A 285,352-nucleotide genomic window follows, 5' to 3' on the forward strand; every position below is an offset into this window, starting at 1 on the left:
AAAATGATGCCTAACGGTTGTAAATGCTCCCCTGAAAGGTTTGGCGATAGAAACAGAAGGCTTTTTATCACAGGACAAGAAATCAGACCTCGAGAACTTAACCGGCAGAAAAATATTTTTTTGAAAAAATCCCTAAGGTCCGGGGTCACAATTTCAGAAAAAATATGACTTTAGGCAATTAACTCAAAAATGGTTCCAAACGGTTGCAAATGCTCCCCTGAAAGGTTTGGTGATCGAAACAGAAGGCTTTTTATCATAGGACAGAAATCAGACCTCGACAACTTAACCTGCGGAAAAATATTTTTTTGAAAAAATCCCTAAGCCACGTGGTCACAATTTCAGAAAAAATCTGACTTTCAGCAATTCACTCAAAAATGATGCCTAACGGTTGCAAATGCTCCCCTGAATGGTTTGGCGATCGAAAAAGGAGGCTTTTTATCATAGGACAAGAAATCAGACCTCGACAACTTAACCGGCAGAAAAATATTTTTTTGAAAAATTCCCTAAGCCCCGGGGTCACAATTTCAGAAAAAATGTGACCTTCAGCAATTCACTCAAAAAATGGTTCCAAACGGTTGCAAATGCTCCCCTGAAAGGTTTGGCGTTCGAAACAGAAGGCTGTTTATCACAGGACAAGAAATCAGACCTCGACAACTTAACCGGCAGAAAAATATTTTTTTGAAAAAATCCCTAAGGTCTGGGGTCACAATTTCAGAAAAAATATGACTTTCGGCAATTAACTCAAAAATGGTTCCAAACGGTTGCAAATGCTCCCCTGAAAGGTTTGGCGGTCGAAAAAGGAGGGTTTTTATCACACAACAAGAAATCAGACCTCGACAACTTAACCGGCAGAAAAATATTTTTTTGAAAAATTCCCTAAGCCCGGGGTCACAATTTCAGAAAAAAATCTGATTTTCGGCAATTCAATCAAAAATGATGCCTAACGGTTGCAAATGCTCCCCTAAAAGGTTTGGCAGTCGAAAAAGGAGGCTTTTTATCACAGGACAAGAAATCAGAGCTTGACAACTTAACCGGTGGAAAAATATTTTTTTGAAAAAATCCCTAAGCCACGTGGTCACAATTTCAGAAAAAATCTGATTTTCGGCAATTCACTCAAAAATGATGCCTAACGGTTGCAAATGCTCCCCTGAAAGTTTGGTGATCGAAACAGAAGGCTTTTTATCATAGGACAGAAATCAGACCTCGACAACTTAACCGGCGGAAAAATATTTTTTTCAAAAAAATCCCTAAGCCCCGGGGTCACAATTTCAGAAATAATGTGACCTTTGGCAGCTCAACCAAAAATGATGCCTAACGGTTGCAAATGCTCCCCTGAAAGGTTTGGCGGTCGAAAAAGGAGGCTTTTTATCACAGGACAAGAAATCAGACCTCGACAACTTAACCGGCGGAAAAATATTTTTTTGAAAAAATCCCTAAGCCCCGGGGTCACGATTTCAGAAAAAATGTGACTTTCGGCAATTCACTCAAAAATTGGTTCCAAACGGCTGCAAATGCTCCCCTGAAAGGTTTGGCGGTCGAAAAAGGAGGCTTTTTATCACAGGACAAGAAATGAGACCTCGACAACTTAACCGGCAGAAAAATATTTTTTTGAAAAAATCCCTAAGCCCCGGGGTCACAATTTCAGAAAAAATCTGATTTTCGGCAATTAAATCAAAAATGATGCCTAACGGTTGCAAATGCTCCCCTGAAAGGTTTGGCAGTCCAAAAAGGAGGCTTTTTATCACAGGACAAGAAATCAGAGCTTGACAACTTAACCGGTGGAAAAATATTTTTTTGAAAAAATCCCTAAGCCACGTGGTCACAATTTCAGAAAAAAATTGATTTTCGGCAATTAACAAAAAAATGGTTCCAAACGGTTGCAAATGCTCCCCTGAAAGGTTTGGCAGTCGAAAAAGGAGGCTTTTTATCACACAACAAGAAATCAGACCTCGAGAACTTAACCGGCAGAAAAATATTTTTTTGAAAAAATCCCTAAGGTCCGGGGTCACAATTTCAGAAAAAATATGACTTTAGGCAATTAACTCAAAAATGGTTCCAAACGGTTGCAAATGCTCCCCTGAAAGGTTTGGTGATCGAAACAGAAGGCTTTTTATCATAGGACAAGAAATCAGACCTCGACAACTTAACCGGCAGAAAAATATTTTTTTGAAAAATTCCCTAAGCCCCGGGGTCACAATTTCAGAAAAAATGTGACCTTCAGCAATTCACTCAAAAAATGGTTCCAAACGGTTGCAAATGCTCCCCTGAAAGGTTTGGCGTTCGAAACAGAAGGCTGTTTATCACAGGACAAGAAATCAGACCTCGACAACTTAACCGGCAGAAAAATATTTTTTTGAAAAAATCCCTAAGGTCCGGGGTCACAATTTCAGAAAAAATATGACTTTCGGCAATTAACTCAAAAATGGTTCCAAACGGTTGCAAATGCTCCCCTGAAAGGTTTGGCGGTCGAAAAAGGAGGGTTTTTATCACACAACAAGAAATCAGACCTCGACAACTTAACCGGCAGAAAAATATTTTTTTGAAAAATTCCCTAAGCCTGGGGTCACAATTTCAGAAAAAAATCTGATTTTCGGCAATTCAATCAAAAATGATGCCTAACGGTTGCAAATGCTCCCCTAAAAGGTTTGGCAGTCGAAAAAGGAGGCTTTTTATCACAGGACAAGAAATCAGAGCTTGACAACTTAACCGGTGGAAAAATATTTTTTTGAAAAAATCCCTAAGCCACGTGGTCACAATTTCAGAAAAAATCTGATTTTCGGCAATTCACTCAAAAATGATGCCTAACGGTTGCAAATGCTCCCCTGAAAGTTTGGTGATCGAAACAGAAGGCTTTTTATCATAGGACAGAAATCAGAACTCGACAACTTAACCGGCGGAAAAATATTTTTTTGAAAAAATCCCTAAGCCCCGGGGTCACAATTTCAGAAATAATGTGACCTTTGGCAGCACAACCAAAAATGATGCCTAACGGTTGCAAATGCTCCCCTGAAAGGTTTGGCGGTCGAAAAAGGAGGCTTTTTATCAAAGGACAAGAAATCAGACCTCGACAACTTAACCGGCAGAAAAATATTTTTTTGAAAAAATCCCTAAGCCCCGGGGTCACGATTTCAGAAAAAATGTGACTTTCGGCAATTCACTCAAAAATTGGTTCCAAACGGTTGCAAATGCTCCCCTGAAAGGTTTGGCGGTCGAAAAAGGAGGCTTTTTATCACAGGACAAGAAATGAGACCTCGACAACTTAACCGGCAGAAAAATATTTTTTTGAAAAAATCCCTAAGCCCCGGGGTCACAATTTTAGAAAAAATCTGATTTTCGGCAATTCAATCAAAAATGATGCCTAACGGTTGCAAATGCTCCCCTGAAAGGTTTGGCACTCGAAAAAGGAGGCTTTTTATCACAGGACAAGAAATCAGAACTAAACAACTTAACCGGTGGAAAAATATTTTTTTGAAAAAAATCCCTAAGCCACGTGGTTACAATTTCAGAAAAAAATCTGATTTTCGGCAATTAACAAAAAAAATGGTTCCAAACGGTTGCAAATGCTCCCCTGAAAGGTTTGGCGGTCGAAAAAGGAGGCTTTTTATCACACAACAAGAAATCAGACCTCGACAACTTAACCGGCGGAAAAATATTTTTTTGAAAAAATCCCTAAGCCCCGGGGTCACAATTTCAGAAAAAATCTGATTTTCGGCAATTCAATCAAAAATGATGCCTAACGGTTGCAAATGCTCCCCTGAAAGGTTTGGCGGTCGAAAAAGGAGGCTTTTTATCACAGGACAAGAAATCAGAGCTTGACAACTTAACCGGCAGAAATTTTTTTTTTGAAAAAGTCCCTAAGCCCCGGGGTCACAATTTCAGAAATAATGTGACCTTTGGCAGTTCAACCAAAAATGATGCCTAACGGTTGCAAATGCTCCCCTGAAAGGTTTGGCGATCGAAACAGAAGGCTTTTTATCACAGGACAAGAAATCAGACCTTGACAACTTAACCGGCAGAAAAATGTTTTTTTGAAAAAATCCCTAAGGTCCGGGGTCACAATTTCAGAAAAAATATGACTTTCGGCAATTAACTCAAAAATGGTTCCAAACGGTTGCAAATGCTCTCCTGAAAGGTTTGGCGGTCGAAAAAGGAGGGTTTTTATCACACAACAAGAAATCAGACCTCGACAACTTAACCGGCAGAAAAATATTTTTTTGAAAAATTCCCTAAGCCCGGGGTCACAATTTCAGAAAAAAATCTGATTTTCGGCAATTCAATCAAAAATGATGCCTAACGGTTGCAAATGCTCTCCTGAAAGGTTTGGCAGTCGAAAAAGGAGGCTTTTTATCACAGGACAAGAAATCAGAGCTTGACAACTTAACCGGTGGAAAAATATTTTTTTGAAAAAATCCCTAAGGTCCGGGGTCACAATTTCAGAAAAAATATGACTTTCGGCAATTAACTCAAAAATGGTTCCAAACGGTTGCAAATGCTCCCCTGAAAGGTTTGGCGGTCGAAAAAGGAGGGTTTTTATCACACAACAAGAAATCAGACCTCGACAACTTAACCGGCAGAAAAATATTTTTTTGAAAAATTCCCTAAGCCTGGGGTCACAATTTCAGAAAAAAATCTGATTTTCGGCAATTCAATCAAAAATGATGCCTAACGGTTGCAAATGCTCCCCTAAAAGGTTTGGCAGTCGAAAAAGGAGGCTTTTTATCACAGGACAAGAAATGAGACCTCGACAACTTAACCGGCAGAAAAATATTTTTTTGAAAAAATCCCTAAGCCCCGTGGTCACAATTTCAGAAAAAATCTGATTTTCGGCAATTCACTCAAAAATGATGCCTAACGGTTGCAAATGCTCCCCTGAAAGTTTGGTGATCGAAACAGAAGGCTTTTTATCATAGGACAGAAATCAGAACTCGACAACTTAACCGGCGGAAAAATATTTTTTTGAAAAAAATCCCTAAGCCACGTGGTTACAATTTCAGAAAAAAATCTGATTTTCGGCAATTAACAAAAAAAATGGTTCCAAACGGTTGCAAATGCTCCCCTGAAAGGTTTGGCGGTCGAAAAAGGAGGCTTTTTATCACACAACAAGAAATCAGACCTCGACAACTTAACCGGCGGAAAAATATTTTTTTGAAAAAATCCCTAAGCCCCGGGGTCACAATTTCAGAAAAAATCTGATTTTCGGCAATTCAATCAAAAATGATGCCTAACGGTTGCAAATGCTCCCCTGAAAGGTTTGGCGGTCGAAAAAGGAGGCTTTTTATCACAGGACAAGAAATCAGAGCTTGACAACTTAACCGGCAGAAATTTTTTTTTTGAAAAAGTCCCTAAGCCCCGGGGTCACAATTTCAGAAATAACGTGACCTTTGGCAGTTCAACCAAAAATGATGCCTAACGGTTGCAAATGCTCCCCTGAAAGGTTTGGCGATCGAAACAGAAGGCTTTTTATCACAGGACAAGAAATCAGACCTTGACAACTTAACCGGCAGAAAAATATTTTTTTGAAAAAATCCCTAAGGTCCGGGGTCACAATTTCAGAAAAAATATGACTTTCGGCAATTACCTCAAAAATGGTTCCAAACGGTTGCAAATGCTCTCCTGAAAGGTTTGGCGGTCGAAAAAGGAGGGTTTTTATCACACAACAAGAAATCAGACCTCGACAACTTAACCGGCAGAAAAATATTTTTTTGAAAAATTCCCTAAGCCCGGGGTCACAATTTCAGAAAAAAATCTGATTTTCGGCAATTCAATCAAAAATGATGCCTAACGGTTGCAAATGCTCTCCTGAAAGGTTTGGCAGTCGAAAAAGGAGGCTTTTTATCACAGGACAAGAAATCAGAGCTTGACAACTTAACCGGTGGAAAAATATTTTTTTGAAAAAATCCCTAAGCCACGTGGTCACAATTTCAGAAAAAATCTGATTTTCGGCAATTCACTCAAAAATTATGTCTAACGGTTGCAAATGCTCCCCTGAAAGGTTTGGCGGTCGAAAAAGGAGGCTTTTTATCAGACAACAAGAAATCAGACCTCAACAACTTTACCGGCAGAAAAATATTTTTTTGAAAAAATCCCTAAGCCCCGGGGTCACAATTTCAGAAAAAATCTGATTTTCGGCAATTCACTCAAAAATGATGCCTAACGGTTGCAAATGCTCCCCTGAAAGGTTTGGTGATCGAAACAGAAGGCTTTTTATCATAGGACAGAAATCAGACCTCGACAACTTAACCTGCGGAAAAATATTTTTTTGAAAAAATCCCTAAGCCACGTGGTCACAATTTCAGAAAAAAACTGACTTTCAGCAATTCAATCAAAAATGATTTTTAACGGTTGCAAATGCTCCCCTGAAACGTTTGGCGATCGAAAAAGGAGGCTTTTTATCATAGGACAATTAATCAGACCTCGACAACTTAACCGGCAGAAAAATATTTTTTTGAAAAAATCCCTAAGGTCCGGGGTCACAATTTCAGAAAAAATATGACTTTCGGCAATTAACTCAAAAAATGGTTCCAAACGGTTGCAAATGCAATCCTGAAAGGTTTGGCGGTCGAAAAAGGAGGGTTTTTATCACACAACAAGAAATCAGACCTCGACAACTTAACCGGCAGAAAAATATTTTTTTGAAAAAATCCCTAAGCCCCGGGGTCACAATTTCAGAAAAAATCTGATTTTTGGCAATTAACTCAAAAATGGTTCCAAACGGTTGCAAATGCTCCCCTGAAAGGTTTGGTGATCGAAACAGAAATCTTTTTATCACAGGACAAGGAATCAGACCTCGACAACTTAACCTGCGGAAAAATATTTTTTTGAAAAAATCCCTAAGCCACGTGGTCACAATTTCAGAAAAAATCTGACTTTCAGCAATTCACTCAAAAATGATGCCTAACGGTTGCAAATGCTCCCCTGAAAGGTTTGGCGATCGAAAAAGGAGGCTTTTTATCATAGGACAAGAAATCAGACCTCGACAACTTAACCGGCAGAAAAATATTTTTTTGAAAAATTCCCTAAGCCCCGGGGTCACAATTTCAGAAAAAATGTGACCTTCAGCAATTCACTCAAAAAATGGTTCCAAACGGTTGCAAATGCTCCCCTGAAAGGTTTGGCGTTCGAAACAGAAGGCTGTTTATCACAGGACAAGAAATCAGACCTCGACAACTTAACCGGCAGAAAAATATTTTTTTGAAAAAATCCCTAAGGTCCGGGGTCACAATTTCAGAAAAAATATGACTTTCGGCAATTAACTCAAAAATGGTTCCAAACGGTTGCAAATGCTCCCCTGAAAGGTTTGGCGGTCGAAAAAGGAGGGTTTTTATCACACAACAAGAAATCAGACCTCGACAACTTAACCGGCAGAAAAATATTTTTTTGAAAAATTCCCTAAGCCCGGGGTCACAATTTCAGAAAAAAATCTGATTTTCGGCAATTCAATCAAAAATGATGCCTAACGGTTGCAAATGCTCCCCTAAAAGGTTTGGCAGTCGAAAAAGGAGGCTTTTTATCACAGGACAAGAAATCAGAGCTTGACAACTTAACCGGTGGAAAAATATTTTTTTGAAAAAATCCCTAAGCCACGTGGTCACAATTTCAGAAAAAATCTGATTTTCGGCAATTCACTCAAAAATGATGCCTAACGGTTGCAAATGCTCCCCTGAAAGTTTGGTGATCGAAACAGAAGGCTTTTTATTATAGGACAGAAATCAGACCTCGACAACTTAACCGGCAGAAAAATATTTTTTTGAAAAAATCCCTAAGCCCCGGGGTCACAATTTCAGAAATAATGTGACCTTTGGCAGTTCAACCAAAAATGATGCCTAACGGTTGCAAATGCTCCCCTGAAAGGTTTGGCGATCGAAAAAGGAGGCTTTTTATCATAGGACAATTAATCAGACCTCGACAACTTAACCGGCAGAACAATATTTTTTTGAAAAATTCCCTAAGCCACGGGCTCACAATTTCAGAAAAAATGTGACCTTCAGCAATTCACTCAAAAAATGGTTCCAAACGGTTGCAAATGCTCCCCTGAAAGGTTTGGCGATAGAAACAGAAGGCTTTTTATCACAGGACAAGAAATCAGACCTCGACAACTTAACCGGCGGAAAAATATTTTTTTGAAAAAATCCCTAAGCCCCGGGGTCACAATTTCAGAAAAAATCTGATTTTCGGCAATTAACTCAAAAATGGTTCCAAACGGTTGCAAATGCTCCCCTGAAAGGTTTGGTGATCGAAACAGAAGGCTTTTTATCATAGGACAGAAATCAGACCTCGACAACTTAACCGGCAGAAAAATATTTTTTTGAAAAATTCCCTAAGCCCCGGGGTCACAATTTCAGAAAAAATGTGACCTACAGCAATTCACTCAAAAAATGGTTCCAAACGCTTGCAAATGCTCCCCTGAAAAGTTTGGCGATCGAAACAGAAGGCTTTTTATCACAGGACAAGAAATCAGACCTCGACAACTTAACCGGCGGAAAAATATTTTTTTGAAAAAATCCCTAAGGTCCGGGGTCACAATTTCAGAAAAAATCTGATTTTCGGCAATTAACTCAAAAATGGTTCCAAACGGTTACAAATGCTCCCCTGAAAGGTTTGGTGATCGAAACAGAAGGCTTTTTATCATAGGACAGAAATCAGACCTCGACAACTTAACCGGCAGAAAAATATTTTTTTGAAAAATTCCCTAAGCCCCGGGGTCACAATTTCAGAAAAAATGTGACCTTCAGCAATTCACTCAAAAAATGGTTCCAAACGGTTGCAAATGCTCCCCTGAAAGGTTTGGCGTTCGAAACAGAAGGCTGTTTATCACAGGACAAGAAATCAGACCTCGACAACTTAACCGGCAGAAAAATATTTTTTTGAAAAAATCCCTAAGGTCCGGGGTCACAATTTCAGAAAAAATATGACTTTCGGCAATTAACTCAAAAATGGTTCCAAACGGTTGCAAATGCTCCCCTGAAAGGTTTGGCGGTCGAAAAAGGAGGGTTTTTATCACACAACAAGAAATCAGACCTCGACAACTTAACCGGCAGAAAAATATTTTTTTGAAAAATTCCCTAAGCCCGGGGTCACAATTTCAGAAAAAAATCTGATTTTCGGCAATTCAATCAAAAATGATGCCTAACGGTTGCAAATGCTCCCCTAAAAGGTTTGGCAGTCGAAAAAGGAGGCTTTTTATCACAGGACAAGAAATCAGAGCTTGACAACTTAACCGGTGGAAAAATATTTTTTTGAAAAAATCCCTAAGCCACGTGGTCACAATTTCAGAAAAAATCTGATTTTCGGCAATTCACTCAAAAATGATGCCTAACGGTTGCAAATGCTCCCCTGAAAGTTTGGTGATCGAAACAGAAGGCTTTTTATCATAGGACAGAAATCAGACCTCGACAACTTAACCGGCAGAAAAATATTTTTTTGAAAAAATCCCTAAGCCCCGGGGTCACAATTTCAGAAATAATGTGACCTTTGGCAGTTCAACCAAAAATGATGCCTAACGGTTGCAAATGCTCCCCTGAAAGGTTTGGCGGTCGAAAAAGGAGGCTTTTTATCACAGGACAAGAAATGAGACCTCAACAACTTAACCGGCGGAAAAATATTTTTTTGAAAAAATCCCTAAGCCCCGGGGTCACGATTTCAGAAAAAATGTGACTTTCGGCAATTCAATCAAAAATGATGCCTAACGGTTGCAAATGCTCCCCTGAAAGGTTTGGCAGTCGAAAAAGGAGGCTTTTTATCACAGGACAAGAAATCAGAGCTTGACAACTTAACCGGTGGAAAAATATTTTTTTGAAAAAATCCCTAAGCCACGTGGTCACAATTTCAGAAAAAAATTGATTTTCGGCAATTAACAAAAAAATGGTTCCAAACGGTTGCAAATGCTCCCCTGAAAGGTTTGGCGGTCGAAAAAGGAGGCTTTTTATCACACAACAAGAAATCAGACCTCGAGAACTTAACCGGCAGAAAAATATTTTTTTGAAAAAATCCCTAAGGTCCGGGGTCACAATTTTAGAAAAAATATGACTTTAGGCAATTAACTCAAAAATGGTTCCAAACGGTTGCAAATGCTCCCCTGAAAGGTTTGGTGATCGAAACAGAAGGCTTTTTATCATAGGACAGAAATCAGACCTCGACAACTTAACCTGCGGAAAAATATTTTTTTGAAAAAATCCCTAAGCCACGTGGTCACAATTTCAGAAAAAAACTGACTTTCTGCAATTCACTCAAAAATGATTTTTAACGGTTGCAAATGATCCCCTGAAAGGTTTGGCGTTCGAAACAGAAGGCTTTTTATCACAGGACAAGAAATCAGACCTCGACAACTTAACCGGCGGAAAAATATTTTTTTGAAAAAATCCCTAAGCCCCGGGGTCACAATTTCAGAAAAAATCTGATTTTCGGCAATTCAATCAAAAATGATGCCTAACGGTTGCAAATGCTCCCCTGAAAGGTTTGGCGGTCGAAAAAGGAGGCTTTTTATCACAGGACAAGAAATCAGAGCTTGACAACTTAACCGGCAGAAAAATATTTTTTTGAAAAAATCCCTAAGCCCCGGGGTCACAATTTCAGAAAAAATATGACTTTCGGCATTTAACTCAAAAATGGTTCCAAACGGTTGCAAAGCTCCCCTGAAAGTTTTGGCGGTCGAAAAAGGAGGCTTTTTATCACAGGACAAGAAATCAGACCTCGACAACTTAACCGGCGGAAAAATATTTTTTTGAAAAAATCCCTAAGCCCCGGGGTCAAGATTTCAGAAAAAATGTGACTTTCGGCAATTCACTCAAAAATTGGTTCCAAACGGTTGCAAATGCTACCCTGAAAGGTTTGGCGGTCGAAAAAGGAGGCTTTTTATCACACAACAAGAAATCAGACCTCTACAACTTATCCGGCAGAAAAATATTTTTTTGAAAAATTCCCTAAGCCCCGGGGTCACAATTTCAGAAAAAATCTGATTTTCGGCAATTCAATCAAAAATGATGCCTAACGGTTGCAAATGCTCCCCTGAAAGGTTTGGCGGTCGAAAAAGGAGGCTTTTTATCACAGGACAAGAAATCAGAGCTTGACAACTTAACCGGTGGAAAAATATTTTTTTGAAAAAATCCCTAAGCCACTTGGTCACGATTTCAGAAAAAATCTGATTTTCGGCAATTCACTCAAAAATGGTGCCCAACGGTGACAAATGCTCCCCAGGAAGGTTTGGCGGTCGAAAAAGGAGGCTTTTTATCACACAACAAGAAATCAGACCTCGACAACTTAACCGGCGGAAAAATATTTTTTTGAAAAAATCCCTAAGCCCCGGGGTCACAATTTCAGAAATAATGTGACCTTTGGCAATGCAACCAAAAATGATGCCTAACGGTTGCAAATGCTCCCCTGAAAGGTTTGGCAATCGAAACAGAAGGCTTTTTATCACAGGACAAGATTGATTGGTTTATTACGGCCATTGGCCCATATCTAAAAACAATACATCCAAATTTATCCATAAACAATACAATTTAAACAGTTCCAAGTTAAAACACCCCTATAAAACCAATTTTACTTCAATTAAGTAAACTATACACAATAAGCTCCCTCTATGTCGACCGCAATTCAAATCCCTCAGATTTTGGGGGATATGCGTCTTAGTTCTGGCACTTATCGATGGTTCTTAAGTTTGGCTAAGCTGTCAGAGTCATACAGTGATCCATTTCTCCTCTTATGAAATAAGACATCAATCAGGTATCTAGCGACTGCAAGGGATCTACTTGAGTCTTCGTCGTTTAATAAGTATATTATTTGGGCTTCCTGAGGTCTGTCAGCTATTCTTGATAAATATGGGGCCAGAAACTTGGACCGTGAAGCCGAATGTATAGGACAACAGAAGATTATATGATATAACGATTCTGTAGATCCACTTTTACAGTCACAGAGGAGTGAGATCTGTCCGTTGGAGAGTCTGTTACCCAACACATTTGATGGGAAAACATTGAATCTAGCCTTTATAAAGGCGTACCTGTGCATCACCACAGATAAGGTAGTTAAATAAGATGGAAGCTTCGTTGGTGGTGTTAAGCCAAGGTTTATCGGCGAACAGGTGCCACCACCTGTCGCAATATTAAATTGTAAATCCATCTCCTCTAATTTGTGAGTTATAATTCTCTTGGCAGAAATTAAATCCAATTTTAGTAGTTCAGATGGAGATAGCCCTAAGGACACAAGTTTCCCATGTATTATTTTTGCCCAAGGGCTAGGGAAGTCGTCTCTCCAGAGACACTGTATCAAGTGGAGATTTGGAAGTTTATGCCATAATGCCAACCAGTAACAGAGGATGCATTTCCATAATGAGGTTTCTAGAGATGTAACATTTAGTTCGAGACGTATAGCAGTATTGCCAACACACCTGGGTAATTTTAGCAACCTTCTTAGCAGCTGGTTTTGGATTACCTCCAATTGGGTTAGATTAACAAAGGACCCCCATATTGGGATTGCATATGCTATTGTTGCAATCACCTTTGCCTTGAAAACTTTTAACACTGATGGAATATGGAAAGCCCCATCTGAAAAGAAAAAACGCAGTAGTGCAAAGGAAAGGGCTTTAGCTCTATTTAATACATATGCCAGATGGATCTTCCAGCCCATGTTGTGTTGGAGAAGGACTCCCAAGTATTGAAATTTAAAGACTTGGTCGATGGCTTTTCCGTCTATTCTCCAATTATAGGTTTTTCGACTCTTGGTGAAAATTAAAACTTTGGACTTGGCATGATTAATTGTAAGAAAATTTGATTTGCAGTAAGCATCAAAAATTTTCAGTGCCCTCCTAAGGCCTACTCTTGAGAAAGATAGGATCACTGCGTCGTCTGCGTAGAGTAGAAGGGGGCAACGATATTGGGCAAGGCGAGGGGCATGGATCGTTTCTTGAGAATCTATCAGAGGCGCCCTCATATCACTTATAAATAGATTTAAAAGGGTCGGAGCAAGGATACATCCTTGACGGACACCTCTATTGATGGTTACTGAATTTGAGAGGTCACCGGCCGGAGTGACTCTCACCCTTGCGGCTGATCCGTCATGCAATTTAGTCATTAGCCACAAAAGTCTTTTGTCTATTCCCCATCGTGCTAATTTTCCCCAAAGTAATCCCCTGGGGATGCTGTCAAAAGCGGCCTTTAAATCAATAAAGGCTGCACAAAGTTGGCCTCTATTTGGGGCGGAATATTTCCGGGCAAGGTGGTATAAAACTAAGACATGCTCAACCGCTGACTGATTCGGTCTAAAACCAGCCTGTTCAGGCCCAATCAGGTTGTTCTCTTCGGCCCACTTAGTAAGCTTAGTTAACAAGAACCGTGCATATATTTTCCCAATTATTGACAATAAGCTGATATTCCTGTAATTTCCCGGGTCATCTGTTGAGCCCTTTTTATGGATTGGAATAATAATCGCATCCTTCCATATTCTTGGAACCTTCCCACTGTTGTTTACGGCATCAAAAGTAACGGCCAGGATTTTCGCCCACCAGTGTGCATGAAGTTTTATAGCTTCCGCCGGGACTAGGTCGGGACCGGGGGCTTTTCCAACTTTGAGATTGGAAATGAGTCCGTGGATTTCTTCCGGGTCAGTGGGTGGCCAAAGAGGGAGCTGCTCATAGAATCCATCAATTGTATTAATATTAAGGTCTGGTAAGGCAAAATAGTTCCTTAGAAATGATTCCCAAACTGGGGCAGGGATAACTGTTAGTGGGTAACTTTTAGATTTTCTGTTAACCAACAGCCAGAATTTTCGGGAATTACCGGTATTTGAGGCAGCTATAAGTGCATGCCAGCGGTTCAGTTGCCATTCCTGTTTGGCCTTTTTTTGCACATATTTGTAAGCTGATTTTGCCTGATAGTACTCCTTGGGAAGCATAGTCGCCCCTGAGGATTTGTAATCATTATAAATAGCACAAAGATGTTGTTTGGCTTGTTTGCAATTACGGTTAAACCACAGTGCACCTGTTTTGGAGTGGGCCCGATTTACCTGGTGGGTTGGGACAGTAAAGAATGACGTAAGGTCATTCAACAGATTGGCAAATAGATTAATAGTTTGATCATGTTCATATGAGGTTATGTCAAGGGCTGAATACGTTTGTATGATCTCCTGCTGAAAAAATTGAGAATATTTTTGAGCCTGCGTTACAGACCATTTTATACCCTTCACTCGTAATGGCACAGGACAAGAAATCAGACCTTGACAACTTAACCGGCAGAAAAATATTTTTTTGAAAAAATCCCTAAGGTCCGGGGCCACAATTTCAGAAAAAATCTGACTTTCGGCAATTAACTCAAAAATGGTTCCAAACGGTTGCAAATGCTCCCCTGAAAGGTTTGGCGGTCGAAAAAGGAGGCTTTTTATCACAGGACAAGAAATCAGACCTCGACAACTTAACCGGCGGGAAAATATTTTTTTGAAAAAATCCCTAAGCCCCAGGGTCACGATTTCAGAAAAAAATGTGACTTTCGGCAATTCACTCAAAAATGATGCCTAACGGTTGCAAATGCTCCCCTGAAAGGTTTGGTGATCGAAACAGAAGGCTTTTTATCATAGGACAGAAATCAGACCTCGACAACTTAACCTGCGGAAAAATATTTTTTTGAAAAAATCCCTAAGCCCCGGGGTCACAATTTCAGAAAAAATCTGACTTTCAGCAATTCACTCAAAAATGATGCCTAACGGTTGCAAATGCTCCCCTGAAAGGTTTGGCGATCGAAAAAGGAGGCTTTTTATCATGGGACAAGAAATCAGACCTCGACAACTTAACTGGAGGAAAAATTTTTTTTTGAAAAAATCCCTAAGCCCCGGGGTCACAATTTCAGAAAAAAATCTGATTTTCGGCAATTCACTCAAAAATGGTTCCGAAACAGAAGGCTTTTTATCACAGGACAAGAAATGAGACCTCGAAAACTTAACTGGCGGAAAAATATTTTTTTGAGAAAATCCGTCAGCCCCGGGGACACAATTTCAGAAAAAAATCTGATTTTAGGCAATTCACCCAAAAATGATGCCTAACGGTTAAAATTCTTCCCTGAAAGATTAAGAAGTCAAAACAGAAGGCTTTTTATCACAGGACAAGAAATCAGATCTTGACAACTTAACTGGCGGAAAAATATTTTTTTGAGACAATCCCTAAGCCCCGGGGTCACAATTTCAGAAAAAATGTGACCTTCGGCAATTCACCCAAAAATGGTGCCGAACGGTTGCAAATGCTCCCCTGAAAGATTTGGCAATTGAAACAGAAGGCTTTATATCACAGGACAAGAAATCAGACCTCGACAACTTAACCGGCGGAAAAATATTTTTTTGAAAAAATCCCTAAGTTCCAGGGTCACAATTTCAGAAAATATATGACTTTCGGCAATCCACTCAAAAATGGTGCCTATTGGTTGCAAATGCTCCCCTGAAAGGTTTGGCGATCGAAACAGAAGGCTTTTTATCACAGGACAAGAAATCAGACCTCGACAACTTAACCGGCGGGAAAATATTTTTTTGAAAAAATCCCAAAGCCCCGGGGTCACAATTTCAGAAAAAATCTGATTTCCGGCAATTCACTCAAAAATGATGCCTAACGGTTGCAAATGCTCCCCTGAAAGGTTTGGCGATCGAAAAAGGAGGCTTTTTATCATAGGACAAGAAATCAGACCTCGACAACTTAACATGAGGAAAAATATTTTTTTGAAAAAATCCCTAAGCCCCGGGGTCACAATTTCAGAAAAAAATCTGATTTTCGGCAATTCACTCAAAAATGGTTCCGAAACAGAAGGCTTTTTATCACAGGACAAGAAATCAGACCTCAACAACTTAACCGGTGGGAAAATATTTTTTTGAAAAAATCCCTAAGCCCCGGGGTCACAATTTCAGAAAAAATCTGATTTTGGGCAATTCACTCAAAAATGGTTCCGAACGGTTCCAAATGCTCCCCTGAAAGGTTTGGCGATCGAAACAGAAGGCTTTTTATCACAGGACAAGAAATCAGACCTCGACAACTTAACCGGCGGGAAAATATTTTTTTGAAAAAATCCCAAAGCCCCGGGGTCACAATTTCAGAAAAAATCTGATTTCCGGCAATTCACTCAAAAATGATGCCTAACGGTTGCAAATGCGCCCCTGAAAGGTTTGGCGATCGAAAAAGGAGGCTTTTTATCATAGGACAAGAAATCAGACCTCGACAACTTAACATGAGGAAAAATATTTTTTTGAAAAAATCCCTAAGCCCCGGGGTCACAATTTCAGAAAAAAATCTGATTTTCGGCAATTCACTCAAAAATGGTTCCGAAACAGAAGGCTTTTTATCACAGGACAAGAAATCAGACCTCAACAACTTAACCGGTGGGAAAATATTTTTTTGAAAAAATCCCTAAGCCCCGGGGTCACAATTTCAGAAAAAATCTGATTTTGGGCAATTCACTCAAAAATGGTTCCGAACGGTTCCAAATGCTCCCCTGAAAGGTTTGGCGATCGAAACAGAAGGCTTTTTATCACAGGACAAGAAATCAGACCTCGACAACTTAACCGGCGGGAAAATATTTTTTTGAAAAAATCCCAAAGCCCCGGGGTCACAATTTCAGAAAAAATCTGATTTCCGGCAATTCACTCAAAAATGATGCCTAACGGTTGCAAATGCGCCCCTGAAAGGTTTGGCGATCGAAAAAGGAGGCTTTTTATCATAGGACAAGAAATCAGACCTCGACAACTTAACATGAGGAAAAATATTTTTTTGAAAAAATCCCTAAGCCCCGGGGTCACAATATCAGAAAAAAATCTGATTTTCGGCAATTCACTCAAAAATGGTTCCGAAACAGAAGGCTTTTTATCACAGGACAAGAAATCAGACCTCAACAACTTAACCGGTGGGAAAATATTTTTTTGAAAAAATCCCTAAGCCCCGGGGTCACAATTTCAGAAAAAATCTGATTTTGGGCAATTCACTCAAAAATGGTTCCAAACGGTTGCAAATGCTCCCCTGAAAGGTTTGGCGATCGAAAAAGGAGGCTTTTTATCATAGGACAAGAAATCAGACCTCGACAACTTAACATGAGGAAAAATATTTTTTTGAAAAAATCCCTAAGCCCCGGGGTCCCAATTTCAGAAAAAAATCTGATTTTCGGCAATTCACTCAAAAATGGTTCCGAAACAGAAGGCTTTTTATCACAGGACAAGAAATCAGACCTCAACAACTTAACCGGTGGGAAAATATTTTTTTGAAAAAATCCCTAAGCCCCGGGGTCACAATTTCAGAAAAAATCTGATTTTGGGCAATTCACTCAAAAATGGTTCCAAACGGTTGCAAATGCTCCCCTGAAAGGTTTGGCGATCGAAAAAGGAGGCTTTTTATCATAGGACAAGAAATCAGACCTCGACAACTTAACATGAGGAAAAATATTTTTTTGAAAAAATCCCTAAGCCCCGGGGTCACAATTTCAGAAAAAAATCTGATTTTCGGCAATTCACTCAAAAATGGTTCCGAAACAGAAGGCTTTTTATCACAGGACAAGAAATCAGACCTCAACAACTTAACCGGTGGGAAAATATTTTTTTGAAAAAATCCCTAAGCCCCGGGGTCACAATTTCAGAAAAAATCTGATTTTGGGCAATTCACTCAAAAATGGTTCCGAACGGTTCCAAATGCTCCCCTGAAAGGTTTGGCGATTGAAACAGAAGACTTTTTATCACAGGACAAGATATCAGACCTCGAGAACTTAACCGGCGGAAAAATATTTTTTTGAAAAAATCCGTAAGCCCCGGGGTCACAGTTTCAGAAAAAATCTGATTTTCGGCAATTAACTAAAAAATGGTTCCAAACGGTTGCAAATGCTCCCCTAAAAGGTTTGGCAGTCGAAACAGAAGGCTTTTTATCACACAACAAGAAATCAGACCTCAACAACTTTACCGGAAGAAAAATATTTTTTTGAAAAAATCCCTAAGCCCCAGGGTCACAATTTCAGAAAAAATCTGATTTTCGGCAATTCACTCAAAAATGGTTCCGAACGGTTGCAAATGCTCCCCTGAAAAGTTTGGCGATCGAAACAGAAGGCTTTTTATCACAGGACAAGAAATCAGACCTTGACAACTTAACTGGCGGAAAAATATCTTTTTGAAAAAATCGCTGAACTCCGGGATCACACTTTCAGAAAAAATCTGACTTTCGGCAATTCACTCAAAAGTGGTGCCCAATGGTTGCAAATGCTCCCCTGAAAGGTTTGGCAGTCGAAACAGACGGCTTTTTATCACAGGACAAGAAATCAGACCTCAACAACTTAACCGGTGGGAAAATATTTTTTTGAAAAAATCCCTAAGCCCCGGGGTCACAATTTCAGAAAAAATCTGATTTTGGGCAATTCACTCAAAAATGGTTCCGAACGGTTCCAAATGCTCCCCTGAAAGGTTTGGCGATCGAAACAGAAGGCTTTTTATCACAGGACAAGAAATCAGACCTCGACAACTTAACCGGCGGGAAAATATTTTTTTGAAAAAATCCCAAAGCCCCGGGGTCACAATTTCAGAAAAAATCTGATTTCCGGCAATTCACTCAAAAATGATGCCTAACGGTTGCAAATGCGCCCCTGAAAGGTTTGGCGATCGAAAAAGGAGGCTTTTTATCATAGGACAAGAAATCAGACCTCGACAACTTAACATGAGGAAAAATATTTTTTTGAAAAAATCCCTAAGCCCCGGGGTCACAATTTCAGAAAAAAATCTGATTTTCGGCAATTCACTCAAAAATGGTTCCGAAACAGAAGGCTTTTTATCACAGGACAAGAAATCAGACCTCAACAACTTAACCGGTGGGAAAATATTTTTTTGAAAAAATCCCTAAGCCCCGGGGTCACAATTTCAGAAAAAATCTGATTTTGGGCAATTCACTCAAAAATGGTTCCGAACGGTTCCAAATGCTCCCCTGAAAGGTTTGGCGATCGAAACAGAAGGCTTTTTATCACAGGACAAGAAATCAGACCTCGACAACTTAACCGGCGGGAAAATATTTTTTTGAAAAAATCCCAAAGCCCCGGGGTCACAATTTCAGAAAAAATCTGATTTCCGGCAATTCACTCAAAAATGATGCCTAACGGTTGCAAATGCGCCCCTGAAAGGTTTGGCGATCGAAAAAGGAGGCTTTTTATCATAGGACAAGAAATCAGACCTCGACAACTTAACATGAGGAAAAATATTTTTTTGAAAAAATCCCTAAGCCCCGGGGTCACAATATCAGAAAAAAATCTGATTTTCGGCAATTCACTCAAAAATGGTTCCGAAACAGAAGGCTTTTTATCACAGGACAAGAAATCAGACCTCAACAACTTAACCGGTGGGAAAATATTTTTTTGAAAAAATCCCTAAGCCCCGGGGTCACAATTTCAGAAAAAATCTGATTTTGGGCAATTCACTCAAAAATGGTTCCAAACGGTTGCAAATGCTCCCCTGAAAGGTTTGGCGATCGAAAAAGGAGGCTTTTTATCATAGGACAAGAAATCAGACCTCGACAACTTAACATGAGGAAAAATATTTTTTTGAAAAAATCCCTAAGCCCCGGGGTCCCAATTTCAGAAAAAAATCTGATTTTCGGCAATTCACTCAAAAATGGTTCCGAAACAGAAGGCTTTTTATCACAGGACAAGAAATCAGACCTCAACAACTTAACCGGTGGGAAAATATTTTTTTGAAAAAATCCCTAAGCCCCGGGGTCACAATTTCAGAAAAAATCTGATTTTGGGCAATTCACTCAAAAATGGTTCCAAACGGTTGCAAATGCTCCCCTGAAAGGTTTGGCGATCGAAAAAGGAGGCTTTTTATCATAGGACAAGAAATCAGACCTCGACAACTTAACATGAGGAAAAATATTTTTTTGAAAAAATCCCTAAGCCCCGGGGTCACAATTTCAGAAAAAAATCTCATTTTCGGCAATTCACTCAAAAATGGTTCCGAAACAGAAGGCTTTTTATCACAGGACAAGAAATCAGACCTCAACAACTTAACCGGTGGGAAAATATTTTTTTGAAAAAATCCCTAAGCCCCGGGGTCACAATTTCAGAAAAAATCTGATTTTGGGCAATTCACTCAAAAATGGTTCCGAACGGTTCCAAATGCTCCCCTGAAAGGTTTGGCGATTGAAACAGAAGACTTTTTATCACAGGACAAGATATCAGACCTCGAGAACTTAACCGGCGGAAAAATATTTTTTTGAAAAAATCCGTAAGCCCCGGGGTCACAGTTTCAGAAAAAATCTGATTTTCGGCAATTAACTAAAAAATGGTTCCAAACGGTTGCAAATGCTCCCCTAAAAGGTTTGGCAGTCGAAACAGAAGGCTTTTTATCACACAACAAGAAATCAGACCTCAACAACTTTACCGGAAGAAAAATATTTTTTTGAAAAAATCCCTAAGCCCCAGGGTCACAATTTCAGAAAAAATCTGATTTTCGGCAATTCACTCAAAAATGGTTCCGAACGGTTGCAAATGCTCCCCTGAAAAGTTTGGCGATCGAAACAGAAGGCTTTTTATCACAGGACAAGAAATCAGACCTTGACAACTTAACTGGCGGAAAAATATCTTTTTGAAAAAATCGCTGAACTCCGGGATCACACTTTCAGAAAAAATCTGACTTTCGGCAATTCACTCAAAAGTGGTGCCCAATGGTTGCAAATGCTCCCCTGAAAGGTTTGGCAGTCGAAACAGACGGCTTTTTATCACAGGACAAGAAATCAGACCTTGACAACTTAACTGGCGGAAAAATATTTTTTTGAAAAGATCCCTAAGGTCCGGGGTCACAATTTCAGAAAAAATCTGACTTTCGGCAATTCACTCAAAAATGGTGCCTAAGGGTTGCAAATGCTCCCCTGAAAGGTTTGGCGGTCGGAAAAGGCGGCTTTTTATCACAGGACAAGAAATCAGACCTCGACAACTTAACCGGTGGAAAAATATTTTTTTGAAAAAATCCCTAAGCTCTGGGGTCACAGTTTCAGAAAAAAATCTGATTTTCGGCAATTAACTAAAAAATGGTTCCAAACGGTTGCAAATGCTCCCCTAAAAGGTTTGGCAGTCGAAACAGAAGGCTTTTTATCACACAACAAGAAATCAGACTTCAACAACTTTACCGGCAGAAAAATATTTTTTTGAAAAAATCCCTAAGCCCCGGGGTCACAATTTCAGAAAAAATCTGATTTTCGGCAATTCACTCAAAAATGGTTCCGAATGGTTGCAAATGCTCCCCTGAAAGGTTTGGCGATCGAAACAGAAGGCTTTTTATCACAGGACAAGAAATCAGACCTCTACAACTTAACCGGTGGAAAAATATCTTTTTGAAAAAATCGCTGAACTCCGGGATCACACTTTCAGAAAAAATCTGACTTTCGGCAATTCACTCAAAAGTGGTGCCCAATGGTTGCAAATGCTCCCCTGAAAGGTTTGGCAGTCGAAACAGACGGCTTTTTATCACAGGACAAGAAATCAGACCTTGACAACTTAACCGGCGGAAAAATATTTTTTTGAAAAAATCCCTAAGGTCCGGGGTCACAATTTCAGAAAAAATCTGACTTTCGGCAATTCACTCAAAAATGGTGCCTAACGGTTGCAAATGCTCCCCTGAAAGGTTTGGCGGTCGGAAAAGGAGGCTTTTTATCACAGGACAAGAAATCAGACCTCGACAACTTAACCGGTGGAAAAATATTTTTTTGAAAAAATCCCTAAGGTCCGGGGTCACAATTTCAGAAAAAATCTGACTTTCGGCAATTCACTCAAAAATGGTGCCTAACGGTTGCAAATGCTCCCCTGAAAGGTTTGGCGGTCGGAAAAGGAGGCTTTTTATCACAGGACAAGAAATCAGACCTCGACAACTTAACCGGTGGAAAAATATTTTTTTGAAAAAATCCCTAAGCTCTGGGGTCAGAATTTCACAAAAAATCTGACATTCTGCAATTCACTCAAAAATGGTGCTAAACTGTTGCAAATGTTCCCCGGAAAGGTTTGGCGGTGAAAACAGAATGGTTTTTATCCTAGGTTAAGAAATCAGGCCTCGGCGCTTTAGGATGAGGAAAATCTTTTTTTGAAAAAATCTTTATCCAACGGGGTCAGAATTTCACAATTCTCATTCTCCACCCCCATCATTCAGCCCGGACACTGAGGTCCAGCTCCCAAGGTCTTCTGGCAGTTCCTTCCCTGCGAGAAGCAAAGCTACAGTGAACCAGGCAGAGGGCCTTCTCGGTAGTTGCCCCCACCCTGTTGAACACCCTCCCATCAGATGTCAGTGGTGCCTCGCAAGATGAAATTAATCCGTTCCGCGAGTCTCTTCGCCTTGTGGTTTTTTCGTCTTGTGAAGCACGGCTATTAACGGCTTAGCGGCTTTAAGAAAAAGGAAACAAACTCGCAATAACTCGCAAGACGTTTCGTCTTGCGAAGCAAGCCCATAGGGAAATTCGTCTTGCGGAACGACTCAAAAAACTGAAAACTCTTTCGTCTTGCGAGGCATTCGTCTTGCGAGGTACCACTGTACCTGACTTTTAGAAGACATCTGAAGGCAGCCCTGTTTAGGGAAGTTTTTAATGTTTGATGTTTGATCATGGTTTTAATATTCTGTTGGGAGCCGTCCAGAGTGGCTGGTTAAACCCAGCCAGATGGGCAGGGTATTATTATTATTATTATTATTATTATTATTATTATTATTATTATTATTATTATAATATCTGCTTCTCCTATCAGGCTTCTCTCCCCCCACACCACCACCAATGGAACAAAACCTTCTTCACAGTCTATTTAATCCCTCTGGGTTTTTTAAACAGGGTGGGAAATAGAGCCAGTCTGGGGATTTTTCTCTTCTGAGGGGCGTAAGAATCTGATTCTTCTCCTGTCTATAAGCGAGGCTCAGGGCTCTCTCCGTTGTGGGCTTATCGCCTGGAACTCAGCACTGCGCGATAAGAGCTTGAGCGAGGTGCGGGGGAGGAGGGGGCGGAGAGGGGAGAAAAAAAAGATATAAAACTCTTAAAGAATCAAAGGATTAAAATCTTAAAGGGTTCACGTGCCTGGCACTCTTCAGTCGGCTCTGCCAGAATCCTCAGAGAGACACAACGTGCATCTTTTTATTACCGGTGACTGGGAGATGGGTTGTGGGAAGTGGGGACGAAGTATCTTTATTACAAAGGCTCAGTAATGGAATTGTGAGGCTGCAGGGGTAGGCAGACAGCTTTGGCAGATCTCTCCTTTTTAAAAACCCTCCATTTCACCTTGCAATTGCCGCTCCAGCACTGGTGAAATGCCAGGCATTCCACGCCCTATCTGCCTGGGCACAATAGCCCTGCCACTATGCTTTTCGGAGGCCTAACCCATCCCACCAGTTGGTTTAATCTGACCCTTGTGGCAGTTTATTTCCTAGGAGTAAAATCCTAAAAAACAACTCCAATCTTTAAAAAGCTCAACTACTTCAATCCAATAAAAAGCTCAACAACTTTGGTCGGCCCTCATGCATGTACACTTCATCAAATCTAGCCCTCTTTGAAAAAAGTTTAGACACCCCTGTTGTAAACCTATAGGTAGGAACACCTGTTTTAAAAAAGAGAAAACTTCTCCCCTGTTTCCCAACCTTTAATTAAAGTCCCAGGGAAGATGATGTCATGGGTTAAGTCCTCCCATAGCACTGTTTACCCCCAGATCGGCTGCTGGGAAGCTGCAGAGCCACAGGGCTGGAGCAGAGGTCACCTGTACGGACTTACAGTACAGACTTGTTTTATTCTTAACAGATGCCATTCCAAAGCACCCAACTCGCATCTTTTGACGAAGGATTCATAGGACAGTTTGCTAGGTTTCCATAGGATTCCAGGGGTTCCAGGCACTTACCCAGGGTTCATGTTTCCTTTTAGAAATGAGACACAGCAAAGCCTTTGGTGCCTTTAGGAGATCTTCTTCTTTGGAGATCACTTGTTGCCAAGTAAGATTGTCTTCCATGAACACGGTTTTAACAGTGAGGCTGTAAGTGACCATGGAGGCCAATTCCGGATCCACACGTTCTTCCACAGTGGGGACATAGGTTTCCGGGCAGAAGTTGATCATGGTGAGAGTTTGCCAAGCGTGCCTTCCTCTTAGCATGTTTCTGCCTTTCATCCTGAGTTCAAGCGTCTTCAAAGCCCATGACACCTTTGGTCAAGGCTGTTCTCCAACTGGAGCACTCGCAGGCCAGTGTTTCCCAGTTGTCGGTGTTTATACTACATTTTTAAAAAAGATTTGCCTTGAGAGAGTCTTTAAACCTCTTTTGTTGACCACCAGCATTATGCTTTCCATTTTTAAGTTGGGAATAGAGTAGTTGCTTTGGAAGACGATAATCAGGCATCCACACAACATGACCAGTCCAAAGAAGCTGATGTTGAAGAATCATTGCTTCAACACTGGCGATCTTTGCTTCTTAGGATATATGGTTTATTTGTACATATATGCAACCTGCAGTGGAGGGATTCACAGCATTAACACCTCAAAAGGGTCTTGTTTCTCCCATCGCTGCAGCCTTGGATTCAAACAGAAATCAAACATTGCTCTCAAGCATTGCTCTGACTCTCTCCAGCTTACTGCTTTGCTTCTAGGACACATCTCTCCCCTTTCAACTCTAAACTCAGTCTCTGCCCTCAACCCATTTGCTGTCCTGCATGCACAGCCCTTTCCTTTGTTCTTTTAATGAACTGTCACGCAGGTGATCATCTCAACACTGGAAGTTAGCCTGACTTATATCGGAACTCTTGCTGGATCCAGGGGTTAGGAATATCTCACATGCTGCCTACTTCCTCCCCGCTAAACTCATAACAACATCTATTTCTCTCAACTGTCAAAGATAATGCTGAAGTGTGTATTCTTTGTTGTGCATCTTTCTCTGTCTGTGTTGATGTATTTGACACATCAGTGGTAGCTTTAATCTTCCATGGCTGATATGCAAACAGACCACAACAGGAGTGGGGAGAGCCAATTCAACCAAGAAAGCAGACGAGATGTTACTGCTAAGAAAGGCTGGACTCACTGGGTTCAGCAAACTTTTTCAGCAGGGGGCTGGTCCACTATCCCTCAGACCTTGTGGGGGGCCTGACTATATTTTTTTGGGGGGGGGGATGAACAAATTCCTATGCCCCACAAATAACCCAGAGATGCATTTTAAATAAAACCACACATGCATTTTAAACAAAACCCAGAGATGCATTTTAAATAAAACCACCCCACAAATAACCCAGAGATGCATTTTAAATAAAACCACACATTTAAATAAAAACACCAGGCAGGCCCCACAAATAACCCAGAGATGCATTTTAAATAAAATGACACATTCTACTCATGTAAAAACACGCTGATTCCCAGACCGTCAGCAGGCCGGATTTAGAAGGCAATTGGGCCGGATCCAGTCCCAGGGCCTTAGTTTGCCTTCCCATGGGCTGGAGAATGCTTATTGATAACATCTCAGGAATGGCAAAACAGTTCAGCAACTCATAGAACTCTTGTTAACTTTGTGGTGTCAATGAGAGAGGACAGTCCCGTCCTTTGCGTAGGGATGTCAGAGGATTCTGGCAGAAAAGGAAGTAGAAATTGCTGCAGTTCATTCGCCTTTGGTCAAGCGAGTATGGCCAGTATCTATTCACATCATCGTTGCTGGTTTCACAAAGTCCACAAATGATATGTAATTGATGGCTTTTCGAAAACATGCTTTTGGCATTTCCTTTACATTGAAATGAATGCAAGTGGTGTAATTTGTGTAAATACGGTAGTTATGTCAAGCTCCGTAACTTAAATAGTAGAGAGTGCGACAAATAATGTAGTGTTTGGTGCAAACCGAACTGCAGCGGAACAGAAATGGGAATTGTGATGAATATAGATCAGAATGGAAATCCCTGCCCTCCTGCATCCCTACATCCCTGAGAGCCAGTGTGGTGTAGTGGTTAAGAGCGATAGACTCGTAATCTGGGGAACCGGGTTCGTGTCTCCACTCCTCCACATGCAGCTGCTGGGTGGCCTTGGGCTAGTCACACTTCTCTGAAGTCTCTCAGCCCCACTCACCTCACAGAGTGTTTGTTGTGGGGAAGGAAGGGAAAGGAGAATGTTAACCGCTTCGAGACTCCTTCAGGTAGTGATAAAGCGGGATATCAAATCCAAACTCCTCCTCCTCCTCTTCTATGGTGGTAATCTTGCAGATCTCTCTCTCTCTCTCTCACCCCGCTGCCCTGTTCTGGTTTTATTGGGAATGTCCCCATGCAATTTTCCGTGTCAGTCATTAACGTCATAGGGAAAGGTACAAAATGTGGGTTATTTTCCTTCTGTGGAGACTATGGAACATTTTGTCTGTCCACCTTGGCAGGCACAGTGACAGGGCAGGAGAGCGCGTGAGTTTGGAAATGAAACGATTTATTGCAGCCACGGCTCCTTGATTGCTGTAGAGGAGGTAAATGAAAGTACACTTTGGTTTATTAGGAACACACCACAGTAAATATTCAAATTGGTGCCAGCTTCTGGCTTGGCAGATGGTCAGGCAAAGCACCAGAGTGGAATTTTAATGGGTCTGTTTTGCTCAGAGTACATTATCCTGCCAATGTCTGGATGGCGACCAGTCGCACAAGGACTGAGGACACCTGACTTTGAAACCCTTTGAAACCTCTTGCGGAAAAGCAGCAAAGGGTTTTAAGGCACTTCAAGACAAGAGTCCTGGAGCACCTTGAGGATTGTGAGGTGTATTCAAATAAGTTATGCTCAAAGTAGACCCATTAAAAATGAACCTGTTAGTCAGGTTGTTAAGCATCAGTGTGTCTGTTCTGAGTAGGAATAGCTTTGGATGCAATTCTAACCTTCATAGGGACTGTGGACAGGACCTCCAGTAGGACATATTCAAGCAAAGGGCTGTCGAACCCGTGTCTCTCCAGCTCCCATCAGCCCCAGTAAGCATGGCCAATGGTCAGGGATGATGACAGAGTTGGGGACTGTTATGTACTGAAGTTCTCACCCTGGGCCAGCAGGGGGATACTGTAGATAGTTCAGGTCCACATATGCAGATAAGGGATCCAAAGTGACGTTCAGTGATTGGATAGTTACAGAAAGTTGTTACAGTTACGTTGTACTGGAGCTCTATATAAGCAGGCTGGCTGAACCCTTCAGTTCAGTTCTGATCTGGCCTGTGAATAAACAAGAGCTGTTTGAAGAATCGCTGTGTCGTCTGATATGTTCACCCACAACTTAACAGGGGCAAACAACATCTGGAGGGCCAAAGGCTCCAGGAAAGCTCAGAGGTTCACCACCTTCCTTTAGAATGGGCTTAGCCAGTGGCATAGCGTGAGGTGTGTGGCCCCAGGCACAAATTTCTGAGGGGGCACAGCCAGGCACCCCCATGTCTGGCTCCCTTACTGAGGCCAGAGCTGCAGGGAGGCAAGCTGTGCCCAAGCTGGGACTTTGGGGCTGAGGTGGTGACGACAGCGCCTCCTTCTCTTTGTGACTGGCAAAGGGATGCCCCATGATCCACACTCCTGGGCCAGCTGAGAGGGAGGGAGGGGGAGGGCTCTGCCACCACCCACCAAGGAGGGAGGGAGGGAGGAAGAGAAAGATGGAGAGGGGCAGCCAGCAAAGGGATGGACTGCCGCCAGGGGGGCGCAAAACCTGCCCCACCCCAGTCCGGGCGCCAGCAACCCACGTTATGCCCCTGGTCTCAGTCACTTGCAAAATGAACCAGCAGAGAGAGAAAGAGAGGCCGAGAGAGGAACACATAAAAAGGGGAACTGCCACCACTCAGACTAGTGGGAAGCAGTTATTTGGTCTGACATCCTTAGGAACGTAGGAAATATGTGGTATTATTAAATCAGACCACTGGCAACAGCTCTCCAGGGTTTCAGACAGGGGGTCTGTCTCAGCCCTGCCTGGAGAGGTTGAAACTGGGACCTTCTGCATGTCAAGCAGGTGCTCCACCACTGAACAACCACCCTACCCTGAAGACAATGAGAAGGCAGGAAGCTGCCTTCTGCTGAGCCAGGCTCATTGCTCCATCTAGCTCAGTGTAGTCCACACTGACTGGCAGCACCACTCCAGAGTTTCGGGCAGGGGGCATTCCCAGTCCTACCTGAAGATGCCAGAGATTCAGAGCTCTCCCTAGTCCAACATCCTATCCACTGCACCACTCCTGCTCATCATAGCTGTCAACTTACAGATTTGAAAATAAGGGACCAGCAGCCTTGAAAATAAGGGTCCAGCGGCCAAAATAAGGGATTTTAGTCAACCAGTTAAAAGGGACCAGATAATTTTGGAGAGCAGCGCCGTTTTTTAGCCCTTCATTTCCAGAGGTTGCTGCTCAAGACACCAGCCGATGAAACACTGCAATTAAATAACTACAAGCAGCCACCACTTTTCGTGCAAAACGAAGTCCAAGCTACGAAGATGCTGCTGCAGTTCTGTATCTTTTCTCTCGTGCTCCATCTGCAGCTCTCAATTCCATCAGGTGGGGCAGGAGGAAGGGGGAGGAATAGCGGCCGAAGTAAACCCACAGATCAGACCATCTATGCTAGTCTACCACTACAAATCTATGGGAGAAGAGCTTCTGGTCCTTCCCTTGTAGCCCTTGGAACACCTGCCCGCGCCTCCGCCTCCTCCTCTTCCTCCTCTCTCTGAACTGCTTTCTCTATGGTTGCCCTCGCTCTTCTCTCAAGGCTCCTCATCAACTCATAGACCATACCAGGCTGCCCATCTCATTCGGGTCCTTCGGCGGCACAGCCGCAGTATGGCCCAGCGGGAGCGGGAGCGGCGGTGACAGGCAGAGGGGAGGCCCCAGGCAGAGGCGCTCAGTTTGGCAGCTGCGAGGAGGATGGTAGCAGAAGGGCCCAAGGCTCCCACCAGTCCCGGCAGGGAGGGGTTCCCGGGGGCCGAGGCTGGTGAGAGGAGGCCGGAGGGGGGCGGGCTAGGCAGCCAAGCAACACAGTTGGAGCCTCCCTCCTCCCTGGCTGGCAGGGAGGGAGGGAGAGGAGCTGCTTCCTTTGAAACCCGGGAAATTTAAGGGACATCCATCAATAAGGGACAGCAGCGGGACATGGCACTGGGATAAGGGACTGTCCCTCCAAATAAGAGACACTTGACAGCTATGCTGCTCATGCTACTATGGTGACATGTTCCCGCTTCAGGTTTACAGGGTTGGCTGGTGTCGCCATGGCTGGCAAAACGTCCTCCCTCGCACACCTTTTGTGTGTGCGCACACATGCGCACCTGCCTCTCGAACAGTCAGAACGCCGTAATTGCAATGCCATGGTGCACCTGGAGACAATTTTATCACCCTCGGTAAAATGTGTAAATACCATTAAGTTAGACAGATTTTCTCATTAATTTTCTCTCCCACCGACAGGCCAGGAATTAACACCATTGATTTCCCAGGCCCTGCTCATTATCAATCATCCTGGAACTTAGTCACATTTCATCTGTTCCACCTGCTCCCCGGCATCCATTTGAAGCCCTTAACATATATTAAACTAATAAAGCACAATGGGTACCGCAACCCTCAGTGTTCGGAAAGCCGGGGAAAGAATAAACGAGTTAATTCCCAAGCCTCTGCGCTTCTAGGCTCCAGCGTACGTGGCCTTTACAAAGAGAAAATGGGCACCAGGGCTGGGAATTGCTACGCCAGGCCCGATTTTTTTGCTGGTCTTTTCCCAGACACAGTCAGGTAAATAAGTCTCAGGGAATATACAGCATCCCGCTAGAACCAGAGAGTATAAAGGGACATTAAGCATCACCATGCAGTGCAGGAATCACACACAAAGCATTCCTGATAGACAGGCTTAAAATCTAGTTATACAAAATGGGGAGAGGAGCCGTGCTGCTGCTGTTGTTTTTGGGGGGCAGAGTGATGGATAAGGGAGGTTAAAGAACTTAGAGTGAGGTACCACCCGAGGTACCACTGTAGTTCATTTTGACCGTCTTGTTTTAGTTATCCCTTCACTTACCGTATGTTCTTATACATGCCCCCAGTTTCTAGTACAGTGGTACCTCGGGTTACATATGCTTCAGGTTACATACGTTTCAGGTTGCACACTCCACTATCCCACTATACACTATCTCCACTATACCTTTGCTTCAGGATGAGAACAGAAATCATGCTCTGGTGGCATGGCAGCAGCAGGAGGCCCCATTAGCTAATGTGGTGCTTCAGGTTAAGAACAGACCTCCAGAACGAATTAAGTTCTTAACCTGAGGTACCACTGCATTATAAGAGAGGGAGGAGGAAAACAACCACCCCTCATTTGATCCGCTGCATAATCTTATTGTGGCCCTTCTTCACAGCAAACCCCCAAAAAACCCTTAAAAGCCAAGGAGTAATAATGATATACCCCCCCCAACAAGGGATTCTCTCCAGCTCCTTGATCGTTTCAGTCCCCCTTTCCTGCAACTTTTCTCCAGCTCAACAATCCTCCCTTGCCTTTCTTTTTCAAGGACAGGCGAGGAATGACAGCCTGCCTGACTTTCTGTCCCTGCACTTAAATCCAGAGCGCATCTGGGGGGCTTTGTTTACCAGAAGCACCGTGAGGCTGAACAAAGCAGCACTTACAATTTGCATGACAATTCGGAGCTGATGTATGCAAAGGCGCTGATAATCCCAAACTCGTTGTCTCCGAAGGGAGGTGGGCAGCAGACAATGATGGGGGGGGCGGGAGAACCCTCACAGGTAATTTGGCCCACAAATGAGCCGAGGAGAAGGGAATTGGCGGGGGGTCTCACCTGTCATACATTTCAATCCCCCCCCCTTTCCCTGAATCACCTGCTTTGCAATCCAGCCTCAATTGCATGGAACTCTACTAATTGGACGCCCTTCCTCATTCCCATCCCAGAAAACCACGCTGCTGTCTCAACCCTACAGGGATTAGGTGTCCAATTAATGGGGAGAAGCAGCCACTAGATTGCAGATTTCTCTCTCCCACACCCACCCACTCACTCACTCGCTCACGCACACACACACACCCCTCCCTGCCTCTTAATATTCCTCGCCTGTCCCCATCGCCCAGCACTGAAAGTTTCAAAAGTCACCTCATAAAAACAGATTAGGCTCCCCTCTTAAATGGCTTTCATAAAGATTATCATTATGTAGTGATAATTCCGGTTTAGGTGGCCCGTCTGGAATATGGAGAAGATCCTACACGGAGGTACGAAGCTGTCTTATGCTGAGTCACAGCCACAGTCCACATCTAGTTTGATATTTCCTACACTGGCCAGCAGCAGCCATTCAGGGTTTCAGAGAAGGGGCATTTGCAGCCCTACCTCAAGATTGAACCTGGGACCTTCTGTCTGTGATGCACGTACTCTGCTAATGAGTTATAGGTAAAGGTAAAAGGACCCCTGACCATTAGGTCCAGTTGTGACCGACTCTGGGGTTGCGGTGCTCATCCCGCTTTATTGGCCGAGGGAGCCGGCGTACAGCTTGCGGGTCATGTGGCCAGCATGACTAAGCTGCTTCTGGCGAACCAGAGCAGCACACGGAAATGCCGTTTACCTTCCCACCGGAGTGGTACCTATTTATCTACTTGCACTTTGACATGCTTTCGAACTGCTAGGTTGGCAGGAGCTGGGACCGAGCAACAGGAGCTCACCCCGTTGCAGGGATTCGAACCACCGACCTTCTGATCGGCAAGTCCTAGGCTCTGTGGTTTAACCCACAGCGCCACCCGCGTCCCCCTAGCTCCACCTATCTGGCTTCAATGAATGTTTGGGCTCCCTGCCTTCCTCCCACTCGTCCCATTGCTCACCTGTCACTGCTGGATAAAATGTGATCGAAGACAGGAAATATTATAATTTAATGACCCAATATTAACACCATTTAAAGTCATCTCTGACCACTGGCCATGCTTGATGGGGCTGACAAGAGTTGGAACATTTGAAGCCCACAGCCTATCTGGCCATCCTAGTCTGCTAACTTAAGAACCTTTCCTCCAATGGCTGCAATTATTCAGTAGTGAGAGAAAGGCACTTTGCACATGCTCACAGGTGCTCATTTTCCTCCCTACATGCTTACTGCCTGGACCCAATGAACAGCCTCCCTTTTTTTAAAAAAAAAAAAAGACTCCTGGGCAATTCAGTATTTCAACCCTCCATACCAGTCGCATGCTACTCGTTCCCCCCACCTTAACACCATATTTCACCCTCTTCCCATGGAATATGACTATGCTCTTCCTCCATGTTCAGAGGCAGTAATGCTTCTGAATTCTAGATGCTGGGGATTGCAGGAGGGGAGAGCAGCTCTCACACTCAGGTCCTGCTTGTGGGATTCTTATCGGGGCGTCTGGCTGACGGCTGCAAGACGAGGGTGCCGGAATAGATGGGTCGCTGACCTGATGCAGTTTCAGGGCTCCTTTTATGCTCTTGCCAGTGACATGTTTCCCTGCTTTGGCGTGCTTGGATTGGCAGCTGAGATTATATCCACGAGGCCGGCACCGAGCCAAGGGGATCTCTCTTTGCTGTCACACATTTGGCAGGGAGTAGAGCAATTTATAGCAGATTGAAGTGGAGAGGCTGGACAAGCCAAGGCAAAAAAGAGAGAGCGAAAACCTCATTCATTGCCATCCGTACTTCCACCTGCAAAACATGCTTTTGAGAGGGAAAGGGCACTGGAAATGAGCCTGAACGTACATTGAGATCTGGCAGATTTTTTTTTTAAAAGATATTTATTAAAGTTTCAAAAATTATATAAAAACAAAACAACAATACAAACAGACGCAAACAAAAACAAGTATAATTTCAATCTCTTATTTTCTTATAACTTACTTCCCCGACCTCCTCATACCTCCCCTTTCTGTATTCTAATTTCTAATTATTAATTCAGCAAATCCTCTCCCTTATTTTCCATTTAATTTTTAGCCTTTCTTTTCTTTTTACTTAATCATTACAGCTGAAAACCACTTAATTTCTAAACCAACGTCATTCTAACATTCATTAATTTTGCAATGTTTCCTAAGATAGTCCTTAAATTTCTTCCAATCTTCTTCCGCCGTCTCTCTTCCCTGGTCTCGGATTCTGCCAGTCATTTCTGCCAGTCCCATATAGTCTATCACCTTCATCTGCCATTCTTCCAAGGTGGGTAGATCTTGTGTCTTCCAATACTTTGCGATGAGTATTCTTGCTGCTGTTGTAGCCTACATAAAGAATGTTCTATCCTTCTTTGGCACCAATTGGCCGACCATACCCAGGAGAAAGGCCTCTGGTTTCTTCAGGAAGGTATATTTAAATGCCTTTTTCATTTCATTATATATCATTTCCCAGAAAGCCTTAATCTTTGGGCGTGTCCACCAGAGGTGAAAGAATGTACCTTCAGTCTCTTTACATTTCCAACATTTATTATCAGGCAAGTGGTAAATTTTTGCAAACTTGACTGGGGTCATGTACCACCTATAAATCATTTTCATAATATTTTCTTTTAAGGCATTACATGCCGTAAATTTCATACCGGTGGTCCACAACTGTTCCCAGTCAACAAACATAATGTTATGACCAATATCTTGTGCCCACTTGATCATAGCTGATTTAACCGTTTCATCCTGCGTACTCCATTTCAACAGCAAGTTATACATTTTTGACAAATTCTTAGTTTTGGGTTCTGTTTCCAATTTTGATTTTTCCACCTGGAAGCCAATTTTCCTGTCCAACTTGTATGCCTCCATTATTTGATAATAGTGAAGCCAGTCTCGCACTTTATCTTTTAATTTCTCAAAACTCTGCAATTTCAGTTTGTCCCCTGAGATCTGGCAGATTTTATGTGTGTGTGTATATATATGCGCACATGTCAGTGAGCGCACACACAGGACACAATGGAGTTTGCCTCCAAGGGTGAAGTCAAACCACGGGAGAATCACAGCGCCTGCTGTGGCTGCAGTAACTGGTAACTCACAACTGCTGCCTCCTACGTTATTTTTGCTGCATTAGCAGCACCCAATTATCTTTCCCGGGTTGCAAGATTGGGCAGTGTGTATGGAGGTCCTGGGCTGTCCAGATGCCCACACCCCCCTCTAAGCTTCGCTGATGTGGTCCGATGGAAAGCAGAGCAATATGTTGATAAGACAGTGTGGCATAATGGTTAGAGTGTTGGGCTATGACCTGGGAGATCAGGGTTCGAATCCCCACTCAGCCATGAAGCTCACTGGGTGACCTTGGGCCGGTCACCATCTTTTAGCCTAACCTACCTCACAGGGTTGTTGTGAGGATGAAATGGGGGGGGGCAATGTACACCACCTTGAGCTGCTTGGAAGATACAGGGGATATAAAGGTAAAGGGTAAAGAGACTCCTGACCATTAGGTCCAGTCATGACCGACTCTGGGGTTGCAGCGCTCATCTCGCTTTATTGGCTGAGGGAGCCGGAGTACAGCTTCCGGGTCATGTGGCCAGCATGACTAAGCCGCTTCTGGCGAACCAGAGCAGTGCATGGAAATGCTGTTTACCTTCCTGCTGGAGTGGTACCTATTTATCTACTTGCACTTTGACGTGCTTTCGAACGGAAAGGTTGGCAGGAGAAGGGACCGAACAACGGGAGCTCACCCCATTGCGGGGATTCGAACCACCAACCTTCTGATCAGCAAGTCCTAGGCTCTGTGGTTTAACCCACAGCGCCACCCGCATCCCATAAAGGGGGTATATAAATAACTATTTGGCACCAGCTTAGCTGCAGGAGTGGCAGGAAGGAGGCGTACAAGGCACCATCCAAACATCTTAGGGACTTCACTCCAGATTTGTGTGGGGTTTACTTGGAAGTTTCACTGCATGACATAAAAACGTGCACACCGTTCTCTTGGAACCTTGCATTTTCAGTGCTCCTAAATGCTTAGCTTTGAAGGATACGGAACAGCTCGTTTCCTGCATGCCTTCTCCAGAGTGATTGGGTGACTTTAGGATGCAGCAGACAGGAACCCTGCTGCAGAAATAGCAGTGGGTCTTTTGCAAGGTACAAAGAGGCCCGCACCTCTCGGAACTGGAGGAACTGTTCCTCCTTGCTGGTGTTCCTTTTCAAGCCCATTTCTCTGCAAAACAAAAAAACAAAACCACCAACTCAATGATTTCCTCCACTGGTTCATTCATCTCTGCAAGTTATTGACTACACCGGCTGATTAACTACCAGGGAATCTCCCTCCTATAGATCTGTGGGCGGCAACCACCTCGCTGCACAAAGGATTGCAAAATTAGGGCTGGGTTGGAAGGCGGCTGCTTTTTGATTAATCATCTATTTTTTCATCAATTAATCAGCTCATTGATTGTGTCTAAATACGTTTCTGTATTACCCAAACTTTTAGCCTGCTTTTAGGATGAGGAGAGAGGAAACCGCAAAGAAGGGCAGGTAAAAGCTGAGTTCCAAGTGTTTTTAAAACACTTGGATAGCCAATTGTCGGGGATTCTTGGTTTCTGCATTGCACGAGGTTGGAGTAGATGATTCTACCATTCTATGATGATGCAAAGCACCATTTTTCAGGGCTCACCTTTACTCAGGTGGAAGTGGATGGATCTGTTTTAGGAACACAAGAAGCTGCCTTGCGTGGCAAGTCCCCCTCCCCCCTTGTGAAATAAAGACAACGGACACGTAATTTAAGGTTAATGGGCGTAAAAGGCCACAACTTTATTGATTGCAGGAATTGAGTGGTATTGGCTTAGGCATTGGTTCCTATCAACTAACCGGCTTCTGCCTGATTGCATGAAAACCGGTAAGGGTTAACCACCAATGGGGGGAGTCCTGTTGAAGTAGGTCAACTAGGATCCCCACGGGGTCACCGCTCGGGGGCGTGCCTTAGACCCACACCTCCATAGGCTTCGGACAGGGCAACACCCCCCAGAATCCTTTACCGGACTACCCTTTTACCTTGGGGGAAGGTGATGGCGCTTCCTTCCCCCCTTCATTTGCATAACAATACCCCTGCCAATGCCTAACTGCCAATACCAGGAAAGTTGTAACGTTTGCTACGAGCTAGGCAAAAAAACCAAATGGCTGGTGCCAATTTGCCAAGTGTTAAAATTCCTACCAGGCCCCTTGACGGCGACCAACTGTAGTCCATAGCAAGGTCAAAGGACTAATCCTAAGGGAGGGCGGGGTGGGAAACCGGAGCAGCTGGCACGGTAAACAGAGGAAAGTCCTCGGGCGTGCTAGCCTTAAATGGCCAAGGCCATGCCTCCCCAGCCAGCCGATTGGTGACGTGCCCGAGGATTCCCTTACTCTCCCAGCCTATCGGGCTCAGAACTGACTGGCAGAAGCTGTCCAGGATTTCAGGCAGAAGTCTTTGACCCAGTCCTACTGAGAGATGCTCTGCCACTAAGTGCCTTATATGAAATCAGAGCATTGGTCCCTCGAGCCTGTTAACATTGGCACTTATTGGCAGTGGTTCTCCAAGGGTTCATGCAGGGGATATTCCCAGGCCTACCTGAAGATCCTGGGGAGTGAACCTGGACCCTTCGGCATGAAAAGCAAATGCTCCACTACTGAGCGATGGCCCTTCCCTGTCAACTTCTCTCCCATTGCTACACACACACACACATACTTTAAAGGGAAAACTCATTGCTCAGCGGTGGAGCACAGGCATTGCAGGTTCAAATTCTGGCATCTCCAGGTGGGGCTGGGAAAGAATCATGTCTGAAATCTTTGGGGAATGCTCTCAGGCATCGTAGACACTGATGATCTAGTTGGACCAAACAGAAGTTGGATGCGGTCATCTGTCATGGATGCTGGAGTTGCAAGGTTGCTGCACTGAGAAGGAAGGGGGCTGGGATGGAGGACCTCTAAGGACCCGCTGTACAAATAACATTGGTATTACAACCAGGCTGTTTCAGGCAAACCTTTGGTACTCCAGATATTTGCCGAACTACAGCTCCCATCAGCCGCAGCCAGTCTGGCCAATGGACAAGGATAACGGGAGCTCACCAAAATCTAGAGGGCCAATTGCCCTCCCAAACCTGGGCTATTGGAAGAGGGAATGAATTCAACAGGTGCAGCAGTAGCTTCAGCCAGGATTTAAGCTTAGTTTAGGGTCCTGTCAGCTCCCAAGCTGTGGGGGTGGGTGGGTGGGTGGGTGTGAGTCCGACTTACCGTACTTTTCACTCTATAAGACGCACCTGGCCACAAGACGCACCTAGTTTTTGGAGGAGGAAAACAAGAAAAAAAAATATTCTGAATCTCAGAAGCCAGAACAGCAAGAGGGGTCTCTGCTTTCACTGCGTAGCAATCCCTCTTGCTGTTCTGGCTTCTGGGATAGCTTAGCAGCCTGTATTCGCTCCATCAGACGCACACACATTTCCCCTTACTTTTTAGGAGGGAAAAAGTGAGTCTTATAGAGCAAAAAATACGGTAATTCTTGCAGAAGCCTTGACTCTCCTTGTTTCCACCCACTTCCTTCCTACACACCCACATACACAGAAGGCCCTGGATGCTTTGTTGTGTTTAGTTTTCTGCGCCAAGGGTGATTGACTCCAGCGCAGAAACTGGGACAGGTGGCCACATGTGCGGCAGTTTCCAAGGCAACAGATGCAGCCAGCTTGTGGTGCTCATGATGCTTTCTGCTGTTCAACAAGGCCTCTGGGCGCCTGGCAGAGTCCTTCTCACAAGGAACTTCCTGCAGTCTCTGAAGCGGAGAAAGGGAAGAAAAGAGGGAGATGAAAGACCGCATCTCTGTTGGCAGAGCAACTGCTCTGCATGCAGAAGGCCCTGGGTTCCGTCTCCAACGGCATCTTCCAGGTGGGGCTGTGAGTGACTCGTGCCTGCCAGTCAGTGCAGGCAGTATGGAGCTAGATGGACCCAATGGTCTGACTCTGTATAAGGCAGATCTCTACATTCCTATCGAAAACCTGGGCACTTCTATATGCAGGGCATGTGTCCACATTTCCTGGCCCTGCTGAAAACATGGGTGGGCCACTTCACTCCAGCAATTGGATTTATTCCTTGGCTTGTCCTCCCCCTGTGGAAATGATAGCAAAATGTTTCCCTATGACTAGAATGCCCCAAGCACACAGAGTGCAATGAGATCAATTATTATTATTATTATTAATATTATTATTTATTTATACCCCGCCCATCTGGCTCGGCTTCCCCAGCCACTCTGGGTGGTTTCCAAAAAATATTTAAATACTGTAATACATTAAACATTAAAAGCTTCCCTAAACAGGGCTGCCTTCAGATGTCTTCTAAAAGTCTGGTAGTTGTTCTCTTTGGCATCTGGTGGGAGGGCGTTCCACAGGGAGGGCGCCACTACCGAGAAGGCCCTCTGCATGGTTCCCTGTAACTTGGCTTCTCGCAGTGAGGGAACCGCCAGAAGGCCCTCGGTGCTGGACCTCAGTGTCCGGGTAGAACGATGGGAGTGGAGACGCTCTTTCAGATATACTGGACCAAGGCCGTTTAGGGCTTTAAAGGTCAGCACCAACACTTTGAATTGTGCTCGGAAACGTACTGGGAGCCAATGTAGGTCTTTCAAGACCGGTGTTATGTGGTCTCGGCTGCTCCCAGTCACCAGTCTAGCTGCCGCATTCTGGATTAGTTGTAGTTTCCGGGTCACCTTCAAAGGTAGCCCCACATAGAGCACGTTGCAGTAGTCCAAGTGGGAGATAACTAGAGCATGCACCACTCTGGCGAGACAGTCCGCGGGCAGGGAGGGTCTCAGCCTGCATACCAGATGGAGCTGGTAAACAGATTGTTTGGGGGGGGCAAGGCTTGGTTAATTTCATTGTACACAGGTTGTATTGACAATAAAGGTATTATATTACTGTTGTTGTTGTTGTTGTCATTTTGAAGGTCTCAGTGCCAGAAACCCTGCAGAGGTCCTGCTAACCCGTGCTAGATGTGCCATAGCTCTCCTTTGTTCCTACGATGGAATGGAAGTTTGATGGGCGTTGGAAGATTCGGGACAGATAAAAGAAAGTCCACACGGCACCTGCTGAACCTATGGAACTCCCTGCCACATGAGGCATTGGTGGACACCAACTAAGAGGATTAGACGAATTCATGGAAGAGGATTAGACAAATCCATAGAAGAGAAGACTGCTGATAGCTAAAAGCCATGATGGCCGACTACACTCTGCCTCCACTGTTGAGAGGCAGCAATGCTTCTGAATAACAATTGCCGGAAACCACACAAGGGGAGAGGGCTCTTGAGGTCAAATCCTGCTTGCTGGTTTCCCACAGGATGCCCAAGCAGAGAAGCCATTGGCCAGTTCCTGCCTGCTCTTCTTACCATCCTACGAGACAGAGGAAGAGATTTCTCCTCTTCCTCAAATTATAAGTTGGAGGCACCAAAATGTCCTCTTTTCAAAACGGTGGTGGGTTGCCCAAGACTTCAAGAAGAAGCTTGGCTGTTCCTGCTTCTCCATTCTCCACACACACTCCATCCCGTCCCCAGCCCTGCTGCTGCAATAACACAGAGTTTTATTAAGCCTTATGAATTTTTTAGCAGTGCTGGGAGCTATAGATTTTTTAACTCAGGCAGATATTTCGCTCCACCTTAAAGTGAAAAACAGCCTCCTGAAAACTAGAGTAGCAATTCACCACTTAAGGAGGAAATCCCAACAGAGAGAGGGCAGAGACAAAGAAAAAGACCTCTCCAGGCAAAGCCAGAGAAGGCCACTTACTGTCAAATGCTTTGGGGGAAGATTCAGTGAGCAGGACAGTTTGGGTCCAAGTGGGACCAATAGTTCTGTTTTGTTATCACCAAGGCCTACATGAGAGGGGTTTGTTGTCTGTGGATGGCCTGTCCCAAACCTATCTCCTCTGCCCAGCCACTGGCTGAGCTTCCGTGATGTCATGGAATGTTCAGAAACACACAGGAATGGCCCGTCTCAAATATTTTTTTTTTTAAAAGTCAACAGGTCCTGTAACCATGCGAGAAATAATAGATGTTACCCAGTAGAAATAACAATTCAATATATAGTGAAAATAATGGATTATAAAACAGTTGTGCACTAGACTAATATTAGAACACATTGTGGTACATAGAATCAGATATGAGAGAGATGAATATGGTAGGCAACATAAAAATAAAAGCATTGAATGAGCTAAGAAAAATTCCATTGGAAGGTGGATATCGGACAAGTATGTTGGGTTGTTGGTGACATCTCAGATTCTATCTCGTTTTTTTCATCCAAGCCAATTTAGAAGTACTGTAATGGAAGTTGCAGATTCCTGACAACTCTGGTTTGTTTTCTTCTTTTGCCTCCCTTCTTTTTCTTTCTAAAAAGAAGAAGCTACTAGTCCTCATTGAAATAAAACTGAAAATGTGGTAATGAGGTCGACAAAGGTTTTAGAGGATGAGGTCCCAGAGTCCTCATAGCCCATCTGCATGGAGGAAGTGCTGGAGAGAGAGGTTTGGAAAAGAGAGTTCTACTCTCGATAGCAGAGTTAAGTACAATAGTGGTTGCTCCAAGCACATTAAAATTTGGTTAGATTTACATCAGCCCTCACCCACCCTTAAACAAATGTTCCCCACAAAAATACTTAGGCTAGAATAAATCACAGACACTTAGCTTTGCAGGTAAGAGAATATTTTACTCACAAAGTTTCCAGAAGATACAACAAACAAATCTCCATCTCCTGGCAGTGAAACGAAGAAGAAAGTTTCCAAACGACTTTAAAAGTACTTAGTTTCCTTACAAAAATGATAATGCAATCTTTGGAATAGCAGGCTGCAAAATCTCCCTTTTGGAGAGATTCAGTTCCTTTGGTTTTTCTTGTAGCTGGAAGCCATTGGCCGCATGGCTCCATTTTTCCTTCTTCCACCAAGCATAAAGAGAAAAAGATTGAGAAGTGGGGAAGCAGAGCCTGCTAAGCCACACTCACTTGCAAAGTTAACCCTTTCATACACACAAGTGTGCTTCAGTAACTTTATATTACAACAGTAAGGTGGCCTTCTCCTAGGGAATTCTGGGTTCTGATCCTGCTTGGGACCCAACAAAACAGACCAGTCCTTCCTCCAGATCCTCCTTCCCCCACCCGTCCCAACTTTGAAAATTAAGGTGTGGGTGCCTAGTTTGTTTCCCTCAAGCCGTCTTCATTTATTTTATTTATTATATTTATCTCACTTTGCTTCTCCTCATCCTGAACCCCATTTCACCCTCAAAACACCCCTGATAGGTGGAGACACTGGCTCACGGTCATTATGGCTTTATGGCCAAGTCAGGATATGAACCCAGGTCTCCCAGGTTTCTTCATCCCAACCACTACGCCAAACTGCCTTTCTGCATCTTTCTGTGCGCTCCTAAACCTCCGTCCTCTCTCTTTCCCAGGCGAGAAGGCCTGGAATGAGGGCAGCAAAGCAGCCAAGCCGGGGCTTTTTATCTTCTCGAGCCACCGGTCCTCCTCATTACACTAATGTCATTAAGGCTTTTCAATTACATGCAATTTCCCCAACCATTATTTCCGAGAGAAGAAGTCTCCCTGGTGCACTGTACAGCTGAGATGTTCCACACATTTGCTCGCCCCGGATAAATTAGCTCTTTAAGGAAAGACTTGACAAGAGGGGGAGGGCAGCGGAGTGAGATAAGAGAGGACTCCAGTACAAACCAGATGAAACCAGGCTCCAGTACAAACCAGATGAATCATCTTCCATGACCTTGCTCAAAACACTGGCCTGAACCAGCAGACCCATTCGAAATGGATTCATATTTTTGCTACACTCATGATTTGGGGGGTGGGGGCACATAGAATAATAAAATCATAGAACTGTCAAGTTGAAAAAGACCCCAAGGGTCATCTAGCTCAGGTATAGGCAAACACGGCCCTACAAATGTTTTGGGACCACAATTCCCATCATCCGTGACCACTGGTTCTGCTAGCTAGGGATCATGGGAGTTGTAGGCCAAAAACATCTGGAGGGCCGAGTTTGCCTATGCCTAGTCTAGCTCTAGGGACACGGGCGGCGCTGTGGGTTAAACCACAGAGCCTAGGACTTGCTGATCAGAAGGTCGGCGGTTCGAATCCCTGCAACGGGGTGAGTTCCCGTTGCTCAGTCCCTGCTCCTGCCAACCTAGCAGTTCAAAAGCATGTCAAAGTGCAAGTAGATAAATAGGTACTGCTCCGGCGGGAAGGTAAACGCCGTTTCCGTGCGCTGCTCTGGTTCACCAGAAGCGGCTTAGGCATGCTGGCCACATGACCCAGAAGCTATACGCCGGATCCCTCAGCCAATAAAGCGAGATGAGAGTCGTAACCCCAGAGTCGGCCATGACTGGACCTAATGGTCAGGGGTCCCTTTCCCTTTAGTCTAGCTCAACCCCCTGAATTTCAGGTGTCGCAAGCAAAGAATTCCTGACACATGGCCATCCAACTTCTGTTTAAAAAACCTCCAGTGAAGGAGCTGATTGACAGCAGAACAGGCTTCCTCACATGGTGACCTCGCCTTCATTGGAGGTTTTGAAACAGACATTGGATGGCTATCTGTCCAGGTTCCTTTAGCTCTGATATCTGCATTGCAGCTGGTTGGGCCAGATGCCCCACTCAGTATTGTCTCCACTGACCAGCCGTAACTCTCAGTGGTTTCAAGCAAGGGTCTTGCCCAGCCTTAGCCAGAGATGCCACAGACTGAACCTGCTGCACAGAGCAGTGAGTCTCCCCGAGATACTGAATTGCAATCTGAAAAAACCAACTAAGTCTCAGATAAGTGGTGAAATGCTACCACCTGCAGGATACCCAGAGGCATAGCCGAGTGTCCCTGAAAATTTTTACACATCACCCGGGAAGACAGGCAAACTAATGCCCGTTTACTGGAAGAAGCAAAGATTGCCAGTGTCAAAGCGATGATTCTTCAACATCAACTTCGTTGGACTGGTCATGTTGTGCGAATGCCTGATTATCGTCTTCCAAAGCAACTACTCTATTCCCAACTTTAAAATGGAAAGCGTAATACTGGTGGTCAACAAGAGAGGTTTAAAGACTCTCTCCAGGCAAATCTTAAAAAGTGTAGAATAAACACTGACAACTGGGAAACCCTGGCCTGCGAGCGCTCTAGTTGGAGAACAGCCTTTACCAAAGGTGTCATGGGCTTTGAAGACGCTCAAACTCAGGACGAAAGGGAGAAACGTGCTAAGAGGAAGGCACGCTTGGCAAACCCTCACCATGATCAACTCCCACCCGGAAACCTATGTCCCCACTGTGGAAGGACGTGTGGATCCAGAAATGGCCTCCACCATGGTCACTTATGGACTCACGGTTAAAACCATGTTTGTGGAAGACAATCTTACTTGGCTATGAGGGATCACCAAAGAAGGCGAGTAGTCAGGCTTTGCTCATCACTTCTTCCCATAATGCAGTGTTTCTCAACCTGTGGGTCCCCAGATGTTGTTGGACTACAACTCCCATCATTCCTAGCCAGCATGACCAGTGGCCGGGGATGATGGGAGTTGTAGTCCAACAACATCTGGGGACCCACAGGTTGAGAACTGCTGCTATAGTGTGATCAAAAATTCACCACAGGCAGCGGAACATGGATAGTAGTATCCTAGAGTTGTAGGGTTGTAAGGTACCCCCAGGGCCATCTAGTCCAACCCCCAACAACGTAGAAACCACAGCTAAAGAATCCCTGATAAATGGCCACCCAACCTTTGCTTAGATACCTCCAGTGAAGGCGAGTCCACCACCTTCCAAGTGAGTTTGTTCTGCTGTCGAACAGCTCTTAATACCAGGAGGTGCTTTCTGATGTTTGGTCGGAATCTCCTTTCTGGTCATTTGAACCCTGCATTGCAGGGGGTTGGACTAGATGACCCTTGGAGTCCCTTCCAACTCTACAATTCTATGACTTCATTGGTCCAAGCGCTATCAGAGGCGCCGTCTTCTCTAGTTGATGGAGGGGGCCCGACACAACATCCTGAAGTTGCACACACGGCATCACAAGGAGTCAGGGGGGAGGAAACGCACTCTTTGAACACTGAAGGGACCCGGGGAGGGGGCTCAAAAAAAATACATGGGGGGAGGGCAAAACTGCCTGAGAACAAGAGCGTTTTCCCCTCCTGCAGTTTCTTAAGCAACTGGTATTCAGAAGCATTGCTGCCTCCAAGTGCATTCTCTACTCCCTTCTTATAACCATCCCAGTTAGTGGCCATCACTAAATCCTGTGGCAGTGAGTTCCATAGTTTAGCCATGCTCTCTGTGTAAAGAAGTCCTTCCTTTTGTGTATCCTGAATCCAGCCTTGCTGGATGCCTATGGGTTCTGATGTTACGAAAGAGTGAAAGGTACCTCTCTGGCTTTCTCACCCTGACACCCCACATGCACAGATGCCTCACTCACCTGGTTCAGCCCAAGAGTCACCTTTAATAGTCCTCCTACTTGTGCTGTCAGAACACCCTCTAAGCCTGCCTTAATCTGATTTAATAGCCGGCAACATTTATATAGCGAGGGCTTCCTAAAAGTTGTGCAAGTGGCGTTCTTTCACATAACATTAGCTGAACATTGGATGACTCAGGACAGATAAAAACGAACTATTTCTTCATGCAGTACATGGTGGAAGTTTGAAACTTGATCCCCCAGGAGGCAGGGATGGCCGCCAACCTAGATGGCTTTAAAAGGATCAGACAAATTCATGCAGGAGAGGGCTATTGATGGCAGTGATACTTCTGAATACCATTTCCAGGAAACGGCAGGAGGGGGAAGTGTTCTTGTGCTCAGATCCTGTTTGTGTGTTTTCCACAGATATCTGGCTGGCCACTGTGGAAGAAGGCTCTTCTTATGTTCTTCCGAACTTAGGCCCATTAATTCCAATGGGGGTCAACACTCTTGATGATACTGTTAACGGAAAAATCCGAGGGCTCCCTTGGACAAAAACAAAGACACCAACCAGGATTACTTGGAGCAAAACAGCAGCTTGTAGGCTTGGCCTTTATTGAACTGTTGCAACAGGGTGCTCCCCTCGCTTGCAGGAGAGAGGAGGGACCCAGAAAAATGGTGTGCAAGGCCTTATAAAGACTTTTGAAATTGCCACCCGAGATCACCCCCAGAAACATCATACATACATCACAGAAGGGGTGTAACCTAAGAGCACCCCTCAGATACATCACACCTTCATCACAGAAAGGGGGGGTTGAGGGAGGAGTTGCGGTGGTAACCTGAGTGTCCTGTCACCTGGCTGGTTCCCCCTTTCCCCCTCCCCATGAGTACTTTCCAGGTGACAGAGGGGAGTTTGCAGTTTCCTTCCCCCAGAAGGAAGAGCTGATTATTGTCCTTTGTCCAGTCCGTGCTGAATCCACTCCCATATGCAAGTTCTTTGTGATCTTGAAGGTCTTCTGTCTGGGACCATCAGGGTTGGCATAGCAACTGGGCAGGGCTCCTGTGTATGTGCTGGTATGCTCAAGGGATTATGGCTGCCCTGTATCAAACCTTCCCCATTTTGTAGTCCTCCCTTCATGGAGTAAAATAAAAGTGGAACAGTGCAAATCCGATGTATGGTTGATTTTCTATGAATTTATAACAGAAGCGTAGCGCATGTAGTGTGTGAGTGTGTGTGACGTTTGTACAAACTGAATGATTTGGGGGGGGGGGTCCTGCGACACTTCTAGTATTCAACTTCCACTAGGAAGGCTAGCAAATTGAATCCCTCATCAAGGGGCAAGGCTTGGGTGCTTTGGAACGCCATCTCTTGGAAACTTAAGCACTATGAAGCTGGTGGTGTGGCCTTTGAGGGTGTGAGAAAACCAAGGATTGAATGCCCAGAACCTAACAGGATTGAACTCACCCTGCACCAGCTGGTGGGAGGATTTGATGGGTAGGGTTTGGGCTCATGCAAGAGTTCCATGCGCAGGAAACACTCGCGCACCTGGGCCAGAGAGGATTGAACTCCCTGGGCATCAGCTCTTGGCATGTCTGCGTGCTCCTCAGAGGATGTTGCCTATTGTAAGGTAAAGGACCCTGTCACGGTGTCCTGTTGTGCCAGAAGTAGTTTAGTCCTGCTGGCCACATGACCCGGAAAGCTGTCTGTGGACAAACGCTGGCTCCCTCGGTCTGAAGAGTGCCGCAACCCCATAGTTGCCTTTGACTGAGCATAACCATCCAGGGGGACGCGGGTGGTGCTGTGGGTTAAACCACAGAGCCTAGGACTTGCCGATCAGAAGGTTGGCGGTTCGAATCCCTGCGACGGGGTGAGCTCCCGTACCTCGGTCCCTGCTCCTGCCAACCTAGCAGTTCGAAAGCACATCAAAAGTGCAAGTAAATAAATAGGTACCGCTCCGGTGGGAAGGTAAACGGCATTTCCGTGAGCTGCTCTGGTTCGCCAGAAGTGGCTTAGTCATGCTGGCCACATGACCTGGAAGCTGCTCCCTCGGCCAATAAAGCGAGATGAGCACCGCAACCCCAGAGTCAGTCACAACTGGACCTAATGGTCAGGGGTCCCTTTACCTTTACCCATCCAGGTGTCCTTTCCCTTTACATTATGGAGTGCTGCAGTGGGCAGCCTTATTCCCAGTGCTACTTAATATCTGCATGAAGCAGCTGGGAGTGGCCATTGGCAGTTTCAGGGCAAAATGTCAACAGTATGCTGATGACACTCAGCTCTATTTCTCCATAGGATCTGAAATCAGGAGAGGCTTTGCAGTCCCAAATCCACCGCCTGAACGCAGTGGTGAAATGGACGAGGGAAAACAAGCTGAACTTGAATCTTGGAGGCACTCATGTGTCGGAGAAATTGATCAGCTGTGTACCTTGGATGGAGTTGCACTGGCCTTGAAGGAGGAGGTTTGCAGTCTGGGGGGTGTTTCTCTGTCACCAGAGGCTCAGTGGCTGGAAGTGCCCTTTAGCAACTGAGACGGGTTCAACTGCAAGCACTTTGCACTTTGCCATTATTTCTATGCAGTTTCAGCCCACGCTTTGTTTACCAAGCAAAACTAAATTACACTGACTTAACCAAAATACCTTTTGAATTCCCAAGTCATGCTACGACATTTTAGCACAAATGTGGAATTCAAAAGCTGAAAAATTCAATGTGCCCCAGTATGAGCTCGGCACCGGAAGAGCTGTAGAAAACACCCAGGAAGAAAATATCCCATGCAGTCGGCCCATAAAGCAGAGGCGTAAATAATTCCTCTGCTTCATACACGTAATTTGTGTTGACACAGGAAGTGTGGAAACCCCAGCCATTATGGCACTCATTACAGCGGGGTTAACTGAGCTGGTTTGCTGCAAAACCAGCAGGCCTGGTTAGAGCTCCCTTCTGGTTACGACAACCAAACCGCAGAGGCTTCCAGGCAGCTAACAGCTTCCCCGCATGGAGTCACCATCCCTCTTGCCAAGGGTGAGGCAGGCTCAATTTGTGACATACCTGCCCTCCTGCTCTGGAACAAGAGCGAGTCAGCGGGACCCAGTGGGAGGACGACTTGACTCAGCTTGCCCAACCCTGAATCCGTGGGATGGGAACCCAAGGCTGGAGCCGAAAGTGATCGCTGATGAAATTGGGCAACGTAAGCAAGGAGCAGGGAAAGGAAAGGAGGGACAGCCTTCAGCAGGAAGAGATGGAAGGAGAAAGCCCTCGACATATCGGGCCACAGCATGGTTCTGCAACAAACCACCCTAAACACCAGGACTTTTTTTTCAGCTGGAACTCAATTCCAGCACTTCTCAGGTGGGTGCCACTGCCACTATAAGAGAATGAGGGAGGTGTTCATGGTGAGTTCTGGCACCTCTTTTTCTAGAAAAATACAATTGCAAAACACCACCCACAATCTGCTTCTGGTAGCTGTTAAGGTGAACACATTACCAGGGAAAAGCTGTCAGTAGGCAGAGACACCAGTGGCTTTCCAAACATACATGGAAGATCACCTACTAACCGCTCCCGAAATTTCCTAATAATGCAAATTTGTCATTTCAGGCTGCCAGCGGCCCCTCACCATCCCTTGTCAGCTGACATATTTTGGGAGTCTGCAGGCATGAACAATCCACGTGCAGCTTTTTCAGCTTTTTCCTTTCAGCTACCTCCTTTCAGGCAGGGGATGGGAGATTTGGTGGGACTACAAGTCCTGCTATCCGTGACCATTGGGGCTGATGGGAATTGGGAGTCCCAACAAGTCCGGATAGACTACAGGTGAGCCATCCCTGCTTTAATCAGTAATTAAAAAACAAACAAACTGAGCAGCCACTCATACAGAGGCACAACAGGGAGTTTTCTTTGGTGTTCCCAGCTCCCAGGGGCCTTTAGTCCAGGGATGAGAAATGGGTGGCCCTCCAGATGTTGCACCCATCGTACCTGATCTGGCTGGGGCTTACGGGAGATGTAGTCAAAAAACTTCTGGAAGGGGTTGCAAGGTTCACTAGGCCTTTCCTTTAGGGAGTGCTGTAAAAAGGATTGGGTGCGGGGAGAGAACTCAGCTGCTGTTAAAACTGAAGCTCTAACAAGCACCATTAGGAAGCATAACACTCCAGAAATTTTTGCAGCCTGGTTTTTAAGGGGCAGTTTCTCCACCAGAGAGCACGAAAGAAAAAGGGAACCTGGTTCTCTTTTTTTAGGACAGTTTGTGATCCACCCTCAATACAAAACCGGTTGCCGTTTCAAGCCTCATCACCTGGATACACGGCAAAGCGACCAGATTTGCCCTTTTTGCTCACCTTTCAAGCTTTCTGGCAAATGTTTTTCTTAGGCCACAGGACGCCCAGTCTATGGCTTTCAAGTAAGATAAAAGTTTTGCTTTATTTTTCAAGAACAAACTCTTCCCAGGAAACAAACAGGAAAGAGGGGAGGAAGATCTTTCGGGGACCCTATCCCCAAGAGAGCCAATCTACTGACCGCCCCCACCAACCTCAATAGGCTCAGCACATCACTAAAATTAGAAACAGCAGGTTGTCCAACCGTCAACACCTGGGCTTCCAAGCACCACTGTCACCACCACTGGTCCCTTGAGCTTTTTGGCAGTGGTTAAAGTGGGGTACCTGTTAAATAAGGAGGGTGCCTATTATAGAACTATATGGAGGATTTAATAATCATCGTCCAGATCCAAAGGGTAGATCCGTCTTGGCACCCACCACTCTGGAGAGGAGAGAAAATGAACCAAGGATTTCTGTGTCATGGCATCTTGTCAGTCCTCTCGAATTCATTCCGATGAGAGGTTTGGCGGAGTTCCACCTACAGGAGGATGTCAAGAGATGGGGAAGACACTTCTTTCTTGTTTCAGGCTGTGCATTTAAACATTGGTTTTCTATGCCATTATATGCTTAATTGGCCTTCCCCAAACAGTTCTGAATCCAAACTGTTACTGAATTCCAACTAGGGCTGGGCAATATATTGATATATCATACAAAACCAGTTTGAAGTCCATATCGTGCGATCCGTTTCATAAATTTTGACCTGGCAATATATCGCAAATTATGATGCGTGTGTGCTATGTAAAAATCAGAGCGTGGGGAAAACTGTGAAGCCAGCCAATGCCTTTACACAGCTCCATCTTTATTTCAGACATTGTGATATATCAATATATCGCAAGGTTTAGCTGGTGATATGATGCTGGAAAACAGATATCGCCAAAAATAATTTGGAGTAAACATGATATGCAGCCGAAAAGAAAATTTAGGGGACCAGGGGTGGGGGGAGAGGGAAGTCACGGAATTCGGAGAATCCCATTTTATGGATTTGATATTGTTTTTGTGAATATTTTTCTTTGTATTTCTTATTGTATTTGTTATTGTGCGGGGGTTTTTTGTTATTTTTGTTGAAAATTATGTGTGTGTGTGTGTGTGTGTGTGTGTGTGTGAGAGAGAGAGAGAGAGAGAGAGAGAGAGAGAGAGAGAGAGAGAGAGAGAGAGAGAGAGAGAGAGAGCCAGATAGCACCCAGCCCTAATTCCAACTTGCTGGGCTGAGTTGGGAGTCCAACAGTTTTTGGACTGTCACTTGCCCTTACTGCCCCCTAGCTACCTCCTGACGTGTCTCTACCACGCCCAGATACCTCCGTCATAACTCAGCGTTCTTTTAATGCAGCAATGGGCAACCTGTTGATGACCTGATGCTGATGGACTCCCATCATCAATTGGACCACACTGGCTGGGGCTGATGAGAGTTGCAGTTCAGCAACATCTGGAGGGCACCTGCTTGGCAAAGGCTGCCTATCCTTCAGGGTTCCTTGAATTCCTTGCTCAGCTTACTTTCAATTTCAACTAGCTCTGCAAAGTATGGCACATCCTTCCCTAGAAAGCTGGACAGTTTCTTTAAACATTTATTTTCCAACTTTTGGGGAGTGGTGGGAGAACAAACGAAACATTGGGGGTTAAGCTTTAATATCTCTTACCACCCCCACCCCACTTAAAAGAAAACACTTTGCAGCATCTTTACAGAGGGATCCCATTAGCAGGACTGCTGCAACTCCAGGTCGCGGCCTGGCCACCTAAACCATTAAGACAAAAAAAAATTAAAAAGCTCAATTGAGAGACCTCTTATTCTTGTTCTCTGAGAAAAATAACCCCACAAGCACTGCCCAGGCAGCAGAGGCTGGTGCCCACCGATACAGGTGTGGCAGAAGGCAGAGAGGCCCCCAAGAAGGTGGGGCCAGAGAGAACGACAGGTAGAACCAGCCAATCCCAGCTTTGCCCCCATCCTCCTCCTTTTCCTCCATACTGAGTTCTATAATGGCAATACTGAGACTAAGGAGGAGGAGGAAGCCGACAGCCAGGACCACCACTTTGGACTGGATGCAAGCCGGAGTTGGTGGGGCAGTGGCTCCTCTCGCCTTGACCTCCACTGCACCCAGTTCTCAAGGGAGAACCCGGAGTTTCCAGCCACGGTCGCCTCCACAGAACTCCCCCCCCCCACTAGAGCTTCGGAAGGGCCCCCGGGGGCGCCGAGAGGATGGCGAAGACGTAGAAGAGTCCCAGCAAGAGGTTGAGCTTGGCTGTCCTTTGGGGGAGCTTGGCGAAGCTCTGGCTGCGGAACTGCCTCTCCAGGGAGAAGGCCATGGGGATTGTGAGGAGCGGGAGGGCCATCGTGATGGTGTAGCGGGTAGCCAGGACGCAGAAGACCAGGTAGGGCAGGAAGAGGAGGGCGTTGTACAGGAAGTAGGAGAACGTCGGCCCAATGAGGATGGCCAGGGTGACGATGCCGGCCTGCCGGTCCGACTCCATGTCCCGGGTGTTGTTGCTGTGCAGGATGGCCTCGGTGCTCAGGGCCAGAGGGACGGCGTAGAGCAAGGGCGAGACCGACAGGTAGCCCACCTGCACGGCATAGGCGAACATCACGGCCAGCGGCCCAAAGGTGATGAGGATCACCACGTCGCCCAGTGCCACGTACTTGAAGCCAATGCCTGCAGTCACAACAGAACAGAATGACAGAGGAGGCAGCGAAGCTGTAGCGGTTAGAGCGGCAGGCCGGGACCAGGGTTCCAATCCCCTCCCTTCTCCCCTCCCCATGCCATTAAGCTCTTTGGGTGATTAAATGAGAAGAACCTCGTGACCACCTTGAGCTCCTTTGGGGGGGGGGGAGGAAAGGGATATAAATGCAATAAATAATACTATCATAATGAGAGCCTGACAGGATCAGGGCGAAAGCCACCTGATCTCATGGTGGCCAATCAGGTGTTCCCATCATGGGAACGCCACAACCCAGACCCATGTGCAACCGTGCTCTCCCTGCTGCTGATTCCCAGAAACTGTTGCTCGCAGGCCTGTGGCCTTCAATAGTGGAAGCAGAGAATAGCCATTGTGGCTAGTGGGCACCGACAGTCTTATCACCCATGAACTGAAGACCAGGAGGGTGGAAGTCTTAAGCCTACAAAAGACCTTCTGCGGCTCAGAGACCCCAGATATTAAAAGAGTCGATTAACTCTTATGTAACAAACATACAAACAAACAAAAACACCACCCCACAATTACCATATATAAATGTTCCTTAGCAGCAAACCAGTTTGATATTCAATTATGAATGGAGGAATGGAAAAAAGAATTGGGGATCTCAACCACAACCAAGCAATTGTGTTAAGTTCTGTAACAAGGGTGTCTTTGGACCTCAAATTAAGACTCATAGAATGAAAAATAATTTTTAGAACTCTATTGCACTCATTTATGAAAGGATTATCTAAGACATCCAGCTGCTGGGGATGTAACAGGGATAATGCTTCTCTAAAACATGTTTGCAAAATGCCCTATATTGATAATTTTTTGGCAAAAGGCAACATGGATGATCAACACAGCAAAAATCACAATGCAGGGAAAACTGTGAAGCCTATGCCTCTGCGTAATTCCATGCTTATTTCAGTCACAGTACTATATTGGTATCACATCATGTTTAGTTGGTGATATATCGCAATGTTGAAAACCAGTTATCACTCAGCCCTATGCCTAAATTGCAGAATTCTGGCGCAGAACCCCTGTCGCCTCAGCTACTGAACCTGGCTAGGGCTGGACGATATAGTGATATATTGTCCAAAACCAGTTTGAAGTCCATATTGTGAAATCGGTTTCATAACTTTTTACCTGGCAATATATCACGAATTGTGGGTGGGTGTGCTATGCAAAAATCACAATGTGAGGAAAACTGTGAAGCCAGCCAATGCTTCTTTCAATTTCTGCAGCTACTGTTAACTCTGCCAGCTCAGCTCTCCCCTGCCTCATGCATGGAAAAACCATGAAGCCAGCCAATGCTCCATCCTTATTTCAGACATTGTGATATATCGGTATATCACCATGTTTAGCTTGTGATATATAACGATGTTGAAAACCAGATATTGCCCAGCTCTTCTTAAAGAGCCTACACCTTATGTTTGGTACCCTTCAAAAGCATCTCGCATCCCAGGGATTTGGGAGCCCCACACACCTGGAGGGCCCCAGGTTGGGGAAAGATGCTCTGCAACAAGAAAAGGTCTGCATGTGTTGGTGAGGATTCCTTACCTCCAGTATAGAGAAAGGAGCTGGAGAGCCCTCCGAAGTAGATCAGGGCTAGATGCTCCAGCTTGAGGGTAGAGAGGCAATAGAGGCAGGCCGCAGATATGCAGCCGAGGGTGTACAAGAAGACCCCGAATCTGACCACATCCTGGGGCTCCAATATCCGGTCCACCAGGGTCCGGTCGTCGCTCTTCTTGTGATCGATCCCCTTGGAGAAGTCGTAGTAGGTGTTCACGAGGTTCCCGGCCCCGTGGACGGCCAAGACGGTCACTGCGCTGCCGACCAGGAGCCCAGGGTCCAAAGTCCCCAGGGAGCGGTAGGCGAGAGCGCTGCCTAGGGCCACCGGGGTGAGGGAAGCGCTGAAGCTCCAGGGGCGGAGGGCCAGGACATAAGAGGCGCACTTGTGCTGCCAGGTGCTGGGCAGGCTCTTCGGGGTGCCCAGCAGCGCCGCCCCTTGATCTTCCGGCTCGCTCTCCTGGTTGTTTTCGCTGACAATATTGATCTTTTCCATCTCATCTTCTGCCTCCATTGTTCAAACAGGTGCTGCAACGCCAGGTGTCAGAAGTGAACCTGAAAAGGGGAAAGGAAGAAGAGAGATTTGTGTGGTGGTCCATTAAATCTGAGGAAAACCTGTACCTTACCCCTTTCTCAACAGCCCTTTCCTCCTCTTTAGAGGAGTTACCCGTATTTTTCGCTCTATAAGACGCACCAGACCACAAGACGCACCTAGTTTTTGGAGGAGGAAATGAAGAAAAAAATATTCTGAATCCCAGAAGCCAGATCAGCAAGAGGGATAGCTGCGCAGCGAAAGCAGCAATCCCTCTTGCTGTTCTGGCTTCTGTGATCGCTGCGCAGCCTGCATTCGCTCCATAAGACGCACACACATTTCACCTTACTTTTTAGGAGGGAAAAAGTGAGTCTTATAGAGCAAAAAATACGGTATTTCCTTGACGGAGAGAAGTGGGCACCCCTCTAGAACTGCGTAACACATGGGTGGGGAGACCTCAGGACCCAGGGAACTAATTTGTCCACTCCTCTCTGGCCCTCGGGGCTCTCTCCCCATCCCCAACATTTCCCGTTTAAAAAAAATGTAGCTAAGTTGGGGAAAGAGATCCGGCTTGAGATTTTGCAGAATGATCCAGCAACAGGCTGACTCACGATGCTGAATCAGGTCTTTATATTCCTTTTATGGGACTCCTATGACTTAGTTCAGCCATCTGATGCCCTTCAGATGCTTTTGGTTACTGACTGGGATTATTGTTATTTATTACCATATTTTTCGCTCTATAGGACGCACCAGACCACAAGACGCACCTAGTTTTTGGAGGAGGAAAACAAGAAAAAAAAATTCTGAATCTCAGAAGCCAGAACAGCAAGAGGGATCGCTGCGCAGTGAAAGCAGCAATCCCTCTTGCTGTTCTGGCTTCTGGGATAGCTGTGCAGCCTGCATTCACTCCATAAGACGCACACACATTTCCCCTTACTTTTTAGGAGGGAAAAAGTGAGTCTTATAGAGCAAAAAAAATGGTAAATCTATACACCGCCCTTCATCCGAAGACCACAGAGCGGTTCACAACACAAAATGGGACTGGTGGGAGTTGTAGTCAAAATATCTGGAGGGTTGCAGGTTTATCTAATAAAATTTCAACAGGTGCAGCCCCCCATACCCTGTCAATGACATTGAATTACAGAATAATAGGACTGTAAAGTTGAAAAGGCCCCAAAGGGGCATGGACTCCAATCCCATGCAACTCAGGGGCCATCTAACTTCTGTTTAAAAACCTCCAATGAAGGAGAGCCTGACACTTTCGAAGGTTTCAGGTTTGATTTAGTTTACTAATTAAAAGATTTTTCACAACAGCCATTGCTTAAATCACCTTCCAGCCATTTAAAAAAAATAATAATCCACGTTTTCCACTGTGCTCCAAGCGATTCAGAGAAGGCAAATGTTCTGCAATAGCACAGGGCACTGGAATAGCACAGGGCACACTGGTCTCGCATAGGACATGCCATAATAGAACATAAATATAGTCAAAAACACCCAAATTGAAACCAAGAAATAAAGCCTCCCTTCCCTTCACCAGCGTGGTGTAGCCAAAAACATTCAGAGGACATAAGGCTAATGAAACTTGCCTTTAAAATGAGCACTGAATTAAAGCACGGGGATTAATCAGAACGGACTGAAATAAAACAATGTGTGATGGGCATTTGAAGCATTCCTTGCCCAACTTCCACCTGTCACCCTGTTGTTTTCCTCGAAAGTCTGACTTAAGCCTTTACATGCCAAAGAAGGCCGTGTGATCTGTAGGAGAGTTTCTGAGGTCTCTAAAATGTCAGAAGCCCACACTAATTCACAGCAGGGCTTTCAGCAATAAGTTTTAAAGCAACACTTTTTAATGACCTCTCTTTAGTTGTTTTGTATTGTTTTTAAACTTATTTTAAGTTATTTTAAAATGCATGATTGTAGAACTTAATTTATTTATCTAATATTATTTATCTAATATTTTTACATATCCCAGTCTCCCAAGTGGTTTACAAAATAACGAACAGGATATGTACTAGACAGATAAGTAATGAAAGCATCAACCAGCACTTCAGTCAAGTTTGATCCGGAACTGGTAGCATGCAGTTCAACATTCAAACCATATATTTATTAAAGATGACTAACAGAACAGACATTTTACACCCTTATGGCAATATGGAAGCCAGAACAGTTTGCCTGTTCAACATTCCTGTTTCGTTAACCCCTGTAATAAATACAAAAGCAAACCAAAAACAAGCAAACCAAAAACTGGATAAACACAATGTACTATAAGAGACTTCTTCTTCTTTTTTTTGCTATTCTAAAGCTGTTTTAAACAGCTTTCAGTATTGAACTCCGATGTTAATGCTGGGTGCTAATAATAGCAATAACAATAATTATGCCAGTGTGGTTGCAGATTCAGAGTATGACTTGGGTTCGAATCCCTGTAATGGAGCTCACTAATGGAGACCGTGGGCCAGTAGTTACGTCTCTCGGCCTAACCTACCTCACAGGGTTGTTGTGAGGATAAAATGGGAGGGGGGGAGATAGGTGGCACATAAATGTAATTGTTTTTAGTGTCTACCTGCCTCAAGAGACAATAGGGTGCGAGTCGGTGGAGGGTGGGGAGTTAAGTCAAACCCCTGTGTGAAGTGATCTCCCCAGCAGACCCATAGCTACCTCTCTGTGTGTATGTGTGTGTTAGCCAGGGTTTTTTTGCCCCAAATGAAGCCTCCAGCGGGGCACCATTGAGGTGGGGGTACGCAAATGTGTGTGTGTGTGTGTGTGTGTGTGTGTGTCAAACTGGGTCTTTGAATATGGTTCTGTCCCTGCTCTCCAGACAGAAAAATCTAAATATACAATCTGTTACTACATTGGGAAACAAAAGACGAGCTTCTCAAAGCCTCTATGACACACTGGGCAATAGATAAAGGACATAATATAGATTTAATCTCGGGGAAAAGCTTTGGAAGAGCGATCTGAAGTTTACAGTTTGTTATTCCTTGGAGCAGAACTACCTGAAAATGATTCACAGATGGTATATAACTCCGAGTGGGCTTGCTAAGATGTATAAGACTGAATTAGATACCGTATTTTTCGCACGATTGGACGCACCGGACCATAGGACGCACCTAGTTTTCAGGGGGGGAAATCAAGGAAAAAATATAATTCCCCCCCCCCCCGCAGCTCTGGGAGCAGTGGACAGGTTGCACGCAGCCTGTGCGCTACTCCAAGACCTTCTCCCTGCTTTTGCGGGAGGTGGCGGAATTCCCCCACCTCCCGCAAAAGCCCACAGGAGCCCCGCTTGACTCCTGCGGGCTTTTCGACCAGGAGGGAGAAGGGACTGAAACGGCCAGTCAGTCCCTTCTCCCTCCTTGGGCAAAAGCCCCAAAGAGCTGCGCGCTCTTTAAAGGCTGCGCGGCTCTTGCAGGCTTTTCTGCGAGGTGGGGGAATTCCCCCACCTCCTGGAAAAGCCAGCAAAGCCGTGCAGCCCCTTTAAAGAGCGCACGGCTTTTGCCTGCTTTTGCGGGAGGTGGGGGAATTCCCCCATCTCCCGCAAAAGCCCGCAGGAGGGAGAAGGGACTGACTCGGCCAGTCAGTCCCTTCTCCGTCCTTGGGGAAAAGCCCCCAAGAGCCGCGCGCTCTTTAAAGGGTGCGCGGCTCCTGCGGGCTTTTCTAGGAGGTGGGGGAATTCCCCCACCTCCTAGAAAAGCCTGCAGAAGCCACGGAGCCTCTTTAAAGAGCGCACGGCTTTTGCCTGCTTTTGCGGGAGGTGGGGGAATTCCCCCATCTCCCGCAAAAGCCCGCAGGAGGGAGAAGGGACTGACTCAGCCAGTCAGTCCCTTCTCCGTCCTTGGGGAAAAGCCCCCAAGAGCCGCACGCTCTTTAAAGGCTGCACGGCTCTTGCAGGCTTTTCTGCGAGGTGGGGGAATTCCCCCACCTCCTGGAAAAGCCAGCAAAGCCGTGCAGCCCCTTTAAAGAGCGCACGGCTTTTGCCTGCTTTTGCGGGAGGTGGGGGAATTCCCCCATCTCCCGCAAAAGCCCGCAGGAGGGAGAAGGGACTGACTCGGTCAGTCAGTCCCTTCTCCGTCCTTGGGGAAAAGCCCCCAAGAGCCGCACGCTCTTTAAAGGCTGCACGGCTCTTGCAGGCTTTTCTGCGAGGTGGGGGAATTCCCCCACCTCCTGGAAAAGCCAGCAAAGCCGTGCAGCCCCTTTAAAGAGCGCACGGCTTTTGCCTGCTTTTGCGGGAGGTGGGGGAATTCCCCCATCTCCCGCAAAAGCCCGCAGGAGGGAGAAGGGACTGACTCGGTCAGTCAGTCCCTTCTCCGTCCTTGGGGAAAAGCCCCCAAGAGCCGCGCGCTCTTTAAAGGGTGCGCGGCTCCTGCGGGCTTTTCTAGGAGGTGGGGGAATTCCCCCACCTCCTAGAAAAGCCTGCAGAAGCCACGGAGCCTCTTTAAAGAGCGCACGGCTTTTGCCTGCTTTTGCGGGAGGTGGGGGAATTCCCCCATCTCCCGCAAAAGCCCGCAGGAGGGAGAAGGGACTGACTCGGCCAGTCAGTCCCTTCTCCGTCCTTGGGGAAAAGCCCCCAAGAGCCGCACGCTCTTTAAAGGCTGCACGGCTCTTGCAGGCTTTTCTGCGAGGTGGGGGAATTCCCCCACCTCCTGGAAAAGCCAGCAAAGCCGTGCAGCCCCTTTAAAGAGCGCACGGCTTTTGCCTGCTTTTGCGGGAGGTGGGGGAATTCCCCCATCTCCCGCAAAAGCCCGCAGGAGGGAGAAGGGACTGACTCGGTCAGTCAGTCCCTTCTCCGTCCTTGGGGAAAAGCCCCCAAGAGCCGCGCGCTCTTTAAAGGGTGCGCGGCTCCTGCGGGCTTTTCTAGGAGGTGGGGGAATTCCCCCACCTCCTAGAAAAGCCTGCAGAAGCCACGGAGCCTCTTTAAAGAGCACACGGCTTTTGCCTGCTTTTGCGGGAGGTGGGGGAATTCCCCCGTCTCCCGCAAAAGCCCACAGGAGGGTTGGAGAGTAGCGGGAAGGCGTCGCGCGCCTTCCTGCTGCCCCCATCCTCTGGGGCTGGCGATGGGGGAAGCGCTGCTTTCCCCCCCCCCGCCAGCCTCAAAGCCGGGTTGGAGAGTAGCGGGAAGGCGTCGCGCGCCTTCCTGCTGCCCCCCATCCTCTGGGGCTGGCGATGGGGGAAGCGCTGCTTTCCCCACCGCCAGCCTCAAAGAGCAGACTCTCCTGGCTTCAGCGGAAGCAACGCGAAGCCTCTGTAGCGCAGGCTTCGGAGGCTTTGCCTTGCTATCGCTGAAGCCAGGGAGCCTGCATTCGCTCCATAGGACGCACACACATTTCCCCTTCATTTTTGGAGGGGGAAAAGTGCGTCCTATAGAGCGAAAAATACGGTAAGTGCTGGAGGTGCAATGAGACTGAGGGTATGTTCTATCATATATGATGGATCTGTAAAAGGGTAAAAGAGTATTGGGAAATAATTTATAATGAATTGAAAAAAAATGTTTAAACGTACTTCCCCCCAAAAACCCAGAGTCCTTTCTGTTGGGGATAATTCTGACGGAAATTCCCAGGTGTCAAACAAGGTTATTTATGTATGCCACTACGGTAGCCCAAAAATGGAAAACGAGCAAAGTCCCAACTAAAGAAGAATGGCAACTTAAACTGATGGAATATGCGCAGCTTGCGGACCTAACATATAGAATAAGAGAACAAGAACAACATACGTTTAAAAAAGACTGGAAAATGTTAATTGAATATATGGGGGGAAATGGTGTACATTGAAAATGTGGGCAGTATTAAGATAAATTCAACAGTGTAAATAAGTTTTGATGGATGTAATAATGGAATATTGAATGGTTTGGTTTATATGAAATATGCAGGGATTTATGATATGCAAAATGTACCACACAAAGAGAAGGGGGGAAGTCACTGATATTTTAAGGTTGTTTAAATGAATATTCTAAAACACAAAACATAACATTTAATAGAAAATATGTGAAAAAAATCAAAATCAAAATATAGGATATATAAAAGTAACATATACAGGGGTACCTCGGGTTAAGTACTTAATTCGTTCCAGAGGTCTGTAGTTAACCTGAAACTGTTCTTAACCTGAAGCACCACTTTAGCTAATAGGGCCTCCCGTTGCTGCTGCGCCGCCGGAGGCCAATTTCTGTTCTCATCTTGAAGCAAAGTTCTTAACCCGAGGTACTATTTCTGGGTTAGCGGAGTCTGTAACCTGAAGCGTCTGTAACCTGAAGCATCTGTAACCCAAGGTACCACTGTATAGCCAAACTGGGTCATTGAGCCCGGTTCCACCCCTGCTAACCAGAGAGAAAAATCAAAATACTGTGCAGGATGTATAAAAGTAACATATACAGGGGTACCTCGGGTTAAGTACTTAATTCGTTCCAGAGGTCTGTACTTAACCTGAAACTGTTCTTAACCTGAAGCACCACTTTAGCTAATAGGGCCTCCTGCTGCTGCTGCGCCGCCGGAGGCCGATTTCTGTTCTCATCCTGAAGCAAAGTTCTTAACCCGAGGTACTATTTCTGGGTTAGCGGAGTCTGTAACCTGAAGCGTCTGTAACCTGAAGCATCTGTAACCCAAGGTATCACTGTATAGCCAAACTGGGTCACTGAGCCCGGTTCCACCCCTGCTAACCAGAGAGAAAAATCAAAATACTGTACAGGATATATAAAAGTAACATATGTAGCCAAACTGGGTCATTGAGTCTGGTTCCGCCCCTGCTCTCCAGAGAGAAAAATCAAAATACTGCACAGGATATATAAAAGTAACATATGTAGCCAAACTGGATCACTGAGTCTGGTTCTGCCCCTGCTCTCCAGAGAGAAAAATCAAAATACTGTACAGGATATATAAAAGTAACATATATAGCCAAAGTGGGTCATTGAGTCTAGTTCCGCCCCTGCTCTCCAGAGAGAAAAATCAAAATACTGTACAGGATATATAAAAGTAACATATATAGCCAAAGTGGGTCATTGAGTCTGGTTCCGCCCCTGCTCTCCTGACACAAAAAAATCAAAATATAGGATATATAAAAGTAACATATGTAGTCAAACTGGGTCTTTTGAGCCCCTGCTCTCCAGATAGATAAGTCAAAATGTAGGATATATAAAAGTAACATATACATTACAACCAAGGGAATGAATTCCATACCGGTCACGCGAGCCCTACCCCGCCTTGTCCCCTTCTGCCGTCCGAGGAGGTGGAGAGACGCCCAAGCCCCGCTTGCCCGCCGCCTCCTCCTCCCGCGAGCATTGAGGAAGCCGGGCCACTTCGAGCCCAGAAGAAAGGCGAGGCCCTCGGCCCGCCCCACCCCAGTCTCCTGCCTCCGCGGGGCGGCAGCCTCCGCAGCAGCGTCCCACCCTGCAGGGGTGGCGGGGCGCAGGCGAAGTCCGGGCGGGAGGAAGCTGGAAGGGGGGAACCTCTCCCCGCTCAGGACTCACCCTGCGCCCAGAGAAGGCGGCTCCCGAGCAGCCCCAGCTCCGCCGACGCCGGCTCCGGCTCGCCTCTGCCATCGGCGGGTCCGCTCCCTTCTCCTCGCCCCCGCCGACGGGCGCCCGAAGCGCGTGCGCCTCCGAAAGCGGTCCGGCCGGAAACAGAACTCCCTCGGAGTCAAAGGTTCCGACCCAGGGAGGCCGGCGAGCTGAACGCCCGCGTATCGTGTGTCTGCTTGCTTGCTTATTTGGTTTTCCGGGCGGGTTATTCACGCCAGATTCTTCCTGGAACCTGGCCTTTCATTCATATATATATATATATATATATATATATGTGTGTGTGTGTGTGTGTGTGTGTGTATACACACATATACATACACACACATTCACTATATATACATTCACTATATTCACACACACATATATAGTGTATATATACATACATACTATATATGCTTTCGTAGATTTTCACGGGTACAGGAATGCAGGTTTTGGTGTCCTCGGGTGTCTTCCCGTGTAAAAGTTGGGGTGTCTAGGCGACGTTTCGACGAGGTCGAAGCCGAAAGCACCAGCCTGAAGATGACGAGTGAGACCTCGTCGAAACGTCGCCTAGACACCCCAACTTTTACACGGGAAGACACCCGAGGACACCAAAACCTGCACATACTATATATTTATATATATACACGCACACGTCCTATATATATACACACACATAGTATATACATGCACTACACACAGACACACACAAACACACTATACACACTATATATCATAGCTGTCAACTTTTTCCTTTTTTAAAGGGAAATTCCCTTATTCCGAATAGGATTCTTTGCAAGAAAAGGGGAAAGTTGACAGCTATGCTATATATATATATACAGTCATACCTCAGGTTACAGACGCTTAAGGTTGTGTTTTTTGGGGTTACAGACCCGCCGAAACCTGCAAATACCGGAACGGGTTACTTCTGGGTTTCGGCTGTCGCGCATGCGCAGAAGCACTAAATCGTGCTTTGCGCATGCGCAGAAGCGCTGAACGTGCAAACGTGCCTCCCGCACGGATCACGTTCGCGACCCGAGGTCTGAAACACCAAACTGGGTGTGTCATCCTGGCTTCAGATTGTGTTTTCATTGACGACTGTGTGGCATTTGTAGTGGGGAGACACTGCACCCCCCTCGCTTGTTCATACGTTGCAATGGCAAGGTGGTACAGCCCTGCCACAAGGGACTGTACCAGTTCAGTTGAAACTTAGGAGTCATTAAAAAAAATTATTAAAAATTTCTGAGTTTGCAAAAATACTTGCATCGTCTCTTTTTTAAAGATGTGTTTTCTACAGATCAGTTTCATTCATTGTGAGACATTGGCGTTGCATACAGTGTTAGGTTAGGAAGAAAAGAAAGGAAAAGAAGGGGAGGGGGGACTTAGGAGTCATTTATTGGAAAGCACATATTTATGGGCTATACCTCCCATACATGGAAAATCACACGCCCACAAAAAAAACCAACAGGCTGGAAAGAAGGCTTGGGATCATCCTTTTCACAGAGAGTGCAATTTGCCGACAATTCTCTTCCCACCCCCAAAAAGGAGGCAGTGTACTTTTATTCATTCGTGTTATTTATTAGTTTACAGTGTTTATGGGCCAGACTGCATAGCAGAGAGATCTCCAGGACTGGGTCGCCTCACTTATGGTCTCTCTTCCACGAATATCTCTTGCAATAGTCAGGTGAAAAGTCTCTGCAAGGCAAGTATGCTGAACTTGCGGCACTGCAGAGATTGCTCCCATCTCATCCATGGACTTTGGCTGTGCTGGTTGGGACTGACGGGCGTTGTACACCAGCAGGATCTGGAGGGCGACAGATGTTCCTCTGACTTGAGAGATGTCAAAAAGAAGTCATATAGGGATCCTGATGCTATCCTTGGCACATGTGACAATAAATGTCAACTGTGTAAAACGGGTCAACAAACTTTTTCAGCAGGGGGCCGGTCCACTGTCCCTCAAACTTTGGGGGGGGGGCAGACTATAATTTGGAAAGAAAAAAAAATGAACAAATTCCTATGCCCCACAAATAACCCAGAGATGCATTTTAAATAAAAGCACATATTCTACTCATGTAAAAACACGCTGATTCCCAGACCATCCGTGGGCCGGATTTAGAAGGCGATCTGGCCCCCAGGCCTTAGTTTACTTACCCATGGTGTAAAACAATCCTTGATCATTGGTCACACTGGTGTCCAACAACCACTTTGTTGTTTAGTTGTTTAGTCGTGTCCGACTCTTCGTGACCCCATGAACCAGAGCATGCCAGGCACTCCTGTCTTCCACTGCCTCCCGCAGTTTGGTCAAACTCATGCTGGTAGCTTCGAGAACACTATCCAACCATCTCGTCCTCTGTCATCCCCTTCTCCTTGTGCCCTCAATCTTTCCCAACATCAGGGTCTTTTCCAGGGAGTCTTCTCTTCTTGTGAGGTGGCCAAAGTATTGGAGTGAGTCTCAGCTTCAGGATCTGTCCTTCCAGTGAGCACTCAGGGCTGATTTCCTTCCAACAACCACTAAAAAGGTAAAGGTAAAGGTACCCCTGCCCGTACAGGCCAGTCGTGTTCGACTCTAGGGTTGTGCACTCATCTCACTTAAGAGGCCGGGAGCCAGCGCTGTCCGAAGACACTTCCGGGTCACGTGGCCAGCGTGAGGAAGCTCCTCTGGTGAGCCAGCACCAGCGCAGCACACGGAAACGCCGTTTACCTTCCCACTATAAAGCGGTACCTATTTATCTACTTGCACTTAGGGGTGCTTTCGAACTGCTAGGTGGGCAGGAGCTGGGACCGAAAGACGGTAGCTCACCCCGCCATGGGGATTTGAACCAGGGACCATACAATCGGCAAGTCCTCGGCACTGAGGTTTTACCCACAGCGCCACCCGTGTCCCAACCACTAGAGGGGGCAATTCCCCAATCCTGTTGTATCTGGGATGAGGCACACAGTAATGCGGCAGTAGAGAGATGCTCGCTCTCTGCCTCCAGGGGTCGCTGTCCCCATTGGCCGCTTCCATGCAGGTGAAGGTAAAGGGACCCTTCACCATTAGGTCCAGTCGCGGACGACTCTGGGGTTGCGGCACTCATCTCACTTTATTGGCCGAGGGAGCTAGCGTACAGCTTCTGGGTCATGTGGCCAGCATGACTAAGCCACTTCTGGCAAACCAGAGCAGTGCACGGAAACACCATTTACCTTCCCGCCTTTGACGTATTTTCAAACTGCTAGGTTGGCAGGAGCAATGGGACCGAGCAATGGGAGCTCACCCCGTCATGGGGATGTGAACCGCGGACCTTCTGATCAGCAAGTCCTAGGCTTTGTTGTTTTACCCACAGTGCCACCCACGTCCCATATATAAAATAGATGTTCATAAATGTACCAAGCAAACACATACAAACCACATGTCTGAAACCCACAGAAAAGTCCTGAAACCATTTTCTCTCTCCCAAAATGACCTCAAATATTCCTCTGCAAGGTCGAAGGAAATAGGAAATCTCCCCATTGTCTCTTTCACAAATCCTCTCTTAAAGGCACATTTAAAGGGTGTGAGCCTGTGCCCTGGATTCAGGAACTGAGTAACAAAAGAGTGGCCAGGATTCCCAAGTAATCCAATCAAGCAACCTAGCAGACAAGAGGGGGAAAAACAACGCACTCAGATTTCTGTTGTAGTCCGCCCCTTCTGTGATGTACGTATGATGTTTCTGGAAGTGGTCTTGAGCTCCAGGGTGGGCAATTTCAAAGTCTATATAAGGGCTTGAACACCTTTGTCCTCGGTCCATCTCCTCTCTCCTGCGTGTGGGGGGGAACACCCTGTTGCAACAGCTTTAATAAAGACCAGGCATATAGCCGCTTTGCTTTTGTATATCCTGGTCTGCTCTCTGTTCATTTCCCGACCGGTTTGAGCCTTAAAAGGTACGCTCTCTCCGAAGGTCCAGTCTTCCTTAAGAAGCTGACCCCCTTGAAGGGACCCCATTTTTATTCTTATTTCATCAAACATCCTTGAAGAGAGGAGGAAAGAGAGTTAATGGAAGGCCAGCAGCACCGTTACTTGGAAGCAAGCCCCACTGACTTCCGTGAGACTTATTAGAGAGTAAATGGAAGGCGGCTCAGCGCAGGGAATCATTTGAAAGCTTGCAATGGAGAACTTTAAATGTGCAGTGCTATGCAGCTGGTCCCATCACCTCCTGGCAAACAGAAGGGGAAGAAATGGAGGCAGTGAGAGATTTTACTTTCTTGGGCTCCATGATCACTGCAGATGGTGACAGCAGTCACGAAATTAAAAGACGCCTGCTTCTTGGGAGGAAAGCAATGACAAACCTAGATAGCATATTAAAAAGCAGAGACATCACCTTGCCAACAAAGGTCCATATAGCTAAAGCTATGGTTTTCCCAGTAGTGATGTATGGAAGTGAGAGCTGGACCATAAAGAAGGCTGATCGCCGAAGAATTGATGCTTTTGAATTATGGTGCTGGAGGAGACTCTTGAGAGTCCCATGGACTGCAAGAAGATCAAACCTATCCATTCTTAAGGAAATCAGCCCTGAGTGCTCACTGGAAGGACAGATCCTGAAGCTGAGGCTCCAATACTTTGGCCGCCCCATAAGAAGAGAAGACTCCCTGGAAAAGACCCTGATGTTGGGAAAGATGGAGGGCGCAAGGAGAAGGGGACGACAGAGGACGAGATGGTTGGATAGTGTTCTCGAAGCTACCAGCATGAGATTGACTAAACTGCAGGAAGCAGTGGGAGACAGGAGTGCCTGGCGTGCTCTGGTCCATGGGGTCACGAAGAGTTGGACACAACTAAACGACTAAACAAACATACAGTTGTGCTGGACCCAACACAGTCCTTCTCAGAGTTGATCCACCGAAATTATTTAACCCAAGTTACTCTTGTCCACAAATGTCAATGGGCCTACTCTGAGTAGGACTTGCATCGCAGACAGCCCATTGCCTACTACTCAGAAGTAAGCCCCGACGATTTCAGTCTGAGTTACTCTTGGGTAAGCAAACCCAGGATACCCCCCAGAAAATGATTAAGAGGATAAAGAGCAAAGCCACAGCAGCTGTGCATAAGGCCCTCTAAATTCTATGCAAATGAGCCTTGCCCAGGATTTCTATAAAGGGAGGGGCTATGGGAGGAGGAGGGGGACACGCCCAACTTCCATCTTGCTCCTCCCCTTCCTGCTGGTTGCTCAGCGGGGCAGAGACTCGACTTCAATTTGGAGCCTACACGGTTTTGTTTCCTGCACCCTTCCCAAGTCAGTATTATTTATTTTGTTTTATTGCCTTTAAATCCCACCTTTTTCTCCAAGAAGCTCAAGGTGTTGTACATGGCTCTTCCCCCTCCTCACTGAATCTCTACAACAACCCTGTGAGGTAGGTTTGGCTGAGAGGTAGTGAGTCACCCAGTGAGCTTCATGGCTAATTGGGATATTTGAACCCTGGTTTCTCAAGGCCCTAGTCCGACACTCTAACCATCGCACCACACTGCCCCTAGAAGTTTTTAGGCAAACAAGGAGCCTCTTAGCTTTGGGCTGTTAACAGAGAAATCTGTCCCTTGGACAAAAAACAAGGACACCAGCCAGGAATACCAGAGCAAAACAGCAGCCAGTAGGCTTGGTCTTTATTGAAGACTTTCGCGACAGGACTCCCACCTGCCACAAGGTGGAACAAGATGGAAGCCCCGAACAAAAAAGCCCCCAAACTTTTATTAGCTGCTTATCCCCATGTTACACCCCGCCCAAACTACATCACTAATACATCATGCTTACATCATGAAAGGTGAGTTCTGGAGGCAGTAATCTGAGCATCCTAGACCCTGCCCCATGGTTCTCCTTGCCCTCCACCAAACACCCATCAAGTGTAACAAAATAGATATTTACATTTCCCTGTTTCCCAGCCAAGTTAATCACACCCTTTTGTCTTCATCTGGGTTTGTTATTTCTGGAATGGCTACCTGTCTGGCACTCGGGTATCAGGACTCCAGGAATCACTCAGGCAGAGGGGGCTGCTGAGTAGCTGAGCTCACATGTCTATATGAATTTCTGGTGTTTTCCCTGTGAGCCAGTACATAGATAAATTTATCAGTGAATTGTTACATTTGGCATCATGCAGCAAAGGCCCTTTGAACAGACAGGAAGAAACTGCGATGAAGTGTTTTGTGGGGATAAATCACAAAAGTCACAAAAGTGATTGCGCTGATTTTGGTAGTGGGCTGCATGTGCATGATATCTGCTGGAGGGGCAACCCCCTCCCCCCAACCTATACATAAATTCCTGCAACTGGACGGGACCCAAAGAATGAGAGAATTGAGCAGTTAAGCATCTTTAAGTCTCTCTAGCTAGTTTCCAACTCAGAGTAGACCCAGTGGAGTTAACGGACATAACTAGCAGGTTCATTCATTGCTATGGGCCCGCTCCTGAGAATAATTTAGCTGGCTACAACCCTTGGAATGAGTGGTTTTGCAAACTCCTCTCCCTCTTGGTGGTTCAGGGTGCCTTGGTGCATGTCAAGAGAGCTGGTGGAGTGGACCAGCCCCATCCCTGTTACCAGTGTGCTCCCACTCACCCCCCAAAAACTCCTGTGTGGTGTGAATAATGGGAGAAAGTTACTCTTTACCCCCACCCTGCCTCAATGAATTCTATATATGAATTCTACACCTCTGTGGGGATCACACAGGGTCTTCGGACGTTTGACGGTCTATTGATCCCTGTGCCACAACTATGATCACCAACCCGTTTCTCTCGTGTACACACAGAGTCCAGACAGTTGTTAACATTAAAACAAATCAAGTTTATTTTATAAGCATTAACAAGGTTATGGTTTCAGATAATTTTTCTTGTCAGTTTTTTTATCCTTAGTTTCTATACTGGCCTATAGCTTCCTAATAACGTCTAACTGATTATCCCACCTGTCTATCCGAATCACTCACTCTCACATCAAAACTAGACCAATCCACAGACTTATATCCTCCCTCTTCCTTCTCCAACTCCCAAATGACTTTTACACAACTCCAACTCTAACTCCTTCCCTTGGGTTCCCAATGGCCAATCACTTCACACTCATTTAACCCTTTCCTTATGACCCACCTAAGAGGGCAAACACCACAACCTCACAATCTACGGTATTTTAACCCCCATCGAGAAAATAAAAGGCAGTTGGTTCCCCAGCCTTCTAAAAATGCAGCTGCAGAGTTCAGGAATTTTATACACAACGGACCAGGAATGGAATTTAGAGTTGTCCGGCCTGTCCACTTAATTTTAAAGGATGGGTCCAGCCTACAAGGTGTGATATCATGGTTAAGAGTGCCAGAGTAAGACTTGGGTTCAAATCTCACACTGGGTTTTGAAGCTCACCGGGTGTGATCTTGGGCTAGTCACTGCCTCTCAGCAAAATGCACCTTGCAGGGTTGTTGTGGGGGGTTAAATGGTGAGGGGGCAGAGCCGGGGTGCACCACCTTGAGCTTATGGAGAAAGGCGGGATATATCATCACCAACGTTATCTGTTTATTTGTATGCCACTTGCCCACAAAATTGTGCCCAAAGCGGCTCACAACATCTCATGTGATCAATTAAGTACGACGGTTCAAAAAAAATGCATGTTAGAAACAATTAGAAATAAAAATATCCACCAATTAATAGATTTAAATAATCATGCGCATTTTATTTGAATGTGTAATAATCACAACGAAGGTCTATTGACTTCAGTGGATAGAAATCTCTGCCCCATGAACCTTAGCCAGCCCCTGCCTGCCTGCTTTTTTTTTTTACAACCACCCTCAGGGATTAGTATTGATTGATGGCACCTTCCTCCTTAAGACTGCAGAACTCAGCAGAGATGAAACCAGACTTAGTTGGCTCTGTTTGTCATTGGCGCCCCCTACTGCTGGTCTCCCTGCATTCCAGCCTATGGGCAGCCTCCCTCACTGGGTGGCCCTGACACAGCAACATTGTGTTGCAAGGGCCTTCCTTGGCGTTGTCTATTTCCATGCATGCAGGTGGTATCCCAGGTCAAGTCCCTGTCATCACTAGGTAAGGCTGGGGGACAGCTTTGTCTGAAATCCTGCAAGACTTCTGCCAGTCGGTGCAGACAATACTGAACTAGATAGATCAATGGTTTGACTTAGTGCAAGGCAGTTTCTGGTGTCTCTGCTATTTATGAGAACATCAGAGGAGACCTGTTGCATTGGGCCAAACGTCCATTTGTCCAGCATTCTGTTCACTCAGGCCCCTGAGGGGGAATCCCACAAGCAGGACATGAGCCATCCATGCTGGTGCTTCAAATGGGAGAGCGTTCCACAGTTTAACTCTGCATTGCATGAAGAAGTATTTTCTGTTATATGTCCTGAATCTTCCTATAATAATAATTGTACTCCATCCATCTGACTGAGTTGCCCTTGCCTCTCTGGGTGGCTTCCAACGTATAGAAAAACATATTAAAATATAACATGTTTAAAACTTCCCTTTACAGGGCTAGGGACGCGGGTGGCACTGTAGTCTAAACCACTGAGCCTCTTGGGCTTACTGACTGGAAGGTTAGTGGTTCAAATCCCTGTGACAGAATGAGCTCCTGTTGCTCTGTCCCAGCTCCTGCTAACCTAGCAGTTTGAAAGCACACCAGTGCAAGTAGATAAATAGGTACTGCTGAGGAGGGAAGGTAAACAGCATTTCCATGCGCTCTGGTTTCTGCCACGGTGTTTCTGTTGTGCCAGAAGCAGTTTAGTCCTGCTGGCCACATGACCCAGAAAGCTGTCTGTGGACAAATGCTGGCTCCCTTGGTCTGAAAAGCGAGATGAGCACCGCAACCCCATAGTCACCTTTGACTGGACTTAGCCGTCCAGGGGTCCTTTACCTTTACATACAGGGCTGCTTTCAGATGTCTTCTAAAGGTTATAGAGTTACTTGTCTCCTTGACATCTGATGGGAGGGCTTTCCACAGGGTGGGTGCCACTACCGAGAAGTCCCTCTGCCTGGTTTAGTTTCAGTGGATTTAGTTTCAATGGATGCCCACTTCACTGGATGTCCCCAAGTTCCAATGTTGGGGGAGGGAATCAAACTGATTCTAAGCCAAAGGCCAGGCGGAACAACTCTATCTTATAGGTGCTGCGGAAAGAAATCAGATCCTGCAGGGCCCTGGTCTTATGAGACAGAGTGTTCCACCAGGCCGGAGCCAGTGTTGAGAAGGCCCTGGCTCTGGTTGAGGCTAATCTAACTTCCTTAGGGCCCGGGACCTCTAGGGCAGTGTTTCCCAACCAGTGTTCCGCGGCACACTAGTGTGCCGCGAGACGTTGCCTGGTGTGCCGTGGGAGGGAGGCAGGCGAATCGGGCGGCGGGAGCGCAAGGCTTGCGGGCGGCAGCCGGCAGCACGGAGCACGGGGCGCCCTTCGGAGGCCGCCCCGTGCTCCGCGCTGGTGTTGGCCAGCCTTGCGCACCCGGGGGATCTCCCCCCAGGAGCGCAAGGCTTGCGGGCAGCAGCTGGCAGCGCGGAGCACGGGGCACCCTTCGGAGGACGCCCCGTGCTCCGCGCTGGTGTTGGCCAGCCTTGCGCACCCGGGGGATCTCCCCCCAGGAGCGCAAGGCTTGCGGGCAGCAGCTGGCAGCGCGGAGCACGGGGCACCCTTCGGAGGACGCCCCGTGCTCCGCGCTGGTGTTGGCCAGCCTTGCGCACCCGGGGGATCTCCCCCCAGGAGCGCAAGGCTTGCGGGCGGCAGCTGGCAGCGCGGAGCACGAGGCGCCCTTCGGAGGACGCCCCGTGCTCCGCGCTCGTGTTGGCAAGCCTTGCGCACCGGGGGCGCGTGGGGCGCCCTGAAACAGAGGGTTCCCCATGCTGTGGACTGTAGCCTGCCGCCCGACGCGCGGGGCGCCCTGAAGCAGAGCGCCCCTCGCGCCAGGCAGACATGGGCCAGCCCCACAAGCTCGGGGGACAGCGGGGAGGCGCAGCACCGCCATCCTACTGTTCCCCGACCTGGTGTTGGGGGGGGGGAAATAAAGGAAAAAAAAATTTCCTTTATTTCCCCCCCCCAAAAAGTAGGTGCGTCCTATTTCATAATAAAGTAATTATAAAATACTTTCTTTGTGTTTATTTGATGCCTATTAAAGAGAGTTACTTTATATATAGTCAATATAGGCACACAGTTAATTTTTTAAACATTTTCTAATGGTGGTGTGCCTCGAGATTTTTTTCATGAAACAAGTGTGCCTTTGCCCAAAAAAGGTTGGGAAACACTGCTCTAGGGTGTTGCTATATATGGACCTTAAGGTCCTCTGGGGGGGCATACCGGGAGAGGCGGTCCCGTATGTACGAGGGTTAAGTACTTAATTTGTATGTAACCTGAAGCGTATGTAACCCGAGGTACAGTGGTACCTCGGTTTTCCAACGTAATCTATTCCGGAAGACATTTCGAGTTCCGAAACATTCGAAAACCGAGGCGCAAAGGGCAGTCTGTAGAGGCATGTTCAAAAACTGAAGTGTTTACTTCCGGGTTTTCGGTGTTCGAAAACTGAAATGTACATCAACGGAGACGTTTGAAAACCGAGTTACCACTGTACGTCCCAAACGCTTCAATCCTTCTTCATAGGGGAATCGTTCCATCCCCTCGATCATTTGGGTTGCCCTTTCCTAGCTAGGAGATTTAGTGTGATCACATCCCTCTTGTGTGCTCCTTTCCCTCCCTCTCCCAGTTCTCCTCTCCAGGTGGAGTGGACCTCTTTGAAGGGCGATGGCAAGCCTCTGTGTTTTGCCCGATCACCTCCTGTTGGATATCTTGTCTCTTGTCCCTATGGGCGACCTGATTCGAAACTGCCGTCCAGTCTGCTCCCGCTGGCGGGACCTGGTGGACTTGCCGGTTCTCTGGCAGCGGCTCTTCCGGCGGAAGGACAGCAACAAACGTGTGCCAGTTGTGCCACGTGATATAAAGGCCTACTACATTTTGGGCCGCCTGGAGAAGAATTTGATCAAGAACCCCTTTGGAGAAGGCAAGTCCCTGCTTATTAAGGAGAAATACCAACAAGCCTGCCTTGAGCAGAGAGGGAACTGATTTACACAGTCCTTTCCGAAAGTCTCTGCTTATAGTCCTTAAAAAAACACTCAGTGTTGGGGCATCTGGTCTGCATGCAGCAGGTCCCAGGTACTACTACAACAACTACTACTACTACTAATTATTATTTATACCCCACCCATCTGGCGGGGTTTACCCAGCCACTCTGGGTGGCTCCCAACAGATTAAAAACAGAATACAACAGCAAACATTAAAAACTTCCCTATACAGGGCTGCCTTCAGATGTTTTCTAAAAGTCAGGTAGTTGTTTATTTTCTTGACATCTGATGGGAGGGCATTCCACAGGGTGGGTGCCACCACCGAGAAGGCCCTCTGCCTCGTTCCCTGTATCCTCACATCTCATAATGAGGGAAATGCCAGAAGGCCCTCGGCGCTGGACCTCAGTGTCCGGGCTGAACAACAGGGATGGAGATACTGCTTCAGGCACAATTTCCAATGGCATCTCCAGGTAGACAATTCTGAGCTAGGCAGACCCATGATCTGATTCAGTATAATACAATTTCCTATGTTCCTGTGAACTGTCCCACATCTGAGTGCAGATAAGTAGGAAATTAGATGTGTGAATTCTTATACACACACACACACACCTCTCTCCTTTCCTGAAGAAACCAAGCATCTCAGGGATGCTCAACAACTACTCCCTGCCCCTCGACACACTCTTTTGTTATGTGGCCATGGCTAACTTAGGTCCGTAAATTTATTTCTTTTACATCGGGAACCTTCCAAACACATCGCTTCTTCACCTGCATCCAGAAGTGGTATAGCTGAAGCAAAGCGAGGCTGTACCATATTTCTGCATGCAGAGTTTGACTCTCAGGTGTCAGGTAGGCCGTTGTGAATTACAGCAGAAGGACAAAATGCTGTGTCACTGGGAATGGGAAGGAATCTCCTGAAGCGGGGAGCCGCTTAAACCTGCTGAAATGAAGAGCTACCTACAAAACTCTTCTTGGTTTTGTATCTTGAGAGGCTGGTCCATGGCAGGGGGGCAGGAGGGGCTCTGTTCCCACCTGCCTGACTTTTTCCAACCATCTCAGGGTTTGGTACTGACAACTTCCTCCTCCTCCACAGTGATGCCTGTGTTGAACTCAACAGGAAAAGGAATGGAGACAAGCAAACTAGAATTGCTTGGTTCTCTTGTCATTGGCTCTGGGCTCTCTGCCTTCTGCCCTCCCAGTCCCAATGGACTCCAGCCCCCCCTCCCTGGAGTTGCAGATTTCTGGGGCAGCATCCCAGAGCCGCATTTACAGAACTCCAGTTTTCACGATTTCCCAGGAAAGCGAAACTGAGCGTTAAAACTGGCAAAAAGCTGGTGGTTCTAGTTACTGGAAAAAACAGGAGTATTTTAAAGTTCATTTCTGGATCCCGCTTTAAAATATTAGACCTTGTGAACTTAAAAATGCAGTCCAAACTGTGTCTACTCAGAAGCAAGTCCTATTGAATTCAGTGGGGCTTACCCCCAGGTAAATGGGGTTCGGATTGTAGCCTACGATGTACACTGTTTTACTAACAACCTGAGATATCTACACCACTCAATGCCACAAGTATTTAAATTATGTTATTTAACATGCCCTTTCATAAATTTCCCAGTAATTTATAGGTTGTGTGAATAGGATGCTGGACTAGATGGACCTTGGGCCTGATCCAGCAGGGCTCTTCTTATGTTGTTAACCCTTCCCTATCACTTGTCCCCTTTTCCTACAGATGGCTTGGACTATTGGACAACCAAGACCGTTGGAGAGGCCCAATGGAAGATTCAGGAAGTGTCTGAAAAGGCCTCACTGCGACTTGGAATGAGGGACTTTCTTCTGCGGAACCGCCCTGTGGATGATGGGCCCTGTCTTCAGGTTAAAAAATGCTTTGCTGCTTGTGATGGGTAAGGATAATACCATTTGATCTGAGATTCAGCTGGAGATGGGGAGAGCGATTCACTGTTTTTTCTGCGGGGAACCTTGGGCCGGCATGGAAGCCTGCCTTTAGATACCCTCTCCTCAATCCTGGACATGTTTCTTAAAATATTATTAATAATAATCACAACTTACATCAACAACTTCAATCTAATGAGTTCTTTTTAATATCCAATAAATTGGTATAGAGTCAGACATACCTGCATGAAACTGCAACCATCCCCCCCCCCAAAAAAAATACACCCCATGTACAGTGGTACCTTGGTTTTCGAACTTAATCCGTTCTGGGAATCCGTCCAACTCCTGAAACCATTCAAAAACCTATTGGTGTTTTAAATACAAATAATACACAAAAAAGAAAAATACCAAAAAAAAACCCCATTTAAAACAAAGCAAAGCATAACAAATATAATTCCCATCACTTATTTCCGTTACCTTATGTCTCGGACCTCCTCTCACCTCCCCCTTTTGTATTCCAAATCAAATCTTATTTCAGCAAATTCTTATTATAACTTAATATAAATTATCTTAGCTTATTACTCAACCTTTACATTACAGCTGGTAACCACTTAATTTCAATCCAACATCATTCTAACATTCATTAATTTTACAATATTTCTGTAAATAGTCTTTAAATTTCCTCCAGTTCTCTTCCGCCGACTCTTTTCCTTGGTCTTGGATTCTGCCGGTCATTTCTGCCAATCCCATGTAGTCGATCATCTTCATCTGCCATTCTTCCAGCGTGTCTATATTAAATTGGAAACTCATATATATATATATATATATATATATATATATATATATATATATATATAAAACCTATTGGTGTTTTGCAACTTTGACCTGTTGCAGGACCTTAGCAGAGCATACGCAGAGTTCTAGAAAGCAATCAGTTGCAGGCAGGATGGACAAAGCAGGAACAAAATGCTGCTACTGGTAACTTGTAAGGTGTTTATTATTTATAGCAGACTCTACAAGTTACTATATACACGAACAGATACACGGATCTTAACTAGCTCTCTCTTAACAAACTCCAAACAACTCTCGGAACACCACACTGACCAACCAACATATTCCAGTCAGTAAGGTCATAAATCATCATGCCTGTGTGAGACTTCAACCAATGGTAGAGCTGTTTCCAAGACTTCTTATCTCTAGGCAGATAACTCCTCTGCTCAGTCTTCTTGGCCGGCTAGCTCCTAATTGACTCTGTGTGAAGCTGCACAGAATAGCACATAGTCAAAAAACCCAACAGGCACGGATTCTGATCGGTTGCAAGGAGCTTCCTGCACTCAAGCGTCCAACGTTTGGCATCCGAAAAGTGCCTGCAAAACGGAACACTTACTTCCAGGTTTGCGGCGTTCAGGAGCCGAATTGTTCGAGTACCAAGGCTTTTGAGAACCAAGGTACCACTGTACAGTAGTGCCTCACAAGACGAAATTAATCCGTTCCGTGAGGCTCTTCGTATAGCGGTTTTTTTGTCTTGCGAAGCAAGCCCATTGACAGCTTAGCGGATTAGCGCTATTAGCAGTTTAGCGGCTTTTAGCGGCTTTTAGCGGCTTATCAGCTTAGCGGATCAGCTGATAAGCGGCTTAGCTGCTTAGAAAAAGGGGGGGAGGGGGAAAAACCCGCAGGAACTCGCAAGACATTTTCGTCTTGCGAAGCAAGCCCATAGGGAAATTCATTTTGCAAAGCGCCTCCAAAACGGAAAACCCTTTCGTCTAGCGGGTTTTCCGTCTTGCGAGGCGTTCGTCTTGCGGGGCACCACTGTATTAACTTCCCAGCCCGGAATGTAGGAAGGGCCACAGCTCACCTGCTCTGCATGCAGAAAGTCCTGGGTCCAATCCCTAGGATCTCCAGGTAGGGTCAGGAGAGATTCCTGCCTGAAACCCTGGAGAGCCACTGCCAATCAGTGTAGGCTATGCTAAGCTAGATAGAACAATGGTATAAGGCAGCTTTTTATGTTTTATACGCTGATCAGAACACCATGCTGCCTCTCAGGAGGCTAACAGGCACTAGGAAGAGCATTCCCACAACCTCTGGCTTCTGGCCTGCTTTCAGCTTTGTGGGTCGTGTGTTGCACAGGACTTTTTCAAAGCTCTGCCACAGGGAGTGGATTTCAGGTTTGCAACATTCTTCTTGCACACTAAACAAGGCAGGAACCAGTACCAACCAACCAACGTCCCCAAAACGGAGGCCAGGATTTCCCTAGAGCACCACGTTAATAAGTGGCCAAGCCCCAGTGCCCTTCTGCAGCGAGGCTTGCCAGTCATCTCCATGGGTGGGTTGATGAGCCTCCTTCAATGGGCTGCATTTGGCTTGGCGCTTCTGGCGGCCAACTGGAGCAAAAGGCAGGATAGTGATGGTGTTACTTTCTGGTTTTCACTTAGGCTCTGCGCCAAGTCTCAGTTCATCATCTTGAAGGACGAAGGCTACTGGGATGAGCTGATAGACAGGGTCAAACCCACTGTTGTGGTGACAGACTGGTGAGTGCAGTGTGTGCCATTGTGGCTGTTGGTGAGTTTGTGTGGCAAGAAGACAGTCTCAAAGGTTCCAGTAGATCGAAAGGATAGAAGTGGCCAATGGGTTGGCCATGTCGTGGAAATTCTACTCCATATTGATCCAGAGTAGATCCCAATGTACAGTGGTACCTTGGTTTGAGTACCTAATTCATTCCGGAGGTCCGTTCTTAACCTGAAACTTTTCTTAACCTGAAGCACCACTTTAGCTAATGGGGCCTTCTACTGCCACCGTGCCGCCGGAGCACAATTTCTGTTCTCATCCTGAAGCAAAGTTCTTAACCTGAAGCACTATTTCTAGGTTAGCGGAGTCTGTAACCTGAAGCGTATGTAACCCGAGGTACCACTGTATAGTTAGTAGAGTAAAAACTCAAATATGTTGCAGGATTCCCAAAAATAGATCAGAGGCAATTATATTTCATCCAGCAGAGCTTTATTGCTACTGAAGGCCAATGAGCATAATGGTTGCAAATCCAATACATTCTGGATTGGCACTGTCCATAAGTTGCAGCAGAATTAACTTAACCTTACAATAACTTATAATAAGTTTAAACCTTAACACTAAACATACTATGTACAGAACACCACACCCAAAGGAAGAGAGATAGAAAGAGAAAGGGAAACCCAGGCTCCTTCTGGCCTTACTTTTATAGTCAGAGTGACCTTGACTGAAAAAGATAACAGAACCAGTTTAAACCAGCTGTACTCCGCTTCTCTGAAGGAATAACCTAAACATCATGAACTTTCTGCTTCTTTCTTTCACACAGAGAAGCTTCCAGAACCCTCTTGAATTAATTAGATTAGGAAAGATCTCTGCACATCAGATCAATACTTTCTGGACTAAGAAATGCAGATGGACAGGACAATGGCGCAGGTCTGATTGAACCTAGGGTTCAGGACCATGGGAAGTTCCAGAGTTGGCCAGCGAGTTAGATGGATGGGGAGAAGTGTGTCTGATAGGACCTGGACTTCAGGACCACGGACAGTTCCAAAGTTGGCAATAGGCTCCAACAGTAGTCCAACTTTTTTGGACCTGTGTAGGCTTTCACTACCATGCTAAGACCAGCTTTGGTGGCATGACAGCTTCCTTAAAAGATCCACATTGCTTTCCTAAGGTGGACAGTGACTGCCTGCCAGTTACCCTGGCCAACAAAACTCTGTCATCATTGCTTCTAACAACATGGGTGGGGTGGGCTCCTGCAGGGGCCTCTGGCTGGTAGCTGGAGTGTGCAGGATTGCTGGCTCTGAAGTTCAACTCCCGAGGGGTTGTATTTTCTTCTCAGACAGGGCTGCTGGATAAGGCCTCCACAATCCTTGTGGGTACCAGAATCTCAGGTTGCAGTTCTGTCCCAGCCACCAACTGCCCAGCGGTGATGGGCAGGAGAGGGGCCAAGATGATATCTGTTACAACTTTGACAATTATTAGAGGAAGAGAAGAGGATTCTGGGCTAAGATGGGCCATTATCCTGATCCACCAGCCAGGCTCTTCTTAGATTTTAACTCCTTGTGAGAGTGAGGATTCAGTACAATTTTTATGGTGTGGCATATTCTCTGTTTCTCTATCTCTCAATATAGTTTTTACTGCACCAAAGGCACCCAATACAAGCTGCGGGTACAGCTGTTATCAGCAGACTTCAAGGTCCTAAGAGAGCGGTGTTCTGAAGACTTGTTCATGAATGGATCTAAACATGGAAGGTGGCGAGAGGTAAGAAGGAAGACGGTTCGGAACCTTCAGCTGGTGCAAACTTTGGCGGACAGGTTGCTCACCAAGGCAAGATGGTTTGAGCATATTACACCTGGCACCAACTGCACCGGCTTCCAATTAGTTTCTGGACCCAATTAATTCAAAAGTGCTGGTTTTGACCTATAAAGCCTTAAATGGCTCAGGACCGTAATACTTCAAGGACTGCCTCTCCCCATAATAATAATAATAATAATAATAATAATAATAATAAATAAATTTTATTTATATCCCACCCTCCCCAGCCAAAGCTGGGCTCAGGGCAGCTAACAACAATAAAATAGTGCAACATTCTAAAAGCATTTCATTATAAAAATTAATTAAAATCCAATTGATGGCAACCATTAAGCTTAAATTCTGTAAAGATTGCCAAAGGAGGGAGTCAGGCTGCGCCCTGACCAAAGGCCTGGTGGAACAGCTCTGTCTTGTAGGCCCTGCGGAAAGATGTCAAATCCCGCAGGGCCCTAGTCTCTTGTGACAGAGCGTTCCACCAGATTGGAGCCGCAGCCAAACTGACCCGGACCCTGCAATCATCATCTGAGACCCACCTTCGTGTACCCCTTTCAGAAGGTGGCAACCCAAGAGCCGGGGCCTTTTCTGCAATGGCTCCCTATTTGTGGAATGCTCTCCCCAGGGAGGTTCACCTGGTGCCTTCATTATATATCTTTAGGTGCCAGATGAAAACATTTCTCTTCAACCAGGCCTTATGCTGATTAATATTCTACAGCCTTTAAAATATGTTTGTGGGTGGGAGGCTACTGTTTTGTGGTTTTTGTTTTGACCATTTATTTGTGCTTTCACCTTGTATTTTCACCTTGTGAACTGCTCTGAGATCTTGAGATGAAGGGGAGTATATAAGGCGAATAAATAAATAAAACTTAACTGTAAGCCACCCAGAGTCGCTGGGAAAACCCAGCCAGATGGGCAGGGTATAAATAATAATTTTTTTACAGTGGTACCTTGATTCCTGAACGCCTTGGTACTCGTACGTTTTGGCTTCCGAACAATCGAAACTTGGAAGTGAGTCTTCCGGTTTTCTAATGCTTTCGGAAGCCAAACATCCACTGTGGCTTCCAGTATTGTTTCTGCGCACCTGCACCTTGGTTTTGGAAAATGAATGGATTTCTGGAACACATTCTGTTCAGGAACCAAGATAACACTGTTTGGTTTTATTTATTTATTTATTAATAACCCAGGTGGAAGTTTGGGGCCAAGGAGTCGCAATCTGCAGCAAAAGAGATCTCTGCCTTGCCCCCTATCTTTGTGGGGTTCACCTCTGTTGCACAATTTCTACTGTGCTCTTCCATTTTGGAGCAGTTGTGTGTATTCCCTAACTGTCTCGATATAACTATTCATTCCTTTTACAGCTTTTAAAAGATTACTGTTGTGGGTTTTTTCCTCTTGCATTTATGACTGTTTTTATTACGTACGGTAAAGGTAAAGGGCCCCTAACAGTTAAGTCCAGTCATGAACAACTCTGGGGTTGCGGCGCTCATCTCGCTTTACTGGTTGAGGGAGCCGACGTTTGGCCGCAGGCAGTTTCTCCGGGTCATGTGGCCAGCATGACTAAGCTGCTTCTGGTGAAACCAGAGCAGTGCACGGAAACACTGTTTACCTTCCCGCCAGAGTGGTACCTATTTATCTACTTGCACAATTGACACGCTTTCGAACTGCTAGGTTGGCAGGAGCTGGGACCGAGCAACGGGAGCTCACCTCGTCACGGGGGTTCAAACCGTCGACCTTCCGATCAGCAAGCCCTAGACTCAGTGGTTTAGACCACAGTGCCACCCGCGTCCCTTATTATGTACTCTAGACGAATTTTATTTTTGCATTTGAAATCTTATTTTGAAAATTACAGTGGTACCTTGGTTTCTGAATGTCTCTGTTGACAAACCTTTTCGGTTTTTGAACGCCATAAACCCTGAAAGTAAATGCTTCTGTTTTCGAACACACCTCGGAAGTCGAACATGCCGAGATACCACTGTATGTTATTTTTCTCAATTTTGTTTATTAAATTTGCAGACTTTCCTTTGCGTCTCTGTTTTCGAACGTTTCAGAACTTGAACGGTCTTCCGGAACGGATTATGTTTGGAAACTGAGGTACAACTGTACTTTGAAATAAATGCTGCAACAGCCTTCCCTATGGGACATTTTGGTGAAGGGACAGGCAAGGAATAATAATGCATAAATGAAACTTTACCCAAATCACCACCCATCTTTCTCTCCCCCCCCCCCAATCCTGTAGGTTTGTTACTCCATCTTTGGCTGCCCTCCTGGTGTCCGCTACATCTACTTTGAACACCAAGGCCAAAATGTCAACGAACGTAACCATAAAGGTGTGCGCATAACTAACACCAGCATCACCCTTAAGTTCACTTACACTGTTGGTCAACGGAACTGATTTGCTGAATTCCCTTTCAAGCTGGAGAGAAAAGAAAGCACACCCCTTCTTTGGCTGGGCCAATTGTTTTTTTACTTGTTCTTGTGCGGGTGAGACTCTTACAAGGTATTTTTTGGTACCGCAGAATAAATGCATTTTAAATTATTTTTGTGATCTGTTGCTGTTGCCACATGTCTGTACGGCCTCCTGCTTTTTGAGGTAGGACACATATCAATATATATATTGAAATGTGGCAAAATGGTCAGAGTGTCAGACTAGGGCCTTGGGAGATGCCGGGTTCAAATCCTGCCCCCCCCTTTGCCATGAGGCTCACTGGGTGATTTTGGGCCAGTCATGGCTTCCTGGCCTAACCTACCTTGCAGGGTTCTTAATTGGGGATTAAATGAGATGGGGAAGAACCATGCAAGGCACCGGGAACTCCTTGGAGAAAAAGGTGAGATATCAAATTCAGTAAATAGACATTAAAATACAGGAAGGGAAGGCAACAAGGGAATGTTGTTGGCATCCGTCTGCCTCGGAAACGCCTGCGCTTTTGGGAGTGAAGTCAAACTGTTGGGAGGTTGCAGCGTCTGCTGTGGCTGCAAAGACCAATGCCAAATGAGGGCAGGTGAAGACATAATAAATAATAACAGTAATAATAATCATGATAATTTTATGTATACATACATACATACATACCCCACCCATCTGGCTGGGTTTCCCCAGCCACTCTGGGCGGCTCCCAACAGAATATTAAACAGAATAAAACATCAAACATTAAAAACTTCCCTAAACAGGGCCACCTTCAGATGTCTTCTAAAAGTCAGATAGTTGTTTATTTCCTTGACATCTGAAGGGCGGGCGTTCCACAGAGCGGGCGCCACCACCAAGAAGGCCCTCTGCCTGGTTCCCTGTAACCTCACATCTCGCAGTGAGGGAACCGCCAGAAGGCCCTCGGAGCTGGACCTCAGTGTCAGGGCTGAACAATGGGGGTGAAGACGTTCCTTCAGGTATACTGGGCCAAGGCCATTTAGGGCTTTAAAGGTCAGCACATGGTTGTGCTGCTGCAGATGCACCATGGCTGTTTCTTTTTTCTGCGCTCCTCCCAGTGGTCATCCCTGGTCACTGCTGTGGATGCACAACCTGTCTAATCTCCCAGGGTTCTGCATAAGCACTAGTCCTTCTTGGAGTGCACTCCCTGATTTTGAAGGGCATGACTCCTTTGTTTCCATTAGTTCCAATGGGTCTACTCAGAGTAGAGGTTTCTCTTAATGTTTTAATTTTTTTTACAAATATCCTTTACATTCAAATATAATCAATATTTATACATATATAAGACTTCCCTCGGCCCCCCCAGCCCCCCAGTAGTTTCCATTGTAAATCTTTTTTCTACTGCATCTTATGTTGTTGTTGTTTAGTCGTGTCCGACTCTTCGTGACCCCATGGACCAGAGCATGCCAGGCACTTATATGCCTGTTGTCTTTGTCCATGGAGTTTTCTTGGCAGGGATACTGGAGTGGCTTGCCAGTTCCTGCTCCAGGTGGATCACGTTTGGTCAAAACTCTCCACTATGACCTGTCCATCTTGGGTGGCCCTGCACGGCATAGTTCATAGCTTCTCGGAGTTATTCAAGCCGCTTTGCCACGGCAAGGCAGTGATCCAAGAAGGGGGCTGCATCTTATAGTATTATCCAAATTTTGTTCTAACTTCCCATTTTAACCATTATTATTAACTATTAATAACCATTATTATTACATTACAAGTGTTATAACAATCCTGTTTACAGTGTTCTTCGAGGTAACCTATAATTTTTTTCCATTCTTTGAATTTCTTATCTTCTTGGTTTCTGATCCCCCTTGTCAATTTTGCCATTTCGGCATAGTCCATCATCTGGATTATCCATTCTTCTCTGGTTGGAACTTTACCTTCCTTCCATCTTACTCTGAGTAGGTTTTAGTTGGCTGGAAAAGTCATAGTAAACCAGTACAGTTATACCTCATGTTATGTCTGCTTCATGTTATGTTCTTTTAGGTTACGTCCCGCAGCGACCCAGAAGTACCAGAAAGGGTTACTTCCGGGTTTTGCCGCTCGCGCATGCACAGATGTGCAAAATGACATCATGCGCATGAACAGAAGCGGCGAATCACAACCCGCGCATGCGCAGACACGCCACTGTGGGGTTGCGTTCTCTTCATGTTGCGAACGGGCCTCCGGAATGGATCCCGTTCGCAACCAGAGGTAGCACTGTACAGTGTTACATACGCTTCAGGTTACAGACTTCGCTAACCCAGAAATAGTACCTCGGGTTTGCTTCAGGATGAGATCAGAAATCGTGCTCCAGCGGCGCGGCGGCAGCAGGAGGCCCCATTAGCTAAAGTGGTGCTTCAGGTTAAGAACAGTTTCAGGTTAAGAATGGACCTCCGGAACGAATTAAGCACTGAACCCAAGGTACCACTGTACTGTATAGTTATTCCCCCCTTTAAAATCTTGGTGAGTTTCGCAATGAGATTCCTCGCCTCCCGCCTTCCCCCCGCGGTGATTTAGAAAGCTGAGAGTAATTTCCAAAATTCATGGAGAAGGGGATTTAATCTCCGAATCCCTCACACATCTTGAGGAAGGCGGGCACCCCATACCATAAGCAAATGAGACTTTTCCCAGGATTCCTTTGGGGAGGAGGTGTTGCCTACCTGATCCACCTCTACCTGCCCCAGGTGAGGCAGCGGTGGGAAACATTTCCTGGTCCTCAGCACCTTACCGCTTCCCCTGACTTTCTTCTGAAGCAGAATGCTGAGCGAGGCAGAGACTGGCCATTTTTCCCAGCCCTGGTAAACTCTTTTGAGGGGTTCTTTTGAGGGATTCCTCTCAGGACAGCAGGGGAGGAAGGCCTGTTAAGGATTCACCAGGGTGCTGTTCCGAAGAAGGCTTGAGGAAATATTTTCAGGAGGAGAGGGTGGCGAAAGTTGGTGCCTCTGAGCATGTGCAGGGAGGCCCTCTCCCAAGTAACTGCTGCCTGTTCGTGGCCATTCTAGAGTTAGGGGGTAGGAGGATCTGGGGGTGGGGAATCATCGTACAGTGGTACCTCAGGTTACAGACACTTCAGGTTACAGATGCTTCAGGTTACAAACTCCGCTAACCCAGAAATAGTACCTTGGGTTAAGAACTTTGCTTCAGGCTGAGAACAGAAATCGCACGGTGGCAGCGGGAGGCCCGATTAGCTAAAGTGGTTCTTCATGTTAAGAACGGACCTCCAGAACGAATTAAGTTCTTAACCTGAGGTACCACTGTATGTAAGATGTGCATGACTTTTTAATATATTATTACCGCTCTCCTGGCGACAGCCCTGCGAGGTTGCCGAGAGAGTTTGGATTTGATATCCCGCTTTATCACTACCCGAAGGAGTCTCAAAGCGGCTAACATTCTCCTTTCCCTTCCCCTCCCACAACAAACACTCTGTGAGGTGAGTGAGGCTGAGAGACTTCAGAGAAGTGTGACTAGCCCAAGGTCACCCAGCAGCTGCATGTGGAGGAGCGGAGACGCGAACCCGGTTCACCAGATTACGAGACTACTGCTCTTAACCACTACACCACACTGGCTCTCGGCAACCCCTGTCAGCAACCCCTGGGCATGATAGCTTGGCTGATAGAGCATGAGACTCTTAATTGCAGGGTCATGGGTGTGCAAAGATCGCAGGGTGTTGCACTAGAGGATCCTTGTGGTCTCTTCCAGCTGTACACTTCTGTTATTCTATGAATATGCGAATACCAGCCACTGAAGTAGGGGGCTGTTGGCATCATGCCCTCCTGTGGGTTTCCTGGAGGGATCTGTCTGGCCTCTATGGGGCACAGTAGGCAGGACCAGATGGAGTTTTTTGGGTCTGATCCAGCAGGACTCGTTAAATTCCCCAATGCAAAAGGGCCATAGCTCATAGCACCTGCGTTGCATGGAGAAGGTCTGGGCTGGGAGAGACACTCTATCCAAAACCCTGGACAGCTGCTGCCAGTCAGTGTTGGCCAGGGCTGGATTTAGGTTTGATGAGGCCAGGAAGTCAAAAAACAAAGTGCAAAAGGGAGCTGGCAATTAACAGCTTGCAGCTAGCGGCCTGCCCAGGATGCTTCTCACAGTGCTTGCCCAGAGTGTTTCTTATAACATAGATAAGAATGTGCTGATAAGTTCTCAGTGAACTGATAAATTTAAAAATGGAAAAAGGAAAAAGCACTTCCCTGAGCAGCAATTAAAGTCAATTAGAGTCCTGCGGAGCTCCGAAGCCCGCTTTCTGAACTGACGCCATCTTTCTGGACTTGATGAGGCCCTAAGCTACTGAAGGTAATGGGCCCCTTTATATGTCCAGCTGTCCTTTGTCAACAACAAACTGTTGCTGGTTTTTTGTGTTGAACACATGATATATGGTAATTTATGGACCTAACAGGTATCTAAAGCGGTTTTTTTGTTTTTTATCTTATATTTTGGAAATATACATCCAGTCCCCCCCCTTTAAATTCTTTGGGCCCCCCCAAGAGAGTGGGGCCCTAAGGCAGTGGCGTAGCGTGGGTTGTCAGCACCCGGGGCAAGGCAAGTAATTTGTGCCCCCTAACCTGTGGATTTGCGCCCCCCTAACCCATGGATTTGCGCCCCTAACCCCCAGATGTTGCGCCCGGTGCGGCCGGGCCCCCCTGCACCCCCCACGCTACGCCACTGCCCTAAGGTATAGCTTGTTTAGCTTATACGTAAATCTGGCACTGGGTTGGCAGAAATGACCAAATGTTTCTTTGAATTGTCCTTGGATCTTCCCGCCCCGCTTGCCATCCTTTTCCCCGCGCCACATTCCTTGAGAACCTAGGAACCCCCCCCCCCTTTTCGTAATTTAAAACATAAAAGCAAGAAGATGTCCACCTCTCTCCCCTTTTTCTTTCTAATGTCTCAACAAACAAAACTGATCTGTTAAAAATGTTACTTGAAAAGAAAAGGAGAGAGACATTGCACATACTTTTGTAAACCAAGAAAATCTTTAATAAAAAATACATTTAAAAAAGAGCAAGATGATGATCAAGAAGCTGCGCTCTTCTGACACGAGGCTAAGACCCCAAGTCCGTCGTGGGATTTAACTTCCTAGTTAACGTCGCACCTCGCGCGTTGGACGGCAGTACTGTCGCTGCAAGGAGCTGCGTGAGGACAGCAGACGCGCGTCATCGCCTTGCCCGGGATTCCCCCCTCCGGACCGCCCACAGAGGGGGAGGCGCCGCCTGCGTAGTCGCCCCTCCCCTCCCCGGAGGAGGCAAAGCAGCAGCGGGGTGAAGGGGGAACGGTTCCTGGTTCTTCTTCCCACTTGTCCTGCCTGCCTGCCTTCGGAAGCTGGAAGCAGAGCGGGGCAGAGACTGCTCATCTTTCCCAGCTGGATCTTGCTCGCTTCCTAGACCCAGGTAAACGCCCCCAAAGGCGGTCCTTTGAGGATAAGGCACGCCTGGCTGGGGTGGGGGGATGTCTTAAGTCTTGGGTAAAGGTAAAAGGTAAAGGGACTCCTGACCGTTAGGTCCAGTCGTGGCCGACTCTGGGGTTGCGGCGCTCATCTCACTTTATTGGCCGAGGGAGCCGGCGTACAGCTTCCAGGTCATGTGGCCAGCATGACTAAGCCGCTTTTGGCGAACCAGAGCAGCGCACGGAAATGCCGTTTACCTTCCTGCCAGAGCGGTACCTATTTATCTACTTGCGTTTTGACGTGCTTTCGAACTGCTAGGTTGGCAGGAGCAGGGACCGAGAAAAGGGAGCTCACCCTGTCGTGGGGATTCGAACCGCCAACCTTCTGATCAGCAAGTCCTAGGCTCTGTGGTTTAACCCACAGCACCACCCGCGTCCCACCAAAGTCTTGGGTAGGATCAGCAAAAAGGGAGTTAGTTGGGCAGCGGTCCCGAGAAGACTCGTGGCCTCAAGTCAATGCAAGAGAGCAGGAACTGAAACTGGAGAATCGTCTTGCTCATAGAATCTTAGGGTTGGAAGGGAGCTTGAGGAACCTCCCTAGTCCAACCCCTGTAATGCAGGAATAAAGCTGTCCCACACGGGGATCAAACCTGCGACCTTGGCGTTATCAGTGCCACACTTCTAACCAACTGAGCTACCCAGTAATGTATCATGCTTATTAGGATTGGCATGGAATTTTCTTTTATGCCCCCGGCGACAACCCTGCGAGGCAGCCCAGTTCCTATATCCAACCTCTGGATTTCAGAATCTGAGAATACTACGCAGGGAGTGGAGTGGGGGCTGCTGGCATCATGCCCTGTTGTGGGCTTCCTAGAGGGATCTGGTTTGGCTCCCCCCCACCAAAGGGTCACAGGATGCTGCATAAGATGACCCTTTGTGGTCTGATCCAGAAAGGCCCTTCTTGTTTCCCCTTAAACCTCCCCATCGCAAAGGGCCCAGAGATCTGCCTGGAAGTCCCCAGCATCTCCAGTTACAATTGGGAGACTTCTGCCCGAAATCTTGCCAGTCAGTGTAGACAATACTAAGCCAGGTGGGCCGCTGTTCTGACTCAGTATAATAAAGTTCCTATTTAATGTAGCCGTAATTTGGCACCATGAGGACTAGAATCTTACTTTGTTTTTAGGGGAAAGACCACAGTAGTAGAGCGTACAGAAAGTGGTAGGTTCAGTTCCCAGCATCTCCAGGTTGGGTTGGGACTGTCCCCTGCCTGAAGCACTGGAGAGCTGCTGCCGGTCAGTGTAGACAATACTGAGCCAGATGGACGAGCTGGCCTAACTCTGTATAAGGCAGTTTCCTGTGCTCCTATAAGAAGCAGAGAGGGATAGGGATGGGGAACCCGCAGGCAAATCCTCACTCCCCAGGCTTTGCCCATCACCAGCCTTGTTTCATACCTTCCTTAAGAGTTTTTGCCTGGCCTGAATGTGTCCTTGAACTCAGATCCTGCATCTGGCTTGCCTGGATGGAGGACAAAGAAGTGTGTGAGCTCCTCTGCTGTACAAAAAGTTCCAAATTAATATTGCTGCTCTGCCCTATTTTGCTTCTGGCCCCACCCACCATTGGCCCCCGGGAGACTCCCTAGAAAGGAATGTGGCCCTCATGCTGCAGAAGATTCACCACACAGATCTATGGCCCACCTATGCAGAAGAGGCAAAAAAGTCTGAACCGGGGACCTCCTGCACCTGCACCTCTCCTTTTGCTTCTGGAGGCCTCTGACGCTTTGAGACAGCTTCCATGTCAAGGATGCTCATGAGATCGGCATCTGCTTCCTGCAAATGGACTTCATGTGATCCTCTTCCCTTTTATGGTTCTGTTTTGTTTTTCTTCTTCGCAGATGACGAACATTGGCAACTTGCCAGACCACGTCATGCTGGACATCTTGTCGCTGATTCCTATGAACGAGCTGATTCTCAGCTGCCGGCTGGTCTGCTCCCGGTGGAGAGACCTGGTGGACTTGCCCATCCTCTGGAAGAGCAAATACCGCCATAAAAATGAGAACTTGAAGAAGACCAAAGAGTTCTATGTTTTTTCTCACCTGGAGAGGAACTTGATCAAGAATCCTTGTGGAGAAGGTGTGTCCCTTTTGGCCTTTTCTTTCTTTTTTCTGAAGGACAAATGTCTTTCTCAAAGAATCTGGTATTGGGAAAGCTTTGACCCTGTAGATGTTGCTGACCTACAACTCCCACCAGCCCCAACAAGCGAGGCCAGTGGTTCTGCAATTTCTGGAATGCCTAAGCTTGTCTAAACCTGGCCTGCTGGTTGGTGGGAGACCACATGTTTGGATTCTCCCTCCATCAGATAACCTCCTTGTCTGTGGAAAGGAGGCATCTAAGACCACTGGAGTCTGGTCCATTAGGGTGGACACCCAGCCTCAGTCTGCCCTCAGGTAGCCCTTGCTTGTCCTGCCTTCTTACTTGCGCCCAGTCCATGGGGTAGCACTGCCTGTTAGTTTCCTCCACCTTAATCCCTGTAGAATTCAGCAAGGTGATAGATGGGGACAAAGCTGAAATCGCTTGGCTCTGCCTGCCATTGGGTCTAGCGCCACCTACTGTTGGGCTCCCTGCCTTCCACCCTATCAGTCCCAGTGGGCACCAGTCAGCAGTGGACTAGTATGCAGGTGGCTCTGTGGTCTAGTATGCAGGTGGCTTGCTGATCAGAAGGTCAGTGGTTTGAATCCCTGCAATGGGGTGAGCTCCCATTGCTCAGTCCCAGGTCCTGCCAACCTAGCAGTTCGAAAGCATGCCAGTGCAAGTAGATAAATAGATATTGCTGTGGGAAGGTAAACACTTACTGCGCTCTGGTTTCTGTCACAGTGACCCATTGCACCAGAAGTAGTTTAGTCAGGCTGGCCCCAAGACCCAGAAAGCTGTCTGTGGACAAACGCCGGCTCCCTTGGCCTAAAGCGAGATGAGCACCACACCCTATAGTTGCCTTTGACTGGACTTAACCGTCCAGGGGTCCTTTACCTTTTACCTTTAGACAAGATAACTTGTTTCTTCTGCACAATAGTCTTCTATGTCCACAATTGTTATTTTTACATAGTGGAATATTGAAATGTCAGTGTTCAAAAAAAAAAAGGTTAGAATTATATTTCTGAATGAGAAATTTTGGGGTTTCTAGATATGGCTAGGGGAAAAAAGTTTAGGCTAGTAGCAAGATTGGAGATAAGTAAGATCTTATGAACAGGCAATAGAGAGAATGCAGCTATAAGTTCCCATTTCCCCCCAAATATTCAGATACGGACACATTTGAGTAGATTTGAATGGAGACGGGAAAAGGGCAATTTAAAGGGACACAAAGTTAGCAAAGATACGTAGCAGTGGTCAGAAACCCTAGGCCTGGGGCAACTGTAGACCTCCACATCTCTCTAAAAGGTAAAGGTAAAGGACCCCTGGACGGTTAAGTCCAGTCAAAGGAGACTATGGGGTTGTGGCAAGAACAGGATATTGAACTAGATGGGCCATTGGCCCGCCTCATTGCTCTTACGTTCTCATTTTTTTTCTCCCAGAGGGCTTGGATTTATGGGATACCCAAACATCTCCAAGGGGCCAGTGGAAAATTAAAGAAATGTCGGAAGCGGATTCCTCAAAACTCCAGAAGTGGGATTTCCTTCAGAGGCATTTCTATGTGAAAGATGATGCCATCCCTTATCAAGAGGTTAACAAATGCTTCGCTGCCTACGGTCGGTGAGGATCAGAGCGGTGGCTGAGCCATAATTCATTAGGCGATAGGGAAGGGGTTGCTCGTGGTCTGCATGTACCGTATTTTTCGCTCTATAAGACGCACCAGACCACAAGACGCATCTAGTTTTTGGAGCAGGAAAACAAGAAAAAAATAATTCTGAATCTCAGAAGCCAGAACAGCAAGAGGGATCGCTGCGCAGTGAAAGCAGCAATCCCTCTTGCTGTTCTGGCTTCTGGGATAGCTGCGCAGCCTGCATTCACTCCATAAAACGCATACACATTTCCCCTTACTTTTTAGGAGGGAAAAGGTGAGTCTTATAGAGCAAAAAATATGGTAGATCATAGAAGCATAAGAGCTGGAAGACACCCTGCAATGCAGGATTATGCAGCCGACCCACTGAAATGAATGCTCATTGCTAACTTAGATTAGCTTCAACCTTCGTGTTACCACACTCTAACCAACTGGGCTATCCAGGAGATAGTACCTCCACTCCAAATGCAATACAGTGGTACCTTGGTTTTAGAACAGCTTAGTTTATGAACAACTTGGAAATAGAACGCTGCAAACCTGGAAGTAGGTGTTCCGGTTTGTGAATGTTGCCTTGGAAGCGGAACATGTTCCGCTTCCTGTTGAGTGTGTTCCGTTTGTAAATTGAGTCCCCTGCTGCTAATCAGAGGCTTCATGTTGAGTCCCGAGCACCCACGCAACACAGAGGTGATATTCGGAGCTCTTTTTTTGCTATTTTTTGCACTTTTGTTTCTGTGGCTTTTTTGGTTTTTTGGCTGCGACTTGTTCTTCGTTCACTGAGTTGTGGCTGTGGCTTGTGACTTCATTTTTGTGATTGTGTGGAACCCAGATCAGCTACTGACTGATTGTGTGACTGCAGAAATGGATAAAAGCCCCTCATCCAAACAATGACTATCATCAGTGCACGTAAAATTTTTAAATTTTTTTATCATCTACAATACTGTCTTATTTATTTTATAGTACAATACATTGATTGATACTTTCATTTTATGGCTCAGTGGTCTTGTTAGATAGTAAACTTCATGTTAAATTGCTGTTTTAGGGGTTGTTTTTAAAAGTTTGGAACAGATTAATCCATTTTGCATTACTTTCTATGGGGAAGCATGCCTTGGTTTTAGAATGCTTTGGTTTTGGAACAGACTTCCGGAACGGATTATGTTTGGGAAACAAGGTACCACTGTAATAACAGGAAGGGGTTAACTCTACGCCAGGGTTCTCCTCTATTTCCCCTCTGCCCCAGCCAGCATGCCCAGTGGTCAGGAATGACTGGAGTTTTGTGTGTGTGTGTGTGTGTGAAGCAATAACTGAAAGGCCAAAAGTTGTCCATCCCCTCTTTAAAGCTTACAACTGTAGGAACCTTGCAGGATCAGGGTAAAGCCCCATATAAGCCTCATTCACACATTACACTCTGATGTCACTTTAGTAAGTCATGGCTTCCCCAAAGAATTCTGGGAGCTGTAGTTTAAGGGAGCTGAGAGTTGTGAGGAGACTCCAATTCCCCAAACAGAGCTACAATTCCCAGAGTGGCTTAACAGTCAACTCCTCTTTCCCCAGAGAGCTCTGGGCATGGTAGTTCTGTGAGGGGAACAGGGGACTGGTAACAACTCCCAGCACCTTTAGCAAACTACATCTCCCAGAATTCTTTGGGGAAAGAAGCCATGACTGGCTAAAGTGGCATCAGAGTGTTTTTAAATGGTGTGAATGTGGCTATCATCTGACATTCTGCTTCCTGCAACAGCCAACCCAATAGGTGTGCGAAGTATGTATTGAAAGCAGTGTTGTCCAAACTCTCAGCGTGGTTTTTGATGGCTTTCCCTTTTTTAAAAAAAAAGATTTTTATTAAAATGTCAAAAATTATATAAAAACAAAACAAAACAAAACAATAATACAAACAAACAAAAATAAAGACAAGTATAATTTCAATCCCTTATTTTCTTATAACTTACTTCTCCGACTTCCTCATACCTCCCCTTTCTGTATTCCAATTTCTAATTTATTAATTCAGCAAATCCTTTCCCTTAATTTTCATTTAATTTTTAGTCTTTCTTTTTTTTTTACTTATCCATTACAGCTGGAAACCACGTAATTTCTAAACCAACGTCATTCTAACATTCATTAATTTGGTAATGTTTCTTAAGATAGTCCTTGGATTTCTTCCAATGATGGCTTTCCCATTTTGTGCCTCAGGCTCTGCGTCAAGTCTCAGCTCATCACTTTAAAGGATGAAGGCTACTGGGATGAGCTGATGGATGAGGGCAGGCCCACGATTGTGGTGAAGGATTGGTGAGTGACTGAGCAACCTGTCCTGGCTGGGGGTGGGATCAGACCAGGAGGTACACAGTGAGACAAAGTTCTAAGGTATCTATGAGTTTCACACAACAAGAGGGGCCAGTGGGTTGCAGACAGAGGAACAGGTTTTGGTGGACATGGACAAATCATGAAGAGGCCTGGGGTTTGGACACAGAACAGTGAGTCTGGTAGACCATGAGACTCATAATCTCAAGGTCATGCACTACGCTGGGCAAAAGGATTCCTACATACACTACATGAGGAGGAGGAGTTTGGATTTGATATCCCGCTTTATGACTACCCTAAGGAGTTTCAAAGGGGCTCACAATCTCCTTTCCCTTCCTCCCCCACAACAAACACTCTGTGAGGTGAGTGGGGCTGAGAGACTTCAGAGAAGTGTGACTAGCCCAAGGTCACCCAGCAGCTGCATGTGGAGGAGCGGGGAATCGAACCCAGTTCACCAGATTACGAGTCCACCGCTCTGAACCACTACACCACACTGGCTCACAGTGCCCCTCATTGTCCCTTCCAACTCTACAATTCTGTGATTTTATGCCAAGGCATCCCAGCCACGGGTGGGTGGGGACATGCTGTCTTCTCTCACTCAGCAAGGCATGGGGATTCAGTTGAGTTTTTCACAACTCACAAGGGTTTTCCGTTTTGGAGGCGCTTCGCAAAACGAATTTCCCTATGGGGTGGCTTCGCAAGACGAAAAAATCTTGCGAGTCCCCACGGGTTTTTCCCGCTTTTCCCGCCCTTTTCCTAAACCGCTAAGCCGCTTAACAGCTGATCCGCTGATCGCTAGAAGCCGCTAGACCGCTGTAGCGCTAATCCGCTAAGCTGTCAATGGGCTTGCTTCGCAAGACGAAAAAACTGCTAGACGAAGAGAATCGCGGAACGGATTCTTTTCGTCTTGCGAGGCACCACTGTATTTGTGCTAGTGAACTTCAGTAGTGGTTATTAGGTCACACAAACACACCACTTCTCTGCTGTGTAGCGATATGTGTGAAGGCTACCATTGTGCCTTCATGAAGGAGAAGGGGACATTGCCGTATCCCTGGCACTCTGTGGAATGTAACTCACCTTAGCAATTTCGAGTGGTACCCAGTTCAAACTTGATAGCAGAAGTGCTGATTGGAGCTTCATTAATTTCTTCATTTTTAATACCTTGTGAGTCAGTTCTCTACCAGAAGGCTTCTGTAGGAACAAGCTCAGCAATGTGATGGTCTTTGCTCTTCCTCTCGCCATCCCAGGGCCAGGGAGATGCTTACATAAGAAGCTGTCTTATACTGAGTCAGGACACTGCTCATCTAGCTCAGCATGAGCTACATTGACTGGCAGCAGCACTCCAGGGTTTCAGACAGAGGACATGCCTGGAGATGAACCTGGGACCTTCTGCATGTGAAGTAGATGTCCCAGCACGGAGGTGCAGTGAATCTAACTCTTGGTGTTCTTTTTCCTTGGTCTGCTCTGCCCCTAAAATAAATAGGTTCTATGGTGTTCTCGGCCGCCGCTACCAGCTCTCTGTAAAGCTCTTGTCTGCAGACTTCACTGTGATCAGAGAATATTGTTCCAAAGGCCGGTACACGTGCCATTCAGAAGATGAGGAATGGCGCGAGGTAAAGTCAGCTCGGTTTGAAGAGTGGGGTTGGCTGTGGCCCAGTGGTAAATGGTTCCTTATGTATTGGGAGGTGGGGTAAGTGCCTTCTTCCCCTGCCCAAGTGGCTAATCTCTCCTAAACCCAAGCAACTCTGCCATCACCCCCCTCTCTCCCCCCAACTGCTCGTCACGTTCAGGTTTCGCACACATTTCACAACTTCCCTCCTGGAGTCCGCCACATCTTCTTCCAACACCAAAGCCAAAATCTGAACTGGCAGGAATCCAGCCTTTTGATGAGAATAGCCAAGCTCTTCAGAATAGCCAGATGCATGAAAACAGACCGAAGGATGAGGATCACCAAAACCAGCGTCACCATTGGCCCGTTTTCCTTGGACAAAACCATGTACTATAAGGACGGCAGAGAGTTGAGCAGCTGTAGCTTTATTTATTACCGAGGCATCCAGTGTCCCTGCCGCGGCAACTATCTCCACTGGTAACAAGTACTTTTGTTTTCTCCCGTGAGTCCTGCGTGGAGTCCTTCCCCTCGTCCTCCTCTAAAATTTGCACCGGTCTCGTTGCAGATTTCAGATGTTCTGAGCTTCTGTCACGTTGTATGCCTGCACCTGCTCACTCTCTCTATAATGGGCATTTCTGGAATTAAAGAACGCAGGCTCTTTCTCAGTGGGCTATGCAGGAGGAGGATGGAAGCTAGCTCTGAAACTGAGATGGTTTTCAGGCAGCAGAGGGTCTTCCGTTTTCACAGCACAAGGTGCAGGGACATGGAACAGGGAATTGACCCATTGAGTGGATAAAATAATCTGTCCGTGCTCTGCCTAGTTAAAAGGGCATTGGCTATTGCCAATTGTTTGACTTTGTGGCTATACTTTTTTGGGGGGGAAGAACAGTCCTGTAATTCTCTGTGGACTCGGTATTTTTCTATCTGACTACTTAGGTGACCATGCCATTCCTGTGACTTGTGTGTGGCATATGCCTCAGGCAAGCTTCTGCAGAAGTAACTCTCTTAATCTGTAAGGTTACTATCTGACTGCTGGTTAGGTTTGCTCACTTGAAATTCATGTCTTTTTTGCTGGCAGGCTCCATGTAGAATTGTTACAGAATGAATTTCATTGCCATTTGACCCTGCTGTTTACATTCTCCCATATACCTCTGTCATATGTGTGTGTTTATACTGAGGACAGCACTTTATGCATCTGATGAAGGCAACTCTAGCCACCAAAAGCATCTGCCATAAAAAATGATCCAGACTTTAAAGATACCACAAGGCTCTTGATTTTGTTGTTGTTGCAGCAGACATGCAAGGCTACCTTACTTGGCTTTTTGAAGGATCTATAAGGGAATGACAAAGGTTCCCCCATCCCTGCTCTACAGAAAATATTAGGTGGATGGGCTAAATGCGGTATCAATGTGTTAAACTAAATGTAAAGCTTTACTGGGAATGTTGATAGCAGACGAGCATTAATTATCGGGGGGGGGGGGGAATTGAAGATTAAAATGGGACAGCTCTAAACAGACTTGAAGCAATCACCCATCTGGTTTATCCCTGTGTGAACTTGTTACCTGAATTGTATAGATGGGTCAGAAAGTGACGTGAAATGGTAACAGTCCTAAGTGCAGAGACTACGATGGTGTGAACTGCTGGGGGTGCTTTACATAATATAAGTGCTGAAATAAATAAATGAAAAGACCATGCCACTTCCTTTCTGCATGTGGGGGAACTACGTGAACATTGCACCCCAGGTGATGGAGACAAATTTGGAGACCATCTAGGTTTCCCATGGACGGATCTGAAAGTGAAACCAAGGTGATCCATTCCCCCTCTGCAAGGACTGCACTGTCCCTTTTCATTACAATATGTGAACTGGCATAGGAATGTTTCCCTGCTCATTTGCTCCCCACTGTCCCGAGTCATGCAGTCATGGATGAAAACATTCAGAATCCAGCTTCACACAGTTTGGTGTACTTTTTATTGGCACAAAAATTATCCAACTACAACATGGCATCTAAATATCAGTACACTTCTTTGTGCATTTTACTTTATATTTGTTTCATTAATGAAGTCATGACATTATGGGTTCACGCCAGGCTTTCCAAGCACCCATTTTTATACCCTTCCAGGCCCGTCATCACTGGCTTTATGCTCAACATTAATGCTCCCCCCCACCCCTATTTCTCTCCTTGCGAGTATGGAAGACTTCCCAGAGGCACAAGCTTGTCTCTTGCAATCCCCAACCCAATTATGATGTTCAGCTCTTACAGAGTCTCTCGTGATTTCTTTGGGCTCTTCCATGCACATTTAGCCAGAAACATGCTTACAACTGCGTTTTCCAACACAAGTGTCAGTCACAATCTGCTTGGGGCAATGTCAAGCAACGAGCAACAGGCTGCAGTTCTAAAGAGGCCTCTGTGCCTTTCCAAAACCTGATCAAGGTCACTTGGGTCATGGAAGTGAATTCACTACTGCTTGGCCACGTTACTGACTTCCTGTATCTTGAAAATACAGTCTCGCTCCTAATTTTTTTCTTGCCAAGTCATCCCCCAGTGACCACACTAGTCAACGTCTGGTCAGTATCAGTTCCTTTTTAAAGCACTCTGGAAACTCTGTCGTGTTTCATTACTGCCCAGTGCGCATCAGCAGTGGCAAATCAGCTCAAAACAAACTTTTAATATACAGTTCTCATTTACAGTTCAAAGTATTTGATGAAAGGCAATTCTCACCCTGCCCACACAGTCCTTGTTCCCCTCTCAGCTTCTGAGAAGAAACATGCTGGGAGCGGAGAAGCCTTGAGAAGGAAAGGCTAAGGATGTTCCATTGTGTGTCTTCTGTTACCAAAAAGGGCACCTAAGGGAAGAAAGGGACAAATGTGATAGACTGGCTCATGATTTGGCCTGGATGTCTCATATAACAGGGGTGGGAACCTTGGCTCTGCAGGCCAAACTTGGCTCGCAGGTTTTGGGCTAGGCATGCCCACCCACTCCACCCCTGACATCAGGTTTGTGTGTCTGCTTGTTGCATTTACAGTGGTACCTCGGGTTACATACGCTTCAGGTTACATATGCTTCAGGTTACAGACTCCGCTAACCCAGAAATATTACCTCAGGTTAAGAACTTTGCTTCAGGATGAGAACAGAAATTGTGCTCCAGCGGCCCGGCAGCAGCAGGAGGCCCCATTAGCTAAAGTGGTGCTTCAGGTTAAGAAGTTTCAGCTTAAGAACGGACCTCCGGAACGAATTAAGTACTGTATTTTTCGCCCTATAGGATGCACTTTTTCCCCTCCAAAAATGAAGGGGAAATGTGTGCGCGTCCTATGGGGCGAATGCAGGCTTTCGTTGAAGCCTGGAGAGCGAGAGGGATCGGTGCGCACCGACCCCCCTCGCTCTCCAGGTTTCGGGGACCTCTCCGCAAGCAGCGGGAGCGCTCCCGCTGCTTGCGGAGAGTTGCCTGCATGCCGAAGCCTGCGCGCGCTGAGATCAGCGCGTCCAGGCTTCGCGGACCTCTCCGCAAGCAGCGGGAGCCAGCGCTGGGCTCCCACGGCTTGCAGAGAGCTGCCTGTTTGGGGACTGGGGTCGGGGGAGGCCTGAGCCTGGGGGGGAAATAATTTTTTCCCCTTTATTTCCCCCCCAAAAAACTAGGTGCACCTTATGGGACGGTGCGTCCTATAGGGCGAAAAATACGGTACTTTACCCGAGGTACCACTGTATATCCCACCTTTTCACTAAGGAGTTCAAGGTGGCATATACTACTCTCTTCCTCTCCATTTTATCCTCACAACAACCCTGTAAGGTAGGTTAGGCTGAAAGACTGACTGGCCCAAGTCCACTCAGTGAGTTTCACACTTGAGCAGGGATTTGAACCCTGGTCTGACACTCCAACCACGACACCACTGGAGTTGCTTCATATTACACAGAAGGAACAAGCATGCAGAAATAAGAGTCCACATCCAGAATAGATGAATTTATTATTTGAACCTCAGCACACCGAATACCTCTTTCTATTGATGATTTGTCAACTGCCAACATTTTGGACTATAAGCTCATTGAGACAAGGACCTGGATTTTTCTGTTTATATCAGGTATGGAACAGATAAGGGCTTGAAAGGAGCGCCTGATTGTTCTTTTGCTGATTGCTTCTGTTGCTATTGAATGGAAATTGCCTCTCCTTCCCAGCACTCCTCCTTGGCTAGTAAGGTGAACAAACCAATCATTCTGTTTGCTTCCCACTTAGGGCATCTCGTAAGACAAGCGTGAACAGTAGGCCGTTTGTGAAGATACAAAACTTACCATCCAATGTAGCACTGACAAAGGTTCTCGTGGGAGGTAGCCTGCTTAATTAGAAGTTCTACTTGTGTGGGCACATCCAGTGTTTCGTCGTGAGAGAAGTCCCGTCCTTTGCAGAGAGAAAGAGAGGGAGAGGGAGAGAGAGAATAATTAGGAGACTCGGAAGCTCACCTTCACATTTCTGTTGCTCTGGAAGAAAACCAAATACAAAAGAAACAGGTGGAATGGTGTATAAGTTAGGACCAGGTGAGGGGAAACCTTCGGCCCTCCTCATGTCACTAAACTACAACTCCCGGCACCCCTGTCGCCTTTCTTCCTGCGGCTGATGGGTTGCAGTTCAGGGAAATTAGGAGGGGCAAAGGTTCCCCACACTCGATAAGGACGAAGGGTCATATCCAACTAAGTCCTCCTCACTGAAATTAATGCTCATGACTAATTTAGATCCATTAGTTTCAAGGGTCTACTCTGAGTAGGACTAACCTTGGTGACAGCCCAAATAAAGTATATAAGCATCTACAGTGGATTCTCTACGACTTTTTCCTCCTCCCAAGAAGTGGCTTTCCTTTTTCTTCCGAGAGGAAAGGGACTCTGCTTCAGTTTAGTGGCCCTCCTCCAACCCATGATTCAGCATCTTGCCCCCCCACTTCCCTCCTCTCCCCTACACAGTTGCACTGAATTTTAAGACTGTACCAACAAAGCACCTGGATTCAAATATAATATAAATGTTTATGTTCATTTTTTTTTTCTTTTGCAGAATATGGCATTACTTACCAGTGAGTTTATCACGGACCCTGTTGATAATCTGTATAGCCTTTTTATTTAGAGCCTCTGGTTTCACAAGACCGTCCCCTACTAGAAGGCAAAAAGACAAAAGAGAAAGAGATAACCTTAAGACCTGAAACCTAAAATAAACGGGTAGCAGTGGCATAAAACCCTCGGCCCCTGACACTGGTTGGAAGGGAGAAATCAAGTGAGTTACAGGTATTTTTTTGTACAGTTTTGGCCACCCCCTTCTTCAGAGAACGAAACTGATCAGAGGTTGGTGAACCTGCCCTGTAATAAAAAAGTTATAGCATTTGGGGCTTCTCAGTTTAATGGGGGAGGGAAATATGACTGAAAGGAGAATATGACAGGGGTCTATAGTATTATGAGTGACAGGAATATTTGGCCTCTCTCCTGATAGTGGGACTTTGGGTCACACAATGAAAACCAATGAGTGGCAGACACAGGATGTTTTTCACACAACATGGAATTAGGAACTGGCTGCCCCAAGGTGTTGAGATGACCACTAGCTTAGATGGATCTGAAAAAAGAAGTGTAGACAAATTCAGAGGACAGGCCTATGCAACGGTTATTAGATCAGACATTGCTTTAAATTTTTAAAAAATGGAAATAAAGTTTCAGAGGCAAGTTAGCTCTGAACAAACTTGGTGCTGTGAATATCCAGTGGGGGAGAGCTGCAGCCTTCATGCCTTGCTTACAGGCTCCATGGAAGGCGTCTAGTAGGGAGATGGGAAGCTGGACTAGATGGACCTTTAGGTCTTGATTCCGCAGGGCTCTTTATATGCCCACTCTACCCCATCAGAGGCAGTTTGGATTCTACATTTCGGGCCCTTAACACCAACAGCAGCGGAACAGAAGACCCAAGTGCTCCCTCAAGGGGTCCAAACTTACTGAAGGAATGGATGGATTCAGGCACCGTGGTCCCAGCTTTCTTGTGGGCTGTTTCACCCAGCTCCACACTGTCCAGCATTTCTAAGAGGGAAGGAGGGAGAGATGATCAGACCAAAAGACAAATATGCAATTAGTTCCATTACTCTGCTGCTTGGAGCTGCTTCACTTTAGGATGCTGGATGTGTTGGGAAACTGTGTACGTGCAGCTACTCACACAGAGTCAATTAAGGTTTGGCAGACAGCCAGAAGGCAATCTGAAGGAGTAGGTCTGCCTGGTGATAACAGAGGCATGGAGACAGCCTCCTGATTGGTCAAGCTCTCTCAAGGGAGTGATAATGGCCTACTAACTGGAATGTGTTAGTTCGTGAGTTCAGAAGTTCAGTAGTTCAGTGTGGGAGTTGAGAGTTGTGTCAGCTAGCAAAAGATCCATGTTCTGTTCCTGTAAATAGTCCACTGTATATAATAAACACCTAACTACAAGTTCCTGGTTCCTGCTTCGTCTATCCTGTCTGCAGCCAAGTCGCCAATTGCTTCCGTGGATTCTGCGTGTACTCTGCTAGGTCTGGCTAAGGTCCTGCAACTAGTCAGAAAGTTGCGAAACACCAAATAGGTTTTACCAATAGGCTGTTGGCAAGAGCTGGGCTTTGGTTACTGGCCACTGTGTTCCCATAGAGAAAGACAGGGAAGTCTCTGACCTGGGGGCCAAATGCAGCCCCTCCCAAGCTTCTCCATCCCTCACTATCCCTGCTGGTACAAAAGTTAAGAGTCACTGACTTGTTGCCCCACCCACTACCAAAAAGTGGCTCCTGGAAGGTTTCCCCCCCACAAGGAAACGCTGCCTTCAGGTTAAAAAAGGTTCCTCACCTCTGCCACACAGCTGTTTTATAGGGGCTAACTAGTTTGGATTGTGGGAATTGCATCAGCCTTAGCTGAAAAGCTGCTTCACTGCTGCACACTTAGGTGCAACAAAGCAGCCTCTGTTTTAGCACCTGCCTGGTGCTCTCATCTCCCCACCCCTGCCTGAATATGAACATATTTCCCATGAGGAAGGGGGAAAGAGAAAACTGTTCAATGCCCCATTTCAGAAACCAGAAGGGCTTTGGCCATGGAATCCTGGGCCCACCAAGCTCCCTTCTTGTTGCAGTCTAATTAGGGAAGGGGAAACTATTCTGGCGCTACCTAAATGAAGGATATCCCACACAAAAGGACAACAACAAAAAGCGCTGTTTGGGCCAATACTCACCTACTGACTGGCCAGCAGAGTAGGAGTCCGTCCGTGTCCGTGATCGCTTGTTGCCTTTTGTGTTTGCTGCAAGAGAGACAGAAAAAGAAAGGTTCAATGCATTGCAGGTTTTCCTTATGGGCCTTAATTTTTTCAGCTGCTGTTCCAGACAACTAAAGTCTGGAGACAGACTTCCTCCATAAGACCAACCTCGGTGGATCAGACCAGTAAGTTTGTCTAGTTCAACATTCTGCTTCTTATAGCAGCTAGCCAGTTGCCACTATTTATCCCAGGGCATGAAGGCCACCACCCTCCCTCCACGGTAGCTCCACAACCACGGGCAGTCAGCAGCAAACCACACTGCTCAGCAGACAAGTTGTCCAGGGCATCTGGATGCCTAAATTGGTCTTCTTCTGCCTCACTGCTCTCTTATTCTCCAGGCAAACTTACTATCCATCAGCCTCCAGTTCAGCAAGGGGTCATAGACAAAGGCTTCCAGCACAGCCATGACGCTGTCTTTGTGTTCTCGCAAGACTTCCATGACAGTGTGGCAAGTGATTCTGTAGTTTCCATCTAAGCCAGTCACCTGCAGGGGGAGAGAGAAGAGAGGAAGCATTTACCGTATTTTTTGCTCTATAAGACTCACTTTTTCCCTCCTAAAAAGTAAGGGGAAATGTGTGCGCGTCTTATGGAGCGAATGCAGGCTGCACAGCTATCCCAGAAGCCAGAATAGCAAGAAGAATCACCACTTTCGCTGCACAGCGATCCCTCTTGTTGTTCTGGCTTCTGAGATTCAGAATATTTTTTTTTCTTGTTTTCCTCCTCCAAAAACTAGGTGCATCTTACGGTCTGGTGCGTCTTATAGAGCGAAAAATACGGTATTTATATTTTGCTTCCAAAAACATACACAACACTCTGCTGCAGCCTTACATTACAGGGAAAATCTATAGCAGGTAAGTAAAAGGAAAGCTTGGCACCAGACTGACCCTGATAAGCCTCCAAACCAAGGATGGGGAACCTGTGGCTCTCCATGTTAGAACCCCTGAACTCCCATCAGCCTCAGTCAGCATGGCCAGTGGTCAGGGATGATGGGAATTGTAGTCCAGGATGAGAGTCACAGGCTCCCCATCCTGGCTCCAAATGAAAGCAAACGAATGAATTGTCTGTTGAAGAAGAAGGGGAAATGTCTATCGCCTTGTGATGGCATCCTTATGTTTCCCATATTGTAGCTCCACAGTTAAGAGACATTTCTCTTCCTGCTTACCTCCATGGCGTTTGTCAGCATCCTTGTCAGCCTGAAAGGAATCTTCTCAGGGAACTTTTCCCTGGTCATCGCCACCTAGAACCAGGATGGAAGATAGGCAATTAAATTAAGACATATGTTGTAAGCCGCCCAGAGTAGGTGGGGTATAAATAATAAAATTATTATTATTATTATTACTACACTGATGGGGCAGGATTCTTAAGGCCAAAAGAAATTAGTGCAGGGGGCAGCGGCAACTGAATTCCCTGACAATTTAATTTTAACTTAAATTAAGTGGGCTTCCTCTATCCCACCTGAGTAGGATCAGGGCAGCGATGCTAGGAAAAGAGGAGGGTGGGAGAGAGAAGTCCAATCCTTTTCCTCATGCCATTTCATAGATATTTATGATGTTCCTGCAGCAGCTGCTATTAGCCCTGCTGCAAAACACACACAGATCTCTGCTTTCAAGGGCAAATTAAAACACCCATATTGTTTCAGTTTTGGCTCCCAGTGCATTATGGAAGGCTTTCTTCAGGAACTGGGAACACAGAGGTTGTTAGACTCCAACTTCCAGCAGCCCAAACAGCCAGCATGCCTGGTGGTCAGGGATGATGGGAGCTGTAGTCCGGCAGCATCTGGAGGGATGTACATTTCTCAGCTTCTTTCCTTCCCACCCGCTGTGCCTTCACACTTCCAACTTCCAACTTCCATCCCGCTTTCTGAAAACGGAATCGTGTTACCTCAAAACAGTCTCCAAAGTCAATGTGCAGAATCTTGCCACTCAGCCTGTCGAGCATAAGGTTGGAGGGATGCCTGTCGAAGCGATAGAACAATGAATAATTAGTGAACAATTCTCCACAAACTACTTTGGTCCTCTGTGTCCTGTCAGAACAGATCCTTGATTGTGGCCCGAGAACACTGTAAATGCACGTTCTTCCCCTGTTTTATCACTATTTCATCTCCCTCCTGCATGGCAGATTTTAGATAGTTCTTATTTTGTTGACACATGTTATTCCTTGCGATATTGTTTTAAACCAGGGGTGAATAATCTCTGCCCCCCGTCTCCCAATGTTGTTAGATTTCAACTCCAGCCTGCAAAGGGAGTTAGGGAGCCCAACAACATGTGGAGGACTGGCAGGTCTGGTCCCCTGTTTTAAACAGTTGCAAGCCACTTTTTGTCAAAAGGGTAGAAATACTTTATACAGTGGTGCCTCGCAAGACGAAATTAATCCGTTCCGTGAGGCTCTTCGTATAGCGGTTTTTTCGTCTTGCGAAGCAAGCCCATTGACAGCTTAGCGGATTAGCGCTACAGCTGTCAAGCGGCTTCCAGCGATCAGCTGTTAAGCGGCTTATCAGCGGAACAGCTGATAAGCGGCTTAGCGGCTTAAGAAAAGGGTGAAAAAAGCGAAAAAAACCCGCGGGGCGATGCAAGATTTTTTTCGTCTTGCGAAGCAACCCCATAGGGGAATTCGTTTTACGAAGCGCCTCCAAAACGGAAAACCCTTTCGTCTAGCGGGTTTTTCGTCTTGCGAGGCGTTCGTCTTGCGGGGCACCACTGTACCAAGAAAAGTAGATTGACGCACTGGCAGCTGATCCAGGAGACAAAGGCATGGCTACGAACTTAAGATGAGTCTTTTGGATCAAGCCAATGGCCCATCTAGCCTGGTCTCTCAGTGGCCAACCAGATGCCTCTGCTGGGAAGCCCACAAGCAGGGCCTGAGAACAGGACTCTGCCCACCTGCAGTTTCCAGCAACTGGCATTCAGAGGCATAATGCCTTGAAAGTAGAGGGAGAACACAGTCATCATGTCTAGTAGACTGTTATTTCATTGCCCGCTTCTCCTGCTCCAGGTGCAATGATTGCTTTGATTATTGAATGCATTTTTAAAGGGAAAAAGAGTTCAGTTCCACTTGCCTGTCACCAAGGCCCAAAATGTAACCAACCATCGACATCACTGCTAACGACCGAGTGTAATTTGTTCTTCTGTCGAACCACACCTAAAGAGGAACACGGATCATAGATGTGAGTGAAACGTTTTGCCAGAGAAATGGTTTGAGATGAGGCAGCATTAAAGAGCAAATTTATGAAAGGGAATGCCAACCAGAGATTGGGCTGGATATTTTAAAATCCATGGACTAGACCCAGAGTAGACTCAGTGAAATTAATGGACATGGCAAACTTAGGTCTACTCTGAGTAGGACTTAGTTGGATACAACCTAAAGTGAAATCCAGCCAGAGCTTTTCCCGCTCTCTTGCACAACTATTTGCACACCCCATATATTCTTTCCAAACCCACACAGGTATGAATCTCAAGTGTCCACCATGATGCTCCTTTCCTCTCAGAACCATCAACTGTCTATAAAAGGCCCTTCCCTGCAATTAGGTTTGTGAACATTTCATGCACAGTCAGGTTAACAGGCACTTTTCAGTCTTTTCTATTCACAGAAACACAAGCTGTGGCTGTTATGACTGTGGCTTTTGTTCTTCAAGTCATATGTAGGCTTTTCTTTTTCCTTTTTGCTAGCAGCAAGCTCAAAGCGATTTTGCCTGGCACATATTTTTAAACCTGAGACCTTTGTGTTTTCTATCACACTTGGACAGTTTAGAGGGTTGGAAACTAGCTTTAGATTTGTCCTTCCTCTCATTACCCTTCCTGTGCTCTAATCCTGGGTTGTGCAAACCAAAGTTTACCTAGTGCAAATGTCACAGTAAACACTGGCTTGCTTAAACCAGGAAGCAAAGGGAGTAAAATTGGAGTCTGTGAGCCCGAGACTTGCTTCCAATTCTCCAAACCATTGTTTGAGATTGAACCAACCTACCACAGAACACGCAATATCTAGCGCTAGGGAATATAAAGTAGCAACTTTGATAACTAGCAGTTGTATTCCATCATTCTTCATTCACTGACTGAAATGTGCCTTATCTAAGTCTGCAAGTACTTCAGAAAGCATTCAGAGCCTGTTGTACCTCCGAGCTGGGACTCTTCAGCCAAAGAAGTTTAGCGAGATCATCCCCGGCTGTATTATTAACAGCATGTTCAAACACCTCCACCTTCTGCATCAGAGTGAGGTGATCGTAATCAGGAGCCATCTGAAAATAATTGGAGAAAGACAACATTTAAGAGCTACCATGTTTCTCAAGGAGACACAAGAAGATACATTTTTAGGAAGTACAGGAAGGGAACATAAGAAGCTGCTGTATACCAAGCTAGACCACTGGGTCCATCCAGCTCTGTAATGTCTACACTGACTGGCAGCAGTTCTCCATGGTTTCAGTCTGAAGTCTCTTATAGACCTAACATGGGTTGTCAAGGATTAAAACATGTGCTTTACCACTGAGCTATGGTTCTTTTCTACATAAGAGCGCCAAAGGCAACATTAACTCTTCCCCACTGAGAAGAACTTAGAATCTTCTACTGCAGGCACAGCCTTACCCTCAGCATGATGCGGTGTTCAATGTTGAGCAGAATCTTCTTCTTTTCTCGGTAGTCTCGGATGAGTGCGTGCAGAGTGTCACAGTGGGGCACCCAGCCAATAAGCCCAGAGTTTGTAGAAAGTGGAATAACTGCATATCTTTGGATGCTGGAACCGGAGGGAGAAGGACATTAAACTGTTGAAAAATTGCCTGCCCCAGCTTTATTGAAAATACACTCATTCCAACAACCGGGTTTCCTTCAACACACCTGAGGTTTTTACGCAGGGAGGTTGGGTCATTGGCGAGCAGAGTATTCACAAGGCCAAAAAGCTGCATCACTCTCTCATCCTGACGCAGATCTTCATGGCCCTTCAAAAGGAAGACAAATTCGTGCCCGTTGCTACCTGTATGGGAAAAGGAGAAAGTTTCTTAAGTTGCGTAAACTCAGATGAAGGTTTGGAGGGAGCTGGGTATGAATAAGCCCCCTAGTCAAATTGAGGGTTTCTCCCCCTCCACAATCAAATAGTATATACATTTTATGAAATAAAATAAAGAAAGTTTTGTGCTCCCTTTCTCTTGTACCATGTCTTGCATGACATTGCTTTCCATTCCATTTCTTTCAGTATTCTTCTGATCAAACTAAAACTCAAATCATTCTGCTCTTGTTAAGCTACTTCTGGTCAGTTCAAACAGTGCTAGCAGGCTTGCCTCAAAGAATCACAGAGCTGGAAAGAACCCCAAGGGTCATCTTGTCCAACCCCCTGCAATGCAGGAATCTCAACTAAAGCATCCATAACAATTTGTCTCTCTTATCACTCATAAGCCAGCTGCACTTTTTAATATATACATGATAAAAAGTAAACAGACACTTAATAAACAATCATTAAGAACAAGTTGCCCACACATCAGAGAAAAACCAGAGCACTTTGGATGGATACGTGATCATCAGCAAGCATAACAGAGGAAAAAGCTTTAAAGGGTTTTGGGGATGAAGACTCAACCACTTCTGCATACTGGGGGGATACTGACAGAGGCCTTACACACCCCTTCTGGCCAACCCTCTGGAGGGGCCATATCCCAGTGGTAGGAGGGGCCAGAAGCAAAAGTGGGTGGAGCAATGAATGCATTTTTTACCTTGAACAGTGTACAATAGGCTGGTTTCTACACAAACTCACACAACCATCTCTATCAACCCATGCAAGCAAAAGGCATTACTGGAGCTCAAGGGCGCATTAAAAGGTAAAGGGACCCCTGACCATTAGGTCCAGTTGTGGCCAACTCTGGGGTTGCAGCGCTTATCTTGTTTTACTGGCTGAGGGAGCCGGCTTACAGCTTCCGGGTCATGTGGCCAGCATGACTAAGCCGCTTCTGGCAAACCAGAGCAGCGCACGGAAATGCCGTTTACCTTCCTGCCAGAGCGGTACATATCTATTTACTTGCACTTTGACGTGCTTTTGAACTTCTAGGTTGGCAGGAGCAGGGACCGAGCAACGGAAGCTCACCCCGTCGCAGGGATTCGAACCGCCGACCTTCTGATCGGCAAGTCCTAGGCACTGTGGTTTAACCCACAGTGCCACCTGCATCCCCAGTCAGCATTAATTACAAAAATACTTGGGGAAAGTAGGCAAGTGAGGGACACCAGGGGAGAGTCCCAAGAGGTTGGAAGACTGCATTTGGTCCCAGGACCAGAAGTTCTTCACCCCTTCTTTAGCTACGTTGGGTACTGACAAACCTATGAATTGTACAGTTTATGAGTACATCTATTCCCCCTCCCATCCTCCCCCCTCTAAATCAGTGGTCATCAGAACACTAGAGAGAAAAACAGACAGAGAGACTTGAAACTAAAGCTGGGAAGAAGGTATGTGTGCTTCTTCACCCATTAAAAAAATAGTCAATTTCTTACCCATTAAGGTTAATTTCCTTGGCCTCTGTTTGGACGTGATGACTTGCAATGATGGTGCAATAGACTGGATGCGGATGACTTGCTGGTTAGGGTCGTATGTCCCTGGGACTGCTAGCTCCAAATCTCGGCACATCAGGAGTTTGGGTGAGACGTACTGGAGCTCCAAGGAAGTCAGCTGCCAGCAAAAAGGCGAAGCGGGTAGACAAAAGTATGGCATTTTAATACAGGCAGTTTGAAGTGCCTGTTGAATGGTTGCCAATGGTAGATCCCCCCCACCTCCAAGGGGAAAAACCCTGTGCCTCTCAGCTTACCTGAGGCAGCTGTTTAGAGATGCGCCTGAACACATGATAATAGAGATCCCAGGCTTGGGTGAGGTCCTTCACATTTCCTGATTTCATGTATTTCCTGCACCATTCCTGGGCCTCCATCAGATCTCTGCCGTAAGCCTGCCGAGCAAGGAGAAAAATTAGCCCATCACTCTATGGTTGCCGACTAGTGCGGAGACTGCCGAGGGATTGTACTGTCACACGGTACTCAATTGTGCCAAATTCCTTCACAAAAGCTGGGCAAGTCTGCCTCAACCTACAGGGTTTTTTGTTTCTCATTCTTCCCCTAATCTTCAATCGGGGCCAGCTTCTTATATCTTGCTACTTCCAAAAGACAGACCCATGAAGCAAAGAGGCTGAAAGACCTTGTGATTAAAGTGGTGCCCCGCAAGACGAATGCCTCGCAAAACGAAAAACGTGCAAGACGAAAGGGTTTTTCAGTTTTTGCGTCGCTTCGCAAGACGAATTTCCCTATGCGCTTGCTTCGCAAGACCAAAATGTCTTGCGAGTTTGTTCGCTTTTTTCCTAAAGCCGCTTGAAGAGGCGCAGTTGCGACGGACCGTGCTTCGCAAGACGAAAAACATCGCAAGATGAAAAGACTCGCGGAACGAATTAATTTCGTCTTGCGAGGCACCACTGTAGTTGTTTGTGTATTGCAGGTTTTGCTGGGACCAGCCAGCAGGGTCAGTGGTCGGGGCTGATGGAGCTGTAGCATCCAAAACACCTTGAGTAGCCACCTGTGTGCTTATTTAGTGAGGCTGCTCATTTCAGGATTAAAACGTTCCTAATGTGAACCACTCACAATTCTTGCTTTGTGGACTTGGACTTGGAATTGCAGCAGATATTGGCAGTCCTCAACTCTCATTTTCATACCTGGTTGAAGGAAGTTTCCTTAAGAGTCTGAGGCCCACGCTCCATCATGGCATGAAGGGGCTCCAGCACTTCAAACATCCCTTTGACGTTCCTCTCTCCAAAATAGAGACGCGACGCCTCCTCCAGCCCCTCGTGCCACATCTCATGCCAGAGGATGGCCACACGGATCAGTTCTTCGCTCACCTGAATGGAACACATGATGGAAATCACTGCCTTGTATATATACAAGGGCCCACCTGAACCTTTGGCAGCAGCAGTTTTCAGGTTGAGGTGTCTTTGTGTGTGTTCCCCAGCCCTGTTATCTTGAGACAACCTGGGGTGGGGAACCTTATTTTAGTCAGAGGTCCACACCCTTCAGAGCCGCTTCCTGGGGTCTACATAACGCAGTGGGCAGGACCAGTGGCACAACTGATGTGACTCCTACCTTCGCACACAAGGCAACTTTCCGGTTCTCTATACCACACAGAGACACAACTCTCTGTGTTCCATATCAAAAACTCCAGATATAGGGAGCTATATAAATTCAATATTAATAATAATAATAATAATAATAATAATAATAATAATAATAATAATATCAAGGCTAGCAAGAGGCATTATCTGTTGCAGGGGTTAATAGTACTTCTGACTGACCACAAGAGGGAGCTTAAGGAGCGTCTTAAAACACTGTGGTGCTATGTTGCGCAATCCCAACATCAGCATGTGAGCATATGAGCCTACTGTACCAAATTACAGTGGTACCTCGGGTTAAGTACTTAATTCGTTCTGGAGGTCCGTTCTTAACCTGAAACTGTTCTTAACTTGAAGCACCACTTTAGCTAACGGGGCCTCCTGCTGCTGCCGTGCCGCCGGAGCACAATTTCTGTTCTCATGCTGAAGCAAAGTTCAACTCAACCCGAGGTGCTATTTCTGGGTTAGCGGAGTCTGTAACCTGAAGCGTATGTAACCTGAGGTACCACCGTAGACAGTTCTATTTATTTAACACATTTTGCTCCCACTCTCCATCCAAGAAAGTCTCCCAGAGCAGCATTCAGTGAAGAAACATTTCTCTCTCACTTTCTGCCTTTCCCTGATGTTCATGCACCTGTGACCTCACAAGAGCTTTAACACCGCCCCCTCCGTGTATTCTTTAACCATTTGACTTTGAAAGTGGGGTTCAGGGAGAGAAGGACAGGGACTTTCGGTGGGAGAGTTAAAAACAGGCTTCCTCAACCTCGACCCTCCAGATGTTTTTGGCCTACAACTCCCATGATCCCTAGCTAGCAGGACCAGTGGTCAGGGATGATGGAAATGGTAGTCTCAAAACATCTGGAGGGCCGAGGTTGAGGAAGCCTGACTAAGAATGTAAAAAGAGCCTGGCTGCTGGATCAGGCCACAAGCCCATCTAGTCCAGCACTCCATTTCCCACAGTGACCAGTCAGGGGACTCTTGCCATTGTGATCCAGGCACCAGCAATTCAGAGGCACACTGCCACTGTTTCCGGAGGCAGCACATGACCACCATGACCGTAGCCACTGGTTGCCTTACCCTTCACAAATGTGCCTTTTAAAGCCATCTAAGCTGGTGGCCGTTGCCACATTTTTATGGCAGCGAGTTCCACAAGTTCACTACTATGCGGGGTGAGGGGAAGAACACACGGTGAGGCGGAAGGAAATAAAAGATGCCTGGTTTTCCGCAACTGTTGCTGGAAGCACATGGTATGGTTGTAGCTCGGGTCGGGTGGAAGGAGGGAGCAGCCTCCACTTTGAATCATAGGCCTGGAAGGTGCCCCAAGGGTCATCTAGTTCAACTTCCGGCAATCAGGGGCAGCCTTTAGGCTCTCAAATTTCAGCGGTGCCCTGTGCAACGCTTAAATTCTACACCCGCACTGCCTCTAATGCTCCATTCCACAGCACTGCACCAGTCGTGGTACTCTAAAACCGCCTTTGCTGAAATGCAGGAATCACAGCCCTGACAAACGGCCATCCAATCTCTGTTTAATAACTTGATTGAAGGGAGGGGCTGCTGGTGCATTCTAAAGATTGCTGCTTCCGCTGCAGAAGAGATAGCATCCTGTTCTCACAGTAGCTTCCCAGATCCTTTTGGGGAGCTTGCAACAGAGTTCTCCCCACCTGTGTCTCCCATTAACTGATATCCGCAGGCATATGGCCTCTGATCATAGAGGCAGAACATACAGTAGATAGCTATTGTAGCTAGTAGCAACTAGCCTCAGCCACCGTGGTTTTATCTAGTTCTCTTTTAAAGGCATTCAAGCTGGTGGCAATCACTACATCCTATGCAATCGAATCCCAAAATTCAACTATAAGCAAATAAAGAAGTACCAGCCCACTGGTTCCAGACCCCAATCACTCTCTTCATTGTTTTTTGATATATTAGTGGCCATGTGATGATTTTAGCTTATGAATTTTATTGTTTAATGTCTTGATTTGTATATTGGGGTACTTTTATAGCTCTGTTTAGAGTACGTAATGTTTTGATAATATAAATGTTTTAAGTCTTTTGTATCAATTCAATATATTTTCTTTTAATTGTTGAATGATTCTGTGTACATTGAAGCAGCCTTTGCCTTTGGCTATGTGCAATAAAACTGACTGACTGACAATCACCCTCTTTAAAATTCTGTATGCTAGCATTAAAGAAAAAGATCACACACATTCTCAGACAGAAGAGTCAAGCGGATCAATCCTTGCCGAAACTGTAATTAGAATCGTTTCAGAATACAAAGGGAAGAGTGTTAAAATAAATAGCACACACAACTCCCTAAGAGTCAGGCAGATCAATCCTTGCAAAACCATAATTAAGATGTTTTTGAGTACAAAGGGGAAGACAAAGTGAAGCTCATAATGGTTACTCTGTCGACCAAATAGCAAAGCAGAGGGATATATTAATTAAAACAATACAACCCACCACTGAGGTTATAGACAAGGAGGGGTAAAAACCTAAATGAATGCCCCAACCTGGAATGTTGCACAAGGTGGAAGGAGAAGCAGAATGTGTGCATGCATGCAACACTCACCATCATGGCCTGCTGGACTAGTGTGTTGCTGTGTTCGCACATATTCTTCAAGATTTTGTTGGCGGCATTGTGACGGGCCGTTGTGGTTGACTTTGAAGCGACAGTCAGTGGGTAGATCAAAGCCTAAAGTATCAGAAAGCAGCAATTTATAAAACCGGAGTTTGTTTACAGTCTGGAGCCTCGACGAGGTTTTTTGGGGGGGGGGCGGGGCTGGTGGGAAAAGAAAGCAGGAGTGCTTACCTGTGGGTGGTACCTGCCAATATCTGTGAGAAGCTGGTAAATAAGTCGGCCCACCAAAGGACGAGGGGTGTCGATTCTAGCAATGAGCTGAGGGATAACCTGATTTTAGAGGACAAGAGAGGTAAGGGGTGGGGATGGGGAATGAACTCAGACATTTCTCAAAAGATGCTTTTATTTCATACAAAGCTAAGACAAGCAAAGGAAAAATGGCAGAATAACAAATTCAGGTTTATGAATGATGGGGCTTGGGAAATCCAGACATGACCATGGATTATTTTCTTGAGTCCGCTGTTGTACTTAGGTCTAAATAATGCAAGGGATGCTCACAAGAAACCAGTCCCTTACCTGTAACCAGGTATCAATCTGGATGGCCTTCACCCCTTCTACCAATGCCTCATTGACTTCTGGCCAGTGTCCGTAGTCGAACCATAGAGTAAGGACTCTAAGGAAATAAGATCAAAACACGTCAGGCTCATAAAAATGCAAGAAGAGTCCTGCAGCTGGATCAGGGCAGTGCCCCACTTAGTCCAGCATCCTGTTCTTACAGTGCCCAAGCAGATGCCCTAATGGGAAGCCAGCAAGCAGGACCTGAGTGCAAGAGCAGTTCTCTCCCCACTTGTGCTTTCTAGCAATTCAGAGGTGCACTGCCTCCGGCGGTGGAGAGTCCCCATCAAAATAAACAGGGCAAGGGCAGCATTGATTCATTGCCACTGCACAAGGGGGGGGGGATCCTCACCTGAGGGTATCCTGTAAATTGTTTCCTCGTGACAAAGAGATGGACCGGAAGAAACCCTGCACTGCTGGAACAGTGTACATCAGGAGTGTTTTGGACAAGTCCTGCCAGGGAACAAACATTTTGCAGGTCACTCCGCATGAAAGCAAGTGACAGCCAAGCCAGGGATGGGGAACCTGCATCCCTGCAGATGTTGCTGTGCTACAATGCCCACCATCCCTGACCCTGGGCCGGCGGGTGTTTTGCCAACGTCTAGAGTGCCACAGCTTCCCCACTCTTGGGGCATATCAATTGGAAGGCTGAAAGGAAGGGGAACCAGCTGGACACATAGCCCACTGGGCCTGGAGAGCCAAAGGGGAAACAATTGGAGTGTACCTCCATGACTTTCTTCTGCACGGGAGATGGGATGGGGCTGTTTTCGGTGCTTTCTGTCTCGCTCTCGCTGTTGCTGCCCTCCGTGTTGGCACTGGTGACACTGGCTCCACTGGCATGGCGAAGCTTCTTCTTCTCGTCCCTGGCCTGGTTCTGATGCTTGTAGTGGAGGACGGCCTCAAAATTCATGACTGCCCATGCGTGCCAAGCCTGCCGGTTGTGGGTGTGAGCGCATTAGAATAGCCAATAAACAGCGCCCCTGCTGATCCCCAAGCCAACACTCTGCTGCAGAGGGCAGAGGTGCTTAAGTGCTTTGTACCCTGGACTGACAGGCCCCACCAGAAGGCCCCACCAAAAGCGCTACTGCTACTCTGAGTGACAGGGAAACTTTTGCTTACCTTGTACCAGTTGCGATCATGCTCTGTGGAGGCACTGTAGTACTGCAGGACCTTGGGGATAGTGCTCTCATTGATACCTTGCAGGTTCAGCTGCCACTCTCCCAGTTTCAGGAAACACCTGAGAGCATATGCCCAGAGGAGAGGTTTGGTCAGAATCGAGTATACACTTCCAGAGTTAACGCTAAATACATTACTTCTAGTAAATGAGCCACCATAGCTGCTAGAGGACCATGACAATTTGGGTCCCAGGCTTTTTAGTCTACCCATGTACTAACTGAACTGAACCCCTGTACAAACTAACTAACCTGAAACCAAAGGGACACATGGGTTGCTAGATGTTTTGTGAAATATATTGGCATTCTTTTCATCTCTCCTACCCTACTAATTCTCTATTAAAGAATCCAAGTTGGTGGCCATCACTGCTCATGGGAGCCATTGTTCCACAGTTTAACTATGCGCTGTGTGAAGAAGTGCTTTCTTCTGCTTGCCCTGAATCTTCCAGCATTCGGCCTCACACTTGTTTACACTGAAATGCATTTGCTGTTTTACTGCCATTCATTTGGTTTGTGGAGACCCTTCTCAGAACTCTTTTTAAGCACCCTGAAAATCATGCCTCATCTTATTAGAGGTGGCTTCAGGAGGTCGGTGCACGTAACTCAGGTGGGGGAACCCTACAGATATTTCTTGGGCAACAATTCCCAGCATCTTTGAAGATTGGTCATGCTGGTGGGATGACTAGATGGGAGTCCGACAAAAGCTGAAGAACCACCTTCCCCATCCTTGCAGTAAGAATCAATCCAGCTTACATAATGCGGAACACACAGCAAAGTGGTCTCTGCTGAGCAGCTGGCACAATGATGTTATCAAATGAAAGCAGAATAAATGGTGCTAACAGTGCTGGAATGGTAGAGCTCTGGGAACAGCAAGCTTCTTGTAGCTACTAGCACAGGTTAGTGATGTCAAGTGAGTCGTTTCATCCAGAGTGTGCATGGTTTCAGCTGGTCAGGCCATCGGCCGACACTTTGTGTTATCTGCAGTTTTCGAATGAAGGCATATCGCTGCTTCTGGCCTGGTTGCTGAGCCTCGGGGGAAGGAAGGTACTGACCGTGCCATGAGCTTATGGAGCTCCTGCCTGTGCTGCTGATCCTCAGTTGCGATGGCATGCTGAGCCTGCTGCTGCATGGTCTGAACAAAGTGTTGCATGTGCTGGAACGCGTCGATCTGCAAAATGAATGCATGGGTGCTTTGAAGTGAATTGCTAGGCTGTTATCAAGCATTGACAATGGGGGGAGGGACTTTGCAGCTGTAAAGATACACATTCACATACAAATCAGGAATCATTGGGTTGTATCCAATGTGGGCCCTACTCAGATCAGACCCATATAAATTAATAGGCATGGCTAACTTAGGTCCATTGATTTCAATGGATTTCCTCTGAGTAGGTCATAGTTTGACACAACCCAAGGTGTTTTCTCTCTCTCCTCTTCCATCTCAGGCCTGATTTCCAGCCATTTGTCAGATGTCCTAGCCAGTAAATGATAAAGTGATTCAAGGTCTCACCTTCCTTCATACAAGCGGTCAGCTTATGTTATTTTAGAGTACCCTGTGTATATCTCTTCAATTAAAAATACATTTATTTCCCTTTCCTTTCCTTTAAAAAAAAAAAGTGGATTTTTTTTTTAAGCCTTGGAAAAAATAGGGGGAAATGAGCTAGCAATCACACACCAAGCTGGTAATTCATCTGTGCCATGCAGAGCAGCTTTTGAAATAAGAGGAAGATGAACAGCACCATTTTCTTCCCGTCTCTCCTCTCATGGGTTGCAACACTTCTGTACCCAAGCCAGAAAGAGAAGGCAAAGATTTTTTGGACATGCCCTAACAATTCATTAAAGCTACATAACCAAAGTGGATTTCCTCCTGCAACTTCTGTGGAAGTGTAAAGGAACCATTCTCAGCCTGAGGGCTGCCGTGTTCCCTCATGGGCAAACCCTCTGGGGGTGACATTCCATTGATAAGTGTGGCCAGAGGCAAACATGGACGGAGCAGCATTCAGCTACATTCCAGTCATATAAAAGTTTCTTTTTTTATAAAAGATAGAGTTTCTCTATCTCTGCGCGCGCGCATGCGCGCGCGCACACACACACACACACACACACACAAAACACCCTCCATCCAGACAAGCAAGCATCATCATCACATTACAAAAACACATTACAGGCCAGGCAAAGGCACTTGAGGAGGGCTCTGAGCAGGACTGGTGACAAGGGTGCCCTGGGAAGAATCTTAATGCCAGATATAGTGGCTTCTGGCTCTCAGCCCCCATCCCTAGTGCAAAGGGCACGCACCCACCCACACCTCCCTAACTACACCATAGGTGACGCACAAGACCCTTTCAGCAATGCCACCTACCCCTCTTCCCTCTCAATGAGCTTAGCTTGTACAAATTTACAACCTCTTCTGAAAATTCAAGGATTCCTAAATTATTATTATTTCTTAAGGTGTTACATTAATACTTGATGAGCTTTACACACACACACACACACACACACACACACACACACACACACGCAAGGTTGCTTAAATCCCCCCCCCCACTGTGAGTTGAGCTGGCTACAAGAAAAGCATGGGTGTAAACCTGTCCAATTCAAAAATAGTCAAAAGATTAGCCGTTGGTGGGGTGGCCCTTTCTGCATTTCAGAAGCTGTGCAGCTGAGCCACACAATTATAAGAGCTTTAGCCTCCACAGTCGGCAAAAACCAAGATGGGTTTGGGGTGGGGGCACTGAATAGAAGGAATGACGTGGCAGCACATTCAGGACTAAAAGAGAGACTTTACCATATATTAAACAGGAATAAGAAGGGATCCAGACTGAGGTTTATTGGATTTGATTATGTAAATTCCCCTCACATGGCTGTGCCAAAGAGACTCGGCTGTGCCCCTGCAAAGCCAAGTGATTTGGCCTTACATAGCCCTGTGCATTCTCCAGCTGTTTGTTGGCTGGGTATCTAAGTCTGCAGAGATGTTTTGTCTGTGCAAAAAAGCCCCACCCCTAAACCCTTTTCCGGTTTGCCTGGTGTGTTTGCTTGTTTCTTTACTGACCACTGACACAACACACACAAGGGTATAGAAAATGCTGGAACACAGTGGAGAGCCATCCACTTTGAAACCAGAAAAGGTGGCTAGGCAAGGAAGGGAGAAGAACCGTGTGCATTTTGCTTCTTGCACTGCAGCAGTCCTAGGAAGCAGGAGTTATCAGCAAGAGGGAGAAAAGCATTTTCGAAATTCTTTCCAACATTTTTACCTTGCGGGCACTTTTCCACATGTGCTTCATGTATGCGTAGGTCACCTGAGGATGAACAGTTGGCAATGGGTGATCCAACTGCCGGGACGGGTCAACCCCAAGAAGCAACACGAGGGTCTTATGAGCCAAAGCCTTGAATAAACAGAAAAGAGGAGGGGTGGGGGAAGGTTACTCTGGATTTTTGCGTCCAACTCTTTTTCCTGTTCTCATACCTGCTGGAGTTGCAAGACACACTCACCAGCCGCCCACTCTTGCCGCACAAACTGGCGTACTTGAGCCAAGTCCTCATGTCCTCATGGGGGTTAACGACAAGGGACCGGACCATAAGTATCCTCTGCCAGTCCTCAACGATCCGCTGGCAGCCCTAGAAAAAAAGAAGCACAGGCAGAGACCTCTTAAGTCCATGTATCTGTTGGTTTATTTCTTATTCCTGCCGTCCATGGAAATTAAAATAGGCAATAGGCTTACGGCAAACAAGAAGCAGCTGCACATGGTGCGCCAGCAACCTATGCAAGTCATTTCCACCCGGTGTGATGGTAGCTATCTTCACAAAGGGTCGTGGCTCAGTGGTAGAGCATCTGCTTTGCATGCAAAAGGTCCCGGGTTCAATCCCCAATGGCATCTCCAGGTTAAGGCTGGGAAAGAATTCCTGCCTGATAGCCTGGAGAGGGTCTGCCAGTCAGGGCAGGGAATACTGAACGAGATGAGCCAAAGGCCTGGCTCAGTACAAGGAAGCTTCCTCTGCTCCTAAACCTTTGCATAGGAGGATAAGTCAATTGGTAGCTACTAGCTGTAACAGGCAGTGGAGCCATGTCCATGAACATCATCTTACGAGATCTGCTGAACTCTCTAGGTCAGAGGACGTTTTGCCCTGTTTCTGCTAACATCAGGCACTGTCCCTGCTTCCCGTTCTAGGTCTTTAAAAAGGGCTCACTCTGCTGCTGCTATCTAGCAGGGAACCTACAATCTTGCAGATGTAGTTGGACTACAAATTCTCATCACCCCTGACCAGTGACCATGCTGACTGGGGCTGATGGGAGTCCAACAACTTCTGGCCAAAGCTTCCCCATCCCTGCTGCAAGGATAGGAGGTTGCCTTATTCCAAGGCAGGCCACTGGTCCATCTAGCTGAGTCTACTGACAGCAGCACTCCAGGGCTGTTGGGTGAGGGACATTCCCAGGCCAACATGGGGGAGCTGGGGATTGAACAGGAGGCCTTCTGTATCCAAAGCAGGTGCTCTGCCACTGAGCTATGGCCTTTGCCTTGATAGGTGAAAACAGAAGCAGACATACTTCATTCCCACTTTCTTCTTCAATAAGTTACTAATTTTCATAACTTGAAACGGAAATTATTTCATATTATGCATTTTTGGACTCTTTTTATGTGGATAGTGGTATTGAGAGGTCTTTTGTAATGATTTTGGTTTTTTGTCATGCCTTGAGCGTAACATATAGAGGAAAGCGATAAAGTAAACCATAACCATGGAACGATGGAAGAAGAAAAATGGATTGGGAGGAGGAAATACACAAAGGCAGGTACATATTCTTAGCTACCAGTTGTTCTAATGACCAGCTGGAAATGCAAAAGGGGACACAGAGGGAGAGACCAATGTGTTTTCCTTGAACCATTACTCTTGTGGCCCTCAACTGAAAAAAGGCTGTCTTAGGGGAGACAGGGAAGGAAGGAGAAGAAAATAAAGACTGCTGTATGTTGCAGTTAGTAAGGAATATCTAACCTATCGTGGGTCCAAACAAGCAGCTAGTGCTCCTGCTAATGCTGAACACAGACAACTTCTCCTAAAGAGAAAACGTCACTGCTTTATTACATCAAGCAATATGCATTTAATTTTCGCAGTTTGCACACCACTCCACCCTGCCCACGCTGCTGAACTTCAGTCCTTGGGGACTGTAAACAGAAGTCAGCTCCAGGAGCCGGCCAGGTTCTCCAGTGTTAACTATGTTCGTTAATGGAAAAAGGGGGGGGGGCAATTTGGAGAGGAGGAACGATCAACCCCCATTAAAAGGAACAGACTTGAAAACATAAAGCAGTAACGTCTGTGTCCTCCTAAATCCCTCTCAAAACAACAAGACAGCGGTCTGACTCAATTTCCGAAAAAGAACATGTTATTTTGAGTTCCAACGACAAAATAGGAAAGAAAAAGGAAGAAAAACAAGGAGAAAGAGAAGGGTTTTTTTTCCGGGGGGGGGGTGGCGCTGAGCGAATACATTCCCCACACAGATATTTTTGCATTTCTGCTTTGGCTGTTGTTCTCCCTGCCTAGCGTTGGTGTTTTCCTGCTGCCTCCCTGGCCTGGCCACCCCTTTGAATTAGGCTGCCTTGTTGGCAGGCAGGCTGAGCCAAGAGAGGCATCTTCCTCTCACCTACCTGTGCTGAGTGCCACAATAGCTCAATGCCCACTGCCATGGTGGAGACATGAGTCAAATTGGAGAAGGCCATGCCAGCTTTGAACAACAGTTGGAGGGGTGGGATGGGAAAAGACCCTTTAGTGGCACAGCATCAGCCTTGCATGTAGAAGCTCCCAGGTTTAATCCCCAGTACATACAAGTTTAGGGCTAGGGATGTCTTCTGTCTGAAATGTTGGGGAGCCACTGCCAGTCAGTGTAGACAGCACTAAGGTACATGAACCAATGGTCTGGCTCAGTATAGGCAGCTTCCTATGTAACCAATGAGAAATTTAGAGGGACCCAGAGCCCATCTGGGCTGTTCCTATCTTCCACAAATGGTGGCAATTTGCACCAAAGGAAAACAAGAGTTTACATCTCCAAGAGTTTACTTCTACTGTAGACCTTGCATTCAAAACAGAGTATTAAACATTGGTTAGAAAGACTGAAGAGGTTTTCCTGCTCTGGAGAAACAGAGAGAGTACAGTGCCTTTATTAGATAGCCAGGTATGCCATCCCACATCCAAATTAGGTAGGAAATCTAAAGCTCCCTGAGGTCCACATAAAGTGGGCCTTTTTGTATTTGTTAGGAAGATGCTGTAAAAACACACAAGAACTCGGTGTCCTGTTTTTTTTTCTTTCTCCCTTACTTTTCAAGGTCTATAAACAGTTGCAGTTGCAGACTTCACCCGTCCCGTTGCTCCGGGCTATTCCTCCTGGGCGGAATGTTCTCTGAGACTTTCCAGACAGGAATGCAATCTTGGAGGCAAAGAGCTTTGTCACAGCTTCCCAAATGGCACAGGGAAGGAGAGAGAGAGGGGGGCGAAAAGCAAGCCGTTGGCAGCAACAGGTAAACAGCTTCTTGTGCCGCACGGAAGCACACGCAGGAACAACAGGAAGGAGAGCGCCACGGTGGAAAAAATTCTTCCTCTGGGTGGGTGCTGGAGTTAATATGGGACAGCAGCCACTGGCTATCAAGCTGCAAGCCTGCGTCTGCTCCAAGGTAGGGAGGTAGAAAGGATGGATGGATGGAAGGAAGGAAGCTAAGATTCAGGGGAGCTAGAGAGTTCGGTGTCTGCTGACATGGCTACTGCTCTAGGTACTCTACCTATCTCCAACTTTCCTCCAAGAGACAAAAGGTAGTTTACACGATTCCCCGTTTTATTCTCACAACAACCCTGTGAAGTAGGTTAGGTAAGAGTGTGACTGGCTCAAGGTCAGTCAGTGAACTTCATGCCTGAGTGTGGATTTGAACCCTGGTCTCCTAGATCCAAGCCCAGCACTCAATTATCACTACACCATACTGGTGTTATAAACTTTCTGCAGTGTCTTTACCTGGAGTCTCTCCCACCAGATCTGGCGAATGATCTCACGTCGCTCTGGTACAAGTTTATACTGGATGACTTCTTCCAGCTCCGAAAGCATCTGGCAGGATACCATCGCCTAAAGGAAACAGCCAATCACATTCCATCCCAATCACCGCTGCGCCGGAACAATTCCCAAACAGAGGGTCATCACCCGAGGCCAGGAGCAAAGTACTCACCCCGTAGGCACGGCTGTAACTCTCTCCTGCCATAGCTGTCAGCTCAGCATCTAACAGATCTCGGGCTTTGTCAATGCACTGATGGAGGAAAAGAAAGGAAGGGTCTACTAAGGCGATGGAGACATTGAAAACATAGTACAATAAGCTTAAAGACAAAAAAGACAAAAAACAATGGAGAGGCGAAGAGAGGCTGTTGCACTTCAGTTATGAAGGAAAAAATGACCATGTACATCTAGAACCTTGTTTCCTTCACTCGTTCGGGATAGTTGCGCTTTTTCAAGATCTTGTGGACTGGCCAGGGTCTTTCTTGGGTTGTCCATTATTACTGGCTCCTTTCTATTCCTGCCTGTTGCTCTAGAACAGATGCATTGCCCTGCTTTGTACACAGACTCCACTCTTGCATTTCCTTCAAAGTACTGACAGTGACTCCATACGCCCAGGAACATACAAGCTGAGTCAGGCTTGCAGAGGGGTTGTAGCTCAGTAGCAGAGCACCTGTCTTGCATGCAGAACCCTCAACATTTCCAATTAAACGTTCTCAGACCCTCTGCCTGAGACCCTGGAGACACACCAAGAGGTGTACCAGCTGAAAAGCTTCCCAGAATGTCATCCAGGATCTGGCCAAGGTGCATCTACAAGGACCAATCCTCGACAGCAGTGGTGGAGAACCTGTGGTCCTCCAGATGCAGCTGGAATACATCTCCCATATTCCCTGATTATTGGCCCTGCCAGCCGAGGCTGATGGGAGCTGGAGTCCCAACAACAACAACTGGATGACCAGAGTCCCACCCTGCTTATGTAATTTATATATTGCATTTTTTTCATGCTGTAAGCTGCCTTGAGCCTGGCTTTAACTATGAAAAGGCGGCATACAAATAAAATGGTGCCTGTATGATGTATGCTTGAAAGCGCACTGCCTACTATGACCTAGGCACATCCCATAATTTTTCTCCATTAGGTTTTGAGGTTCTATGTGTGCCAGAGTTTCCATTTCACATTTTACAGGCTATGCACAAAGAGAAGTCCAAAACATTGGGTGCCGTGCCATATAAAGGTAAAGGTAAAGGTACCCCTGCCCGTACGGGCCAGTCTTGACAGACTCTGGGGTTGTGCGCCCATCTCACTCAAGAGGCCAGGGGCCAGCGCTGTCCGGAGACACTTCCGGGTCATGTGGCCAGCGTGACATCGCTGCTCTGGCGAGCCAGAGCCGCACACGGAAACGCCGTTTACCTTCCCGCTGGTAAGCGGTCCCTATTTATCTACTTGCACCCGGAGGTGCTTTCGAACTGCTAGGTTGGCAGGCGCTGGGACCGAGCAACGGGAGCGCACCCCGCCGCAGGGATTCGAACCGCCGACCTTTCGATCGGCAAGTCCTAGGCGCTGAGGCTTTAACCCACAGCGCCACCTGCGTCCCTGCCATGCCATATATTATATAATATTTCCTCCAGAGTTTTCCCTCTTCCCCCACCCCCTTCCCAGAATGTGAAAAAGGTTAATTACAGAGGCCTTAGCTCTTTCAAACGCCTGGCTGAATTTTCTTGTGCACATCAATAGAGACAGACAGATTCTGACAGGGCTTATTTTCTTTCTTTCTTAAAGAGGAATTCATTCTACAACTTCAGCTCTTAATACAGGGTGGGGCAGGATGGATGTAGCAACCCCCCCCCCCAAAAATAATACAAGATCCCCTCCTAAAATTAACAAAATTTCACATTCACAAAGACAACATAAATTGAATCCTCAACAAAAGCATAGGAATATCCATGCAGGATTAGACCAAAGACCAGTTTGCGAATTGCTGCTTGCCTGGATGGTGGGTAAGACTTGCCATATAGGGACACTTTGCAAAAGTGCCTGATTAACAGCCATTTGAGTCTGTTACAGCATGGTCCTGTGGCACCATAAAGACTGAAGATTTCTGGTGTCCTAGAGCAGCCTCCCAAACCTTGGTGCCCTTCAGATGTTTTGAGCTACAACTCCCAGCAACCCCAGCCAGAACAGCATGAATTACCATGGTCAGATCCCAACATGGGCTGCCGAAGGAGGGCCCCCTTGTGTAGGAGGCCCACCAGAGGGCATTTTGCCAGGGGTCCCCTCAAACAGGAGCCTTCCCTGCCATACGGGAAAGCAACACCCAGTTGCTGCTCTTCAAACCACAGCGGGGTGAAGGCAGAAAGGTTCACAGTGTACCTGCTGAGCCAATGAAAAGAGGTCCTGATGCAAGGCCAGCACAGCCCGATAGAAGGCGCCATCATGGGTATCCCTTGGGATCATACAGGTGTACTCCTCCATGCTATCCCACTGACCTGCAGAGACAGACACAACCTGCATAAGCCGTAAGAGTTGGGAGGCATCCAGCGGGACATGCTCATCTATCCCCTCTAATCTACCCAAAGAAAGGGATTAATCCCTGTACTGGGGGTAGCCAACATGGCGCCCTCCAGATGTTCCTGGACCACAACTCCCATCATCCCTGGCAAAAGTCTGAGGCTGTTGGGAGTTGTAGTCAAAAATGTTTGAAGGGCTATCTCTGTGGAGATATAGCTGCCCCATAGCGCCCCTGAAAGAAATGAGCTTAAATCTACTCAATGGAAGAAAATTCGATGACCTCTCTATATCCACTGCAGAACTGCTTCTCCTATGTGGAAAATGCACCCCCAGTGTTCAACAAATCATTTGCCATCCCATGACTACCTGTGCTGGACACCCTTCTCTGTGAAACAGCATTTTAGAGGGACTGTCTGTTTCAGTGCTTAGATTAGACACTTGGCAAAACTCCCCACCCCACCCCCAATATATATATGTGTGTGTGTGTGCATGCAGGGAAGAGAAGGACAGTCTTAAGGCTGGGACTTACCTAACCCCCATGCGGCAGCTGCTGCCATTCTTGCCATTTTCGCCTGGGTTTCATCGTTCACTAAGGTCCACTTCTCACAACACTGCTGGTGAAGTTGTCCCCTAGGAAGAAGAAAAAAACAAGGATGCAAAAGTTAGTTTGTTGATAATCCTCTTCCCTGCTTTTATTTAAAATGTGCATTTTATACTGCCTTTCCATTAAGGAAACAGTATTCAGTAATTGTGAAAAAATAAACCCAAAACTGCAGTTTGCTGATGATACTGGAATGCTGTTCATACTCACACAGAAGCCCCATTGAGATCAGTTGGATTTACTGGGTTGTAGCCAGCCAAATTTTACTCAGAAGACCCATTAAAATTAATTGACCACAGTTAGTATGTTCATGAATTTGAAAGGGTCTATCCTGTATAGGACTAATGCTGGAGACAACTCACTCCAAGGGAGTTGTAATTGTAACCTAAGGTTGTAACCTAAAATAGTGTCATTAAACACCCCCCCCCCATGAAAGCAGTCTTTAAATACACACACACACACACACACACACACTCCAACAAGATAGTGTTAAAAGGCAAATAAAACCACATGCAGGAAAGTTGGCAGCTAATGAGCAACAACACTGATTGAAAGTGAAAACTGATCAAAACAGCAGCAACATGAAACAAAATATTTAAGGTTGTCAAAAGGGCTGGAAGGACTCAAGAGACTTCACTGGGAGTCTTAAAATACAATAAAGGCAAGGGTGGCAGGCAGGTGATTCTCAGAAGGAAATGCCACAGGTGGGTGAAACTACACAAATTCTGCTGCAGTACTTTGCCACTGTTTATTTTTTTAAAAGTTGGTATTTAAATTTCCATGGGTCTAACCTATGTAGGACTTAGCTGGGTACAGACTCCCTTCAGGTATTTGGGTCTTAAGCTGCTCTGTTTAGCATTAGCATTAAGTACTAATGCTATTTCCTCCTCTTTGCTGGTTTCATTTGTCAGATTTGTACTCATTTTAATTGAATCTGATGGTTCTTTTAATATGATGTTAGCTGACCTTTAGGCACCAAAGCTGCATTCCACGATGGCTGTGTTCTACCTACAATGTCAGTTGCTAGGAACTGCAAGTGGGGAGACTGCTCTTGTGCTCAAATCCTGTTTCCAGGCTCTCCAGAGGCACCTGGTTTGCCCCCATGAGAACCAAATGCTGGAATAGAATGTGCCAATGACCTGGTTCAGCTGGCAGAGCTTCTTTTGTTCTTAAACGTTGTGTATTCATCTGAAGACTTGGTAAAGCCAATGCAGCCATATCTTCTCATTCCCCACAAAGTCACCTGGCTCCCCCCTCCCCGTTCTGCCACCCTAGCCACCCAGGATGCAAAAAGATGGGAACATCAGATACAGGTTGTGCTGCTTAAGGTAATTCTGTGCAGCCCCCTTGGTCTGTGGAGTGACTTCAATCGACAGGCATCTTCCCCTCCCCTCTCCCACTCCCCTTGTGCCCTCAACCTGGGTTCACGTCAGGACCCATCGAAACAGAGAGGCTCAATGACATGAGGCGTGCAGCGATTTAGGCAGGACTGGCTTGGATTTTCTGAACCCTCCAGGTTGAACTGCACAGTACGTTATGCAGGTTCTGTCTTTTCCAATTAGGCTCCAAAAAAAGCACATTCCCTTTCTCTCTCATATACACATATGCACACTGAGTGTGCATGCTGTAGATCCCTGCTAGGGATAAAGACTCCTCACTTCACAAAGGGTCTTGATCCACGCAAGCCTGGAAAACCCACATCTCCCCCCCCTTCTTTGGAAGGGAAGTCATTTTGCAAACTCTTATATGAGCTAATGGGCAGGTACCTTATTTTAACATACTCCGACTTTTCCAGCAAAATTTTTCGAAGTAATTTAAAGGAGAGGGGGAATCAAAATATATATTTCTAAGTCATTAATTAGAACCATGGAAAGGGTTGTAACTCAGTGGACGAGCACATGCTTCACATACCAAATGTCTGTTTTTATTTCCCATAGGAGTTTAGGAAGCTGGCTTATTCTGAGGCGGACAACTGGGTCCCTCTAGCTCAGAACTGCCTACTCTGACTGGCAGTAGCTCTCCAGGCCTTTCGACAGATGTCTCCTGCAGCTCTGCCTGGAGACACCTGAGGATTGAACATGGGACCTTCTGCACGCCAAGCAGATGTTCTACAACTGAGCATGGTTACAGATTAATAGGAAGCTGCCTTGTACCAAATCAGATAATTGGTCCGCTTAGCTCAGCTTTGTCTATGCTGACTGGCAGCAGCTCTCCAGGCTTCTGACAGAGGACAAATACCACTCCTACCTGGAGACGCCATGGATGGCCTTTAGCATGCTAATAAGATGCTCTTTATTTATGTATTATTGCATCTATAATTGACTTTCCCCTTACATTGATCAAAGTGCCATACACAGGTTACCCCTTCTTCATATTATCCTCACAATAACCCTGTGAGGTAGGTTAGTTTGAGAGACAGCCCCCCAATGTGCATCTGCAAGTAGGGATTTTAACACAGCTCCTTTTAACACACTCTTAACCACATCACATTGGTTCTTCTTACCATTCCCCCAGGGCTTCCAGGCAGCGCATGCGCCCCAGCATCAGTTCTGGGTCATCCTTGTTTGTATCCATCTTTTTGTCATAGGCCACCAGAGCATCTTCCCATTCATGCAGTTTCTCATACCAGGTTGCTTGAATTTCCTATAAAAGTGGGGAAGAGGCGGGAAGAGAAGGTTAACAAAATAGCAAATTTTAGTGTGGGAAAGTGGCAGGAGTAAAGAAGAAGACCCAAGAGATGCAAGTCTCTTATGCTTTCATGTCCCATCTCACAATAGGTCTATAGTTATGCCATTAGCATTATGGGAGGGAATGCTTTGTGTAAGCAGCAGTGGGAAGATGTTTGCAGAAAGGAGGGGGGGGGAAATAAAAACCTAGGAGTTGTATCCAATGCTATTCTGCCTCAAAGTAGGCCCACTGAAGTGAATGGACATGACTACCTTGGATTCATTAATTTCAATAGGTCTACTCTTTTTAAAATGTTGTTATATATTTATTTTTAATAAGACATGACATACAACAACAGATGCCAAAAAGTAAAGGGGGTACCTAGAACTGAACATGGCAGAATAAATATCCATACCAAAATCAAGTATAACAGGCCACTATTACAAGGTTCCAACTAACACAAATTAGTTTACATTACCCTGCACCAGTCAATCTACTCTGAGAAGGGTTCAGTTGGATATAAAGGTAAAGGTAAAAGGTAAAGGACCCCTGGACGGTTAAGTCCAGTCAAAGATTACAGTGGTGCCCCACAAGACGAACGCCTCGCAAGACGAAAAATCCGCTAGACGAAAGGGTTTTTCCGTTTTGGAGGCGCTTCGCAAAACGAATTTCCCTATGGGGTTGCTTCACAAGACGAAAAAATCTTGCGTCCCCCGGCGGGTTTTTTTTGCTTTTTTTGCCCTTTTCCTAAGCCGCTAAGCCACTTATCAGCTGTTCCGCTGATAAGCCGCTTAACAGCTGATCGCTGGAAGCCGCTTGACAGCTCTAGCACTAATCCGCTAAGCTGTCAATGGGCTTGCTTCGCAAGACGAAAAAACCGCTAGACGAAGAGAATCGCGGAACGGATTAATTTCGTCTAGCGAGGCACCACTGTATGGGGTTGTGGCGCTCTTCTCGTTTTCAGGCCAAGGGGGCCAAGCGTTTGTCCACAGACAGCTTTCTGGGTCATGTGGCCAGCATGATTAAACTGCTACTGGCGCAACGGAACACTGTGACGGAAACCAGAGTGCATGGGATTGCCATTTACCTTCCCGCCGCAGTGGTACCTATATATCTACTTGCACTGGTATGCTTTGGAACTGCTAGGTTGGCAGGAGCAGAGTAAACGGAGCTCACCCGTCACAAGAATTCAAACTGCCGACCTTCTGATTGGCAAGCCCAAAAGGCTCAGTCGTTTAGACCACAGCGCCACCCACGCCCTTACTCAGTTGGATATAGCCCTAGGTAAATGGATGAAACATAAAGGGATGAATAATAATCAGACCATTGGTCCATTTAGGCCAGTATGACTGGCTGGTTTGCCTGGGTCACGTGAGAAAGGGCAGCTGTGTGCCTCTGTGTGTGTGTGTGTGTTTCCACATGAGAGTCACTGCTGGTACGTGGCCCCAGAGGGCTAGCCAAAGATGAATGTGGCTCTCGGCTCCCTCTCCTTAAAATCTATCCATCCCTTTTGAGCATCAGCAAACATCACTGGGAGACCCAAGGACAGAAGTAGAGCCTCGCTTGCAACCACTGATGGCTGGTGCCCATTGTGGGCAGTAGGGCAGAAGGCAGAGACACCAGCAGGTGGTGAAGCCAGAGCCAGTGGCAGGCAGAGTCAATTCATTCTAGTTTTGCCCACCCCCTTCTCCTGCCTGCTGAGTCCTGCAAGGGCAACACTGAGACTAAGGAAGAGGAGGAAGCTGACAGGCAGGCCTGGATGTAAGTAAGAAGGCAGGCAGGTGGGGGCTGGCTGAGGTTGGTAGGACAACATCCCCTTTGCCCTAACAGAGCCAGCCTCCACTGCCTGCTGTGCCATCAGCTCCAAGTCTAAGTAGCATCAACACATATAAACAAGAGCAGCAGGGGATGAAGTTTGGAACAGCCCAGCAGGCAGACAGCCTACAAGCACGTGGGGCATTGTACAGCAGCAAGGGAAAGGATACTAAGGCCTTATTACTGGCCTTAGCAGTCCAGATTTTCTGAAGGTGAGCGGTAAAAAAGAACAGAAGTGCCGACCAACGACAGTTTTCAAATTCCCAACACTTTCACCAGCCTCTCATTTCTTTAAGGATTTTCATTTTCAAGGGATTAAAAGGGGGGGGGAGAAGGGGAGGGGACAAGCTACCACTTGGATTTCTTTGGGATTTTTTTGCTTCCCGCAACCCCCTCCTGCCCACCCGCCCCAACATGGGCTCTAGGCCAATGTTCTTTTCTGCTCAGCCCTTGGCAGTTCTTGCCGCGACGTTATGCCAAGCAGTGGATTCTTTGAGGGCCCTGCAGGCAGGATAAAGCTGCACACACACACAACACATGCCACACTTCAGTGCCCCTCCACGTGAGACGTTGCAGGTCTGGCCTCTGGGGCTCCACAGGCAGATCATTTCAAAACAGGCGAGGATGCAGAGCTTGCTGATGTGATCAGGGGATTAAAGGGTTCCACTCATAGGCAGATAGAAAGCTGCCTCATACCAAAGTCAGACTATGAATCTGGCTGCACTGACTGGAAGTGGGTCTTCAGCAATGGTCCCCCCCAGCCCCCTATCTGAAGATGCTAGGGGACCTTTTGCATGCAAAGCAGATGCTCTAGTCTGAACCCTCCTCTAAAACAGTGGTTATTAACCTTTTTGGGGTGATAGATCTCGTTGGAAATCTAATGGAAGCTCTCCCCAGAATTTTTTTTCACAAAGACAATTTTCAAAGACACAGGAAGGAAATGGGGTGTGTATGTGTGTCATATTTTTACACTCTCTAAAGTTCATGGACCCCCAAAGCCTGTGATCCTAGGAATCCAAGGATCACAGGTAAAGAACCTCTGCTCTAAAAGTAAAGTAAGATTCTGGTCCTCAAGGTTACGGATGAAGGGCTAGCATAGGAAGCTGCCTTATACTAAGCTGGGAAAAATGCGTCCCTATCGCTCAGTATGGTCTACATGGACTGGTAGCAGCTCTTTCAAATTTCATGCAGGAATCCTTCTCAGTCCTGCCTGGGGATTGAACCTGGATCTTCTGCAAGCTGAACAGATCTTCTACCATGGAGCTGTGGCCCTCTTTCTCAAAATGAAAACAGGGAGATGGGGAATTAAGAGGCTACTCACCAGCTCCCCAAAGTGTTTCATGGCATATTCCAGAACCCCGGCTGCTGCCTCTGGTTGCTGCAGTTTATTGTTAATACTGGAAAGAGGTAAGTGGGAATAAAAAGTCATTTTGGGCAGATCCTAGTGTTTTATTTATTTATATTTCGCTTTTCCAGCTTCCACAAACAATATTTTTTTTTGGAACAAGTTCAAACCAAACTAGTATAAATACATTTTAAAACAGCACCATAAACAATCATAAGATGGCAGTTTCCCCACTGCTACCAATCTTCCCCTGCTATATGTGCAATGACAGGAGAATACAGAGCAGCCTTAGTCAACCTGGTACCCTTCATATATGGCTGGACTCCATCTCCCATCAGCCCCAATCAGCATGGTCAACGGTCAGAGATGATGGGAGTTGTAGTCCAGCAATATCTGAAGGGCCACAGTCTCCCCATCCCTGCATTAAAAGATGGCAGATGTGTGATGGGAGGTAGCATGCAGCAGTAAAGGCAAGTGACAGTCTAGATCAGGGATGGGAGACCTGTGGCCGTCAGGATGTTGTGGGACTTGAGTTCCTATCAGCCCCAACCAGCATGGTCAATGATCAGGGTTGATGGGAGTTGTAGACGCACAACACCTGGATGGCACAATTGTCATAGTGCAAGTCACATCAGTCATTTATGCGGACAACTGATGCAGTTGCTAATCTGGTACAAAGTGGATACTGAAGATGAGAAGCCATCTGTAAAAAAAGAAGACGACCAGCATTGCCCATTTCATAGGCAGGATTCTTCCACACACCTTTGCTGTAGTTACTGTTCTCAGCCACCAAGCCTTCCATTCCCCTCAAACAGCTGCTGCTGCCGCCACACGATTTTAGGCTTTGAACAAGATTTAGCAGAGTTGGCAGCAGGGGACTTCAGCTGAGGCTCACATGTCTATTGCATGTCATTGTTTTAATTTCCTCTGGGCTGCGTTCCCTTAAGCTAGGACTTCCTACCGGCGGCCTATTCCTCCTCTTGAACATCCACGTATTCAAGGGCTTTATGGGCATCCAGTCATAACAGGTTTTTATTTTTAAAAAAATATTGGTGGAAGTCCCCCTCCCCGCTCCCTTTAGAAAGACTACTAATCCCTCTAAAGAATTAGAGGTTTTAAGCGCCCTTAAGACAGATCTCATAAGGACTGAAGAAGAAATAAACATTTTTTATTAAACAGCTGCCTCTCCCACTTCAGCCCTGCAGTTTGCTACTCTCTTGAAGAAGAATCGACTGTCCCCTTTCTGCAAAGGTGGGGCAGAAACGCCCAGCAAATTTAGAGGGCAGGATCAGGAAGCAAAGCGGCAGCAGTAAAAGTGAATGTCCAATGGATTTTGGACCTCTCAGGTCCCTCATTGGGGAGTTTCAAATACAGAAGTTCAATCTATGTATTATACTGTTTTCTTCTACTGAGAGAGACCAAGAGGCTGAACTTCTGTATATGAAAAGCCTTGATGAAGGGCCTGGATGCATTGGACATTCACTTTTCCTCCTGTCCTTTTGTTTCCAGTTGCGTGGCAAGACCCCTCCCCCACGTGAAATGAAGACACAGGACACGGTATTTTAGGTTAATGGGCATGAAAAGGCCACAACTTTATTGATTACAGAATTGAAAGGTATTGGCTTTAGGCATTGGCTCCTAACGACTACCCAGCATGGTGACCGGGAAGGGTTCTCCACAAACCGTGGGGGTCCTGTTGAAGTACGCCAACTAGGACCCCACGGGTGTCACCGCTCGGGGGCGTGCCGGAGGCCCTTACCTCCCTAGGTTTCGGACAAGGCAACGCCCCCCGGAGTTCTCTACCGGACTACCCCATTCATTGGGGGAAGGTGATGGCGCTTCCTTCCCCCCCATTCATTTGCATATCAATACCCCCTGCCAATGCCTAACCGCCAATACCGCGAAAGTTGTGACGTTTGCTACGAGGTAGGCGAAAAAACCAAAAGGCTCGAAGTGGGCCAACTTGGAAAAATTCCTACCAGGCCCCTTACGGCGACCAACCGAAGTCCATAGCAAGGTCAAGACAAGCTAGCTAATCCTAAAGGGTGGGTGGGATGGGAAAAGACCTCCGAGCTGTCCAGGTGAAAGAGGGTGGTCTCCGGGCGTGCCTGGCCTTAAGTAGGCACAGGCCCCACCTCCCTGGCCCGCTGATTGGCGGGCCGGCTCGGTGACACGCCCGGGGATTCCCTGCTCGCGCGAGGGGCTAAGGCCAGCCCCCGCACGCGTGTAGGAGGAGTCGGCCCGCAACCCCATCTCCTCCGAGTCAGAAATGGCTTTCCCCCAACAGTTGGGAGGCAGCAGCAGTACTTCTGAATACCAGCTGCAGGTAACCACAGGAGGGGAGAATACTCTTGTGCTTGAATCCTGCTTGTGGGCTTCCCATTTGGGGCATATGGATGGCCACTGTGAGAATAGGATGTTGGACTAGAAAGGCACTGGCCTGATCCAGTAGGTTCTTCTTAGGTTCTTAGTGGTGAATAAAGGTAAAGGGACCCCTGACCAGTAGGTCCAGTCATGGCTGACTCTGGGGTTGCGGTGCTCATCTCACTTTATTGGCCGAGGGAGCCGACATACAGCTTCTGGGTCATGTGGCCAGCATGGCAAACCAGAGCAGCACACGGAAACGCCGTTTACCTTCCCGCCGGAGCGGTACCTATTTATCTACTTGCACTTTGACGTGCTTTCAAACTGCTAGGTTGAGCAGGAGCAGGGACCGAGCAATGGGAGCTCACCCCGTTGCGGGGATTCGAACCCCCAACCTTCTGATCAGCAAGTCCTAGGCTCTGTATTTTAACCCACAGTGCCACCTGTGTCCCTTTAGTGGTGAATAGCTTTACTTTATTTCCCTGGCTGGTGCATTCTTCTCCTCACCCTGCTTTACCCACTCCCCTTCCGCTATCTGAGTTCACCAGTTTCTGGTACGGATGGCTGGATGCTCACATTCTTGCAGTTGATGCAGCAAACCAAGAAAATAGCAAAGAGTTAACAACTACTGTCACTGAGGCTGATGAGAATTACAGTCCGTGGGGCACCAGTCTGGCAAAGAACCATATGCAAGGATGGAGTCGTCCACAATTCTTGCATTGGAGTCTGTCAAAAAAGAAAACCCACCCCAAAACAAGCCAGCACAAGATGTGCCGATGAGCTTCTCTTTTGGCAATAATTTGAGAACACTGAATTAACATGGTAGAACAGCAACACCTCGTTGTCCTGTCTCCTGTCTGGAGAAAGCATAGGCCAGGCTGGTACCCTCTGAGCCGAGCAGACCTACCCAGCTGAGTCCAGCGCTGCAATCCCTATGAAAGGCTTCAAATTCATGCCGGGTTTTATGGGCTTCTGGAGAAAACCTGGCCGACTTATAAAAGGGCAGGCAACGACACTCTGGCCACACACACTTGCTTTGCGTTGTGACTTTCTAGTTTTATAAGGTTGGCTGGGATTTCATGAAGCCCGCTTGATGGCAACCTTTTGCCTAAGCACTCCCCTTCATTGTAAGAGCAAATCGTAAGTGCTCAGAGTAAGTTTAGCTTTTCTAGGATATTGCACAAGGAAGAGAGAGGACCTTTTTTTAGAGCCCTGCTAATACGTTGCCATTTAGACAAACTGCAGGCAATAGTCAGACAGAACTGCAAATGCTTATCACTCCTCTGGATAATAAGAATGTACAGAACTGTAGCACAGCTCTTAAGAGGAACAGCAAGGAAGTCCTGGCTCAATTTTTTTATCTTAGTCATGAACCCCTTTCTAGAGCATCCTCTCTCAGGCTTTTCAACACGTGCACACACACATTTACAATATGGGAGATGTTTACATTTACATTGGAACACAGGAAGCATTAAAGCATTACATGTCAGTATATTTGTCAATGAAGCCCTGCTCTGGCTTCCCAGGGTCTCAGGCAGGGTTTTGTCTGTCACTTTGTACCTGATACTTCTAACTGGAGTTTCTAACTGGACCTTCTCCATACAAGGTACGGGGGCACCTTCTCTGAGCTATATCCCTTCACTCAAGATATAGGGCGCTGCCTTATACCAATACAGGCCTCTGGCCGAGCTAGGTCAATCCTGTCAACTCTGACAGAAAGCAGGGTCTCTTTCACTACTTGTTACACAATCCTATTTGTGTCAGCGATCTTTTGTGGGAGCCACCACTGAACCACAACTCTTCTCCTAAGCTATTGCCTCATGTACAGTGCTTAAAAACAGACAAGTTCATGGTCTGTTGACAGAATCAAGCCGAGAAGCATACACCAATGGTCTACGTGCCAAACAGGAATTCCTCATCCCTATATTCTGGGACCAACCCATAAGCAGGGATCAGAGCTACTGCAAAATAGCATCCTTTGGTTCTGTCCCTGTCAGGAAGTCCAGAAGCACACCATGCCTCCTGACAGTACTGAACGTCACCAAGAGACTCACAGAACCAACAAGGTTAGATCCTGGCGAAGGTCAAGCCCCAATTATGAGAAGCTATGCAGAGTTGTAAGCACTGGTGTAATAAAACCCTGGTTATCCACCCCCTGTAGCAGGCTGTAAGCTTCCAAATCGTCAGCCAATTACTCGCTAGCACCAACATTATCCTTATCGACAAAACAGCAAGCCAGGATTCTCTCACCTCTGAGACAGAAGATGGACTTGGGAGATAAACCTCTGATGTTCTAGGGAGGGAATTAAGGACGCCCATGTCTTTCCTGCTCCTTGAGCAAGAGTGATTCATTGTAGTGCATTGTAAAAGTGATAAATGGCTGTCACAGTCCCATTGGCAGGCAGAAACATCACTCCCTGTATGTCAGGCAGTTAATTACTTCCAACTTTATCTCTCTTGTCAACACCTACTGACAAATTGGCCATTATCCTTTCCCACCCTCTATCATAATTATGGCTGCTCTGTTGCTGCCACTTTCTAGCACTAACTTCTCTCTCCTTTCCACAGCTTGTCAAAAGGGAGAACGAGACAAGATGTTTTATACTTCAAAACAAAAGGCTGAGCGGGACCACACATATTCTTAAATCTTGGAAGAAGCACAAACGTTTCTTTTTTGAAAAACACACACATGATTTTCAATTCCCTCTCCTCAAGAGAGCCGAATCCACTTGACAATAATGTTGATCCTTATAATTTATCAGCTTGCAGATGGAGACTCAGATATACAACCTGCTGGGATCTTCTGTTTGAAATACAAACAGGGGCTGCGTAAGAGCATTTTGAAAGAGTTTGTGCTTGTGTGTGCATCCCAGACTTTATACTGGGAAAAAATCAAGACTTGGGGGAAGATCCTGACCCCAAGATGAACAGTCCCTGCCCTCCTGGCCTGGACATTGTCACTTGCTCTGCTCCTGGATCTAATCTTGGGCAGGTGGAATGGGGGGAATAGTGTTCTCAGAGAAAGAAAGACAGAAGGAATTCACCACTGACAAGGAGTTGCTGGTCTTCTGGGTAGCCAGAATCTGCATAGCCAGAACTATCTAACTGTGTTATAACAACTGTGATTTTACACACATGAGCTTGTTTTTCCCTTCCTCCCTCCTGTCTCTTTTTCCTCATGTGCTGTGTCTTTGTACTGTGAACCTCGAGAGCAGAGATTATCTATTTAAATCAAACTGATGAATAAATAATAAACAAATCAGTTTTGACCATTGGATAATATAACAGGGCTTGAAACTGGGTTGAAATAGAACATTAAGTTAGCCTTGGGGCCCAGCCAACATCTGGGCAACTTGAGTTCTGCATAATAAAAAAAGGGTTATAAAACTACTTGCACGTTACATATACCAGGGCAGGGGTGGAAAACTGAATCTGGCTGGTGGGCAATATTCTAATCTGCTCCCTGCCCTCGTGGGGCCACTTACCTGTCAAATACCTGGGCTCATAATTACACCAGGTGACCCATTTTTTGCCCGTGCATGATGTCTGGTTTAGAGCAGATAGGTGTGACTTGGCTCAGATGGTCCCGCAGGCCAAACAGAGCCGTCTGGTGGGCCTAATTGGGCCTGCAGGTCCAAGCGCCCCCACCAAAGAAAACAATAATTTCTTCCAAGTATGAAAGATTTGTCACGTGTCTTTGAGTGTGTGTGTGTGTATGTGTGTGTGTGTGTGTATGTGTGTGTGTGTGTGTGTGTGTGTGTGCGTGCATGTGTGAAAGCAGCTGTTATTAGTGGCTTATTGACAGATTATGGAAGTTGTTTTATCATCAGTAACTGGAATGTGTGTTTTTATAAGGAAGAGAGTCACTTAAAACAGATGGAAGTTCTCTTTTGAGGCTGGAAAAGAGCAGGGTCAGATGGGATGCGAAAGAATATAGACTTTCCTAGAAGCTTGTGACTAACTGTTTAGACAACCAGCTTCCAAGAAGAACTGTGACAGCACCTTTAAAAAAAAAACATACATTTTTTAAAAGCTCAAGGGTAGCTTTTGCCACCTCCACAGGCAACCGGCAAAACACACTTTGGCCCCAAACCATCAAATTGGACACTCAGGCATCAACTTTTGAAATTCTTTAACATTCTTAAGGAATTACAAGACTGTTTTCCAGTTACTGTTCAACAAGCGGGAAGCATCAGAGAAAGAGAAAAATATTTTTAAGCTCATGCATATCACCCCAAGGGGCTAATATTCCTCTCAGACAGAACTACCACATGCTGTTGCTGTGATTCCCAACATTTGTTGGTAAGAAACAGGTGGATGTTTTTCCTCACTGACCGACTGGCTCTGGAGAAATAATTCTCTCTGTTGATCATCTCAACAGAGCAATCCCACTGTGCTTAATATGGTTTATACTCTGCAATTATTTGGTTTAGGGTTGCAGCCTAAGTCCTTGGGACTTTAAAATGGTTTTGGTAGATTGGCTACCAAAAGGTTGAAGTCCACAGAGATGTAGAGGAGGCCTGAGGAACCAGAAGCTGCATTAACGTGCCATTTTCCCCAGACACCTGATGTCTAGAGCTAGGTTTCTCTCTTGCATAGGGCAGCAGGAGGCTGAATAATGCATGTGTCCATTTGGGGGCTGATTCTCCAAAGCCTCAGCTTTTTACATATCAATACCACCATGTGAAGTCTAAGAGTGTATACACCAACCCAGCATTCCCAGTCTCAGGGTTTGTGAATGTGAATTTTAGCTTTGTAGTATAGGCCAGTTTTTACACCCCTCCCTCTCTCTATTCTCCATCCAGGCAAGCTAGAGGGACACATTCTAGCCAGGCATAAACATCTGGGGATGGTGAGGGTGCAGCTGAGGAAGGGTTGTAACCTGGGGAAGAGACCAGAGGGCCAAACAGGGAGGCCTGGAGAGCCACATTTGGCTCCTTCACACCCCTGCATAAGGGTTTCATGGCCAATTCAGTTTGCAAGCATGCCCTCCATGCACATTTAACCTAGCATCCCATCTGAAAAATAGGCCCTGCTTAAATGGTCTTCAGAGACAAGTCAGAAAACTGCTCAAAGGAGTTACACCAACGATAGCAGCTGTCAGACTCCAGAACTTAGTTGGATACAGCCATGGTGAGGTTTTGGTGTTCCTGCTTGTCTTTCTTGAGGAGCCAGAAGTGGGTAGCATGGTTCAGAGCAGGCACAGATCCAGTTTCAGAAGTGGCATAGAAAAATCAGAAGATAAGAAGCAACTTAGACCAAAATGGGAAAGCCAAGGATGAGCTGGGGATGAGAGTGGGAGCCTCTCAGGTCTTCTATTGTGAGAAAAACACTTCAGACAGAGGAGAGGTGCCAGAGGCTGAAGCTTCAAAGGGCAGAGACGTAGAATCTGTGGTCCTCCAGTTATTTCTGGACTGCAACTCCCATCATGCAACTCCCCTGATCACTGACCATGATGGCTAGAGCTGATGGCAGCTGGAGTCCAACAAAATCTGGAGGACTACAGGTTTGCCATGCCTGATCTAGTGGATAGGCACTGGTCCTTGGGGGGTCAGCTACTTAGCCAGTGACCCCACTTGCTGTACTGAGCTCAGTCTGCAATGCTAGTAGCTGGCACAGTGTGGCTGGAGCTTAAAACCAGTCTTGTGTTTTAAAACATTTGCCCAGTAGCCATGCAGAGGAATGAGACCAGTTGGCAGAGGAAGAAAAGAGCATAGACACAAAGGGTTTTATCTAATGCTAGTCCTACTCACAGTAGACCCACTGAAGTTAATGGACATGAGCAACTTAAATTCATTTCAATGGGTTCAAGCTGGGAGAGACTCCCTGCCTGAAACCCCAGACAGCTGCTGCTAGTCAGTGTTGATAACACTGAGTTAGATAGGCCAATGGTCTGACACAGCATAAGGCAGACTCCTATGTTTCTAGGGATGGAGCTTTCTGTCAGACTCTAGTAAAGCTAGCAAAATTTATTTCAGGCTTGTAATTTTTGTAGGTTTATTTAAAAGGCTGGTTAAGTTGGCTTGAGAAAGAGACACATACCACATGCGCTTTACAGCAACAGGATACCATTTCTTACTGGTGATTTCCCACCTTGGCCCTGGAATGTCACTCTGCCTGTCCAGCCAAGACCCACAGAACTTTATGCAGCTAAGACATTGTACAAAATAATCCTAGACAAGGGTTCTCAACCTTTATGGGCACATTGGTATCAGGTGCAACCCCAAGAAACTGTCAAAGTCACTACAGGCATGTCACAACTCTCTACTCCCTAGCTGTAAGCACCTCTACCCTGAAATGGCACCTGTGCTGCAATTTAGGCTAAAGCTATTGGCGAAAGAAGGCTTCCCGCTTAATTTCAGTGAGAAGACAGGACCCTGGTACCACCAAGGAAGGCCTCTGTGGGCACTTGTGTCATATTGGTGACACACAATCTAAATCATGGGTAAGCAAACTAAGGACTGCGGGCCGGATCAGGCCCAATTGCCTTCTGGATCCGGCCCATGAACTGTTTGGGACTCGCCACATGGATCGCCTGCGCACACGTTCTTTCCCTCTCCCTGACAAGTGGCGGCGGCGGCAGCGCCTCCTCCCTCCCTCCTCCTGGCTTCTCCCTGCCCTGCCTAGAGGAGGAAGGGGGCTGGAATTTGTTGGTGCCAGCAGCAGCAGTCAGTGTCTGCTCAACGCAGCCGCCATTTTAAGCACGCCGCTTATTGTCCCTCTGCTGCCGCCAGCTCCTGCCGCTCGCAAGACACAGGTAAGCAGCCACCAGGGCTCGTGCTGCTCTTGCATCATCACCCCCCCCAATATAGTCCAGCCCTCCACAAGGTCTGTGGGACAGTGGACCAGCCCCCTGCTGAAAAGGTTTGCTGACCCCTGATCCAAATGATAGTCCACCTGCATCATTAAATTGAGTACACACATTCTAAGAAACACTGGCATAGAAGTGACAAAACAAAACACCTTGCTGAAATCCTAGCAGAGGGATACCAGGGCACAAAGGAGACAAATGCAAAAGGAACAAGGACAACTAGGGGAGGCAACAACTGACACACAGAGGATCACGATCCTCTCCTTGGCCTTCAGTTTGACAAATATGTTTCTCATCACAAGAGGCCCAAATAAGAATTTGCCCCTAGGAACAAGCAAAACCGTGGCTGGGAGGAGACTCAGATGGGATTAGAGAGAGAATGAAAAAGGTCAAGGGTCAGGACTGTGTGGAGAGGGGTCAACACCCCATGTATTTCTTTAAAAGCAATTCCATTCAAGAAACTTTTGTACAAAATAATCTGCGTCAACATGAGCAAAATGTGGATCTTTCATCCCCGTTGTTTCCGAGTGCAGAAATTTGGTGGCATCTCAGGTCATGGGAGCCAGAGACCACGGGTGCGTGCAAGTGAGCAGTGCTGCTTGGGACAGGAGGATGAAATTCCAGAAATTCTTCTCCCTCCCTCCTACAGGGAATATGTGAAGCTATTAGCATGTTGATATCCCGCCTTCCTTCCAACATGGAAGTCAAGGTGGCATGCATGGAGCACCTATAGGCATTCTACTACAGGGGCACCGACCAAACTAAAGACCTTCTTAGTTATAGCAAACTAACTTGTGTGGCTTTGCAGCATTCCTGGGAACAATATTTTTTTTTCTTCTTAGCTGGGGGTGCTACAAAATTTGTGGTATGGTTTTACTTTTTCAAAACTGGGCTTTTTTGTGTTTTTGACTGCAGAGGCAACTACTGATCTTGCTTAAGTTCCTTAATGAGAAGGATAGTAATGATCAACAAGATTCCATGAGAGGCAGCTGGCCCGCTTCAACTGATCTTTCTCAGTAAAATGCAGACTTGGAAGAGCACGGATTGCAGCATCTAGGTTTCCCTGGACTAGCTGTGTGCTTTAGACACACCGTATTGGCCTGAATATAAGCTGCACCCGAATGTAAGCCGCACCTTAAAAACTGGAGGGGGAAAAGAAAAGAAAATACCCAAATATAAGCCACACCCTTCCTCACTACTCCTAGCTGCATAAGGGGGGAGGGGGAGAGCCAACCTGTACTGCTGGCACCCTTTCCCCTTCCTCGTTCTCTCTCCCTTCCTTGCCCTGGGGGAGAGGACGGGGGACTATGCATGGCGTGCTCCTGGCACTGACTGCCCCACACTCCTAGCTGCATACTGTAAGGTCGTGAATATAAGCCACACTTTAACTTTTCACAGTCGGAATTGGGGAAAAAGTGAGGCTTATATTCAGGCCAATACGGTATAATTCACAAATGTTTGTGTGGCAGACATGAAGGTGCTCCTCAGTAGACTGATCAATGTTGAAAGGGTGGTTCTTTAAAAGGTAGGCCCATAGGAAGTTACTGTATATCATAAAACAAAGACATGCAATGATATCAAGTCAAGCCAGACCATCGGTCCATCCAGTTGAGGATTATCTACACTGACAGGCAGTGGCTCTCCAGGGTTTCAGACATTAAATCTTGGACTTTCTGCATGCAGAGAAGATGCTCTACTTGCTAGAGTTCTACCCCACCCCTTTTAAGAGAACACCACCCACCAAAAACCAAAAAAAAAAGAAGAAGCAAAGGAAATAAACTGATCCAGGAAGACCTAAAAAAATAAAATCTACTGGAGGTTTTGTGTTTTATTTATATCAGGTTTCATCCATGCATGAGCCACTTCGTGCAGAAATGCAATTGCAGAACAAGAATCTGGCTCCATGGCAGTAGTTGAGATGACAGCATAAGATCAAAAAGCAGACATGCTGGATCAAGCCAAAAGGGGTCCATCTAGTTCATCATCTTATTGTAACAGTGGTCAATCAGATGCCCCAATGGGAAGTCCACAAGCAAGACCTAAATGCAATAGCAACTCTCTGTACTTGCGATTCCCAGCAAAGTACAGTATTCAAAGGTTTGCTGCTTTTGACAGTGGAGGACAACCCCGGTTTATCCTTGACTGTTTCCAATTCTAAAGAGTTGTAAACACATTACCACAGCTAGTCTATCTGTATTAGGTATCTGGCCGCTAAAAGAGATGAACTGAATCCCCTTTGGACATGCCTCTGCCAGCAGAGTCGTTTCCACCCTGCGGTCTTCTTTCTCACTATGACTGAGGTTCTATGACGTGAGCGACTGTACCTATCAGTGTTCAAATCTCCATTGTTCTAATCTATGCGCATTTTGCGACAGGAAATTTCATTAGCGCGAGCAGTTTCTATGCTCTAGGTGCAGTGCTGTGCGTACGATTTCAGATTAAAGCTGCACAGTGTGGAGCCAGTGTGGTGTAGTGGTTAAGAGCGGTAGTCTCGTAATCTGGGGAACCGGGTTCGCGTCTCCGTTCCTCCACATGCAGCTGCTGGATGACCTTGGGCCAGTCGCACTTCTCTGAAGTCTCTCAGCCCCACTCACCTCACAGAGTGTTTGTTGTGGGGGAGGAAGGGAAAGGAGAATGTTAGCCGCTTTGAGACTCCTGAAGGGGAGTGAAAGGCGGGATATCAAATCCAAACTCTTCTTCTTCACAGTGGAAAGAAAGGACTTTTTCTGCCTCCCCAATTCCAGCTACTCTCTGAAGACTGGAGAAGAGACCCTCTTAAGAATATTAGGGGGGTGGGCAGGAGAAGGACTAGACCATGTGAAAAATGAACATAATATTTTAGCTGCAGTTCATTCATTTTCAGCTTTGTTATTAAAAAAGCGTGCATAGACATTCTGTTGCTGCATCCATAACCTGGGTTTAAGGTAGGGTTACCAGACGTCCCCTGTTCCCGGGGACAGTCCCCGGATTTGCAAATCTGTCCCTGGACAAATTCCATCCCCAGAATATCCCCCGATTTGCAAATCTGTCCCCAGAAAATGTGGCAGTGGCAGCCTCAGCAGCCCAGAGCCAGCCTGGTAGCACAGTTGGCTCCGGCTAGCTTCAGGAGCTGCTCGCTGCCACTGCCACTTCCGAAGGGGAACCAGGGACGTTCAGTGGTACAGATCTCTGCCCCCTTCCTCCTTTGTTTTGACAGATCAGGGGAGGCTTGGGCAGGCTTTGCCCAGTTTTTTAAAAAACACTGCGCATTTATGTTTCACAGGGTGTGAAAGAAGGGCTTTGCACCTTGCCTGGCAGAGAAACCGTACTCCTTGTGCCCCTCCAGGGCAACGGCTGGCCGCCCGCCCACAACTCCCCTGATCTGTCAAAACAAAGAGGGAAGGGGCAGAAGATTGGGGAAGGCTCAGGAGTCACAGGCGGGCGGCGCGCCATTGTCCAGTTTTTAAAAAACTCTGCGCATTTATGTTTCACAGGGTGCGAAAGGGCTTTGCACCTTTATACAATATGCATGTGTGCTTGGGCCCAGGGTCTTTTGCCTCACCATCCCCACTACTGACTCCCTGTTGCTACTCAGCTTAAAAAAAAAAAAAGAAAAAGTGTCCCCCTGATTCATTGAAGAAAAAAAAAAATCTGGTAACCATAGTTTAAGGTGCCATTTAGCTCCTAGCTTTCATACCTTCACACTGTTACATACTGTATCATAATGTGAGAACTGTACCTACTGAACTTTCCCCTAGGGAATGGGGTTTGCTCGTGTTCACTGCTTGATGGATCAGGACTCTGGACCAGTTCAGATTTGCTACTTGTTATACCACCTGCGGGTGGCGCTGTGGGTAAAAGCCTCAGCGCCTAGGGCTTGCCGATCGAAAGGTCGGCGGTTCGAATCCCTGCGGCGGGGTGCGCTCCCGTTGCTCGGTCCCAGCGCCTGCCAACCTAGCAGTTCGAAAGCACCCTCGGGTGCAAGTAGATAAATAGGGACCGCTTTCTAGCGGGAAGGTAAACGGCGTTTCCGTGTGCAGCTCTGGCTCGCCAGAGCAGCGATGTCACGCTGGCCACGTGACCCGGAAGTGTCTTCGGACAGCGCTGGCCCCTGGCCTCTTGAGTGAGATGGGCGCACAACCCCAGAGTCTGGCAGGACTGGCCCGTACGGGCAGGGGTACCTTTACCTTTACCTTTTATACCACCTGCACCTGGTAGTTTTGGGGTTGGGCTCGCTTGCTTGAGTCACAAGACTTTGCAGGCACTTTCTCTCTGTGTGCTGGGCATCTTGATAGGTGGCATGACGTAGCCCTTTCCCTCCCAGTTCCGAACCAGTTGGCTTTGGGGTCCCTTCCTCTGAGGCAGTCAGAAAAACATACCAGAAATCCAAGTCACCCTTGCTCTCTTAATAAAGGGCTGCTAGAAGTGGGATCAGCCCCCCTTATATAATCTTATATAATCATTTGACCTGCAGAACCCCCTTCCATTTACCAAACTTGAACTCCTGCTCTGTCCCTTAACATGCTGCCAGAGGATTAGTCATCAGAAAGGCTAAAATCCAGTAGGAGGCATTTACTGGCAACTCCCATGACTTCCCTGCACTCCCCCCACTCCCAAATCTGAGAGAATGACAAAGTTGAACAGAAAAAGCCTCCAAGCTGCCCACCCTTAACCCCCCCCCCCACATTTACGCAAACAAGCCCTAAAAAGTATTTGTTTCCACCTGATATAAGCAGATGAGTGGGGAGTGGCTTAGCAGGCTGTGTATGGGCTGCAAGAGGGGGTGGGAGGTACCCAGAAGCAATAGATATTTAAGATGCGGTGTGCGAGGGAGAGGCACACACATTTCTCGAGAGCAGAGACTCCGACAGGAGCGATCCACCTTTGAGAGACTTGGTTCATTGAGAAAGAGAAAGAGGGAAACAATAGCTGTGGCTTTACAGAAAACATCTGTACAAATACAGTTCAACTAAAAAAGCAACTCTTCCTCCTCCTGGGACAGGAGATAAGAATTTCTGAAGCAATCGCTAGGACCAAGTGAGCGGGGGAGCAGAGAAGAAGAAAAATCCCTAGACACAGCATGCAGACCACGTTCAGCACTCAGCTGGCTTGGTTATGTGCAGTAACCATCTCTTTGGCCGTGTACCCAGCCTGGCTGCAGAAACCTCCAAAGAGGAAGGTGATCAATGGGAACCCCAAGAACCTAGGCTGCTGCGAGGAGCTGAAGGAGCTGAAGATGCACGTGGCCAACCTGTCCACCTTGATACAGGAGCTGAGCAAGAAGCAGGAGGATGAACTGGGAAACGCCATCATGCAGGTGATGGAGCTGGAAGGAAGCTTCAAGCAGATGGACCTGCGCCTCAATGACGTGGAAGGGAAGTACTCGGAGATGAACAACCAGCTGGGCATCGTGCAGCTCCAGGCAGCTCAGACTGTCACGCAAACATCCGCAGGTAAGGAGGACCAGTGGTATGGCAAATAAATGCATGGAAAAAATAGAACCTCAGAAGCTGCTCCCCTCAGTTAAGACCCCCAATACTGCAAGCAAACTCTGCTGGGCAAAATGCACCCCAGGAGAGGTGCTTTTAAACAGGGAATCACAATCTTGTGTATTTGCTTTTGAGTTGTTCAACTATTTCATTTCCAAGAGAGCTTGAATGTTTTAAATGATAATAGCTTTGTTCTGCGTGTAAGACCTGCAGACACTCAAAACACAATCACTCTTTAGAATGTCAGCAGAAAAGTGAGGAGAGACAGTCCTACATTGAGATTATGGTCTCTCTGTCTTTGTGTGTGCTTAAAGATAGGAAAGTGCAGCCAGATCCCATTCATGCTTTTTTCCAGAAGCAGTTTGTGAGGAAAGAGGGAAGGTTGTGGGCACATGTGTGATTTCGCACAAAGAACTCTGTGTGAGAATATGAGCAGTCATATCCTGAGATGCATGAACGCTAGCATTGCCATCTTTAACAAACACTGGTTGGGTTAAATGGTTTTAAAACCTCAGTAAATCAAACTGAAAGCCATTTCAGCTCAATGACAAAACACTTAAAAAAGAAAAAAGCCTGCATGAAAACTGTGGATGGTGTCTTCTTCATAGAGGCACCCCACCTTTATGCTCACTCAAGGGGGAATGTTGTGAGATATTTTACATATATATCTGCACCATTCAAAATTAAAGAACCAAGTCAGATCACTATCTAGCTTGATACTGCCCACACTGACCAACAGCAGCCCTTCAAGATTTAGGCAGGACTAATTTCCAGCCTTGCCTGGAGACCCCCAGAATTGAACCTGCTGCCCTCTGCATGCAAAGCAGTTGTTCTACTACTGATCCGCAACCATTCCCTAAAAGAAAATATGAATTTTCCTTCAACACTATATGTATAGCTTTATTTTTAAAAACTCCACCCCAGTAATCAATTAAAACTCATCCGATTTAATTGAGTAACATAACCTTGGTTACCACCTAGTCACCTTTTCCCCCAGGGGCCAATATAGCCATACACACTTTTACTAACACACCTTTTAACTAGCCGGTTCATCATTTGAGGTTTATAGTGAAATAAATAATCAACTCAACTTAGCTTATAGGCATGGTCGCCCGGAAGCAGCTCTTTCCCTCAATTGTGAGCAACCAAGCTATATACAAGTGTTACCTGGGGGGAAAAAATCCTCACACTGAGGTTTTTGTAGTATTCACATAAATAGCCCAGAGTGTGTCTTCAAGGTACAAAATTATTAAACCACAACATGTCTTATTACAGGCACGGTAAGGCCACACCGCATGCGGAAGGCAGCCACGTAGGGACTTGAATTGCTGGCTGCAAGGAAGCCCCAGTTTGCACCTAATCTTTCCTAATAGGTGGAAATCATTCACCTTGCACTCTGTTACACCTGTCAGGATGGATAAAAGTTAACCTCGGGAAGGGCCTCTCCCTTCCCCTGGAAGCAGCTGGATGTTCAGTTCTTAACATGGATAGGGAAGCAACCATTTCCAAAAAGGCTGATACGCTTGCCGGAGCGGGAATGTACTTTCCAAGTGGGAGCAGGCCATGATGCAGAAAACAGACCGTGCACAGTCCAAACATGTCAGATGTGCTGATTTGGCTTGTCTGCCTGAGAGCACAACTGCAAACTAGGGAAGCTGTCCCAGGCATGGCCATCCTATCAGATCAAGACGTTGGGCTTTGCGGAATGGCAGCAAACTGTATTTGCTATTCCCCATTGCTTCAGTCTGGGGGCTTTTGCAATAAGAGAAGTTTTTGGAGGAGAAACTGGTTCTCTCACACTCAGAAGTAGTAACACTACTGCTCAGCATCTGTGAAGTGCTGTTTCTGAGTGTTCATGTCATTTTACACAATCTTGCTATAGTAAATTATTGTGAGGTAGGCTGGTATTGGTGCAATATGCCCCTATTGCAGGACAAAGCATGCAGCAGAGAATGCCTGCCCTAAGGCTACCTAGAAAATTCAAACCTGAAGTTTCTAGATCTAGTCCGTTGGTTACATCAGCTCTTGCACTAGCCATTTCTGAACAGACAAGTACTTCTGCTACACTGCTAAAACAATTTCTCTTTCACCTTTAAAAGACCATGGTGAGATATGTTGCTATTATGTCAACTTTACAGCTGCAGTCAAGGATGAGGGTTTGTAAGCTGCCCAAACTCACCCAGCCGAGCTGGGATTAGAACTTAAGTCCCCAAAGTTCAATACTATGGTTACTGAACCATTCTGGTTCTTTGTTCTTTACTAATCGGGATAATGTTTGCATAATTTTAGAATGGGTTTTTTTGGGAGTGGGGTTTCAGGCACACATGCCAAAGCCATCAAATCCCCCTTGTGCCACTGAGCCTTCTTTTCTGTTAGCCTGATCCCGCTCCAAGTCCTTGCTGCTCGATGGTTGTGTTTTTGAAGGGTTACAGAAGGAGCTGGAGAAGTTAGCGCCCAAAATCTGCACTTATATATGGACAAGAGAAAAATAACTTGAGCAGTCTCTCTGTAAGCAGATGGCCCTCCTGATTCCATGTGTGCCAATCAATTGCTGAAACAGCCTACTAGGTTTGGGAAATGCTTCTAGACTGCAGCCACCATCATGCAGATCTGAAGGCAACCGTGTATCACGAAATTTTTTAACTTTTAATCTTTTACCATTTTTTATGTGCTGTAAGCCACCCAGATGGGCAGGGTATAAATAATAAAATTATTATTATTAGCTCTCCCAAACTGGGCAATGGCTTCATTCACCAGTAGAACACAGTTTGGCTCACTTGCTTAAGGAAAGCATCAGCTGCAAGCATCCTGAAGAGATACACAGCTGTCCTCTTATTTGTGGAGCACATGGCTGTCTCAATTACATAGGTTAATGTTGGAGGTGGTTGAGGCTTGATGGTGTCAGGGTTCCCCTTCTGGGTTTGAAATTCTAGGAAGGCTTCACTAAATATTGCAAGGTAAGTTTAAAACTAACATGCTGTTTTTGGAGGAACTGTAACATAAGCAAGGCTACATTTAATAAAAATGTGTCAAAAGTACAGTGGTACCTCGGGTTAAGTACTTAATTCGTTCCGGAGGTCTGTACTTAACCTGAAACTGTTCTTAACCTGAAGCACCACTTTAGCTAATGGGGCCTCCTGCTGCCGCCGGAGCATGATTTCTGTTCTCATCCTGAAGCAAAGTTCTTAACCTGAAGCACTATTTCTAGGTTAGCCGAGTCTGTAACCTGAAGCGTATGTAACCTGAAGCATATGTAACCCGAGGTACCGCTGTACTTAAGAACTTATCACAATTTGTGGGTTGGGGGTGTTGAATACTCGTCAGTCATTGCTAAACATTTGTTGCTTCCCATTCCACCCCCTCCATTGACACAGATGCTGTGTACGACTGCTCATCGCTTTATCAGAGAAATTACAGAACTTCAGGGGTCTACAGACTCCTCCCTGATGAATTCCTGGGAACGCCAGAAATGCAAGTAAGAAGTCTTAATACAAATGCTATGACTTACTTATGCCCCAGTTATAGTCCAGATGGGCAGCTTTGGGCAGCTTTCAGGACAGGTTCCTACGGAAGGAGCATACATTTGCTCTCTCTGAGCCTCCATGACCCACAGAAGGTGACCCTCTAGGGGTGCTGGTAAGAGCTTCTCTACAATGGTCCAATCTATGGGGCTGAATGGCAGCAGTAGGGAAAACTGTCCAGGATTCCTGGACTGAAAAAATGACACTTAGGATTATTTTTTTTTAAAAAAAACAACTTTTGATGTTCATGGATTTCCCTTTCTTGGTACTCAAAATGGCTTTCCAAGAAAGTAGCTTCATTCCACCTGTAGCATTACAGAGAACATCTCTCCTAAACTAAAAAGCAGCTGACCTCATGGTAAATGTTGCTACCCAGTGCCTAAAATCCCTTATTCTGCCATTACCAATAATACATGTTTTCACTTATATTCACACTGATAGGGTTTGTGGGGTAAGAGGAGGGAAAGAACAGATACTCAAATCAACTGAACTATTCAGTCCAATTTGGCAACAACAAATACATGCCCCCTGCCCAAAAGGGTTAGGGTCCCTAGTCTCCATGAATGACTGGAATCAATACTCTTTCCTATTGCTCCAGGTATACTGTGACATGGAGACTGACGGAGGAGGATGGACAGTCATCCAGAGGCGTAAAGTTGGCCTGATTTCCTTCAGCCGGGACTGGAAGCAGTACAAGCAAGGGTTTGGTAGCATCCAGGGAGACTTTTGGCTGGGAAATGAGCACATCCATAGGCTTTCCCGGCGCCCAACAATGCTGCGTGTGGAGCTTGAGGTAAGGGAATGGTTTCAAAAAACCAGGTGAATTTTTGGTAAATGATCCATGTTGAACAGCTGAGGAAATTAGAAGAATGAGCAGTCTCCAACAGCAATTTGAGATACAGCTGAACCTTGGAAGTCAAATGGAATCCGTTCCAGAAGTCCATTTGACTTCCAAAACGTTCAAAAACCAAACTGCAGTTTCTGATTGGCTGCCCCATCGGATGTTTGGGTTCCAAAAGAACATTAACAAACCGGAACACTCACATCTGGGTTTGTGGTGTTTGGGAGCCAAAATGTTCGAGTTCCAGGGCATTTGGGATCCAAGGTACGACTGTATTGCAATTTCTAGGTACTGCTTTACACAGGCATCAGTATCTGGGGTTGGCAAGTAAGATATCTCCCCCACCCTCCATTATGCCCTCTTAACAGTGCCCTTAAACTCATAAAGCAAGGGCACATACCCAGATGTCCTCAGCGGCTGCTCCACAACTACAGAGGTATTTTCCTTTGGAAGTCTTGCCAAACTGCAGGCAGAGCATGAGGTTTTGCTGAAGGGAGTCAGTTATAATTAAATGCTTAGAGCATCCTCTGTTCCAAAAACACTATTCATTCTAAACCTTCAGCTTATGAACAAGATGAGAAGTAGTTTCTGTGGAGCTAGCAGACAAGATGCCCTGTGGTTGAACACATGAATGAAATGCAAAACGTTGAGGAAACGGCCGTATCGTTTCCTACGCAGGAATCCATCACATCCATTTGAAAGAGCAATGGATGCCTGAAGATATGGCACTCCTTGCAAGGAGGGATAGGTGCATACATTCCTGGAAACGGTTTTCCTCTTCACCTTCATCCACCTCCTGTTTCCTCTTCACCTTCATCCACCTCCTGTTTACCCTTGCAGGACTGGAATGGCAACATCCGCTACGCTCTGTACAACCACTTCACTCTGGGCAACGAGCTAAACAGCTACCGCCTCTTCTTGGCCAACTACAGTGGCAACATTCCACATGACTCCCTGAGGTACCACAACAACACAGCCTTCAGCACTAAGGACAAGGACAACGACAAGTGCGTGGATCATTGTGCGCTGTTACGCAAAGGTAAGCATGTAGATGGGCTCCTCCTCCTACACTAAGTTTTAGCTGAACAGGGCTGAATGCCATTTTGCAATTTAGAAACATTTCCAAAACCTTTACAGTGGTACCTCGGGTTAAGTACTTAATTCGTTCCGGAGGTCCGTTTTTAACCTGAAACTGTTCTTAATCTGAAGCACCACTTTAGCTAATGGGGCCTCCTGCTGCTGCCACACCGCCACTGCATGATTTCTGTTTTCATACTGAAGCAAAGTTCTTAACCAGAGGTACTATTTCTGGGTTAGCGGAGTCTGTAACTTGAAGCGTATGTAACCTGAAGCGTATGTAACCCGAGGTACCACTGTATTTGCTTTGAAGTTGTAAGCATTGCAAGAACAATGAGAACTACAAAATGTGATACGTGAAGCACTTTCTGGAGCAAACAGGAACATAGGAAGCTGCCTTATAAAAGGTTAGACTATTTGTCCATCAAATTCAGGGGAACCTTTGGCCCTCTAGAGTTGCTGAACTACAACTCCCAGCAGCCCCAGCAAGCGTAGCAAATGGCTGGGGTGATTGGAGTGTCAGTTCAGCAATGTACCGGGTGGGGGGCAAGGTTCCCTATACCTAGTCTAGGCCAACTGGCAATGGCTCTCCTAGATTGTGAGCAGAAAAAGCTATTTCCCATTGCCTGCTACCTGACCCTCTGGCTCAGGGGTAGGCCAATGCATTAATGAAACCGTGTGTGCCCCAGAATGCTTTGCAATTTGCTTGGTCCCATGATGGCAGATGTCAATGCAAAAAGAGGTTCCCTGGAGGCAAAAGTTTCAAAACCCACTGCTTTCGAAGACAGATCAAAAGATTTTCTCCACTTTTGTTTCTCAACAGGCGGCTACTGGTACAACTGCTGTACAGACTCCAACCTGAACGGGGTTTATTACCGCAATGGAGAGCACAACAAGAGCACAGATGGGATTACTTGGTACGGATGGCACGGTAAAACCTATTCCCTGAAGAGGGTTGAGATGAAGATTCGGCCGGCAGACTTCAAAGCCCAGGGGGATACCAACAAAGTGGAGTAAGGCAGCAGAGACACAACTTCATGGGGGACAGGGAGAAAGATACACACAAATGCTAACCAAAAAATAAACCACAACCACTGGTCTGAAATACAGGGGCTGTACCTCTGCATCTTTCTCATCACAACGCTCTCTTCCAGTAGGATGCTCAAATGTCCCAGGACATGTAGCCCCTGGCAAGCAGCATCCTAATAAGAGAAGAATTTTGTTCCACTCACAAGTATCACAGAGTTGCTATAGCATTTCCCCCCGAAGTACAGGGATGCAAAGTGTGGTATTAACTTTCCCAGCTTTTTAAAAATGTCCACCTTGCAATCACTCCCTGTTTTAGGTTGACTCAAGTGCACAGATACAGCAACGGCCAAAATGAGGTAAGGGAATGGGGGAGGGAGGGAAGTGCTGAGTTAGGAAGATGACTGCAAGCAAGGTGATCCTCTTTTCAAAAGCATAGGCCCACAATTTAAAAGAGAAACAAGAATCAGATTGGGACGTTGGATGAATCGCAATTGGAGTTCCCCACAGATCTTCCTATTGATGAATGGGGAGGGGCATCAAAGACATTCCAGATTTAAAAGCCTACTATTTATGCCTTAAGCTTTTGTGGGGGAGGGGTTTACTACAAAAGGAAGCTGTCAACAACAATAAAAAATATACATTAATATTCTGAGGTTCTATAAGCCAGGGATGAGGAACCTCTTGCAACCCGAGGGCCACATTCTGTCACAGGCAACTGTAAAGGGGCCTCAGGACAGTGGTGGGTGTGGCCATAGGAAAAAGTGGACTGAGCAATGGATGCAACTTTTAATCTTTCTACAGCAGGGTCCATTCCAGTCACACTAAAACCAGAGGTTTCTGCACACCAACACACATCTCCCACCCACCGACACTACCACAGCTCAAAGGCACATACCACAGCCAGGCAAAAGCACCCATGTAGGGTGCAGAGCAGGACCAAACAGAGATGCCACAAGGCCCACATGCAACCACCAGGCCTGAGATTCCTCAGTCCTGTTAATATACTGTGCAGTGTTCAATACAAATAAAGAGATGTGAGGAATAATATTATGCACACATTGCAATGCATCACAATTGGGAAAAAGAGCTGTTTAAAAAAAGTCACAAGTTACCAAGGACTCCTCTCACAGCTCAGTTCCCTGCTTAACTTTGTTGCCAGAGTGGGTTCATAGTTAATATATCTATTTTTTATTCACTTTTTAATTATTATTTACAAGAGGGATCTAGCATAATTTAAAGTTGCTATCTTGGCACCAGAAGACATTGGTTTCCTGGAAAGTGTCTTCTACATGTTGACTGGCCAAAATTTGGGACCATCCCTCCAGGAGCATATTGTTGTTAAAGATGGTTGCTGAGTGGGTGATGCTCCAGGTGGATCTGTTTGTGCTGTAAATTGAAAGAGCGCTCTGTACAAAATCTGCCATGCCTCTACAATGGATTTTTTTTTGTTTTTTTCAGATTCTATAATAAACTCTCTTGTTTTTAAACTTGGTCTTGAGTCTTTTGTCAAAATACCTAACAAGCAGGCAGATTAAAATCAGAAGTCCTTGAAGAAAAGAACAAGCAAGGCTCCAGGAGAGGTGACAGTATGTGTTGTGTGGTAGACACAGCATCTGAAAATAGCTCAGCAGACAAGAGAAAAGAGCAATGGATGGATATGATATGGAAAATGAGAGACATGCAGAAGATAACAGGAACATGGCAGAGATAAATTGGGCAATGCACACAGGGACAGCCACACACAATTAATAAAAGGTTGCGCTGCCAAGCAGGTTTACTAGAGAGTGAGCACCACTAGGGACTTACAATTCTATGCACAGTGACCTAATGCTGTACAGGATTGGTCCATAGGCATGCTAAAGCTACATGTCCCATTTCCTTCGGAGACTCAAGCATGCCTGGTTTTCCATAGATAAAAGAGTGAAGGAAAGGGACAGGAGCTGCCTGGAACATTTCAGGAAGAGCTATTGGTGGGGCTTGGGGTCCATGGGGGATGTAATAATAACTGCCAGTCACAGCAGACAAAACCCTGGGCAGCTCCCAGTGGGATCTGCTTGCCTTATTAGAAAAGGTGCTGCCTCACCCAGAGACTAGCCGGCCCTCCAGATGTTTTGGGTCTACAACACCCATCATCCCTAGCTAATAGGACCAGTGGTCAGGGATGATGGGAATTGTAGTCTCAAAACATCTGGAGGGCCGAGTTTGCCTATGCCTGGACTAGCATCACCTGGGGGCTTTTAAAGAAGCCTGGAAAGGCTTCCCCCTCCAGTGGCTCCACTCCCATGCCCCTCCTTGACAGCAACTGCCCATCATTGTAGTCAATAATGAGCTAGAAGACTCAGAACTAGGCAATTTTGTATGTTTAAAGCATGGGCAGCAGCAGTTCAGAAGCATGCTATAAACATCATTAGGTTGTGCACCGGTCCAAAAAGCAGTTTAAGCATGACACAATATAGAAGCTGCTATCCCTTCTCTCTCTCTCTCTCTCTCTCTCTCTCTCTCTCTCTCTCTCACACACACACACACACACACACACACACACACACACACACGTACATTTTGTTTGCTTGGGAAGAGGAAGAGAGTAATTGCAGCCAGTGATTGATTAACAGATCTGTCAGAAGCAGGCAGGCAAAAGGCACACAGCTTAACCCAAGAGGAATTATGCATCTCCGGGGACAGAAAATTCTACAAGAAGTCCACAGTTTGAATTAAGCCAAGACTACTGGCTGGGAGCAGAACAGAGACTGATTAACAGCAACAAAATGCTTAGCCCCAGAAGTGAAGTAACATAATGAAGTCAATACACCAGACTGGAAAAAGCCCTAAATAGACAAGGAAGCAAACAGAAAAATAGGCTAATAAAAAATAAGAAGTTCAGGCACAATTCCAGTTGCTTGCGACAACTGAGCTTGTAAAGACATTTCTATTTAAACTGAATCCATTTCAATTTAAGATGGACTGAAACTAGGGTACCACCAGAGAGCACACGTCAAGAGCTAATAAACACCAGAATAATTATTCTGCAGATATAAGTGGCTCTTCAGGAAAGGTCCTTGAGGAAGTCAAGCTTTGATTCCAGCCTCTACTGGCTGGGGCTGATGGGAGTTGTAGTTCAGCAACATCTGGGAGGGCCAAATCTTCCCCAAACACATGTACTAATGAAAAAGCCCCCTCTGGATTTATTTATTTTTTTAAAGTTGAAAGCGAGCCACATTTCAATCTCCTTTCTTGTTGCACAAATGGTTATTAAGTCATCCTAGCTTCATGAAGCTTCCATGTTCCAAGGCAGTATACCAACAAATAGCAGCTGTTCCTGTGGAGCAAGAGCAGGGAGAGGACTGTGGCCTTCAGAGTGGAATATTGCTGGCCACTCTAGGCTAGGCGGGTTTTAATTTAAAACTGTTTTAGGGTTTAAGTTATTTGTATATCCTCCCAAGTAGAAAGAATGGGACCATAACTGGAAATACGTTTGTTCTGCCTGTAATTAATCCACCTACTTTCTATCTCACCAATCCAAAGGGACACCAGGCACCTCTGAGACAGACCATTCGTCCATCAGTCCCAGCACTGTCTGCTCCGCCCAGCATTTTCTCTCAGGCACTGGAACTGCAAGCTCAAGGTCCTTTTAACTGAGGCTGCTCGGGGATTTCAACCTGAACACCTTTGCATGAGAAGCACATGCTCTGCAAGATTCCTCCTTCTCCTCCCTGTTGAATTCTACAAGGGCAACACTCAGATGAAAGAGGAGGAATCTGACAGGCAGTGCCACCCCCTGGACTGGACGCAAGTAAGAAGGCAGGGCTGGCTGAGGGCAGAGTGAAGTTGATTGGGCACCGCTCCATTTGCCCTAATGGACTAGCCTCTGCTGGTGTGTCTCTTTGATAGGGCAGCTTCATATGCTCCCATATTGATAGGCACATTGCAAGAAGAGGAAGCGCAGTCATGGCCCTTTCAAAGAGCTATTCTTTCCCCCTGCCATTAAATCACCATCATTTAAAAGCAGCTGCTCTTATTCTTTCTTTGGATTCAAGCACACCTCTTGCCTGCTCTCCAAACTGACAATCTGTCATCAGCTGGGAATGACTGCCATGCAGCTCAGGAGAATTTCTGGAAATGCCAATATCACTCTGAGCATGGTATGGGAATTTACAAAGAGATCACTTTGTGGCTGGCTGACAGCAATAATAAACCCCAAATCCAGAGACCACAGAGACCCCAACCGGACAAAACTGTGTGGAAGTTATTGCCGGTTTGCTGGCTCAGAAACAAGGAAAGGGGGAACACACACACACACACACACACACACACAGAGAGAGAGAGAGAGAGAGAGAGAGAGAGAGAGAGAGAGAGAAGTGTTTCTCAAAACTGTGTGTTCCACACAAGCCAATGGACAAGCCGAACACAAACAGCCTGCCATTGATTCAGCCAGGTATATCAGATGAACATTTAACAGGCTAGGATTTTTTTTATCTCACTCCCCTTACAAAGCAGAGGGATAAGTGGTATTTTGCTTGGTTTTCCTTCCAGAAATGCATCAATTAGGTATCACAGATTAATGTGTTCTTAACACAGCATAGCATTCAGTGCTGAACAGCAGTCTTCCCCCTCACTTCCTGCCTCCACAGGCTCAGAGGCAGACACAGTAGCTGCGGAAAGGGTGCCCAAGGATGCCCGGAATATTTCTGCACCTTGCCCTCGCCACACCATTGAAATGGACATCAGAAGCAGGCAAAAATGTTGACTTGTAATTTGTTTAGAGGTGAGAGGGAAGAGGACATTTGAGATGGGAGAAGAAGGGAGGAAAGACAGTGTAGTCTATAGGAAACTGCAAATGAATGTTGTACTAAGTGGATGGAAAGAAATCTCTTTCTTTCTCTCATAATGGTAGTCCCTGGAGTGCAAGATCCAAACAAATAGGACAGGGAGAAAAGGTCAGAGTTGCTCATAGAGGCACCCAGCCTAGGCCCAGGCAGGAGCAAAGAAAAGAGGAAAGTCTGCAGAATTTCTGGCAGTGAGTTGTACCATTTCTATTGTACTTGGCCCCAGGCATTTAAATACCAGATGATGGTATTTTAAGAAACAGGGAGGGTCAATTCCCGGAGTTTTTATGAGCTTATATTGTGCTGAAGTGCTTCTGCTGCTGTTGCCAGGCCAATCGATACTGAAATCTCTACTGATCCCCCCAAGCCACTGTGATGTGGGAGTCCAAGCACTTTATAAACTGCACAGCTATTTAGGGTATTTCTGTGTGTTCTAAAAAGGCAACGGCCAAATGTCTTCAAAATGTCCTTTATATAAAGTCTCTTGAAAGTCACTTAAATTTTTTGGCCAGGGATGATACACAGAGGGGAGACCTTCCTAGTGCCAAGATTTGCCTTAAAATGCTTTTGTCTAAGTGGAAAAAGGAATAGTTTTAGAGATACATGTCCCATCCTCCTAATAAAGTTTATGAAGCAACCACATTTTCTGCCCTGAACCAGCTTTCACCAATGTGGCACCCTCCCGTGGTATAGACTACAAATCCCATCAGCCCCATCCAGCATAGGCATTGGCTGCGGCTGATGGGAGCTGTAGTCCCAAACTTCTGGAAGGGTTGTATGCAAGTCCTGCAGTAATGCAGCACAACATCTCATAATGCTAGCTCCATTCTCCATTTCTGTCATTGCACACAAGCACCAATTTGAAAAAATAGCAAAGATACACACTTCAATACAGTGGTGCCCCGCAAGACGAACGCCTCGCAAGACGAAAAACCCGCTAGACGAAAGGGTTTTCCGTTTTGGAGGCGCTTCGTAAAACGAATTCCCCTATGGGGTTGCTTCGCAAGACGAAAAAAATCTTGCATCCCCCCGCGGTTTTTTCCGCTTTTTCCGCCCTTTTCTTAAGCCGCTAAGCCGCTTATCAGCTGTTCCGCTGATAAGCCGCTTAACAGCTGATTGCTGGAAGCCGCTTGACAGCTGTAGCGCTAATCCACTAAGCTGTCAATGGGCTTGCTTCGCTAGACGAAAAAACCGATGAGACGAAGAGAATCGCGGAACGGATTCTTTTCGTCTTGCGAGGCACCACTGTACATAGACAAACACTTTGATAGTGTGCTACATAGGTAGAAGCTTACTATGTAGAGAAACACGTTTGTTGAATGCTTTTTTCCAGCTGCCAGGAACAGCATTTCTGACAAAGGAAGTTCAAAAGAAATGGCCCTACCTGATAAGAGACTCCAGGATTGCTGGGGTTGGACCCTTCTGGAACTCCAGCTCCTTGTAGTGCAGTGCCTTAGCATATGCCCGGCATTTGGCTGCCCGCTCCCCTAGCAAGACAATGCCATTATCATCCCCCAAAGGCAGCGGCCCCTGCAAATACAGAAAGGAAGGCCAAAGAAAGTTCAGGAGTCTGGCTAATAGACAGTACGCGTGCCCAGGGGCAAAAACAAGGTTGGAAAATAGACCTTTGGGAGATAGAGGGGCCATAGCTGAGTGGTAGAGCATCTTCTTTGCATGTAAAAGGTTCCAGGCTCAATCCCTGGCATCTCCAGATAGGGATCAGAATGTCCCCTGGAGAACAGCTGCCAAACAGTGTAGAGTCATAGACAGTAATGAGCTATATGGACCCAGTGGTCTGACTCAGTATATGGCAGCTTTCTATGACTGGGTCCCATCAAGCACCAGAGGGAAGGCGAGGTGAGATATAAGCAGTCCACAGCAAAAACAGCAAGAGGCAAACAAGGTAATGGAAGCAGGACTGAAGGACATAAAAGCCATCCTCCTCACTGGTTGGCTTTCAAGGGTGATGTAAGTAGATAGTCTCTTCCCCCATCCCCTCCGCTCCCCCAAAGGGTTCCTTCAATGGCATCTTTACCTTGTCACTGTGCTCCATGAACTCCGCCAAGTTCAAAAGGGTCTGGGTGACCTCTGCTATATCTTGAGAAGTCAATGCCAATTCAATGCTGCGGATCAGCTCATCCTGCTGGTCTTCGTTGAGTTCAGACCAGCATGAAACAAATGCGGCATTAAAAAGATCTCTGGGAAGGGAGAAGAAGAGGGAAAGAGTGATGTGGCATTAAGCAAGCAAGTCATTAGTCTCCTTATACTAAGTTAAGGAGTAAAGAACGAGGTAAGCCCCCCTGTTCCACAGGCCTAGAGTTGCAAATGTCAACAAAACCTGTTCACTAGAAAGGCCACCCAAAACAATGGAATGTTACTCAGGGTTTTTTGTTTTTTAAAAAACATAAAGCAGGATTTCTGGACTGAGTCACAGCACCTGCTGCTTCAGCAGTCTATCCGAAATTGATATTGGTCTCAGAGATCCAATGAAAGAGCCTATGTATTTCTTGGAGCAGGGTTAGCTTGAAAAGGCTAGAAAGGGATCTTGCTGAATTACTAGAGAAATTAGGATCCAAACCCACAAGAGACAACAGGATTACAGCCTTAACAGATGCAGAATCAGCTGTGGATACAACTGTGGAATGGGTCTGAGGTTATCTGGGGACAAAATTAGGAGTATAATGAGACTTCTAAAGCAGAGATGGGGAATTTGTGGCTCTCCAGGATACAGCTGCACTCACATTCCCATCATCTCTAACCACCTGCAATGCTGACTCGGGTTGATGGACTCCAACTCCCTTTTGGAAAGGCTGCAGGGGTTCCACCCCTGGTCTAAAAATGCAGCCCTGAATTTGCTGTCAGGGAGGCCTCTTGCTGCTGAAGCGCATAGCTAACCTATGTAACTCACTCACACAGGAGGCAGTGATGGCCACCAACCAAGATGGGTTTAAAAGAGGATTAGACAAATTCATAGATGCCAAGGCTATTTGATGCCTGGCGTGCTCTGGTCCATGGGGTAACAAAGAGTCGGACACGACTAAACAACAACAACAGCTATGATAGCTGGGACGCGGGTGGCGCTGTGGGTTAAACCACAGAGCCTAGGACTTGCTGATCAGAAGGTCGGCGGTTCAAATCCCCACGACGGGGTGAGCTCCCGTTGCTCGGTCCCTGCTCCTGCCAACCTAGCAGTTCGAAAGCACATCAAAGTGCAAGTAGATAGATAGGTACCGCTCCGGTGGGAAGGTAAACGGCGTTTCCGTGCGCTGCTCTGGTTCGCCAGAAGCAGCTTAGTCATGCTAGCCACATGACCCAGAAGCTGTATGCCGGCTCCCTTGGCCAATAAAGTGAGATGAGCGCCACAACCCCAGAGTCGGCCACAACTGGACCTAATGGTCAGGGGTCCCTTTACCGTTACTTTTTTAGCTATGATAGCTATGCTCTGCTCCCACAACTTGTAGCAATAAGGCTTCTGAATACCAGTTTCTGGAAACCACGAGGGGGGCAAGTGGGTAGAGTGCTCTTGTTCTCATGTCCCACTTGTGCATTTCCCACAGGCCTCTGGTTTGCCACGGTCATAAAAGGATGCTGGACTAGAAGGGCCACTGGCTTGATCAAGTATGCTCTTATTTTCTACAGCTCCGGGTACATGCAGGATCAAATGATTGAATTTTATCATTTGCATACATAAGAAACAGGACATCTAAAACAGATATAAACAATTTTATGCTTTGCTTCTGGCCTGATCACCAGCAACTCTACTTTAAAGGTGATCAGGCTCAGAACGGGCTTTTCCCGAGACCTAAGGAGAATGACAATCCAAGTCAGTATAAGGCAACTTCGTGTCTGTTCTGAGCTCTTATTTGTACCCAAAGTAACCGCCATAAAATATTTTTCACTGCACCTAACCCGTTTGCCATCTAAGTAGATGTTCTCCCACAACAGCATGGAGATGAAACTAACAATGGCCAGTCACAAGGGCTGTGTATGCTACCTGCAAGATCAGAAGCAGCAAAATCTCTGAATACCAGTCACCCTTACTGTGGGCTGGCTTCCCATTAAGTGATCTGGTTGGCCACTGTGAAAAACAGGCTGTTGGACTAGATGAGCCTTTGGCCTGATCCAGCAGCTAGGCTCTTCTAATGTTCTTACAGTGAAGGGACTGTTTCTGGGGTGAAGAGCCAACAACCTCACAGCTATTCGTAAGGCAATCTGCCCAGAAATATATGAAACTGGTCACCCAATGGGACGCCAAGAAACAAATGCCTGTGGCAAAGACGGCTGGCAGGGAAGGAGGCCTCCGTTCTGAAGGTCAGAGGTGAGAGGCGCCAACATGACTAATTGTTTCCATTTCCCTTTTAGGCAACAGGCTGGCTCTGTGCTTATGGCTCTTGAGATTCCTGTCCCCAATGTGCAGGATCTCTGCTTGATCCCTCCTGCCTGTCCCCTCCACACCACTGTTTTTCAGCTCTTCTGGTTCTCCAGAAACCCAGAAACTACAAAGAAGTTAGTAGTAGTGTTCGGAGACAGGACACCCTTGCATAGCAGATGCTGAGAACTAAAGCAAAAGAGGGCTATTGCCTTCACACCCTGCTTGGTCACAGTGAGAAACAGGCTGCTGAAGTAGATAGACCCTCGGCCCAAATCAGCGAGACTCTCCTTACATTCTTCTCGAACCCATCCCCTGAGAGGGAGTCCAATCCTGCTGCTACTTCTCACTTCCTGTCTCGGGATTGAACAACAGGACCAGACCAACTGGTGCCCTCCAGGGTGAAAGTGGGCCGACTTGTCTGCATTAGAACACTGAATGGGACACACAGAGAATAGCTTCCTTCTCAAACACGGGCTAATTTCTTCACTTCTCTTAAGATGGCTGAAGGCGGCCTCATCTGGATTTGAACACTCAATCCAATAAATGTTGGAACTCCTTAATTCTGTGAACCACAAAGCAGCTTAGAGGTTAAAGTGAGACTTTGGGGGAGGAGTATCTCCTCCTCCTCCATCCAATCCTGCCTGCCACACACATGCAGTTACAGCATTGATTGTGGCAACAGTTCTCGAGTTCCTTCTGCTAGAAATATGTATAGAAACCTCCAACTCTCTCAAAGCAATTAAATTAGTGAGAAAAGTCCACCAGTTGTTACACACACACACACACACACACTACACTTTACAGTGTGATCCAGAGCATTGGGAAAGATTAGGGCAACTTTGATAGCAGCAGTCGCAGAAGCATGGAAGTGCCTTTATTGGAGACATCACGCCCTCAAACTAATTTCACTGTATTTTACAGCACCTTTTCTGTTTACTATTATATGCTGGAAATAACAGAAGACGTATTAAAAAAAGAAAGCAGCCGGCGGGGGGCAGGGCTTCCTGTCTGTGATCTCTTTAAAAAACCCAAAACACCTTAAGGAGCTGCCAGTCCAGGGGGACGGTGGGGAAGTTGGCTATGAAATCAGAATACCAAATGGTTTTATTTACCCCCGGACAGCAGTTAAAAGTTCTTTCCATGAATGCCTTTGCCCTTCTATTTCCACCTCTTTTATGGCACTTGGCTTCAGCGGACGCACAGTTAGGAGAGGCAGGAAATGCCAGTACCTGGCCATAGGGTTGTAGGCCTGGGCCAAGGCCCAGCATGAGCGCAGGGATGGCGATGAGGAATCCTTCAGCAGCTCCAAGCTCAGTCGTCGCAGCCACTCCAGCCAGTCATCTTTGGAAACTCTCCGTGCTGCTCCCCAGGCCTGATGGAACGCACACAAAGGACACTTTCATTGCACCGTGTTAAAAAATAAACACAAAAAGCCCCAGATCAAATCAGCTACGGAGTGGGCCACAACTCCATTGTTTTCTCCCCCTCCAGCTATTAAAATTCCAAAACAATTTAGCTAAGTGCAAAGCGTAAACAGCTAAATGCATGTCTTGGCTCAGAAGTATAATGAACTTATCATGTTTTTAAGGAAGGTTAAATAGACAGCTTAGACATCACTTGCCTCCCATCCAACAGGCCTCAGGTTCAATGCATGGCCTACCTCCAGTCTGGGAAAGACCCTCCTCTGCCCAAGATCCTGGGAAGCCATTGTCCACCAGGACAGAAAGTACTAGGCTAGATGGCCAGATAGTCTGACCTAGCAGAAGGCAGCACCCAATACATTTGTCTTACATTAAGCAAGAAAAAAGGAGAGAGAAATATATCCCAAGCAACAGTTTTGGAAGCAATTTGATTTTTTTTTGCATATATATGTTATGCTTAATTGGCTGTCATTGTTTCTGATAATTTAAAAGCAACCAAGTGACTAGGATGCCAACTACAGGTTTTTGTTCCATGTGATACTTTATACAGAACGAGTGTGAGTAGATGACCCAATCACATCCAATGCACATTTGGCAAAATTGCCTAATCCACCAACAGAGATGTGGTGCCCACTTCCCTCAAATCATGCAGAGATACAGCAGGTGGCTTCTATGGCTGCCACTTTTGGCTCATAACCTGTTTTTCTTCTTGTTACAAACACATGCACACAAATATGGGCGATGGTTACATAATTTTAAAAACTAATTATGTAAGCAATGAATGAATGTATGCCTTGCATGCCACACATGAGAAAAACTTATTCAGGGTTTATTTTGTAAGGTACAACAATCACTGGGTTGCCCCACTAATTTCATAAAAAGGCATCCATTCCACAGGTGATGTTTCTATACTTTTAATAGCTCGAGAGAGCACTGCAAACACAGGCACTTCCTTTTAGATCTGGCCAAGGGCTACACTTTGATCATACCCATTCAATGTAATTGCATTAATGCCCAACTGGGAACAGCTGGAGGAGGAAACGTTATGCATGAAATAAAACTCCTGCAAAGCTACTAATTTTCCTGTCAGGAGCCTGGGAGTGGGGTTGCACAGTGGTCTGCTGTAAATGAAGGGGCAAAAGGACCTCTGGACTTAAACATGGTTCTCAGGGTCATGGGGCCACTTTCCACAAAGCAGGAGGCTCAGAGTTTGAAAGCATTTTAAATACATGTGAGCCCATCTCCCACCTTGTGCAACAATAACAGTGCAGGAAGAATTTTGACCAGTGAATGTGTGAAAAGAATTTACAAGATAACATAAAATAATGCAAGCTCTGACCCAGAGGAAATGCAAAAGCTTGACCCTTTTGTGTTTGCTCTGCAATGGTCCATTCACAAGTCGCCACTTCGTGCCGCTGTAATCGATCAGGAAATATGTGTGTGTGTGAACCAGCTGCTAACTGTGTAATCGCCAGCGGAAGGCTGGCCTCTAAGAAAATGCTAAAGGTTTCCTCCTTGGTCCTTCTCAATATATGCACTTAATAAATTTCCCTTACACTCTGTTGTAGGAGGAATACTTGTACATTGCTTACACACACCCCAAGCAACATGCTCTGACCTGGAAAAAGGGAAGGTTCTGAAATGGACCTCACCATGCCTAGGGAAGCCTCACTTAAAAAACAAAAAAACACAACTTTTTTAATTTTGGAGATTCAATGTGGACAAATTTGAGGGTCACTGAAGCAATTCCTTTAAGCTTGATGGAAAATGGAAAACTGGCCCTGGAGGCATTTCTGAATCATCATCATCATCATCTCTTCCTCCTCCTTTAATAATAAGACTTCTTTCTGAAAAGCACCCATTAGCCTCAACTAATGCGTCTCTGCAGCATGCAGTGCCCCCCCCATGCCTACCTTTTGCAAGTTGATGGTGCTGACATGCAGCTTCTTCATAGGGCCTGTTTCCACAGGACCACTGGCTAAAGCCTCTCCTTGGTTGCTCCTTTGCATGCGGTGCTGGTAGATCAAGGGATCTTCTTCTTCATCAGCAAGGGTGTAGCCCTAATTTGAGAGCAGATCTGTCATTAAACCGTGCTGCGCCTGACACTGCTGATTTCAATTCGCTTATTGCTCCACCAAGAGCCACCGTTGAATGGCTTGACACCTTAACACGAATCCATCAGCCTCCCCCCAGCCCTCCATGTGACTACTTTAAAGAAGTCTGACCTTCACAATCCTGCAGATGAGGACATCGTACCGCTGGTGGTTTATCCTGTGGCGCACCAACACCTTGTTGACCATCGGGATGAAAATTTGGTACTGCAAACAAAAGGAAATGGTCACCAAGAGACTGTGGGCTGGTTCACTCAGAATGCGGAACAGTGATTTAAGCACTACATGGGAGAGCTGAAATGAGTCAAAGCAAAGTGGCAGGCTCATGCACATCCCTTTGTCCACAGCCAGGAGTTGATGTTTTAAAACAAGCCATTGGTTTGTTAAAACAAGTCAGCTTCATAATCCAATTGCTGAAGCTGGCTTGGCTTGAAACTGACTAGTTTGCTATAAACCACTTATCCCTGGTTCATATGTGGTAACAAGCCAGGATACTTTGAAACTGGAAAATAAATGCTAGCAAACTCCATCTCCTTCCTGCAATAAATTAATGCCCCATTTGAAGTATGTGGGTGCACACAGCTGTGTACACTAAGAGGGACAACATTCCAGCCAAGCAAAGGACTATTTGGGAAGCCACATACCACTTTAAGTGGAAAGTATTTACCATTTTTTCCCAACTATAAGACGCCCCCATGTATAAGATGCCCTCTATTTTGGGGGACTCCAATTTAACAAAATGGGGGGGGGGGAGATCTACCAGTGTCTAAGACATCCCCAAATTTTGGACATTTTTAGGAGAAAAACTTAAGTTTTATACATGGAAAAATATGGTAAATTAGAAGACAAAAGATTTCAAGTCAAATACCACCCACTGCTCCAAAAAGCTCTATCTCTGGAAAAATGACCTTTCTTACCTTCTTCCCTAGCTGGAAGACCAATGATGACAGCGTGTCCATGGCAGTCGTCCGAAGCTCTGGGCTCTGGTCTAGGGTCCGCACTATGGGATGGATGATCCGTGAGGCATAATCAGTGAAATCTAGAGACTCTGTCAAGCGATCCACAGTTTCTAAGGCAGCTCTGAAGAGAGGGGGTTTTTTTTGGGGGGGGGGAGGTAGCAGCAGAAAAGAAGTGTTGTGATTATTATCTAAACTGAACTGAACACTTGTGGTAAAGATACACATTGTAAATTCTTTGTATAGGTGTATAATTTAAATTAATGAAGATTAATAAAGCCTGGGAGTCATTTTGGACTCACAGCTGTCCATGGAGGCACAGGTCAAATCTGTGTCCAAGGCAGCTGTTTACCAGCTCCATCTGGTACGTAGGCTGTTTACCAGCTCCATCTGGTACCCTATCTGCCTGCGGACTGTATTGCCAGAGTGGTGCATGCTCTGGTTATCTCCCGCTTGGACTACTGCAATGCACTCTACGTGGGGCTACCTTTGAAGGTGACTCGGAAACTACAACTAATCCAGAATGCGGCAGCTAGACTGGTGACTGGGGGCGGCCGCCGAGACCATATAACACCGGTCTTGAAAGACCTACATTGGCTCCCAGTACGTTTCCGAGCACAATTCAAAGTGTTGGTGCTGACCTTTAAAGCCCTAAACGGCCTCTGTCCAGTATACCTTAAGGAGCGTCTCCACCCCCATCGTTCTGCCCGGACGCTGAGGTCCAGCGCCGAGGGCCTTCTGGCGGTTCCCTCATTGCGAGAAGCAAAGCTACAGGGAACCAGGCAGAGGGCCTTCTCGGTAGTGGCGCCCACCCTGTGGAACGCCCTTCCAGCAGATGTCAAAGCGATAAACAACTACCTGACATTCAGAAGACATCTTAAGGCAGTCCTGTTCAGGGAAGTTTTTAACGTGTGATATTTTACTGTATTTTTGGTTTTTATGGAAGCCGCCCAGAGTGGCTGGGGAGGCCCAGCCAGATGGGCGGGGTATAAATAATAAATTATTATTATTATTATTATTATTATTATTATTATTATTATTATTAAAAAAGATACACATGGTCTATGTAAAAAAACACCCCTATAAACTCAAGTTGGTAAAGCTTTGGGGAAATATACGAGCAGTACCAACTGCATCCTTTTTTCCCTCTGAGGAAGAGGGAGGGACTATGGAATTGGCTTAATATTCACATCAGGTAAAGAGGTATTAAAAGTGAGGAGGAAGATATGATCTTCTCTTTGAACAAAAGGATATTCCTCTGCCTTTCTTTGTCCAATAGTAATCATATCAGTGAGCAGAGAGAAAGGGTGGTGTTGACTTCTCACCCCCCCCCCGACTATCAGCTTCTTTTTCTTTGGAGTGACAACAACTTTGAGTCAAGGAGGTTACAGTTTTTCTGTTTCGCGAGAGGGAAGAGAAAATGGATAGTGGGAAGACAAGGCAGAAATGAAAGTCACAAACTGATTTTATGCATGTCCTGTTGTTTCAAAGCTTTTTCAAATTCTTAAAAAAACCGAAAACATTATTGTATTGTTTATTGTATCGCCATAGTGGGCTCCCTAGAGGAAAGTGCAGGGTGAAAATCTAAAGAATAAATAAAAAATATGTGCAATTGTTTCTAACTGTGTTTATATATGTAACTGTCTTATATAGGCTATAATATTACAAATTGCTTATGAATGCCTCACTGAAAGAAATTCATAACTGAAACAACAACTGGTTGTAGCCAATGTTCGCCCCACTCAAAGTAGAGCCATTCAAGTTAATGAAGATGACTAACTTAGGTCCATTCATTTGAATGAGTCTACTCTAAGAACGTTTTATTTGGATAAAACCCAATAAAAATAGTAATAATAAATGTGGCATCACCAAGGAACATGCTTAGGGACTACCCTGCAGAGAGAAGTATACAGGAGAGACCAGCACTTACTTGCGAGCTGACAGTGGGGCATCTGGGGCGTCAAAAAGCTTTACAATGGGAGGTAGTAATAAATGCAGGTAATCGTCCAAATTGGCTCCAAATAGCTGGATGGCATTCAACAGCTGGAAAGGAGAGAAAGCTCAATAGGAATGGCTGTAAGTCACTGTAAGATTAACCACAAGGATGCTTTAAAGCGGAAAACTAGGGATGGGGACCCTGGGACCTTCCAGATGTTGTTGGACTACAACTCCCATTAGCTTTGACCAGCACTTCCAATGGCTAGGAAAGAAGGGAGCTATCATCCAGTAATATGTGGGAGGGCCACAGGTTCTCCGCCACCTGTCCAAAAGCATCAAGTGAATGTTAGAGAATGATCAGTTCCCTGCTCAAGCCACACACCTCCCCGTGCTTTTCCCAGGGTACCTCCATTTGGTAAAGAAGACTGGGATGATTTCACACCACTGAACAAAATACCTCCCTAGAAGATAATGTATTGCAGCTGATCATGTTTGTCTGAATACTAAGGCAAGTCATGCCATTCAATTAAAGAACATGGCTTCCCCCAAAGAATCCTGTGTAGTTTACCCATACAGAGCTACAATTCCTAGCACCCTTAACAAACTACAGTTCCCAGGATCCTTTGGGGGAAGCTGGAGAGAGAGAGAGAGAGAGAGATTTAATTCTATTAATGTTCAATTGGTTTTTAACCCCCCCCCAAATGTTTTGATTTGTAAGCCATCAGGGAAAAAGGCAGAGAATGAATGAATGAATGAAATGCTTTAAATATATGGTGTATATGCACCCTAATGGTATTACATATTCATCTGAATGCAAGAGCAAAGGGGCATTTTTAAATTAATGAGGTTTCCGGAAAGATGCTAAATGCCAGCTGAACCACACTCAATCCACCATTTAAAAACTGTCCTGAAATACATTAGTGGTGACACCCAGGTGCCATCCAGGACCTCTGCCCCAATGCAGCATTGTGCTCACCTTGGTGGAGACGCTGCGACTGCTGCTGCTGTCGTGCATGAAGACTCGCAGCATGTGAGGGATGAGTTGGGGAAGGTAGAGCTTGAACTCCCCACCTAAGGCCACCACGATTTGCTCAATGAGAAGGATAATGGTGCTCTGTATCGAGTTGTTCACAACCCAGAAGTCCTGGGGGGAGAAAGGAGAGTTAGGGGTGGGGACACTTTGAAAAATACGAAGCTAAAGAACACTTGGCATGTAGGATGAATTAGGGAGGCTTCAGGTGACTCTCAAGTCCTCCGAAACTTATGATCCCACACAAACTGCATCTATTGCCCCGTCCAGCAGGCTGTTCTCACCGTGGCGAACCAGATGCCTATGGGATACGCATAAGCAGGACATGTGCGCAATAGTATTCTCACACGCATGATCCCCAGCAGCTGGGATGCAAAGGCAGAACATCATGGCTAGTGGGTATTGATAGCCTTACCCTACATGAATTTGTCTAATCTCCTTTTGAAGTGGTTCAAGCTGGCAGCCATCACTATGCCTTGCAGTGGTATACTTCAGTTTTAACTACTGCTGTAGGCCTCTGCACCATGCTGAAATACAATCCTCCTGCCTCTCACCTGGCTTCATAAATGGGTCTGCCTGTTATGCAGCCCACCAGGCAGGCTGCCAGAAGAACCTGAAAGGATTATTACCCCCAACCCAAAGTGAGGGAAATGATTTTCTTGTAAGCAAAGCAAACTTAGCACACATGACCTGGAACAAAATAAACACCAGGGCATGGAACACAACCACCACCAACTCAATTTCCCTTTCCAGTGAAAAGCAAATAAAACCAAGCCAGGCTTGACTTCAATAAAGAGTTACATCTTTACCACCTGATGCCTCTTAATAGGATCAAAGGGAATCTGGGCCCAGTAAACCACAAAACTCTGCCTTAATACATCTGTGCTATATAAAATGCTTCTAATAAATTTTCAAGGTATATATCAGAACTCTTTAATGCCCAGCTGTACTTTTGAGAAGCCTCTTGCCAAAATTAAGGTGCCGAGGCTGGTGGCTCTCAAGCCTCCATAGTGCCTCAGCTGCAGGACTTTTCTGATGTTCTCAGCTGCTGCTGCCAGTCAGGACAGATTAGATGGGTCAATAGCATGAAGTTGCTCCTTGTGCCCTTACAGGAGTCCATGTTTTCTGCAAGGAGTCTTTTAGAAGAAGCACTGAGCTAAAAGGCAGCTATACTTACTCTCATAAGGGTGACAATTTCATCCATGTAAGGTCGGATGTGGCTTCTCACAAAGGACACCAACATCCCCAGCTGCTGGAACAGGAACTGAAAGGAGCAGGGAAAGGGGTTATAGAAACGTAGGTCAGGCTTGGGGCAGAGCAGTTCTCAGGAACTCTTGCTCACAAGCTCTTTACAAGAGCAGCCACCCACCACGCTGCTATGGCATGCTGCAAACACAGGGCTCAATTTTGCTTTGGAACCGTTTCTGTGAAGTTCACAGGCACTCCTGTGCACAATTCAAAATCTTGGGTGCACACACACGAGGCATTCAAACAAGCCACAAAGTATCAAGACATGCAAGTGCTGACACCATGACTGGAGCGCCACAGAACTTCGCCAACTCATCCCGCCCCAACTTGTCCCACCAGCCAAACTCACCCAGGGTTTTCATGATATCCAAGCCATGCCCCCCTCTTGCACCCCACTTCCCTCTCTCTCAAACGCTTTCGCTCTCATGGGCCTAGATGGATTTGTAAGCACACGACACACAGCAAGAGAATCCACATCCTTTTCAGAAGAAAAGATGGCCGAGCTCTATGCTGAAAGTTCACCTTTTACTATCTTTGTCAATATCTGTTTGGTGGCTCAGCTGAACAATGCAACAGAAGAGGGGAGGAAAACTAGCTCTGTAAATTTATTAGGAGGCTGTTGCAGAAAAGCGTGGGAAAATAGCTGTCTGTGTTGAAAACTAGTTTGTGGAAAACAGGTTCATTCACTGTGTCTATGACCGTATTAAATATAGGGATATTCACAAAAAATAATAAGTAAAATGGCTACTATTGTGACAGGTTAGGTTACATGTTGGGCGGGGAGACTACTTGCATTTTGTAAGGACTTAACAGGAATGCATTTTCTTTCCTGGGGCCCTTGTTAGCTTAGTTCATGCCAGTTAAGTTGTCCCCCAATGAAGCCTGCTTCTTTTTTGCTTAGTTCCTATGCTGGGTGTTGCTTTATGACATAGTGCCTTTGTGGAGGGGAGAACCATGTGCTGAAATAGGCTCAAAGCCTGTTGCCTGGTTGGCATGCCATCGGCTGAACAACTTTGATGCCATGGAATGTTAATAAACATTCCAAATTTGGGGTCGGGGGATAAGAGGTACAAGCAACAGAATCTTAGCAGCAAAGCTTTCATGAGGGAAGCAAAAGGTAAGTTTGGATGGGGTTCTGTGGGTCTGGCAGAAAGGGAAGCAGAGACAAGGGGTGCAGAGACAGGTGGGGTGGGGGATGAGGCCTGAAAAAGTCCAGGCCAGTAAGTCTATAGGGACTCCTAGGGAATGGAAAAACTGTGTGGTGTGTGCAGGAAGGGAGAAGTTAACAGGCAAAGGAGTAGGGAGGACAAAGAGGTGAATTTCACATATTGCCTACAACTAAAACATCTATATTTGGGTCCGGTTTCTTTTGTACAGTACTTCCATTTATTTTTATTAAAGATTTTCTCGGTTTACAAAAGTACATGCCTTGCCTCTTTTTTCAGGTTGTACAGTCTTTCTTACAAATCAGTTACATTTGTTGTGAGACATTAGTGTTGAGTACAGTATAAGGTTGGGGAAGAAGAGCGGGGAGAGGAGGGGTTAGGTGGTGAGGCTTATATTCTTTTGTATAGTGTATGTGTGGGGTTTTGTGTCAGCGTCAACTGGGTAGGTTCTCTTTCTATTTGTTTATTGTATTATTACCTTTCCTTGGCATTGATAGGTATTGGGGGGCAGGGTGTGGTTGGTTGAGTGTGGTTGGTTGCAGTGGGGTTTGTTTGCATTTGTGACGGGAGAGGGGAAGGCTTGTTGGGTAAGGTAAGCTAGATTGATTCATATGCTGTCGGTAGATTCTTGTTGTCGTCTTCAGTACTTCCATTTATCAAATATGTGTAACACCGAGCTTGACATAAAGCTGCCTTTGCTTGGGAATACGAGATGCTTTATACACATCACATGAAGTGCCCTGTTTAGGTGTTTAAATGCCATATGTACCCACCTCAGCTCTTCTCCCCAGCACACTTTCACCATCTTCTTTTACCTGAAAATTTGTAAAAAGAGTAGGCAAAAGTATGTAGCTTTCAAGGAAGTCAGATCAAGTCTGGTCCAGGCACCCAGAGCACCAGAATTTGGCCTTGAAATCCACAAGCTGTTCTGTTCTGGGAGAGAACCAGCCGGTGGAGGCTGCAGTCCTACAAAGGTAACTTTAACAGCAGCGCATGCCGGGGAAAGCTCATCCCACATACAACACACAGCTCTAACCAAACATACGTTCCCAACTTGTCCACTCTACATACATGGAGCTCAATCCAGGGAACAACCTGAGCCCTGTTCCCTCTTTAATGTTTTGAATCTGTGCTAATATTTTCAGAGATTTTGACAGGACTTGCACAGGCCCCTAACTTCCTCCAAATTGCGCTCCATTTGGGAAGCAAAATCAAGCAAAAAGCAGTTGAGGCCTTTGTGGGTCCCAGTGCAATTTCAATAGTTGTTTTCAGTTTGACAAACAAATTGAAAACTCATGTCTCCCAGCCCATTGGGTATTCCAATGACAATGCAAACACCCTTTTTTTTGTTTCAGATCCTTACCACCCATTATTATAATTATTTTAAAATGAATGATAGAGCCTTGCAGTTTGCTTGAAGCAGAACATAAATTTAGGCCGCGGTTTAGTTCTTTGGTAGCAAGCGGAAGCGTATCCACAATCAACCATAAGAGTTTCTCAAATCTGATATAAACACTATAGGTTATATCCAATCTTAGTCCTCTTCAGAGCAAGTCCATTGAAATTAATAAGAGCATAAGAAGAGCTTGCTGGATCAAGCCAGTGGCCTATGTAGTCCACGATGCTTGTGGGAAACCCTTAAGCAGGATCTGAGCACAAGAGCAACTCTCCCCTCCTGTGTTTTCCGGCAATGGGTATCTGGAAGCATACTGCCTCCACTGTGGAGGCAGAGCACAGCCATCATGGCTGGTGGCCATTGATAGCCTCCTCCTCTAAGAATTTATCCAATTCTCGGTTTACAAGAAGTTCTGTGAGGATTAATTTAAGAAATATTGTAAAAATGGAAAGGGGGAGATGATTTGTTAAGAAAGGTAAAGGCAATATTAAGTCAAGAATTGCAGGAGAAGTGATCAGGACGGAGGATTATCAGAGGTGTTGAAGGAAGTCCAAATAAGAATATGTATGTAAGAATTTGTGTGGTATGTGGTATGTGGTATTTGTGTGGTATGTGGTATTTGTGTGGTATGTGGTATGGTATGCCTTTAAAAAAATTTGTACATTAAAATTTTATATATATATATATATATATAATCTACGAAAATCTACGAAAGCAAATATATATATATATATATATATATATGCAGGTTTTGGTGTCCTCGGGTGTCTTCCCGTGTAAAAGTTGGGGTGTCTAGGCGACGTTTCGACGAGGTCTCACTCGTCATCTTCAGGCTGGTGCTTTCGGCTTCTTGTTACTGGAACAGAGCAGGATCTCAGTGTTTGAGTTCCTATAAATACTGTTGAGGGGGTGTGGTGTATAGCCTCCAATGTTCTGGGCAGAGAGGAAGTTCCCAGGCTAGTGTGCCTTTTCTTCTTTTGTTCCTTAATTACTTGAGGGATATCTTGAGTGATTTCTTGAGTGATATCCTGAGTACCACTTAGGTGGGTCATTAGGTGTGGATTAGTTGCTAAAGTCTTTGTGTCTTGACCTCTTGAACTTTGTGAAGAGTTTTTCTGAGAAGATGGCTGTACTGCACTTAGTTGTGCTCTGGCTTGGCTTCGTGTATAGGGGCGAGCTGTGGTTTTGTGGCCTGTGTCAGCCAGATCTGTGTAGGGATTGCAGGGGGGTGCAGCATCCGGAGGTGCCACCATGGTTTGGCTACTGGATGGTGTCTGTAATTTATCTGTGGAGAGGGTCTGGGTTTGGGTCTGGTGTGGTTGATTGGTGATGGCGTTCTGTGTGCCTCTGGATCTGGTGTCAGTTTTTGTGGGGAGGGCTAATTTCCAGATGTCTGGCAAGCGGGATGTGTCGTCACGCTTGTTCATGTTGTGAGGGTGTTTCTCTATCTCGATGGCTTCCATGATTATTCTCTTGTGGTGATGTTCCATGTTAAAGAGCAATTTGGAATCTGCAAAATTAATTTCGTGTCCTGTTTCTTTCATGTGTTGGAAAAGAGAGGAAGTTTTTTCTTCTTTTTTGACGGCATTCTTGTGTTCTGCGATACGTGCATTTATTCGTCTGTTTGTTTGTCCAATGTACGTGGCTGTATCTATGTTGTATCTCTCTTCACACAAGTGCCCATTAATGAAGCCTTGACAGCCATTCAAAACAAATACAATCCCCCCGAATACATCTTGGACCTGACCAACCACTGCCTAACCAACACGTACTTCATCCACAATGGACAAAGATACAAACAGATAGAAGGAGCACCTATGGGATCACCCCTCTCACCGGTCATCGCAAACCTGTACATGGAACACTTTGAAACCAATGCTTTAGACAAGTCAGAACACAAACCCAAACTTTGGCTCAGATATGTTGACGACACCTTTGTAATTTGGCCACACGGGAAGGAAAAACTGGATAGCTTCCTCACACATCTCAACAGCCTACACCCCAAAATACAATTCACTATGGAAATAGAAGCCAACAACCAACTTCCCTTCCTTGACGTCCTAATCTACAAAAAACCTGATGGCTCCCTAGGACACACTATCTACCGGAAAAAAACACACACCAACCGCTACTTACATGCACAATCACACCACCACCCTGCACAAATAAACTCCGTAGCCAAGACTCTCATCTCCAGAACCAAACGCCTGGCTGACAAAGACCACTTGACAACTGAGTTACAGAATCTCTCAAATGTGTTAATTGCCAATGGATACCAGCAAAACAGGGTTACGAAGCTAATCCAAAAAGAAACACCCCCCAAAAACCAAGACACAGAAGAAAACAATGGCATGGCCCTCCTTCCTTATATCAAGGGCACTACAGATAAAATTAGCAAAATCCTCCATAAACACAATATCAAAACAGCCTTTTGCACCAACCAAAAAATAGCCAATATCCTCAGAAACCCCAAGGATAAAATCCAGTTGGAAAACCAAGGGGTCTATGAAATACCCTGCAAAGTCTGCCCAGCCACGTACATTGGACAAACAAACAGATGAATAAATGCACGTATCGCAGAACACAAGAATGCCGTCAAAAAAGAAGAAAAAACTTCCTCTCTTTTCCAACACATGAAAGAAACAGGACACGAAATTAATTTTGCAGATTCCAAATTGCTCTTTAACATGGAACATCACCACAAGAGAATAATCATGGAAGCCATCGAGATAGAGAAACACCCTCACAACATGAACAAGCGTGACGACACATCCCGCTTGCCAGACATCTGGAAATTAGCCCTCCCCACAAAAACTGACACCAGATCCAGAGGCACACAGAACGCCATCACCAATCAACCACACCAGACCCAAACCCAGACCCTCTCCACAGATAAATTACAGACACCATCCAGTAGCCAAACCATGGTGGCACCTCCGGATGCTGCACCCCCCTGCAATCCCTACACAGATCTGGCTGACACAGGCCACAAAACCACAGCTCGCCCCTATACACGAAGCCAAGCCAGAGCACAACTAAGTGCAGTACAGCCATCTTCTCAGAAAAACTCTTCACAAAGTTCAAGAGGTCAAGACACAAAGACTTTAGCAACTAATCCACACCTAATGACCCACCTAAGTGGTACTCAGGATATCACTCAAGAAATCACTCAAGATATCCCTCAAGTAATTAAGGAACAAAAGAAGAAAAGGCACACTAGCCTGGGAACTTCCTCTCTGCCCAGAACATTGGAGGCTATACACCACACCCCCTCAACAGTATTTATAGGAACTCAAACACTGAGATCCTGCTCTGTTCCAGTAACAAGAAGCCGAAAGCACCAGCCTGAAGATGACGAGTGAGACCTCGTCGAAACGTCGCCTAGACACCCCAACTTTTACACGGGAAGACACCCGAGGACACCAAAACCTGCATATATATATATATATATATGTACGAATTTTTTTAAAGAATTTATCCAATCCTCTTTTAAAGCCATCCATGTTGGTGGCCATCACTGCCTCCCTGTGGGAGTGAGTTCCACAGTTTAACTTGCACTGCATAAAGAAAGACTTTTTATTTGTCTTGAATCTTCCAACGTTCAGCTTCAGTGGATGACCTGGAGCTCTAGTGCTATGGGAGAGGGAGAAAGACTTTTCTATATCTACTTTCTACGTGGCATGCATCATTTTATAAACTTCTATCATGCCACCTCTTCCTCGCCTTGTCTCTGAACTTAAAAAGTCCAAAACGCCACAACTTTTCTGCACAGAGAAGTTGCTCAACTCCCTTGATTATTTTGCTGGTCCTTTTCTAAACCTTTACAAACTCTACAACATCCTTTTTGTGGTGAGGCAACCAGAACTATACACTGTGTTCCAAATGGAGTAATGGGGATAACTAGCTTAGGTCCATTAATTCCAATGGATTTACCCTTATAAACTTAATTGGATACAACTCTATAGCTTTGGAATTAGAATTGAAACTTGCTCAGAGCAACCCGGCACCTGCCAGACCAAGGTGGGGGAGTCTGGCCAGCTGCGGCATCACACATGTGCTTCCCCTGCTGATGGTAGTGAGGGCAGCAGCCACAACCACAACAAAAAGCAGCAGACGACTGGTATAGAGGTCTGAAGGTTACAACAGGCAGAAGGGCAAGGGAGACCAGCGAAAGCTAGCTCAGAGCAAAAGAGGCTTCACAAAAGTGGAAGCCACTAAACAGCAGGTCTTCTAAGGCAGCGGCGAAGAATGGTTAGTAACAGACGATATTCCAAAAAAGATTGAAATGGAGACAGGAAGCGGTCACTCACTTTTGCAGCATGCCTGCAGACACAGACAACTCAGCAACGCCCCGTATTTCAGGAATCGGCCTTCTTGGTTTTGTTTTCTCAAAGCCGATTCTGGTTTCAGGGGAGGGTGGAGAAGGACAGACAAGGACGCACTCACCTCGCGGATGGCACCATCACAAACCCGAATGACGTTGAGAAAGGTCGGCATGACCTGAGGCAGGAACTGCACACACTTGAGCCCGAGAGACTTGAAAATGAAGGTGATGGCTTGGACCACCATTGTGTGGTGGTGGGACAAGGACTGGTCCCGGAAGATCCTCATGAGGGCCACCATGGAAACGGCAGGGTAGAACTCATCCAGGGGGAGGTTGCCCATGTTGACCAGCATCTCACTGGTGCTATAATCGGCTGAAAAGGGAGGGAGAATTAACCACAGATATTGGGGGCGGGGGCTATTATGTGATCACTCTACAGTGGTACCTCGGGTTAAGAACTTAATTCGTTCTGGAGGTCTGTTCTTAACCTGAAACTGTTCTTAACCTGATGTACCACTTTAGCTAATGAGGCCTCCTGCTGCCACCGGGCCGCTGCCGCATGATTTCTGTTCTCATCCTAAAGCAAAGTTCTTAACCCAAGGTACTATTTCTGGGATAACGGTGTCTGTAATCTGAAGCGTCTGTAACCTGAAGCGTCTGTAACCTGAAGCGTCTGTAACCTGAAGCGTCTGTAACCTGAGGTACCACTGTTACCCGAGGTACCACTGTTGAGTCACTAACCCTAGCCAATGTGAAGACACTTTGGAGCTCCTAGGCTAGGGCCTTAAGACTCTGAGATTTTATTTAAAGAAGAAAAAGAAGAAGGAGAAAGAAGTCGCTAGCCCTTTCAGAAAGAAAACTTTCTAAGTGATTTCTGTGAAATGTGCCAGCCAAGCTGCTCCTGCCTGTCAAGTGTTTTTGGCCAACAAGTGAAATTAGAGCTGTGATTGATAAATGAGCTGTTGGACATCGGTCATCAGAAATCCCTAGGGTCCTAAAATGCTACTGGTTCCACTTTTCCTGCTTCTATCTTATCATTGGAATCTCAATAGTTTGCCCTTCCAGCTAGGATGCTTCTTCCATGTGGTGGGTTCACCTGAGATCAGGTAATCCCTGAAAGCTATTTTCTGCAACTACTACTACACAGTAAGCATGGGTGGATGTTAAAGAATTCCCCCCTCCCCACAAAGGCAAATGTGAAAACTTTGCAAGAAGGCTTAAGCATGCCTCCTGTTGTGCAGGTGCTAAGGACCAGGTACTCGTTAAAAATGCACTGTATAGTTAATTTATAGTACAGTGGTGCCCCGCAAGACGAATGCCTCGCAAGACGAAAAACCCGCAAGACGAAAGGGTTTTTCGGGTTTTGCGACGCTTCGCTAGACGATTTTCCCTATGGGCTTGCATCGCAAGACGAAAGCCCATAGGGAAATCTCGGGGACCTTTTTTTAAATGCTGGCGGTGGGGAGCAAAGCCTTTTTCCCCCCTCCGGACTTCAGAAGAGGTCCAGGAAGGCCGGCGGGGGCGAAAGGCTTTGCTCCCCACCGCCAGCATTTTAAAAGCGGTCCGGGATAGCAGGGAAGCGCTTCCCGCTATCCCGGACGGCTTTTGAAGGCAGGCAGGGGGGGCAAAGACATTTGCCCCCCCGCCCGCCTTGGGAAGAGGTCCTGGACCTCTTCCCAAGGCGGGCGGGGGGCAAAAGTCTTTGCCCCCCCTGCCTGCCTAACCGGGGGCTTTTAAATCGCCCCGGGACTGTCCGGGGCGATTTAAAAGCCCCCGGACGGCTTTTGAAGCCTCCCCCCGCCGCCCGGCATCGGGGCATCGTCCCGATGCAGGGCGGCCGGGCAGGAACGCCTCCCCCCGCCGCCCGGCTTCGGGGCATCGTCCCGATGCCGGGCGACGGGGCGAGAAAGCCTCCCCCCGCTGCCCGGCATCGGAACCATGTCCCGATGCCAGGCGACGGGGCGGGAAAGCCTCCCCTCGCCGCCCGGCTTCGGGGCATCGTCCCGATGCCGGGAAGTGGGGCAGGAACGCCTCCCCCAGCCGCCCGGCTTCGGGGCATCGTCCCGATGCCGGGAAGTGGGGCAGGAACGCCTCCCCCAGCCGCCCGGCTTCGGGGCATCGTCCCGATGCCGGGCGGTGGGGCAGGAACGCCTCCCCCAGCCGCCCGGCTTCGGGGCATCGTCCCGATGCCGGGAAGTGGGGCAGGAACGCCTCCCCCAGCCGCCCGGCTTCGGGGCATCGTCCCGATGCCGGGCGGTGGGGCAGGAACGCCTCCCCCCGCCGCCCGGCTTCGGGGCATCGTCCCGATGCCGGGCGGTGGGGCAGGAACGCCTCCCCCAGCCGCCCGGCTTCGGGGCATCGTTCCGATGCCGGGCGGTGGGGCAGGAACGCCTCCCCCCACCGCCCGGCATCGGAACGATGTCCCGAAGCCGGGCGGCCGGGCGAGAAAGCCTCCCCCCGCCGCCCGGCATCGGAACGATGTCCCGAAGCCGAGCGGCGGGGCGAGAAAGCCTTTGTCCCCCCTGCCTGCCTTCCCAGGGGCTTTTAAATCGCCCCGGACAGCGGAGAAGTCCTCCGCTGTCCCGGGTGATTTTAAAATGCCGCCCGCCAGAAGAGGTCGGGGGAAGGCGTTTTCCATAGGAACGCATTAATTGATTTTCAATGCATTCCTATGGAAAACCGTGCATCGCAAGACGAAAAACTCGCAAGACGAAGAGACTTGCGGAACGAATTAATTTCGTCTTGCGAGGCACCACTGTACAATTGTATATGTGTCTCCTCAGAAGTAAGTCTCTGTGTTCAGCAGGGCTTACTTCCACAGACACAGGATGGCAGCCTAGGTTTTTGTTTTAGGACTGGGAGGAAACCAGGTTCATTTACCTTTAACAGAAGATATTCAACAGATTACGTCTTTTCTAGTATGGAAATACAATTATGGGAAAATCTGTGCCATGACTGTACTCTCTAATTTTGTGCTATGCCACTTCCTACACTTTGTGTCTGGTGCCCCCAGCACTCTCTCCAAATCTGAAATGTGCCCATTGCCCCAAAAAGACTGGTGACTGTTGCTATAAATGACATGTCTCCAGCCTTAGTTTACCTAATTTATTCTGCAGTTGTAAACCATTTTGTTGAATCTATACTGCTGCCACAGAGCATAGGGAGAGGCAAAGGGCTGAATGAAGCACAGTTGCCCCCTGGCCCAATGGAAAGCTTATTTAGCCGCTAATCTCTTGCTTCTGAGAATTGCCAGGCACTGCCCACACCCTTTCAAACCAATCATACTGTTGGTTTCTCAGTCCTTGGCATTTCAGAAAGCTGAATTTGGTGCCTTTCCTGCACTTGTAGACTTGCAGCCATAACCGACCAGGGTATCTAGCATGCAAACACTTTGTTTAAATTCAACTGACTGTAGATAGCGCTTGTTTCAGCTCTATCATTGCAATGGAGCAAGTATTCGAGGTATTACATGGTGCAGGGGAGTTGAAGAGAACCTCAACATGAAACACTAACCCCTCTTTGCCAGGAACTTTCCAGATCCTATCTCTGGCCAAACAAGCGTCTCCGTCAAACAATTTCCTTAATAAATGTTGATCATAAGTCACAGTATTAAGTGGCTTTTCAGTTCTCAGGAAAGCTTACAAGCTAATCAGTTATAGTCACAGCTGGAGAGAGGGAGATTTATAATATCCTCTACTTATTTTTGGCTTTCTTCTCTCCATTTGGCTCTCCATGCCAGAATCCTGGTTTTCCATCAAACCCTAAAAGAGCTCCAGCTCCAAATAGTGCAAAAATTGGTGGATGCTTCATTATAGCTGCTTGTAAGTTTAATTCTGTGGGTTCAGGACTTGGCCAACAGGCATATCATGCCCAATTTTGTAAATCCAGATTGCTACATTTGGGTGCAGGGAGGGGACTCTTTGAACCAAAGGAGAGCAGACTGAGGCAAACATCTGGCAGGCAGCTGCATGGTTCCACCCCATCAAGTAGTTTAGCACCTTTAAACTTTCTAATTCAGGAAACAGCTACACAAACAGGCAGAAAGAGACAGGAAATGAGAAAAACTGAGCTGACGTGTGAGGTTTTCATGGGCAGCTTCTCCTCAAAAGGGGAGCCACAATTTTTGTGGATGTGGAGACAGTTTCACCATTTAAAAGCAGGCTGCTATTAAAGGCTAAACTGCCCATCAACTTCCTTTCTTTTAAGAAGGATGGGTAGATCATTATGTTTAAATAAATAAACTGAGTGGTTATTTGCAGGAAAGGTTTCAAACAGAAAAGGAACAAGAGTTGTGAGGAAGTCCAATGAGGAGAATGAAATGTGGATATTGGAAAATTGTATGTTACTCTGTATGTTTTTTATTGTTTAAACAAAACTTTAATAAATATTATTATAAACAAACAAACAAACAAACAAACAAACAAACAGAAAAGTCTATGATTGCCACTTCTAGCCCATAGCTTGACTGAAATCTAAAGGGAATGGAAGCAGCTCGGTGGGAGAGCACAGTTTTTTTCATGTTCAATCTCCAGGGAGGGCTGGGAAAGATGTCCTGTCTAAAACTCTGTGGAGCTACTGCTGGTCAGCATCAACAATACCGAGACTTAGATAAACCAGACTCTGTATAAGGCAGCTTCTTATGTTTCAGCTCCCGCCAGCTTCAACCCAGCACAGCCAGGGGTTAGAGATGATGGGAGCACTAGTTCAACAACATCTAGAGGACTACAGGTTCCCCATCCCTGCCATTTAATATGCAGGCTAGGGGGCCTGTGGATTACATTTCCCAGAACGCTGCTATCACAGAGAAGGAAGGTACATGTGCTCCATTGAGAAAGGCTGATCTACAAACAACAATGTACGTTTCTTTCTTCACATGTAAATAGATTGAATCAAGCTGATCAATCAATCACATTCTATATAACTAGTCTATGAAATTGCAGGGTTTTTTGTGTTGTAGAAGGTAACATCCCTATATATCACCCATGTCTTCTGAGGAGAATCAAGGAAGATCACTGCTTATCAACACTGCTGAGCTATTAATGTAATGTTGGGGAGGGGGTTGGCAGAGGAGTGGTAGTAGAAACCATCTAGCCCATCTTCACAGCAGCCCTCTGAACAAGGTCTCCACCTATTTCCATTCTATCGATTCAAGCATGAGGTACAAGTATTCCAACTCATGCATACATTAGCAGGTGGAACTGCAGGTTTAAAAAATCCACGCACCCCACACCTCATCCACTAGCCAGAGGTCACCAATGGGATCCAGATGTTGCTTAAACTCCAACTCCCAGCAGCCAGAATGTCCAACGGTTCAGGGGATGGTGCCCGGAGGTGGAGTCCACCAAAATTTGGAGGGAAGCCACATTCTATATCTTGGTCATAAGAATTTTGGGGGACAGGAGACCCAGCACCAAGGCTAAGAGCTCTTCCTTGAAGCAGACTGAACCCCTGGACCTCCCCTTTCTGAGTCTACTTACAAGAATCTTGGCTTGATTTAGACTCTGACAGGCTGACAGCAGAGGCATCCCGCGACTGGTCTATCATGCCAATGTTGACTTTGTGCTTGTATGGATCCAGTGCCCCCAGGAGACCAAGGACACGGATAGCCTAACAGGAACAAAAGATTGGGGGGAGGGTAAGACTCATCATGCTTCAAAGGAAAGCATCATCAAAAGAAGCATCACCAACGCAAAAGGCAGATAATAACTGTGAAAGCACAACCTCAAACCAGCAATTCCAAGGACAGAATTTTGGCTTTCAGTGTACAGCTGGACAATCCTAAGAGTCTCAGATCTGGCTTAAATATAGATAGAGAGACAACAGTGACTGATTCAAAGCTGGGAAATTACCAGATGAGATGATTCTACCAGCCAGCCATCAGCTAGGAGGCACTTTGTGTCACTGTTCAGCTCCCTGATTACTTTATCAAGCCTTCTCCACCTTTTTATTTAATTTGCATGTTATAAATATGTTATGAAGCCTACAAATATGGTATAAAACCTCAAAGCGGTTTACAAAAAGCCCTTCACATGTTTTCCCGCACTACTGTCACCCTATCATAAGCTTTAGGGATCTTTAAAAAGTACATCACACATTTTTTTAGAAAAAGTATTGATTTAAGTAACACCCCCCCCACCCTGTGAAGCACAATTTTCACAGTAAGAAATCAAAACTTCTCATATCTCACCATGGACACCTGTAATCATTCAACACACAATTGTGTGTGTTGGTCAAATTAGTCAAAGCACAAGAGAACATACTTCCATTCATCCCCTTTGGCATTAATTCAAGAGAATTTTTACCAAGCCTGCCCTTGTTTCTCAGCCCATAGCAGCCTACCTCTCTCCGGGTACCCTGGTTCTGCTCCGTCTTCAGGAAGTTCAGCAACACCTCCAAGAGAGTTGGATATTTCCTATAGGGTTCCACCACATAGCCAGTGCTGGCCACCAGCTGACCCAGGGTCCAGAGAGCCACCTGGAACAAATCCACCGTAAAAAAGAATGCTTTTTGTTTTTGAGACATAGTTAGGATTGTGGCTAATAGCCATTGATATCATTCTACAGGTCACCAGATTGGAGAAGGTGGCCTTAGACATTAAAAAGAAACAGACTGAGAGATATAGGGGCAAGGAATGGCAATTTGGCTTAAACGTCAAAGGTAGGCACTAAGTCCTTTGCTGATTTTTTAACATTGTGCCTCCCAGTCTTTCTGGCTTGGGGAATTACCAGTGTGGAAGTGAGCTCCTGTTTTGTGTAAGTTCGGTACATTCAATTTATACATGGCTTCCCACTAAAAAATGTCCCAAATCAAAACTAAAGAAAATGCAATACTAAAATCAAAGAAATATTTTTACAAACAGTATAGTATCTCATCATTGCTGCTGCCCCAAACACCTAGGAAAACAAATGTCAAGGTGGGCACCAGGCAAGTCTCCCTGAAGAGAGCATTCCATACATGTGTGGCTATCACTGAGAAGGTTGTAATTTCTGAATAAATAAAGGGAGGAGGTGGCTTCCTGAATGAGCACTTTGCGGGGGTTTTGTCCTATTATTGTTCTTCTAAATTTGGTATTAATGTCTGTTATGCTATTTGTATTTTAAGAATTGCAAGTAGCTTAGAGGCATCTTTTTGTGAAAAGTGATTCTTATTATGAAGTTTGCTTTGTACAATATTCTAAGATTAGAGAGGAAAATCAAAAAGGCTTTCATGAAAGCAGGCCATGCTGCTCACCTGTCTCTTAGCAAGTAGGGAGGAGTCTTGGAGCATGTCCATGATTATGATGAAAAGCTCATCCACCCATTTCCTCATCTCCAGCCCGCTAACCTGTTGAGGGAGGAAAAAGAGGATTTGGCGGGTGAGCAGAAGGAACAGAAAGTTTACAGGCATGAAGTGACCATGGCAGCGCTCACGCTGCCATGAAAAGTGTGGCTCTGTCAAGCAAAATAAAATTCCAAACTTCTAGAGATTTACCTGTGCCAGTTCACCAATGGTAGCTAGGACGTTATTGATTACTCCAGGGTTCGGATCAGGGTCAGGGTCTTTCAGTTTCACAATCAGTGCCTGTTGAATGACATGCAGAAGGAGGAATTTTGATCAGGGAGGAAAATAAGTCTGCGTTTGCGGCCCATTTCAGCCAAGCATTCATGCCCTGCCCAGAAAAGCACAGCGGATGTAAATCATTCAATTAATGGCGTAATGTATAAATGAATTCGGGGGGGGGGGGAGACAACCATCCTACATGTGCTATGAAAGGCCTACCTTGAGAATGGGTTCCATATAGGGGCGGATAAGTCTTGGGGCATTGGAGACCAGGTGCCCCAACATCCTTGCACTCTGCTCTTTGATCCTGCCAACGCCACTGTGCTCCAGCTCTGTCAGGATCTGAAGGGGGGGGGGGGAAAGATGCCATGGAGGTGAGAGCTAGTATTTCCCCAGTTAGAAGGCGATTGGGAAGTAAATAACAGGCCTACAACTCCCATTCTCAAGCAGAAAAAGATTATCTTTCTCCATCTGGTCCTTATCTCTATGTAATGGAACAGTAGACTTTAGCCTCCAATGGAAGAAGCAAAGATAATGAAGAAAAGACCTGCTTGTAACGTCAGGCCAGGTCAGGGGCGGTTTCAGTTTTGGTCAGGACATCAGGCTGCTGGTTGGCTAGGAAGCTTCACCCAAGAACACACAATGAAGTCTTGACTCTCCACACCAAAGTTCTTCAACTTGAGTCCCCAGATGTTGCTGGACTGCAACTCCAATCATCTGCAGCCAGCTTAGCCAATTGCCAGGGATTATGGGAGCCGTAGTCCAACATCATCTAGGGACTGAAGAATGAAGAAGCCCAACTCAAGCATTCATATTCTCTCCATCAATTGCACAAACCCACATTTTTCTTCCTTAGTTGGGGCATATGCAGGGAAAAGTCCAAGAAGAAAACTAAAAATGCAAAGGGGGACCTTTTAGGTCCTCCTAATCTGCCCTCAGGAAGCCCCCCTTGTATGAGTGCACAAACACATCCCCATCTCCAAGGGAAAGGTTATAGTTTAGTTGCAGAGCACTTGCTTTGCATGCAGAAGGCCCCAGGTTCAAACCACAGCATCTCCAGGTAAGGCTAGGAATGCCCCCTGTCGGAAACCCTGGAAAGCTGCTGCTGGTTATTGTGCTAGATGGGCCAATGATCTCTGTGAGAAGGCACCACAATGTGGTACCCTGGACCCTATGCCATGTGAGGAAAGAAAGATCCAGCCAAACAGAGTGTACACTCTGCTTGCCCACACTTTCCTTTAGACAGGGGTCAGCAAACTTTTTCAGCAGGGGGCCGGTCCACTGTCCCTCAGACCTTGTGGGGGGCCAGACTATATTTTTTTTGGGGGGGAATGAACCAATTCCTATGCCCCACAAATAACCCAGAGATGCATTTTAAATAAAAGGACACATTCTATTCATGTAAAAACACGCTGATTCCCAGACCGTCCATGGGCTGGGTTTAGAAGGGGATTGGGCCGGATCCAGCCCCCGGGCCTTAGCTTGCCTACCCATGCTTTAGACCTTTTCACTGCCACCAGGTGAATGAGTGGTTTGACCTGGGCTGCCTTTCACAAAACAGCCCTTGTGTCTACTCAAGGACAACTCAAACAGCATGGATCCTGGCTCCAGATGTAGGGATGTATAAACAGAGACAAGTGTTAATGAAATCAAGTTAAATATTAACTAGAAAGGGAAGGAGGGAAGTTCTTACAAAAAATAGTTTACATAGAAAAACCTATAGAAAACAGCATATCTCAGCAATGGAGCAAAAGAACAACTAAATAAGTGGTTAGCCACAAAACCAGCTCTCCTCCGCAGTCACATTCCCTAAGACCACAGACTTACCAGGCAGTTCTTCACATAAGACTTTTCTATGATCCTTCTCACTGGTATATATCCTTTGTGAGAGACCCTCCTTGTTCTGAATACTAAAGAAGAACTGTGGGTATGGTCTGGGGCTAGGTGACTCACAAGCCTAGCAATCAACAAGGTTCAAGGAAGCTTTTAGGTTTTAAATCTCAACTCAAGACAGGCTACGTGAGATCCCTCACATCTTCAACGGTTTTCCCACCTTCCAATCTGAGCACCCATACAGGTCAGGCTTAACAAGTTAACTCCATATTCCCCAAGCAATGATACTAGACATGACAGTTCAATTCATTTCCTTCCCCATGTGACACAGTACAAGGCAGATTCTTCTCTCGCTATGACAAGGTCCCTTAAACAAAACCTAGAGAAGTGCACCTGGAACGTGGTCAAAACAAGGGTGTAGTGAAAGAGTTACAGTTCCCAGAGTGGTTTAACAGTCAATCCCTTTTCTCAGGGAACTCTGAGAATTGTAGGTCCGCAAGGGGAATAGATGGGTCTCTTAACAGCTTTAAGCACCCTTAACAAATTATAGCTCCCAGAATTCTCCAAGGGAGGTCATGACTGGTTAGTGGTTCCACAGTGCTTTAAATGTATGGTGCAAATGTGGCCTCAGAGTAGACCCACTGAAATTAATAAACTTAAGTGAGTCACATCCATTAACTTCAATGAGTCAACTCTAGCATTGGATAAAACCCGATCACCTCTGAACTGGAGCAGGGCTCCCTGTGCTTCCAGGGCCACACAGTTTTACCTTCTTGGTGCCACTCCGAAATCTTCCAACTCCCATTACCTGAATCAGCATCTTGCGTAGGAATGGCATGACAAAAGCCGGGTTCATGCTGCTCAGCCGGCCCACGGTGCAGATGCCGAGTTCGCGGATTTCAAACACCTGGTCATTCAGGGCTACAAAAAGAGCCTGCAAGTTCTCCGCCTGGGCCAGGTGTGCGTCAAATCGCTCATCCAGGGAGGCCAGCACACAGTATCGGATGTCAGGGTCTGAAAGAGCACATTTGAGCAGGAGGTGCTTGAGTGAAGCCTAGTTTAACAGTGCTGAATGATATAGTCAAATCACAGGGAGGGCATTGCTTCTGTGCCTGTTCTCTTGCTAGACGAAGACATAGAAATGCCAGAAGCCGCCTCATACTGGGTCCGTCCAGTCCAGTAATGTCTGTTCTGATTGGCAATGGCTCTCTAGGGGAAGGGTGGCTAATTCCCAAAAACTCCACTGATTTTGGCAGCAATAACAGGGAGATACAAAGTAGACACCCCAATGAGCTCAGCATCCCAATGACCCTCTCTGATCTATCAACTGATGAGTGGGGAGAGGTCAAGAAACCAAACTGGGGAGGTGTGCCTGGGCATGTATATTTAAGATTATGAGAGCATATGTAGTGACCACACCCACTTCTGACCACTAGCATGCTTCCTCCAGCCCCTCAGAAAGTGGGCCAAATGCGAATGGAGCCTTTTGGCCAAAAAAGGTTAGGCAGCCCTGTTCTGCGGTCTTAGGGAAAAATATATGTTGCCCATCATTTACTACTCGATTGTTTTCAACAGAGATGCCAGGAACTGGATCTGGGACCTTCCAAAGAAGGTGCTCTCTTACTAGTGTTGTTCTCCAGGAGCTGGCATATCACAGCACCCTGAAAAACTGATTATTGGGTGTTAAACTGCTGGCCTACCCAATGATCAGAACAGCAAGATTAAAACAGAAGGGGGTGGGCACTGTTCATATCCTTTGCTGGGAACCTGATAATAGCACCATAGAAGTGACAAGCCTACCCCTGGCCTCGGCACTCACCTGGGTCTGTGATACCGACCACCAACAGTTTGCTGAGGACATCCGCCACCACCTGCACAGCAGTCTGGCTGACGACATGGGTGTGCCCGCTAATCAAGTGAATGGACGGCGTGAGCAGGCGCGAACATGTGCGAGCAGCCTCCATCCGGACCTCCTTGTGCTCGCTGTTGAGGAAGTGGTCCGCACAGTGCCGGACAAACTGAGTCAGTGAATGCCCTAAAAGGGAAGGGGGGGTGGAACGGATGGATAAAATATTTTGCTGCCACTCTCACGCATGAGACGCAAGGCAGGGGGTGACCCTGCTGCCCCTCTTATTTAGGATTTCAACTTGTTTCCTCCCGCTGCTGTCACTCACCTTCAAACTCAAAGCTGCCCAGGGTGCGGAGCGCAAGTGTGGTGCTGCCCACATCGTTGGTCTCAGGGATATTGGTGAGGCTGGGAGAAGCCAGCTGGTGGGCCAAGCCTTTTGGCATGCCTGGGTGGCGCAGGGGCCTGTGCATCAGAACCATGGAGAGCATCTTCAGCAGCCCGTCCTGGATCTCCTTCTTCAGCTGGGGGATCTGGCGACTCAAGTCGTACAGCACAGCCGTCAGGGCAGGGCTGAGGGCAAGACAGAGGTCCACACAGGTCCTTTAGCTTGGCAAGTCATTAAGCAGGGGTTCAAATCCTTTTGCAGTTCTCTCCTCATTCTCTAAGCTGGAAATGGAGAACTTGTGCCCCTCCAGATGTTACCAGGGTACAAATCCCATCAGCCACTGGCAGCACAGCCAATGGTTAGGAATGATTGGAGTTGTAATCCAGCAACACCTGGAGAGTTACAGATTCCCCACTTCTGCCCCAGTCCAATAGTCCAGTCTTATCGGGCAAACTCTTTTGCAGGCTTTGCTGATGTCAAAGCCCACAAAAGATTTTTTAAAAAAAAATCAAAGTCATTTGGGTCTATTAGGAAAAGTCTCTCTAGCTTTCTCTGACACACAAATTAAAAAATCATCAGAAATGTCTTGGCAGAGTCCTTCCAGGCCTGAAAACAATTCCGGCCTCAGACTAGTTGCCTGGATATAATTCCCAAAAGTTGCCAGACTCCTACCAAGAGGGTTGTGGCAGGTCAGGAGACAAAAGAATTCAGCTCTCAAACTTGCCCCACTGGTAATAATGATTAATAAAAATTTATTGCTTGTTTGCTTGGGCATTTGCCTCACAGGAGATATTTAAAATGACAGAAGTGGACATTGAGGCCTTCAGAGGAATTCATGTGGAATTCTGGAAATACTTTAAATACCAGCACAGACTCCATTCTGGAGAGACACATGGAGAACTTGACATTTCACTGAAAAACAGCAGCTTCCTCAGAGCTAACAACACATGCTTCACTCTGCATACCCACTACACCTGATAGAGGTGCACAAGACGATTAACAGCAGAATCCTAAACTTGCACGACGCCAGGATTAGGAATACCACCCCTGCAATGCCAGCAGAATGCTCACTGCATCCAGTGCAAAGCCAGCTCAAGAGGGGGAAAGAAAAACACACGGGTTGAATAAACAAAAACTCTGCCAGTGCCCACCAATTGGGAACTGTGCCAGCAGCGACACCCATGTACCAACAACACAGGAAGGCGAGCCAATGGATTCCTGATGATGGGGACACACGTGCTCCCAGCAAACACCCCTGCATCATTATTCGTTATTATTAAAATTCTATCTGGCCCTTTCTCTCAAATGAGGTCCATGTCAGTAATTAAACAATGCAATTAATACTTTGAAAAAGAGTCAAAACTTCTGGGATGCTTCAGCACAAACATGCACACATAGCCAATGCTCTCCTGGCAAGATAGCTGTAATGGGTGGCATGGGGTAACACACTTAAACTGTATCTTATATCCCTTCAACTCCATTCTTCAGAGGTGGAGCCCAAGGGATGCATTCCTGCATGGGCAACACATGCCAGTATGGGATAGGGGCCAGAGGCAAAAAACAAGTGGGGCAATGGATGCTGCTCTCACCTTTGTACAGTAAGCTACAGAAGTCAGGTATTAAGACATCACAACACCCACATCCCTCCATCCCGGCAAGTGGGAGAAACTGTCAACAGTTCAAGGACACATTCCAGCCAGGCAAAAGCACTCAAGGAGGAGAGTCCTGGGGAGAGTCCAGAGGGCCGGATCAAAATGCCTCAAGGGCCCCATTGTTTCCCAGCCCTGCAGGGAACACTGCTGCACTTAAACAAGAGGCATGTGTCTGCAACCATGAAGTGGGCATGCACCAAGGAGAAGCCACCAAGTGCAACAGCTCACTTGATGTTTCAGATGTATTTGGGGTAGTACTAACTAAGTATTACCCAGGGCAGACCCACTGGAGCTAAGTTAATCATGGCCATTAATTTCAGTGCATCCGCTCTGAGCAGAACTAGCACTAGAGACAAACCCTGCCTCCTCCAGGTTTGCTGTAATGTTTGCAGCAGGACCCATAAAGAACATGCTGGAAATGTGAGTGGTGCTTAAAGCCTGAAGCGGAGCCCTAGCCAGTTGTATCTTTTGAAAAAAGGCTAGTGGTTAACAGAGGGAAACGCAAACCCACAAGTGCCACATAGTGGCTGGCAGAGGTAACGGATAATCCCTACCTCAGTCCTACAGCCAGCATGGGTTCCAGAAGCTCCTTGATGTCTTGCTGGATGGAGGGCCCCATCGCACGTGCCAGCATACTGATACAGGTAAAGACGGTGGCATCCACCTGCACCGACTTCTGCCTCCTGCTGAAGTGAATCAGAATTACAGTTTCAAGAAGAAGGAAGTGTCATCCTGAATATCATCCTATTTGTATAACCATTTCTCCTGCCTCCTACTGTCCCCCAAGACAAAGGTTAACAGGATGCAAACACCACCTAAGGACGAGTCAGAAGAAAACCCAGTGGGCGTGTTATTATTATTATTATTACTATTACCATTATCAATTTGTAAGATCCCAGGGCAGGTTACCACAATTAAAATATAGGTTTTGTGTGTGTGTGTGTGTGTGCACGCGCGTGCATGTGTGCGTAACATGTGTGCGTTCTATTTGTGTGTGTGCATGTCTCTATATATGTATGTGTATAAAATATATCAATGACTCATAGGTGGTTTGTGTGAATTTGTTAACATTTTGTGCAAATGCATTAATGGAATAATGTAATTACACTTAGGTTTTTAAATATGTCCTGAGAAGCTTGGAAACCTTTAAATCATATTAATTATAATTTTGGCATAAGCCCAATTCTGGGCAGCTTCTGTATGTTTCAAAAGAAAACACCAGGCAAAAAATCATTCCCTCCCACAGATCACAGTTCGGAGATTATCATTTAAAAGGGAAACCTGTGAACACTTTTAAAAGACATCACAGCCGTCTCCTGACCTTTGCATGCAGCACACTCACTTATGGGTAAGATCCTTTGGTGGGAGGGCAGCCTTGATAATTTCAAGGACTTTGGGAAGGTACACCTGGAATTCTGATCTCACAGCCACGGAGAGCAAGCCCAAGGCCTGGAAAGCGGCAGTTCGCTCCTTCTCTTTTTTGACGCAGCTCAGCACGTGGTTCATGGTGTCCGGAAGGTAGTGGTCAGCTGGCCAAACGTTCACATGAAGAGAGGAGAGAAGAAGCACAAGCAACATTATTTCGGGGTTGCATTTGTTCAGTGAGAAAGAGGTTACTGGCCAAATCTGCTCACAAATTTGTTTACCACAAGCCCGGCTATCAAATGTAGGTGGGCGATTTTTGGTTAAAAGTTGCTGGAAACAGCAAGAGGGGAGAGTGCTCTTGCACTTGAGTCCTGCTTGTGGGTTTCCCAAAGGCATCTGGTTGGCCACTGTGAGAATGGGATGCTGGACTTGATGGGCCAGTGGCCTGATCCAGTAAGGCTTTTATTATGTTGGGTCCTGCTTGTGGGTCCTTACCTAGTGAGTGAGGAAGGAAAGGGAGTTTGCTTATGCTCAGAGGTCATTCACAGCCACCAGTCAGTAGGCACAGAGGAATAACAGCCGTGGCTAAGGCATGGCCCTGATTCCAGGGCACCAAGAAACACTCAGTTGAAAGTAAGCACAGAATCTGGAAGTTCTACCCCAGCCTTTCCCAAGCTGGAGCACTTCAGATATTTTGGACTACCACTTCCATCAGCCTCAGCTAGCATAGTTGTAGCAGTAGGATATATTCCACCCAGTCACCACCAATCTGTAGTAGAATAGGTATGTTCCATTCTGTGCAGGAATAGCAAATGGGTTTGCTCCTGCAGTCCCATCTTCTCCACCAGTTGCCTCCTGCAAAATGAAATTTTAAAATCCCACCTCTGAAAAAGCAGCATGCAAGAGCTCTTTTACCTGTGAAAGCAGAAGGACGAAAAGCTGCCAGGCGTGGCAGTAAGCTGAGGACAGTCATTTGGATCAGAGAGTTCTTGCTGCTTCGGCACTTCAGAACCCAGTAGCACACCTGAGAGACAGACAAAAGGTAAAAGGGTGTTATGGCAACAGAACAGAAAGCGAGGCTTGAGATGTATGGTTGGGCTATTCCACTCCAGACTGCAGATGTGTGGGTGGTTGTTAAGAGATGTGAAGGGCTGCGATAGCAACCAGAGGGGTCTTTCCCCCCTGCAATTTTTCCAGTGGGGAAAAAAATGGAGATCTGAGGATAAATGGGGGCAAAACCTCTCATGAACAATTTTCTTTTGTAGAATAGTGAGAGAAATGCACTTCAAGGGATAGTTTTAAAACATTGTTTGAGATACACTTCAGTCCCTCTAAAATGGTTTAAAATCTGCAATACACAGGAAGTTCAATGGCTGTCTACTGTAGAATTATTTATCAGTAATTATCTATATTATTATTTGTTGTTTTGTTGTTGTTGTTATTATTTTCAATTTATATGCTGTCCTTTATCAAAAGATCATAGGACAGTGTACAACATTAAGAACACTTTATGGAACATAGTTGTAAAAACATAATAAAAAGTATAATAATAGATAGCATAATAAAAAAATAATCACAGTAACTTTAACTTTAGTATTAGACACATACATTGGTTTGTATCCCACTCAAGTCTCACCGAAAGCAGACCCACTGAAATTGATAGACCCAAGTTAGTTATGTCCATTCATTTCAAGGGGATGTATAGCCTATACAGAGTAGGCCCACCAATATTAATGGACATGGCTAACTAAGGTCTGTTAATTTCAATGGGTATATTCTGAGCAAGACCAGTACAGTATTGGATGTAACCCATTAGACCTACTCCGAACAGGACAAATTCTGGCTATCTGAATGGGAGCCAGAGTCAACTCATATAGAACCGGCAGAGAACCAGAACCAAATGGGAGGGATCTCATTACCTTTTTCTGGGAAGCTGGGACTGTTGCATTCAATGCAAGACTGTCTGTGGGAGTTGGCAAAGAAGGGAAGAGGTCCCTGAAAGTTGTGGCTTGTAACTCTGAAATGAGCATGGTGAGGTTACTCCAGTCCTTCTCTGTTCCTTTCCAGGATGGAAAGGATAGAAGGTTTGTATGGAGAAGTTCTCTGTCCATCAAACCTCATCTAAACGAATGTCCTTTGCTCCTTGTATTTTTGCATTGATCAATGGTTTCTAATAAATAGCTCTGACTGTCATGTACACACAAAATAATGTTTTATTTAAACACTACTGATTTTCACATTTGAACCCATGTCAGATCATAAGCTGGGATATGAAACTATGGATGAAGTTAATTTACAAAACCATTTGCACTGACTTGAAGTTATGTCTGATTTCACAAACTATACTATGGGTCTTTGCTCTGCCTTAGGAGGCTGGTACACTGCAGAAAGAAGGACCTTACAAGCTGAGCAGACAAAAAAGCAGCACAGTATCACGGCTGGTCTGTTGCATGCATGGAACAGATTGCTGCAATGGCTGAAATGAGCCACATTCACTGCTGTACCCATCAACAAATAAGTATGACCGCAGAGTTTGTTCAGAGGGAAATTTTGAACTGGGCGCATAAATTATCTCTCTTCAGCAACAGGTGAAAAGATGAACAGAGGGATTCCATAACTCCAAGGGATGCTATTCAAGCTGTGCCTGTCTTGTTGCAGTTTGAAGGGCAATATAAGGGGGGGGGGTGTTTCAAGCTCACCTGGTCGAACTTCTCTTCCATGAGTTCTCTGCAGCACCGACTTTCTACCAAGGTTGACTTGGGTGGGACAGGTGATGCGCCGAAACCCATTATTGGGTGGGGGCTGTAGCCCAGTAGCCCCACCAAGGCATTGGACTGCTGAGGCTGTATAGACTGGAAGCTGGAAAACGGGGTGATGTGGCGAGGTTTGGTCCCAAAGCCCAGCATGTCTTTGCAGTATTTGTCGTGCACCATCTGCTGCTGTGTAATCTCCTCCATCTCTTCTCTAAGACGCTGTGGGGAAGGGAAGGAAGAGGATGTTTAATGCTGCTTTTCCTGGCCACCCACCCCAGCATGGAAGGCAACAGAAGATCAGCCCGCTTGGGCTTCTCCTACCAGATGCCCTCCAGATTTTTTGGGCTACAGTTCCTGTCAGTGTGGCCTATGATCATTTACCGTATTTTTCGCACCATAGGACGCACTTTTTCCCCTCCAAAAATGAAGGGGAAATGTGTGTGCGTCCTATGGTGCGAATGCAGGCTTTCGCTGAAGCCTGGAGAGTGAGAGGGGTCGGTGCGCACCGACCCCTCAGGCTCTCCAGGCTTGGCACACCTCTCCGCAAGCAGCGGGAGCCCAGCGCTGGGCTCCCGCTGCTTGCGGAGAGTTGCCAGCATGCCGAAGCCTGCGCGCGCTGAGATCAGCGCGCCCAGGCTTCGCGGGCCTCTCCGCAAGCAGCAGGAGCGCACCCGCTTCTTGCGGAGAGTTGCCAGCATGCCGAAGCCTGCGCGTGCTGAAATCAGCGCGCCCAAGCTTCGCGGACCTCTCCGCAAGCAGCGGGAGCGCTCCCACGGCTTGCAGAGAGCTGCCTGTTTGGGGGCTGGGGTCGGGGAAAGCTCGAGCTTCCCCCGCCCCAGCCCCGCACCTGGGGGGGAAATAATTTTTTCCCCTTTATTTCCCCCCCAAAAAACTGGGTGCGCCCTATGGTCCGGTGCGCCCTATGGTGCGCAAAATACGGTACCTCTTTGTTACATGTCTATACCTGAGCTTCCATGCAGCCTCCTCCACTAAATACACACAGCACTATCATTCCCAATACCCCCTAAAGCAGGCATGGCCCAACTCGGCCCTCCAGCTGTTTTGGGACTACAATTCCCATCATCCCTGACCACTGGTCCTGTTAGCTAGGGATGATGGGAGTTGTAGTCCCAAAACAGCTGGAGGGCCAAATTTGGCCATGCCTGTCCAAAGGAGATGAAATCAGAGATAAATCCAGTTCATCCGCTGTGCAGCTATGTCCTAAGAAAATGAGCAAAAAGAGCAGGGGGAGAAGGATATATTCTAAAAAATCAAAACAAGATCCTTTGTTTCAGGTTAGCATTGAAGATGGGGACTCAAGCCTGGGAAGGTTGATGAACCCAACCCGAGAACATGCTCCTGGAACACACAAGAGAGTCATTGGGTTCTATGCAAAATCTGAACACATAATTCCTTTGACCTTTTACAGTCTTGGCATATTTTGGTTGCTTTTCTGCCATTTAATGGAGGAGGAGGAGGAGTTTGAAGAGGTTGTTGGCACCTGGTTACTGCAGGCAAGTTAACAGCTCACAAATATTTGCAATGCAAGCTGACTCTAAAAAGTCATCATTGGCCCAACCAGACCGACCTCAATATATTTGTGGGCTCTGATTCAAATCAGCAACCTTAAACTAGCTGACAGAAGAACATTAAGAACTCTGCTGGATCAGGCGAATGGCACATTGTGCTCTCTCAGTGGCCAACCCGATCCCTATGTGAAGTTCACAAGCAGAACCTGAAGACAACAGCACTTTCCCTTCCTGCCGTTTCCAGCAACTGATACTTTGAAGCATTGCTGACTCCAACTGTGGAGGTGAAACATGGCCAGCAGTCACTTATAGCTGTATTGTCCCATGAATTTGTCTAATCCCCTTTTAAAGCCGTACAAGTTGGTGACGATTGCTGCCTCCTATGGGAGCTAGTTTCATAGCTCAACATCCAGAGTAGTACAACCCAGCTGTGCCCCCCTTCTTATCAACTCACCTCTCCTTCCATGCTGCTGATTCTCACCAGCTCATTAAGGATGAGCAAGGCCCCATGGATGCGGTCATCACGGTTCATACCCTTCTCCTTGGCCACAGTTTCATCAAAACCCTTCTCAGCTTCCTCGTATGTTTGCTAAAATGACATTATTATTATTACTTGGCATTTATATAGCTGTTTTTCTTACTGCTCAAACACTTGTATCTTATTCCTTCACACTGTCAAGCAAGTCAGTGTTTTATCTTCATTAACACAGAGTTGGGCAGCGAGGCTGAGAGACATGCCAGACATTGGGTGATCTTGGGTCAGTCACCACTTCTCATACTAGCCTCACAGGGTTGTTGTGGGGATTAAATGAGGAGGGGGAGCATTATTTACAATAGTGTGGCATGGATAGAAGCTTCTTCCACCCACATAAGCCCTGAAAGCTTTCTCCTTACTCGATACCACTGTGGTTTCTGCATCTCTTTTGACTCTCGCTGGGTAGTCAGGATGAGGCAGGCTCGTAAGGCAGAAACGGCTCCCTCACGGATGGCCTGCTTTGGGTCCCACACGGCCACAAAGATGTTGTCGAAAAATGGCTGCACTTGCTGGAAGAAGAAGGTGGGGACACTGATTGCCAGCTCTCGCAGAACCAAGACCTGGAGGGGAGGTAAGAGTGAAACGATAGGAGTCAGGAAGCAGAAACAAGAAATCAGATGCTTACTAACAGTGCTGGCAGGCACACACATGAGGGTCATGTCTTCTGTCTGAAGATCATACAAAGAGCAAGGTGGAGATTTGTTCATACCCCACTTCTAACTCACGAGACCAAACTAGATACAACAGTAAATGCGGCTCTGCATTTAACACACAGGTTTTTTGAGAAAAATAAATAGCATCTGCTGGGGGAGGAAGTTTAATAATTATCAAGGTCACAACAGGAGTGGATGGAGAGTTTAATTGTTTCCTCCCCTGCTGTGGTCCTAAGGAGAAACATATCTGAATCTGGTGCTTGCTTGGGGGGTGGGAATCCCCTATTGAGCAGGGTTGAGCATCATCAACAGGTTACAATTCCAAAAGTTAATTTGGGGAAAGCAGAGTCTTAAGCTGGTATAAACCCAAACACATGTTTCATAGCACAATATGCCCTTAGAGCGGTTAACTTCCTGGACAACCCTGCCTTATGTTATGGTGCAAAGTTTGGTGTTTCAAAACAGCACTGGTTAAATGTATGGTTGGGTAGGGAAGACACTGAGATGAGGAAGGAAAAACAGTGGAAGACATGACCAAGGCTTAGGCATTTGCTCCCAGCTCCGGATCTCCCCTTGAAGTACCTCTCCTGAAATCCTCAAAAGCCCTGCAAGCTGTTTGCATCCAAAGAATGGACTCTTACCGCCGCGTGCCTCCGTCCTTCATTTCTGTCGGCTCCCAGCCACTCCAGAGCCCGCTTCACTTCAAACTCGACGTATTCTGCTGTGAAGGTGTCACCTGCCATGGCCAGGCGCCCAATGGCCTTGGAGGCCATCTCCATAACAACGGGGTCATTTGAGGGAAGGAGATTCCTTAGGTAATTGGCAAACCTGCCAATGCGGGTGACATTGCCTCCCTCAACGCCAATTAGGCTCGCTGGGGAAATGAAAAGAAAAATGCCAGGGGGGTGTTTCAAAAGTGCCACAGCTGGGTAAGACATTGGAAGAAAGCGAATATCCCTACAATTCACTAATTTAAACATATCCCTGCTACCTCTTCCTATACCGCAAACCACCCTAGAGAAAGACAACCCACCATTTTTGAAAATCGTAATTCAGAGGCAGGGGAAGGGCCACACTTCCACCTGGGCAACCTTCTGAGGGGCCACATGCTGTGGCTGGATAGGCGAAAGGGGTCGAAGCAATTAATGTAAACATTAGCCTACTGTACAAAGGTGCCTTCTACACACACTCACATGCCACTCCGTATCCTTCTTCCAGACAAACAAGAGGCACTGTCGGAGTTCAAGGACACATTCCAGCCAGGCAAAAACATTCCACGGGGATATGAAGTAGGTCTGAGGGGGGACTCTCTGGACTGGGGAGAGGCCAGAGATCCAGACAGAGAGGCCCAGAGGGCTTCATTTGGCCCCAGCCCTGAAGTTCTCCATCCCTGGCTTAATTGGTAAGGTGTATACAATTATCATCCCGCTCAGTAAGAGTGAACTCCGAGAGCAGATTCTTACACAGCAAAACAACACCATCCATACATAAGAGAGGTAACAGCAGGCTTGAGGGAACCCCGGGGTTTGCAGAAGGGAAAAAAGGAAAGGAAAGAAAAAAATATTTAGATTGGGAAAAAAACAAAGGATGGAGGGAACACACACACACACACACACACACACACACACACACACACCAAAAGTCTAATGATGGCTTAGCATGCTGAAGACTGCTGAACTTCTATTAGAAAAGTGGAATGGAATGGAGTATCTTGGGAAAGGAAAGGCTGGCTAGAACCCAAACAGGAATATTCAACACTGTCATATACTGAGTTGCAGGTCCCACTTGTCCAGCAGATTCTGCTGCTTACAGAACGCCGCTCTGCAGTTTCCATTCCCAATAAGCAAATATCCATCTTTTTGCCAAGCTTTTTCCTAAACAGGCCCAGCTAAGTGGAAATGAAAAATGGACAATGGGTTCACTCACTCACCCCCTCTCCAGCTAATTGGAGGTTTAGGCTCCCTGGCAGGAGAGGAGACAGCATTTCAGTTATTTACAATATTGTTTGAAGTTGTGTTTTTATGGCCACTTTGAATGTAAAAAAAAGGCTAATAATAATAATGATGATGATGATGATGATCATACTGCATGGTATAAGGCAGGAGTGACGAACATCAGGCCTGAGGCCAAATGTGCCCCCTGTCAAGTCTCTCTATCAGGCCCTTGAGACTCCATCCAGTTCCCCACTCCTAGAATAAGGGGAGGCTGTAAGGCAGCAGAACAAGCTGTTACACAGGCTTTTTTAAAATGTAGGGAATAAAATAAAAATACCCCTTTTTAAATTGTTCTCTTTGTGCATTCTGAATGGCTTTCTTGTCAAAACATTGGGTTACATTGGGTTATTTGTTAAACAAAAGAACTATTTATAAAGTGTGTGTGTGTGTGTGTGTGTGTGTGTGAGAGAGAGAGAGAGAGAGAGAGAGAGAGAGAGAGAGAGAATATACTATAACCCAATGTGACAAAAAATAAAGGAACTCTCAGCATATCAAAATTTTTGTTAGACAAAATATGCAGGCACTTACCTATGGCCAAAATGCCCCCTTTCCTCTCATTTGCATCTGAACTAGAGACAAGCTCAAAGATATGATGATTCAGCTGGTCGTAAAAACGGGTAGATTCCTCTTGGCTCATCTGTGCAGGAGAAAACAAACAAAAATGTTTGAAAAGCAGAAAGGCTTTTCCAGTCTCCATAATTGTGCGGGGGAACGGGGGAGGCAGAAATAATGAAAATTGTTAAGAACATATGACTGATCCAAACTCAAAAAAATCTCTTAGGCTTTCTCATTTGTGCCTTGGTGGAAAGGTGTTAGATGTTGGAGATGAACCAGAGTTGGGTATTGCAGCATGTGCTTTGCATGAGGAGCTTCCAGGTCCAATCCCAGGCTCTCCAATTAAAAGGGTTCAGGTATGGACAGAATGGCCTGGTGGAGGACAGTTGCCTATGAAATTTGAAAATGTTTTTAAATAGCCTGTGGGTCAAATTATTATTTAAACGGCAACCATTTACATGATGTACACGTCAAACAAAATCCAAAGAAAGGTATCTGCCCCCAGGGAGATTACAGTCTAAGTCTGACAGCAAGGACACTTCCACTCCCAGGAAAAACATATATGGAGCTCTGCCCAGCTCTCCTCCCATCTCACTCACCTCACGGAGCTCCATGGTGACATAATGCTGCAAATCTTTGGCAGCTTTTGCCCTGGCCTCTTCGTTCCGGCTCTTGAGACCACCAGCAAACTGCTGAAGGATAATGACTGTCCCCGACATGGTGGCGGCAAATCAGAGCGAGGAGCATCAAGTTCTCTGGGCCCTTAAGGAGACAGAATGACAGAAAGAGACCATTACGAACTGGTGAAAAAAGAGAAGGCTGCAGGTTCACTTCATCCCAAGTCTCTGTCATGGGGGTTATGTTTCCAGTTTACTTTGGAGATTCTGCGAAAATGGGACAGCTTCAAAAGAGAGGCATACATAATTCATCCCTATTGTATTTTGAGCATGTATGAAAGCTTTTCCTTCTTCAACAAGCTGTTACAATATTTATTTATTTAATTTCTATACCGCTTTATATTTTAAAGAAAAATCTCAAAGCGATTTACAGCATATTAAATCAATAAAACATAAATAAAACAATAGAATTCTTTATCCCACTGTTGGATAGTTCACAAGTAGTTCATGCACTGGTTGCTTCAAGACTGGATTACTGCAATGAACACTATGTGGGGCTTCCCCAACGCTTGATCTGGAAACTGCAGTTAGTGCAGAATGCTGCAGGGCGATTGCTGATGGGAGTGAGGCTTTGTCAGCATATAACACCTGTACTCAGAGATCTGCACTGATTACTGATTTGCTACCATTTCAAAAACCGAGGCGCAAAGGGCAGTCTGCAATTTCAATTGAGAAAATTGGGGGGGGGGGGTAACTCAGCGAAAGCTGTTCGACTTTTGAGGCATATCCGGAAACAGAAGCATTTACTTCTGGGTTTTTGGCATTCCAAAACCGAAATGTTCAGCTTCCGAGACACTTGAAAACCGAGGTACCAATGTGTGTGTGCGCACGCATATCTATATATATGTGTCTCTGTGTGTATTCTAATTAGCAATGACTAAATAATAATAATGATAATACCAATTACAAGCAACCCAAGTGCCATCCTTGACAGGAAGCCTAATTGAAGAGATGCAACCCTTGCAAGACCAAGTCCGTCATGTTACAGGTCTCTGATCTGATGCAACCTACTTGGATTAACGGGCACAACTAAGTTAGGCTCATTATTTGTTGTTGTTGTTGTTTATTTAAGCCCCACCTTTTTCTGACAGGGACTCCAGACTGTTTTATGGATAAAGAACAGCTGAAAACAAAACTACAATGGAAATACTCTGAGTAGGACTAGCATTGAGTTGGATACCACCTAGAAGAAGCGCTCGCTCTCTCTCTCTCTCTCTCTCTCTCTCTCTCTCTCTCTACATATATGTACAGTGGTACCTCGGGTTACATACGCTTCAGGTTACAGACTCCGCTAACCCAGAAATAGTACCTCGGGTTAAGAACTTTGCTTCAGGATGAGAACAGAAATCATGTGGCAGCAGCAGGAGGCCCCATTAGCTAAAGTGGTGCTTCAGGTTAATAACAGTTTCAGATAAGAACGGACCTCCGGAATGAATTAAGTACTTAACCCGAGGTACCACTGTATGTGCGTGTACATACACATGCACACACATATATACATATATGTGTATACATACACACGTGTGTGTGTACAGTGGTACCTCGGGTTAAGTACTTAATTCGTTCTGGAGGTCTGTTCTTAACCTGAAACTGTTCTTAACCTGAAGCACCACTTTAGCTAATGGGGCCTCCCGCTGCACCGCCGGAGCACGATTTCTATTATTATCCTGAAGCAAAGTTCTTAACCTGAAGCACTATTTCTGGGTTAGCGGAGTCTGTAACCTGAAGTGTATGTAACCTGAGGTATCACTGTATATAATCATGTATATATATGAATATGGATACTACCTCTTAAGAACCTATACATATGTATGTTTACACACACACACAAGCTGTTACGTTAAAAGGTATTATTAATAAGGAAAACGGCAATAAACCGTAATTGGGATACAGAGAAACTGCAGAACGGAACTGAGATGCGGACGGCCCTACCTGGGAGTAAGCTCTACTGGCGAAGTTTACTCACGAGTAGACACAAATCCTGAGGTAAAAATAAAAATGCAAACCCCGAGGTAACTCCTCCAACCCCTTTGCCTCCCTCACCCCCGAGTGTCACCTCTTCCTTTCCTTCCTCTTCTCCTCTCACCGCCTCCTCGGCCTCATTCTCTCCTTCGCGGCCCGGCAGAGCGCTCGCCTTCTTTCCCCACTTCTGCGCCCGCCCTCAGTGTCAGCTCCGCCCCCTAACCGGCTAAGCTAACCAACCAGACGCCTCCTAGCTGTTGACGGATAGGGGCCCTGCTAGTAGAAATAGAGAAGAGGAGGGAGTGACAGGGTGTTGTCCCGCCCTCTTAAAAAATAAATAAAAAGAAAGCCACCTTCCTCTTTTCCCCGCCCTCTCAGGGAGGTACGGAGAACCCGTCTAATCAGAAGAGAAAAATTGGGAGATTGACACTCACAGGGACCAGTAGGACGCCAGTTAAGAGGGAAGGTGGAGGTGTCGCGCAGTCGCTTCCGCCCAGGACCGAGCAGGAGTCGCAAGTGCGCGTGCGCCAAGCTTATCATGAACCATAGAGAGTTCAAGGCTTCAGCCTTCTGAAGGCTCTATGGTTGTGGGGGTGGGGGTGAGAAGCGGCTCTCTCTTTTGCCTTTACGGAGCCGAAGACTCTCAGACCTTCCCTACCGTAATTACAAGACTTAATTTGATGGACACCACTGCGCAGGAAATTTTAAATTTCATAGCTAATATTGAAAAAATAAATTTTAATGGTTGAATTATTTTTGTCCTATGGTATTCTTCATTTATATATTGCTTTAGCCAAAGGTTTCCAATGAAGTAAATATATAATCAAAGTGCAATACAGTACTGTACATAAATAAGTCAAAATTCAGTCAGCAATACAAGATCGGACATTTTCCTATCCCTTAATAATACAGGATAGGATTATTACTAGGTGCATTGCACGGGGGAGGGTTGCAAAAAGCTTCCATTCTACTTTGCAATATATGTGTATTTTCATCTATCTCGACACACACACACAAATATATATATATATATACACATACACACACACATATATTAACACACATACACACACACATATATATGTATACACAGATATATATACACATGCATATACATATATACACACACACACACACATATATATATATATATATACACACACATATATACGCATATATACACACATACTGTATATATACACACACACACACACACATATATATATATATACTGTAAGATATTTGCTTTCGATATTTGCTTTCGTATATATACTGTAAATATATATATACACACACATAGATACATATATATACCCATACATATATATACATATATACACATACATACACATATATATACGCACACGCGCGCAGATAGATGCACAAACACACGCACTCAAAAAACTCCCCCCAAGTGAACTCAGAAATTTAACCTCCGAAGATGCAGTCACCTCTACTTTCATTACGTCTGTGGTTCGTTTTTCTCGCGAGAGAAAAACGAGATGAGCTCTCTCCTGCGGGAAGTGTGATCCCAATATGGCGGCGGCCCACTGAGTGGCGAAGCGGCGGCAGCTGGGAACGGGAAAGGAAAATGGCGGCGAAGGAGCGCGGCGGCGGCGGCTCAGACAACAACGCCGAGCCGCCGGGGGCAGAGAGCGACACGGCAGCGGACGCCGTGCTGCCTGGGTTCAAAGACGCCGACTCCTTCGTGAAGGTATAGGAGGTGAAAACTCGGGAAAAGGCAAAGTCGCTACGGGTGCCGCTTGGCTTGCATGGAAGAGCAAAGCATGGCGGGATTTGTAGTCTCTTGGGTGACCCAGCAGCGTGGGGAAAGATATAGGAAAATGCATCAAATTTTGGGCTGCCGCTGTTTCTGCGAGTGATTGCAAAATATATAATAAGCCTTTAGTCCTTTATTCGCCATATTCTGTCAAAGCAGCTTAAATGTTTTTTTTAAAGTTATTTCATGGAAGTTATGCACCGCTTCATTGTAAAAAAGCAAAAGCCCACCGTCAAAGCGGTTTACAATAAAAGTTTGTTATAGTATTAATCCTCCAACATTCAGGTTTATTGGAAGACCATGAGTTGTACTGCTGAGAGGGAGAGAGAAACTGTTCGATTTATCCCTGCCGTTTATAATTTTACCTGCTCCTATCATGTTGCCTCTTAACTCTAAAGTAGAAAGGCACGGATGCTGCACCTTTCCTCGTAACGTGAGTCCCTCCATTCCCTTGATCGTTTTGGTTGCCCTTTTCTCAACCTTTCCCAACAATATCATTTTTGAGTTGAGGCGACCGGAACTGTACATGGTATTCCAGTGTGCCCACACAATGTCCCCCTCTCCCTGTGGAAATTAGGCTTGAAAAGAGCTTTTTATTGTAGCTGGTATTTAAGGGTCGTAGCTTAGTCATCAGGCATCTGCCTTGCTTCACTGGTGAAAGAAATAGATAAAACTGTTCAGCAATGACCACTGCACTGTCCTTTTCCCCACGGTCCAGCATGCTCTTGGCACGGTGGTGTCAGCCACCAAGGCTTCTGGTGGCCTTCCTCAGCCCGGAGATGAATACGATTTCTACCGCAGTTTTCCTGGTTTCCAGACCTTCTGCGAAATGCAAGGGGATCGGTTGCTGCACTGGTGAGTCTTGCTGCTCTCTTGCAGGCTGGTTGTGATGCCAAGATTGACATATATTTTTTTGAAGCTAGGGCACTTTGCACATTGCTTTTGCTCCGTGTGCCCAAGATGTGAACCAACCACCCTGAGATCTATGGGCGCTATACAAATTTAATTAATAATAATAATGAACTCCCCATCAGTCTTGATTTGTCAGGAACTGGTTGGGTCTGGAAGAGGAGATCCGGGAAAGCTCAGGGTTGGGCCAACAGGAGGACGATCCCAGGGGCTGCTACTGTGGGTGAAGACCCTGAGCAATGGTGACACAGGCAGTGGGGGAGGGAGCTGTTCCCTCGCTGATGCCCTCCCCCAAGTGAGTGCTGCTTGTTCCTCCCAACAACCCCATCAGCTCCTCCCCCTGGGGGGGTGAGGAGGTTCCTGGGAATAAGTGAGTTCCTGCACAGTTGGAGACCGAAGGTGGGTTAGGAGACCAGCCAAGGGAGAGGCAGCTGCTGGAGACACCACCACTGTATCTTAGGTCTAGCAGGAGCCAGAAAAGGCAGCAGCAGGGACAGATCTTGCACCACAGCTTTCTCAAACTGCCAGATGACGTAAGGTAAGGGTGGGAGGAGCCCCAGGTCACTTCAGCTTTGCAATTCGGAGGGCAGCTTAGCATTTCAGAGGTGAAAGGAAATTGGCATCAAGTAAAGCTGGATAGGGATGCGTGTGGCGCTGTGGGTTAAACCACAGAGCCTAGGACTTGCCTAGGTCGGCGGTTCGAATCCCCGTGACAGGATGAGCTCCCGTTGCTCGGTCCCTGCTCCTGCCAACCTAACAGTTCGAAAGCATGTCAAAGTGCAAGTAGATAAATAGGCGGGAAGGTAAACGGTGTTTCCGTTTGCTCCTCTGGTTCGCCAGAAGCGGCTTAGTCATGCTGGCCACATGACCCGGAATCTGTACGCCGGCTCCCTCGGCCAATAAAGTGAGATGAGTGCCACAACCCCCGAGTCTGCCATGACTGGACCTAATGGTCAGGGGTCCCTTTACCTTTACCTAAAGCTGGACAGGCAATTAGTATGACCTATGGAGCCAAGAGGGGCTGATGTACCAAAGTGCTTGTATCAATAGAGATCGTAGGACTAAGATTGCAGGTTCTGGTCACAGCTTGGTTTGGGGGAGCCAAAACACACTGCTAAGGATTGTGTGACACACTCCAACACCCTGTTTTTTTCTCTTCCCAGCATGAGCAGAGTGATGCAGTACCATGGCTGCCGCAGCCACCTCCGGGACCGGAACAAGGTCACGGAACTGGAAGACAAGTTTGACCTGCTGGTCGATGCCAATGATGCCATCCTAGAAAGAGTGGTGAGCATCGTCGGGCCTTGTGCAGTGCTTCTCACTCCCCACCCCTGAACACCTCGGTGTTGCCGCTCCATGAGGATCCCATGTTGGGTGTGCTAATAATAATAATAATAATAATAGTACCCCACCCATCTGACTGGGTTGCCCCAGTCACTCTGGGCAGCTTTCAGCAAATATAAAAGCATAATAAGATATCATACATTAAAAACTGCCCTAAACAGGGCTGCTTTCAGATGTCTTCTAAAAGTCAGATAGTTGATCTGGTAGGAGGGTGTTCCACAGGGCGGGTGCCACTACCGAGAAGGCTCTCTGCCTGCTTCCCTGTAACTTCACTTCTTGGAGTGAGGAAACCCCCAGAAGGCCTTCAGAGGAGGACCTCAGTGTCCAGACTGAATGATGGGGGTGGAGACACTCCTTCAGGTATCAAGGGCCAAGGCAGTTTAGGGCTTTAAAAGTCAGCAACAACACTTTGAATTGTGCTCAAGAACGTGCTGGGAGCCAGTGTAGATACTTCAGGACCAGTGTTATATGGTCCTGGTGGCTGATCCCAGTCACCGGTCTTGTTGCTGTATTCTGGATTAGTTGTAGTTTCCAAGTCACTTTCATAGGTAGCCCCAGGTCCTTCCCCCAAAATTGCATCCTCCGCCTGCCACCCCTGGTCTCACACTGTGACCTGCAATTTCAGGGCATGCTATTGGATGAAGCAGCAGGTGTCAACAAGAACCAGCAACCTATCCTCCCCTCGGGCTTGCAGCCTCCTAAGACCATTGTCTCCAGCTGGAACCGCAAGGTGAGAAGCTTCCATTCTTCCTTTGTCCTTTAAGGGGTTCTTTCTCTTTAAGCCTGGGGTGGGGGAACCTGTGGCCTTCCAGAGGGTGTCAGAATACATTTCCCATCAGCCCCCAGCCCAACGGTCAGGGCTGAAGGGGGTTGTCTGATTTTTCTCTTCCAGCAGACTGGGGAAGCCAACAAGCGAACGAAGTCAGAAACCTTCCGCCTGCTGCACGCCAAGAACATCATCCGCCCTCAGCTCAAGTTCCGTGAGAAGGTGGACAACTCCAACACCCCCTTCGTCCCAAAGCTCTTTGTCAAGCCCAACGCTCTGAAGCCACTGCCAGAAGGTAAGGGCATGCCATCTCCAAGGCAAGGCTGGGAGAGACTCCCTGCCTAAAACCCTGGAGAGTTGCTGTCATTCAGTGTAGAGTAGAAAACACTGAGGAAGATGGACAAAAGGTCCCTAGCAGCTTGCTATGTTCCTATGCTCAGAGTGCAAAGGTTATTAATTGTAGAGGGAAAGCAGCAGGCTGCCAATTAAAAAAAATAAAAATCCTAGAAAGTAGATCCATCACCTCTAACCCTTTTGTTCTCTCCGGACATCCAGTGCTCTCGAAAACCAGGCGGGAACGGAAGGAACGCCCGGAGGATTTGGATGTGCCCGCTGCCTTGGCCGACTTCCTGTATCAGCAGAGGACCCAGCAGACTGAGCAGGACATGTAAGAGAGTGATTGGTCAAGCAGGTCGGGGCCTTTCAGTTCCCCTGAGTTTGACAGGTGGCCAGAGGCGGGGGCAGGCACCCACTTGTCAAAATGCCTGGCGGCACGACCAGCACAAAGCTTCGCACAAAGCACCCAGCTTGATTGTGCAGGCTCGCACACCCTGTATTGGCCCAACCATGTCCTTTGTTGGCTACTAGCCAAGAAGGTTACATTCTCCCACCTCTGTCCAAAGCAATATGCCTTTGAATGCCAGTTATTGGGAATCGCAGGTAAGGAGAGAACTGCTGTTGCGCTTAAGTCCTGCTCTTAAGCTTTGGGGCATCTGTCTGGCCACTGCGAGAACAGGAGACAGGACTAGACAGGCCCCCTTTGGCCTGATCCAGTTTCGGGGCTCTTCCTGAGTTCTTATGTACCTGCCCCCCACACCTGTGATGCCATGTTTGACATCAGGTATACAGCAGGTGTGTGCAGTTTGTCTCTAAACAGCCTGGCAGGCCTAAATATCTCCCTAGGCAATTGATTCTGCATCTCAGAGCTCTCTGACTTTCCCTTCTCCTTCCTCTCATCCTAAAAGGTTTGCTCACCCTTACCAGTACGAACTGGCACATTTTTCACCACCAGCTGAACTTCTTGAAAAGCCACAAGTCCAGGTAAGCTAGCTTCCTTCCTTCCTTCCTTCCTTCCTTCCTTCTTTCCTTCCTTCCTTCCTTCCTTTCTCAAATAATGTTTCATTGAGTAGATCACGCACAATGTTAAAGCCTCCTGGCTTCGTGCCTGCCGAGCCATAATGCCTTGCTGTTTCTCCCCTCCCAGATGTTCAGGCCCCTGGAGGAGACACCCTGCCACTTCATCTCCACCTTGGACGAGCTGGTGGAGTTGAACGAGAAGCTGGTGGGCTGCAAAGAGTTCGCCCTGGACTTGGAGGTAAAAATTTGTCCTGGTTTTTTTAGTTTTGTGTCCTGTAGCAAAACATTTGCAATGGGCCAAGAGGATCCAGGTGTGAAGTGCTCATAGCTTGGGTGTGAAAACTAGAGGCTTCACATTCAGCTTGGTAAAAGGTAAAGGGACCCTGACCATTAGGTCCAGTCGCAAACGACTCTGGGGTTGTGGTGCTCATCTCGCTTTATTGGCCAAGGGAGCCGGCATACAGCTTCCAGGTCATGTGGCCAGCATGACTAAGCCGCTTCTGGCGAACCAAAGCAGTGCACGGAAACGCCGTTTGCCTTCCTGCCAGAGCGGTACCTATTTATCTACTTGCACATTTATGTGCTTTCGAACTGCTAGGTTGGCAGGAGCAGGGACCGAGGAACGGGAGCTCACCCCGTTGCGAGGATTCGAACCGCCAACCTTCTGATCGGCAAGTCCTAGGCTCTGTGGTTTAACCCACATTGTCACCCACATCCCTGCATGCCTGGGTAGGCTTGTCTAAACAAAAAATGTTTTTAGCAGGCTCTGAAAACAGTTCTTCCAGTTACCCACCCAGGGAAGGCGAGCTGTTGCGTTTGCTGTGAATTGATGGACCCCTTTATTTCTCTCCCTCTCTCATCCTGCCCTCCACAGCACCATTCCTACCGGAGTTTCCTGGGCTTGACATGCCTTATGCAGATTTCCACCCGGACAGAAGATTTCATCATCGACACGTTGGAGCTGCGGAGTGACTTGTACATCTTGAACGAGACCTTCACAGACCCTGCAGTGGTCAAGGTGAAAGGCCTTTTCTTTCTTTTCACAAATGGCAGCAGGGTCAGGTTTGGGTTTTCCCTTCACCCCACTCTTCCAGTCAAGCTTAAAACAACAAGCCGATGCAAATAAAATCTAGCAGGGTTATCCAGGTGCTTCTTCTAAGGACAGATTCCTCAGGCTGAGGAACTGAGCCTGGAGGAGCAGCTGGGCTCCGCTTGGTTCCTCAAGTCACCTGGCCAGGCTGGACTGATGAGTTGCAGTGCCCTTTTTGGCCATTTGCATCAACGGCTTTGTAGAGCAGCAGACACCAAGCCAGTAAGCCTAAGGATGGGCAGGCTGTGGCCCTCCAGATGTTCTGGGGCTCCCAGCTCCTGTCTGGCATCTTCTCTTGTGTCCAGGGACAACAGTAATTGTAGAAACACCGGGGGAAAGGGGAGCCTTGCAAAAGGTTGCGAACTGCCTCAGGGGTGCAGGAATTCAAGTGCTTAGGGTGGAGTTTACCAAGCTTGGGTATCCCTGTTTTTGGACTGCTCTCCCCATCATCCCTGACCACTGGCCCTGCTAGCTATCGATGGTGGGAGTTATTGTTTTTAAGTTGTTATTTATACTTTTCAAGTCTATACATTTCATAAATTTTACAATCACTTTAACATTTCAAAGTATGACGTCCTTCCCCCTCTTTCTGCAGTTCCTTACATTTATTTTTTCATATCTTCTGCATATCTAAATTAACTTAATTTCCTCATTTATTCATTTTCTTTAAATATATACTCTTATAAAACTGCAGGTTATTAACAATAATCCTGACAATGTTTTTATCTGTTTGCAATTTATCTGTAAGTATTCAACGAACCATTTCCATTCTTTTTATAAAAAGATTGTTATCTTGATTTCTTATTCTTCTGGTAAGTTTTGCCATATCTGCATCTTCCATAAGCCTTTGTATTCATTCTTCCTTTGCTGGTACTTCTGCTTCTTTCCACTTTTGAGGGAGTAGCATTTTTGCTGCTGTAAATAAATAAATTTCTATACAAATTAGTTAGGTCTGTCCCTATAATTCCCCCCCCCCCAAAAAGCTTCTGGGGTTGTTTGTTTTTAATAGTAGTAGTAGTAGTAGTAGTAATAATAATAATAATAATAATAATAATAATAATAATAATATATTTATACTTCGCCCATCTGGCTGGACTTCCCCAGCCACTCTGGGCGGCTTCCAACAAAATATTAAAATACAGTTATTTTGAACATCCTTTTCATTTCATTATATATCATTTCCCAGTAAGCTTAAACCAGGCATAGGCAAACTCGGGCCTCCAGATGTTTTGGGACTACAGCTCCCATCATCCCTAGCTAATTGGAGCAGTGGTCAGGGATGATAGGAGTTGTAGTCCCAAAGCGTCTGGAGGGCCGAGTTTACCTATGCCTGGCTTAAAACTTACTACAGGACCACCAGGGATGGTGAGTTGTAGTCCAAAAGCAGCTGAAGACCCAAGTTTCAGAAACCCTGGCCTAGGCAGTGCCATCCTGGAATGATCAGAAGGATACATACATGGGTGGGTGGGAAGACGGGGAACCTTCTTGACATTTCCCCCGCTATTTATGGCTCTGGTGCTTCGCAGGTCCTGCATGGGGCCGACTCAGACGTGGAGTGGCTCCAGCGAGACTTCGGCCTCTACTTGGTGAACGTCTTCGACACCCACCAGGCGGCTCGGCTCCTCAATCTCGGCCGGCACTCCCTGGACCACTTGCTCAAGCTCTACTGCAAGGTGGATGCCAACAAACAGTACCAGCTGGCGGACTGGAGGATACGGTATGGAGGACTGGGGGTAGATTTGGGATGTTCCAATCCCAGCTTGAGGTTATACCAATGTGAGTCTGTACAACAAGCTTCCATCCGCCCTGGTCTCCCAGAACCAGAAGAGGCATGAAGTGGGAGGGGCAAGGATAGGCATGCAGGTGAAGTCTTTGATAGCTTGGGGAAAACCCTAGAGAGGAGAAGACATAGATGGCTGTAGGGAGGTGGGGACCTTTAGTCTTGGCAAGTGATCCATTAGGGAAGACCTACTGGGGATGAGCTGCTGTCCTCATTAGGTCTGATACTCCACCAAGTTTGTGCAGATCCTGTTCTATTCATTATTGTTGTTGTTGTTGTTGTTATATTTATACTTTTGAAATCCATACATTTCATTAGTTTTACAATCAATTTAACATTTCAAAATTTGACTTCCTTCCCCCTCTTTCTGCAGTTCCTTAAATTTATTTTTTAACGGCTTCTGCGTATCCCAAGTTCATTTAACTTGCTCATTTAATTATCTACTGTAAATATACACTCTTTTAAAACTACAGGTTATTACTCTAATCCTGCTAATATTTTTATCTGTTTACAATACATCTGTAAATATTCAGTAAACCATTTCCATTCTTTTATTAAAAAGTTATCTCAATTTCTTATTCTTCCGGTAAGTTTCACCTTTTTCTGCACATTCCATAAGCTTTTATATCTATTCTTCCTTTACTGGGCCTTCTGCTTCTTTCCACTTTGGGGCAAGTAGCATTCTTGCTGCGGTAGTAGCATACATAAATAAATTTCTATACAATTTAGCTAGTTCTGTCCCTATAATTCCTAAATGAAAAGCTTCTGGGGTTTTTTAAATATAAGTTATTTTGAACATCCTTTTCAATTCATTATATATCATTTCCCAAGGAAATGAAATGTGCTGGTCCCGTTCTTTCTAATACAGTGGTGCCTCGCAAGACGAAAAGAATCCGTTCCGCGATTCTCTTCGTCTAGCGGTTTTTTTGTCTTGCAAAGCAAGCCCATTGACAGCTTAGCGGATTAGCGCTACAGCGGTCTAGCGGCTTCTAGCGATCAGCTGTTAAGCGGCTTAGCGGCTTAGGAAAAGGGGGAAAACGAAAAAAAACCACGGGGACTCGCAAGATTTTTTTGTCTTGCGAAGCAACCCCATAGGGAAATTTGTTTTGAGAAGCGCCTCCAAAACGGAAAACCCTTTCGTCTAGCAGGTTTTCCGTCTTGCGAGGCGTTCGTCTTGCGGGGCACCACTGTAAAGAGTTAACTCTGCTTTGTGTGATTTAATGCTGGCTCCCTCCTGACCACCACACCCGGTATGCCCCGTAATCCATGTTTCTCTGTCTCTCCTCTAGACCCCTCCCAGAAGAGATGCTCAATTACGCCCGCGATGACACACATTACTTGCTGTACATCTATGACCGGGTCAGGGAGGAGCTTTGGGAGAAGGCCAATGGGCAGCCTACGCAGCTCCAAGTGGTGTGGCAGCGGAGCAAGGACATCTGCTTGAAGGTGAGCTCCCTGTGTTGGGCAGAGGCATGCAAGGGAAGGAGGAGCGCGTACACACACACACACACACACACACCCAGATAGGAAAATGCAGCACACTACACAAGAGTTTCTAAAAGCATGGGGAAAATGCAGAGAACGGTTCACAAAACAGTGCCCTAAAATACATACCTGGGCTTGTTTCGATTAATGTCTGCTGGAGACTTTGTGGATATTTAAGTTATAATTGGAAAAATCTTAATAATTATTCGTAAAGGAAACAGTTTACAAGACGTAAATAAGGAGGACAGATACAGGATAAAGGAAGTCTTTTATTTGGTTGTTTGTATTGTTGTTGTTATGCTCGGGGACATACAACACCCGGGGACGCGGGTGGCGCTGTGGGTAAAACCTCAGCGCCTAGGGCTTGCTGATTGCATGGTCGCGGTTCGAACCCCCGCGGCGGGGTGCGCTCCCGTCGTCCGGTCCCAGCGCCTGCCCACCTAGCAGTTCGAAAGCACCCCCGGGGGCAAGTAGATAAATAGGGACCGCTTACCAGCGGGAAGGTAAACGGTGTTCCGTGTGCTGCGCTGGCTCGCCAGATGCAGCTTGTCACGCTGGCCACGTGACCTGGAAGTGTCTGGGGACAGCGCTGGCTCCTGGCCTCTAGAGTGAGATGAGCGCACAACCCTAGAGTCTGGCAAGACTGGCCCGTATGGGCAGGGGTACCTTTACCTTATGTTATGCTCATTGTATGTTATGTTCACGTTTAATGAGGGTGGATTTGTGTATTGGGGGGTGGGGGGTTTATGTTATGTTGTAAATAAAATTCCAGTAAAAAAAGAAAGGAAATGCAGCATGGAAGGCTTTGAGCGGGTGCTGGGAAACTAGAGCTGGACTCCCACCCGCGCCAGGCAGCTGTGGGTCAGGGATCCCCCCTACCAGCAGCAGCACACAAGTCCTTACAGGTTGCCCATGCCGCTTCCACCTGCCTCTTCTCCCTTAGAAATACGTCAAGCCCATCTTCACTGAAGACTCGTACCTGGAGCTCTACCGGAAACAGAAGAAGCACCTCAACAGCCAGCAGCTGGCGGCCTTCCGGCTCCTCTTTGCCTGGAGGGACAAGATGGGGCGGCAGGAAGATGAGAGCACAGGGTGAGCTCTTTTACAGGGGACTGCTGGAGCGGGCTATAGGATCCAGTGTGGTGTAGTGGTTAGAGTATCTGACTAGGACCTGGAAGAGACGCAGGTTCTGGTCCCCACTTGGTCCTGGAGCTCTCACTGACCCAGTCACTTCCTTGCTCAATCCAGCCTATCTTGCAGGGCCATCGTTGGTATTAAATGAGTGGCGAGCCGTCCACTTGGCCTCCTTGGGGGAGAAATGTGGGGTATAAATGCTATAAATAAAAGGGGAGCTATTAGAATCAGGAGGCAACGGAGCCCTTGCTCGGCAAAGGAATCCTTTCAAAGCTGCCTGTACCACTGAGCCTCTTGAACTTGCCGATCATAAGGTTGGCAATTTGAATCCGTGCAATGGTGGTGAGCTCCCGTTGCTCTGTCCCAGCTCCTGCCAACCTAGCAGCTTGAAAGCACGCCAGTGCAAGTAGATAAATAGGGACCTCTGCGGGATGAAGGTGAAAGGCGTTTCCGTGCACTCTGGTTTCCGTCACGGTGTCCCGTTGCCCTAGAAGTGGTTTATTCCTGCTGGCCACATGACCCAGAAAGATGTTTGTGGACAAACACCGGCTCCCTCGGCCTGAAAGCGATATGAGCGCCGCAACCCCATAGTTGCCTTTGACTGGACTTGGGGTCCTTTGCCTTTTACCTTTACCATCAGTGGAGAACTGGATCTGGCCACCCATTATTATTTCACCCACCCATTTCTTCCTCCGCAGGGCACGTTTCACAGGTGGGCAGAGTCATAGTAGGATTTGAGGTTTCTATCTGTCCCCTACAGGCTTGTTTCCCTTCCTCTTCCTCTCTAAAAGGGGAAGGAGAAAGAGAGTTAAAGCTAGTAATATATTTGGCAGGTCTCTTTACAAGACTGATCTCATTGTATAGCGAAAGTAGTGGCATTTAGCATTTAGTTCGTAATTGATTCATTGGAGATTTTCCAACAGAGGTTGGATGGCCATCTGCCTGTGATTCTCTAGCTGTGATGCTAGCATTGTGGGGGGGGGGTTGGACTTGATTACCTTTGGGGGTTCCCTTCCAAATCTATGATTCTACCATTCATTTCTCTCCTTGTCCCGCAGGTACGTGCTGCCGAACCATATGCTGCTCAAGATAGCGGAGGAGCTACCCAAGTGAGTGTGCCTTTTGCTTTGCAAGGGGAAGAACGGGTGTTTATTTGCAGCAGCAGCAACGAAAAAGCACGCACGTGCTGCCAACACTTGAGTAAAAATATACATCATGGCCACAAACAGAATAAACTCCCCAAAGCCAAATGACATCCCCATTAAACAAATGCACGGAACACATCGCTAATCAGTAGATCCAATTAATAGTATTTGAAACATTAGCTGGGTCACCTCTTTGGGGAAAGCATGGGGTGAACAGGTGAATTTTGAAATCAGGTGCCCAAATAGTAATTTTCCTTTCTCCCAAACTGGCAGGTTTTCCATGAGAAAATTTGATCAGAAGCTAGGAAGGAAAAATGCTCATCCTATCAGAATTCTTTCTGCTTTCCTTCTTCATTCTCTCCCAACCTTTACATCTCTGTTGAGGATAGGCATTGCAGACACCCCTGAGGCTTTTCTGCCTTCTTCTCCTGTGATTGGTCTGTGGCTCCATCATTCTGCTGTGCCCCACCCACATTTCTTTAAGGACCAGCTCTGGGACAGGAAGTGGCTAAGATCATCCTGGTCCTATAGCATCTCAGGGTCAACACCCTGTTGTTGTTGTTGCTGCTGCTGTACTTGTTACATTGCAGGGGGTTGGACTTAATGACCATTTTTGTCCCTTCCAGATCCACAATGCTATGGTTTTCATGGGCTAGCATTTTATCTTTTTTTTTAATGTCCTGCTCCTTTTGTTGATTTACAGGGAGCCCCAGGGCATCATTGCCTGCTGCAACCCAGTTCCTCCCCTCGTTCGCCAGCAGATCAATGAAATGCACCTCTTCATCCAGCAGGCCAGAGAGATGCCACTGTTGAAGGTATGGGGAAGGGGGGGGACAGTTTTAAGTACAGGACAGCTGTGTTTCAAAGCAACTGAACAGGTATCTCTCTGGAGTTGGAAGAAGAAGAAGAAGAAGAAGAAGAAGAAGAAGAAGAAGAAGAAGAAGAATTCTATTACAGTGGTACCTCGGGTTAAGTACTTAATTCGTTCCGGAGGTCCGTTCTTAACCTGAAACTGTTCTTAACCTAAAGCACCACTTTAGCTAATGGGGCCTCCTGCTACTGCCACGCCGCCGGAGCACAATTTCTGTTCTCATCCTGAAGCAAAGTTCTTAACCTGAAGCACTATTTCTGGGTTAGCAGAGTCTGTAACCTGAAGCGTATGTAACCCGAGGTACCACTGTATTTATACCCCACCAATCTGGGTGACTTACAGCACATAAAAAATTGTAAAACATTGGACATTAAAAATTTCCCAATACAGGGTTGCTTTCAGATGTCTTCTAAAAGTCAGATAGTTGTTTATTTCCTTGACAACTGATGGGAGGGCGTTCCACAGGGCTGGTGCCACCACCAAGAAGCCCCTCTGCCTGGTTCCCTGTAACCTCACATCTCTCATTGAGGGAACTGCCAGAAGGCCCTCGGAGCTGGACCTCAGTGTCCGGGCTGAACGATGGGGGTAGAGATGCTCCTTCAGGAGAGACTCCTGTCCCTGAATTCTTGGAGAGCTGCTGCCAGTCAGTGGTAGGTGGGCCAACAGTCTGACTTTATAGAAGGAAGCTTCCTGTGTTCCTAGGATCATACAAACTCTCTTTCCTAAAATCACCCTGCTCTTATGCCAAGTTAGCACAAGTTACGCAATAAGAATAAAATTATGCACTGCCAGCCTTCTAGCATATGTTTTCTTGAGCAGTTAGAATTTTTATGGGCATTCCTTGACTGCTGATATCATTGCTGTTCAGCCAGTGACTGGGAATTAGACTTGGAGGTGTCAGGGTGGAGCGTTTGTGTGTGTGTGTGCAAGAGATCTTTAATGTGATCTTAATTTTATCCTTATAATTAATTCTCCTTGCCCCCTCTTAGTCTGAAATTGCAGTTGGAGTGAAAAAGAAAGGACCTCTTCGAAACACAGAGGTAAGCTTCTTTCTGATGCCAATCTTGCATTTGTTTTGCTTTTTCATGTACCAAATTTACATACCACTTGACTGGAGTGAGACATCTAAGTGGCTTATAGGGAAATATTAAAACTATCGATAGAAAAACAGCTTGAAATAATTTAACCTGAAGTGTAAGAGATTGAGACACATTGATGGGTGTGTATTTGGATAGGCTTGCCTAAACAAAAATGTTTTAAGCGGGGGGCTAAAAAGAGTGCAGCGACAGCGCCTGCCTGGTGTCAATTGGCAGAGAGTTCCAAAGTTCAGATTCAGCCACACTAAAAGATCAGTTTCTTCCAACTAAGGAACAAGTATTATGTGGCATCCGCAGATCAATGCAGCTGGGTGGGCGCATAGTGGGTATGGCGATCCTGCAAGTACCGTATTTTTCGCTCCATAGGGCGCACCGGACCACAGGGCACACCTAGTTTTTCGGGAGGAAATAAAGAATTAAATATTGCCGCCGCTCCCTGAGCTTGCGGGCTGGGGGAGCGCTCTGAAGGTTTGCGGATAGCTGCCTGAAGCCTGGGGAGTGCAGTGGGAGTTGGCACTGCGCTCCCCAGGCTGCAGGCTGCTATCCGCAAGCCTTCGGAGCCCGGCGGGAACTCCCGCCGCACTCCGAAGGCTTGCGGATAGCTGCCTGAAGCCTGGAGAGCAAGAGGGGTCGGTGCTCACCAACCCCTCTCGCTCTCCAAGCTTCAGCAAAAGCCTGCATTCGCTCCATAAGACACACACACATTTCCCCTTCATTTTTGGAGGGGAAGAAGTGCGTCCTATAGAGCGAAGAGGTTGCAAGAGGTTAAAGGCTTTACCTGCCAACAGTAAGTAAATAAATTAAAAATTTAAGGATTCTGGGTGTAGCTTTGCATGCAGAAGGTCACAGGTTAAATCTCCAGCTAGGGCTGAAAGCCTGGAGCGTTTCTGCCAGTCAGTGTAGGTAAACCTGAGGGAGAGGGGCCAATGGTTTGACCTGATATCAAGCAGTTCCCTATATGACCAGCCCTTCCTTCAGAATCACGAGGACTAGGATATCTTTAATTTCCTTTGGCAGAAGCCGGAGAATCATTTGTTTGGACCTCACGACAGCTCGCACGTGCCTCAGGACGAGAAGCAGAACCACTTGGATCCAGGTGGGTCTGGAAAGAGGGGTGAAGAGGGACCCCCCACCCCTGGGTTCTAAGCGCACAAACCCCTGTAACTGGTTCACTTTGTTGGCAGGCTCCCACGATTCCGTGGGGGAAGCCATGACAGTTTAAAGCGGTCTAGCAGAGCCTTAAACGGGACGCAGGTGGCGCTGTGGGTTAAAGCCTCAGTGCCTAGGACTTGCCAATCGAAAGGTCGGCGGTTCGAATCCCTGCGGCGGGGTGCGCTCCCGCTGCTCGGTCCCAGCGCCTGCCAACCTAGCAGTTTGAAAGCACCTCCGGGTGCAAGTAGATAAATAGGGACCGCTTACCAGCGGGAAGGTAAACGGCGTTTCCGTGTGCGGCTCTGGCTCGCCAGAGCAGCGATGTCACGCTGGCCACGTGACCCGGAAGTGTCTCTGGACAGCGCTGGCCCCTGGCCTCTTAAGTGAGATGGGCGCACAACCCCAGAGTCTGTCAAGACTGGCCCGTACGGGCAGGGGTGCCTTTACCTTTACCTTTAGCAGAGCCTTAAATGTATAGTGCAGATGGGCCCTATATAACTGGGGGGGGGGGCCTACGAGTTTGTCAACCTAAGTTGCCTCAGGGGGAGTGTTAAAAAGTAAGGAAAGAAGAACCATGCGCCCATCACAAAGCTTGTTTGAGGATTAAAGTGTAATAAAAGTCTTTGTTTAAAAAAGGTTTATTTATACTTTTCAAGTTTATACATTTCATTAGTTTTACAATCAATTTAACATTTCAAAGTTTGACTTCCCCCTCTTTTTGCAGTTCCTTACATCTATTTTTTTTAATATCTTCTGCATATCCAAATTAACTTAATTTACTCATTTATTCATCTTCTTTAAATATATACTCTTATGAAACTGCAGGTTATTACAGTAATCCTGCCCATGTTTTTATCGGTTTGCAATTTATCTGTAAGTATTCAATGAATCATTTCCATTCTTTTTATAAAAATGTTTGTTGATTTCTTACTCTTCCGGTAAGTTTCGCCGTTTCTGCATATCTCATAAGTTTTTGTATCCATTCTTCCTTTGCTGGGACTTCTGCTTCTTTCCACTTTGGGGCAATTAGCACTCTTGCTGCTGCTGTAGTAGCATTCATAAATAAATTTCTATGCAGTTTAAAGTAAATGGTAGTCTTAATTCCTTGTGCTTATGTTTCCTTCCCCCTCCTCTTGTCATTCAGCACCTGAGCTGAGCCGGGAGCAGGCGCGTCTCTTTTCAGAAACAGAGGAGGAGACGGAAAAGTCGGACAAGTCACCAAGTCTGTCCTGCCTCCTGCTGAGAGCCAGCATTGACATCTTTAATGTATGTTAGGTTTCTGAGAACAGGGCAGGGGTAGGGAAATGAGCTAGAACAGGGGTAGGGAACAGTATTCAGCTGTTGGCCCACAATCCTGGTCTTTTCCCCAGCCACTTGCGAGCGGGGACACAATCCCTGTCTTTTCCCTACCCTGCCCCACTGAATGGGGCATGATCCTTGTCTCCGCCCATGTTTGACACCTAGCTTGGGTTGCCCACCTATTAGTCGCCTGACCTCACAACAGATTTAAAAGCAAGTACAGTCGTACCTTGGCTGCCAAACGGAATCCGTTCCGGAAGTCCGTTCCACTTCCAAAACATTTGGAAACCAAGGCGTGGCTTCCTATTGGCTGCAGGAGCTTCCTGCACACGATCGGAAGCCTCAGAAGCCGCGTCGGACGTTCGGCTTCCAAAGAACGTCCACAAACCAGAACACACACTCCCGGGTTTGCAGCGTTCGGGAGTCAAAACGTTTGAGTCACAAGGCAAGGCGTTCGGGATCCAAGGTACTAAAGTCTCTAGGTTACAGTGGAACCTTGGTTCTCGAACGGCTTAGTTGACAAATCAGCTTAGTTGATAAACCCAGAAGTAAGTGTTGCGTTTTCCAAACGTTTTTCGGAAGCTGAACATCGAACTTGACTTTCACTTGAGTGCGGGAAGCTCCTGCAGCCAATTGGAAGCTGTGCCTTGGTTTTCGAACAGTTTCAGGAGTCGAACAGACTTCCGGAACGGATTAAGTTCAAGAACCAAGGTTCCACTGTATTTATTAATAAAAGCAACAGTGGATCAAAATGCTATAAACAACCAGCCAAACCAGAAGTACAATTCAGCATCTGTTTGCTTCTACTGACCATTCTTTTAAAGCACAAGGGAGGGCGGCGGCAGGGGGGGGACCTTTTGATATTTAAAATTCAATCTTAACCCATTCAGGGGATTTCCAGGCAGGCCTCTCCAGTTCTGTACTTAGTCCCACTAATCTATATTTCTGCCTTCCCAAAGGAGACAGAAGCAAGTGAGGAAGAGGACGAGAGTTTGACAGTCACCCAACGGAAAGCCCGCCAGATCATGGAATCCTTCGAAAACCCATTCCGAATGGTAAAAAGTCATTGTTTTCCTACCCAGTGGTTTGGCTCGTATGCAACACTTACAACCATGGTTTGCTTAACAACTGTGAGCTAACCACAGATGATCAAGCAAACCACAACACATTTATTCCAAAGTCTGTTCTGTCTTCCAGCTTCTTGTTCCTTGTGCCTTTGTATTTTGGGGTGTGATGGCCAAACAAACCATGGTTGATAAAGGGTACTGGGTTCACACATAATGACAAGCTATAATTAAGACATGCCAAGGTTGGTGAAGACAGCAACAAACCATGTCTTCAGATCATAGTTTGCTAACATTCGAACAAGCCATTAGGCAGGGTTTGCACCACACTAAACCCTGGGTTAGTAAACCATAGCTTAGCACTATGTGTGAACCTAGCCAGTGTTAATAAGCAAATGACAACTCCCATCATCTCTAACTTATTGGCTGTGCATATTTTAATCATAATGTTTTCTGCTATTCTGCTTGTAGGGAGAAGGAAAACGTTTCCAAGTTGTAAAAAAAATAAACCCAGAGATTTTTCATGTTGCCCTTCTTTCTCTCTTTATGTCTTGGCAATGTGATTATATATGTAAACAGATATATTGCTTGTTAATGCAGTGTCTGAATTGCACATACTCCACAGCTGGGAAGCTGTTGCTTCTAGGGGGCTTTGTGAGTCTCCCCACTCCTTGGGAGTTGCAGAATTCATACTGCAAGATAGATTCCTGCTGCATGAATCCTGTTGGGAAGTGAAGTGGTCCCTTGGAATTCTGATTTCTTTTAACTAACATGCGGTGCACCCCACTTTTAATCCAGGATTGGTTCCCTCAAACAGCTTACAATTGCGAGTGGGCCCTGGTTAGTCAAGATCAGAAGTGGGGAATCTGGCCAGGGCAGCAGGCAGGTTGTGGCCCTCCAGAACTCTCTGTATGACCCTCCGGCCCCTTCCCAAGCCACACCTCTTCACTGTTCCTGCTCCAAACCCTCCTTGAATGCTTTTGCCTGGCTGGAATGTGTCTTTGAATTCTTACCTGTCTGGACAGAGGATAAAGAGGGCTGTATGTGTGAGAGAGGCAGGCGGAGAGAGACAGAGAAGAAACTAGCTAGTTAGGCGAAGGCAAAATTAACATTAATTGCTCTGCTTGCTTTTGCCACGTGGAAGGTTACTCGGAAGGGAAATGTGATTCTCGGGCTGAAGAGGGTTCCCCAGCCCTAATCTAGATATTAGGGGATATCTATATACCTACGGGACCACCTCTCCTGGTATGCCCCATGGAGGACCTTAAGGTCCATAAATAGCAACAGCCTAGAGGTCCCGGGCACTAAGAAAGTTAGATTAGCCTCAACCAGAGCCAGGGCCTTCTCAACACTGGCTCCGGTCTGGTGGAACACTCTGTCTCATGAGATCAGGGCCCTTGGCCTGAAATCAACTTGATCCCCTCCCCCTCTTTCTTTTTCCTTTCTCCTGTGAAGAGGCTGCATCCTAATGTTTTAATGTTGTATTTTAATCTTGTTTTTTAAATTGTTTTTTAATCAGCTTGTTTTTATTATTGGTTGTTAGCTGCCCTGAGCCCGGTCTTGACTGGGGAGGGTGGGGTATAAATAATTTATTATTATTATTATTATTATTATTATTATTATTATTATTATTATTATTCCCATGGTCGTGTTTTTCCTTCCCTCCAGTATTTGCCAGCGGACCAGAACCCCGCTCATATCTCCCAGCTGGCAAAGTTTGACCCGTCATCGAAAATCTACGAGGTAAGAACGGTTATTTCACAAAGCTGCCCCCTGCTCTGGTTATAAGCCGGAGTTGTCCACACTGGCTGCCATTGGCCTTTGGGCTGTGGTCCCCTCCAATGCTGCTGCCTGATCCCGTTAATTGGAGAACAACAGGAGCGTGGGTGGCAGTCTGCCTCACACCACGTCTGACCATTGCTTCATCTAGCTCAGTGCTGTCAACACTGACAGGCAGTGGCTCCCCAGAGTTTCAAATGGGTCCGTCTCCCTACCGGACCTGGATCTGCCAGGGATCTAACCTGAGACCTTTTGCACACAGTGCAGGTTCCTCAACCACTGTGCTACTGCCTACACCCTCCCTGGAGATTGGGCTGGCTGGGCCACATGCATCAGTATACTGTGTAACATTGGCAGAGCTGCAATTTTTGTGTGTGTTTCCTCCTTCCAGATCAGTAATCGGTGGAAGCTCCTAAGCCAGGCCCAGCTTCAAGCAGGGACAAAGAAAGAATCTGCTAAAAAGAAGATCCAGCAGACAGGTGTGAGGCTGGCCTGTTTGTTTTTGTTTTGTTTTTATTGTAGTTTTATTAAAGATTTCTTAGTTTACAAAAAAAATACATGCATTGTCTCTTTTTTTCAAGTTGCATTTTCTACAGATCAAAGGTCTTTTTTAAAAATAGCTTTAATTAAATTTGCCAAAATCTATACTACATGGGCTGCCACACGTCCCGATTTTCCGGGACTTTTCAGCGATTACGAGGGCTGAATACTGGCTACATCTGGGAAATCCTGGATGTATGGCAACCCTAGGCTTGGGTGTCTCAAAGCTCTGATTGACCACAATGCATTGCTAGTTGTGTGCCAGCATGGCAGTCCTTGTGCTAACTTTGCCCTTTCCATCCTTCCCCCACCAGCGGCTCATGAAGTCCCCAAGAAGGAAAGCAAAGGCAAAGCGGAAAACGCAGTCTCTGTCCGCCAGCTGGTTGCGGTAAGTGGGGTCCCCCAACCCAGCATCTATGACTAAACGTTTGCAGATCTAGGGCCCATCTTTTAGCCAATGGGTAGGCAAACTAAGGCCCGGGGGCCAAATCTGGCCCAATCATCTTCTAAATCCGGCCTGCTGACAGTCTGGGAATCAGCGTGTTTTTACATGAGTAGAATGTGTCCTTTTATTTAAAATGCATCTCTGGGTTATTTGTGGGGCATAGGAATTTGTTCATTCCCCCCCCCAATATAGTTCCTCCCCCCACAAGATCTGAGGGACAGTGGACTGGCCCCCTGCTGAAAAAGCTTGCTGACCTCTGATTTAGCCCAAACATACATTTGGGGACCCACCCCCAGCCACACTCATCTGTAAAAATAATACCCAAATTTTTAAAAACCTCAGTGTCGACTTGCATGTAAAATATTATAGCTGAGGACCAGTGATCTAGATCTAGATTTGGGGGGCCCTGCCTCCTTGGCTCCATAAACCCATCCACAGTGCATCCTACCCTATAAAAAGCATAATTCAGAATAGTGGTTATCTACAGCCATACTACCCTAAACACACCCAGTCTTGTCTGATCTCAGAAGCTAAGCAGGATCAGGCTTGGTTCGTACTTGGATGGGAGACAGCTCAGGAATACTGGGTGCCGTAGCCTTAAAAATATGGATTTGTCATGGCTTTCGGCCAGTACAATAAATTTATTGGTGATGATAAACAACCCACCAAGGTAGACAATCCAAGGAAGTTTAAAACAGTAACACTTAATTTTACACTCATTCAAAATCCCATTAAAACTATTTGCATTCTTTACATGGAGGTCAACCTATAGAATTTCTAGCAACATACACATTTGTTTTGTGTTCATTTACTCCATCTTCTTTGCCACGTTTCCCCCAAGGGAGGCTGTAGGTTACTGGTTCGCGAACTTTTTTCTCTGGGGCACACTTGCAGAATAAAAAATTGTTCGTTCAGTAATGTATTTCTTTATTGATAAATAAAAAAAATCACAGCTGGGATTGTCCTCAGTATCATTGATGCTCTTGTTCTAATTTTGAAAAGATATCTATCCATATTCTGCAATTATTATTTTTTAAAAATTGACATACTATACTATACTATACTATACTATACTATACTATACTGGTATAGATGTTTAAATAATAATAATAGTAATAAATTTTATTTATATCCCGCCCTCCCCAGCCGAAGCTGGGCTCAGGGCGGCTAACAACAATCAAAATAGTCCAACATTCTAAAAACATTTATTATAAAATTAATTAAAATCAAATTAAGATCAAATTAATGGCAACCATCAAGCAAAATTCTGTGCAGATTGCCAGAGGAGGGGGTCAGGCTGCGCCCTGACCAAAGGCCTGGTGGAACAGCTCTGTCTTGCAGGCCCTGCGGAAAGATGTCGGGTCCCGAAGGGCCCTAGTCTCTTGTGACAGAGCGTTCCACCAGATTGGAGCCACGGCCGAGAAAACCCTGGCTCTAGTTGAGGCCAGCCTAACTTCTCTGTGGCCTGGGATCTTTAGGATGTTTTTATTTGCAGACCGTAAATTTCTCTGTGGGGCATACCAGGAGAGGCGGTCCCGTAGGTACGAGGGTCCTAGGCCATATAGGGCTTTAAAGGTTAAAACCAGCACCTTAAACCTGATGCTGTACTCCACCGGGAGGCAGTGCAGCTGATATAGTACCGGATGAATATGATCTCGCAGCGAAGACCCCATAAGGAGTCTCGCCGCGGCATTCTGCACCCGCTGGAGTTTCTGGGTCAGTCTCAAGGGCAGCCCCACGTAGAGCGAGTTACAATAATCCAGTCTGGAGGTGACCGTCGCGTGGATCACAGTGGCTAGGTCAGGGCGAGAGAGGTAAGGAGCCAACTGCTTAGCTTGGCGGAGATGAAAAAATGCCGCCTTTCTTATAGCTGTAATCTGTGCCTCCATGGAAAGGGAGGTATGGAAGATTACACCCAAACTCTTAACGGATGATGCTGGCACTAATTGCACCCCCGCAAGAGATGGGAGTTATATTCCCAACTCTCTTGCCATCTTCTCCTGCCAAACCCTTTGAGAACCACTGCTCTAGGTGGTGTACATGATTCTCCTTCTCCTCCCCATTTTATCCTCAAAACAACCCTGCTAAGTAGGTTAGGCTGAGGGATAGTGACTGGCCCAAGGTCGCTCGCATGAGCCCTTTGAACTGAGCCTGGAAACAAACTGGAAGCCAGTGCGGCTGCTTTAGAGCAGGGGTTATATGTGACCCAAAGGGAACCCCAGCCAGTAATCCAGCCGCTGCTTTTATCTGTATTGTAGTTTAACAGTTATTAGACTGTTGGATTATATGACCTGGGAGATCAGGGTTCGAATCCCCACTCAGCCATGAAGCTCACTGGGTGATAGCCCTAGATAACCCAGGCCTTGAATACCTGAAAGGCCGTCTCCTTCCCTATAGACCCTCTCGGGTGCCGAGGGGGCCCCCTTGGTAGTTTCCCTGGCCTTGGGGGTGCCAGGGGTCAGCCTGGATGAGGGCATTCTCTGTGGGAGTACAGGCACAGCCACACCTGGAAAAAATGTCGGGGTTAAATCTGGGACCTCCTGCATGCAAAGCAGATGTTCCTCTGCTGAGCTGCAGCCCTTCCCTGCCCTCTTCTTCCAGGCTATGTTTTGAAACTCCTTCCTTCCTCCCTCCTTTGGTTTTACAGCAGGAACAAGCAGGCCACAAGCGGGAGAGAGTGGAAAGCGATCCGGGTACCGAGACCCCCCGGGCCGAGAAGAAGAAGCCCAAAGCTTCCCCGCAGCCGGAAGAGCCAGAGGCCACTCCAAAGCCCTTCACCCCCTTTGATTACAGCAAATCCGACCTCCAAGTGTTTGCCGGTGAGGCTCCTGACGGCTCCCGTGAGCTCAAGAGGCTGGACTCAGGATCCACTAGGGCTCTCCTTATGTAATAGTCACGTGTGGGGAAGGTGCCTAACTCAGTGGTCCCAGGTTAGATCCCCAATGGACTCTCCAGCTACAGCTGGGAGAGATGGAAATGCCAGAGGGCTGCTGCCAGTCAGTGTAGACAGTATTGAGCTGGATGAACCAATGGCCTGTGTACAGCAGCTTCCTAACCTTTTTATCACAAACATTTTTATTTATTTTATTGCTATTACTACTGCCGTTTAGTTTTGTTTCCGCCCTCTGCTTTGTTTCGACGCCAAGGCAAAATAAGACGCTGCCTAGTTCCTTTTTTTTTTTTTTAGGGACGCGGGTGGCGCTGTGTGTTAAACCACAGAGCCTCGGACTTGCTGATCAGAAGGTCGGCGGTTCGAATCCCCGCGATGGGGTGAGCTCCCGTTGCTCGGTCCCTGCTCCTGCCAACCTAGCAGTTCGAAAGCACGTCAAAGTGCAAGTAGATAAATAGGTACCGCTCCGGCGGGAAGGCAAATGGCGTTTCCGTGTGCTGCTCTGGCTCGCCATGCTGGCCACATGACCCGGAAGCTGTATGCCGGCTCCCTTGGCCAATAAAGCGAGATGAGCGCCGCAACCCTAGAGTCGGTCACAACTGGACCTAATGGTCAGGGGTCCCTTTACCTAGTTCCTTTTTTAGAAGTCTTGGCTGTTTGAATTCTTCCACTGCATGTCTGTTTTACAGCCGGTGCTTTTTATTCGTGCCTAAACTTTGCTGGTCTTGACGGCTCTTGAAATGATCTATTCTCTGCAAGAGCGATCTGCTTTGCTAAGATTTGCTTTCTACCCCCATCTTTCTCCCTCTCTCTCTCTTTCTCAGGAAGCAGCAGGGCTAAACCCTCAACACAGTTTGATCCCTCCAAGCAAGCTGGCAAGGTAAGGTTGTTTTCTGCACACAGGAATTTTGATAAATCTCTTGAGGCAGGGGAGCCCATGAAGGCTAGTAGCAGAGGATGGCTCAGTTCTGCCTCCATGGTCAATAACGCTTTTGAATATCAGCTGCTGGAAAACACAGGAGGGGAAGAGTGTTCAGGCCCTGGTTCTGGGCTTCCCTTGGGGGCATCGTGAGAATAGGATGCTCGACTAGATGGGCCAGTGGGGTAGTGGTTAGAGTCTGGACCAGCTTTCAAATCCCCACTTGACCATAAAGCTCACTGGGTGACCTTGGGCCAAGAACTGCTGTTTTGACATGACTACCTTCTTTCCGCCCTTTTCTCTCTCAAAAATAAAAACCAAACATAGAAGTTTCCCGGAGCCGGCAAAGTCCAGCAACCAGCCGGAACGAAAAGCATGTCGTACATGGCTGGGAAATCCAACAGGTATGTCCGGACAGTTGTTTGCTAGAACATTTGAGCTGCCTTGCAAATAGGACTTTAAAGCTTTCTAGTCCTCAACATTGTTTGTTCGGGGGACGGGATGCTTTTTTCCAAATACATTCTGCATCAAGAGAGCAATTAAGCTTCAGCTGGTGGTTGGAACGTCCCCGGCTAAACTTTATTCTGAAATAATAATTTATAATGTAATTCTCTTTGCAGAGGCTTCAGGCATAACTGGCCGAAAAGATAGTACGACTCCTAGAAGCTTTTGGAAGGAGCCATGGAATGCAGAGTTGGAATGGCTTTTAAACGAAAGGGGATGCTGTTTGCCACTGCCGTTTTTTGTACGGATACCTGCTGTTGCTCTTTTTTAAAAAATAAAAAGATATATATTAATCTGCTTTTCTTTCCCCCACAAATGATGGAGGAAAGGGAGCATCTTAATAGATTTGTGCGGCTGTTTGTTTGTTTCTTCTCCCCCTTTCCTTCATTCGTTCAGAAAAGCCACATGCCGCTTCATGCAGCCCCAAGAGGCTCTCAAAGCATCTTTATATAAGATCCTCACGATTTAAAATTGCACATTTGAGTCTGGTAGAGCCAGAATTCACAGCTCACCTGAGCGTCGTCCTGCCACTTAAGGAGAAATGATCCTTGTTCCATCTAGCTCAGTACTGTCTGCAGACAGGCAGCAGCTCTGCAGGAGACCAGTGTGGATCTCAGCTGCCTTAACTTGAGCTGACTACTGGTCCATCTAGCGCAGTATTGCCTATTATTGTTATAATATTATTATCTCACCTTTTCCCCAGTCCCAGACTCAAGGCAGTTTACGCAGACAAAACTGAGCCAGCTAAAAAACATAGAAAAGACCATTGTCAAAATGTAATTAAGCACTAATAGAATTAAAATTATATAAAGAAGGATCCTTTGAAAACAGACAATAACAAGAATAGCCCGACAGCACCAGCCCTTTCCTCAGAAACAGTCAGTTCCCAAAGGCCTGTTGGAAGGAAATGTGGGCGGAAGAAGGCCAGCAAAGGAGGAGTCAGTCTGGCTTCTCCAGGGAGGGAGTTCCAAAGATGGGCAGTCACTGAAAAGGCCCTGTTCCCATCTGGGCAAGTTTGCATGGGAGAATATGGCCTTTCAAATAGCCCAGGCCTAAGCCATACAGGTCTTTATAGGTGAGAATCAACATTTTGAATTATGCCTGGAAACAAGACTAGTAGCCAGTGGAGCTGCTGTAACAGGAAGAGTTGTCTTGCTTCCTATTATCGGCCCTGGTCAGCATTAAGATAAATTCAACAGTGTAAATAAGTTTTGATGGAAGTAATAATGGAATACTGAATGGTTTGGTTTGTACAAAATATGCAGGGATTTATGCTATGCAAAAATGAACCATGGAAAGAGAAGAAGGGAAAATTGATTTTTTAAGGTAGTTTAGATACTCTAAATTGTAAAACAGATTTTTTTAATTATTATTTTTTTGTTTACAACATAAATCCACCACAACTCAAATAAACAAATCCACCACCATTAGACATAAACAAAGCATAAACATAAAATTTAACAAACAAAATAAAAGACTTCCTTTATCCTGTACATGGCCTCCTTGTTTACTTCTTATGAACTGTTTCCTTTATGAGTTGTTATTATGATTTTTCAATTTATGACTTTAAAAACCCCCAACACCCCCCCTAAGTCTCCAGACATTAATCGAAACAAGTCCAGGTATGTATTTTAGGGAACTGTTTTGTAAAGTTTTCTTTACATTTTCCCCATTCTTTTTGAAATTCTTGTCTGGGGAGGCCCCATTTGCCTCTGTTAATCTAGCCAATTTGATATACTTTAATAATTTATCCTGCCATTTTGTCGGCACAAATTCTTTTTTCCAATTTCTGGCAGTTAAAGTCCTTGCCGCACCTGTGGCATATTTTCTGATCGTCTCTTTTATACCTGTGTCCGTTATCCCTAATAGGAAATCAGTATTTTTCATAAAGTTATACTTTTAAAAAAAAATTTAGTTCATCATACACTATTTCCCAGAAGCTTTTGGTTTTTTCACAGGTCCACCACACATGTACGAAGGTCCCCTCTGCTTTACCGCACCTCCAACACAGATTTGTTTTCGTTTCATACATTTTAGCTATTTTGGCAGGTGTTAAATACTATCTATAAACCATCAATTAAATTTCCCCTCAACACTTCACAGGCTGTAAATTTCCAGTTCTTTTTCCATAGTTCTTCCCGTGCTCTTGATAGTTTTCCCTATATCTAAAGCCCACTTGATCATTACCTCCTTGACCTGTTCATCTTTGATCTCCCACTCCAATAATGTATCCTACATTTTAGATATTACTTGCAAAACAGAAAATTTAATAAAAATGATAAAAAGGTAAACCCTACACAAATCCAGAGTGGAGTCCCTAAGAGGGTGACCCGATCTTACAAATAATAAATTATTATTGTTATTATTCTCTTCTGGCAACCCTCGCACTCAAGCAGTCACATTGGTGCTGTCTATCACAGAGGTTTGTCTTAACCCCTGAAAGGCACACTCCATTCTTTCTTGAGATGTTGTTGTTTAGTCTTTTAGTGCTGAAAGGTGAAAGTGGATTATGGCATTGTCTGGCAAGCAGACCTGTTGGGTGTGGAGGAACTTTTTGTTTGCATTTTAAAGCAAACCAGCTTCATTCACATTTCCTAGGCTAGTTACACAGATGTATAATATAATTATGTTGTTGTTGTTGTTTAGTCGTGTCCGACTCTTCATGACCCCATGGACCAGAACACGCCAGGCACTCCTGTCTTCCACTGCCTCCCGCAGTTTGGTCAGACTCATGCTGGTAGCTTCGAGAACACTGTCCAACCATCTCGTCCTCTGTTATCCCCTTCTCCTTGTGCTCTCCTTCTTTCCCAACATCAGGGTCTTTTCCAGGGAGTCTTCTCTTCTCATGAGGTGGCCAAAGTATTGGAGCCTCAGCTTCAGGATCTGTCCTTCCAGTGAGCACTCAGGACTGATTTCCTTCAGAATGGAGAGGTTTGATCTTGCAGTCCATGGGACTCTCAAGAGTATCATAATTCAAAAGCATCAATTCTTTGGCGATCAGCCTTCTTTATGGTCCAGCTCTCACTTCCATACATCACTACTGGGAAAACCATAGCTTTAACTATACGGACCTTTGTTGGCAAGGTGATGTCTCTGCTTTTTAAGATACTGTCTACGTTTGCCATTGCTTTTCTCTTAAGCTTTTATATTCGACTGAGAATATCAGGCTATGCATGGTACTTAAAGAACCTTTGAAGAAGCCCCGCGGAGTTTAGTGGACTAATGCAGAAAAAAAAAGCCACCCCGTGCATTTGGATTGAAGATGCAACGTGGCCTCACTTGCCCTTGCTGAAGAGCCACGTGGAGAGAGGCTTCAGCCTTCCCCTCCTTCCAGCCAATCAGGAGGGCGCTTCGCCCTCCCTACCGCAGCTGCTCCGCGACGTCTCTATCTCGCTCTCACGCGCAAGGAACGCCCAGCGCCCCACGTGGCCCGCCCGTCCCGCGAGCGCACCCTACCCTGCTCGCTCGCCTCGCCTCTCCGTCGAACCCTCTCCGCCCGCAGCCAACCAGAGGCCGGCGCTGCCTCCGCCGGCCCCGCGGACGCGGCTCCTCATTGGGCGGCGCAGCGCTCGGGCGCGCCTCCCTTGAAGCCGCCGCTGCGCCGGTTCGGCTGAGGCGTGCACAGGTGGCCTGCGCTTGCGGAGGCGAGGCGGAGCGGAGGGGCAGCCGCTTCGCCTTGCCCAGTTCGGCCGGCCATGGAGCTTGGCCTGGGAGGAAGAGAAGGAGGAGGAAGGAGGGCAGCAGCAGCGGGAGGGGAGGCGGAGGAGGAGGCGGCAGCCCCAGCAGCCGTCATCCAAGAGGGTTGGTTCCGCGAGACGTGCAGCCTCTGGCCCGGGCAGGCCCTCTCTCTGCAAGTCCAGGAGGTCCTGCATCACCAGCGGTCGCCCTTCCAGGAGATCCTGGTCTTCAGGAGGTAAGGGTGCGGGAGAAAGGCCAGGATGCGGGATTGAGCACGTGAGGATGGCGTGCACGGGTGCGCTGCCCCGATCCTGTCAAAGGCACAGGGCGGGGCTGCCCTTTGGTGGCGTTCATACAGCCCACCTTTTTGTCTAAGGAGTCTTCCCACCCATCCAAGCACCCCCAGAAAAAGATCTCATTGTTTGACTCCCTGTAACAACCCCACCAGCTCACCCCATTGAGCTTTTGTGGCCAAGTGGAGCATTTGAACCTGGGTCTCAGTGGGACACCCTCCACCTGTGTTTCTCAAACTCTGGTCCGCAGCTGTTGTTGGACTGCAACTGCCACCAACCCTCATCACTGGTCCTGCCACAGTAAGGATGACGGGAGTTGTAGATGGAGACCCAGGTTTGAGAAATGATGCCCTAAGCGCTGCCTCTCTCTCAAGGTGACTCCATCCTGGCTGGTGGCAGCAGGCGCTGCCTTGGAATTGGACAACTGGTCCATCTAGGTCAGCGTTACCTGCACTGACTGGCAGCGGCACTGTTGGGATTCAGAGGCAGGAGTCTTCCCCAGCCCTACTTGGAGATGCAGGGGGTTGAACTTTGGGCCCTTTGTATGCAAGGCAGGTTCTATTGGGCTCTAGCCAGCTGTTAGGGATGATGGGATCTGTAGTTCAACATCTGGAGGGCTGTATCTTCATCTGCCTCTGATTTTTTTTTTTTAAAGGCAGAGTTATTTTGGGGGTAGCTAGGGGCAGTGAAGGCGAGTGGCAATCTGGTTCAGGAACAGGGGCCCTTTGCATCCCTATACATTGTTCAAGTTCTCAGAAGCCCCAGATAGCAGCCCCTGTCCTTGCCTTAAGGGTAGCTTAGGGGCAGTGAAGGCAAGCGATGGTCAGATTTATGATGGAGGTAACTTGGGACAGGAAAGGCAAGTGATGGTCTAGTTCAGGAACAGGGACCCTTTGCGCCTCTATAGGATGTTAGATTCCCAGTTCTCATCAGCCTCAGCCAGCATGGCCAGAGGTCCCTGTCCTTGCATTAAAGGCAACTTAGGGACAGTGAAGGCAACTGATAGCCTACTTCAGGGATGCAGAAATTGTGGCAATCCAGGTATTGTCCCTGGAGCTCTGCAACGTTGGTGTTCAGGGACTTAAAGGGGCATATTTTGGAGACCATACACCTTTGCCCTGCTATTCACACCCATCATTTCCCCGGCTCTCTTCTTCCTCTAGCAAAACATACGGGAACGTCTTGGTCCTTGATGGCGTTATCCAGTGCACAGAGAGGGATGAGTTTTCGTACCAGGAAATGATCGCTAACCTTCCCTTGTGCAGTCACCCAAACCCACAGAAGGTAAGCCTCGTCCTGTCGTCCTCCTGGGGGGATCCATCTCTGGACATGATCCCATGAAGAACTTTGCTGGATTAGGTCCTCTAGGCCAGCACCCCACCCTTTTTTGTTACCTGCATATTTTGCCACATTTGATTCTTTGGGCTGTCTCCAACTAAGTCCTGCTGGAGAGCAGACCTGCTGAAATTAATGGGCCCAATTTAGTCACATCCATTGACTTCAATGAGTCTGCTGTGTACATGGCTAGCACTGGATCCAACCCTTTGTTAATTTTTGTTGGCCGGCCATTAGCTTTTAGGGTTACATGTAAATGTAAAAGGTAAAGGACCCCATGGCGGTTAAGCCCAGTCAAAGGCGACTATGGGGTTGCGGTGCTCATCTCACTTTCAGACCAAGGGAGCTGGCGTTTGTCCACAGACAGCTTTCCCAGTCATGTGGCCAGCAGGACTAAACCGCTTTTGGTGCAACAGAACACCGTGACGGAAACCAGAGCGCACAGAAACACCATTAACCTTCCCGCCAGACTGGTACCTATTTACCTACTTGCACTGGCGTGCTTTCGAACTGCTAGGTTGGCAGGAGCTGGGACAGAGCAACAGGAGCTCACCCCATTACGGGGATTTGAACCGCCGACCTCCTGATCGGCAAGCCCAAGAGGTTCAGTGGTTTAGACCACAGTGCCTCCCGTGTCCTATAGTTACATGTATTCCTGGTTCAACTGTAAGTTGCTTTGGGTCATTCTTTGAGAGTGGGTGGTGGGTAATCTAACTTAAGAAGTAGAATATTGTAAAGTACAGAAAGGGGTGAGGGCAGGTTTCATTGCTTAGATTAATGACCATATAACTTGACAGAAGGGAAGGTTGCAGTTGGTCAGGGGTGGGGATCCTAGATTCATAGAATTGTAGAGTTGGAAGGGACCCTGAAGATCATCTGCTCCAGCCCCCTGCAATGCAGGAATCTCAACTAAAGAATCTCTGACCACACACCCTCTCTGCTTTGCACCCTCCTTCCATGTTTTTGCCTAGCTGGAATATGTCCTTGTCCTTGGTCCGTGACTATGCTTGCTTGTTTGAATGGAGGGCAGAGAGGGGCGTGTGAGTGGAGTGGGGAAACTAGCCTACTGTCCAAAGGTAAAATTTGCATTCGTTGCTCCTCCCACTTTTGCTTCTGGCCCTGCCCACCACTGGCAGGTGGCCCCCGAAAGGGAACACGGCCCTTGTCTAGGGGGACGAACGGGTGGGCGTTCTCAGAGCAAAGTAACAGTGCCGTCTCCACTACACAGGTGCTCATCATCGGGGGCGGCGATGGAGGAGTCTTGCGGGAAGTGGTCAAGCACCCCTCTGTGGAGTCCGTAATACAGTGCGAAATTGACGAGGTAACAAAGTTAGTTCTGCTTATGGATCGTTGCCTGTCAAATGGGAATCCCTCAAACTGTGATCCTCAGCCTGCAGTCCACGACATGAAATTTAAAATTGCACGGCATCTCCCACGACACATTTATGATTGCTACAACAAGGGGGTCTGTTTGGTTGACCAGTAAATTGGTGGCCAGTGGTCCGCCAAGACCCCTGGGAGTTTCCAAGCGGTCCTCGAGCAGTGGGGTGGGGTGATGGGAAACCAGTAACAGAAAATTTAGAAGGATTTGACCTCAAGAGCTCACAATGGGTGAGAGCCAAGGTTAGGCTTGATAGAACTGTAGCGTTGGAAGGGACCCTAGTCCAACCCTCTGCAATGCAGGAATCACCGCTAGAGCATCCATGACAGATGGCCACCTTAGAAACCTCCAAGGAAGGGGGAGAGTCCACCACCTTCCCATGGAGCCAGTAGACCCGTTGAAATAAATAAATGAAGATGACTAACTTTGACTCATAAATTTCAATGGGCCTAGGGCTTTGCTGGCTGCAAGCCAAAGTTTCTATGTTAGTATCCTAATTTCTTTCCTCTTGCCCAAGCTCCGAGGGCGTTGGCTGTCTTGTTGCCTGGTACATTTCGGAGCTCTTTGACAGGATAAAAGCAATTATCAACCTATCCTTTCCCCGGGGCTATGATTTCTTAACCGCCTTCCTTATTAAAGACCTACTTCCTTGTCCTCCAGTTGTGAAGAATTATAGACTCGTAGGACTGAAGGAAACTATGCAGCTTATCTTGTCAAACCACCTGCAGGGCAGGAATCTATTTGCCCAGCGTGGGGCTCAAGCCCTCGACCCTGAGATTTAAGAGTCTCATTCATGCTCTACCGACTGAACTCAAAGAGGGGGGAGGCGGGTACCATATCCTCCTCCACCCAACCTTGGAAGTTTTGGGGGGGGGGGGTTTGCAAGATGAGGCAGAGAGAGAAAAATGCACTTTGCATCATGCTAATGAAATCTTGCCAGGGCAAAGTCAGCAGGAATCCAAATTGGGGGGTGGGGGTGGCAGGTTTGCACAGGTAGCAGCTGCAACAAAATGCTGCAGTGCAAATCAGAAATCAAGGTCACAATGGATATGGTTTGAAGAATATATGAGTAAACACTTCTCTGAACATAGCATGCTGATATGTTTAGACTAAGTTGTAAAGTTGACCTAGAAAAAAAATAACAGTTTAATAAGAGAAGTAAGGTAGAGATACATGAATTGCAATGCAAACAAGAACTTTAAAGTAATAAAGATGACGAGCACTGGTGGGGGGAAGTCACATGGGTGTTTACCTATTTATGTATTTTTCTTTTTCCTTTATCTTTTCTTTTTTGGTCCATAAGTGTATGTACATCATTGTTATGTATGTATGTATGTACAGTGGTACCTTGGGTTACAGACGCTTCAGGTTGCATACACTTCAGGTTACAGACTCTGCTAACCCAGAAATAGTACCTCGGGTTAAGAACTTTGCTTCAGGATGAGAACAGAAATTGCGCAGCGGCGGCAGCGGGAGGCCCCATTGGCTAAAGTGGTACTTCAGGTTAAGAACAGTTTCAGGTTAAGAACAGACCTCCAGAACGAATTAAGTTCTTAACCTGAGGTACCAATGTATGTATGTCTAAATAATAATAATAATAATGATGATGATGATGATGATGTTAAGGTGTTGCCTTTCAGTCTCTAACAGGAGCATTTGTGTTCAGAGCTCCTCCAAAAAATGCAAAGCAGGCCAGCTGAGCCTTTCCTCCCCATCCCAGGTCTGGTTACTTCTACAGCTAACATTCCTTGGAGATGCAAGGCACATTGCCTCAATGGGAGGAGAGAAGCTGAACCACTTTGGTTTGAGATTTATTTAAATCCCCAAACTTCTCTACGTGCTTCTGGATTCTCCCGAGCATCCCTGAAACCTCCCTCTCTGTTCCCCGTGGTCCTGATTTGGCTCTCCGAGCCGAATAGGGGTCTCCTAACAACTCTCTGCACCTTTCAAAAACTACAGTTCCCAGGATTCTTTGGGAGAAGCCATGACTCTTTAAAGTGGTATGATGCGGCCTAGAATGTATCGTGCGGACAGGACCCAAGCGTGGTTTCCAGTGATTTATTTATTCCAGTGGTTGTAGTGATTTATTACTGTTACTTATTTAAAGCAATTTCCCTGCCTAAAATCCTGTTCTTCACCCAACCCAAGCTCATGGAATCTCAGCTTGGAGTCTTAGCACAAAAGGAAAAGGGGATAGGGAAGGAGGAGGAAGAAAGCAAACTCGGGCGCGTTTATTGATTTATTAGTTTGTTTGTTTTTCCTTCTGTACACCTAGAACTTGGTGGGAGGTTTGCCATCTAAATGTGTGGTTTATCAATTGGGCGAGTAAATAGACAAAACTTTTTCTTTCTCTTTCTTTTGGGGGGGGGGCAGGATGTGATCCAAGCATCTAAGAAGTACCTCCCAGGGATGGCCGTGGGATATTCCAGCCCGAAACTCACCTTGCATGTTGGGGACGGCTTCGAATTCATGAAGCAGAACCAGGAGGCTTTTGATGTGATAATCACAGACTCTTCCGACCCCATGGGTGAGTGCAGAGGGCGTCGGGGATCTTGACCAGCGACTGTGTTTGGATCGTGAATCTTATGTACCTGCTGGGGCTCTTGGGGTTGACCTGGAGGCTTCAGCTTGTTTTTTTTTTATGTATAAATTTTTATTAAAGTTTTCCATAAAAAGCAATAAACAAATCCATTTATATATCACATATTTAGCCTTACTTGGACCTCCCCCAACCTTTCTGACAATCTTTCGTATTCCCAATCCTCTCTTCACATTCCTTAATTTTATATTGCCATTAAGTATTATGTTTCTATCTTTGCTTGCCTTTTGACAATACTCCTTCTACTTTCACAAAGCCTCTTTAAAACACGCTAGCGTTGTACTATCCTCACATATACTTTCCAAATACTCTGTAAATTTCCCCCAGTCCTCAATAAAATTCTGGTCCTTTTTATATCTGGCTGTGACATCTGTCACCCCATTGATCGCCAGGGTTGATTCGGCTGATCTGGCTGGCTAGGCGGGTGTCCCCTTCCTCCCTCACCGCTCCATGTGCGTCCCTCCCGAAGCTGCGCGCTCGGTGGAAGAGGACGACCATCCCAGATAGAAGGAGTGTACCGTTCTTCGGTCAAGGGTATACGATAGCTGCGCTCCCCTGCTAGAACCTCCAAACAAGCTCAAGGAGGCTTCAGCTTGTACAGGTCGCACACCTAAGTGGCTTGTGGGGGCAAGCGACTTCTGGGATTAGCACCGTCTGCCAGTCCACTTCCAGGTCAGTTTCAAGGTTTTGGAAGTCCCTATACAGTGGTACCTCGGGTTACAGACGCTTCAGGTTACAGACTCCGCTAACCCAGAAATAGTACCTCGGGTTAAGAACTTTACTTCAGGATGAGAACAGAAATTGTGCGGTGGTGTCAGGAGGCCCCATTAGCTAAAGTGGTGCTTCAGGTTAAGAACAGTTTCAGGTTAAGAACAGACCTCCAGAACAAATTAAGTTCTTAACCCAAGGTACCACTGCACAGCTGAGGAGCAGGTGACACGAGAGACCGCCTTATGCACCCAGCAAATCACTACGGTCTGCGGGAAAGCTTTCTCTGCAAGTTCCAAAAATACCTGAATCCTGCTTTGTTGGAAATCCCAGCAGGGCCTTCACTGTGGCTGCCCCTGTTCTCTTTCAGGTGGTTTTTGTTTTTTGGGTCATAGTAAGCAGTATGTAAACGCTTTTAAACACTTTGGACCTTTTGGGTCAAAAGGAAAAGAGAAGAGGAGAAGCAAATTCAAATACTCTGATTAAAGGTAAAGGTACCCCTGACCAGTTGCGGAGGACTCTGGGGTTGTGGTGCTCATCTCGCTCTATAGGCCGAGGGAGCCAGCGTTTGTCCACAGACAGCTTCCAGGTCATGTGGCCAGCATGACAAAGCCGCTTCTGGCGAACCAGAGCAGCGCACGGAAACCCCGTTTACCTTCCCGCCGGAGCGGTACCTATTTATCTACTTGCACTTTGACGTGCTTTCAAACTGCTAGGTGGGCAGGAGCAGGGACCGAGCAACGGGAGCTCACCCCGCCGCGAGGATTCGAACCGCCGACCTTCTGATCGGCAAGCCCTAGGCTCTGTGGTTTAACCCACGTCCCTTGCTAGGTGGGATTAGCATCGGAAAAATGCTATTTTTCTTTGTTAGGTGGGAGGTTTGCCCTCAAAGGTGTGGCTTGCAGATTGGGTGAATAAATGGATGAATGCAGTTTTGCAGGGTGTGATCCGAGCGATCCCAGAAATACCTCCCAGGTATTTTCATACTGAACCCTCCCTGGTGCTGTTCCTTCCCCTCCAGGTCCTGCAGAAAGCCTCTTCAAAGAATCCTACTACCAGCTGATGAAGACAGCTTTGCGGGAAGACGGCATTCTCTGCTGCCAAGGTGAGGGACAGCCGAAATAGCCTGTGTGCTGATGAGCAGGTGGAGGCACTGAGCACATTTCTGAAGTGTTGGGTTTCCCCCCACCCCTCCTTTAAAAAAAAAAAAGCAGGGATGGAAAGCCTGGTGCCCCCTAGATCAGGGGTCCCCCTACTCAGGTAGGTCCATGAGCTTCATTCAGGTGGTCTGCAGCACGCCCACAGTAAATACTCGTATTGGGTTTTAATTGTGTTTGCATTTCTTCCTGTTTTATTTTTTCATTCTATTGCAGTTCAAACCAACACATCAATTTTAATAAGTAATGGGGGAAATTTATAATTTATCTTGAAAACCATTGTATACAGTTAAAATTGTTAGTGCAGTGGTGCCTCGCAAGACAAAAAGAATCCGTTCCGCGAGTCTCTTCGTCTTGCGGTTTTTTCGTCTTGCGAAGCAAGCCCATTAGCGGATTAGCGCTATTAGCGGCTTAGCGGGCTTAGCGGGCTTAGTGGATCAGCTGATAAGCGTCTTAGCGGATCCGCTGATAAGCGGCTTAGCGGATCAGCTTTTAAGCGGCTTAGCGGATCAGCTGATAAGCGGCTTAGCGGCTTAGGAAAAAGGGGGGAGAACCCCGCAGGAACTCGCAAGACATTATTGTCTTGCAAAGCAAGCCCATAGGAAATTCGTTTTGCGAAGCACCTCCAAAATGGGAAACCCTTTCATCTAGCGGATTTTCCGTCTTGTGAGGCATTCGTCTTGCGGGGCACCACTGTAGGGTTGGAATAACACTTGTAGTTTAATGGTGAATTTTGGACACAACAGAGAGGTAAAAGATTTGGATTGCTGTAAAAGATGCAGGAGGAAATGATTAACAATAGGACCCGCAAAGGGGAGATTCATATGTTGGATATGTGACTGTAAAATTTTAATCTGAAAACCAACCAAATACATACATACATACATACGCAGCAAAAATGCAATATGTAAGAAATGAGGCAAGGTATAAAAGTACAAATTGAAATACCATGCTGCATTTAACACAGCGTAGCAGGGTTACTGCAACAGCCAAAAAAATAATGTAGGGCCTTCTCAGTGGTGGCACACGTGCAGTGGAACTCCCTTTCAGGTTTCTGGGTGGTCCAGCTCAGATCTAGTTCTTTGGAAGGCTGCCCCCTAGTGCCTGGGAGGTGGAAGGGCCCCAGATTCTTGGCTAACCAAATGCCAGCTCTTCTTTCCCCCAGCTACCCAGGAAGGCTTTGATAACGCTCCTCTCCACATTTGTCTCTCTGCCAGGCGAATGCCAGTGGCTGCACCTGGACCTCATTAAGGAGATGCGCCAGTTCTGCAAGTCGCTGTTCCCCGTGGTCGAGTACGCCTACTGCACCATCCCGACATACCCCAGCGGACAGATTGGCTTCATGCTCTGCAGCAAGAATTCAGTAAGGGATATTGCCGCTTCTTTCCGTCAATCGGGGCTTGGGGAGTAGAGGCTTGCATGCCGGAGCAAGCCCTTTGCAGAGCATTGAAACTTACGGGCGTGAATCAGTCTGGTCCATCAATGTCACTGGGCCCGCTCTAAGTACAGTGGTACCTTGGTTCCCAAACATAATCCGTTCCGGAAGTCCGTTCCAAAACCAAAGCATTCCAAAACCAAGGTGTGCTTTCCCATAGAAAGTAATGCAAAAGGGATTAATCCATTCCAGACTTTTAAAAACAACACCGAAAACAGCAATTTAACATGACTTTTACTAACGAGACCATCGATCCATAAAATGAAAGCAATAAGCGATGTACTGCAGGCACACAATCAATCAGTAGCTGAACTGGGTTCCACACAGTCACAAAAACGAAACTAAAAGAGCCGCAAAAACACAAAATAAATAGCAAAAACAGACAGACCTCAGCATAACACTCAAAACGTAAGTGTGGCACTTAAATTGGAAGCGTAACACTCCAAACGGAGCACGTTCGGCTTCCAAAAAATGTTCGCAAACTGGAACACTTACTTCTGCAGTTTTTGGTTCCAAGTTGTTTGAGTACCAAGGCATTTGAGAACCAAGGTACCACTGTAAAATTGGGTTGCGTGCGGCCCCCCAGGGACTTCTGTCTGGCTGTCGTGATTCTCCAATCCACACCTCTTTCCTGGGCCACTGCCTCTCGGCCTCTCCTACCTCACAGGGTCGTTGTGAAGGGGGTGGAGGAGATGCATGTACGCTGCCTTGAGCTCCTTGGGCTATAAATGCAATAAATAAGGATAAAACGAGGAGATGTAGAACCTTGAGCTCCTTTGGCAAGAAAGAGTAGGGTGGGTGCAATACAGGCAACATGCCATTGATGTGGGGATTAGGATACTTATGCATAAGTAAGGCCCCCCCCCCATTTCTGTCCCCTTGTGGACGCAAACAGGGATGTTCCTGCAAATAAATCCAATTTTTATTCTTCCTGCAGAACACTAATTTCAGGGACCCTGTCCAACAGTTGTCCCAGAAGGAAGTGGAAGCAATGAATCTTAAGTATTACAACTCAGATGTCCACCGGGCAGCCTTTGTCCTGCCTGAATTTGCACGAAAGGTAAATCACCGGGGCTGAGATGCTGTCCTTACAAAGTGAAGTTTTCTTTGGGGTGGCGGGGGGAAGCAGCTAGTATTCAGAAGCATTGCTCCCTCCAATCAGTGGCGTAGCGTGGGTTGTCAGCACCCAGGGCAAATCAAGTAATTTGCGCCCCCTAACCTGGGGCAAGGCAAGTAATTTGCACCCCCTAACCCCTAACCTGCCGCTGCTGCCAGCTTCTTCTTGCTGCTGCCTGGGCTGGGGTATTTACGGTAAGGTAGCCATGGCGGCGGCGGCGGGTCCGTGTCAGGTGATTTGAGTTGCCGCTCGCGCTGCCGCCCAAACGACGCCGCTTGCCCGGAGGAGGAGGAGGGCAGAGAGGCGAGGAAAATGCAACATGGCCCAGCAGCTGCAGGGCTGCCTGGCGCGCCCTCTGTGGCCCTGACGCGCCCTCTGTGGCCCTGACGCGCGGGGACCGCGGCGAGCGCTGAGAGCCGCTGCCTGCCGGACGCCTTCAGCCCGGACGCGCGCACAGCTTGTCGGTTCCGCGAGACATGGGGCTCTGCTACAGCCTGCGCCTGAGGCTCTTCGGTGACTCCGGAGGCGGCGAGCGCCCCCCCCAGATGTTGCGCCCGGTGCGGCCAGCCCCCCCTGCAGCCCCCACGCTACGCCACTGCCTCCAATTCACCATTTCTCCAGGAAAAGCCACAATCACACCATACAGTGGTACCTCGGGTTACATATGCTTCAGGTTACAGACTCCGCTAACCCAGAAATAGTACCTCGGGTTAAGAACTTTGCTTCAGGATGAGAACAGAAATCGCGGGGTGGCAGCAGCAGCGGGAGGCCCCATTAGCTTAAGTGGTACCTCAGGTTAAGAACAGTTTCAGCTTAAGAACGGACCTCCGGAACAAATTAAGTACGTAACCAGAAGTTCCAGTGTACATCTAAATTATTACCGTTAATAATGATAATAATTGTCATTCATTCAAGGTCCCAGGGCGGATCCCAACATTAAAACACAATATTAGAAACAGTTTTAAGACTACATGCCATCACAGAAAGAAGGCAAGACCTAAAAAGTGCTGCACTGTGATACCACTTTTAAGTAGTCACATTTTCCCACCCCAAAGCATTCTGGGATCTGTAGTTCGTTAAGGATGCTGAGAGTTGTTAGGAGACCGCTATTCCCCTCCTAGGAACACAGGTGGCGCTGTGAGTTAAACCACAGAGCCTAGTACTTGCCGATCAAAAGGTCGGCGGTTCAAATCCCCACGATGGGGTGAGCTCCCGTTGCTCGGTCCCTGCTCCTGCCAACCTAGCAGTTTGAAAGCACGTCAAAGTGCAAGTAGATAAATAGGTACAGCTCCGGTGGGAAGGTAAGCGGCATTTCCGTGCGCTGCTCTGGTTTGCCAGAAGCGACTTAGTCATGCTGGCCACATGACCCGGAAATTGTACGCCGGCTCCCTCGGCTAATAAACCCCAGAGTCGGCCACGACTGGACCTAATGGTCAGGGGTCCCTTTACCTTTACCTTTATTCCCCTTTCAGAGCTACAATTCCCAGAGTTTCCTTTGAAGAAGGATTGGTTGTGAAACTCTGGGAACCGTAATTCCTGGAGGGGGAACAGGGGGTCTCCTATCAACTCCCTGGACCCCTAACAAACTACAGTTCCAGGAATTCTCTGGGGGGAGCCACGGCTGCTTAAAGTGGTATCACAGTGTTGTGGATGCGGCCATGGAAAGCCCTAAATGAGGGTCGCGCCATCCTGTTGATTATCCCCGTTTCCCTTTTCCTCCTCACCAGGCTCTGAGCGCCGTGTGAGAACCCCGACGCAGATCCACCTCTGGCCTCGGATACCCCGGCGGGACGGAAAACCCCGGAAGCCTCATCCACCTAGCGGATCGTCTCTGGCGGGCGGGCGGCCTGACGTGGTCCTCGCTTGCCTTGCGGCCTCCAGCCTGCCAGCTAAACATTCCTTCCAATTATGTATTTAAAAAAATGAAAGGACTCTGGGTTTGAACCCAACCGCAGGACCCCACCTCCAAACAACCCTGCCCCCATCCACCTAGTTCGGGCTAAGCTGTTGGCCCATTGCTTGAACTCGTCTCTCCAACATGGGGAGCATTAATGTAGAGCCTTCAGGCGCCTGCCTGCTTCCTTTTTAACACCCCCATCCTGAAAATGCTGTATTTATAACTGACAATGTATCTCCCTTTAAAGTGGTTGCCATCTAGTTTGGAAGGACCAGGCACAATGGTTTGATGCTCTGCCTTTCGAGGGGGCATGGGGATTGGCATTGGGTGGGGTGGGAGCTGACATAGTTTTCTCTGCTCCCCCCCTTTCCCCTTGCCTCACTCCCCCTTGCCCCCCCCACCTCCATGGAATGCCCACACCTCTTTCCTCCTTGCCTGGTCAGGTGGTTTGGGTCACCTGCCCCGACTCCTGAGCCCATCAATAGGGTCTCTTCGCGGCGTTTTAATTGGCTGAGCGCAGAAAGACCAAAGTTGTCTGTAGAGAACCGTTAACCTCTTTGTATAGTAAACGGACTCAAATAAAATTTAAGTATTGTTTTCTTAAGGGCTGGGTGGGTGGGTGAGCTTTTGAGATAAGCCCCCCTCTCTTTTCCGTATGATCAGGGTGCCTTGCTTATTACGATGTTGCCAGGCCCTAACATCAGCTGGCGTCTCCAGTGAAACATTTCCAACCGCTCGTCATCACCTCGGCACCCAAATTGCAGCTCTAAATCATGTTTCTTCTTGGGGGGTGGACCTAGAAATTAACTGGGCCTCTTCCCCTCTCCCCAGTTACTAAAAAACCTAGTCCCATCAGCATTCAAGGCCTCAGCAGTAGCACCTGCCTTTGTGGGACGAGTTAATGGGATTTTGTTAAGAGTCACAGAATTGTTGGTCCTTGAGATCTTTCTGTACAACTTCCATCATCACTGGCCGTGGCTGCTGAGGTTGATGGGAGTTCAGCTGCAGCTGGGATGGGGGGGCATTCAGCTTACCCACACGTGTCTTAAGAACTGCTGGGTTGGGATCCGAGGATGTTTTTATCTTTAGTCTTCTTGTTTTAGAACAGGTTTTTCTAAATTTGGGTCTCCAGCTGTTTGGGGACCTCAGTTCCCATCATCCCTGACCACTGGTCCTGCTAGGTAGGGATGGTGGGCGTTGCAGTCCCAAAACAGCTGGAGGAAGTTTGGGTAACCCTGTTTTAGAGCTCTGCTCATGCATCTGGTTCCCTCCCTCTTAGCAATACAGTGGTACCTCGGGTTACATACGCTTCAGGTTACATACTCCGCTAACCTAGAAATAGTGCTTCAGGTTAAGAACTTTGCTTCAGACTGAGAACAGAAATCGTGCAGCAGCGGTGCAGCGGCAGCGGGAGGCCCCATTAGCTAAAGTGAAGCTTCAGGTTAAGAACAGTTTCAGGTTAAGTACGGACCTCCGGAACGAATTAAGTACTTAACCTGAGGTACCACTGTATGTATTAGTGTCAGATATCTGTGGCCTTCCAGCTGTTGTTAGGTGCTCAACAGCCAGCATGGCTGTCACCTCTCCAAGAACTCTAGACCAGTTGCCCATCTCGGACCATTTATATCTGATTGCAAAATGTCTGTTTTCAAAGGTGATCATTTCCGTTAATATCAGCCTGTGCTTGAAAATCACCTGAACTGAAGGTTTGCCCAAACTGTTGAGTTAGCTTTGTTCTCCCCTTTTTAAAAAAAAATGTCACGAAGGTGGAACCGTGCAGGTATAGAACGGGGCACAGAGAGACATTTATTTCCCCTTTAGGGCATTTGCTCTACCTAAAGCAGAGAAGAGGGAGGTTATGGCTTTCCACATGCTGTTGAACTCCCATCCCAGTCATTTGCAGCCAGCGAGGGCCAACAATCGGTTGGGTGATGGCATTTGTAGTCCAGCAACATCTTGAGGGCTGCAGGTTCCTTCTCCCTGCCTTGTATACCTGAAGGAGCGTCTCCACCCCCATCGTTCAGCCTGAGGTCCAGCGCCGAGGGCCTTCTGGCGGTTCCCTCCCTGCGAGAAGTGAGGTTACAGGGAACCAGGCAGAGGGCCTTCTCGGTGGTGGCGCCTGCCCTGTGGACCGCCCTCCCATCAGATGTCAAGGCAATAAGCAGCTATCTTACTTTTAAAAGACATCTGAAGGCAGCCCTCTTTAGGGTAGTTTTAAATGTTTAATGCTGTATTGTGTTTTAATATTCTCTTGGGAGCCGCCCAGAGTCGCTGAGGAAACCCAGCCAGATGGGCGGGGTATAAATACTAAATAAATATTATTATTGCAAGTTGCCGTGAATGGAGGACTCGTGGCCTTCCTGTTATTGCTGGACTCTAGCTCCCATCCTTCCCAGCAACCTGGGCCCAGTGGTCATGGATGATGGGAGTTGTAGTTCAGCAACATCTGAGAGGCTCACAGGGCCAGCAGCAGGAGAAGCTTCCCCTCCTCCCAAAAAACCCAGCCTTTTTTCTATTCTGTTTACACGAGAACTTGGTAGTACATGTAGAGCTAACTCAATAAGAATTTCATTACTTGCATGGCTCTTGTTTTGTTTTTAAATCTAGGAATTTAGGCAGCCTCTAATTAACCCGGTCAAACTATTGGACCACCTAAGCCAGTATTGTCCACACTGACCGGCAGTGGCTCTCCAAGGGTTCAGAGAGAGAGAGGGCAATTTTCCAAACCTACCTGGGGATTGAACCTGGGACCTTCTGCATGCAAAACTGGTGCTTTCCCACTAAGCTACTGCCCTCTTGGAGCCATAAGAGATGCTTCTCCTAAGGTTTTAGCTGCATCTTCAGTTTTATTACGTTCACTGGTTAGAGAGCTCTAACCTGCTTCCACTGTCTGGCAGCAGTCCAAGCAGGGAGTCTCTCTCCCAGCCCTTCCTGGACTTGAACCTGGGACCTTCTGCTTGCAAGGCGGGTGCTCTGTCACTGAGTCACAGCCCTTCTCTAGTTTCTACCTGGCAGTTCTTGCCAAGAGAGAGAGGGGGGCAGGTGGGATGATATGCCATGAAATCTCAGCTCAGCATGTTTCCGGTGGCGTGGGAGAGCTTGGGTACATGGGCACCAGTAGGGCAATGGCAAATCCAGAGGGGCAGGCTTCCTTTATGACACAGCCACACCCACTTCTAAGATTATACAACTAAGATTATACAACCATCTTATACAATAATAAGAATTCGGGATGCATAGCAACAGTGGCGTAGCGTGGGGGGTGCAGGGGGGGCCTGCCGCACCGGGCGCAACATCTGGGGGGGCGCCACTAATCTAGTGGAAGAGACTCGAATGCTAAAATCCACGGGTTAGGGGGCGCAAATTACTTGGCTTGCCCCGGGTGCTGACAACCCACGCTACGCCACTGCATAGCAACTATCAGTGCAGATCTCCCATGTGTTGCCTTTCAGCTAGATCTGCCGTTTTCTGGAAAAGTAGATGGGCAAGTAAGCTCCAATACCTGCTTTCGGAGTGGCTTAAGCTGTGTTTTCCTATTGTCTGCGGCAGAACGTGCTACTGAAGCACCTTGAGTTTTCAAGGTTACCAAAGGCTTAGCTTTAGAGCAGTGTTCCCCAAACGTAGGTCTCCAGCTGCTTTTATACTGCAATACCATCACCCCGACCATTGATCTTGCTAGCTAGGGATGATGGGAGTTGTAGTCCAAAAGCAGCTGGAGACCCAAGTTTGGGAAACACTGCTTTAGAGCAGTACAAAAACAACTCCGGGTTCTTCTCACACACCACCTCCAAAGTGACCCTAGGAGCCAATCACCAGTGACCGACTCGCCTCCTTTCTCTCGGATTGGCTCCAATCAGCACAAAGGGTGAGAGGACTTATCAGCTGCTAAATACGGTAGATCCCATTTTGTGCCGATTGGGCAGCCCTAGGACCCTAGAGGCAGGGATCCTGCTACAAAATTAAAAACGGGTCTTTGGCCCCTGCAACCCTGGATTCCCCCCTCCACACTGGTGGGTGCTAATCTATTTTAGGGACACAGGTGGCGCAGTGGTCTAAACCACTGAGCTTCTTGGGTTTGCCGATCAGAAGGTTGGCTGTTCGAATCCCTGTGACGGGGTGAGCTCCTGTTGCTCTGTCCCAGCTCCTGCCAACCTAGCAGTTCGAAAGCACACCAGTGCAAGTAGATAGATAGGTACTGCTGTGGCGGGAAGGTAAACAGTGTTTCCATACGCTCTGGCTTCCGTCACAGTGTCCTGTTGCGCCAGAAGCAGTTTAATCATGCTGGCCACATGGCCCAGAAAGCTAACGCCCCAACTCCCTTGGCCTGAAAGCTGCAACTCCATGGTCGCCTTTGACTTGACTTAACCATCCAGGGGTCTTTTACCTTTACCTTTTAATCTGTACATGCTGTGAGCTTCTGGAACAGAGGCTGCAGAGGCTGTTCTCACTGAGGGCTGTAAGAAACTGCAGCCTTCTGTGCCAAACCATTGCCCCACCAGGTTCAATATTGTCTACACAGATGGGCAGTGATTCTGCAGGGTTTCAGACAGGAGACATTGCCAGCCCCTACCCGGAGTTGCCGGGGATCGAACGTGGGACCTTCTGCATGCTAAGCAATTGCTTGGCCACTGAGCTACAGGTATAGAGCTGCTTTAAGCAGGTGCTGAAAAGAACACAGCAAAGGTACCTCCCTGCTATCAAGAGGCAGGGAGTTCCAAAGTGTAGGTGCTGCCACGCTTTGTAAAACGGGATCTTGCAAGTGCGGAATAAGTAAGATGTGGCGCCTGTAAGAGTGCCGGTTCTGATGATTGAAGCAGTCAAAGTGGGTGCTTATGGGGGAAGGCGATCCCACAAGTAAACTAGTCCCAAGCAGTTTAGGGCTTTATGGTAACACATTGGCCTGGTAGCAAATCGGCAGGCAGTGCAGAGCAGAGGTGCCAACAGAATCTCATTCCTACCAACAATTGTGCATTCTGAGCACAAGCTGCAGGTTTTGGATGAAGTGCAAGGGAAGCGCCACGAATTGTACATTCTTCCAATTTTTTAGCCTTTCTGTTCCTGAAAACGAGACCATGTATGACATGCTCCAGGCCCGAGTCGTTGACAAAGGCCTTGCTAAAATGCATCAAGGAACAAGTCATGTCATGGTCCAAGGAGGCTTTGCAAGTGAGGAGGTGCGTGGCTCGAATTGCGTGGGGAAGAGCTAACGGATGCAACACAACAGGCTCCAAATCCCTCTCAGCTGGCTGATGGCCGAATTGTTTTGCATTTGTGCTGCTTTTCTAATTAGAAAAAGGACATTACAACCCATAAAGTTAGGCTTAGCACAGAACCACTGCTGTCCTGTCCCTATTAAGAGGAGGAAATGTAAAAAGAGGCTATTAAAAAGATGGAGGCCCCCAATAATCATATTTTCAAAAAGGAGTGTAGGAATCTGCCTTGCCCTGAGTCAGAGAATTGAATGTTGGGCCCATCTAGCTCTGTACTATCAACACGTGACTGGCAGCGATTCTCCAGGGTTATGCAGAGCAGATAATCCTGGTCCCTTGAGGGCCCTGGGACCCATGCGACAACTTCTTCTTTGGTGATCACTCATAGACGAGTAAGATTGTCTGCCATAAACGAAGGTTACCAGATGTCCCCCTTTCCTGGGACAGTCCCCGGATTTACAAATCAGTCCCCTGACAAAATCCATCTATTTAGTAGGAAGTTGAAAAGTGTCCCCGGATTCATTTAAAAACAATCTGGGAACCTTACTATAAACACGGTCTTAACAGTGAGCCCGTAAGTTACTGTGGAGGCCCATTCTGGATACACACGTCCTTCCACAGTGGGGACGTAGGTTTCTGGGTGGAAGTTGATCATGGTGAGGGTTTGCCAAGCGTGCCTTCCTCTTAGCACGTTTCTCCCTTTTGTCCTGAGTTTGAACGTCTTCAAAGCCCATGGTAAAAGCTGTTCTCCAATTGGAGCACTCGCAGGCCAATGTTTCCCAATTGTCTGTGTTTATACTACAGTGGTACCTCGGGTTAAGTACTTAATTCATTCCGGAGGTCCGTACTTAACCTGAAACTGTTCTTAACCTGAAGCACCAATTTAGCTAATGGGGCCTCCTGCTGCTGCTGCACCGCCGGAGCACGATTTCTCTTCTCATCCTGAAGCAAAGTTCTTAACCTGAAGCACTATTTCTGGGTTAGCGGAGTCTGTAACCTGAAACATATGTAACCTGAGGTACCACTGTACATTTTTTTAGACTGAGAGAGTCTTTGAACCTCTTTTGTTGTCCACCAGCATTACGCTTTCCATTTTTAAGTTTGGAATAGAGCAGTTGCTTTGGAAGACGATAACCGGGCATCTGCACAACATGACCAGTCCAACAAAGTGGATGTTGAAGAATCATCGCTTCAACACTGGCGATCTTTGATTCTTTCCAGTACGCTGGCATTAGTTCACTGGTCTTCCCAAGTGATGTGTAAACTTTTTTGGAGACACTGTTGATGGAATCTTTCGAGGAGTTGGAGGTGGCGTTTATAAGTGGTCCATGTTTCACAAGCATACTGTGAGGCCTGTAAGCACCTTTGCAAACTGGAGGGACTGCTCAAGTCATGCATGTGGACTGTGGACACACACACAGAGAGAGGCATGCATGCAGCTGCACACAGTGACAAACCTTGGTGCTTGAAATTTCAGTGGCGCCCCTGCCTCTTGCCTTCCATTGGATTTCATAGCTGCGGCGCCCCAGACGCTCCCCCTCTCATTATGCTACAATTCATGTACATCGAAAGAGGACAAACATTGGAAGCATCAAGGCAAAAGCTGCAATCTTTCCTTGTAGGAAAGTTGCTCAACTCCCCAAAACCAACTCAAAGATTCTCCTGCTCCTTCCTGTTGTGCAGATCCAGAATTGAACCCAGTATCAGTTGTGCATGTTTTAATCAGACAGAGATTGCTTCAAGCTCCATAAAGACCAGTGCTATACATTGAAATTCAGTTGACCAGAAGTAATATTGGATACAGAGGAGACCTGTTGAAATTAACAGATGTGTGTGTGCATCATAACCAAAGCACTTGCTTGGCTTCTAAATCAGTGGTGAGGAGGCGCTGTTGCAAAGTCAATGAACACAACCTGAAAAATGGACTAGAACCATTTTTCCTTTGTACATTTATGGATTATTGAGTACAAGTGCCACGGGCAAGTAATAGCACCATCACGAAAAGTTAGAGGCATCCAGTAGTCGTAACCTGCTGGGAACAAAACAGACCCTGAAATACTCAGCAAAGCCTCCTCTTGTCACACACAGCCCTCTCATAGATCACTTGGCATAAATGGTTTGAGAAAAGGACCCCCCTATACCATGCTTAGGACTGCGCAGTAGGTAGATAAAACTGGGCTGTCTTTTCAGTAGAATATCAAGGTTTATCTCAGAGCTTGATGGCCTTGTTCCTGATTGTTTGAAGTGGGTCTGAGACAGTGCCAGATTTACACATAAGCTAAACAAGCTATAGCTTAGGGCCCCACTCTCTTGGGGGCCTTCAAAAAAATTAAAGGGGAAAAAAACTGGATGTCCATTTCCAAAATCTAAGATAAAAACAAAATAAAACCTACATACAGCAACAGTGTTTTGTGTAGGTTCCTATTTGTTATGTGCAAAGGGCTTTAGATACCTATTAGGTCCATAAATTACCCTATAACATATATTCAACAACAAAAACAGTGACAATTTGTTGTTGACAAAGGACAGCTGGACATATAAAGGACCCCATTACCTTCAGTAGCTTAGGGCCTCATCAAACCTAAATCTGGCCCTGTTCTGAGACCCTCAAAATTAAATCTGAACAAAATTGGTGAAGCAGCAAAGAGATTATTGATTACAAAACGTTATTGCAAGAGCGGGTGTCCAAAGTAGACACACCCAAAACTGACAAAGCATAAACATATATTCCCTATTACTCAAAGTGCAGGTTCCCTCCCTTGTTTCCCCATCGGCTGGGGTACGACAAGGTTTACAGCCCATCATGACTGCCTAATTGTTGTTCTTTAGTCATTTAGTCGTGTCCGACTCTTTGTGACCCCATGGACCAGAGCACGCCAGGCACTTCTGTCTTCCACTGCCTCCCGCAGTTTGGTCAAACTCATGTTTGTAGCTTCGAAGACACTATCCAACCATCTCGTCCTCTGTCGTCCCCTTCTCCTTGTGCCCTCCATCTTTCCCAACATCAGGGTCTTTTCCAGGGAGTCTTCTCTTCTCATGAGGTGGCCAAAGTATTGGAGCCTCAGCTTCACGATCTGTCCTTCCAGTGACCACTCAGGACTGATTTCCTTAAGAATGGATTGGTTTGTTCTTCTTGCAGTCCATGGGACTCTCAAGAGTCTCCTCCAGCACCATAATTCAAAAGCATCAATTCTTCGGCGATCAGCTTTCTTTATGGTCCAGCTCTCATTTCCATACATCACTACTGGGAAAACCATAGCTTTTACTATACGGACCTTTGTTGGCAAGGTGATGTCTATACATTTTAATATGCTGTCTAGGTTGACTGCCTAATTAGCCTGCCCTTATTTGGTCTATATCCCTATGCAATTATTTGCTAAGCCAAGCAAAAAATACCTGGAGATAAGTGTGAATTGAACTCTCTGCTTTGCTGTTGCTTGTCTACTTATCACACCCACATCCGGACCACCAGCAGGTGTCAGAAAGTTCTATATTTGCTGATGCCTGTTAATCTACTGTCTAAAGTTATCTAGCACTATGGCCTTGTAGCCCATGTGAAGAAAAGTAACGTTCTATCCGAGGTTGTTTTTGGCAGCTGCAGCCTTGAATGAAAAAGCAACATGAATGAAAAAGCAAAAGGTTTTATCATTTCTCACACTGATGAAACAAACCAGCTGAATGGCTGGACACAAACCCAGACTCTTCCTTTCTCAGGGAGGAAAGGCTATATAAAGAGAGCTAATGACATCACCCAGGACAGAACAGATCGAAGGAGAAGCTCTTCCTCTCCATCGACCAACGTGGAGCCATTGTGATAGGAATTTTGAGGTCTTAAATATATGGAAATGTTCATTAATGTACTAACCAAGCACGTACATAGATCAGCACAGGAAGACCAACGTGGAACCATTTTGATTCCTAAACTGACCAAATGTTTTCTCTGCAAGGTCAAAGTGGGAAACCTCCTCATTGTCTCTTTCCTCACAAATCCTGCCTTAAGGACACATTTAAGATATGAATAGGGTGTGAGCCTGTGACATGGCCCAGGAACTAAGTATTTATCATTACAAAAGACTGGCCAGGCTACCCAGGCAATCCAGTCAAATAACCTGTCAGACAGGAGAAAAGCAACATTCAAATTTCTGTTTAGAGCGCCTTTTCTGTGATGTAGGTGTGATATATCTGAGGGGTGGTCTTAGGTTACACCCCTTCTGTGATGTATGTATGATGTTTCTGGGGGTGGTCTTTATCTACAGGGTGGCAATTTCAAAAGTCTTTATAAAGCCTTGCACACCATTTTTCTGGGTTCCTCCTCTCTCCTGTGGGTGAGGGAAGCACCCTGTTGCAACAGATCAATACAGATCAAGCTTACTAGTTGCTTTGCCTCTCAATATTCTCTGGTTGGCCTCTGTTATTCTCTCCTACCAATAGGGAACCTATGTAAGGACTCTATATGGGCTCTTGGATACCCCAAAGGGGAATTTTTGTTTACAACACCATCATGAAGTTCTTGGTTGGCCTCTTCGCTGTGGTGCTGCTGATCTGGTCCATGACGGCTGAATTTTTGAATGCTTTTTGGATGCTTTTGGACAGTAGGGATGTATTGGATTTAGAAGGTTTTGATAACAGATTCGGCTGGCATGCTTATTTGTGGTATGACAAGGTTAAAGTACATAGAGGCTTCTTAAACCACACTATAAGAAAATTAATTTATGAGGTACAAAACATTATTAGAATGGAAAACTCCATGGTGGCTTTCACCACTGGAAGCCTTCACAGTAAAAAAGAAAAATATGTTAAGTGTTTGGGCTACATACAAAGACTTGGTAATGGAAGTTGATAACAAATTGAAGCTAAAGTCATTTGAAGAGATAAGAGGTAAACTATCAGATTGGTTGCAGTGCCATCAATTTCAAGATGTACTTAAGGAAGATAGTGAGAAAAATGTTTTGGTAACACTAAATCAAAACTAGAGACAGAGTTGCTAAACAGCAAAAGAAAAACACTGTCAAAAATGTATAAGTTATTATTAGAATGGCATACAAAGGATGAAGAAGTTAAGTTGGTTACGATTAAATGGGCTCAAGATTTGGGTCATAATATTAAATCAGATAAGTGGGAAAGATTATGGACAAAAACAATTAAATTTACTACATATATGGCACTTGAGGAAAATTTAATGAAGATGATGCATAGATGGTAATTGATGCCAACTAAACTTGCTAAAATGTATAGAGCTCAAAATAAGGCATGTTGTGATGGGACAATGAGCTACTTGTGCGTAAAAGGGTTGGTCCCTCAGAGTTTGCTCAGCGTAGCAAAGCTCTGCCTTGAGCGGAGCCCTTTGAACATGGCTCCGTCAGTCGCTGGTAGAATCCGACAGTAGGCGCCTGCGGAAACGCTTCCAGCATAAAAGCTGCTTAACGGAAACACGTCTCCTGGATTCCCTGCGTGACAGTTTCCGGCGAGGGGTGGGGGTTCCTAAAGGGGGCCTTGATACCTCTTCGCTGTTCTCACTGGAAGTGTCCCAGAGCCTCTCCTCCGATTCCCTTCCCCTTGGAGCTCCTGCTCCCCCCCTACTGATTCCCTCTTCTGCTGCAGAGTCTCTCCTATTCTCCTGGAGCCCTTCCGCCACCTGTTCTTCCGATGGCAATTTCCTGACATCCACCTCCCCCCCAGGCCCCCCTCCTCTCGCCTCCTCTCCTGCAGGCGGTGAGGCTGGAAAGCCTCGGAAGGAGCTCTCCTCGTCATCAGAGGATTCAAACACTTCTAGCCACTGCCTTCCGTCTCCTTCCCCTTCTTCCTCTTCTTCATCTGAGTATGCTGCTTCCTCAACCCCTGACTCTGGGAACCCTTCAAACACCCCTTCCTCATCGGTGGTTCCGAAGTGTTCCCTCCTAAATCGCGCCACAGGCTGCGGTTTTCTTGGGAAACGCCGATGGAACGTTTCTATTAAAACCTTGTCATGGACTTCTTCTGCCGGCACCCACGTGTTTTCTGACTCTTCCTCCCCCTCCCATTCTACCAAGTATTCCACCTGATTCCCCTTCCACCTGGAATCGATGATTCCTGCCACTTCTATGTTGCGTTCTCTCTCGTCTATGACGGGTGTTTGGGTGACCTCCCTCTCACGTTCCCCCCACTCCCGTCCCTCTCGGTACGGCGACAGTAATGATCTGTGAAATACTGGGTGCAGTTTCATGTGACTGGGCAATCTGAGTTTAAATGCTACTGGGTTAACCTGTTGTATGACCTCAAAGGGTCCCAACCGTTTGGGTCTCAATTTCTTACACCCTCCCTTGAACGGCAGCCCTTGGGTGGATAGCCACACCCGGTTTCCCACCCTTATGGTTTCACCTTCCCTTCTATTTCTGTCTGCTTGCTTCTTATATTCTTCCTTGGCTTTCTCCAAGTTGAGTTGGAGCTGCCGATGGATTGCTTCCATCTCTTCCACAAAATGTTCCGCCGCCGGTACACTCCAGCTCTCCCCTCCTTCTCCTGGAAATGCTCGGGGGTGACACCCATAATTGGCCAGAAAGGGACTCATCCCTGTGGACACGTTCTCCGCGTTGTTGTAGGCAAATTCTGCCAGAGGTAACTTATCTACCCAATCATTTTCTCTGTCTTTTACATAGCACCTCAGGTATTGTTGCAAAACCCTGTTTGCCCTTTCTGCCTGCCCATTTGTTTCTGGGTGTCTGGCGGTGGAAAAACTTACCTCCACGTGCAGCAAGCTCATTAGCTTCCTCCAGAACCTGGAAGTAAATTGTTTCCCTCGGTCACTCACAACCCTCAAGGGGGCGCCATGCAACCTGAAAATATGCTTTACAAACAACCTTGCGGTTTCTTCCGCTGTGACTGCGTGTGAACAAGCTATAAAATGGCACATCTTAGTTAGTAGATCTACTACCACCATGACAGCTGTTTTCCCTTTGGATTTCGGTAGATCTGTCATAAAAACTATGGATACCATCTCCCATGGCCTTTCTGGTGTGGGTAAGGGTTCTAATAACCCCACTGGCGCCAGCCTCTCTCCTTTAGCTCTCTGGCACCTTTCGCACCCCCGGACATACTCCCGCACATCTTCCCTCACCTTGGGCCACCAAAACTCCCTGGTAACCAAACACATGGTCTTGTGCTGCCCGAAGTGCCCCGCCGTGGGGCTATCGTGTAACTGTTTGAGCACTCGCCCTCTTAGTTCCCCATCTGGTATGTAGAGTGCCCCTTTGTAATACAGCTTTCCATTCTTTTCCTCAAAACCCCCTGTGTTCTCCCCTGTTTCCCTGAGTTTCCTAAGCTTTTCTTGGGCATATTCATCGTTCTCAGTACCCTCTACCAGTTCTCTTTGCCCCACCAATGCTGCCCCACAAACCCAGTGGTCCTCAGGGATGATGTGTCTTTCTTCCGCCGCTCCCTCCCCTCCAAGTACTCAGGTTTTCGGGAGAGAGCGTCCGCTCTGACATTCTCTGTGCCTGGCACGTAGCGAATTTCAAAATTGAACTTGGAGAACTCTTGCGCCCATCTCACTTGTCTCTGGTTCAGTACTCGGGCTGTTCTCCAGTATTCTAGATTTTTGTGGTCTGTCCGCACTTGGACCTTGTGTTGCGCCCCAATCAGCAGGTGTCGCCATCTCTTGAACGCTTCATGGATGGCGAGTAATTCTCTGTCGTACACAGTATAGTTCCTCTCTGATTTGTTCAACTTCCTCGAGAAAAAGGCACACGGTCTCCATTCTGATGTATCCTTTCCCGGCTGTAGGAGTACGGCGCCCACCGCTCTGTCTGACGCGTCGGTCTCCACTCTCATCGGCTGTTGCAGATCCACGTGTAAGAGTTGTTCTTCCGAAGCAAACGCCCTCTTTAAACTTTCGAACGCTCGTTGCGCTTCTTCCGTCCAGACAAATTTCTTCTTACTGCTGAGGCAATCCGTGATGGGGGCTGTTAAGTGGGCAAAGTTCTTGATGAACTTCCGATAGAAGTTTCCGAACCCCAAAAACCTTTGCACATCTTTCTTAGTCTTCGGTGGTTTCCATTCCAGTACCGCTTGCACCTTGCTAGGATCCATGGCCAACCCCTTGTCTGACAAACGGTACCCCAGGAATTCCACTTCTCTGGTGTGAAACTGACACTTCTCCAGTTTCACCCACAGCTGGTTTTCTTGCAGTCTGCTCAGTACCTCTCGTACATCTCGCACATGCTGCTCTTCATCCTCTGAGTACACTAGTACATCATCTAAGAACGCAGCGCAGTTCTTGTAAAGCAATGGCCCTAGGACGTGATTCATGAACGATTGAAAAACGGCCGACCCCCCCTGGAGGCCGAAGGGCATAACGAGATATTCAAAGGCCCCTAAAGGGGTGAACATAGTGGTTTTCCACTCATCTCCCTTTCTCATACGTATTAAATTGTACGCCCCCCTTAGGTCCAGCTTGGTAAAAATTTTCCCTTTTCTCACCCGGGTCAGAATGTCATCAATTCTGGGCATAGGGAAAGCCACTGGTTCGGACACTGCGTTCAGGGCCCGGAAGTCCACGACCAGTCTCGGTTTATCTGCATTTTCGTTGTCCACAAAGAACACTGGGCTACCCCCCACCGCCCGTGACTCTCTGATGAACCCACGCTTGAGGTTCTTGTCAATAAACTCCCTTAACTCCTGCATCTCCCTGTCTGACATTGCATATACCTTGCCCACTGGCAATTGTGCTCCTGGGAGTAAGTTGATTTGGCAGTCAAAGGGTCTGTGCGGGGGTAGTTTATTTGCTTCCCTTTCGCTGAAGACATCAGCCAAATCGGCGTATTGTCGTGGTACCCTTCCTTGGTCTGTAACTTCTATCTTTGCTAACGTGGCCTGGGTACCTACTTGGCTCCCCCTTTCCGTGCAATGTGCCAGACAATGCGCTGACCCAAAGGAAACCACTCTCTGGTGCCATCCCACGAGCGGATCATGCAGCGCTAGCCAGCTCATCCCCAAAATAATGGGCGCTCCCCCCAAGGTGGCTATATTAAACGCTATTAGTTCCGTGTGTCGTGCCACCCTCATTGTCATGGGAACAGTCTGCTGGTTAACTTCTCCTCCCAACAGTGCCCTCCCATCAATCGTGGTCACCTGCAGCGGGTTATTTAAGGGGATGGTTTGTATCTGGTGTGCGGCTGCAAACTCCTTACTCATAAAGTTGCAGGAGCTGCCTGAGTCCAATAGCGCCTTAACCTTTAGCGGGTGTCCGTTTGCCAGTTCTAGCAATACCTCTGTTACTAGCGCTGGTCTTGGTGGTTCCGGCGTGGGCACATTCACTGTTCCTTGGCCTGGCTGCTGTGCCCCGATGCTTGCAGCCAGGCGTTGGCTTTTACTGGCTCCTGGGCTCCCTCCGCCTCCTCCCCAACAGCTCCCGCCATTCCTTGCCATTCCTTTCTTTGCAGACAAACTCTGGCAAAGTGACCTGGCTGTTGGCAGAGAAAACATTTCTTGGCGCCTTTCCCCTCCTTCTTCCGCCCTTCACTGGGGTTTGAAACTGCGCGCGCGCGCGCTGTTCCAATTTCCATCAGCTCTGCTGGCAGGGAAGTCTGCTCTGGAATCTCGGGAATGCGGAAATCTCTCCAACGGTCCTCTTTCCCCTCCCGCTTCTCCAAGGCTCTAGCCTCCTGCCGTGCTCCTATGGCCAGCGCGGATTTAGTCAGCTGGTCCATAGACTCCACCCTGGGCGCCCGGGAAAGTTCGTCTTTTACTGCTGGAGATAATCCTTCTTCGAACAGCATTTGTATCGGTTCCGCCGACAAATCCCAACTTAATTTATGAATCAACATGGTGAACTCAGTCCAGTACTCACGGACAGATCGGTTCCCTTGCTTACACGCCATTAGCTGTCTGCGCGCCACTCCCTGCTCAATCTCACTGGAGAACATCAGATCCATGGCGCGAAAAAACTTCCTTGTGTCCTTTAGGACTTCGTTATTGGCTGCCATCAGGGGTCTCACCCAGTCTCTCGCCCCCCTTTCTAGATGGCCAATCACAAACGCCACCCTTGATTCCTCATCAGGAAAGTCATCAAACTGCAGATTAAGGGCATATTGCATTTCTGTCCTAAAGGCTTGATAGTTCCTGGGATCACCCCCAAATTTCTGCACCAGTCCTGGCACCTTCCTTGAGACTTGGGTGGCCTTTCCCTTCTCTGCATCTTGAGCCCTCCTCTCCTCAAGCCTAGCCGTTTGCATGGCTAACTGAACCTCCAACATCCTGTACCTTTCTTCCAGGCTTGGAACGGCTGCAGCTGCTCCCCCATCTCCGGCTCCGGCTGGGTTGCTCATGATGCCTCTCCTTGCACAAGCGCTTTCAGGGACTGTCGGATTGCTGTGATGGGACAATGAGCTACTTGTGCGTAAAAGGGTTGGTCCCTCAGAGTTTGCTCAGCATAGCAAAGCTCTGCCTTTGACATGGCTCCGTCAGTCGCTGGTAGAATCCGACAGTGGGCACCTGCGGAAACGCTTCCAGCATAAAAGCTGCTTAACGGAAACACGTCTCCTGGATTCCCTGCGTGACAGTTTCCGGCGAGGGGTGGGGGTTCCTAAAGGGGGCCTTGATACCTCTTCGCTGTTCTCACTGGAAGTGTCCCAGAGCCTCTCCTCCGATTCCCTTCCCCTTGGAGCTCCTGCTCCCCCCCTACTGGTTCCCTCTTCTGCTGCAGAGTCTCTCCTATTCTCCTGGAGCCCTTCCGCCACCTGTTCTTCCGATGGCAATTTCCTGACACATGTTGGAAATGCAAGGAGAAGGAAGGGAACTTATTCCATATGTGGTGGGCGTGCAGTAAAGTTAAAGCCTACTGGGACATGATATACAATGAATTGATCTTTAAATATACTTTCATTTTAAAAAGGAGGCTTTTCTATTGGATATTGTGGCAGAAGAAATTCCAAAAGTAGACTTAAATATGTTTATGTATGCTACCACGGCTGCAAGGACACTTTTAGCCCAGAAATGGAAGCACAAGGAACTTCTAACTTTGAAAGAATGGCAGATAAAAATGACTGGCAGATAAAAATGACTGAATATGCAGAACTGGCAAAGCTGACACGGAAAATCTGAAACCAGCATGAAGAACTGTTTGAAAAGGACTGGAATAAATTTATACAATATATGAAAGAACATTGTAAAAATTTGAGAACGTTTGCAGGTTTGATTTAAAATATTTTGTAACGATAATTTTTGAAACTGATTTACAAATACTAAAGTATTTTTTTAAAGTATAGTAGGAAGGTAAATAGGGTGATATAGAGATGCTAAGAGGATTGTGATTGCTTAAGAAAGCCAGGGAGGTGGGGGGTGGGGGAGTTGATGCACAGTACGAGCAAAGTTGTATGTGATGATATGATTTGATATGAATGTGACAAAGAAAAAATATGAAAACTTGATAAAAATTACATGTGTGTGTGAGTGTGTGTGTAAAGGAAAATGTGCACACTGCCCAGATAGGTAAACAACATGGGTTCTAAGAGCCATGCTACATCTGAGCTTCAGTAATCAGCTCAGACCTCTTTACATGCTGAGCTTCTGAGGGAGACTGAGGGAAGAACCATAGGCCTGATTCCCTAGCTCCTCCCAAGGTGAGCTAAGCCTGGCAGGACAGCTTACTCAATGGTATTAACCCCTTTATGCCTTAATTAGACTTAAGCATGTTGGTTATATGAGGCTGGTTAGTCCACAGAACTTCGCAGCCAAGAGGGAGCGTAAGGAAGGGGACTATCTTTCAGATATTTGGAGCCTGACTCCTTTAGGGCTTTAAACACAAATAGAAGTACATTGAATTGAGCCTGGAATCAAACGGGCAACCGATGCATCTGGTTTATATGTGATGAAAATGGAACTCCTGCTAGTAATCTGGCTGATGTATTATGAACCAAAGGAAGTTTCTGAGTTGCCTTCAAGGGTAGCCCCATTTTGCAGAGGTAAGGCTGGAAGTTACCAGAACATGGAGCACAGAGGTCAAGTCATCTGTGTCCAAAAGGGGTAATAGCTGGTGAACCAGTTGGAGCTGGAAAAAAGCACTCCTTGCCAAGGCCACCTAAGCCTCCAATGACAATCACAGCTCAGTGGGGCAGCCCTAGTGAATAAACCTCTTCTGCTTGAAACTCTACTGACGTGACATTAATCCCAGGTAAAAACAGACACAGAGAAATGCTGGATGACCTTTATTTTTTTGATTCGGCTATTGGAATTGATGCTCCAGTGAGAGAAACCAGCAGTGATGGGCCGATGTTTGAAGACCATGTGCTGAACCTCTGAGCATCTTGGGGGGGGAGGGAGGGGTCGGAGGTTAGATCAAAATGAACCGGAGCATCGCAGGGTCTGGTTGCAGAAGTGGAGGTGCCTCGAGCAGCAGGCAGGAAGGTCGTATTCGACAAGTTGTCAATTTATACCTAACTCTTTGTCTGGTCCAGGACGATTTAAGCCCCCATTAGGCTCTTTAACCGGTCCTCTTTTGCCATTCCTTGCCTTTGGGGCCCGTTTCCTGATGGCATGAATCCCATCGTTCAATGCCCCCTGTTGGCAGGAAAGAGAAGACAGCTGGTATCATGACCCAACATCTGCAGACACCCTTCCCCCCGTGACAAGTGTGGACTGGAACCTTTGTCCCTCTGGTCAAGCGTGGAAGAGACTAGCCTCTTCCACTGCAAACTGTAGCTCAGTCTTAGAGCATCTGCCTTGCGTGACAAAGGTCCCAGGTTCAAGCCCCAGGTTCAAGCCCCCAATCCCCAGGTAGGGATAAAAGGTAAAGGTAAAGGTACCCCTGCCCGTATGGGCCAGTCGTGACCGACTCTGGGGTTGCGCGCCCATCTCGCTTAAGAGGCCGTGAGCCGGCGCCGTCTGAAGACACTTCCGAGTCACGTGGTCAGCGTGACGAAGGTGCTCTGGAGAGCCTGCACCAGCACAGCACACGGAAACGCCATTTACCTTCCCGCTATAAAGCAGTACCTATTTATCTACTTGCACTTAAGAGTGCTTTTGAACTGCTAGGTGGGCAGGAGCTGAGACCGAATGACGGGAGCTCACCCCGCCGCGGGGGATTCGAACCGCCGACCATATGATTGGCAAGTCCTAGACACTGAGGTTTTACCCACAGCGCCACCCGCGTCCCCCATAGCGCCACCTGGTAGGGATAGAAACCCTTTAAACCACAGGCAGCTACAACATGTCAATCCATAGACAATACTGACAAACCAATTGTCTGACTTGATTAAAGGCAGCTTTCTCCAGGTTGCTGCTATTAATATTACTTTCGTTATTATTACTATTACCACAATAATTTATATTCTGAAACAGTCAACAGAACTGTATGGGAAAACCTTACATTTACAGAGCAAGATATCCTCTTGAATTATATACCCACCTCATGGAACCTTACAAAAGGACCATATGAGTGGACTCTCTGTGCCCTTGCCACAGCAAAAAGACTGATGCTGAGTAATGGGAAAAATAAAAAGGTGGCTCCCTTCTATGATTGGATTGAAGACTTTTACAGACTCGCAACATATGAACAACTTGCATATAAATGCAGACTTGCTATGGACAAATTCAATGATATTTGGAATCCATTCTCGCAAATACTGTAATAGGTTAAGATATGGTGAAGTACAATAACAACCTTGCAAAATATACAGTTTTGGGCCCCCCCACTTTGTTTCCCCTTCTGCACGTTTTCCGTTCCTCTTTCTCTTTTTAATTTGCATCTCACCATGGCTGGTGCACATATAGTTACGTACTTTTTGAACTTTCAATGAAGATGTTTTTAAAATTAAAAACAAAACAACCCCCCCCAATAATTTATATCCTGCCCTTCCTCCAGAAGGAACCCAGGATAGTACACACAAGAGATAAACCTATTAACAAGCGAAAGAGTCCACAAGTCCTAGAGATCATAGAATCATAACATCGTAGAGTTGGAAGGGACCCTGAGGATCAACCCCCTGCAAGGCAGGAATATGGCCACATTACATTTGAAACAAGTGGCAAATCCCTGGCAACAGGATGGAGACCCCTGGCCTGAACCGCCACCTTTGACATCCAGCTTTTCCTACAGAAAACAGGGCACCCCTGAATGGCAGTTCCTGGGAATCCCAAGTAGCAGGGAGAGTGGCTGTTGTATCCAGGACCTGCTTGTGGGCTTCCCCTTCAGTTGACTACTGTGAGAAGAGAATGCTGGACTTGATGGACCCCAGGGCTGATCCAGCTTCAGGGCTCTCCTTATATTCTTCTACTTACCGTCTTGCCCTGGGCTGAATCCTCAGCCTGGACCTCATCCAGAGCTATCACGGACCAGATCAGCAGCACAGCAACAATGAGGGTGGTGGAGAACTTCATGATGGCTCCACGCTGGTCAGTATAGTGGAAGAGTTTCTCCTTTGGTCTGTTCTGTCCCAGGTGATGACACCAGCTCTCTTTATATACCCTTTCCTCCATGAGCAAGGAAGAATCTGGGTTTGTGCCCAGCCACTCAGCTGGTATGTTTTATCTGGTGTGGCTTGAGTCGTAAGGCATTGTTGGCTATGGAGCAGGAAGAAGATTAATGGGGACACCATCTACCTTTGGTCTTGGCAGACATCTCTTTCCCACGCGTCCAGTTTCCGAGTTTGCTGGGGTCCTAATTGGTTATGCGGCTGTCATGGCTCAGATATTCAGCTCATGTAGCTCTATATGCAATTATATAGAACTTCCCAAAGACCAAAGAAAGTGTCTGTTTCTTTAAATATAGCCTTTACATAATGTATGCAATACCAAAATCATTTTCAAGTGGAATAGACCAGAGAAAACTGGATGATCCTTTAGCAGGAAGTTGACTTAACCTTTAGAATAAGAGAACAGGAAGAACATACTGTATATTTAAAGAACATTGGAAAACATTTATTGAATATATGGGAAATACTGTAGTTGTGTCCAGCTGAAAATGCTGGCAGTATTAAGATAAATTCAGCAGTGTCAATAGGTTTGGATGGATGCAGTAATCATGGAATACTGAATGGTATACTTTTTGTAAAATATGCACGGATTTATGATATGTAAACTGAATCATGGAAAGAGAAGAAGGGAAGTCATTGATATCTTAAGGATGTGAAATGAGCATCTTAAACTGTAAAACAGGAAACTGAAAAAGAACATTCTCTCTCTCTAAGCAACGAGTATACTTTTAGAGATTCTCTTCTCTTTTTTAAATGAATGAACACTCAGACAGAACTTTGGTTTTGAGATATCCTGTATTGCACTTGAACATGATTTTGATATTGCATATATTATGTAAATGCTATATTTAAAGAAACAGACCCTTGGTGGAATATAATTGTCTTCTTATTCCATTTTGCCTTTGGGAAGTTTTGTATCATTGCAAACGGAGTTATATGAGCTGTGTTTCTTTATTTCTCTGTATTCCTTTCTGTTGTGTATGGTTCGGATATTCCCTGGCCAATGAGTGGAAGGGAGACCATTTCCCACCCCACAGCATTTTAGTGCCGCAAGGGAGATAAGAAGCCCAGAAGGGCCAGTGGCCAATCTAGTCCAGCGTCCCGTTTTCACAGGAGTCAGCCTATGGGAAACCTTCAAGCCAGACCTGAACATAAAAGCCTTTTCCCTTCCTACAAACCCCAACCCTTTAAGTCTGGGTGGTGGGCTCAATTTTGTTGATGTACAACAGCAAGGATAGTAGTGGGGACTCTTTGGAGTTGCTTTTGAGGATGGTTGAGAAACGGGCAACCAAGAACAACTCCTCTTTGAGGAAAGGCATAGAGTAAGTGGACAGAGAAAGGTTCTTCTCCTTCTCTCCCTTCTATCTTGCACTCTTTATAAAGCCTCTTTTATTCTCCATTCCGGGTTGCCCAACCACTGCCACAGTGTCCTTTCTCTTGGCAGATCAAGATGAGCAGGTGACAGCAAAGGTTGCAAGGTTTTTAGCTGGGGCAATCAGAATAAGAGCCACTATTGGACTATTGATTCAAAACCCTAAAATGTATTTTATATAATTGACTTTTTATTTCTATGCTTTATATACAGTGGTGCCTCGCTAGACGAAAAGAATCCGTTCCGCGATTCTCTTCGTCTAGCGGTTTTTTCGTCTTGCGAAGCAAGCCCATTGACAGCTTAGCGGATTAGCACTACAGTGGTCTAGCGGCTTTCAGCGATCAGCTGTTAAGTGGCTTATCAGCAGAACAGCTGATAAGCGGCTTAGGGGCTTAGGGGCTTAGGGGCTTAGGAAAAGGGCGAAAAAAGCGAAAACCCCCTGCGGGGGGACGCAAGATTTTTTCGTCTTGCGAAGCAACCCCATAGGGAAATTCGTTTTGCGAAGTGCCTCCAAAACGGAAAACCCTTTCGTCTAGCGGGTATTCCGTCTTGCGAGGCATTCGTCTTGCGGGCACCACTGTATTGTATTGTTCTGTTATTGCTATGGCCGATGGCTGACGCCAATAAAAATTCACTCATTCATTCTTCTCCCTCTTTCATAAGACTAGAATTCATGGGCATCCAATGAAGCGGAATGCTAGGAGATCCAGGACAGATAAATTGAAGGACTTAATCACACAGCACATAGTTAAACTATGGAGCTCCCTTCCCCCGGAGACAGTGGTGGCTACCAACCCAGATGGCTTTAAGACAGGATTCAACAGATTCATGGAGAAGGGTTATCAGTGGCTGCTAGTGATGGTGGCCATGCTCTGCCTCCACTATCCCCGTATACAGTGGTGGTATCTAGGAAAGAGGTATGTGCCATTTCTAATATCTAATCTACAGACGCATGCAAAGCCTCTCTTCCTCCTGGAGGGGAGGGATTTTGACCGGGAACCGTTCCCAGGCTTGCAGGGGGCGTGTCACCCCCTGCCTGATGTCACTGCTGACGTGCCACGTCCCCCGGTCAGTCTTCCAATCGGTGGGAAGCCTGGGGCAGGGTTTAGCCGCTCAAATGCGGCCGTGGCAGCTCTTCCCCTCATTACGCTGCCGGGTTTTCATCGAGTCACCCACCCAACCTTCCCTCTAGTCCATCCTTTACGCTTGACCTTGCTATGGACCTATGGTTGGTCGCCTTGGTTGCCCAAGGTGCCTGGTAGGAGTTTTTTCCCAATTGGCAAATTGGCACCGGCCTCTTGGTTTTTTTGCCTACCTCGTAGCAATTCGTCACACCTTTTCCGGTATTTGGCAGTTAGGCATTGGAATATGTTGTTGGTGTATGGAAGGGGGCAGAGTGTGGCCATCGCCTACCCCTTCACTTAGGGTATTCCGTTAAAGCCACTTCCAATCCTGGGGAGGAGGTGGGGTTGCGGGCTTCACGCCCACCCCACGTGCCCGGGGGCTGGCTTCAGCCCCCACGAGACTGAGGGAATCCCGGCCGTGTCGCCCACCCAGCCAGCCAATCGGGTGGCTGGGGAGCGTGGCCTGCCCTATTTTAGGGCCGGTACGGCCGGGGCTCGCCCTCTTTTCGCCGTGCCAGCCAGGTGATTTGGGAGGTTATCCACTTTGTGGTTTGCATTGGGTTTGTTTTGTCTCTTCCTCACCTTGCTTTTAGGTCTTGTTTTGTCCCAGGGCCGTGGAGCAGCGTCGGACCCCTAACGCCTCTGTGTCTTCGGCGATCGTATTTCCTCTGTTGTGCCGGTGCTTCGCTAATGTGATGGCCTGGGATTCCGATTCAGAGGATTAACCAGAGGAATCCCGGCCTGCACAGGAGTCCCCGCCTCCAGGGCCGGCTGAACTGGGGCAAGGCCTAGATGCTGAAGAGCCTGCACCTGTGGCAGAGCATCAGGAGCTGGCCCCAGGTGAAGCCCTTCTGGCCCCAGAGGGGCTTGACGACTCAGTGGCCACAGGTGAGCCTCCTCCAGGGCCCAGTAGCCCTTCGGCCTCTCCTGATCTGCAGAGGCTTAGGGCAGAGAGGCGAAGGGAACTGGTTGCCCCCAGGAGGAGTGCTCGCCTTAAGGCCAGAGGAGGCGGGGCTCCTGGGGGCCGGGACCGCCCCCGGCCTTAGAAGAGGATAAAAGCCCAGTCAGCCCGGCCCCAGGTTGCGGGAGCAACGTCGTTGTTGGCTTCGGACCTTCCTGTGTTCCTGCCCATCCGGTGCTCCTGTTCCCTGCTCGGCCTCCTGTTCCTGACCATCCGGTGCTCCTGTTCCCTGCTCGGCCTCCTGTTCCTGTTCATCCGGTGTTCCTGTTCCCTGCTCAGCCTCCTGTTCCAGCGTTCCTGTTCCCCGCCCGGCTCTCCGCCTCGGACCTCGCCCCTCTTCGTGTGGACTCTGCTTACACCCACGGTACCTTACCCCCGGGACCAGCACAGCTAATCACATTTCCCTCCACTTGGATTATTTGCCGCAGCTGTGTTCTGAGTGAAACCGCGGAAATAAAGCCTCATCGATCGGAGTTGTTTTCCTGGGTTTCCGGATCACGTACTACAGAAGAGCCTTGTCAGTCAGCGGAGCCTTGCCGGGCACGGTTTGCAAGTCTCGGCCAGCAGTTGCAGGTCTTTTGAGCTCCGTGTGGGCTTGGCTGGGGCTCAGTGGGGTCTGGGCAGCACAAAAGGAGGGAGACTTGAGGCTGCTCCGGGGGCGGGGCTTGTCTGTCGACTTAATTCACCGCTATCTTAGCGTTCACAGCATTGCCTTTCCAGGGGTGTGTGGGCTTATTTGCGGACCAGCTTATGCTTTTGGGGGGAGCTTTATTTCCGTACTGAAGCTGAGAAATAAGTGGCAGCACTGTTGCTAGGTTACCAGCCTGTCCCGGGCGCCATTTTAACAACCATGTGGCCCGGGAGCAGCCGTCATCTTAATATAGGCAACCCCAAGTGGAAAGATTTCATTTTTTGTCTATATCTATCACAAATCGGCTGCGAAGGCAATGCCTTTTTCAGCGCGAATTAATTTTATTAGCAATATTACTGCAGGCAACATTAATTGATGGATCCTGCTGCATTAGCTGCTTAGCATTGGGCCACGTGAGTGCAATTAGATCTGCCTAGCGTTGTGGTGTGTTTCTGGTACAGGCGGCAGCCTCTTTCATTGTACAGTATCGGAAGCATTTCACTGGTAATTCCCTATATTAGCGGCTTCGCGGGAGGCCCCCCTGGGGTCACCTTTTGCCTTGCTCTGCCCTCTCTGGATCCATAGGCAGCTAATTCAGGCCTCAAGTTTTGTTACCTTTAAATTTATTTTGACTTTGTGGTGTGCTGTGAGAGTTATTTCCTTCAATACATTGCCTAAGCATTTTATTTAGGATTAGTTAATCAATAGTTTATATCTTTATAAGGCTTATCTTTAATTGTTTATAAGGCTATATTGTTCTGCAGGGGGCTCCTTATTTGGCTAAATAATTCATTGGGTTAATTTTAATTAAGCTATGTGTGGACAAGATGGACTGTTTCAAGAAGTGGCAGAAATATATTTCTAGATTTGTCTGGCAGGGCAAGAAGCCCAGAATAAAATTCAAGATATTAACTGATGCAAAGGAAAGGGGTGGATTTGCCCTGCCAGACTTTAAACTTTACTATGAATCAGCAGCATTCTGCTGGTTGAAAGACTGGCTGCTTCTTGAGAACACAGACATTTTGGATTTAGAAGGTTTTAACAATGTTTTTGGGTGGCATGCATATTTGTGGTACGACAAGGTTAAAGCACATAAAGCATTTAAAAACCATATTGTCAGGAAAGCATTGTTTAATGTTTGGATAAGATATAAGGATCCATTGGAAAATAAAACCCCAAGGTGGTTGTCACCAATGGAAGCAAAAGCTCAGAAAAAGCTCAATATGGAGGCCAAATGGCCAAAATATTGGGAAATTTTGGAACAAGAAGGAGATAGACTGAAACTGCAGAGTTTTGAGAAACTAAAAAATAAAGTACGAGATTGGCTTCATTATTATCAGATAATGGAGGCATATAATTTGGACAAGAAAATTGGCTTCCAGGTGGAAAAATCAAAATTAGAAACAGAACTGTTAGAACCCAAAACTAAGATTTTGTCAAAGATGTATAACTTGCTGTTGAAATGAAATACTCAGGATGAAACGGTGAAATCTGCTATGATTAAATGGGCACAAGATGTTGGACATAACATTATGTTTGCTGACTGGGAACAGTTATGGACCACAGGTATGAAGTTTACGGCATGTAATGCCTTAAGAGAGAATATTATGAAAATGATATACAGGTGGTACATGACCCCAGTCAAGCTCGCAAAAAATTATCATTTGCCCGATAATAAATGTTGGAAATGTAAAGAAAATGAAGGTACATTCTTTCACCTTTGGTGGACGTGCCCAAGGATTAAGGCTTTCTGGGAAATGATCTATAACGAAATGAAAAAGGTATTCCTGAAGAAACCAGAGGCCTTTCTCCTGGGCATGGTCAGCCAATTGGTGCCAAAGAAGGATAGAACTTTCTTTATGTATGCTACAACAGCAGCAAGAATACTTATTACAAAGTACTGGAAGACACAAGACCTACCCACCCTGGAAGAATGGCAGATGAAGGTGATGGACTATATGGGATTGGCAGAAATGACTGGCAGAATCCGAGACCAGGGAGAAGAGTCGGCGGAAGAAGATTGGAAGAAATTTAAAGACTACCTACAGAAATATTGTAAAATTAATGAATGTTAGAATGATGTTGGATAGAAATTATGTGGTTTCCAGCTGTAATGCTTTAAGATAATATGAAAAAAGGCTTAGAAACAGGTAAAAATTTAATGGTAAGGATTTGCTGAACTAACAATCTGAATTGGAATACAAAAAAGGGAGGCATGAGGAGGTCCGGGAAACAAGCTAAAGGAAAATAAGCAATGGAAAATCTGTGTTTTTAATTATTTTTATTTTTGTATTTTTGTTATTTTTTCTTTTTCTTTTTATTGTTTTATTACTAAAAATCTTAATAAATATTCTATTAAAAATAATTTTAATTAAGGTATGCAAGGGCTCTAGGGAGCTTCTCATTTGGGCTGAATAATTCATTAGAGGAATTTTAAGTAAAGTGCACAAGGGTTCTGGGGAGCTTTTTATTTTGTGGGATTAATTAGCCAATCTTAATTAAAGTGCAAAAGGGGCTCCAGGGAGTTTCTCATCTTTGGTTCTCAGTTCATTTGGTTTATTGCAATTCAAAGTGTTTCTCGGCCCCAGGGTGCTTCTCCTCTTTGGATAAGGTCATATAGATTTTGCTAAATATTTCATTTGTCTCATCTTAATTCCTAATTGTTTTGGCCTTTATCAACACACCTCAGCACCACTGGATCTCTGGGTTCTTATTCATTTTCCTCTGTAAGTTTTGCTCATAGCTGCCTACTTCTCGGAGGTACTCTTGTACTCATATTTATAGACCCAGGTCGGTGCTAAAGACTAGGCTTTTGCATCTAGATACCTTGGTTTGAGGTTTGGGTAGGCATCTTTGTTTTCCTTTAAAACTTGCTAGTGCAGACACTGCTGAACTATTTCGGTAATACTTCTGACTTACGTATTCAGGACAGGACCCGCCCTATTACTAGGCAATCCAAACCAGCCAGTGTAGACTTTACTGAACTATCTTATAAGGGTATTTGTCTCTAATTATGTCTGCTCAAGAGAACCAACAGACCCCCGCCGGATCTGGGTTGGCGCAGGGAAATCAGGAAGGGACCCAGGCCTTGGTAATGCCTTGTAACCCTCAGGCATTTGCCCAGTTCTTTTGAGGCGTTTTATAGACAATGCAAGCCTGCAGGCCAGTTGACCTTGCCTCCTGTGCCACCCTCACAAGAATGCATCCCCGATACCCCCCTTTGCGATTTGGATCTCCCCAGCACTTAAGCTGTTAGCGCGGCCACACTGAGGTTGAGCAATGGTTCAGCAAACCGTCCCAACACACGGTCGCAATCGTCCAGTGCAGGCAAGTCAAAGGGGGGTCAGAAGGGTGGTAAGGCTGGCAAGGCAAATCCTAGAGGCCCTAATACTACTAACCTCCACAAGGATGTAGGCATCCCTAGTCTTTTGCAGGATGCACCACCGCAAGCCGCTGCAGCAGGAGGTGCGTCAGGTTCCTTTTCTGACGAGGAGGCGCAGGAGCACCAGGGCGACCAGGTGACCAGCGTTCCAACACTGGTCCCAGGCTAGGGCCAAGCTGGAAAGAGGAAGGAAAAAAGGAAGCATACCTCTAAGAAGAGCAAGAGAAGCAGACGGTCGGAGTCTGAGGAGGGATCAGGTACCTCATCATCAGATACTGATAGCGACACACCTATGGAGGAGTACTGGGGTTGGGGGGAAGACAGCTTAGGGCTCCCCTTATGGGTGCATTAAAGAAGGGCTAATTCATACCACGAGTCCTTCAATGGTTCCCTGGAATGGAAGGACGGTGCTTTAGTCCAGGATGTAAAAACATCCTCAAATTTATCTACTGATTTTATCCTGGGGAATCATTTGTCTCAAAGAAAGAGGACCAAAATACTTAACGGTGATTTCATTGACATATTTACTTTGTTGCCCCCAGCTAAGATGACTGGGAAGGGGGAAAAGAAGAGTAGCTACGGCAAGCGGGGTTATAGAACACCACGAGCCGAGCGTAACTTTGAAAATTGGCTGGACGGGTTCCAGGTGTTCATGGGTGTGGTCAGTGCAACTTATCCTAAACGCATGATGCACCTAATAGCTTACTTAGCACATGTCAGGAGGGCACGGGAATTAGCAGGGGAGAACGCTGCTCTAAATTATGATGAGGATTTCCGTAGAAACGCTTCTCTGTTATCATCTACACGTTGGGATTTGAGGGACCAAAATTATTGGATGGAGCACGTCGGTCCCTACATAGAGAAGAAGTCCCAGGATTCGTCCAAATTTGGAAAGGCCAACTCAAAGCAGAGGCGGCTGTGCTGGGAATTCAACAAAGGGGTTTGTACGAGGCCTATCTGTAAGTATAGCCACAAGTGTGAAAAATGTCTTGATAACCACCCAGCCACTGCATGCATCAAAGGAAGGCAGCCCTTTCGGGGCGGGAGAGGCTTCTCCAACCAGGGTGCTAGGGGCTCCCATGGTGCTTCCTTCGGACCACAGGGTAACCGATAATAACTTGGAACTCGGCCTGGCCTTTTCTCCCATTAAGCTGACACCTTTAAAAACTCTTTTAGATCTCTAACCCAACAGGACAGCAGCACTATATCTTTGGGAAGGTTTTAGTTTAGGATTTAGGATTCCAGTCGCTTTCCCCCCCCAATTCAGGTGACCCACCAAATCAGAAATCAGTCAGAGAAATGCCCGAAGTTGCGCACAAGAAAATTTTCAAAGAGATAAGAGCAGGGAGGGTTGCTGGTCCCTTTCCGGTCCCTCCCATAGAGGGTTTGCACATATCCCCATTAGGCATTGTCCCCAATTAGGCATTGTCGCCCGGTGAGTTTCGCATGATTCACAACCTGTCCTACCCAAAAGGAGGGTCTGTCAATGATGCGATACCTCAAGAACTCTGCTCTGTGAGGTATGCCTCCTTTGACCAAGCAGTCAAACTTATTCGCAAATTTGGAAAAGGCGCGTTGCTGGCAAAATGCGATATCGAGTCTGTGTTTCGACTCCTGCAAGTCCACCCAGAGGATTTCCGGTGGCTGGGCTTTAAATTTGAGGGGGCATACTTCATAGACAAGGCAATGCCCATGGGCTGTTCAGTAGCCTGCACAGCCTTCGAGGCATTCAGTACCTTCTTGGACTGGGCACTTCGTTTTAGAACAGGCTCGGAGGGTGTGTCGCACTTCTTGGATGACTTTATCCTCGTGGCTGATAATAGACAAAAGTGCTTGGCCCTTCTGGAAGCCTTCACGACTTTAGCGGCTGAGCTGGGGGTGCCATTGGCCACAGACAAAACAGAGGGCCCAGCTACAATTATGGTTTACTTGGGTATTGAATTGGATACTGTCGCCCAAACCTCAAAGCTTCCCAGAGAAAAAATAATTGCACTCAGAGACCTTATTTGGCAACTTCTTCCCCTAAGGAAAGTAGCCCTCAGGCAGATTCCGTCACTGCTTGGTCATTTAAACTTTGCTTGCCGTGTGGTTTCCCCTGGCCAACCATTTTGCGGCCGCCTCGCGAGGCTATCAGCTGGTCTGCGATCACCTCATCACAGGGTTCGCCTATCAAAAGAGGTAAAATCCGATCTGGAAGTCTGGTTGAAGTTTTTGGAAAGTTATAATGGAATTTCCTTGTGGCAGGATAACATGACGCTGCAGGTTGACTTTCAGGTGCATTCAGATGCTTCAGGCTCTCTAGGGTTTGGTGTTTACTTCAGGGGACAATGGTGTGCACAGCGCTGGCCCGCAGCCTGGCGGCGGGGGGGGGGGTCCCATAACCAGAGATTTAACCTTCTTGGAATTCTTCACGATCGTAGTGGCAGTGCACTTGTGGTCTAAAGAATTTAGTAACCATAGGGTATGCTTTCACATCGATAACCAGGCAGTAGTACCAGTCCTATCCAAGCAGGCCACCCGGTCACCAAGGGTGGGGGCCCTTCTACGCTCCTTTGTCCTCTTGTGCTTAGAGCTCAATGTCCATTTTTCTGCCAAATTTGTGCCTGGTGTTAACAATGACATCGCGGATGCCCTATCTCGTTTTCAGATGGACCACTTCTGCTCGTTAGCACCAGACATGCACCAGCTTCCACAGCCGTTCCCGGAGCACCTATGGAGCCTTGGGAACTAGAAGTGATGCAGGGAATATTAGCCTCGGTGGCGCCTTCCACTTTAAGATCTTACAAGAAAGCTTGGTCGGATTTCCTAAAATTCCGCAATAAATCCTATGCCACTAGAATCAATTCCCCTCCTGTCAAGTCTGAGGTTCTTTCCTACTTAGTACATCTGAGACACGTGGGCCGCGCCCCAAAAACCCTTAACATACAGTCGGTGGCAATATCATTCTTTTGCAAGGCATTTTATCCTTCTGACCCATGTGCCAACTTCATGGTGCGAAAGGCCTTGGAGGGGTAGCGTAGATTGCAGCCTCGCAGCTGCGATAACAGAAGGCCAATATCATTTGACATACTTTACCAGATCCATAAAAAATTGAGAACTGTTTACTGGTCTAAGTACGAGGCCCGCTTATTCTCAGCAGCGTATTCCTTCACCTTTTTTGGTGCACTCTGCATTGCGGAGGTAGTATATGAGGCTGGCCAACGCTGTTCTTCCCGAGGCTTACTGTTGAGCAATGTCACACTATTGTGGCAGGATCTAGTCTTGTGGATATGCAGTTCTAAAACAGACCAGTACGGGAGGGGGGCTTTAATTCAGCTTTTGGCGACCGGTAAATTGGGTCCATGCCCGGCTAAGGACACTAGGCGCTTCCTGTTTTTGAGAGCTAATATGGCAGGGCCACTCTTGATTCATGCGGATGGCTCACCCCTGACTCGGCACCAGTTCACTCGTGTCATGCGTTTAACAATTGCAGCATGCTGCTTACCCCCCGCTGATATCACGGCGCACTCATTTTGCATAGGGGCGGCCACCATGGCAATGCACCTGGGCCTGACTGCAGAGAGGATTAAGGACCTAGGCCGTTGGAAATCAGATGCTTAAAAGTGTTATGTGAGAAAAAAATTATGACTGCTCACCGGGGGTAATCTGACCTTGGCCTGTTGTTTCAATTCTTACAGGAACAATGAGGGTGCGCATCTGGATAATCGGGCACAGCACTGTTTATTGGGCCAAGGTCCGTGCCATCAATGCCAGTCTCGGGCCGCACCTCAACTTACCTGCAGACATTACCATTTCCTGGATCTCCTGGAGGTGAATGCGCTGGCAGAAATGCTGCCCACAGTTAGGGCCAAAGCGGCATTGGAGGGTCCCCCAAATGCTTTAATAATTCAATTAGGCGAAAATGATTTAGCTTATCGAAAGGCAGTCAAGTTGATGTGGCATATTTATGGCGACTTTGAAGAACTGAAGGCCTCTTACCCAGACATAATCATTCTGTGGGCATCACTGATGGAGAGGCGGGTTTGGAGAGATAGCTGGTGCCTGATAGCCATAAATAGGGCTAGGAAAGCCTTGGATCGGGCGGTGGTGCGTAGAGTGGCAGCCTTGGGTGGTCGGGTCATTGACCACCATGGCATTCGTTTCAGCAATGAGGCCCTCTACTGGTCTGATGGCATGCATCTGTTGGATGCGGGAAATGACATATGGCTGACTGATATAGCAAAGGGGATCAGGGATTGGTTGCAGGCATGAGGGTATTGGAGGCGAGCTTTGCTCAAGTGGCGGTTAGGCATTGGTAAGAAGGGGTTAAGAGGATGTGGGGGGGGGGGAGGAAACGCCATCACCTCCCCGCAAAAGCTAAGGGTAGTCCGTTAAAGGATTCAAGGGGGCGTGGCCCTGTCTGAAACCTATGGAGGCGTGGGCCTAAGGCATGCCCCCGAGAGGTGACCCGGGGGAGTTCCTAGTTGACATACCTCAGCAGGACTCCCCCTTCTGGTGTTAACCCATGCCGGTCTTCATGCAATTGGGCTGGAGCCGGTTAGTCGATAGGACCAATGCCTAAGCCAATACCTCTCATTCCTGAAATCAATAAAGTTGTGGCCTAATTCGCCCATTTAACCTTAATACTTGGTGTCCTGTGTCATTATTTCTCCTTGCTGGGGGACAGGAACTCGCCACACAAATAGGAAATCCGGTGGTCGTGGGTCCTGTCCAATGCCCTGCTGGGGGCTGGGCCATGGCACGACCCCCGGTGACATCAGGGGAGTGCTTACAGTTGTATTTGCATCAACAGGCTCCCCCTACTGGTGGTTAACCCTTGCTAGACTCACCCCTCCTTGAGTGGGTGGAGTCAAACTTCACTGTTTCTTCCACTGCCTAAGCCAGTACCTCTCACATGCTGTAATCAATAAAGTTGTGGCCTTTTCTAGCCCATTAACCTAAAATACTGTGAGCATGTGTCTTTCTTATTCCCAAGCGAAGGGGGCGGGTCCTCGAATCATAATTCTCTGCCTCTGGAAATGGTGGCAGGCCAGATGTGGAATAATGCCCACAAACATTACAAAGAGCTCATAACCCACAAAGAGCTCATAATGACCTAGATCAAAGTCCACCAATGTGAGGGGGATATCTAATCAGGAAGAATTTTGGTCATTCAGGTTTAGTGTCTATGAAGAAGAAAGAAAATTAATGAGCATACCATTTTCCATCATCTGTGTTAGTTCCACATGGGCAGCAGCAGAAACTGCCAGGAGCCTGATCTGAGACCAAGCCATAATGGATAATATCTAACTGAGCCTGCAGAAATACTTGAGGAATTTTTTGCACATTCTCTGGGCGTTGTGCACATCTTCCAGTCAATATACAGTGTCGCCAATAAAAATGTCCTTGCTCTCTGTATCTAATCCACAGATGCATGCAATTCTCTGCCAATGGAAATGGTGGCAGGCCAGATGAATGCACATCATGTGGAACCATTGATTATGCTGGTTGGAGCTCTTGGGAGGTGGAGTCAAGCACAATCTGGAGGACCAATGGTTCCCATACTCTGGTGTAAAAGCTGCTGGGGTGGACATGATCGCCTATGGGCGTGGACCCAATAATTAGGTGGATGAAGGTGATCTCAGGGTGTCCCCCTCCTGAGTCAAAATGTGAGGTCAATTGTTTTGTTTCCTTGTACAATGCTTAGAGATTATCATAATGATGCAGTCTACAAAGTATTCAAAACAACAACACCAAATTCCTCTTCAGTGTGACTAGGATCCTGCAAAGTCTCATGCCACTTTGTTTCTGAGCTTCACTGTGCTGCATAACACTATGCTCAGTGCTATTTTTCTAGAAAAAGAAGTGCCAGAACTCACAATGAAGTCACATTCTCTTAGAATGGCAATGGCACCAACCTGAGAGGTTTGGGAACCTTTCGGTTCCGGCTGAAAAAAAGCCCCATCTATGTTTGCCAAACTAAAATCTCTCTGTTCATCTAGATTCCTGGACTTTGCAAGAAGACAATGTGGTGTATTGGTTAGCGTGTTGGACTAGGTTCCTGGAAGACCAAGCTTCAAACCACGAAGCTCATTGGGTGACCCTGAGCCAGTCATTGCCTCTCAGGCTTACCTACCTCACAGGGTTGTTGTGGGGATTAAATGAGTGGCAGAACCATGTACACCATCTTCAGCTCCTTGGAGAAAAAGGTGGGATAGAAATCAGTAGCCACGGATGGCCTTTCGGTGGTATCCACTGTGAGTCCTTCTCAGAATAGAACCACCAAAATGAATGAACATGAGCAATTGGGTCCTTCACCTTCAGTGGAACATAATTAGGCAGAAACCCTATTATCAATGAATTAGACTAATCCACTTTTCATGCCGTCCAAGCTGGTGACTATCAGTACCTTTTGTGGGACTGAGGTCCATAGTTGAACTATACAGTTTGTTTCCTTTGTCCTGAATCTTCTGGCATTCAGCTTCATTGGACAGCCCTGACTCCGTTCTAGCATTATGAGAGAAGACTGTCCAAAAAAATGGAAAGCTGAATGTCTGTATGTTATGATGAGGACAGACCAGTTTAAGCCGATGTCTCAATGTTCTGAACATAGAAGTAAATAATCTGTGGACACAAGAAGAGCCTGGCTGCTGGATCAGGCCAAAGTTCCTAAATTATTAGCATAGGGACACAATAATGGCCATGCTACATCGGAGCTTCAGCAATCAGCTCAGACCTCTTTACATGCTGAGATTCTGAGGGAGACTGAGGGAAGAACCATAGGACTGATTCCATAGCTCCTCCCAAGGTGAGCTAAGCCTGACAGGACAGCTTACTCAATGGTATTAACCCCTTTATGCCATAATTAGACTTAAGCATATTGGTTATATGAGCCCACAGAACTTCGCAGCCAAGAGGAAGGGGAAGGGGACTATCTTTCAGATATTTGGAGCCTGGCTAGGGCTTTAAACACAAATGGAAGTACATTGAATTGAGCCTGGAATCAAACGGGCAACCGATGCATCTGGTTTATACGTGATGAAAATGGAACTCCTGCTAGTAATCTGGCTGATGTATTATGAACCAAAGGAAGTTTCTGAGTTGCCTTCAAGGGTAGCCCCATTTTGCAGAGGTAAGGCTGGAAGTTACCAGAACATGGAGCACAGAGGTCAGGTCATCTGTGTCCAAAAGGGGTAATAGCTGGTGAACCAGTTGGAGCTGGAAAAAAGCATTCCTTGCCAAGGCCACCTGAGCCTCCAATGACAATCACAGCTCAGTGGGGCAGCCCTAGTGAATAAACCTCTTCTGCTTGAAACTCAACTGACGTGACATTAAACCCAGGTAAAAACAGACACAGAGAACTGCTGGATGACCTTTATTTTTTTGAGTGGGCCATTGCAATTGATGCCTCGGTGCTGGGTTCCTTCTGCATGGAGAGAAATTAGTGGTGATGGGCTGATGTTTGAAGACCTTGTGCTGAAGCTCTGAGCATCTTTGGGAGGAGGGAGCGGTCGGAGGTTAGATCAAAATGAACTGGAGCATCGCAGGGTCTGGTTGCAGAAGTGGAGGTGCCTTGAGGAGGGCCAGCAGCAGGCAGGAAGGACATGTTGCTATGACATAGCTACTGGGTGGTCTGGTGTAGGCTGATATACCTTAGGCTTGTCAGCATTTGCAATAGAATTCATTATCCCTTTCAAAAGAAGGGCTGCCTCAACTCCACTCCTATTTGCCTTTGGGGCACGTTTCCTGATTGTATGAATCACATCGTTCAATGCCCCCTGTTGGTAGCAAAGAGAAGATAGTTGATATCACGACCCAGCATCTGCAGACACCCTTCCTCGTGTTACAAGTGTGGAGTGGAACCTTTGTCCCTCTGGTCAAGAGTGGAAGAGACTATCCAAATTCAATCTACAATGGCATTCCCAGGTGTGCTTGCCGGGTCTCCTGTCCTAAACCTTGGAGATCTTTTGTTCCTCAGAGTGGACAATACCGAGTGTCAGGGCCACCCAAGGTCCCAGCTCACAAGAGACCAAAGCCGAGTCCAGCTTATATACAGAAGCTTTTATTGAAGAACATTGTTAGCTTCACATCCGAGGCGCGTGGCCCTACGTCTGTTAGGCTTAGACCGCTGAAGTCCCCTCTGAATCAGTCCCGCCTCTACACCAGTTTAAGAGGCTTGTGCTGGACCACCTCTTCCTCTCCTTCCTTTTCCGCAGGGTCTTTCTGCCCCCCTGGGTTCCCTCCCTCTGGGATTCCCCAGAGGCTGAATCCTCTGACGCCTGCTCCCCCCTCCTTCTTGCTTTGGGACCAGGCTCCTCCTCCGGGCTCTCCTCACTTCCGCGTGCCTCCACATTTGAACTTGGCATGCGTACGCTGCTTCTGACCTTCCTTTCAACAGTTACGCTGCTCCCGGTACTACTCTCCGCCCCTTCCGGCAGGGTGTCTTGCCCCGATCTCCTTCCCCTCTCTGCTTCCTGCTCTGCTCCGTCTGACACACTGGTAGCTCCACCCCCTTCACTCCGTTCCGGCGGAGAAGCCGGTCCCAATCTCCAACTCCCACTGGGGGTTCCCCTGCTGCTGCCCTGCTCCTGACTACTCCCCCCTGTGGCTCCCCTTGGCCTGACCAGGGGCGCTCCCTTTTGGGAATCCTCCGATTCACTGGAAAGACTCATGGAAACCCTCGAGTCATTGTCATCCTCTTCCTCGTCGCCCTGGGATCCTTCCCCCTTGCTCTCAGTCTCCTCCCTCATCTGCGCCTCTCTCCCTGAACCCCTGACACCGAGCTATATGGACTGTCTCAGTATAAGGCAGGTTCCTCTGTTTCTCTTTAAACCACCCCTTTCTGAGAACCACAAAGACTAGGATTGTACTTGAGTTTGAGGGAAGGAATGTAGACCTAGGTCCCTCATGCCTATGGGACCGCCTCTCCTGGTATGCCCCATGGAGGACCTTAAGTAAAGGTAAAGGTATCCCTGCCCGTATGGGACAGTCGTGTCTGACTCTGGGGTTGTGTGCCCATCTCACTTAAGAGGCCAGGGGCCAGCGCTGTCCGAAGACACTTCCGGGTCACGTGGCCAGCTTGACAAGCTGCATTTGGCGAGCCAGCGCAGCACAAGGAAACGCCGTTTACCTTCCTGCTAGTAAGTGGTCCCTATTTATCTACTTGCACCCGGGGGTGCTTTTGAATTGCTAGGTTGGCAGGCGCTGGGACCGAGCAACGGGAGCGCACCCCGCCGCGGGGATTCGAACCGCTGACCTGACGATTGGCAAGTCCTAGGTGCTGAGGTTTTACCCACAGTGCCACCTGCATCCCATGAAGGACCTTACGGTCCACAAATAACAACATTTTGGAGGTCCCAAGCCTCAAGGAGATTAGACTGACCTTGACAAGGACCAGGGCCTTTTCAGCCAGGGCCCCGGCCTGGTGGAACACTGTGTCACAAAACAGCAGGGCCTTGCAGGATTTGACTTCTCTCTGCAGGGCCTGCAAGACGGAGCTGTTCTGCCAGGCCTTTGGTTGGGGTTCAGTCTGACTCCTCCTCCCCTTTCATAAGAACTTGCATGAAAGTGGCCTCCCAATTTTTCTCACAGACCCATATAAGTTCAGCAGAAACAGTTGGGCCTGGTGAGCATTTAACATCCCCAACCCTAATCTGTGGGTTGCCATCTGATTGGATTTTATTTTGATCCTGATCTGATTTTAGGATGTATTTCAATTGTTTGCCTGATTTTATGTTAATGTGTTATACGTTTGATGTTAGCCGCTCTGAGCCTGGATTTGGCCAGGGAGGGCGGGGTATAAATCATCATCATCATCATCATCATCATCATCATCATCATCTCAGTGTTAGAACATCTGCTTTGCATGCAGAAGGTCCAAGGTACCAAAGACTGTGGTCTAAACCACTGAGCCTATTGGGCTTGCCAATCAGAAGGTTGGCATTTCAAATTCCTGTGACGGGATGAACTCCTGATGCTTTGTCCTGGCTCCTGCCAACCCAGCAGTTTGAAAGCACGCCAGTGCAAGTAGATAAATAGGTACCACTGCGGAGGGAAGGTAAATGGCATTTCTGTGTGTTCTGGTTTCCATCACAGTGTTCCGTTGCACCAGAAGCAGTTTAGTCATGCTGGCCACATGACCCAGAAAGCTCTCTGTGGACAAATGCCAGTTCCCTTGGGCTGAAAAATGAGATGAGCCCCACAACCCCATAGTTGCCTTTGACTGGGCATAACCATCCAGGGGTCCTTTACCTTTACCTTTTACCTAATCCCTGGCATCTGCAGGTGGGGATAGAAAAGAGCCCTGACTGAACCCCTCGAGAGCTCCAACCAGTCAATTCATAGATAACATTGAAGAACCAATTGTTCGACTTGGCAGAGGGCAGCTTTCTATGAGTTGTTGAGATTTAGTTGTTATTACCATTGCCATAATTATTATTAATTATATTTATATCCTGCCCTTCCTCTGGGGCACCAAACAAAACAAGAGATAAATGAATTAACTCATCTAACAACATCTGAAAACAATTTCAGTTCAGATGCCACTGGTAGCAAGTGCTAGTCCTACTCAGAGAAGACTGTACTCAGAGTAGATTCCTTGCAGTTAATGGACCTAAGATAGCCATGCCTCTTAACTTCAATGAGTCTACTCTGAGGAGGACAAGCATTGGATACCACCCTGTGTCTTAGGAGATCTGAGAGGAGTCCCACTAGACAGCAAGCAAAGGCCCATCTGGTGCAGTATCCTGTTCCCAGTGTGGCCATCCAGAAGTCCACAAGAAACCCACAAGCAGGACCTGAGCACATTGGAGGCCCCTTGGATGGCCATGTTCAGTTTGAAACAGCAGAATGACAACTCCTTGGCAATAGGATGGAGACCCCTTGTTAATATCAGTTCCTGGGAATCCCAAGTGTCAGGGAGAATGGCTGTTACCTTCAGGGCCTGCTTGTGGGCTTCTCCTTCAGTTGACTACTGTGAGAAGAGGATGCTGGACTAGATGGACCCCTGGCCTGATCCAGCTTCAGGGCTGTCCTTATATTCTTCTACTTACCGTCTTGCCCTGGGCTGAATCCTCAGCCTGGACCTCATCCAGAGCTATAATGGACCAGATCAGCAACACAGCAACAAAGAGGGTGATGGAGAACTTCATGATGGCTCCACGCTGGTCAATGGAGTGGAAGAGCTTCTCCTTTGGTCTGTTCTGTCCCAGGTGATGGCACCAGCTCTTTATGTACCCTTTCCTCCATGAGCAAGGAAGAATCTGGGTTTGTGCCCGGCCACTTAGGTGATTTGTTTGTTTTTAATCAGGAGTGGCTTGGGTTGTAAGGTATTATTGGCTAGGGAGCAGGAACAAAGTTATTTGGAACACCATTTACCTCTGGTCTTGGCAGACATCTCTTTTCCACATGGCCAGTTTCAGAATTTGCTGGGGCCCTAATCGGTTATGAGGCTGTCATGGCTCAGATATTCCCTGGCCAATTAAGGGAAGAAAAACTGTACTGAACAGGGGGTTCCCTTCTATTTCCTCATCCCACAATATTTCCACTGCCACTAGGGTGATAATAACCTAAGAAATGCTCTGCTGGATCAGGCCAGTGGTCCATGCAGCTCAGCATCCCATCTTCACAGGATCCAAGCCAGACCTGAGCACAAGAACATTCTCTCTTCCTGGAAACCCAACAACTTATGTTTGGATGGGGGCTCAATTTTGTTGATGTAGATCAGCAAGTTAAGTAGAGGAGAATCTTTGGAGTTGGTTTTCAGGATGGTTCAGAAAAGGGCAGCCAAAATGTGGAAGGGAATAAAGTGACTCCCCTACAATAATAATAATATTATTGGGCAGCTTCCAACAAAGATGAAAGATACACTAGAATGTCACATATTTAAAACTTCCCTGAACAGGGCTGCCTTCAGATGTCTTTTGAATGTCAGGTAGATGTTTATCGCTTTGACATCTGATGGGAGGGCGTTCCACAGGGCGGCCGCCACTACCGAGAAGGCCCTCTGCCTGGTTACAAGCAAAGGTTGCCTCATTTGGGACTTTTGGGTTCATAGAAAAAGTGAGTAAGAGGTGATGTCAGGGACTGGACAGTGGAGGAGGAATGGTGGAGACCACCTCCCCCTCCTCCTGAACTTTCCAGAGAAGAGGAAGTCAGTGGTCTGCGGGAGGGCATAGCTCAGAGGCAGAGGAAGAGAGAAGCTGGGAAATAATGGGAGAGGAGCAGGAAGAAAAAGAAGCACCAGGGGAGAGATAGCTGACAGACTCAGTGTCTTTAGAAAGCATGCCAGACCCCCCCCCCCTTCCCAGAACCTGGAGGTCATTGAAGGTAGGAGAGCAGAGAGCTCAGAGGTAGAAGGCACAGATCAGACACCGTAGGAATGACGTATAAAGGGAGAGATGGAGGGGTGGGGCTTAACTTGGAGAAACGCCATTATCTAAGAAAGATGGCACTGCTATCTCTCTCTCTGTGAATACAGTGGTACCTCGGGTTACATACGCTTCAGGTTACATACGCTTCAGGTTACAGACTCCGCTAACCCAGAAATAGTGCTTCAGGTTAAGAACTTTGCTTCAGGATTAGAACAGAAATCGTGCTCCGGCGGTGTGGCAGCAGCAGGAGGCCCCATTAGCTAAAGTGGTGCTTCAGGTTAAGAACAGTTTCAGGTTAAGAACGAACCTCCAGAATGAATTAAGTACTTAACCTGAGGTACCACTGTACTGTATAAAAGACTTGGTAAGAACTCTCCTTGTTTATCTAATACTTGGCTGCCTACCGTGGGAGGGATTGGATTCCCTGAAGCCTGACTGGTGACAATGATAGAAGCTCATAAAATTCCACATAGCATGGAGAAAGTGAAAGAGGAAAGCTTTTCTCCCTCTCTGATAATACTAGAACTCATGGGCCTCCACTCACTCCCACAGGAGGCAGTGATGGCCACTGACCTAGGTAAAGGTAAAGGTAAAGGGACCCCTGACCATTAGGTCTAGTCGTGGCTGACTCTGGGGTTGTGGCGCTCATTTCGCTTTATTGGCTGACAGAGCCGGCGTACAGCTTCCGGGTCATGTGGCCAGAATGACTAAGCCGCTTCTGGCGCACCAGAGCAGCACACGGAAACGCCGTTTACCTTCCCGCCGGAGCAGTACCTATTTATCTACTTGCACTTTGATGTGCTTTTGAACTGCTAGGTTGGCAGGAGCAGGGACTGAGCAACGGGAGCTCACCCCGTCGTGGGGATTCAAACCGACGACCTTCTGATCAGCAAGCCCTAGGCTCAGTGGTTTAACCCACAGCACCACCCGTGTCCCCGTTTGTATAAGGTGCTCCAACATTAAATAAAAATCATTTCTCCATCAGAGAAGAGGCTATAGTTTTGGGGGCGGCGGGATTTTTCACATGATAGATTACGGCTGTAATCTCTTTTTTTACAATGTTAACATTACAAATATTTCTTTGAGAGGTGGCTAGCAACTTCCTTAAGCATCTCGTCTGACTCCAGGTTTCAGAGAGCACCTGGTGAGTCTATCTTTCCATTAGTCAGGAAGCGCAAAATTCTGTTCCAGTCCAAAAATGAATACTTAAGAGGTATATTTAAGAGGTACATTAACTTTTCAACATGAAGGAGTACAGCAACTCTGTTGAGATATCTAAGGCTCATCACCTTGTTGCTGTTCCAATCTCCAAGCTGCACAATGGCTTTTGCAGAGAAAGTACTGTACCTTTTGAGAATGTTTTGAACGGGTACATTAATTTTCCAAGAGTACATCAGCTCTGCTGCAGCAACAGTATGCAAGTTGTTTAATGAGCTTGGTAGGTTACTGGTGGGGAGTGACCTACACAGTGAAACATGCTGTTAACCAAGCCTAACTTATATTGTCCACAACATCCATATGGCAAAGTTGCCCTGAGGAGGACTTGGACCTAGATGACTCTCAAGACCTTAGTCACTCCTTCTCCACTATCCAGTTTTGAGGACGTGGCTCTTCCACTATCTTCAGACTCTCAAAATGACTCACTTGTAGTTTTGCCTGCTCCAGACATGCAGGAGGATGTGACTGCGGAATCACTGGACAGGAGGCTGTAACTTCAGAATCAGCCATGGACTATTTAAGGGTTGCAGATGACTCTTTTGGGAGGGCATAGATGCTTCAGGAGAAAGTTTTTTTTAGCAATTTCCCTCCTCCGACGCTGCATTTGTGATTGGTGTAAATCACATGCCTGTCTGAGAAGAGTGTGGGGAATGGAAGACAGTTTTATCTCTTCCGCTGTATGTACTTTTTTACTTGTGCCTGTTTGTTCTCTCAGAGCTGGAGAGAATGAACGCCATTATGCTTTTGTCTGTACATAGTGCCTGGATAGTGGAAAGGGGGACACTGAGGACTTGGGAGTCATATAACTCCAAGTTCACCTCAGGTAAAGGTAAAGGGGCCCCTGATCATTAGGTCCAGTCGTGGCCGACTGGGGTTGCGGCGCTCATCTCGCTTTATTGGCCAAGGGATCTGGCGTACAGCTTCCGGGTCATGTGGCCAGCATGGCTAAGCCACTTCTGGAGAACCAGAGCAGCGCACAGAAACGCCGTTTACCTTCCCGCTGGAGCAGTACCTATTTATCTACTTGCACTTTGACGTGCTTTTGAACTGCTAGGTTGGCTGGAGCAGGGACCGAGCAACAGGAGCTCCCCCATCAAGGGGATTCGAACCACCGACTTCTGATCAGCAAGTCCTAGGCTCTGTGATTTAACCCACAGCGCCACCCACGTCCTGCAATTATAAGTTAGGCTTGCGTCAGTGTCCTGGTCAGTCCACACCTGTACCCAACCAAGCGCATTATACAACCTGCATACTGTTCCTACAGCAGAGTTATTGTACCCATTAATGAGACTGTTGAAAAGTTAATGTACCTCTTAAGTATGTTGGGGAAGCAGCATTGCTTATTTTTTTTCAAAAGGACTGGGGAGCTGTGGCAAACTTTGCATGATGCAAATTTGGAGTCAGTATCAGAAATGTCTAAGCCAGGAAGGGTGAGACCCAGAGTGGAATGAACCAGACGAACAGTCAAGGAAGATAATGGAGGAAATCTATTCAGCCCTGGCAAGGAACTCAGTGTCCCCCACACAAGATGGCCAATTGCTCTCCCTATTTCTGGTTTGAGGCCAGAAATAGGTAGCATCACCCAACAGATCTCAACAAGGGCTATATAAGGAAGGCAGAGCTCCACCTCAGGCAGAGCAGAGACAAGGAACGACCCTTCCTCACCTCTATTCCTTTCTGCCAGCCAAAGGAGGAATTCCGAATCTGACCCATCATGAAGTTGTTGCCCATCCTGCTATCTGCAGCACTGCTGGTTTTGACTCTGAGCATTTCGGTTCAGGGCAAGGAGGATGACAGCGACACAGCTAAGAGACACACAGCTAAGAGACACACAGCTAAAGTGAAAGAGAAAAGTCACTTTGAAAATTTCAAGGCACAGGTGGGTACAGGCAGTTCTGATGAGTTTGGGGAAGGATGGGAGCTCAGCGGTCGTGCTGCTTGCTTTGCATCCAGAAAATCCCAGTCCTACCCACAGAATCCTTAGGTAGGGCTGGATCCTAGGAGTGTTCACAGCTCTTGCCTTCCAGCTGCCCTATGGCCTCAATCCAGGCAGGGTCTGAATCAGGCCTTGGGCCAATCTGGCAACTACTTGGCCTTATTTTTTTATTTTTTTTTATATATTTTTATATTATTTTTTTATTTATTTTTTTATTTATATTATTTATATTATTTTTATATATTTTTATATTATTTTTTATATTATTATATTATATTATATTATATTATTATATTATTATTATTATATTATTTTTTATTAAAGTTTCCAGTTATAGAATTTCCACAAATAAACACCCACCAATAAAACAAAATAATGCACCAACTTCCCTTCTTCTCCTTCCATGGTTCTTTTAAGTTTCCCATTCTTACTGCATATTCTATTCCAACCATCTAATTTCCCCTCCTTTTCATGTTACCTCAAACAAAATTGTAACTGTTGAATTCACATTAATCTTGCTCATGTTTTCACTTGCTTTCAGTTATTTCCCACATATTCCACACACAAAATTCATTCCTCTTTATAAACTCAATCATCTTGTTCTCTTACCCTGCTAACTCTGCATACACCATCATTTTTAGCTGCCATTCCTCCTTTCTTGGGACCTCTCCCATCCTCCATTTCTGAGCTTACAAAATCTGAGTTGCTGTAGTTGCATATATAAATCTGCTCTTCTGGCCCCTGGGAGCCTCTGTCTGTACCATTCCCTAAAGGAATGCCTCTGGTCCTCTGCCCAATTTCATTATAAGTCATTTCCCAAGCAACTGCTTGTTCTGTCCTGGATTTGTTCCTGCAGTAGAATAATAAAATCATAGAACTGCAGAGTTGGAAGGGAATCCAGGTGTCATCTGGTCCAACCCTGTGCGATGCAGGAATCACAGCTAAGACATCCCTAGCAGATGGCCATCCAAACTCTGTTTGAAACTCTCCAAGGAAGGAGAGTCTGCCACCTTCTGAGCTAGTACGTTCCACTGTAGTTCGGTGCTTGTGCCTCCCCACAACTGATGAAAGGTAGGGGGGGATCACGTTTGAAGCATGCACCTTTGCAAGCTGTTTGGCAAAGGCACCCATCTTGCCTTGCCCATGCCATTCCTATGCAAGGGGCTTCTCTGCAGGGCTTGTAAGTGTTTCAGAGGTTCTGCCTCAGCTTCCTGCCTGAAGCCTACTCTGCCCTGAGAGTCATGGATGACTCTGGGGCATCCACATACGCCTGATTTGAATCAGGCCTTGGCAGAATCCAGCTCCCAAAGGAGCCCACGACCACTTTTCTCAGCCTACCACACTGAGCTTCCAAATGCAATTCTAACAGGGGTTCAGGGGGAGGGGTCCCCAGGCAGGCAGGTCAACGTAGGGAGTGTTGCTGATGGAATCAGGCCTCAACATCCC

The 285,352-nt window shown here is 46.6% G+C and overlaps 7 protein-coding genes and 2 long non-coding RNA genes across 17 annotated transcripts in view; 6 read left to right on the top strand and 3 right to left on the bottom strand.

The window, feature by feature from the left end:
• Window positions 1–48,559: 48,559 nt before the first annotated feature.
• On the bottom strand, window positions 48,560–60,893 carry UBIAD1 (UbiA prenyltransferase domain containing 1). 4 transcript variants are annotated; one of them, XM_081923812.1, is made up of 3 exons: window positions 60,755–60,893; window positions 52,764–53,327; window positions 48,560–51,181 (listed from the first exon to the last, which is right to left on the bottom strand). In XM_081923812.1, the coding sequence occupies exons 2-3, from the start codon at window positions 53,284–53,286 to the stop codon at window positions 50,694–50,696; spliced, it is 1,011 nt and encodes a 336-aa protein (XP_081779938.1). In that variant the 5' UTR covers window positions 53,287–53,327; window positions 60,755–60,893; the 3' UTR covers window positions 48,560–50,693. The 4 variants fall into 4 exon arrangements, with proteins under 4 accessions (XP_081779938.1, XP_081779940.1, XP_081779941.1 ...); XM_081923814.1 differs by having other exon boundaries at window positions 60,674–60,877; XM_081923815.1 differs by lacking the exon at window positions 60,755–60,893 and adding an exon at window positions 60,483–60,666.
• Window positions 60,894–73,588: 12,695 nt separating this feature from the next.
• LOC309376965 (F-box only protein 6-like) lies at window positions 73,589–80,570 on the top strand. Of its 2 annotated transcripts, none has more exons than XM_081923926.1 (4): window positions 73,589–73,701; window positions 76,123–76,218; window positions 77,827–77,956; window positions 80,238–80,570. In XM_081923926.1, the coding sequence occupies exons 1-4, from the start codon at window positions 73,619–73,621 to the stop codon at window positions 80,391–80,393; spliced, it is 465 nt and encodes a 154-aa protein (XP_081780052.1). In that variant the 5' UTR covers window positions 73,589–73,618; the 3' UTR covers window positions 80,394–80,570. The 2 variants fall into 2 exon arrangements, 1 of the variants encoding a protein (XP_081780052.1); XR_014171330.1 differs by lacking the exon at window positions 73,589–73,701 and adding an exon at window positions 75,066–75,138.
• A 7,040-nt stretch (window positions 80,571–87,610) lies between these two features.
• Window positions 87,611–95,146, top strand: LOC309376896 (F-box only protein 44-like). The gene is made up of 5 exons (XM_081923823.1): window positions 87,611–87,913; window positions 89,350–89,527; window positions 91,740–91,835; window positions 93,331–93,460; window positions 93,638–95,146. The coding sequence occupies exons 1-5, from the start codon at window positions 87,646–87,648 to the stop codon at window positions 93,935–93,937; spliced, it is 972 nt and encodes a 323-aa protein (XP_081779949.1). The 5' UTR covers window positions 87,611–87,645; the 3' UTR covers window positions 93,938–95,146.
• Window positions 95,147–95,402: 256 nt separating this feature from the next.
• Window positions 95,403–200,553, bottom strand: MTOR (mechanistic target of rapamycin kinase). Of its 4 annotated transcripts, none has more exons than XM_081923368.1 (59): window positions 200,424–200,553; window positions 198,290–198,452; window positions 197,664–197,772; window positions 195,783–196,015; window positions 194,848–195,048; window positions 194,408–194,542; window positions 192,371–192,643; window positions 190,587–190,695; window positions 189,649–189,835; window positions 188,861–188,989; window positions 186,595–186,839; window positions 186,240–186,455; window positions 185,229–185,434; window positions 182,807–182,929; window positions 182,519–182,608; window positions 182,279–182,371; window positions 181,388–181,522; window positions 180,526–180,655; window positions 175,171–175,421; window positions 170,102–170,143; window positions 168,092–168,178; window positions 166,861–167,028; window positions 165,877–165,989; window positions 163,908–164,070; window positions 163,105–163,197; window positions 162,793–162,939; window positions 160,688–160,830; window positions 157,122–157,284; window positions 156,471–156,616; window positions 129,129–129,204; window positions 125,829–125,968; window positions 123,254–123,354; window positions 122,587–122,702; window positions 120,397–120,474; window positions 120,189–120,296; window positions 116,690–116,815; window positions 116,452–116,583; window positions 114,256–114,371; window positions 113,151–113,268; window positions 112,756–112,962; window positions 112,384–112,484; window positions 111,993–112,089; window positions 111,648–111,746; window positions 111,408–111,530; window positions 108,392–108,574; window positions 107,504–107,638; window positions 107,193–107,367; window positions 105,558–105,693; window positions 105,309–105,456; window positions 104,843–104,965; window positions 103,790–103,872; window positions 102,616–102,688; window positions 101,897–101,971; window positions 101,083–101,218; window positions 100,654–100,719; window positions 99,411–99,491; window positions 98,508–98,588; window positions 97,740–97,845; window positions 95,403–96,300 (listed from the first exon to the last, which is right to left on the bottom strand). In XM_081923368.1, the coding sequence occupies exons 2-59, from the start codon at window positions 198,407–198,409 to the stop codon at window positions 96,285–96,287; spliced, it is 7,605 nt and encodes a 2,534-aa protein (XP_081779494.1). In that variant the 5' UTR covers window positions 198,410–198,452; window positions 200,424–200,553; the 3' UTR covers window positions 95,403–96,284. The 4 variants fall into 4 exon arrangements, with proteins under 4 accessions (XP_081779494.1, XP_081779493.1, XP_081779496.1 ...); XM_081923367.1 differs by having other exon boundaries at window positions 188,861–188,992; XM_081923370.1 differs by lacking the exon at window positions 170,102–170,143.
• Window positions 143,103–151,750, top strand: ANGPTL7 (angiopoietin like 7). Its single transcript, XM_081923797.1, has 5 exons — window positions 143,103–143,759; window positions 147,170–147,270; window positions 147,915–148,109; window positions 148,998–149,196; window positions 150,058–151,750. Exons 1-5 carry the CDS (start codon window positions 143,387–143,389, stop codon window positions 150,249–150,251), a joined length of 1,062 nt encoding a protein of 353 aa, XP_081779923.1. The 5' UTR covers window positions 143,103–143,386; the 3' UTR covers window positions 150,252–151,750.
• Window positions 200,554–201,840: 1,287 nt separating the features above from the next.
• On the top strand, window positions 201,841–226,025 carry EXOSC10 (exosome component 10). 2 transcript variants are annotated; one of them, XM_081923545.1, is made up of 25 exons: window positions 201,841–202,043; window positions 202,828–202,964; window positions 204,182–204,305; window positions 204,988–205,092; window positions 205,255–205,423; window positions 205,684–205,795; window positions 206,373–206,448; window positions 206,612–206,722; window positions 207,359–207,502; window positions 209,101–209,291; window positions 210,644–210,800; window positions 211,783–211,931; window positions 213,032–213,082; window positions 213,822–213,933; window positions 214,979–215,029; window positions 216,104–216,182; window positions 217,383–217,504; window positions 218,497–218,592; window positions 220,270–220,344; window positions 220,772–220,859; window positions 221,235–221,308; window positions 224,013–224,184; window positions 225,080–225,135; window positions 225,502–225,578; window positions 225,795–226,025. In XM_081923545.1, exons 1-25 carry the CDS (start codon window positions 201,921–201,923, stop codon window positions 225,823–225,825), a joined length of 2,682 nt encoding a protein of 893 aa, XP_081779671.1. In that variant the 5' UTR covers window positions 201,841–201,920; the 3' UTR covers window positions 225,826–226,025. The 2 variants fall into 2 exon arrangements, with proteins under 2 accessions (XP_081779671.1, XP_081779672.1); XM_081923546.1 differs by having other exon boundaries at window positions 205,258–205,423.
• Window positions 226,026–229,286: 3,261 nt separating this feature from the next.
• On the top strand, window positions 229,287–241,622 carry SRM (spermidine synthase). Its single transcript, XM_081923824.1, has 8 exons — window positions 229,287–229,591; window positions 230,813–230,933; window positions 232,213–232,305; window positions 234,739–234,892; window positions 236,694–236,777; window positions 238,047–238,192; window positions 239,202–239,324; window positions 241,109–241,622. Exons 1-8 carry the CDS (start codon window positions 229,374–229,376, stop codon window positions 241,124–241,126), a joined length of 957 nt encoding a protein of 318 aa, XP_081779950.1. The 5' UTR covers window positions 229,287–229,373; the 3' UTR covers window positions 241,127–241,622.
• Window positions 241,623–275,777: 34,155 nt separating this feature from the next.
• The window catches only part of LOC309377036, an 11,888-nt gene continuing 2,313 nt past the window's right edge, over window positions 275,778–285,352 (bottom strand). The window contains exons 2-3 of the long non-coding RNA XR_014171394.1: window positions 283,636–283,805; window positions 275,778–276,159 (exon numbers count right to left, since the gene is read on the bottom strand). This is a non-coding gene — a long non-coding RNA (uncharacterized lncRNA). The remainder of the gene's footprint in view (window positions 276,160–283,635; window positions 283,806–285,352) is intronic.
• Window positions 283,739–285,352, top strand: part of LOC309377064 — a 2,390-nt gene continuing 776 nt past the window's right edge. The window contains exon 1 of the long non-coding RNA XR_014171421.1: window positions 283,739–283,849. This is a non-coding gene — a long non-coding RNA (uncharacterized lncRNA). The remainder of the gene's footprint in view (window positions 283,850–285,352) is intronic.

This window comes from Podarcis melisellensis, assembly GCF_964234715.1.
Source record: "Podarcis melisellensis genome assembly, chromosome: 8".
Lineage (NCBI taxonomy): Eukaryota > Metazoa > Chordata > Lepidosauria > Squamata > Lacertidae > Podarcis > Podarcis melisellensis.

Excerpts from the sequence above, each read along its gene's own strand:
- MTOR (XM_081923367.1), bottom strand. The coding sequence starts at position 198,409 with ATGTCGGGGACAGTCATTATCCTTCAGCAGTTTGCTGGTGGTCTCAAG. Across the intron at positions 112,485-112,755 it reads TGCAGAAGAAAGTCATGGAG|GACTTGTCCAAAACACTCCT; the intron begins GTACACTCCAAT and ends GTTCCCTGGCAG. Across the intron at positions 101,219-101,896 it reads TGCTGACAAACGCCATGGAG|GTGACTGGCTTAGATGGAAA; the intron begins GTAAGCAGGAAG and ends CTCCCCCTGCAG.
- EXOSC10 (XM_081923545.1), top strand. The coding sequence starts at position 201,921 with ATGGCGGCGAAGGAGCGCGGCGGCGGCGGCTCAGACAACAACGCCGAG. Across the intron at positions 209,292-210,643 it reads CTGGCGGACTGGAGGATACG|ACCCCTCCCAGAAGAGATGC; the intron begins GTATGGAGGACT and ends TCTCTCCTCTAG. Across the intron at positions 224,185-225,079 it reads CGACCTCCAAGTGTTTGCCG|GAAGCAGCAGGGCTAAACCC; the intron begins GTGAGGCTCCTG and ends TCTCTTTCTCAG.
- LOC309376896 (XM_081923823.1), top strand. The coding sequence starts at position 87,646 with ATGGTTCTGTTTTGTTTTTCTTCTTCGCAGATGACGAACATTGGCAAC. Across the intron at positions 89,528-91,739 it reads TGCTTCGCTGCCTACGGTCG|GCTCTGCGTCAAGTCTCAGC; the intron begins GTGAGGATCAGA and ends TTTGTGCCTCAG. Across the intron at positions 91,836-93,330 it reads ACGATTGTGGTGAAGGATTG|GTTCTATGGTGTTCTCGGCC; the intron begins GTGAGTGACTGA and ends TAAAATAAATAG.
- UBIAD1 (XM_081923812.1), bottom strand. The coding sequence starts at position 53,286 with ATGGAGGCAGAAGATGAGATGGAAAAGATCAATATTGTCAGCGAAAAC. Across the intron at positions 51,182-52,763 it reads CTCCTTTCTCTATACTGGAG|GCATTGGCTTCAAGTACGTG; the intron begins GTAAGGAATCCT and ends TTGTGACTGCAG.
- ANGPTL7 (XM_081923797.1), top strand. The coding sequence starts at position 143,387 with ATGCAGACCACGTTCAGCACTCAGCTGGCTTGGTTATGTGCAGTAACC. Across the intron at positions 148,110-148,997 it reads TGCTGCGTGTGGAGCTTGAG|GACTGGAATGGCAACATCCG; the intron begins GTAAGGGAATGG and ends TTACCCTTGCAG. Across the intron at positions 149,197-150,057 it reads TTGTGCGCTGTTACGCAAAG|GCGGCTACTGGTACAACTGC; the intron begins GTAAGCATGTAG and ends GTTTCTCAACAG.
- SRM (XM_081923824.1), top strand. The coding sequence starts at position 229,374 with ATGGAGCTTGGCCTGGGAGGAAGAGAAGGAGGAGGAAGGAGGGCAGCA. Across the intron at positions 234,893-236,693 it reads AGACTCTTCCGACCCCATGG|GTCCTGCAGAAAGCCTCTTC; the intron begins GTGAGTGCAGAG and ends CTTCCCCTCCAG. Across the intron at positions 236,778-238,046 it reads CGGCATTCTCTGCTGCCAAG|GCGAATGCCAGTGGCTGCAC; the intron begins GTGAGGGACAGC and ends TCTCTCTGCCAG.
- LOC309376965 (XM_081923926.1), top strand. The coding sequence starts at position 73,619 with ATGAGGGACTTTCTTCTGCGGAACCGCCCTGTGGATGATGGGCCCTGT. Across the intron at positions 73,702-76,122 it reads TGCTTTGCTGCTTGTGATGG|GCTCTGCGCCAAGTCTCAGT; the intron begins GTAAGGATAATA and ends GTTTTCACTTAG. Across the intron at positions 77,957-80,237 it reads AACATGGAAGGTGGCGAGAG|GTTTGTTACTCCATCTTTGG; the intron begins GTAAGAAGGAAG and ends CCAATCCTGTAG.